At 42.7% G+C, this 288,358-nt stretch overlaps 12 protein-coding genes across 21 annotated transcripts; 7 read left to right on the top strand and 5 right to left on the bottom strand.

Annotated features, from left to right (window-relative positions):
- The first annotated feature begins 90,016 nt into the window (after positions 1-90,016).
- Positions 90,017-191,770, top strand: LOC130538315 (receptor-type tyrosine-protein phosphatase F). The gene is made up of 32 exons (XM_057055713.1): positions 90,017-90,317; positions 107,175-107,349; positions 116,204-116,349; positions 117,213-117,354; positions 129,781-129,969; positions 133,418-133,528; positions 139,225-139,494; positions 140,289-140,870; positions 141,448-141,581; positions 141,988-142,132; positions 144,527-144,832; positions 145,677-145,870; positions 152,856-152,973; positions 153,467-154,039; positions 154,728-154,828; positions 155,586-155,833; positions 156,856-156,934; positions 157,793-158,011; positions 163,218-163,372; positions 166,812-166,924; positions 173,256-173,353; positions 177,678-177,801; positions 178,023-178,198; positions 181,683-181,802; positions 182,329-182,483; positions 182,740-183,025; positions 184,008-184,186; positions 186,782-186,908; positions 187,930-188,055; positions 188,927-189,081; positions 189,606-189,741; positions 189,966-191,770. The coding sequence occupies exons 2-32, from the start codon at positions 107,250-107,252 to the stop codon at positions 190,032-190,034; spliced, it is 5,676 nt and encodes a 1,891-aa protein (XP_056911693.1). The 5' UTR covers positions 90,017-90,317; positions 107,175-107,249; the 3' UTR covers positions 190,035-191,770.
- Positions 191,771-193,175: 1,405 nt separating this feature from the next.
- LOC130538314 (neurturin-like) lies at positions 193,176-205,107 on the top strand. 2 transcript variants are annotated; one of them, XM_057055712.1, is made up of 3 exons: positions 193,176-193,488; positions 202,473-202,767; positions 203,189-205,107. In XM_057055712.1, the coding sequence occupies exons 2-3, from the start codon at positions 202,500-202,502 to the stop codon at positions 203,623-203,625; spliced, it is 705 nt and encodes a 234-aa protein (XP_056911692.1). In that variant the 5' UTR covers positions 193,176-193,488; positions 202,473-202,499; the 3' UTR covers positions 203,626-205,107. The 2 variants fall into 2 exon arrangements, with proteins under 2 accessions (XP_056911692.1, XP_056911691.1); XM_057055711.1 differs by lacking the exon at positions 193,176-193,488 and adding an exon at positions 195,944-196,927.
- A 12,641-nt stretch (positions 205,108-217,748) lies between these two features.
- On the bottom strand, positions 217,749-227,670 carry ranbp3b (RAN binding protein 3b). 4 transcript variants are annotated; one of them, XM_057056754.1, is made up of 17 exons: positions 227,499-227,670; positions 226,032-226,087; positions 225,739-225,775; positions 225,576-225,653; positions 225,417-225,488; positions 224,464-224,529; positions 224,268-224,360; positions 224,055-224,164; positions 223,657-223,767; positions 221,900-222,000; positions 221,730-221,805; positions 221,516-221,630; positions 220,542-220,666; positions 220,334-220,454; positions 219,955-220,097; positions 219,396-219,591; positions 217,749-218,850 (listed from the first exon to the last, which is right to left on the bottom strand). In XM_057056754.1, the coding sequence occupies exons 1-17, from the start codon at positions 227,518-227,520 to the stop codon at positions 218,807-218,809; spliced, it is 1,566 nt and encodes a 521-aa protein (XP_056912734.1). In that variant the 5' UTR covers positions 227,521-227,670; the 3' UTR covers positions 217,749-218,806. The 4 variants fall into 4 exon arrangements, with proteins under 4 accessions (XP_056912734.1, XP_056912737.1, XP_056912736.1 ...); XM_057056757.1 differs by having other exon boundaries at positions 221,534-221,630; positions 227,499-227,585; XM_057056756.1 differs by lacking the exon at positions 227,499-227,670 and adding an exon at positions 226,297-226,321.
- Positions 227,671-233,990: 6,320 nt separating this feature from the next.
- ccl25a (chemokine (C-C motif) ligand 25a) lies at positions 233,991-236,085 on the top strand. Of its 2 annotated transcripts, none has more exons than XM_057057521.1 (5): positions 233,991-234,139; positions 234,507-234,688; positions 234,928-235,045; positions 235,152-235,266; positions 235,657-236,085. In XM_057057521.1, exons 2-5 carry the CDS (start codon positions 234,625-234,627, stop codon positions 235,666-235,668), a joined length of 309 nt encoding a protein of 102 aa, XP_056913501.1. In that variant the 5' UTR covers positions 233,991-234,139; positions 234,507-234,624; the 3' UTR covers positions 235,669-236,085. The 2 variants fall into 2 exon arrangements, with proteins under 2 accessions (XP_056913501.1, XP_056913502.1); XM_057057522.1 differs by having other exon boundaries at positions 234,097-234,119.
- Positions 236,086-236,814: 729 nt separating this feature from the next.
- On the bottom strand, positions 236,815-240,128 carry LOC130539394 (serine/threonine-protein kinase NIM1-like). Its single transcript, XM_057057706.1, has 4 exons — positions 239,762-240,128; positions 239,444-239,683; positions 238,579-238,847; positions 236,815-238,488 (listed from the first exon to the last, which is right to left on the bottom strand). The coding sequence occupies exons 1-4, from the start codon at positions 239,826-239,828 to the stop codon at positions 237,748-237,750; spliced, it is 1,317 nt and encodes a 438-aa protein (XP_056913686.1). The 5' UTR covers positions 239,829-240,128; the 3' UTR covers positions 236,815-237,747.
- Positions 240,129-241,593: 1,465 nt separating this feature from the next.
- Positions 241,594-246,539, top strand: pnhd (pinhead). Its single transcript, XM_057057428.1, is given in 8 exon segments — positions 241,594-243,078; positions 243,497-243,592; positions 243,739-243,878; positions 244,065-244,182; positions 244,185-244,334; positions 244,820-245,001; positions 245,679-245,737; positions 246,242-246,539. Coding segments are annotated over 8 exon segments (945 nt in total). The 5' UTR covers positions 241,594-243,029; the 3' UTR covers positions 246,393-246,539.
- An 896-nt stretch (positions 246,540-247,435) lies between these two features.
- On the top strand, positions 247,436-249,565 carry admp (anti-dorsalizing morphogenic protein). Its single transcript, XM_057057427.1, has 5 exons — positions 247,436-248,112; positions 248,206-248,342; positions 248,439-248,561; positions 248,646-248,835; positions 248,933-249,565. Exons 1-5 carry the CDS (start codon positions 247,788-247,790, stop codon positions 249,355-249,357), a joined length of 1,200 nt encoding a protein of 399 aa, XP_056913407.1. The 5' UTR covers positions 247,436-247,787; the 3' UTR covers positions 249,358-249,565.
- A 3-nt stretch (positions 249,566-249,568) lies between these two features.
- Positions 249,569-252,573, bottom strand: LOC130539222 (excitatory amino acid transporter 1-like). The gene is made up of 10 exons (XM_057057426.1): positions 252,383-252,573; positions 252,092-252,229; positions 251,637-251,844; positions 251,519-251,561; positions 251,368-251,431; positions 251,092-251,266; positions 250,752-250,985; positions 250,415-250,609; positions 250,141-250,275; positions 249,569-250,071 (listed from the first exon to the last, which is right to left on the bottom strand). The coding sequence occupies exons 1-10, from the start codon at positions 252,558-252,560 to the stop codon at positions 249,933-249,935; spliced, it is 1,509 nt and encodes a 502-aa protein (XP_056913406.1). The 5' UTR covers positions 252,561-252,573; the 3' UTR covers positions 249,569-249,932.
- A 723-nt stretch (positions 252,574-253,296) lies between these two features.
- On the top strand, positions 253,297-256,417 carry cib3 (calcium and integrin binding family member 3). Its single transcript, XM_057056739.1, has 6 exons — positions 253,297-253,998; positions 254,268-254,302; positions 254,510-254,621; positions 255,256-255,403; positions 256,004-256,199; positions 256,280-256,417. The coding sequence occupies exons 1-6, from the start codon at positions 253,948-253,950 to the stop codon at positions 256,299-256,301; spliced, it is 564 nt and encodes a 187-aa protein (XP_056912719.1). The 5' UTR covers positions 253,297-253,947; the 3' UTR covers positions 256,302-256,417.
- Positions 256,409-260,767, bottom strand: LOC130538817 (ras-related protein Rab-8A-like). The gene is made up of 8 exons (XM_057056737.1): positions 260,587-260,767; positions 260,148-260,208; positions 259,878-259,938; positions 259,717-259,794; positions 259,546-259,635; positions 259,263-259,328; positions 259,130-259,180; positions 256,409-259,051 (listed from the first exon to the last, which is right to left on the bottom strand). The coding sequence occupies exons 1-8, from the start codon at positions 260,708-260,710 to the stop codon at positions 258,962-258,964; spliced, it is 621 nt and encodes a 206-aa protein (XP_056912717.1). The 5' UTR covers positions 260,711-260,767; the 3' UTR covers positions 256,409-258,961.
- A 2,525-nt stretch (positions 260,768-263,292) lies between these two features.
- LOC130538593 (tropomyosin alpha-3 chain-like) lies at positions 263,293-270,783 on the bottom strand. 4 transcript variants are annotated; one of them, XM_057056335.1, is made up of 9 exons: positions 270,476-270,782; positions 268,320-268,445; positions 265,073-265,206; positions 264,879-264,996; positions 264,717-264,787; positions 264,559-264,634; positions 264,367-264,429; positions 264,222-264,291; positions 263,293-263,730 (listed from the first exon to the last, which is right to left on the bottom strand). In XM_057056335.1, exons 1-9 carry the CDS (start codon positions 270,587-270,589, stop codon positions 263,648-263,650), a joined length of 855 nt encoding a protein of 284 aa, XP_056912315.1. In that variant the 5' UTR covers positions 270,590-270,782; the 3' UTR covers positions 263,293-263,647. The 4 variants fall into 4 exon arrangements, with proteins under 4 accessions (XP_056912315.1, XP_056912313.1, XP_056912316.1 ...); XM_057056336.1 differs by lacking the exon at positions 263,293-263,730 and adding an exon at positions 263,871-264,066 and having other exon boundaries at positions 270,476-270,783; XM_057056333.1 differs by lacking the exons at positions 268,320-268,445; positions 270,476-270,782 and adding an exon at positions 266,352-266,660.
- A 2,946-nt stretch (positions 270,784-273,729) lies between these two features.
- Positions 273,730-286,267, top strand: ap1m1 (adaptor related protein complex 1 subunit mu 1). Of its 2 annotated transcripts, XM_057056331.1 has the most exons (12): positions 273,730-273,938; positions 274,967-275,123; positions 275,633-275,700; positions 275,799-275,929; positions 278,365-278,512; positions 278,675-278,801; positions 279,592-279,734; positions 279,935-280,006; positions 280,218-280,376; positions 280,583-280,708; positions 285,020-285,095; positions 285,476-286,267. In XM_057056331.1, exons 1-12 carry the CDS (start codon positions 273,897-273,899, stop codon positions 285,496-285,498), a joined length of 1,272 nt encoding a protein of 423 aa, XP_056912311.1. In that variant the 5' UTR covers positions 273,730-273,896; the 3' UTR covers positions 285,499-286,267. The 2 variants fall into 2 exon arrangements, with proteins under 2 accessions (XP_056912311.1, XP_056912312.1); XM_057056332.1 differs by lacking the exon at positions 273,730-273,938 and having other exon boundaries at positions 275,633-275,702; positions 275,800-275,929.
- Positions 286,268-288,358: the final 2,091 nt, after the last annotated feature.

Genomic DNA, 288,358 nt, shown 5'->3' with positions numbered 1-288,358 from the left:
TCTACTTTCCACATTTCAGATATGCTCGAGATGATGGAGACTCGCCGGATGCCCCAAGACTTCTGTTTAGTGCCCCTGTAGCACCGTTTTCACAAACCGATGCTTGAAGGGAATGAGGTGTCTCAGCAGGAGAGAAGGCACCTAAGCCTTGGTTGGATAAGGGAGAAAAAAGTGACAGATTTACAGGGTGGCGTATCTGCTAGATTGGACATCACAGGAAATTGTATTCTGTCCCCAAGCCCCTGTGTCACTCAGGGTTTCAGCACTATTAAATGTGAACTGAAAGGTGCTGCGGTATTTCATAATCATCGGTGCTAAATGTAAATAGAGGTGACAAAATTTATTAAAGCATTTAGCCTATTTAAACCGTTTTCTCTGTGGAATACACAATAGCAAAGACTCCCTTTCATGTGATTTTTATGCAGCAGTTAGCTTGTTGTGCAGCCCTAAGCTCAAGTTTCTGCGACATTTCTGTTCTGCAGGTAGAAGTATTTCAATTGCATCTAATTGTGTATTGTTCCACCTCAGATTGCCCTTCCATGTGGAAAGGTTGGGGAGCAGAGGAGCTGGGGGAGGAGATGAGCAGGTGTGAAAGACAACAGAAATATCATCAATCAAATCAGGCGTGGCGTTAAGATAATGGCAGGGAAAGACCATTGAATAGTTGAGAATGTTTATGGAAATCAATTACATGTTGAATCGAATAAGTTATAAAGCTAAAAATTTCAAGAAGTTGAAAAGCTAAGAATCCAAAGAAGACAAATTAGATGGGACTTATTGGGACTTATATGGGACTACATTTAATAACTAACTTTAATTTCTGTATATACTGTATAATGTACAATGTACATAATATAAGAGTCTTTTTATTTTTATTTTTTTATTTTAGTACTTTTCTGTATTGTACACCATGGGCTACCAGTGTAACGTGTAATTTTCCCGATGTGGGATCAATAAAGTTTTTTATCCTTATCCTTTATTATTTTGCTCAGGCGAAGAAGCAGCTAGCCCATCGGCTGACGTGGCCTCTTTCCCCCTTGGGATGGCTGATTTAATGATAATGTGAGGCTGGATTATATCGGCCTTCTTTAACCAACATTGTGTTTCATTTGCAAAACATTGCACCGCCCCTGTTCGGAAGAGGAGGTAAAACTGTATTTACTCTTCTGTAAGAGGACTTTTGGGGCTTCGTTTCAAAGCAAAAGACCACAAAACCTTTGATTTACAATTGAAAGTGTAACCAGGCACATCTGTTTCCATGGAAATTGCAGGTTTTTCCCTCCAGAGTCATGTCCAGGATGGATCATGAAAATAGTTCTCACTTGTTGAGTTTTATTTCATGAAAATGCAATTATCCAATCTTATAATTCAAATCTACCTGATGAAAATAAAACCCTCATAAAGGCATAATGATTAAATAAGGCTAAGATAAATAAGATAATCTGCTGATTTTGTGTGTGATGGTGTTGGTGCTTCTTCAGCTGCAGCATGGTCAAGGTCAAGGTCAGAGGAACCTGATAAACACTGAGGATCATGTCATCAATCGATTAACACATTTTTCACTCTGGATGAAATAGTTGTGAGCAACGAGGGTAAGGCAATCCGTGTGATAATCCAGGGGGGTCATGTGACAAATTTAAGATGCCTAATCGATCGATGTCCTCATACCTTTTTCTATAAGTGCATCATTTATAATTCAGCAGTTTTACAGCAGCACGTTGTGTCGATGTGTTGTCTAACTTGAATGAAAATGAGGGGAAGCGTTTTTTTTCCTTTTCTCACGTGTTACGTTGTTGCCGCCGCTGACACGAGGGTGCAACATGGCCTTGCACCTCTGTCATCGCAGACATTTGCATATTTATGTTTCTGCTTAATGGTCTGAGACAGTTAAGTCAACAGATCCCGTGACAAACAGCCTATTTTGGCCCTGTCGCTAGATTACGGGGGGTTCCTTCAGCGCATCAGCATTTAACAATATGTTATTTCTGCCTGGGTGGAATTGCACGGGCGACTCTGCGCATTTAATAAAACCTCAATAAGAAGCGACGCTGGTCACAGCACACAAGGCAGCGCTGCTAAATCTCTGCTATTCAGATGCGTCCCCATGCTCGCCCGTCTACTTATCATGAAAACATGATTATATTGAGTCACTGAGTTTTATGATTAGGCTCAACTCGCCAGATAAGAGGTAACAACAGATGGCAAAACCAATTACTGTTGCCCAACACCTATGTTTATTTTAATTTATATACTGGCTGAACTGATGACTGTAAAGCATGAAAGCACACCAGCTGATTTATGCACAATTATAGTCAAATAAGTGTGTGTCTCCCACCACCTTCACCCCAAACATTTGTATTTATGTGGTATGAATTGTCGTCAGACCTAAGATAGTGGATGTGTCAGGTAATGTGTAGCGATGTTGTCCAGTTAAAGCCAGTAGCCAAGGGCTTTTACATCCATGTGGAAATAATTTTACCTTTTGACTTTCAGATAAGAGCTCCAATTAGGTTATTTTGCTCGCAGCAATTTGGTTTTTAGTACAGCTGGCTAATCTTGTCTCTTGTCAAAGAAAGTAGAAGTTGAGCCTCAGGGATAGAGGGGCTTTAACCTCAAGGCCGACGGCTCCCTTTTTGGGCTAGGGTTGCATATCACAGCGGATTATAATTGTGTCCGATATCATTTCAGAATTTTGTATCACACTTAAATTAGATGTTCCCGATTACGGTCCCAACACATTTCAGGTACTTTCCCGGGGGCACCTTGCGAGCCATTTGCACTCCCAAAACGGTCAGCGGTGATACGTGATGAGCAAGAAGGGGGGTGGACTGTGGAATTCAGCACTTCCCTCAATACTCCATCAGGATTCAAAACATTTTGCACATCAAATCGCAGCAGTCGCACATGCACGCATGCAACGCTAACACTCCCACGGAGGCTCCCAGTGGAATGTCTGACCCTTAACCCTGATACTTTCAGACAGTAATTAAAGGCAGACGGTGTATTATGTGACAGTGCGCAGTTGGTCAAACGGAGACAGAGGGACACGGTTTAAGGGACCGTGGGGACCGATGCGCGTCCGAAATAGACCTCGGAGATTAGGGGCCGTGTGGAAAAGCACCAACACGTGTGCGGGAATGTCACAGCTTCGCGTGATTTTTATATCGCGGCCTCTTTTTTCATAATGACTAAATTCCTGTGACGGTAAAGGTTAACAGACATTTTGCACGAGCCAACAAACAGCATTCCATCGCTTGGGATTCCTCTCTATTTAGGGACAACTTACAGCACAACAGACACATACTGTATAACACACATACAGCATTTAAAACCAAACCTCAAGGGTTTAATATTTCGGTATCAGTGAGTAATGTCTCACTAATGTCCCATGCAAATAAAAGTGTCCATTATTGCTTGGAAAAGTTCTGCCGTTCAGCGGTGTCCCAGTTCTGTCTGAGCACAATAGAAATGGGTGCCACACACGGGCCTTTTCAGTTTCAGGTCACCCACTGCTGTGTGAGAAAATGAGCTTAATTATAACAGGGTGTGTCAGAGCAGCTTTCACCGCTCCTTTGACTGGCTTCCACGAGCGTGATTTAAACTCACAGCTGGGTATTTTTAACATCCATTTGGAAAGCAAGGGGTTTGGAGTTTGTTTTTTAATTCCCACAGAGGAAAATAGTGACATGTGGCTCCTGTTTGGGGATAATGGAGAAGTGTACTGGCACAAGACACTATGGTTAACTTCTGAGTCACTCTGCAGATTTGCAGGATTAGTGGTAGAACAATGAGAGTCATTCAGGCAATGAGATAAGCATATTATGGAAATAGATGGGCAGGGAGGATGCCAAGAACCTTTTTTTCTTTAGGACTGGCAGATAAGAGGCCTGGGTGTGTGTCTCACAATTTGTGTGATGTGTGTTTGTGTGTGTGCGGGGGGGGGGGGGGGGGGGGCAAAATTAATTAAGCAAAGGATGAGTAAAATGATTCAAGTGGGGAAGCAGCTGTTCTACAACAACAATCGGGACATTCTTATGTTATATTATACTATTGTTGCGCTCCAAACAGAAGTTACTCTGTATTCTCAATTCACTGCATTAATTACTGTTATAACAGCTTCATAACAATGATCATAAAGTTTGGTTGAGGGGGGGCACGGTGGTGCAGATTGTGTGGTTGCATAATAGCGGGCATATTGAGGGGTGATATTAAGGAGCTCAGGTACACTGGTGGTGGTCCAGAGGATCCAAAGGTATCTGAGGTGTGTGTTTGTGCATGTTCGGGGATGTCCAGAGTGTATTCCTGCCATGTGACCAATTCAGAGAGGGGTGTCGATGGATGGAGGAAGAGGAAGTTGGTCATGTTTTACCGAGTAGTTCTGATTAAATTGCCTGCTGCATTTATTTTAAAATTCCAGCTACTTCATGCTGTGCTGTAATGTTAGAAATTCTATCCTTGAGTAGTTTGTCATTTTGATAAAACTAAACATCTTCTTGTTTGGTAATCTCTTATTAACTCAAGGAGAAGCAAATAATGCCAGTACCTTCCAACATTCATCATATGGAGGAAGTTCAGAGGCTGCATTGTTCGGGTTTGTCTGTCTGACTTTCTTCCAGGAAGATCCATCATCTGCATCTTGTTACCTGGGAAATGATATTCATTACATGTGATCTCTTCCTGGCACCAAGTATGCGTCTGCGTATGAGAAATTAGCCAAGCACCGTGTAGCCTACAGACTTGTTTTGATGCAATTTGTCATGCCAGCTTCATTTGCCCTGTTTAAGGCAGCAATTAGACACCGGCTTCACTGGCGAGGCCCTGGGGTAAGTCAGACAGATCCAGTTCTCGACCTTCTTACCCACTGGTATTCTGTTGCCACTGGCCTCTTTGATGATCGAGAGCATTACATTTTTACACCCTGAAGGACGCTCAACATGCTAGTCCCTTTAGCGTAATCCAGCAATGTATTCTGCTTCATTACCATTTCAAAATGCAGAATTACCTGTCAGAGCTCCGTTGGGAGTCTGCATTGCCAGCACTACCACACCCACAGTAACAAAGGCTACTGCCTCTTAACACATAGATTGTCATTAAATGAAACTGGAGCTATTTGTGGGTTCATTAATTACACCCTTTCACACACCACTTCCCTTTCTGCGGAACAAAGGGAAGGTGAACGAGGACTTCCATTTTTTTTTTGCTGTACGTCAATGTCAGATTACAGTCGTCTGGGCTCCGTCCCGTTTCTGTTGCTCCCTCCATGCTCCCCGGAGATGTGTGATTAAATATAATGGAGTGCGGAGGTTGGGTGGGGGGGTTGAAGTGTCATTGATGTCACTGTGTACCTTAAACTTTATGCAAGACCCGTGGCCGTGAAATTGGAGGAAATGCATCCAAATTTTTTTCACAGCAGTCACAAGGTCGCGCCTCCGTCTTTATGGAGGTTTGAGCCGTCTTTCTGAAACATCATCACTTTCCTCCAGACGTTCTTATGGGCTGCTGCAATTAGGTCATGGGGTGATTTTATAGTCTGGAGTCATTGTCCCGGTATTGGTGAGCTCTAATAAGTAACTGGAAAATACTGTTTGTCATGTAAGGCGATCCTCTTTCAGTGTGCTATAGGCACTCTAGAAGATAAAACATTGAAGGGGGGGGTGTATGGGTGAGGGCGTGGGGTGTAGGATTTCCCACATTCTCCAAATATAAGCTAATGAGCCAGAGAGCAAATATTAACCTCTCTGCTTTATGTCTGTGCTTAAAATCTTCCGTGTACATTAGAGTGGGAGAGCTTTCTTTTGCTTTGCCAGTAAGGTGCGTCCCAACTCCTCACACAGTGCAGCCTAAACTACACCCGTGTAGACCAATCTATCGTCTTTACACATGTTCTGATCAGCGTGTAATTACCACGACTAATCTGTCACATTTAACATCTTAATTAAAGAATAAATCACAATCCCCTCCATGTGTCACGCTCCCCGTTATCGCTCGCAGCTGTCCTCCTGTGCGAGCAATCGCCAACAAACACTAATGAAAGTATATCAAAACTCCATCCCATCCCTGGACGAGATGAATTTGTCCGAGGCGTCTCCGCGGCAGCTGTCTCAATGCATTCCCGACGTGCTGTAGCATCTACGGGGAATAAGCTAACATCTGTATAATATCTGCACACGTCATAATTGATCATAAACTGGGAGTTTCAGAGGCTGTCGCATTCTGTTGGATTAATGAACTTCACTTTGTCTGTATCAGATAAGAACATTGGTTTTACACTCAATTATGGGTGTATTTATCTGTAAGACTCTTTTTTTCCCCCTGACCCTGTTAAATTTGATGGAGTTATCTCCCAGGTGCAGGTGTGCTTTTAGAAGATTCTTGATCATTTTTATAATTTTTTTCTCGAGCTTAAGATGGAGATGAAAATTAGCAGCTATCTGTCTGTCATCTTCAAGGCCTGCAGCAAAACAATGAGCTGTTTTCCTTTTTCTTTTTTCCCCCACTTCCATGAAGTTTGTAACTAAACATTTACTGAAACTGCCACTTTGTGGATAATAAATGGCCACAGAGAGCATATTTACTATGTTTGCTTTAATTAACTGATAGTTTATCGGGACCGTGTTTATGCTCTGATGTGAAAATTGAAAATGTCCTGTGAAAAACTGAAGTGCTATTGTCTCTCCCACCACGGCAGCTCAAAAGGCTCCCAAGACGGCAAAATCCAAATCTTTCTTTAAAGACTGCGGGAAGCAATGAATGTGTTTAATGGTTTTGGACGTTTTCCGCCAGAGATTAAGAATTTCACCGTAAACAAAGACAAAATTAATGAAGGGGAGCAACAAAAACAATCAAGGGAATCAACCATATAATATCCATGAAATATATGTTGAACGCTATGTTGCTTCTCTTTAGTCATAGAAAATCAGCTCAGTTCTCTTTTTTTTAGTCTACTGCCGTGGCCTGGTGGCCTTGATCCCAGGGCACCCTCAGAGTACTACCGCGGTACCTTTGAGCAAGGTACCAAACCCCTAAAACGCCCACACAGCAATGCGTTGTGATCTTCTTGATTTTTTGAAAGCAACAAACCAGGCACAGAAGAACCAGTGAGGAAGGTGGGGAAGGACATTAACCCAGTGATTAGTTGAGGGAGATGGCTGACTGGCTAATTGATGGAGTCCGTCGTCCAACAAAAATGAACACATTTTTTAGCCGTGGGTATGAAAATGCTCCATTTCCACTCACAGAAGATCCACATACAGCTGAGGACAACGTCCACTAACCCCAGTTCCAATCAGTGGGGTCAGTCCGGACAGAGAACATTCCTTTTGTTGATTAATACATCGGAAGAAAGACCAACATTATCTGACTGTGTATATTAAAACCCAATAGCTAAACAGGCGTCCAGGTCAGGAGCCATTGGGACTTTGCTGCCCCGAGACGCCTCTTGATAGTCTGTTAAAGTGAATGTGATCTCAGCTGTGTGTGATTAGGCTCAAGGCTGCAGTGGGCCACATATAGACAGTCTTAAATGTAATCAACACTGTAAATAAGGTTGAACTGAAGTGGAAGAACATAGAAACAGGTCAGTTGAACCATAATATGGTGTGTTTTCTTTATGATGATGCCAGCCTCCTGCTTCTTTAAGGTGGAACTGAAAAGGCGGTTTCATCTTCTCATTACTCTGGTAGCAAGAGCAAGGTCACTTTCATCTTTGGACCCTGGTTGTTGGAAGGACTGGAGGGACCCCCGTTCAAGGGTCTCTGAATGTGAAGAACATATGAGTTCAATGTTCAGTCATGCGGCTTCAGGATTTTAAAAAAAAAACAGCCACTTGTGCAGAGACTCTGCAGTAAAACAGCCGAGACGAGAAGAACTTCAAATTTAATCACATTGGATCGGAATCCCCTAGTTGGAGATCATTTATACCAATAGGAAGTGCAAAACCATTTCGATATTTTTCTACATGTCAACTATATGGATAAGAATAATTTTATAGATAATTCACTTTTAAAGCTGATCCTTTAGGTCAAACCAGAGTAAAATGTAGCCACTGCCATGAAAGGGTCAAATCCCAGAGGCAGCATTCAGGACTCAGTTATTCCAGTAGGAATCATCCATGTGAATCTTGCAGTTGAATGTTTGAGTTCCATGAGAGTAAATGTGGTGCAAACTTCAGCAGAGCCACCTCTATTAACTTTATCCAAAACAAGCGGGAGCTTGTTTTCATCCCAATTTAACGTTATCTGTCTTGACACCTGACGTAAATGTCAATGTCGAGCGTCTGAGGGTGTCTGGCCGCTCTCTACTCCCCTGATCGACCTGCACTTTTCCTTTTCCTGTTTCCCCCCTCGTGACGCGTCTTCCACCAGCAATTTTCTCAACTTTGATCTCCGCTGTCTGGCCGTCATCTGATGAGGAGCGTCTGAGGTGGCGATTGAAGGTGATTGGGTGAATATCAGACACTGACATTTCTCTGTCATCTGACATCACAGAGGCCACATCCAAAGCCTGGTAGAGGTGGCGTTCGCCCATATCCTCAGCAGCAGCTTTCCCAGACACTGCGAGATAGAGAGTCCCATCTGAAATGCAAAATGAGACTTCCTGAGTTTTTAAAACAAGTTTTACTTTCAAAGTTTTGTTTTTATCCATTTAATGAAAAAACACATTTTTTCCAGCTGGATGCTGGCTGCACGCTGTGTAAATGGCTTCACGCGCGTCGGTCCATCTCTCTTGGAATTTCCCCGCTTTGTTCTGTGATTATCATGTACTAATATTGCATATGAAAATGATTCGAGTGAAGGCAGCATGAACGCAAAGAAAGCCTTTATGAAAACATAACAGAAAACAAACACAAGTGCTCTCTTCCTTCTGGGCTGGTCTCAGGGTCGTCATTCAGCGTCAACACTGTGGATCGAAAAGAAACCCTGGGTTTGTTTTTCTGGATCCGGTAAAGAAACCGGGATTTAATTAAACTACAAGAATGGAGCCGTTATTGCCACTTTGACAGATCCCATTCGGGCTCTTGACGTTGTTATTCTCATTACTCATTGATTATTACAACCAATTATTTCAAGAACATTTACAAACGTATGCATTATTTGCTATATATTCTTGGGATTCATGCATTTATGTTGCACACATTCATGCATTTATGCATGAATGTGTGCAACTTGTCTCCCTAAAGCTGGAGCCCAGCAGAAGTAATATGAAGAATAAATAACAAAAGGAACCCACTGGCCTTGATATGTTGAAGTTAAAAAAAAGGATGTGAAATAGGCATTTTACTGGCATCTCTTTACTCCAGGGCACTGTTCTTAAAGTGGAACCTGGACTCCTGGACACCTGGACCACCAGTCCCTCTTCGCCATCCTGTCCATGCACCAACTCAGGGATCCTTGGTCCATTCACGATCTTGTGAACTCTCGGAGTTCGTACTCTCAAGTACGAACTTTCCGTCAATGCCAGAGTTGAAATTCATTGTGGGATATCTAGCTGTTCCAAGTCCCCACAGGTCACATTTGATGCATATTTGACAGAATAGGCGGAGCAAGTACACTAAGAAGTTTACAGTATGCAAACTTTGAATTGGAAACACTTTCGGTGACGATTTCCAAGGAATGACTTGTAAAGATACAAACAGGAGTTCTGATAGCCTGCAGATATTTGACGGGCCCTTGATCTTCCTACCCTCAATATTTGATTAACAAATTTAATTCCAAATTTAATTGATGACGCTTTATATTAATACTTATATAACTCTTACGTGTACATAGAATGCTTCATCTCCGCTGGGAGATTTTCTTTAATAGTGCTTTTAAAAAAAACCTCTGCACATCTTAAAGAAAGCCCTGCTTTTGTATTTTGTCCCCCTGACATTTGAAGTTCGGCGGATTTAAACCGATCTTAATCCTCTTGAAGCTAAACCCTGGCAGAAGATCATCGCTCCCAGAAATAGGACCTGGGCTTTAGTCAGCCTTTAGCCTGCCTTAATGAGGTCCAAATCAAGAGCATTTCTGTCACCTTTATCTAGGGAAACATACACATTACATTGGTGTTGACCACCTCCGCCTTCTCTTTTTCCTCTTCCTTTTAGTCCTAAGCCACAGCTGGCTCCTCCAGCCTGTCTTCTGCCTGAGGAGTCGGATCTGCGTCTTGTCATCTAAAATGGAGATGTATGGGCTCGCGCCACGAGCCTCGATTGAGCCTTGACATGTGGCAGGGTCTCAGGTGTCAGGAGCCATTTCCCGGCCAGGGTCCCAACCAGAACAAGATTAGGTCCATTTATCTGATTCCAGATTGCTCTAAACCCATTTCAACTGTCATTTACTGTGAGAGTGGGTCATTAGTCCTACATCTGTTTTGTTTTGCGCCGGGTCTGCGGATCTGTGTGCGTCTGTGGCTCTGTGTGTGCGTGTGTTTGATCAGATTACTCTGGGATGACCAGTGCTGGATGAACATATTCAATACAGCTAATTTGCCTGTCATGTTCTCACCCAGATGAAGCCAGGAATGCTGTTAATTGCACTGGCTAACTTGCATTAACAATAGCTTTCAGGTCTACTTGTGAGGTACCATGCCAGTGGCTGTGTCTCTGCTAGAGTTTTTGATTCTGTTTCATGAGGTGTCTGCCTTGTGTACGTTGTCAGTTGTTCCACGCAGGTGAATCCAAAACAGGAAATGAAAAAGGAAAAGGGAGAAGCGTCAATAGTTGGCCAAATTTATTCAAACAGCGAATATTTTAGTGTCTCAATTTGCGTCTAAAATAACACCATTTGTCGAAAATCACCCCAACTTCTGTTTATTCATTAAAATAAATACTGCAGGTAATGAAGCATTGGGTCATTCCGTCATTCTGAATTAGCCATATTTTCCATGATTGGTTGCAGCCTGGCTCTGACCCAAATGCTAATGATAAACAACCATTGTCGTCAGGCTGTTTGCCTCCCTCTCAGCCACTGTTGACGGGTAACATTTTGATTCATCTGACAGGACTTTCCCAGTGGGATAACAGCAGGTTTCCTCCATACAGATTATAGAATGATCCCGAAACCGATAATTTCCTCTTCTCGCAGATGGCACAAACGCAGCAAGTCTCCCAAATATCATCATCTATTCAGGCCGAGCCACACACAGTGTTGGCAATCAGCTTGATAATGTGCAAGAGAGAAGGAGATGTAAACAAACGCACCTCACGGGAGTGACTGCAATAAATGTGAACGAAGCCGGCGGATGAATGCAGGTCAGCGGGAGCAGACCAGGTGGGAACAGGGAGGGACAGGGTGGTGGGGTCGCATGTAGCGGTGGGCGGATCAAAGAGAAAGTCACTATGATGTGTTCCAGCTGCCACAAAATAAAATGCACTCAGAATTGACAGGTTGTTGTTTGTTACATGTCCAAGTCAGCCAGAGATTGGCTATTTCTGCCTGGGTTTGCATAACATTACAATGAGTGTCCTTGTCTACTCTGTATTCACACAGGTGTGCGTGGCGTAGGTGGCCCTGCAGCTCTATCTCCCCCTCTGGAAGTCTGGTGATTGCACAAAAGGGTGTTTTTTGGATTTTTTTTGCTTCAGTACTAATTCTTTATCTACAAGTGGAGGGAAAAAACTCCTCTGCTTCGGTCGAGTTGCTGTCAATACACAGAGAGAGTAGCAGCAGAGCATTGCAGGTGCTTGTACTTGACATTTATGCGGTTTAACCTGATTTGTCATTATTTCTGTGAGGCACCCTGTGAGGCGCCTGCATACATACACCAGCACCGAATCAAATTCACCACAGACCCTCGTTTATATTCTCAACTTTCATATCTTTATCCAGGAATTAGGCGAGGTTATCTGAAAGGTTCTGTTTGTGTCCAGCGTGTTTGTGTCCAGCCTCCAGCATGGAGACATGGTTTCTCTACTCACTGAGAGGATTGTGGTTTGCTGAATGTGTAAATATCTTTACTATTTATCCCAGCCTGCAAGTGAGTAGAATGAACTCAAAGATATACAACAAGAAAGATAAATTCCTGCGAGGATGACCTAAGTTGCCCTAAGATACGGCAGTATCTCCCATAAAGCCAGTTGCATTTTTATCTGATTATTCCATTTCCATACGGTCCTATAGGCTCTGCCACTAATGTGCTTGCTTTTAGTGGGCCTACATTTGAAAGGTAAATGAAAAAAACACCGCAGTATGCTTGGAGACGGTATTCACCACAGCTCTATTATGACCCCCCCTATAAGCATAAGAGTAGCAGCACTGCTATAAATCTCATAGTGGCTCTGTGCTTTTGCATAATGCGAACGTCTAACGTTAATGTTTTGTCCCGTTTTAGCCAATGTGGTTGCCTAGCAATCTAGTGCTTTGGCAAGAATACTGTGATGTGCATTTTCAATTTTTATGTTATTATCACAACTCTACTTTGCTCCTATTGATGACAATCGATCAAATACGCTGATAATTGTTCAGTATGTCCATCAATCCATCTGCTGACATCCCAAGAAGCTCATAAGTGCAGTATTTCTCTTGAGTGTTTTATCAACTGGGAACCCATAATTTATGATGTGCTTTCGTGTACCTCCGTTGTTGTCCTGCCTATGCTCTAACCCCCTCCACCCCACCCCCACCCCCACCCCCACCCCTCCCACCCCCAGAAGCCTCCAGTCTTTCCCAGTAATGAGGACATCTTTCCTGCTGGAAGGTTAATGGTAGACACAGAGAGGTACCTGACGATTCCAAAACCTTGTGCTTCCTCAGGCAATTTCACACAGAATCTCTCCTTTTTTTAGCTGGAAGGGGACTCCATTCACTGTGTGAATGAGTCAGGTAAATCCAATTCCAACAGGCAATGGGATTTGAGATGAGGAGCAAATTGCACCAAGGTGATGCTGGACTGGTCAAGAGACCCATGGGGGGGGGGGGAAGTTAGCTGGTTCCAACACAATAGAGGACACCACTGTTATCTTTGCTGTTAGTCGTGTTTTTATAATTGATTTCCCCCTCCAGCACAATGGCTGGGCAATAATGAAAAACCTGTCATTCCTGTTCTTTTGTGTTGTGCGTTGATGAGGTCATTGGCTGAAGGTGGCGAGCGCTATGGGCTGCATGGTCTGATCAGAAAGGGGTCAGGGGGTTGTGGACATAGAGGAAATCTATATTTATAGCATCTGACAAAAGCAGAAGTAGAGAATGGTGCCACGCAGCAACACTTTTTTATCTGACAGATGATCGCGGCTGCGTTCCGTGCATGTATAGTTTAACAGCTGAACATCCACAATGCACAAGGAAAAAATAAACATATAAATCAAAGGAAGCATGATAACCCGTGCCTTGAATGAGGTCACAATTGTTCGTTAAAGGTCTAAGTGCTAATAGTGGTTCCGCTTAATGCCAAAGGAATGCAATGAAATCAACCCTTATCCGACAATCTGATCAATCAGGATCTAATAACTGTGTCCATGTGAAAGGGAAATACTGCTCAAATGTTCCATCATACTGAAAGTTTGTCATTCTTTTGACTTTTGTTTTACCAAAACTAATAAAATACAGCAGTGGTGGTAGCTGTTGGGGGACTGGGCTGAGAAGCAGAAGGTTCCTGGTTCAGCAGTGTGAACAAAAATGTCTTCTAGTGGTAAGAGAGGTGCCAGAACACCTACAGTGCACAGGAAGGTACCAAACTCACACATTTTTATGATCTGCAATGAACTTGCAAGCAATTCTTAGCCCATATGTGTCCCCTCCCTGTGACCCCTGGTTAGGAAGACTAAATAAATAAATAAAGTTATAATTCCTTGTTGTAAGGCAAGTCTCCCCATTCTAGTCATCAAAATCTTGTCTTGAACCACAGAATTTTATTGCTGTAGTGTAAATTGCTGAGCACAAAATATAATGACACAAATAAGCACAAATAAGCACACACACAAACACACTGACTGGATATATTAGTTCAGCATTCTGGCAACATGAAGAAATTCTAGGTTTATTGTGCGAATGTGGGACTTCAGGTAATTCATGAATTGATTTCCATCCTTCTGGCTGCAACAGAGTCTGTGTGTGTGTGTGTGTGTGTGTGTGTGTGTGTGTGTGTGTGTGTGTGTGTGTGTGTGTGTGTGTGGGCCAGGTACCTATCAAGACACCTGCATTCAAAGGCAGAAAATCGCTGTGCACTAGCATGTGCTTGTCACTGAGATAATCAGCGGCGAGGACCGATTGCTGCACAACTCAATACAATGTAGCACAAGCAGATATTGTGTACTTTCTCGCTTCAAATGACGCCAGTCCATCCCGGCACACTCGGTGATTGAGAATCGTGGATGGAATGAGGCTGGAATCTCAGCACGGATGTGTGGGACCGTGTACCTTGCTAGTTCCATTCAGAGTCACAATAAGGAGCGAGACAGGCTAGTCTGATAAAATACGAAATTTCATAGCTGAGCTGTTTTGTTCCGCAGCCCCCGCTTGGGACGCACCTGATGATGGCAAATGATAGATTTTTTTGAGGGTCATAATTTTCCCCACACTCAAATATTAGTGCGTACTGACTCCCCCGTTGAGCACGGTTCGTTCAATAGAATTGCACGTGAAAAATAAGGCATTAAATTCGCAATGGTGGCTTGCAGCTCATTTGTGTTCATACACGCAATGTATACGCACACGCGCACACAAGTGACAGAAACCAGAGCAAAAATGTACCTCTCAACGCGGAGTTGAAACTCATTTGTATTCAGTCAAACATCAGAATTCAGTGGGTCATAAAAGTTCTTCCTATAGAGATGCAGACACAACGTCCGTTCGGAATTAAATCCAGTTCTTTTGGTGGGTCGTCTTTCGGGTTGTGTGAGAAAGATTAGGCCTCCCGTGTGCGGCATGTCCCGATTTATTATGTCTTCATTAATTGTCAGGGAATGTGAATCTTGTTGAATCAGAGCTGATCTAATTAACATCCAAGCAGGGTCCTCTATGAGATGAATTCTGATGTGTAATCAAGGTTTACATCAAACAGCAGCCAAGTCCTGTATATATTTGCACATGCTTTAGCCTATTAGGATGACAAGAGGCTACTCACTCTATTATTATTGATATTTTGTTCTTCCCAGTGGAAATGTTACTCGGGATTATGGAAATAAGGGAAGGTGATCATTTTTGTGTGATATCTGCACCTGCCTCAGAGGTACCAGTTTTAATTAATTGAACAGTAATTAACAGTTAAAGTAAGGATCCTGAGAGAAGCCAACTTGAAAGGCAGATCTCAACTAATGAGGTTTTACTTTGAAGTAATGAACTATCTTGGTTTAGGGTAATCACGGGCTGCCGGGCTTTACTGGTTTTATCGCAAAGACAGGCGTGTGAGAGAGCACAATGTCGCTCTGTTCCTGAACTTTTTCGTAAAGCACAAGCTCCACGTTTACTCCAGCGGCATGTGCATGCTTTCCTTTGTCTTTGGTCTCTACAGGTGCTGCCGTCATCTCGGCCTGACAGCACGGTAGGAGTTAAAGAGATCCGTGTAAACACGAGGCAAAACTGACACAAGCAGTTTCATTAAATCATAAACTTGCTTGAACATGGCTGTGTTACACGAGGGTGCAAAGGCCTGTCAGATTTTCTTGTAACTTGGCCGGAAAAAACAACCAACTCCCTCCGAAGGGGACTGGAACTCACCAGTCAAGTAAAGCAAGCACATGTGCACAACCAGGACACTGCCAACACTAGGTCAGAGAAGGCCTTTAATAATTAGTGTCCTTTTGGGCTTTTGTTCTGGACGCAGCTCTAACGACAGGGCCCTGTGATGGCGACTCATCCAGGCGTGTACCCTGCCTTCGCCCGGATGGACACCCTCCCCTTGACCCCAAAGGGGATAAACACTCTGTCCAATTCACCAGCGTGCATCAGCCATTATTAGAAGTTGATTGGTGCTTCACCATGTAGCCAAATAATTCTAATTCCGTGGGGTCTTCAGGCTAAATGCTAAATCTGGGTCCTGTCATCTAGTTGCACTTGGAAAAACACATTAAGTTGCTTACAAAGTCAGCCCACAATAATTTAGAGACTATATCAAGATAAAAAATGACAGGCGTGTCAACAGGACCTTGAAAAGGGGCTCACACTTCTGTCTTGGTTGGATGAGTGCAACAGCATCTTTAAAAGTCTGCCTCAAAAGTCTACAGCCCTTCTGAGTCACGAGTCCTCACTAACACTAGGAAGGAGCATCGTATTGGTCCAATTCTGAGGATTTTACACTGGCTCCCTGTCGGTCACAGGAGAGATGTTAAAATCCTGCTTCTGGTCTATAAAGCTGCAAATATATCAGTGACCTTTTGATCCAATATGAACCCACCAGACCACAAAACCAACATTGGGGGGAAGCTTTCAGCTTCTGCTGCATTTCTCTTGATTGGTTAGTAGGACAGTTGTCATTTGTCATCTGTGAGTTTGCTTATGTTTCCAGAGGACGCCTTGATTAATGATCGCAGGTCATCAGCAATGCAAACATGATATTATGGTAATTACATGGTTATCACTATAATGAGCAGTGTTAGATTCAGTTAACCCCCCTCAAGTGTTGGTTTATATGCTTCCTGGTGCAAGATGCTGCCTTGCAACACCGTCTAACAGTCACTGAATTTTAATGAGTTCTTGAGATTAGTCATAAGTCTAGAGGACTTATTTCGTGTCCAAAGGCGATCTGACACGCGCTTGTTTCAGCTCACACATTTCAGCGCGTCTCCATTGTGCTTGGGTGGGTTCGCGAGTGCTTTCAGCGTGTGAATGTTTGGGAAAAGCAGATTGAGATGGAGGCTAGCATGACGATGCATTTCAGGTTCACAAAACTGCCTGATGCCTTTAAGCTCTGCCACCATTTGTTTGTATCAAACACAGTCTTTTAGAAAATGAGCAGCTTTACTGTTTTGGGGTTTTTTTCAGTCCAGTTGTGGGATTGCAAACAGATCCAGGCACTTGGATGAAAGTGCTACTCCTGAGAGCATCAGTACAATCATGTTCTGCCATGCGACAGGTCACCTCTCTTTGCCTTTGGCCAATGTATCATTCTACCCTCGGTTTACGAACACATCACACTAAACCGCCAAGATCACTTGTTTACTTGCTCAAGCTGGAAGTCACCATCACCCAGTCGTGACTGTTCTAACACAGTGGGGCAAATGGTGCAGAAACAGGTTGAGGTGGGAGATTTTGTTGATGTTTCATCAGCAGCTAAAGGTCATTTCCCACCGATTGGCCCCAGGGAATCTGCTGTATTCACTTATATTATACCTTCAGTATATAGAACTCTGATGGCTGCAATATTACCTCTGAAATAAGCAGTAAATTCACTGTCATTTGGGCGTAGGTGTTTACAAGAGAATCAACACTTAATGCTTTGTTGGATGTACAGAGAAATAAGAATGGCCTCTCTAATCACTGCTTTAACTTTGTTTCCTTGAAGATATTGTGTTTTGCTATTTCTCAGCTCTCCGTTCACTTTTGTGATGCTAAGTATTTGTTTACAGGGGTCATTTTCATTTTGAACTCACTAGACAAAAGATGTGCTTTCATGCATTTGCATCTGTGTGGATAATATTATATAAATGTACATTATGTGGGTGACAAAACAAACTAATCAAGCTCGTCTGTGCATTTCATATACTGAATGATTGCTAAATGAAACAGTTGCTTTTTAATTGTGGGTGTTGCACTTGTGTTGTATTATAATTAAAAAGATTGAGGTTAGACAGTTGTGAAGAGAAGAGAAAAAGAGTCAAAGGTGACACATTTTTGCACCGGCATTAAGAGATTGTCTACATAACATGGAGCTAATGGTTTAGTAGGGGGTGCAATATTGAACGCAATCCTGCATTCAGGACCCCCTCTTGGTATCATGGTGACATTTTTATTTTATCAGGTCTTACACAGGAGCATCGCCGGCTACGGAAAGACGGCAACCAAAGAAACTCGATTTACTCGACACTGACATAAAGGCCATGTGCAAGAGCGAACACCTGCCCCTTCAGGCAAAATAGGAGCAGTCAGTGTTGAGAAGAGCTCAGAGGATACTGACCCACCTGTCACGCGTCCTCCACGCTTGTGAGCCGCTGTTGTCTGGTAAACAATAGAGTCCGGCTTTTAAAAAGGGCCTCAATATAGGTATGGCAAGTGAACTGAAATGATGATGACGATGACTGTCCTTCCTGGCATGTTACGAAGGTTTGGTGCATTGTCCAAGATCCTCAGCAGCTGCTACAGCTGCCTTGCTCAGAACGCCTTGACCAGCAGCATCAGTGTGTTTACAACAGCACGGCTTCTACGGACGCCTGCGGGGAGTGATGAAGACTGCTGAGAAGACCACCAGGACTCCACCACATTCTCTGTAGAGCATCCGCAGAATCCACAGGAGAAGTGCCGTCATTCTCAAGGAACCCCACCCACCCCCAGAAGGGACTGTTCGCTTTTCTTCCCTCCAGACTTCTTTCCTGCTGCATCAGGCTCATAAACAGGCTGACAGGAGTCTATCAGCATGACTACCTCATACAACAATCTCACTGTTTACTGACTGTTTACACTTACAGTTTGCACATACAGCTGCCGTTGCACTACTCTTTTTACTAGAACTCCTTGTAAATGCTGCTTTTAAATAATTTACTATTAATAATTTATCCATTGTTCCATTTGTTTGGCATTTATCATGGTGAGCGAAGATGGGCCATTTTTCCTGCTCCACATCTGACAATAAACACTTTGTATCTTGAATCTTTGAATAAGATACTAGGTGTGTTTTGGGTGTTTGGGTGTGTGTTTAGGTGCCCCCCCCCCCCTAGTCCTGTCCAGCAGTGAGGCAAGCAGAATTGGCCTGAATGCTTCTCAGTGTCGGACATTTTTATTTTTGCCAGGATGGGCCTGACCCATCCTGTACCACAATAAATATGAAGAATTTATTTTAGAAATCAATCTTGAACCTGACTGCTGGGGAACCTGTAAACCAATGGACAATTACAAGGCAGACAAATAATTACTAGTCAAGCACCCCAGCTGTTTCCAAACAGTCTGCTGTGTGGGGTAGCAAGTGGTAGGAACCGAGTGAACCCTGGCAAAGTATTTAGGGAACAACACAGAGACTGCCAAGATGACGTTACTACCTCACTGACTAACTTCTTTACAGCGTGATGTAAAAGGTTAACTGGTGTGGCCCAAGAACAACAAAGTAAAACAGGGCAAATGGCCACCTAGCAGGGGGAGGTGGCTCAACTCCACCCATAATCAGACTACTGCAAAATTCCTTGCAGACGGAAAGTCCGGTTGCATAAATTATTTACTCCAATCGAGCGAGAAGCGTAGTCCGATTTAGATTTGCCTGTAACAGCACTTATGGTCCCTCTGTCTGATGGAATGTGAGGAAATGTATAAAAATGGTTTCAGCAGAGTGACAGACTGATTCCTCTAAAGTCCAGTTTCAGTTTAAGGAATACGAAGCAAAATGGAGCTGTAAGATAGTACAATTCCAATGGTTTTACTGTCAGGGGATGCGATATTTAAGTGTCATTTGCGGGAATTCTGTCTTGCTGTGATCTGCGCGGGAGGTGAAACATCCTTTGGTGCAGGAAGGCAAAAACAAGGTTATTAAAAACTATTCCTCAGTGAATTAGCAGACTCTGGGTCTCACTGACATCTTGAGAAATAATAAATTTTCATGATGGATTTCAGACAGTGAAGGGAGGCACGCTCAGGTGTGCAGGACAGCGTGAGGTGGCGTTTTCTGTATGTGTCATAAATAACGCCAATGTAGCCAAAAAAGGTGTGAGATGATGAGAGCCAGGTGTCCATGGGTCCTGCTGAAAAACCTGACACCCTCCTCACAGAGGACAGGCTGTGCATGTAACTCACTCTCAGAACGTCTTTCTGCTTCTCCCCCCTTCTGTATTCATCTACAGGTATCGCCACCTTCAGAGCTGCATGGTGCCCTACTGACCTCCGACCCCGCTGACCCACTCAACTCAACTCTACCAGCAGCTTATTTTAATTAATATAATGTATTTCTGTGTGTATTTCTGCATGCTCTACCTATTCTCTCCTCTACCTGTCCTCCACCCTTCTCCTCTCTCTCTACCCAGCCGACCATCAGCAGGAGGGTCCCCCTACATGAGCCTGGTCCTGCTCAAGGTTTCTTACTGTTAAAGGGGAGTTTTACCTTGCCACTGTTGCTTGTTGGGGGGTCAGGCCCTGAGATTCTGTAAAGCATCTAGAAACAATTTTGATTGTAACAGACGCTATACACACACACACACACACACAGACTTTCCACTCATATCAGCAGCCTGTCCACCTGGCTTTTTTTTAGCTGGCAGGGGTTATTATAGCTCTGCTGTCATTAATATCAGCTGCTTTCACAGCTATGGAGAGCTGCTGCTGGCTCTTCCTCGGTGGTGGCGGGGGTCATTACATCCTGCCGCCTCTTGTCTACCTCTTTCTGTCTCCACAGGACACTAACAAACCACGCCGTTTCCAGTCAACCGTCCGGATCGAGAATACCTCCAGAAATATGAAATAACCCCCCCGCCACATCCCATATATGGCTTGATCAAACCGTAACCAATTGTCTTGTGTCATTTAACTGAATATGAGTGGTAGATTTTATTGTGCGCTGTTTATATTGGTCTTGGAAGTTCAGTGGAGTCAGCGCCACAATGCCATTTAAGTGGCCAACAAATTAATGCCGAGGCCGTCCTTATCGTGGCCGCCCGGGAACACTTCCCAGAGACCATTTAAATAGGAGAGGTAATTAAAATTAAGCCAACCAAATTCATTTAACCCCATGATTGAAATTGCAGTAAAATGTACAGCCACCAATTAGTTAGAATATATGTTCAGATAATGTAAGGCATAAAACCTATCAGCAAGGGCTAGAAATCCGACTTCACCAGAGAGAAGAAAAAATCTGTCTTTGCTTGGAGCTTAAGTTGCCCTTGATCATTTTTCTGTTGTTGTTGATCTTTAATAGAACAGAATATAGTTGGTTGTTTCAAACAGCACCAACAACATCCTTGAAGCAACACCCCACACACACACACACACATACACTTGCTGCAAGTTCCTACTTCTTTTACCGATGAGCACCAAAGCGTTGGTGAGTAATGAGCACATAGCTCATTGACGATCCTGCTGTAAATGAACGGCGCTGGGAGTTTTGGGCTTTGTGTAAAGCTCAATCCTCAGTTTTGCTCCAGCGGCTGTCATCAGGCTTCATCTTCTTGGTTGCCTTTGAAATACAACAGCTTCCACCGAGGTGAGGTGGAAATCATTACCGATTTAGAGCTTCCATCTATCCCTCCTTGCATCCATCCATCCATCCATCCATCCATCCATCCATCCACCCATCCATCATCTCACACTCCCACTTAGGGGCAGTTTGTGTCTCCGATTGACCCAATTTTGCATGTTTTAACGAAGAATTCAACTGATTCAGCATCTGTGTTTCAGCCCAGTCGAATAACCTAACCAGATCGCTGTTTGTGTTGGAGAAATACCTCGAATGCATGTTGTCTCACAATTCACAAGGATGAAGTTGTATAAACATGGCATTTCATTAGCTTTTAATTAGGTTATTCTTATATCAATAGCATAAATGATAAACAAATTCATTCAAACTTCCACATTTTCAGCCACTGGCATACAGACAAAAAAGTTAATTGATTCTATTATTGTTTGCCTCAAGCAGACAGAAATATTTAGTGATTTATTTATTTTTTTCGGACTGCAATTTTTTTTTTTTCTTGTTGAAAGTGCAGGGATAAACCAAATCCCCCCGCCTTGAGCAGGACCGAAAGGTAGTACTGACCCACACATGCTTCCGTGTGCAACCAAACCGCACGCCCCGACGGCACTGCTGCATTTTTATGGGCTGCAGACAGATCGCATATGTTTGTGCTTCACCAGAGAAGGCAGGAGAACCACATTAGTCTCCATCCCCTTACGTCAGTGGTCATAACATTTGTCATTGCTTCCCCTGCAAGATTCAATCAGCTGCGCACGGAGCCATGTTTCACACACAATAAAAGGCGAGCGCCTTTTGTCACAAATGCTGCGGAGTGAATTGCATATAGAGTGACTCAGAGATAGCATTGTTTCTGGCTGCCATAAAGAAAATCTATTTAAGGCAAATCTAATCATCATCATCTTCCCCCTCGGAGGTGGAGAACGGTGATGGGCAAGATTTCCATGCAAGTCCAGCAGTGCGCAGGACTGGAAGATGAAGGAAATTGCTGGAAGCAGAGGATATTAAACTTCAATTTGAGACCCCCGATAAGCAGCGAATTGGTGATTTATTTGGGGGCACTGGCAACTAAATTGTCCTTAACCACTGGACACGAGTATATTCATAAAAACAATGCTCCCGCTTGCTTTACAGTTCCATTTTGCCCGTATCTTCAATCTAAACCCTCGGGTAAATACGGTGGGTCCTCCAACAAGTCCAAGATATGGCTCTGAATGAAGATAATTTTGATGCTGATTAGTTGCAGTGTAACCTAGCAACAATCTGTGTATGTGAGTGTGCTTCTTTATATAAAAAAAAGGCAAGTGGAGACAGAAAACAGACGGGGTGAGTTTTCCATCTCCTTTTCTTTCCCTTTTCTTTCTTCCAGTTTAAAGGATTCACCCACTGAATCAGTTTGCGTCTCACTCCTCCGCCCGTCATTCTGGAGCATGTAAACGGGCCTGCACGGTGCAGTAAGAAGGACAAGGAGAGTGCGTGTGTGTGCGTGTGCGTGTGCGTTGTTTGTAAATCCACCAAAATAAATGAATTATTAATGTGCATAAATCCCAAACAGAGGGATGGGGCTGAGACTAATGTCCACTGGCGTGAGTTCCGATAGAGAATGACAGCCTTACGTCACCGTGAGCTGAGGACACAAGATCAGTGCTGCAGCAGATGCACTCCTCATACTCACCTCCATGCTGCTTCGTAAACACCAAGATGTGTGTGTGTGTGTGTGTGTGTGTGCATCCTTTTATTTTTCTTCTTCTGAGTTTGAAGTATCCTCTCTGGGATTCCTTGAGGGATTATTTTGCACTCAGGATTTAGGTTTAAGGATAACTTTAGAAGAAGGATTAAGTTGAGTTTAAGAGGTGGGTAGGAGGTCAAGGAGTGAATCTAACCAATTAAGCTGTGTCAGTGTGATAATGCCATAATATGACACACCGAGTCTGTGCTTTATTGTTTGCTTTCATGGTATTCATGCCTCTTTTGATTTTGTTTCGTGTGTTTAAAGTTGTGATGTGGGAGAACAGGAAATCTGTCTCCGACCTGCTGGCTGTTGCAACCTGTCGCAGCACCTGCAGGACGCCAGGGGCAACTTCATCCTGCCCTCATGACTCATCACGATCAGAAACACTCTGCACAGCAGAAAGTTGGCGCAGTTCTCCTGGGAAATATCAAAAAGGGGCAGGTTTCAGAAATGATTACTGGAATAAAAATAACGTATACCTGCGCACAAATTCATTTTAATACAATTCTTTCTTTTGCGTCTTGTTTCTTCTGGGTTTATGGAACAGGGTAAAAAGGTGCACTGTCACCCTCTCAGGCCACAGTTTTGTATATATGATGAATGTGCAGCATAAAACATTTGTGAATCCTATGAAGAAAGTTTGGAATGTTTGGACAGCTCTAACATGCTGAAATCATTTGTTCTGTCCATCCATCCATCCATCCATCCATCCATCCATCCAACCTCTAACCACTGTTTTCAGTTCATCCATCCCAGTCAAACAATTCACTAACCAGTCTCCAGACACCAATCCCAGAAAAATGATTCTCAGGATCCCATTGTAGCCTAACAGAATCCTATTGTAGCCCTCAATCCTCGCTCACACCTTCTACAATGATGGAAGATGTACAGTATGACCTTATTATTGGATGTTAGGAACTGTCAAATGCCCCCCCCCCCCCCCATCCCCCCACATACAGTCGGCCTTGCCTTTTGATAATGTACTGACCCATGTGGTACAGAGGGAGTTCACATGTGTAATCACTTTGTAAAGGTTGATTGACCCCCCCCCCCCCCCTTTCCCAGTCAGTTGATTAAATTACACTTTCTACTCAACTTATATTCCATCTGGAATTAGATAGTAATTGTGCCAATCACCATCAATGTTTCGATGTGCTTTACATGCAGCACAAGCATCACTGTGTGTCTTTGGAATATGGAAATAGGTTTACTGGCCTGGCTATTGTGCACGGTGCAATAAATTACACATACACCGCAGATTTTTTCAAGGTAGCCGTACTGGTTGCAATACTGGCAGTCCTGGGCTGTTTAATTTGCATCCAAGGCACTCCATTGAATTTGGTATTGGCAGGACAGACCTTGGTAACAAGGGAAACAGAGAAGCCAGCGGTGCCTTTGGGGAGGTTTGCTTATTAACAGGCAGGGAGTCAGAACACACGCTGAGACGTAGAGCCAGGGATAACTGTTGAGCCGCCTGTCACCAGGAACATTGCTCCTGTCCACAACCAGCAGGCAAAAGTTTTGCCTTTTTTTTTTTTTTTTTGAAAAAAGACAGTCGCTTGTTTGTTTATGTATTTATGCTTGAAAAAAAAACTTTCGCTAATCGTATTTGATGGCCTTGCATCAGTGTAAAGAACTGACAGGGACAAAAATAATTTAGCCCTGCTTTTTTCCATTTTATTTCGCCACCTGTCATCTCACCGGACCCCAGATTCACTGTCGGAGGAGAATAATGAAGCTCGCTTCTCTTTTTTTTCTTTGCGTCTGAGAGGGCTGAGAAGCTCTGTCACAGCAGGTGAGGCCCCTCCATTCCTGCTTGTGCTAATGAGGCCCGCTAGAACTCCTCTTGGTTTCTTGTCTCCACTGTCAGAACAGGATTTGGAGATTGAGTCCCTTATTTTCCTTCCCTTTTTTTTCAGATGATGTTACATAACAACGCTCATCTGACCCCCCCTGCTGTCTTTAAGGAGCTCCGTGTGATTGCTCCTGTGAAATGATGCCAGGCTTAATCAAACTTAACGATTTTTAAAAGTACTTTCTTTGCCTCCAGTGTATGTTAAATGGCAGAAAAGCACACCAGAGACAAAAAAAAGGTTCCTCACCGGCAACCCGGCTCCCGTTCTCTGCAGTCATTTAATGTGTGTTACTTTATGTGTCTGCCTTTGCCTCCTTTTTCCGACTAGTCTGGCTGGGACTTCCTTCCAAGTGCATGAGAGGTTAGCGAGATGTGCCTGCAGATGTCTGTACTCCGGAGAGCTCACTGCTATTTAATGCCTTCTATTTTAGTCTTTATTGTGCAGGGAAGCAAAAAAAGCAAAGGTGCTCTCTTTACTCCAGGCTCTTCACTACAGGCCCAAGAATTTTACCATAGCAGAAAAGATTGTGTTAAATGACTTTTTGTGTTGTTAACACATTATATTTTACAGGGGTATTGTTCAATCGGCAAATTCAGAATAGAAGCTGGGGTAAACTGGTTAGCATGCTAACCACAGTGGACAGAAGATCTTGTTGCCTGTGAATCTCATATTGATCTACAGACAAGCGATATTAGTTAATTAAATTCACTTGGCACTTTCCGAGGAGTCTTTAGTCTATGAAATGACTTTCATATGACGGAGGTTCAGATTAGTGTGGGTTCTTTGCCGCTGAGAGAGGACAATGTCTGTAAAGGTTAACGTTTTATCTTGCTTATACCTCTTTCTGATCCCGAACAATGAAAAATCCAGATTTGGTGCTCGCATGGTTTTGTCTGCTCCCAGTGTGGCCTGAGGTGAGGGATGAAACGAATCTCGGGTTGAGGCTCAATTAAAAGGCGGAATCCTTCGGCATGCCGCAGGCTCTCTGCGGTCTTCCTGGCCTGAATAGAAAATGTCAGGAGGCGCCAAAGCATTGAGCAGTGACCGTCAACTCAGACTGACAGCATGTCATCTCTCTACTTTCAGCTTCACCAAACAGTGGCCCCTGCTCAACCCCCCTACCCCATACTGTACATACCAAACACAAACGGAGCCTCCCACGCTTTAGCTGGGAGGCTCTGCAAAACTGTGGTGAGTAACTCATTGACTCAAATATTATCATATTCTCACTCCCCTCTCCTGCTGATGTGTACTTATCCATGTGGCCCAGCGCACACAAAGGCATGCACGGCCACATTCCCTTGTTAGAAAGGAAAGAGAAAATGCACCCTCATACAAAAACCTGCAGACACCGACAAAGTCATTAATAGGCAGGTAGGAGTTCAGACTTTTTGGGGGTTCTTCTATGGGCAAAAAAGTTACAGTCATTAATCTTGTAAAATTCAAATCATTCCTTTTTTTAAGCGGTGACATTGTACAAAGCAGCGTTCGCAGCAGTAGAAGAAAACGTCCTCCAGAGGACTCCCCCTGCACTGTCGGCTCCAGCAGCACTCCTCAACCGGCCTCATTCTAAAAGGTTTTATTATTGGATTGGCTGTCAGAAGAAACAGAAGCGCTTTGTTAATGTGCTCCTTCAACGAGGTGAAAGCCCATAAACAGTTGACCTAAATGTGCCCAAGCAAAGCACCATTAAAGGAAGGCAGAGTGGATCTCCCGGGGTAAATAGCACAATCCTTTCTCATTGCGGGGGCACGCTGCCGAGCCGGGTCCATTTCTATTCAAATCACCACTGTCACGTGTCCTGGACCGATTGCGCTTGGGCGAACCGTGCTCCCCGGATTGGATCACCAATCTCAGGCCCCTGATTAAAATGCTGAAGTGGACCAGCAGATCATTCTCTGGCATCACGGTACATGGCATTGGCCACCAACTCATTCACAGAGCATGCTGAAGTAGGTAGTTTACAATATTTGATGGATTTGAACTCGAATTAGAAGAGACAGTCATTGCTAAAACAATATCTCAAATGAGGAAAAGTATAGAACTGTCCTTATCGAAAACCCGCAGGACTCTAGCATTCACAACGCAGGTGGCCATATCTTATTATTCTGTATACAGTATGAGCCAGGTACCTGCAGCATAAACAGTTACCCTGGGCTGACCCCTCCACACCCAGCCTGACTTGCACCAGCACCAGTGCACCAGTAATGGAAGAGTGGAAACATAGATTCTTGCAGATTATCATAGTTTCTTCTACTCCTGGACCATCCAGATGTCAAGGAATCATTAGTTCGACTGCTTCTCCACAGTGATGAACGTCAGAAACCAGGAAGAATGTGCACTGTGAAGAAGGTTCAAAGCTTTTGCACCTGAATAAAGGTGCACCACCCAAACTCGATTACATGGGCCAGTGAGCTGGAGGACGGTCCCGGAATCCTTTCTGTCAAATCCCGGCGCTTTGAAACGTAATTCGTGAAAAGGAGGAACATTTGCTCGTCTTTTATCGTCCATTTCCAGTTCAGCCCTATAATTGCAGATGTGTAGAGGGAATGCCAGAATCATTCGTCTGCTACCGGCCAGACCACAAGGGATATATTATCAATAATTGATGCCTTCCCACAGAACTGATATATTATTATACAGCTCACTTTTATACCCAATTTAGTTTGAGCCATCATATTTTTTTTCATCTTTTATTATTAAATATCAAGTCAAGCTAAGCAGCTCACAAATGGATGCCTGCCAAGATCTTATTGTGTCTCAACAGGACAGAGATGATCTAAAACTGGTCGATGGTTATTTATTACCTGTTATTTACTAAATAACATAAAATGGCCAGATATACTCATTGTATTAACGACTTGTATTGATTCAGAAATTACATGTTCTCAACATCAATTTGTTGATTGTTGAGGACTTAAAATGATTCATCAGTGATGCGTCAACAGCCATGTCGGGTGGAGAAGAACATTCCACCAGGGCCTCCGTGTTGCCCAATCTAAAGTCTAAGGCACCGTTTTTGGAATTCAACGGATAATTTCTCTGACCCACAATCCTCTTTGGTTACCCAGCAACAGGCTGCCTGGTGAAGTCCCTCTGGAGGTGCATTTGGTTTAAGAAGCAGAGAAACAAGGAGGAGGCTGGCCTGCGGTGGAAAACTGAGAAAATGAGAGATGCTATCATAAAAACACCAGTCAGCCCAGTCAGCAACAACCATTGTTTTCTTCTTTATCTGCCCCAGCTGCTGCAGGATGCCTCCGCGGCAGATGTTGCTGGAGTTAACGAGGAGCATTGAAGAAAAACCTCCAAGTAGTTAGGAGAGGGGCAACAGAGATGTAACACCCAAATCTCTCCATGTTGTGAAACCTTCCCCCGCTTTCACAATCCCAGCTTCCTGTTCCCAATGTGATGTCGGCCGCTTGGATTTATCGTCAGCTTCGGGGGTGATTTGCTGCCCCCTAGAGACAAAGCAGTGCACATGTCCATGACGTGACGAGCAATCGAGGTGAGGGAAGTCTCTGAGCACCTTTGCATACCTGAGAACAGCACGTCTCTGCTCTTCATCGATCCACTGCATGGAAATAGGACCTCCCATCGATCGGCTGAACTTGTCGGGACTGCGCCCGCAGCCTGTAGCTCAGCAACGCTGGGAAACGAGGGCTGTGATGGCTCTTCTTTATAGAAAAACTCATAAAATATCACGACTAAATAAGGCATGAGCACCGTGGACCATCCGAATCTGTGATTAAATGACATCTTACACCATTTATTTATTTATTTTGGCCTTAATGGAAATGCAACATATTTATAATGACGTGTTATCGTGGCTTCCTGAGAAGAGCCACAGTGTTGAACTGCTTACAAAATAGCAGTATTAAGTTACTGCTAATGCAAACATTTCCTATACTTGTGGCATCACATTAGGAGCATTTTGCTACTCAAAGTGCTCATTATGGGTGAGAAAGGCTTCTGTCGGCGTTATTACATACTGCGTTTTCAGATCACCATCGGTGCATTAGTGTATGGGCAGAGTTTGCACGTGATTTCCAGACAGTTGATTAGCTTTTATCTGGTGTGGTTTTTAGTGGAATTCAACATTTTACCCTCTGTAAGGTTGAGAACATGCAAACATACAGACAATAGCACTGATTAGCTGTTCAGGCAACAAATGGGCATTTTGTCATTAGAGTTGTAGCATAAGAAGCAGGAATTGAGGGCTGGAGTAAGTGAGTTTAACTGGGTCAGAGCTCCTGTGAGGTGTTTCTGGTCAGCAGGCGACAGTAGCAAAGGTGGAGAAGGTCTGGATGTACAAAAATGGAAGTACATGGAAGTACAAAAGCGTAAATGTGCCACAATACTTTGCAAATTGTGGGGAACGATATGTAGCCCAAATATTTAATGACGACAAGGCACCCTTCTTGTCATCACAGCTGACACAAGAGCCGCTAATTCCAAATTGAGGCTACCAGCAAGAGAGAATTGATTTATTTTGTTTTTCCTGCAACTTTTACCAGGTAAAATCATGTCTCCTTTGAGCTGTTAACAAAGCAAAACAAAAAACACACTTTGTGTTGTGGAGGGGGACGACAACAACCCATTTGAGATGGAGGTGTTCTCGCCTGCGGTTCAACACTCCAATTGAGTTTGGGGGGATTTTTTTAACACCAGACGAGAACAAAGTTTGTCCCTCTCACTCCTCTCTAACTTGGGAATCTACATGGCATTAACATTCTGGAGAGAGTAGGCTGCCAGCCTTTGAGAGGAAAGGAGAGGGGGGAGGAACATTGTCCGAAAGCAGTTATCTGTAAGCGAATGGCAGGGTCACCTACCACAGTAAAATGATAATGAAGAATAGGAACAGAGGAGTGCTTCAGACTGCAGGGCAACTAGAAGGAGGTTCCTGAATGCACCAAATATTAATCAATCAAAGAATCAATGACGTAAAGTTCAAATGTCAACTCTGAATTCTTATGTTAACTTTCCTTTCTTAATTTCTTCACATTTTGCTTTCACTGTCTCATTCTGAGACATTGTGTTGATTCGCCAGAGAACTTTTTTTCCTTTGTAGCCCAAGAACACAACATAAAAAATGAAAATGTAAAATAAGAGCGAGGCGGCAAACTTTTTAAAAGGGAGCCTCGTTCAAGTATTTAGTAATTACGAACAGTGGGCGGTTGGTGAAGCGGACCATTTCTCCCGTGAACCCTTTTATATCTGAAGGACAATATTTACAGAAACGTCTCCTCGCATCTTGCTCACACCACACTGGGTAAGGAAGTGTCACCACGAGTCACTTGATCAGACATTGACAGACGTGTCACAAAAAGGGCGAGACCTTCTAGATCAGCAGTTTGTACAGTGCAGCGGTGCCTCACATCTCAGCTGGACCCGTCGGCTGTACAGGTGCCCTCCTTGACCAGAGGTCCAAATCCCCTCTCGCTGCTGACGTGCATGTTTCGGTTTGGTATTGAATGAAGCCCCCACGGTGAGGAGATCATCTCTGACTGTGGCTGCCTCCACCTGAAGGCACCCATATTAATACAGCACAGGCGTGACGGCCGTGTTGACAGCAGAATTTTCTGCCCTTTTCCATGTTTTCTGCTAGTTCTAATAACTTATCAATAAATAAATGAGCTTTTCTGCCTTTCGTCCCACCCCGGTAACTAACCCTGTCAGCTGTCAGCGATGCGGCTAACAGTGTTCATGTCATAGTAGAAGAAGAATCACAAACCAAAGCCTGAAGTCAGTAAAGTAGCTCTCACAGGTCAGGATGAAATGGCGGCTCCTCTGGTTGTTTTTGACAGCTTGCTTAAGTTGACCCTTACCAATCAATTTTTGGCTGGAGCCTCTTGGCCAGGCCGTGATTGTGAATGAGAATCGGTTCTCAAACCTTTTACCTGTGAGGGTTAAGTCAAATTAATAAAATAAAGCAATTCATGGATCCTGAAATGTTATTTCAAGCATTAGTATGTAAGCTACATTTTCTTTCCTTCTGAAACTTGTTTATTCTAAGCCAGCAACGTCAACCTGTGACCCATGCACGTGTGGTGTTCCGCACGAAAAAGCAAGTGAAATCAGCATGAATTCACCAATTAAGAAGTCCTGAATACATAATAGTCCTGAATTAATCCTGAGGCCAAATTGCCCGACATGCATCAAAGTAAACATATTGATTATGCAAAATGCTCGTCATTTTGAACATAACATGTAATCAATAACTGCAATATTAATATTGAGTCTTGGTCATGCACGCATGTGCCCAGAAATCCAAGTTCACAGGTCCATAATATTCTGCACTTAGCTGTTATTTATGCAGAAATAACAACACTGGACATAAAAGAAGATACACATATATGGAATTTGACTTTAATATGGATAAAATAAATCTACTTATGTTAAAGTAAAGATGACCATAACTATAACTACACTATGAACTAATAGAGTAATAATGTTATGACCTGAAAAAAATGTAAAACATTTTGCTGTACTTTAAATAGCGATCCTAACACAGCAACGCCTGCCACCAGTAGTGGTCATCAGGCTGACGGACATGTTATGTATAAGTACAGCTTACATCCGTCTGAGTCATGTGAAGCTGAACTACTGTGGTCACAACATGACACGCAAAAGCAGGAGCTTGACCCCAGCCTCGCTGTTTATTGGATTTCTTTGCGCTGCACTTTTCATTTCCCTTCTAGGCAGACTCCACCTGGGTGGTCAACCAACAACGGAAAAAGTGTTCAGCAAGTTAAAATATATGTCAGGCTAATTGTAGAGGCCAGCGCAGGTTCCCTCGGTGAAATCAATCACTTTTTTTCCTGAATCCACGCAAGCGCTTTCTTTTAATGAACATGATATCTATCATCTGAGGCTCATTAAGCTCAACATAAGCACAGTCTATCATCTACCTCGACTGGATCCACATAATGTATGACCTCATAAAGACGAGTTCATTGTTTGCAGAAGAAGGTTTTTTTTTCTTGCAAAAGTTATTATAAGTTCTAATTTAGGTGAAATTGGACATAAATTGTTTTACTATGCTTTCATTTTCATATATATTGAGGGCAGCCCACTGATTAATATGTCAGTCGTGGTTATTTTATACTGAAATCATAGTGGCTTGTTATGAATTGAGTTGGTCTTTAACACTCCTTTGATGGTGTTTTACGCTTTCACATGAACAATATATGTTTCTTCATCTCACTGATAAGTGTAGTGAACCAAATCATCGTTAGCAGCGACTCCCTGTGAGCCATGTGCTGCAAATGAAATGATAATTATCTGTTATGGTGGACTGAGGCCATAAGCCGAATGCTTTTGTAAGAAAGGCGCCATCAGTGCGCCATTAAGCGCAAAAACTCGCACGTGTTGTTGTTTGTGAACCTTTTTAAATCCGCTTCCTTCCCACTGTCGTGTGTTAACAAACCGCGTGCTTCAGAGTAAATCCCGATTCCTTGAGCGGAGGAGGAAAGCAGCGGTTTTACACCACCACAACAACTTTGCTCCACGCGCGGTGCAGCGGATATCAGAGGAGACGCCGGAGACCTGGTCAGGTTGTAAGTGCTTTGGTCTGCAGCAGGTGCCGTGACCCCTGGCAAGACCTATTAGAGGAGACGTCTCTGTGGTCGACATGGCTTCAACCTCAGTGGCAGCCACTGAGCAACATCAATTACACCCACAGCAGCTCCAGCTTATAGCCATGCCAGTATATTGCCATCACCACAGGGGTAATAAGTCCATATATACTCCCAATTGCACAGAAAGATGCGGCCTGTGTTTCCAGACAGTCAACACTGTTTTGTGTAAAAATTGCCATTCCAGCCTGCAGCTTCACAATGAGGCCCTGATGGGGGAAGAACAGAGGAGCGAGATGCTGCACCAGACACGGGAAGATGCTGACGGACGTAAGGACTGGTTTTACTGGAGACCTAACAAGTAATCACCCCATATATTACTGCTGGACAGAGCTATTTTTTCCCCCTCCATTCCTCTGACATGGATAAACACACGCAAGGAAGCTCACACCCTGCAGCATAAAGAGCCTCCTTCAGCGGCGATGCATCTATAAGAACGGCTGAGGGGAGTGGACCTGTTGCCTTTCATTTAAGGGCAGTTTCAGAACCCATTAGGCCAAAATTGCTTCATAAAATGACCGGGCACTTCAGTAACAGCTGAACAATAATTAACTTATTACAGTCTCATGGATAATGTAAATGTCTAATGTCATTTCTGCTTCTAATCCTTAACCTGAGTGATATTAGCGGCGACAGGGGTTCGCACAACCAAGCGGGCCAAGGTTACGTAACAGCGCTCTGCAAACAGGTGCAAGCAAGCATATAATTCTGTATAGTGATATGATTTATTTAAAGTTTACTCCGAGCAATGGTTTAATCTTTACATTATTCTTTTGTGCTGTGAAAATCGGCAGATGAAACTGATTCAGCCCCACAATTGCAAGGTCACGTGATCGCACTCCACAGAGAGAGGAGGAAGTCTCCAGCGGATGCTGAATGCCGCCTCTGAGAGAATTCTGATCAGAAATCAAGTTCTATACGTTGTGTGTGTTGCAACCCCCCCACCCCCCCAACCCCACCCCCATCCTCCCACACACACGCACATGTAGACCCACAACAAAAGAGCCTGCAGACTTTAGATGCAAGACACAAACCGAACAGTAAGCGCACAGTGGTTTCGCCACTCACTGAAAGGCAACCGCACGGACCAACACAGGCGGGTGCACATATACAGACTCACCAGCCTCTGTGACTGGGACACTGGGGCCCAATTAGGATGCCAAGACCAATGCATCATCTGAGACAGCCATCTGTCTGTAGGCTGTCCTCATGTGTCTGTCCTGACTGCTCTCTGTGAGCATTCCTCCTCTGAGGGACCTGGACCGGATCTCTCTCTCACACACACACATAAACACACATGCACACACAGCAACAGGTCACTGTTATTTTATTCAACTGTTTGACTTCAATTTTAATCATTAATGCTACATTACACAGGACCAGAAACACGATGATGGGTATCATCTTTTCTCGCTGTGACTCTCATGAATAATTTCAAGTAAAATCTTTTTTTGTGAGTATGGAACGGGGCACCCATTTCAAAGATGTTCTTATTTTCCTCAGCTCTTCCCTCTCTCTGCCATCTGCCGCTGTGAAATCTTGAAATCTTTAGCTCTGCGTGTGCTGGGTAAACACACACTGACCCGGTGGCACATAAGGTGAAATGCAGTGTGCTGGGCAGGAAGAACCTGCCAAGAATTTCAAGAATTTCCTTTCTGCTGGTGATAAATTGTACCTGCAGATCGTGGAGATGATGTCACAGCATCACAGACATTTGAGAGACAGGATGGAATAGTGTCGGACATTGACAGCGTTGTCATTTGCACGGCGCGCACAGTGATGTGCATCAAAGCACAGATATGTGTTTGACCTTGGCCATCTGCTGCGTGGGAGGACAGACACTCCTGAGGCTGAAGGAGAACGAAGGCAAGGGGAGCCAGAACCCGTTTCACCCGAAGTAATGTATCATTTCTGAAATGTGAATATTATATTGAAAATTACAACCGTTGGCATTTTGGGCATTTCTATAAGCTACTGCGGTGAAAAGTGTCAACGTTTGTATCTTGACTTGCTGGCATTGGCAACTTTCAATCAATCAAATGTGGAATCTTTGCGTGCAACATGTGCTCCTTTCATTTGGTCACTTCTGTGTGCACACGCCAAGTTTTCTCCAACTCGGTTAGCATTGAGCGCGCTTGGCGAGCAGCGACACGCTGTCGGCCGCCGGCTCGTCGCGCATCACACACCCACTGTGGGGAGCTGGTATGTGCTCTGCGAGCTGTCAAACGCTTGGGTTCAAATATTTTTAAATGACTTTTTACGCTGGATATTTTGGGACAGGAAGTAAGAGCTGTGGGGTCTATGTCACATGTTTCATGTGGTGTCAGCATATCTCACATCTGAAGGGCTGTTACATCCCTGTCGCAGTGCAGGAGTCTCACAAAACGCATATAATGATGCACTAGTCAGAATTTTAATAGGTTATGACAAATATTTAATTGGCTAACCTAACCGTCGCATAGAATTATATTTCACTAAACTCATCTCCCCACTTCATTTTTTTTTTTGGGGGGGGGGGGGTATAAAAGCCTGAAAGAATAATTAATTCTTTTTTGAAAGTTAAACGGCAATGAGGATGGATGCAGGCAGGAACTCAGCCTATGGTCTTCATGATATCTGACTAAATGTCTTCAGGGAGAAGACGTATACAAGGATTTATTCCTGCTTTTTAAAGATTAAAAATGGGGGGGGGGGGGGGGGGATAATGTTTTTTATACATCTGAACGCCTTGTACAGTTAACAAAAACGTGCAAGCAAATTTGTCAAATGATTCCAGGTTTGGTGACTCAACAGGTTGCATTCATGTCTGAGAAAAGCAGAAATTAGAGAGCTAACTGCTGGAAAGGAAACCTTAAAAGGCGCTTTGCGGTGAAGGTTTCTGTAAAAAGCAATCCAATTCAAAACAAGCGAACAAGCAATCCGTAGCTTAAATAAAACAATTGCACCCACAAGGCTCATTTGGGTCCTGTTCTCGGCCTTTCAGTTGTACTGATTCTTGCTCAGCAGATGGTGTTATTCTTAGGTGTCACAGAATGAAAGCTGTTTCCTTCCACCATAAGGAGTTTGCATTCCACCCTGGACTGAAAGTTTCTTCCTGACCTTCCAAAGTCCTTAAAATGTTTTAACAAAGCACAAGTATGAGCACGTATGATTTCATTATGCTCATGCAACTCCATCTGCACCAGAAGTCTGTGTGATACAATCAGATCAGTCACCAAATCAAATCTTGTGGTTACATCATTTGGTCAATTACTTAAAATCTAATTACAGCGTAGAATGTTATCTGAAAATGGCTTACAAAATGTATATCTGGCTATAGATATTTTAAATAAAGGGAAGAGGAAAAGCAGCACTATAGTCAGCCAAAATGACCATAAAGCTCAGATTTGCAGGGGGAAAATAATAATTGAATAATAATTTAGCTGTGCTTAGGGCTCCTTTTTGTTCCTAATGAGCACATAATAACACACTCCTCACCCTCTATTGTTTTTCTTACCCCTCCCCTCAACTAGCAAAACTGTGGTAGGTCACGAACAGAGCTAAATATGTCTAATCCGTTGATCGGTAGATAGAGCCGTCGCATGCAATGAGACACAATACTGCATCTCTCTGTCTATCATCCCTGCTTCACGAACCGCTGTGAGACCTTCCTCGGTGTCACATGCTTCATTTCAGTCGTTGGATTTATTGGCAGGACACACTCGCCTGTCGCGCAACTACAATGTCACGTTATTGTTAACATGACAATAAAATCTGGGCCGTGGATCTCCGTGATAATAGACGGTCCATTTTTGTGACATCGGCATGGAAACAATACAGATTCCTCCTTCTTCTGGTGTGGTGACAGTACTGGGGGAGGGGGACGACGACTCGGTATGGACAATTTATCCGATGTTACTCTGATCCGGTCAGATTTGGCTGTTTAACCAGCGTCTACGTCGATCGTTGTGTCTAGAGCTGGACCCCAAGAGTGAGCAGGTTCAGGTGACAGAGGCAAACAAAGGGTGTCTGGGCTCAGACTCCTATACATATTAGTTTTAAATTTAATAGCTCCAGGGTTTAATGCAGCTCACATTCTTGCCCAGCTGCAGTCTCAACCTTATCTTTGCAATAAATGATTCAACACACACATCATGCAACTATTGGACTCAGATAATGTTTTTTTCCTCCCCGTCTTGTATGTTTGAGCAAGGATTTGCTTGAAGGTACATTGTTGAGCGGCGTAATCCCTCCGAGAGTCTCTTTCTATTACAGTTTGTTGATCTGAATCACACACTTGTGTGTTTGAACAGAGATGGATTTTCAGTCGGATCGCAGACAGCGAGCAGCCCGGTCAAACGTGCAGCCCCGACACAGGTTCCTCTCGGGGGGCAAACACAGCAGAGAGCAGTTGTTGGTGGCGCGCTGATAATTAAATGAAATAGAGATTGGATTGGAAGCTCCTGTCACTGCAGGACACATCAGCAGGGTTGAAGCCCAGGTCTGACCGGTGTGGACGAAAACAGCCTGATTCCAGGGTATCTGTGCCTTTAAACCTTCGTGCTGAGTTGTAAGTAAACACTGGCGGTTCTGTTTTCTATGCGGCACAAATGCAACCGTGCAATTTTCCTCGTAGACACGGAAATGGAAGCATTCAAGTCAAGTATATACACACACTGAGCAAAAACAAAGGAGGGAACGGGAACCCCTTCAGGTTTAATTAGTTGCTGTTGCTGTGTTTTGGAGGGAGTGCAGGGGTCAGCAGTAATTGGGTTGTTTTCATATTGAGGCATTCAAAGCAGAGCAAGGGGATATAGGTCAGAGCGAAGTGATCCCAGAGCCCCACTGCCTGCGTTCCACCCTCTCTTCCTGCCCTCCCCCCCTGCCTACCCCTGGCATCCAAACATCAACTGGAAAGACTTGTAGAACCTGGCAGGCCTGGCGACTGGAAAGAGGCCACGGCGACTCCTTCTCGGGACGCGGCTCCAAGTCAACCGCAACCAAACGGAAGAATCTGGAAAGCCGAGCCCCGCCACAAAAGAACAGGCTGCCGAGACGCGTCCGGGGGAAAGTGTAAGAACGTGAGAATGATGAGGACGAACTGGAGGCCCCTGGAAGCGATGCCAGGACTTTCTACAGATCCAGGGATGCCAAGCCAAACAGAGGCAAGCATAGAAACACACAGAGGGAGATGATGAAAGTGTTAAGACAGCAGAAATAAATCAGTCAGAGCACTGCTGGGGAGGACAGACACCATCCAGATGGTCAGCTCGGTGGCGTTCTATAAATTATGTATTAACATCCCTCAATTTATGATGCCTGCAGCATAAAGAAAGTCTTTACTTGATATTCAGGGATCAAATGTGAGGAATGAGCTTTCTCATGATCAACTGCTTAATGACAATTGCATCACATTAACATGGAGAGTCAGCATAAATTACGCACAACTACATAATGAATGTGCACGGGGCCCTCCAACCAGTGAAGAGACTTCAGGGGTAATACAATTCAGCAGGACAATGACTGGAGTTTTTCAGGCTGATTGCAGCAGGCAGGTTGAAGTGCCATCAAAAGGGTGTTGGAAGGGCCACTCTGGCAGCTGTGCATTAAGACAAAATGGCCTTGAAGGGTTCTGCTACTGCAAAGCCGGTTATGATAAATTAGAAACGTAAGGCGCTGCAAGGTTCAGGCCTCTGCAGGGATTCCTCTCGTGTACAGCAGGTTATTGCACTTCTTTTGTTATATTGCCTTTATGGTCTTGTCATTTTGAGGTTTCTACAGACAGTCAATTAAAAACAGGCAGATTCTTTTTGGGCTCTATCAGTTTAAAAAAAAAAAGATATTTACTAGTTTGTCTCCAGGCCACTAAACTTTATTGTGTTTCCTGCAGCTGCAAGTCACTTTTGACAAGACAGATCTGAAAGATAAATGCCAAGGCAGCAACAGGGAAGGAGGGGGGGGGACCAATTTAGTAATTAAATTTAACAGCCATGTTAAATGCCCTTTTCTGGTTTTGATGACTCTGTCTGTCTGTAACTGTTCTGCACGTTGCACGCACATCTGACTTGTGGGTGTTTCCAAATGTCCATGCAGATATGTGCAAACTAAAAAGGATAAATGAATAAAATTCGGAATCATTTTCGTCACACGTGTCAAAATTGACTTTTTAAAAAAAATCTTAATCTTTATAGTTCTATTATTTGCACCTGACCTCAAAAATGAATTTGTAAAAACCCTTCCCTCCCCTTTTTGTGCCACAGTCCTCATTACATTGCTGCTGACGCGTCATCATACAGAGCTGTGAAATTTAAATAAAGGCTTTAAACGGCTTTCTCTGTTTCAACCAATTGGATTTTAATTAACTAAGTATTGCTCGTACCTTCTACAGGCGCTGCAGTGAAAATGAGAACCTGTTTATGCCTGAAGTGAAGGAGACATTGTTCCTCTTTTATTGTTCTTTTTGCCATCGTCTGCACAATGCAGACCTTCAGAACGGTCAATTATACACCAATCAGCAGATTTAGCATTCTGTTTTTATCCAAACCACCCTACCAGCACTGCTAACAACCACAATTTATGTCAGACTGCTTTTTCTATATTCATTTCCAACAAGATTTCAAAGGTCTTTGGTTTTTTGCTGGATAACACAATAGTTACTGGTTGAAATTAAGTTGCACTTATTCTTCCCCTCTCTGATTCCAAGCCACCATAATAGCCTCACACTTCGTAACGGTGTTGTCGTTGCCTCCTCGGCCTGCTTCATTTCACTTGCGCGGGCTCCATCAAATTATCTGAAATATTATGCCCGCAGCAGCCATGCAGGACGTGTCTGATGAGGCCGTCAGATTACCGTTTGAGGGGAATCTTAAAGGAAACTCAAAGAGGAGAAAAGACTTCGGAATTCTATTGCAGGTCCAGGTTTGACGCGTCATTAATGTGATTCATTTTGCCCCCGGTACAACCGTCGTCATTGGCGACTCCTCGCCAACACTTGGGCTGCGCTCCACACAAGAGACAAATGTGTTCCCATGGAAACAGACCTGTCATGCCACTATTGGTCTGTCAAATAAAATCTACCTCTACAGAGAGGAACCAGCTGGTGACCCGACTAATCTCACATCAGTACGATGGTGTGACTTCTGAAAGCCAAGCTGCGGTCTGACCGTGTGAGCGCCGGCTGTCATTGTTAGACACGCGCACCTCACAGAATCTTTTGCTCTCTTTATTTCTCCCATGGCCTTTCTTCAGCTTTATCTCCGTCTGCTCCTCCTTCGGTCGATCCCTTACGAACATTCACCGCAGTTGGATGACAGCTCCAATACCGATGTTGTAGGGAAGAAATCCTTTTTCCTGCTAAAGACTCAAGGACCAAAAATAGAAGTTGAATGACGGGCTTGTCGTATGGACTTTTTAAACATATTCTGAAACTGTGGGAAGTTGGGGAGCCCTTCTTTTACAACCTGTGGCTATAATATAAGCTGAATCAAAACTTTCCTTTTACAATAAGTGTGCTTACATGCATGCAAAGAAACCAAATTCCTGCGCTGACATAAAATGCATGCAGAAGCCGGACTAGAATCAGCCTGGAGTGTTCCAAATGTAGCCGGAATACCACCGACAAGCTGGTCAACATTCTGCTGCAATTTCACTGACCTGGAAACAGAAGCTTACAAATAGCAATGGTAACGACCTAGCATGTCCAAGTATGATTGGAACAACACAATGCTTCTGTGTCCAAAAGAACTTGATATTTCAAAGTTCATCTGGCGAAACCCGAATTTATTTTTAAAATGATTCGTGCGACTGGCTGTATGCTCCACAAGCCTGTTCACCACTGGCACCACCGTTGACATGCTGCTCACGGTGGCTCTTAGGTGCTCCAAAAGCAGAACAAACAAACAGCACGCCAAATTTGGACGCATAAACTCCTCCATCGCGGCTGTTGATTTTGCTAATGCGACTGCTGCAAAATGCTTTGTTGTCAGAAAATTACGCGTTCCAATCAAGCAACAAGTCAGGTCAATTTGGATGCAGATGCAGTCATACTTATATTGTGTCCACGTGCAATCATTTCAGATTGTCTTCCTCCAACCATTAATCAAACCTAAAAAAAACATAAATATATATTTGTTTATTTTATTTAGTTAAAACTGTGTTATATCCCCATGTTATCCCTAATGAAAATGGCATTGTATTCGATCTTGTGATCTGTGAACAAGCTGCACATCCTGTTTTGGTCCACTCCTCAGAAACTCCCAGTCATGCTGAAGGAGGCCTTTTCAATTCAGTTGTTAACAGGGTCAGATGCAGGATTTTTGTTTAGAGTCCTCCAAAGACATTTGGGCACTCACGCAAGAGAGCAGAGAGCTAGAATGATATGAGTTACTGTAATAACTATCTTAAAGTGGTATCAAGTGGTACTTTGGTAAGAAAACAGAATATGACAAAGACAATTTGAGCACATACCTGCTGAATAAATGTGGGCATTTCATTGCTAAGCTGAATGTTTTTTCCTTGTGGGCAAAATCGGATTTGATAACTTGTCAGATACAAAATCCACATGTGAGGCTGTATTATATCCTAGCTATGACCGATTCCTGCTAATAGTATAATACATTTAAACAAATAGTTGCAGGCCTGCAGTATTATTTTATCGATGTATCACACGTTGCAAAAATGTATCTTTTATTTGATGCTTTGTGTATTTCTCTGTACCAGCTATATTTTTTTTCCATCAGAGTGTCAAGGGTTGAAAAGAAAAGGGTTTCAGCAAGATAACTAATTACATACTGACACTGTCATACACAAAGTCTGCTTATAAAAGCGTGTCGACGTGCTGGAAATCAAGTGCTGCAACAACGACATGCGAGCAGGCATGTTTAAGTAAAGAAAGCAAGAAAAACCGTGAAAATCTGGATTTCAGTGTTTCGGTTCTGGTGCCTGGCAGTAATTAGTGGACATTGATTGTTTAAAGTGCAGCACTACATGTGGGGGAAAAGCCTGCTATGCTGATAATTAAAACTGGAGCAATAGTTTGGTGGCTAAATTATTCTGCCAAGCAGGTAAAGTGTTTTTATTAGCTTCATGTCATTATGTTTTCAGATTTGATCTCAGGAGTGTGATGATTAGACATAGATGTTTTGATATCAGTCTGAAGTTTATTGAGTCTTCCAACAGCTTATCTGAGTGAGGGGCATCCAACAACCTCGCTCCCCTATCTCCTTCCAACTCCCCATAAGTGTTATCTACAGTTGATCAAACTAAACATTTATTATTTTGTTGAAAATACTGGAGTAGCTGAGTCTGAAATCTGGCTCTAAATTTTGAGGCCCTGGCGCGTGGAAACAATGAATCACTGGAAAAAAATCAAATGTGAAAGATTATAATCTCTTCAACTTGGGCACCAATGTTGAAATATCAATATCATGAATGCACTCACATTAGTTCATTCTGGATGGATTTTTGAATTCACAAGTGGTCAAATGAAAAACACTCTTCTACCAGCAGAAGACACCAAGTTTTTCTACAGTTCATTATAATTTGTCCTTGGGCGCTCAGAAAGTTGCCCTGAAATGAAATATATCATTATTGAAATTCCTGAAAAGAGTGTTGCCCCATTACAAATTATACAACATCATTTTTCTGGTCTAGAGTGCCCTGTGGTGATTCCTGGGATGGTTGTAGTACATACAAGACTTGGAGAAGACCGATGTACGCTAAAGGATGTTGACAGTGGCTATCAGGCTTCTGTCTGTGATGGACTTGGCCATAGAAAGAGGACTCGGGACATATTGCTTTGGTTAATGACTGGTGACACTTGCAAGATTTGTGATCTTTGAAGGTCGTGCTCCTGCTGAAGTGGACCAAGGAAGGGAAAAGTCGTGGGCTGATCCTTGCTGAAAGCGGCAGGAATGAAAATGGTCGTGATTCATCTCTGTCTCATCGCTCCTGCTGCTTGGAGCCTCCATGGACGGCCGCTCATCGTGACACTTTGTTCAGTGGCCGGCTCTCAGCCAGTGACAGCAGCCATGTGCTAAAATGTAGACAAGTGTGCTAGATAGAGGCACTCTGTCTTTCTCTCTACAGCCCATACGAGTGTCTTCCAGCGAACCGTACGCCATAAAACCCCACGTTTTACCATCCATCTTTACCAGAAGATGGGACAGGTTAACCCTGAAGTTACCTCACTGTCCACAAATCCTGCTTTTGTCGTACATTCCCGGCTCTTGGTGTTCTGTAAGATAAAAGCTTTTCTGGTTGGTTTAGAGCCCACTGCTGTGTTATTGTGTTGACGTGCTCATATCTTGTGTTTAGTTCAAAATAACAGAAGAATAGATGATCATGAATAATCTAAATCAGTCTCTTTAATGTGGATGTAGATTTGGATTGTGAGAAAACATATTTGTGTCATGAATATAATATCCTGCCGCCTCACGGCAAGAAGGTTCTTTGTTCGACTCCCCTGGGAGCCAGCGACTTTTCTGTGTATTGTTTGCATGTTCTCCCTCATTCGGATACGCCGCTGGGTACTCCAGCATCCTCCCACAGTCCAAAGCCATGAGCACCAGGGAATGTGAATGAACATCGCTCCATATGTCCTCCCTGGGATGGCAATTTGACCCGGCTGTACCCCTCCGCTCTTGCCTGAGAGAAACTGGGATGGATGGATGGATGGATGGATGGATGGATGGATGGATGGATGGATGGATGGAGGATGGATGGATGGATGGATGGATGGATGGATGGATGGATGGATGGATGGATGGATGGATGGATGGGATATTGCTGATTTCAGGTCAATTAGCCTTCTTCTTTTAAACATGTCCATGTATATTTCACCTATACATGATACTGTAATTCTGCATTTTGGTCAGTAAGATTTAAGTTTATCCAAGGCAGAACTTAATTTGTGTCAAGGGATTCTCATTTGAATGCATTTTGCATATTCCAGCGCAGACAAAAACGCGCAGCTTTCATAATTCTCAGTCATGCATGGCAGTGAATGTATTAAGATTCATGCAAGGATTCAGCGGAATTAACTATGGTTGATTTAAACACTCCATCTCGTGTGTGCTTTGTCTTCATTAACCCAAAGATCAATATGTTATTGGCTCAATTACAACAGACATTGATGACATTGAGCTCACCATTCTGTTTGTTCCAAGTCACTTTATCTCACCCTTAACCTCACGTTCATTTATAGTCCCCGCGTTGCCTTTCGAAAGCTGCTGCAATCTTGACTATTTCCTCTTGTGAGACAATTTTCATAATAGTGTTTGTGGAGTAAACACAGTTTGTTATGATTGTGTACACAGGGCTTAGGAACACTCATCCTCGTGGGTAGGTTAATAGAGACTAAATTGTGGAAGGAGAAAAACATCAGGGGGGAACTGGCTGCCATACAGAAAACATATAGACAGATGCTAATTTGTGCCATTTATCTGGATTAAGAAGCAGGTAACGGAGAATCCAGCTGTCAGTCAATCAATCCACATGTCTGGGTTGGTCTCATCAATCAAGAGCATGGAAGTCAAGTCCTGGCATCAGAGGCAAATGGGCCTACATCGATATACTTGACGATATTTCACCTATCATGCAAAAGTCACCAGATTTCTTCTGTTTATTATGCGATCAGTCATTCAGGAAATCAATCATTTAAGCTTTCGTTAAGAAAAAAAAGATAGAAATCACTTTAGTGTTGTTTAAAGGGGATAAATCATTGAGCCAGTGACAGCGGATGCGAGGTTGCTATTAAATCTACTGGACTGCATCCCAAATGAGCATCCACACGGACAGTCCGCACAGGAATCCACATCTGCACCACCAGAGTCAATGTGTTCAACCAGACATGCACAAGATATCCAAAAACACACCAGAATCGGCCACATGTAAAAAGCTCGCGCACACAAATCCTCCACTGGATGCATGAAGCAGAAAACAACTGCGAATTTGCACATGACACCATGCGTCATCTCCCCCCAGATGTGCTTCCCACAACACCACCACTGTGTCGAATCACATGGAAACCCGAGACATTTTCGCCAGGGAAGTTGGTCTCCGCGCACGGCCGAACACAAGCCTTCTCAGCAAAGTAGCGCATTTAAATTAATTTAGCCAGGAAATACAGAATTTCCTGCAGTATATCAAATGTTTTCAGTACACAGGATCCGCATCCGTTAAGAACCGTCTCCAAATCACTTGTTACGCCAATTTTAGTTTCTTCACACGCCAAACAGAGGCAGACTGGCTGATGCAGGATCAGAGGACTGCCGAACGCCGCTCCTCATTAAACAACGGATTTAGCCGTGCGGCACCTCGGTCTCCTCACGACACTCATCATCACTGAGACGGCGAGAAGGGCTGAAGCTTGTATAACAGAGATGCAGGTCAGCCGGGGCAGACGCTTCCCGGTCAGAGCCGAGAGGAGCAGGTGTCATGAAGCCGTGTTTAATAGGATCTCCCCAAGCCTCTTAGACATATTCCATGACTCCAGAGCAGTGTCCCAGTTTCTGGGTGATGCCCCCACTCCTTTATGTGGTCGGCGTGAATTGAACAGCTCGGCGGTAGAAAGTCAGAACATCTTATTTGCGTTGTTCTGTTTCATTGATTGTGGCTCATGGTTTGGAAAATAAATAGATGGGTGCGTGTTAGATAATGAGAGGCCAAAACAGGTCAAATACAAAGGTCACAGCGTTAGATGCTAATTTTGCATTGTGTTGATGCTATTCACTCACAAGGTCATGGAGAGAGTTTAGAAGCATGAATACATTTTCAAAGGAACCCTTTGCTGACCTGTTTTTAACCTTCATTGTAAAACACCAGTAAGTAAACAACAGGAAAAAAGATGGACATGCCATTCCTGTGGACGTGGTGGAGACACAGCCCATTTGCTTGGCCAAATCATGACCTGCCCGGCTGATTGTATGGTCAGCTGCTTATTATAAAGCCTCTTGACAGCTTTTGTCTTTATTTAGTTCTGTCACCTAGCTGGCTGTGGGTCAGCACTGGCTTGCAAAAGGGCTTATTTCCTTACTGAGGTCGTCGCAGCTTACATCCCTGGAGAGACAAAAGCCGTCCTAGACTTTCTGTCCTCATCAGTCAGCAGAGCGCGGCCGCAGCGTCTGGGTGCTTTGGCTGCTTTGTTGTTGATTGTGAGGGTGAGACAAAGATCAAGGTTTGCCTTCAGTTAAATTTAGATGGGAAAATGCAGCCTGGATTTTTTTTCTCAAGTACTTCATACGGCCAGATTGAACGCCTCAACGCTATGAACATCTTAGGCCCCAGCTGCTGCACTATACCTCTAAAATACACAATTTTGCACACATTTAAAAAGACGAAAAGTTTCAAACCAGAGACTGGGAGTACATCAAGCTACACGTGGGAGAGAAAGCAAGGTTATCCTTGATAACCAGTGATGACAAAATGCTTGTCTTGTTCTGCAGATACTGATAGTGTGTCAAATACAAGATTAGACAGTCAAGGAATTATACCTAAAAGTCCCCAAGGATCCTAACGTGGCGACATGCAGGATTATGTAAGACCGATAGGTGTAGAATTACATTCCGACTATATACACTTAGGTCTCCGCCTCTCTGTATCCATCTACAGGCATATTCTTTACTCTAACTCTCCTTCCCCTTCTCCGCCCAGCCCACCGTCAGCAGGAGGGTCCCCTACATGAGGCTGGTCCTGCTCAAGGTTTCTACCTGATAAAGGGGACTTTTTCCTTGCCACTGTTGCTTGTTGGGGGGGGGTCAGGCCCTGGGTTACTGTAAAGCACCTAAAGACAAGTTTGATTGTAACACTATATAAATAAAGATGAACTGAATTGAATTTGGATTTTTATGGTGAAAGGAAAACACGAATTAAAAAGTATTTCAATCAGAAACAACTTTAAATTTGTCAAGTCAAACTCGCTGGGAGAGTTTGATGTAAAGGACTCTGGCTCTCTGTCCTTTATTGTCCCAACAGCACTAGAATGCAGCAATAAACATGATGTAACGTAATATTAGCACAACCCTTCAAAAGTCCATATACCACTTACAGCAGGACCACCTGACCCTTGCATTAACCTCCATCTAAACACAGAGCCAGATATATGCCACGCAAACACAATTAAAGCAGTGGGTTGAAATCCATCACTGGAGGCAAACATCTGTATCCTGACATGTTGAGCAGCTTCCTCGCACATAATGCTGCACATTTGTCACCCCCGCTCCCACCTACGTGCTCTGCCTCTGACGTTCTGGATAGTTCAGGCTCTTTGGAGTGGCAGCCTCACTTTCACAGCAACAAGCTTTAGCAGAGGGTAGACAAGCTGGCTGTGGGATGTGTTCATTATTCAATAAACATTTTACGAATTCTGAGAATTATGAAAATTATGAAAGCTTTTTTTATATATTTCAGTGTGATTATCCTTTGTGGCTTTGAGCTGCAGGCTAGAGATAAACTTGGCATACCAATGATCAATTATCCCAGGACACTGATGGCGGCATAAAACGGGATTTTCAATATTCTGTCCAAAGGTTTCTGCCGTTTGTAAATCAGTATTAGAATGAAGTGCACATAATTTGATTGGAGTGGATTTGAACTGATTGGGGACTTTTTTTTCTGCATCACTTTTTTCCTGTGATTTACAAAAAAGAAGAAGAAATTCTATCCAGTTCCTGCACCACTCTTGCTTTGGAATCTATTAAAATTGCTCTGTTTTTAGGGAGTGGGCAGTAAAAGTGATATCAGCTCACACGTGCAAAGCAACAGAGCTGCATGCACTGTGCTGCCTGTTAAATGTTAATCTTTGGTATTTAGAGTTGCCAGAAAGGCAAAACCATTGATGCTATCCCACATTTAGGTAGCCAGCAAGGTGGATAATCCCCCCCCCTATCTTTACTTGCATGTTTTTGACAAACAAATTATGAAACCTGTGATCAAAACATGGAATTTTAGATATCTAGGTCAAATGAAATGCTATCACCGTCAAAGCTCCAAAGTCCAGCGTGAAAAATCTGTAGAATGAATCCTTTATTAGTCCCCGGAGAGGAGAAATGACTGTTTTTTCTTTCTCTCTGTTTACTTCCACACACATCGTTATACAAGAACATGCAAAGAACACATGCACGTGCAATCACTGAGGGAGAGGTGTCAGAGTGAGTAAGCTGCAATCAACGGGCGTCCTGAGCATATGGGAGTTCACTACCTTGCTCAAGGGCACCTTGGCAATAGTCTTCCTTTTATAGTGTGTGATGTTTCACTTTCCCATAGGGGGGTGATATTTATATTAACACTGACATGGCTCCCCATCTATGAGTGCTAGCATGTTGCTTCTCCATGTTTCTACGGTAGCCTGACACAGCCAAACACACACTTGTGAATGCAATCATAGAAAAATCCTCATGCCCTCCTCCCAAACGGAGGGTATTGAAGGTAGGTATTCACTTCTTTCAGTCTGTATTAAACAATAAACACTGTTGACAGGAAGACTGAATCTGAAACTCTAAAGGAAATACAGAAAGTTCGAAGCAATTTTTAAATCTTTTCACTTCATGTGATCTCTGTGCCACTCCAAAGTTTTTTCATCGAGCTGGTGGTAATGGGAATGACACCAGGCCTTGGACTCTAGTCGTAACTGCTTGCACTTCTATTAAGCACATTAAACAAGAAAGCAGAACGCAGTAATAAAATCAACAGTAATATAAAGCAATTACTGCCGCTACAATTAGTTATAAAGGATTATGTACTACCTATGAACTTTTGTGGCACATCTGGACCGGCTGAACTACGTGGAAGAGATAATCTGTGTTTTTGTGCTATTTCTGCCAAAAACAGCGGGCCGATAACCTGATTTGCTAGTAACCTTACATTTAGGGGACACCAATGACAAATTTCTTCCTACAAGGCCTTGGCAGCTGCAGCCCATATATTACTAAAAGGTCACCTTGGCAGCATCCCCATCTCATCACAAAATAGTGTTTAGTACCTTCGCAGCGCAGACAAGGCCATATTTCATCCTGCCGTATATGTAGTATCTCTCCCTGTATCAATATGAGAAGTAGAAACTGATAAACACTGCAGTGTTCTGCAGAAACAATAATATTTTCTACAGTGGATAAAATACTGTCTGATCTGTTTCACATGAGAGATTAGACTATCTGTGCACCACACGCATGCAGACACAGACATATGCATGGAGCCAGCCAGCCAAACAGACACACAAACACTCATGCAGGGGAAGATCTAAGGCAACTATAATGCACTATTAAATATTGATATGTTACAGGATCATAGCTTGTGGCATGAAACTGCATCTGGCATGTTTTACAGTATCGACAAATGAACGGATTCCTAACATGGCGGGGGCCCTTTAAAATCTTTAGAACTTTAGCAAGCAACTTTAGATGGGCAATATAAATAAAAGGAAGGCTAAAATGTACAGTCACAAAACAGGCAGAGGTTGGTGAATGTCGGTTACCTAGCAACGATGACCTCAAGCAAACCTAAACAATAGCTGTGGCCTGTGGTCTGTAGGCAAGTGTCAAACAATTTGTCATGATAAAGGGGTTCGAGGCAGGGCAAATTCAGAGACAAACAATCATGGCGGAGTTAATGGCTCAGCTGCTTCAGCCACCACAAGTTATTGCTTTTGTGGGTCTGATTCCAGATAGGCAATAATCTAAAAATTGTAACAAATGGCCTCAGAATTTATGGTGCTAAGTGTATTGTTCAAATGCACGCCTGTGGCAGAAAGATTTCAGTTTCAGAGTGTTGGTGTAATGAATACATATTTAATTTAATTAGTTTGACACTGATGAATATCGTATCTTCATCTGTGTGTGTGTTTGTGTGAGTGTGTGTGTGTGTGTGTGTACAATTGAGTGGGAGGAAACATTTGTGGACTTAAACGTCAATAACAGTGTGCGCATAAATTAAAACCAATCTGTATGAGTGAACTTGAGTTGGTACATGAGCCTGCCTGCATGGTTGTGTGAGAAAGACATAGAGAGACAGAGTCGGGGAGGGAGTCAAATCTGATCCTCCTAAGCGTCTCACCTTCAATCAATGCCTTTCCACAAGAGACCCAGTGGCTTCACTCAACAAGAGATTCTGTTACCTCCTCCCTCTTGTCGGGGAAACAAGAACCTCCCTGACCAGATACTGACCAAAACCCTTTCTTTTTTACTGCTGATTATCAAGTATTTTCACAAACCAATCTAGGTAAATTCAAGAGGGGGGGCATTGCAGTTTTGTTTTCTACTTTTTACAAATATAAACAATTCACTCCGACAAAACAAAAAAAACCTAAAAAGCAAAACATGAAACTACATAATTGCTGTAGAAAGATATTGGGAGTATTTGGGTGCCAAATAACTGTGTTAGCCATAAGCTCCAGTTCCATTTGTGGCCATTGTTGTTCAAATGAGTGTAACAGTGGGTGAGTGTACACATTCTTGGAAATGTCTACAGGGACCACTTGCATGTTTAATAAAAGCATACCTAATATAAATTAAAATTTAAAATTTAATTAAAATGTAATATTATAAATGATAAATACCTAATATAAATTCAAATTCTAATAAAAAAAATAACAACTTTTGTGCACACAAGTGAGCCCCTGCAGCTATTCTTTTGATTGCAATGAAAATAAAACTAAGATCTGAAAAAAAAAAACCTTTAGAAAACATTTTAAGGCATCAATTAGCCAAAGCTTTGTAGACCTTTTGGGGGAAGGGTTGCTTTGGGATTTTTTTTCATCAGCACATGCCACCTTTTAAATTTGTAACTAGTCTGCAAGTACAGAATAAAAAGGCATGGAAGAGACTGTACACAAACATTGTGCTGCAGACTTTTGAATGTAAACTTATCTTTATTGGGCTAAGTGTCAGACCTCTTATTTCCAATTTTCTTACCCAGTCAACTTTTTGAATGACTTGAATGAGCCGCAGCGTAGCTCGCATCCTTCTTCTTGCTGTTCCCGGTGTCACCAGTTAACATAATGGTGTTTTCATCTGACCAGCACTTAAAAAACGTAAATATCTACTCTATCGTTTGTACTATATAGTACGCTGTATAGGCCAATTCTTACTGTGGCTGTCTGTGGATCAACAAGTTTGTGCTTATAGCAGCATTTATATGGTGCTATCAGTAGCTGTCAACACAAGCAGAAGGTGCAGGGTAGCAGAAAGATGATTCTCAGGCTGTCTGTGCTTACAAAATACAGATGGTTCAGTCTGCAAACGGAGGCATGAGGTTGGAGAAAGGAAAAAAACAGGGGGGTGTTGGTGGATGAGACATGATCATCCGAGTTGAGGCAGCGAATAGAGTGGAAAGAGCGCAGAGTGTGCCTGAATTAAAGGGGAAGATAATGGGACAGAGCGAGGCAACAAGATGAAGAGCAGCAATCGAGGTGGAGTGAGAGAACACGAGGAAGATCCAGTGAATAGGCAGAGAGTGGGCTGAGCTGAGAGAAAGAGCTGTTTACCAGAGAGAGAGGAAGGCAGCCAACGAGAGAGAGACTGCAATAGGAGAGAGGGACTTAATCGACGTGGGTGAGTGGGAATGGGAGAGGAGGTGGTCGGGAGTGAAACAGACAGTGACAAACTGCACAATGGCTAGAGAATAAGATAAAGGTATGCAGGAGGCAGAGGGAGGAGGGGGTGAGGGAGAGATCTTCCACCAACAAATGACAGGTGTTTAAGGGGGTGGGGGAGTGGACGAGCTTTCCCAGGTTCCTCCAGGATGCTGTCCTCCAGCCGACCACAGGCCGGTCGGGATGGATGAGGCCGTGGTGGCAACTGCGTAGGGCGTCAGCACGATGAGCTCCGGCGATGGGGACATTAACAAACCGTGAAATTAAAGCTGCCATGCTGCAGGGACCCCGGACCATGCTTTAACCCACTCGACATCACTATCACACCTCGGGGGCCTGATTGGTGCAGGAGGGAGGCAGCAGGATATTGACAGGGTGCTGTAGGGGGGGTAATAGAGCTTACTGTACTGCTGCAATGATGTGTGGAGAAAGGACAGAGGAGGCTCTAATCACTTCTGCATGACAGCGTGGCACCTTCACACAGCAGTGGCATATTCACAGAGAAACGGCACTTTCTCATCCGTGCCCACGTGTGGTTTACACAAGTCATTCACTCTAGCACACCACTATGTCTGTTTTCTCAGGGTAGAGTAGAATCCTGGTATTGATCTTGTCATTACAGCCATCAGCAGGAGAGTGGGTATAATCAAATGTGTCAATTAAATCTGTCATTTCTAGAAATCTGCCTGTAGATAAGACAGGCCCAGTGGGCTGCACTCCTTTAGGGGCAAATAAATTACCATTAGCACATTGAACACTTTGACAATTAAAAGTGAGTAGAACTGACCATACCGCTGTTGTTTTAGACTGTTAGTACTATTGACATACACATTGCATTGCAGCATATTGTTTTGTTTCATTATTTTCCCCCATTTTTCTAACCATTTGGTTGAACATCACCCATAAGTATCTGATTTCTTGCTCCCTTGTACCACTGTGATGTGAAGGTTTTGGGAGGCTTTCAACCCAAAAAGTGTGTGACTTTGTGGTGTATTTCCTGTAATTTTCTTAGAGAACAGAATTGATTAACTGAACAGCCACTTGTGGCATGAAAAATGAGGAAAAACAGTCCAATCAGCCCCAGAAGATTTTAACTATTCAAAATTTTCATTTTTAAAAAAATCAAATTATGTCAAATAGGTATAACACTGTTCCATTAAGGTTCGGTACAACTAATTACAATTTAGACTTGGAAATACTCTAAATGAAAGCATCAAAAGAATAGAAAACACCCTGTAAGATATACAGCTGAAATAAGCCTCTCGTCCTTGTTTCTAAAGTAGCATCAACACAAGATTCCATATAGATTGTGAGTGAATTTCTTCTTTAGACCTCATTTGAATCAGATGGCACTGCTCCGATGGTCCGCATTCATCCCCACTATGAGAAGGGAAAGATTGGATGACAGCAGTATATTTTGCGCAGGCACACATCAGAAGAGCACTAAGGCTCTGCTGAAGTGGCGGCCGGTTAATAACCCCGGTGTGAGGCCTGGTGGAGGACATCATCGGCGGGCTCTACAGCTGTCAGGAGCTATTTACCCCAAGCAGCTTCTCGCCTAATGGAACATCTGAGTCAATAAAAACAATCATCACTGCCATTCCTGAAAGCAAGGAAATTATTTTAGGTTGTCAAAGAAAACATGGCAAGGTTGTTTGAAGCTATCTGGTGAGGAATCTGCTTGACGTGCACTTAGCCAGACAACCTATTACAGCCTCGATCTCTTGCGGGGTTTTTTTCTGGTGCGGATACTTTGCTGATTGCAGCAGAGCCGCTGTCCACCAGCCATTGTTGGAGGATGCAGATGGTGCATTTTGATCTCTCCTGGTGGGCTCCTGTTGGGAAGCAGAAATCCATGTCTGTGTTGGATGAGGTGCAGACGTTATCAACAACCATGTTTTCACTCCCACCATAGCTTAATGAACCACTCCCAGGATCCACTCAATATCTCTTCAGCGAAGACCTCCATTGTGTCTCCACGAGGTCAATAGCTGGACAGCGTGTCTTTGAGAGGCTTTCTGCCTTACTCCAAGACTGCTAATGGTGTTCAATGGAGAGACCCGCACAGGATTCCCAAGAGGCCATTCCCAGATATCCGCCCATGATACCTAATCCTGGCCCATTAGCTCCTCTTCCAGCCATGAAAGCGCGCAGCTCCCTCGCATCTCAGGAATTAAAAATTAACCAGCTAATATCCATTTGTCTGATGGGATGCACTGCGCGGTTGAAACAGCAGATTCCCCAGCGGTGGTCTGCGAGGGAGGACTTGTGGAACCCAATCTGTTGGAGGGAAAAACGCTGACAAAGATGGCAGGAAGAATCAGAGAGATCGTGCCCGTCTATCACATCCATCACGATCGTGGCGCGTCGGTAATCTGGCTACCAAGAGATGACCTCCCCCTCCACAGAACTACAGTCTATTCATAACCCACCACGTAGAGACACATTACTGTGCAGTGCATTTTTGCAGCACTGCATCATGACCTTGTTATTGTCCTTACACGTGTAGGATCTGCATTTTCAGCACCAGGCAGCGTTTAGAGTCGATACCCTCACCACATTCAGCAAATGAAATCTCCTGTGCCATTGATCGATTCAATCATCCGTTCAGGAACGGTTTCATTGCAATACACATATATTATAGTTTCCAGTGTATTATTAGGGATTTTCATTTTTTCCCTATTTTTATTGTCCTCAGATTGCATTTTAAAGTTGCACAACAACATCTAAAACCAGACTCCAATTCCATGTGACAAAATACTTGACTCTACATAAAATATTGAACAGTTACGTTCCAGCAAAAGTGACATTTTACACTCAGAAAACAAACAAACAAACAAAAAAAAACCCACAAACACCGTAGCATAAAAAACCAATTTGTGATGTACTTGTACTTAAGGGCTTCGCCGACCTACTGGATGCCATGCATCTTTCTTCTATTGCTGAGTGGCTAACTACTCTAACGGTAGAAAAAAAAGAAAAGAAAAACAAAGAGGCGGAAAACAGCCTTGTTTCTTTGCCCCCATTGCACTGCAGGAATTTTATGCCTTTGATTTCTTCATTTTTCAATAATAAGGGCTTTTTCACTGCCAGCTCAATGGGTGCTTATATGTCCTTCATCCAGTTCCAACCTACTGCTCTCTTTCTCTCGCTGTCTTTTGCATTCATCCTTTTCAAATAAAGCCTCTGTGATGCTGCTGTATTTATGTGGTGGCTCTACCCTTTAATAGGGGAAAGTATTTCTGCTATTTCTCTCAAGATACAGTAAAACTGGTCTTTATGCAAACAAAGACCTTGCAAAAAATAAAGGAAAGGAATATTTCAAATGAATTCAGAGTTTAGAGTTTTTTGAGTTTGTGATTTCTAGAATATACAGTTAAAAATCATTATCTGGTTTTCATTTTATGCAGCTTTGAAAATAAATTCCCCGTGTTGATTGAGTTAAAGCCTTTCAGGTCATTTAAATCGCATCTACAAATAATTTTCTGTTTTCCTCTCAGTGCTCTGGAAGAGCGAGTGCAGCGATTCACCGTCTTCACCAAAAATATGTAGCCGGGCCTCATTTTGTCCAGCTGATGAGACGGAAACTCCGACCGCTGACATCTCTGGCTGCATGTTGGTTAATGACACATGGAGCTCTATATGTTCTCATCATTAACTTCCATTTACTGTCTTCCTGCCTCATTGAATTTACCGTTAATTGTGCAACACTTATGAGATGAAAGTATCCTGGTCTGGCGTCTGCGTAAGGTCCCCTCATTAGAATGGCCATCAACTATCTTTTCATTTCATTTTCTCTTTTATTTTTGTGGATAGTTAACTAATGAATGCATTACACTATGTGTGATATTAGGATAGATAATGATAAAGGTGTATATAATGATAAGGCCCAGCAAATGTGAGGCTTTTCAAAAGGATGGAATACCAGGATGGAATACTGGGAATCTGCAAACACAACACTTTAACTGTGCCATTTGTAATTTAACCAATAATTGAGCAAATCTATTTGAAACTAACATAAAAAAAATTATACTTTGTTTTTTAAATCCTATTTTCCCAGCTAACCTTAAGGTAAAAACATGCATCGCATCCTAACATCAGGCTTTCTGTATGACTGAGATTAGATTAGAAAGAAAACAATTTTGTTATGAGGCTCACAATCAATGACGGGCGCCAGCTTGAGAGAAAATTAATTCCTTTCTCCCAATTATGCAAACAAGTGGCTGAGATGACATATTTATAGTACAAGCATTTCAAAGCTTAAAATTTTATATTGTGTTAACAGACTTGACATTGAGAGAACCGAGGAAACGTTTCGATGCTCTCACCCGACCTCTGAAATCTGTCCCCACACCAAACTACACACCGCTTGTTTGTGCTGCAGTCCAAATCTAAGTTATTGGAGTTTAGCGTCGTTGATGTACAACAGTTCAAGACTCGTGCAGAGCATTTGTCCAATGATTTGGAACAACATCACATACATGATGATTAACTTGATTCTATTTGTTTTACCGTCTACTGTACGTAAACGCCACAAACAATGCTCCATAGGTTGGACAAACATTGTTCATTCGTGTAAAAGTCACAGCGCCTCAGCTTGGATGATGCTTGTGATGTGGATGATGTGTGTGGATGACAAGTCCAGCTTTAAAATAACCCACTGAGATGTTCTACGTAATAAAAATATAATCATCTTCAATATTGATGTGCTGCTCAAAGCCTCAAATAACCATTCAATACTCCTGAACCAGGTGAAAGTTAAGGGTTATTTTTACTATATAGGCTGATCTTGGCTACATATGATCAATTGTGGAATGTAATGTCATGAAAAACAGTTGTTTGTTTCTATCATGTAGCTTCAATAGCGAATCCCCTCCTGATTGGCAAACTAATCAGAGCCTAGTGTGCTCACTGGCTGGGATTGTGAGTCTAAAAAAAATCACAACCATCACACCGCAGCATGTGGAAATGAGTAAATTGACAATGAATTATGACTATGGCTTCCTCTTCTTGATATTTCACAGCTGAAAATGTTGTATGTTTTGTGTTTGAAGTGTTTGTGTTCTTGTCGGGGATCACAGAAAAGTAAAAGGCAGCGCACGTTGTATCAGCTTTTAAACCACCGAGTACCAAATGAGAGGCCTCTTGGTGGAAAAGAATTTCTTTACAAGTAATATCTCTGCACTAATTTCCCCGCTGAGTTCAATAAAAAAAAAATGAATAAGGAGAAACAGCTGATAAAGGGATCCATGTATGAAACTTCATTCCAGGAACTACATGGTTAGGGGCAGATTTGCCGGCATAGACCCTTTTTGATTTGTTCCAAACTGCAGTAATAATTAATAGCCCCAAATACTTAAATTATGGGATTTGTTTTAATATGTTGAGAAAAAGATACTTAACTTAGTGAAATAAAGAGTTTTGCATTCTAAATGCCAATTACTAATATAATGGTGATAATATACAACATTTTACAGCAAAACTCAGGGCTTCATAAATAGTGTCATCAATCCATCAGTTGTGAATGAATATGATGAAATGACAACAGAGATAGAATAATGTAAGGAATAGAGAGGAAGAAATAAAATTGGACGTATTTGTGCAGTGCTTGGACTTATATATTGTATATAAATCAGTGGGACCTATAGAACTCGATCAGACGAAGCTAAATTTTTTGGCAGAAGGTGGAAAAAGGCCATAAATACCTTTCAAAATCAACCTTAAAATCTAAGAAAAGTCTACTTTAGGCATTAGTGAATGGAAGTGAGTGTTAAGTAGTATTATAAAACCCCTAAGACAGTATAGATTGGTTGACATAAATGAGGGAAAGCGGTTATAATAGAATTATAACAGAATTATGGCATCAAAATGGGAGAAAGGGTAAACTTCAGCACAAGGATAACCATAACAGAAAGTCACTTTGACAACAATCAATGTGTTGACACACAATTATTGAATTTTTCTTCCTGATGCTTTTGATCCTGTTTGAAATTAGATGACAACGAAGTAAAACGAATTCTTAAATGTTTGAGCCCAACAGACCGTTATTCGATTTAGGACCTTTTCAGCATCAACCACTGTTTTACACCTGTCAGATAGATGGATGGATGGATGGATGGATGGATGGATGGATGGATGGATGGATGGATGGATGGATGGATGGATGGATGGATGGATGAATGGATGGACCGATAGAAAAATGTGCAGCCTAGGAAACTGTATATTAATTTGCTGATTTTGTTTTATTCATTGCCCCAGACTTGCCTTGCCAGAGGGCCCCTTGTCACCACAGGGCTCTATATTAGAAGTCAAAAAGAGAAAACGATTTAACTTGTGCAAACTAAAGCTCTCTGTGGGGGGTGAAAAGCAAAGAACCCGGTCTGGTTTTGGCCACCAGTGATTTATAACAGCATTATTGACCACCTGCACACAATTGTCTGCCACCCATGTCTCAGTGTACTACCAAAACGATGGCCTTCCTCTGATAGAAACGCCAGAATCGCATTCCTAAACAACTGAGCAATGTCCAAGGTTAGGATTTAAAAATCAGGAGAATGCCATTTCCCCCCTCATGAGGCATCTGACTAACCCCTTTATCTGCACCTAAGATCGCTGTGCAGTCCATGTGCCTCTTAGTGTGGGTGAGCAGGGTGCAGTGAATGAGACATTCATGATAAGCTGAAACCCTGAGTAATCTGCTCCAATCATGAGAACGACATGCTAGGTTCTGCCAATCTAACAGTTGATTAGTGTAGAAGGCAAAGTAGATGGGCAGTCAGAATCCTCAAGATATTCTGGTTTTTATTACCATGGGGGTCGCGGTGCCCGTGCCCCCGTACGTCTAGCCGAGTCGCTTGAGTGCCTGATACACTTACAACCAAGCTGCACAATAAGTAGGGCCATTTATTTTATTTGTGTTGCTCTACAGTTTTGATGTTTGGTGGTTGTCCATTTTAAAATAGAAATTTCAGGCAAATTAGAAATTTCCAATCCAGTAATTGCATTTTTATTTGGAGGGCATGGAGGTTTTCAAATCTTCCCAACATGAGCAGTCATAGTAAATAAAAGCTCTCGTTGCAACCATCTCCCAAGGCCACATAAGAATAATAGTTTCAAGTATTGGTAAGAAGGCCCTAGACTGGTTTGCCACATATAAATTATGAATTGCAGGTTGTGTCGAGCCCTTTCAAGGTGAGAGCAAGGATGACGATGAGAAGTGGGGCTGTCTTTTATTTGTTCTAAGAATTGGGATAATAGGGCAGTATTTATAAATGTTCTCTTCCCAGTGATGATTCATGACCACCCTAATGCAGGAGCTTCATATGTGGGGCCTGGGGAGTACCGCAAGTAGCTGCAGGGGCTCCCCCCCCAAAAAAAATAGATCAATTTTTCTGTCACGCCATGGATTTGTGTTGGATGATAGTAGTTATTTTGATGATGTATTCTGCTTCCGACGTCAAAAATTGAACCCAAAAAGCTCTTCAGGGGGAAAAAAAGGGGGTGAGAACATCAGGATGAGGGTGCAGCGACACTGCTGATTATACGATTAACAAACGGCTTCAGACGTCGCAGGAATGAGGACTGAATGGCCACACAAGCGAGTGTGACCGAGCGGATCCGAACATTCTGCTGACCGACCTGTGCGTGCGAGAGTGTGTGAGTGCGTGCGTGAGTGCGCGCGCGCGCGCTTCTCCACAGAGGCAGTCAGAAGCGTGACTGATCGGGGAGAGACGCAAGAGCTCTCCACCTTCCACAGCTCCTCCTGGGGAGACTGGGAACGCGCTCACGAATAAACTAACACAGTTTAGCGGGCAAACGAAGAAGTTGTCCCCCCGCCAACTGCCTCTCTCGCCGGCAGAACGCGACAGCGAAGCGGATCTTTGGCAGCGACGCGCAGGAGTTGCCACGACTAGATCCGGTGTCCACGAGCCCGTCTGGGATAGGACCTCGTGCTATTCCCCCCGCTAGTGGACCACGAGCGTCTCCGGCTTCCGTTCCCACTTCCCCGGTTGGCTCTAACTCCGGCGATCCGAGGTTCTTACTTTACGAAGTGGATTTTGTTTTTTTTTTTTTTGTTGGGGGGGTCGCTTGCTGCACACTGAAGACCGGGACCGTGGTGGAGAGAAATGCCAACGGCGGTGACAAAGAGGAGATCCAGTAAGTGCACCCTTATCTTCCCCGTCTGTGCCCCGTTGAACTTGTGTCGCGGCTTTTGGCGTTGCCGTGAGGCTGCGTTGCTCGGTCCCCCCCAGGGCAACTGTCACCTGTGTGTTTGTGGATGCTTGTTGTTTTGTCCTGAAACTGGAGCGACTTTTAAAAACCTGCGTAAATGTCGGCGGTGATGGAAAACTCGGGCACCTCTCATTGATTCGGCTACGGCAACAGCCGAGATCGCAGCTTTACATCCATGCTAACTCCGGATGCAAAGCTAACGGCAACTTTTCTTTTTAACGCTGCCGAATGAGAGCAACTAACATTTCACACGCTCGGTGTCCATTTTAGCAGACGGAAATGGTTGTTGGACGGAGAGCGAAGCCGCAGATTGTCAGGCGTGTGTTTCAGAAGTGACTTATTTCACAAGTGGTTTTCTCTGTCGTGCGCAGAGTTGGGAGCGCAGACACTTTCAGCGTCGTCTTCGATCAAGCAGAAAATCGTGGAAGAGTCACTCATGGCGTTTTAAATACGACTAATGGTTTGCCTGTCAAGTTGGCGCTTCTAATTGCAGTGAAAAGGGCTCGCCGTTGTTTTTCTGCTCGGTGGGAAATGCCACACATCTCACGCGTGCAGACATGGCTATGCGCCTTTTTCTACTTCAATGTTGGCGCACACGGGTCATCTGTAAGAGTTTGGTGTGCACACCAGCTGCTGAGGCTGTGGACTGGCCTCTTTAAATGAATCCAAATTGCTGCAGCTCTGACCACACGGACAACCTTGATGTCATGCCTCTTTGCAGCTGATCGGTGCACATGCAGAGCTCCGTGCGTGTTCCCCCCTCCTCCTCCTCCTCCTCCTCCTCCTCCCTCCGACAGGTGCATCATCCTTGGTTAAAGCCTCCTTCAGATGTGAGACACAGCAGAGTGCACCTCTGGAATCACGGAGCATGTTTGACTGGGATTTTCGGCACTGCATCGAGCCTGCAGCCCTGTTTGGTTCAATCAAGAAAAAATGATTGTGACTGCTGTAGGGTGACTGACAGGGTGAGGTAGCCTCACGGCCACGTTCGTCAATGCAGGCATCCGATTAAAGCTGCCAGGAACAGAATGTAGGGACCCAGGCACGACTATAACAGGATGATACAGGGTGGGTTCGTTTCTTGCAGTTGCATCAGAGTCTTTCAGCAACAGAATCCAAGACTCTGCTGTTTGGGCTTTCTATACCTTCATCTCCTACCTGCTGAAAAGAAACAATTATGGTGCCTTTGTCTTCTGTGCATGGTAGAACTTGTACGGCACGGTCTTAAAGACTAGTAAAGTGAATACCAGCGAATGCAGTAAAAGCTACGGGGGAAAAAAACCCGATGACTGGCTGGCAGGCTGTTTATGCAGTAGTGGAGATTACATGCAAATGAGCGTAGCATCGCTGTTGTTTCTTTGCAGAATTGAGAGCGATTGTGACCTTTTTCTAATTAACTGGACTGCAGAGTGGTTGGAAGACAAAGGATACCAACATTTTTCCTTTTCTTTTTTCCTGCCCTTTATTTTTTTGTTATAAAATAAAGGTGTTGCTGGAAACATTAGCATACATCCAGTAAATAGTAGTAGGAGGAAGCAGTTAACACTATGCTAATTATACTGCACACAAATAGTTTTTGTACTGTGTAATTATACCTTGTAACAAAAAGCAGAGGATGTGCTGATTGACTGATTCGTCTTTAAGTTTAGTGATGTTGCAGTTTATGTCTTTTTTCCCTTTTGTATTTAGATGTTTTTTTGTGTTGGGGATTTGCATCAAAGCCTTGTCTGGTGCCAGTAGCTAGAGCATCTACCTTAGCTCCCTGAAAAGCCTGCTGTGAGCACCAGTGCTGGAGAAACTAGCTTGGCTGTAACCACACTGGAAAACCACTTGGCACAACCCGGCCCTAGCTGACGCTTTCTCATGCTTTCCATATGGTAAACTCTCTGCAATTTCACAGACTCGGGATTCTAATGAGAGGTCTGCCCATCGCGCCTCGGTCTGTGGTGGGTGGGATCAGCATTTCTCTGGTTTATAGCGAATTAAAATGGCCCTGAGATTCCTCAGCGGCCCGCTCTCAGGGCGTTGGCACGGGGAAATCAGAGAACTCTTTTTTTAACAGGCCAAACTAGTTCATACTGGCTGCAGTGTAACTCTTTAGACACACAGGCTATATGAACCACACTATACCTACAATTGGAGCTGGTTTTAATTCTCCGTTGGAGGGAGCTGTACTGTAGTCAGCTCCAGAAGTGAAGGATGAGGCATCCTAATGCTTTCCTCCTGAGTTTACACTGATGACACTGCTCCCGGCTGCTATTGTGTTCTGTAGCATCCCATCTCCGCACAGAGAGAGGGAGCTCTCGCTAGCACGCTTGGTGGATTTTCAACAATGCGTCCTCCTTAACGTCAGCAGCACACATGCAAAAGAGCGATTCGCCACTCTCTCCGTGAGTGTATTGTCAGAACAATCTGACTGCTGATTGAAACCAGGTCTCCCATTTTAGAGTCTACTGGTGCCGTTATAAACCATTTACACTGATGTTTTACAGGGAACCCCTGCAGGGAGGAAAGCGGAAACAGACACATGGCCTAAAATTGACCTGTGCTACCACAATAGGACTCTATTTACTCTGCAAGCTGTTGTCTTGCTGTTTTTGTATTAGCGCTGCAGAGTGAATGGTCAGTACTGATAGCATCAAAGGGTCAAATGTCAATGTGCTATTATTATAAATTAGTGCCCTACATGTGTATAGGTAATTAAGGTTTTAATGCATGTCTTGGTTGATGTAAATCACAACGGACGTCCAAATTCTTGCAAAGTTGACTTCAAAAAATCAAGTAATTGTTGCGCTGTCATGTGTTGCCAGACAGTCGTCTCTATGTCGACGCACCAAGTAGCTTTGATTACATTTTTGCCACTTAAGCCTTAAACTGCGCAATTCATTAGAGAGGCAAAGCGCTGTTAAAGTGCCAGAGCTGTAGATGTCTTTAGAAAAAAACATTGCCAAGACAAATCAACAAAGCGTTGTTGTATGAATGTGGTGGTAGAGTCTCCAGCATTTCAGTGTAGCCTTAATGGCGCGGCACTCAAAGGGTTAACGGCATCGCTGCAGAGATATCAAGGACTGACACGCTCGCATCTCACAATCAAAAATGTTCTTTTTCTGACGTGATTATCGCGATACAAGTCTGGAGGCATCTGTCTCGTTGAAAACATGCAGGATTGGAAGCAGATTACACTTGTCCCACGGCGCTCAAAGTGCCAGGGGAAGTAAAACAACAGCAGCGTCTCTTCTCAAAATCAGAATGGGTTCACTCAGAATAATGCAGATTTGATTGTGAGCCCTTTTATACGGAGACCGTCCGCATTGAGAACGAGAGGAGCAGGCATCTAGTCTTGGAGGAATAAGCGAGCTTAAATAAGCTAGCAAAGTTTGCAGCTCAGGGAGTGAAAATGCTCTAAATGTTGTGGAATTTCAGGAGGAGTCTGTCATCCTGAATAAATGTGGTTCTTTTTAATGGTTTAATGGGTTAGTTGGCTGGAAACCAACAAAAAAGCCATTAAACATGCTTTGTCCTTTATCTTGATTAACATGAACACCTCATTATTTTTGGAAAGTGAGTTTATTAAAGTTGTTTCATTGATGTTTTGAGCAACATGGAACAAAACCGACTCCAAGAACATTTGACGTCTGAAGTTCGAAAGAGCCGCTCAATTTTTTACTATTAGAACAAACCAGATGACTAAATAGAATAAGTGCTTTTGATTTTGGGCTTTAAGACCGCTTGATCCTTCCATAGTGCATAATTAAGTCCATATTAAATCCATATCCTTGATTAAAAAATCAAAGGTCAGTTGCAGGTGAATATTTCAAGCCCTGCGGATCATTTCTTGCTGACAGCTTGGAAATGTCGCCGTTCTTTCTGAGAGGAGATTCGGATGGAAACCAAACTTCCAGACAACTGCAAGATGTCATTTTCACAATGTGTAGTTAGCCGCCCACCGGCATGCATAATCAAGTCGGTAGTATTGAGATTCATCCGCTGTCCCTGTGATCTCGGATCGTCCCAGATGGAGGGCTATTCTCACCACGCAGGCACCCTTACTGCCACGCACGTCTACCTACTCTAACAGATGTTTAAGCAGTATATCTGGATTTTTGCACATCCCTTTCATTTTAATATTTGGAATATTCTTGTTTACGCTGTTGTTGCCATTACAACTGACGTTAAATAAGAGTGTGTTAACCAGGCTGGTCTGATTATAGTGTAAGACCACCCGCTTGGAAATAAATTATTGTTTTTCTCCAAACATAGTGTTTACCGATTTGTGGCTCCTTGATGGGTGAGGTACTTACTCATTATGAGCATTTTGGCAGCGTGGGGAAAAATGATTTTCATCAAAGTAATACGTCTTCCAGACGTGCAGTGTGTTACATGCAGACACAGATAAATGGTGTAGAATGTGGTACATTCCGTTATAGTAGTGGATCGTACCATTTAGTTTGGCTTAATGATCTGATACAGTCCATAACTATCCCATTCTTTCATATTTGAGTCAAAAATAGAATGTTAAACTGTATCATGAGGAGTGAATTTGGCTCCAGCGATACATTAAAGACATTAAAATACATTATGACTCAGTAGAGTGAGCTCACCGGTGAGCTATTTCACTGCATTCAGCTAGCATAGATGTTACATTGATTCACGTCTCAGGTCATGGTCCAGGAGACACTTTTATCACATCTTGTGTGGCGGTAATTGCCACAGGACGGCAATGGGAACATGCGACGTGTAAATACTGAGGGCCGGTGCAGTTGCCCAGTCAGCAAAAGTGCACAGATGACACGGCGCTTGACTTCAGACAAATGGCAGGTGCCGCTCATTTACAACCTCTTCTCTTCAGCATCTCATAATTAGAACACACTAAACCACACCAACTGTTTCAGAACAGAATGTGGGGAATCTCAATATCCCTTCTTTATGCTCAAAATGTGTTTCATGAACTGTCTGATTTAGTACGAATATTCGCGATCACCATGCAGATATACAGAGGAAGCTGGTACAAAACCTGTTCCTGGTGTTGGAGAAAAAAAGTTCAAGTTCAAGAGTTTTAGCTTGAATGCTTTAAGGGATGTCAGCCATAATGGCCTTTTTCCTCCGTAAAAGCTTCTTTTCTCAAGGGAATTTGTGTCCGAGCCCTTACCTTTTTGGCAAAGATGTTATACAAGCACACGGACAGATTTTTTTGTGCACTTTCAGGTGCAAAAACTATATCCAGTAATCAGTCATCAGTGCCAAGACACTTTGTCAGAACACGGCACCCAGACGCTTCTAGGGTAGAAATGAAGAGGTTCTGGAGTGACCTTTGGAACTGGTGCAGTGTTTGAAGAGGGGCTTTAGAATAATTGCATATGGATATAATCCGTGATAAAAAGGTGTTTTTGGTGCACCGACTTTAACTGAAGTGTTGATAGTAGTGGAAATCTGGTCACTCCTCTGGGCTAAAGTACAACAGCAAATGGCAGAAAAGTGCATAGCACCCTCTCTGCCCCTGCTGATACTGCAGATGGATGGGGTTTTAGGGAAGAAGGGTGATGATTTTTGGCAGCAGGGGACAGAGATGACAGCTCTTCATCTATGGAGGGCTACTCAAGGCCTTGGCTCTAAGCACCTCCTGTGTGCTCCTGACAGAGCCTTGATGCCATCATAGACCATTAGCGTTGACAACATGTCATCATGCCACACTGGAGCTCATGGTCAAGCAGGGTGAGAACAGTAAGTGAAGATGGCACACGTAGAAATACAGTTAGTTTGATAATATTAGTCAGATTTCTTCTCTGCTTCCATCATTTTTGCGTTAAGGCTTGGTTGACCTTATATAACACGTCACAGATTATGCTTCATTTACAGTATTTCCATGGCTGTCCACAAGGCTGTCTCGGCCTGTGGCTCCGACTATCTTAAATGCCACCGCAGGTACCTTTGGAGATGTTTTTCGGGACGCCGTGATTCGATTAGACCCAAATGTATGACACAAGTGAAGACAAGTGACTCCAATAAGTCCATGTAATGCAATAATTCAGTGACTGATTTCTGGCCAGGGCACTGCTTTAAAGACTGTTCTCAGAACCCCACTGAACTGGAAGTAAAAACCCAAAAGAGAAAAATACTAGCAGAAAAACAAACATGCTGAACTTTTAATGAGATGTTTCCACAGTGACCAAAATGCTAACGTGATTCCTGTATCATCCTTATCTATAAATATGGCCCATGATGATATAAATGACCCAATATGCAGTTGCACATTACCAACATTAATCAGACCTACAAAAGGTACATTTCAAGGTCAGACGCCACACTGTAGAGCTGGAAAAAAGTCCAATTTTCTGACTGCATACAGGATGTAATGAAATATCACAGCGAGGGGTCATGGTGTAGATGACTGGGGGAGGGTACCCTCTTCTGCTTTGTAATAAATGGAATTTATGAGATGTATATTTAATGTTTATGGAGCACATATGAAAGTTGTCTGCAGCAAATCATTTATTTTCATTTTACGGTTCTATTTATTGTGGAAACAGCTTAAGATCATGTGCGGAGTCGGCTTCCTGATGCATAGTGCATATAAAAGGCATGAATATGTTAACTGCGTCATATAACTACAAGAAATGTAGAATCCCAAAGGACAGTGTCCATGTACCTTCTTTGATTCCAAAAGGATTTAAGATGATGATGGATTTTAAGTTATGGAATGCAGATTAAGAGCTTCACATATTGGACCCCTGAATGTAGAAGCTGCCTAAGAAGTTTCAGGAAAGGACAAATTTCCCATTTTCATAGATCAAATGGGATAAAGTGAGCCACATTACACGGATTCTTATATCTATTTACATTTCTGAAGAAAAGAAAAAAGTTCTTGTAAAACCAACTTTGCTGGATTGCATCATTTTAAACACACACTAACTTTGAGTCATAATGCTATTTTCTTTACACCCAATCTTTGTTGCTGTCTTAGCAGGTAGACACAGAAGAACTCTGTAGGCACGGCAAGGTGAGCTCCATTCTGCAGCTCTTCTAAAAGGGCAGTGATTCATGAGGCTGGCTCTGATGTCCCTGGGGCTGGGAGGAATAGCTGGCATTATCTGCTGCAAATGGGTTTGAAAATGCTCTCAGCCAGGTTGACCAGGGCACTGATTTATAGCTCAAGACACACTGAACACTGAGGCTCCCTCTTTTTAAGCATAGGTATGAGCTTTTACTTCTGCTGCATGCATGGTCACACATGTATTCTCATCACTCCCCCCCCCCAAGAGCTCCAAATGTGCGCAGCTACACTTATGTATGAAAGAGAGAAATGTATGGCACCAGACTTGGTGTTTATTGAGACAGCTATTGTTCTTATTACATTAAGTATAAGGTGAAGAGGATTTTTTTCCAGCTTCATCTTTCTTTCATCAAGGTATACACAATGTAAATTGAAACCTCATCATTTGCTTGAAGAGATAGTTTCAGTGCAAGCTGAAATAGTGTATTTTACGGCCAAGTGTCTATAAGACTATTCAGATATAGTTGTGTTCAACATAATAGCAGTGTGTTCCAAAAAGTGAATAAAACTAAATATTTCTAAAAGCTGTTCAATGGGGAAGCTGCACATTCAGTTCAATTCAAAATTTTATTCAAGGCACGCACTCGGTTCATAGTTGGGGAGGGGGGCAAACCAAACACAAAACAAAAAACATTTTTAAAAAATCAACCATTTACATACAGGCAGCATCATCACTTGTTCAACAGATCAGGAAAAAACCACTACGCAGGGTTTGTCGGCATGGGGAAGATGCTATTTGCATATATTGTATGCACACATCTGTACATAAGGTTAGACAGCACAGCAGAGCAGCTTGGCACGCCAACGCTTGCAAACATCTGGCCTCCACTGCTCCGCCGTGGCACCTTCATGCCATCATTATCTGCCACATTGACTCTCCTCCTGTAGTGTCGTCATAAATGGGCAATGTTGTTTGTACATATTTCCTGATTAGCATGTTTGCTTCTGCACGTGGCATTTGGAAATCTCTTTAAATTATGACTAGGAGATCTTTTTTTCCAAATGAAGACATCATAGAATAATTATTTAAAGAAAAGAGAAGAAGAGGGAATATTTGTCCATTCAAACTAATAGCGGCGTATCAATTTTCCCATTATGAATTCAACTGATTAGCGTGTAAGCTGAAAAATACTTGAAGATTTTGCTTTTCTATAAATCACAGAACTATTTAGTTGTATAATCTCTGTTTCTGAGAACTGCTTCATGTGTGTTGAATGGAGTTGACCAACTTCTAACGCCTGTTAACAGTTTAACTACATCCCGCAATTCATTTTATTTCAACTCAAACAGCATTTCTGATTTCACCACATGTGTTTTCTATCGGACTAAGGTCTGGGGACTGGGATAACCCCTCCATAACACTAATCCTGTCGGTCTGGAACAAAGATGCTGCCCAATTTCTGGTGCATTTTGGGTCATTGTCTTGTTGAGACGCACATCATGGCAGCATTTTCTCTTTGGAATGATGCAATATGAGCCCTTAATGTTTTTGTATGTGTTCAAATTGAGCCACGATCACTTGGTATGTGGAAAAATAGGCCCATCAGAACAGTATGATGACTTAACACCATGCTCCACAGTCCTCACCGTGCACTGTGGCTTGAATTCAGCCTTTGATGGTCATCTGACAAACTGTCTGAGGCCCCTAGACCCAAAAAGAACAATTTTGTTTCATCAGCCGACAAAATCTTGTGCTATTTCTCCTTAGGCCAGTCATTGTGGCTTTTTTGGCAAATTGTAACCTGTCCAGCAAGTCATTTTTTTTCCACAAAGGGTTTTGCAGGGGCTTCTTACTGATAGCTTATCTTCACACAGGAGTTTTCTAGTTGTAGCAGTACTCAGAGGACACTTTAGACCTTGTCTGATTACTCAGAAACAGATTGTTGGCTCAGTCTTTTCTACTTGGGCTATTATTCAATCCATGCAAATGATCATTTTCCATATTCTTCCATGTCATTCTGGATTTGGATGCCATTTTGAAGCATTTCAGATCATTCAATCTAAGTAGCCTGAAATATGGACCACCAGTATTTTCCACAGTCAATGGAAATAACTGCTATAATAACGTAATGTGCAGTGTTCCGAATGCATATGTGAATTTTAAATCCATTATGATGATTTTCAAGCTATAATCACGTTTATTACACTGCTATTATTTAAAACATGACTGTACTTGGTGTTTTTCTCACTCTGTTTGAGCTTACTTCAAACTTTTAGATGTAACATCTCAGAAAGCTCAACCTGAATTCGTTAACTGACAATATAAACTGAAACTGTTTGGCGCAGCCAACCCCCTATGGCTCAGATTTATAGAAAATCATCAATTTTCACTTTGCAATTAACGTGGCAACGGAGATCACTGATTCCTGCAGGGTGAGGAAATGTTTCATAACCCTTTCAAATTTAAGCGTAGCTCCCAAGCCAGCGCTAACATATAACACAGGGATAGTTTTATGCATTCCAACCAAGAGGATATCATAAGAAGATTACTGAGTGTAATTATTATAGAATAACCAGAATGTTTTCACACCAAGCGTTCTCTTTGTTTAAATATGCGTTTCTCATCGGAACAGCATGGCTCGGCAAAACCAGGGGTGGGAAAATCACCTCGCAAACAAGGGTTGCACAAACCGGATTTGACTTACTTTGTGAAGCGTTTAAAATGCAAGCTGACAGAATATTTTAACCCGCATCACCTGCTTCTAGTGTTGCAGCCTGGCACATCAGAACCCTCCTGGCCTTTTCTCGCCATTATGAAGAAGGAGCAGGAGCTCAGATTTCAGCTCGCTGAGGAACTCTCTGGAGGATTAGCAGAAGTTGTTTGGGGTTTTAATGAGTGACATCAAACGGCTGTGTGCCCACCTATTACCCACCATCTAAACCTCCTCTGTGCTAACCTCCACACGAGAAACTCTTCCCCAGCTAAATATTAATATTTCTAAACGTTTTAAGTGGATTATTTAAAAGGCTGGATCCTGCACGCAGGTAGTGTGGCTTCATGAATGCATTTCTTTGTGTCTCTGCAAGTTTTTTGCTTAGTTTTATTGTGTTGGCTGGTCTTCTGTCACGCTGCTGAGTTAGCAACTGAACATGCTTGTTCTAATTTCACTGATCACAGGACAAGCTAACATTGTTTTGCTGCCAGTTTTGCATTCCATTGTATGTATGGATGTGTCTATATGTATCTCCCCTGATGAATCATAAAACCTTTTTTCTCCAACAATGTTCAGCATCTCAAGGCTCAAATGGTTGTACAGCACATTGCCTACAGACTGGAGGTAAAGGTGAACTCTTTAATATTGATGGATGAAAATATTGCTAAATTGAAAGTGCGCAGAACAATTCTCCATTTTACACTATAATTTTCTGTCTTCCTTTCCTGTCTTTATGTTTGTATTTAGATTGAATACATCAGACTGTCACAAGCCGGCGAACGTGTCTGAGCAGGAAGGCGTTCACCGTTGCGTTTGAATCTATATTGACACGGGGACAAGTCAGAGCTTGAATACCCCACAGTAATAACCCCTCAACCAAAGCAATATGTTAGTCGCTTCATTTCTGCACCTTATTTGTGTGATTTGAAAATATCCACACTTTTATACTAATATTTAAAATATCCATAACTTGGTTGCCTGGAAACTAAATCATCATAAATGATAACCCTGCTTCCATTACAATTGCTGCCTGTTTTGGTTAAAAAAAAAAAAAAAAAAAGATACTGAAAGTATTCTAAGCATGTCTGCCATCACAACGGAGGTGGAAGACATTATTATGCGGAGGACTGTAAAATATAAATCTTGTCCTCTGCAGTATATTTTAGTTTTGCGGCTTTACGTCTCATTCGCTTGCTATCTAATCTGATACATGGCAATGGTTCTTTGTCTGTCAGTCAACAAAGTACCTCTTCCATTAAGGACTTATTTTAAGAACCTGGCACTTGGATCTATATGTCATTTTAATAGAAATACTAGTGAACCGAAACATATTCAAGGTATGCTTAAGTAAAACTAAAAACTGTCCACCCCTCTGCTCTCAGCAGCCTCTAGTGAAACCGCAATAAAGTCTGCTTTATTATTCATTCATTAAGGGCACAGCATAATTTTTCATGAATATTTTGTAAGTATAACTGCCCACTTCTGGTTAGATTACATAAGTGTGTGCTGCAGAGGGAGCGAGGGACTGTTAGTACCACAGTGTTGGCTGTGTTGGTTTGAGAATACAAATGCCAGGAACTCCAAAATGACAAGTTAAAAAACTAACATTGTGTTTCACAGTTTACTCTAATCATGTATCATTATCTGTTCACTGCTAATTACCCCTGTATTCAAAATGATGTGTTCTATCTCAGATGGGCTCCAGGAGTTCACAACACATGTGAGGGAAGTGATGATAATATTGATTAGAGATGGCCTAAGCTACTGTAACTGTGTGTGTGTGTGTGTGTGTGTGTGGGGGGGGGGGTTCACATGCATTGGGTTATTCCAGATAAAGAAATACTCAGTGAAACTGGAAACACAAGAACAAGAAATTATATACTGATGAATTAGAAAATGTAATTTCCAGCCTATTTTTTACAATAATGGAAATCCGTCAGGTAGTTTTCGCCAATAGTGAATGATATTAAACATTATTTCTGCAGGATATTGTGTTTCCCCCCACATATTTTGAGCAATTCCCATAGCTGCAGAAGCAAATTACTGTTTGCCTTTTCTGTCTGTATGTGCTCAAATAATTGTGGTTTAAATGAATGCACTCCTAGTTAGTGCTGCTAAACACCCGGGGCTACAGTGTGAGCCCATTTGAAAATATGATCTTTATGTGTAACATGTCTTTAGTCGGACTGGATGTCTTTCAGCGGGCCGTGTGGGTGCTGATACTCCGCACGGAATGTGATCTGCTCATGTGCTCTTGGAGTCTTAACACCTGACATTTACTTTATTGTTAGTGTTGAAACCACCATTTCATCGAGTAAATAATTCAGTGTTCTGACCTTTTGCTATCTTGTTGACCTTTTTGAATTTAAATTAGGCCCAACTATGCACAAAAGTTTATTCAAATACAATCTTGGTAACCGTGTTCCTCAATAGTGAATTGCTGCTAACGTGTTTTAATGGCATTGTTGGTTTATAATGGGTCAGACATTGGTCTTTTGTTAGTACTTTATTCTTTATTATACATAAAAACAGGATATTTGTGATACTTATCAAAGTGATTTCCTTGAGCAGCCACATGACCAGAGCTCAGTAGGTATCTGTCTTGAGGCTCTACGTAATGTGAGCACGTGCTCTCTCACATTAGCCAAAAGCAAGTGGGCAGCTGCCATTTGACTGAGCAGTTTAGCCAGATTTATCAGGCTTTATTCACTGGACTGCACAACAAAAGAGTCAAGATATAACAAAAAAGGGTTTTAATATGCAAAAGCAGTTTAGTACAGGGGAGGTTTGATAATAAAGCAACAGCAAAGGTACAAATATCAGCAGGCAAAGTGAGATCAGTCAATTTTACAATTAAAATGTTTGAGCCCTTTAGCTCAGGCAAGGAAACAGAACTTGGATGTTGAGACTGGGACAAGACCAACAGACATTGACCAAGACAAAACCTGGGGCATAAATACAGGACAAGGTTGGAGACAATAAGAAAGAGCTGCTGGAGGAAGGGGTGAGTGTGACATCAGTCTATGCACCTTCAGGCATGTCAGTTAAATAGACTTGCCCCAGTCTTAAAGGATTAATATCTAATTATTTCAGATGGACCACCAGATCATATTTAAGGATGATGAAAGGGAGTAGATTTGGAGCCAGTGTTGGTGTTGCATGTTGGTTTCACCTTCAGAACAGAAGTCTACGTCCATTTTTTACAGTCCATGGGGAGGTAGGGAAACAGGGACAGAAAGGGACAACAGACAAGACCAAAGGAAAACAGAAAACATGAACAGAACGAACCAGGAGAACATGGACCAAGAGCCATATGGTTCCTTAACAAGCTGTAGGTCAGGTCGATGTGAACGATGCACCAGCGAAATTGTGCCGATTACGTATTATATTGTGACTAAATACTTGTTTTAAGTGTTTTTCTGCGCCTGTCACAGTGATTTTAAGAATGTTTTTAACTGCTGTTACATCCAAATAGCCCTGAGGGAACATTAAATGTTTTCAAATCAAATCAATGTTGCATGGCATGACAAGATTTGTGTGCGATGCTCCACAGTAGATCAGGAGTGGGACCCTGTATAGAGGACATCACTTCCATTAACAGCCAGAAAAATTGGGATTATTTTGCTCACGAAATCAGAATTGGTCACTTTTGAAGATGACTTGCGGTTTATTCCTGTTAAAGGGGAGCGTTTCCTTGCTCGGCCTCTTGGTCCCAGCAAGGTGCCTGGAGGCCTTCACGATTGCAGCAAAAATGATATAAATAAAGTTAAATTAACTCAATTTGTATTATCAAATGGTTGAAAATTGCTCAAGATGAAAGATGGAAAACCCAGGGGTGTAACTTATATTATGTCTCCATAATTGTGTTGAAATCAAAGGGTTAATTTCTTGTGCTTGCAGATGTCGGTCCTAACTGTGCTTTCCTTACATATATTGAATCTATATTTAATCATATTTCTAAGCTCAGTCTTGGGATAATCTTGTATTCCTTTTGATTTCTGCATCATCCATTATTGAGTGCATTATAATAAGAATTGTGTTGTGGAACTGACAGCCAAAGCTTTCCTTTGCTGACCTAATTTTAAAATATAGTATATAATCAAAAAGGCTAATTATTACTTAGCTTAATATATAACTCTTCTTATTAAGGTTATGGATATAGTGCATAAATATCACTGACTTGCTTGCACACATTAAAAATGAGAAAATAGGAGAAAAATAAAGTGAAAAGGACTTAAACCATGAAAAAGGGAAAAACATGAGCATAAAAGCCTGCAGTCAGTGGGCCTTGGTAAATATTACTTGTTAGTCCTTTTCTCTGTTATAACAATTTCCTACCCAAAAGGATATAAAAGCTGCAGGAAAGCACCTTATCCTGGTTTCTAACAGCTATTGACTACCTGCACAAGTGAGGTCACAACCTTGGTGGAGTGACGGATCAAAGAAACGTGGCAGAGGTAACTCCATGTCTTTCCTCACACCATGGAGGTCCTCGCACGTGTCCTGTTATAATGGGGTTGCGTGTAATTAATAGTTGCTTGAACAAATTCACCGTACAGTTTAGTTCCTGTCTGATACAGTCAGCAACATGTGGCAATGATAGACTCTCAAGTGTGAGGGCATCTGTAGTATTTGCTATCTCTCTGAGAAACAGACAAACGGATCCGTCACTTATAGGTGATGCATCGTGCTTCATTGTTCAGTGGACACCGCACCTGAACAGGATCGGAGCCAGGATAGACAAGACCATGTAAATGGAGTCTGTTTGGACATCTCTGCATTCCATCACCCGCACGTCAGGTGAAAGCACCATACTGGTGAAACAGATGTGAAGACTAACTAGCCTCCAAAATGTCCGTGTTGGTGCGGAGTCCATTTACAGAAAGGCTTCGGTTAGTTTGGAAAGAGGGATCTCTCATGAATTATGAATGTGGAACAAGGGCCAATTAACAGTTGTTAAAAGCAATGTATTTATTCAGGCAGCCCAAAGAATGCTGAGGGATTTTCCCAAGGTTTTTTCCCTCAAGATTCATACTTGCGCTATATGACAACCTGTATGAAATGCCACAGTAATTAATGAAAAGATGTATCCAATTAGTCAATGACAACTCATTTGGTTTTAGTTCAAATGACAGATTTTCTATTTAATTGTAACATCTGTGCTTTTGTTCTTTGTATTGTCCATTGAATTGTTCTCAGCCTAAATTCCCTAGACACGCCTCTTCTACCAGTCTGTTGCGCATGCAGTGGACTCACTTAATTACCACTAAACGCACATATCACATTTATTCTTTCACTTGACCATAAACAAATTTATTCTCTACTTTTAAACTCTCCTGTTACTGCTGCATCGATATAAGAGAATGAGATTGTTTTGCGGCATTAAGCACAAAGAAAACAAGCGTTATTCACGCGGGACATATGAAACTGAAACTCATGACACATCCTAATGGGCTTCTGATGCTTGAATGCCAAATCCAACTTTGCAGTGAAATACACATTCTTGGCAACTACCGAACAGAGCAACAAACGCATTATCTATACGTGGATATGATAAAAGGCCTCCCTCCTGTGCTGTTAGCCATCAGAGATTCTTAATGGTATGTTTGTTACAATACAGGATGCCTCATGAACCAGTCCCAGACTTGTCCCATCAATCTAGTATAGGAGTGGCTTTCTTCACAGGCAGCATGCCATTCTTTTTTTCCCAGCCCCTTTGGGAATGTTGATTGGATCCCAGTCAACCTGCAATAGATGGATTGGCGCTCAACTGGGATGATTGAGTGGTGCTGCTGCCTATGCATGGATCTAGCGTTGTGAGCGGCAACGCGCGTATGTGCGTGCTCACTCTCTATGCACGCTGGTTTCTGTGAACAACAGCACATCTGTGTTACTCCATCTCCCCTCTCATTGGAATTCTGAGTTTCCTCAATCATCACCAATGCTGTCGCGCTCACTGCCTGGCTTGCGGGCTGCTGAGTCGAACGGCATTCCAGCGAATAAGTATTCTTGATTTTTCCATCAAGTTATTATCACAAAGCAGCTGAAAGTATTTCTGTGGAATTGAGCGTTCATGGTGTCAGGACAAGAGCCGTTGGAGTGAAAGATGGGGGGAATATACGAGATATGTTAGATTTTGTCTGGAAAAATGAGTTTAGACTAAAAATGTTTCCCAATTCTCCACGCTTTACTGTTTGTATGGCAGACATTTTTGAAAATGGCTGATCTAAAGTCATGTCACTTGTAACCTGCCCACCGTGTTGTATTAGCCTATTCCTTTTTTAATGACTTGGTAATTGCTTTGTCCCAGGTTATTGAGATGACTGCCATGCACTATTACACCAATTTAATGGTGTGTAACTATTCATCTTAACAAAGCCATCAATCACAGGTGTTGCTATGGTGACAAAATCATCCATATGTAGATGTTGTAGTTAATTGTACTTTGTCACATTAAGTAATACAATAGAGCATTCAAGTTAGAATAGGTCAGACTGTACTACGTGTGTTGTTTGTGTTTATTCTCCTGTCTATGGCTCTTTATCATAAAAAAGGGGTCTGGAAAGCCTCAACTGGTTTGCTCTTTTTATATTCTCTCATTAGTGTTTCATCTTTTACAGTTTAAATTTACTTTAGCCCTGAAGGCCCAGTGCTTAAAAACAAAAAGACAGTGCTATTCATGTTGGTCAGATGCTTCAATTATGTTTATTAATGTAAAAATGCAGAAAAAGAACTCCTATTCAGACAATTCTGTGCACTGCAGGACCGATCTGTGGCAACTCTCGTCTGTAAGGACCTCCGTCAGTGTATAATTGTGGAGGCAACATAATGTCGGACCACAAAGAAGCATGTGATCGATCTGTCTCCTTCTAAAGGTTTAAATGTAGGTGAAAGAAGTGCTTGCTGTGTCATTAAAGTCAGATTGAGGCCCCCATTTGTCATGGCTGGTTAGTCCAATGTAGTCTATAATGCTATTAAAAACGTGGCACTTTTTAAATGCCATTTAACATAGAGCACACTGTGTGTTTACATTTCATTCATGTCTACCCACTTTCCATCAGCTTGATAGCACAGATTGTTAACTAACCCGTATTGGTCAAAGAATAATTTCTGACTATGTCTAAAAATCTCTGCATTTGTTGTGTTTGACACCAACAACTTGTGTGTCATGATGCATCTCCAGTGTGTGTGTGGGGAGGGAGAAAGAAGCCTCTGTGTTCTGCCTTGAAAACACTTGATTTATGAAATAGCGGCCATATGGTGCTGAGCTCAGTTGCATATATTGGTGCATAAACATTGTAAATTCCTAACAAATGGTGATGGCTTCGCCCACATTTGCGCCATGTAAAGCTCTTTTCCTTCATGTTGCTTTATTGCATTTGCCGAGTATAAACAAGCACTCTCCTTTAATGTCTCCATATAAAGTTTATTGTGTTATTTTTAAGAAAATCAAGGAAAATGAATCATTTTCAAATGAGTTCAAATTATTTATTTATGTTTTATAATTGCAAATTGTTACACTGTGTTTTCTCTAAATACTGCGCAAACTGTAACCTCAACAACTCAATATATAGTTGTTGTTTTTTTAAATGCATTAAGTGTTCTTGCCAGTTTCTTTTAATGCCAATTGCATGAGGTCATTCTAAATTAACTTTATTGTTATCGTTTTAGACAGTTTTGCACACACCTTTGCACAAGACATGTTTATGTTAAGTATCATTTCTTCACATTTAAGTCATATCAATCTTTCACTGACATACACGGTTATGGGACATAACATATGGGCACTTTGAGCGAGCGTGTTGCCCATCTGTGCCCATCTTACTTCCCACCAGCCACCCCTTGAACTCCTCGTTAGATAAAGAGGGCAGTCTATTCTTGATGGACAGCATCTGCTTTTTTCCAATACCCACTGTGGGAAATATGGAGACGCCTCCCCTCATTTCCCTTTTCACAGTTCCCCCATTTCCTTCCCCCACTCCTCTACACCTCGCAAACTGAGCATTGTACGATATCATATATCTTTGAATGCTTCTCTGAGAGTAAGACGCAGCAGATGCAGATTTTTTTGTTAGCATCTGACATGCTGTTTTTCAGAAGGAAGTTAAATTGATCGGTCACACTTTGCACGACTTTGGTAATACAACCTGTTATTGTAATGCTGGGCAGAGGCGGGCAGTATTTTTCTCAGACATATTTTTATGCATTCCTGAGTGGATTTAGACACATTAAGAAAGATTTTTCCTGTCAGCTTGATGGAGAACTGGTTGAGTGATTTCTATAAGCCCATCATTTAAAAAAAAGTCCATCAGAAAGCAAAGTAAATTATAGACCATTTGACTCGCTGATAGGTCAGCAGGAACATTTAACTTTCCATATTTAACTTTCCACTGTTGGAAACAGTGTGGTTGAGGTTCTCAATCAAAGGTTTGTATGAGCTTTACCCGACATCCTGACTAATGGCAGGAAATGGATTCAACTACTTCCAAGCTGCTGCACCTTCTGAAATGAGGCCACAGGGACTGTTCCTGACCTGTCCACCCTTAAACCACAATGGCAGCTTGGTGAAGGGATTAGGAGTTGGCCGGTACCTCTGCCAGTCCTCCCACCCTGTTTATCCAAAGCAACTATAGGTCTTCACATAAGAACTACACTTGCTATTGCCACCAACTACCCGGTAACAGTTGCAAGAATCCAGGTCTTATCACACAGGCAAAAACGGTGATAACACCCTTGTAAACCTAAGCAGAGGTTTCAGTATTGCACTGCCGCATCTTATTTTATACTGTGCTGACAGAAATTATGTTCCATAAATAACTTGGAAAAAAAATCCTTTACATAACCTTTGATTACATTAGTGTAGTGAGTATAAACAGTAATGAAAGACTTTGTTGTAAAATCTTATCAAAAAAGAACACCGACATATGTGCATCAGGTATTGAATCAGGTATTTCTAAGTTTATATTCGGGCGTCTCTATTTTGGTGTTGACTTCCTTTTAACTGCTAGAGCAAGCATGGTTTAATTTTGATGTAAGTATTTTCATTGCTCATCTCAATGAGGGTATAAACATTAGGCTCCAGGGACTGTAATGTTTTATACACTAACATAAAAAAGGGGTTCAACCATGCAGAGTCATTTTTTTTAAGTTGGATTAGCATGTGCTATTCAATTAATAGCTTGATTAATAGCTAAAACTAAAAGCCATATCAATTACCAGTGTATCCAGTGGGCTTTGGTGAAGGACTGAGTAGTATAGCAGAGCATAGGTTGACAAGCTTTCGTCATATGCATTTACCTTTCAGTGAGAGCAATAGTAAGAGACAAAAATCATAGGAAAGTGACTGATGGGGAATTTTGCAAAGCTGGAATAGAAGGATAATTCTTCATTTAAATGAAAGGAGAACACTTCAAAACAGCGCCTTCCTCTTATCAGTTTTTGTAAAATGTACAGTATTTAAACGTATGAAGGATAGTTATCACATTTTTTTCAAGCACAAACTGCTTTTATCCACTGCACGATACCTACCGTACCCACTGTGTACCAATATTGTAATAAAACTCTAAGATTCTCGTGTTATTTTTTGCAATAAGAACGACTAAAAAAAGACGGTCAAATGTAACCTAAAACTGATTTTATACTAGGGGTTTTCCTGTGTCATACAGAAAGACAATATACTGTAGACCTGATTGATGTGCCTGAGAGCCAGGGGAAAAAAAAATCATCAGCACTTCTGTCTCTTTACTATATGTGCACCATTGTAACACGACAGGTAATCCATCAGCAAGCGAATATAGTGCGTGTCACCAAAGTACTCCAACAGCAGAGCGGGAACCACACGCATCCATATATTTAATGCCCAGTTGTGATGGCTGGCCTCACTTGTTAGAAATTCAGACCTGGGAGTCTCCTTCCAACCACAACATGTGGTGCTGTCAGCATTTTCCTTTGTGAAGCGTGTTGCTGTTACTGGATTCAGTGTGGTTTACCCTATTGGGCGTTTTATTGAAATATTCCTATACATCAAACTTATCACACCAGGAATCATAATTGCTTCTGTGACTTTTCACAGCGTATGAATATTTACGGGGTGGGGGCATTTGAGAGAAGGTCAAATTGATTTTTCCAGATGCAGATGTCACATTACCAAATGAGGCTTATGCTTGTTGTTAGATTCGAAGTGCTTTCTGAAAGACCGTTTGTACCCTCCTCCTTTGCAGCTCATTTAATAGACAGGCTGACAGTTAAAAAAAAAAAAAAACAGCCTAAGGGAACGCAGCACACACGTCTGATGTCATATCTTCTTGGTCCAGCACTTGTATGTTTGGAACTCTGCTAGACCAATCCTGCTCTTCATGCTCACCAGACCCTCAGGCCCCACTTTGATCTCCTTAACAACCAGAACAGCAGTTCAAGCATCTTGTTATATTTGACTGTTTAATCCATCAAATGTGTTTGTCTCTGCGCTGCACTAATGAACATCTCTATCTAGGTCTCGTCGCTGTTGAATAACTCCCCTTTTAACAAGGGTATATGGGATAAACTTGCATAAAACATTAAAAGGATAATTGCTTATTTCTGCGAGTCAACAGTGTCCTGGTATTTCCAGTGCTAAATTAATGGTTATTTTCCTCGTTTTTAGGAAAGGCCATGACTCGTGTTAACAGAAAATTTCAGCCTTTATAATTTGCATGAAATTCTAATGCGGGTTTTCTTTTTTGTTGTCCTCTTTGGCAGTGTTCTGCCCAATATCAGTGGCAGACAGGGCTTTGACTCCTGAATCAGCCTTTTGGGTTATGTCCTTGTCCAATATAATCAACTGTATCAGCCCCCTTTGGGTAAAATGCAAAGCCACTAAGCAGAATGTCTTAACTAATTAGAAGCTTGCAAGCAAAGCTGTAGAAATGCACAAGCATCCTTTTCTTTTTGCTTTTGCTTTCTTTGTTCAAATGTGCAGTTTTTTTTTGGCTCATGTTCTTGATTGTCCTTGAGGAAAAACCCAAGATAACTCCAGACATTTGTGCAAGCGTCAATGCCCCAATATTTTTACCCAATTTAACTAGAATCCTTTGGTGTAGCTCTTGAATTAATACATCATTCACGATTTTGTCTGCATTTGGAATTATTGTACCCTAAAAAGTTCTCCTGCTTCAAGAAATTGATTCAAGTTGTGATCAATTTGAATCATCTTTTGCTTAGATTCGATATTTCCTAGTCCCAACTGTGAATGACTCACTTGTACATTCAGTGCAGGAACATTTTAAATTAGGACATCATTGATCTGGAACTGAAGAATCAATAAGCTAAAGTTGTCTGGTTTGTACATTTAAAAGGGGTGGTTCGGATCAAATAAACTGGTCACGATTGGTAGAGCTGGCTCATTTTATTGGATTGTGTTGTTCCAGAATGGTTGTTAATAGGAATTAATTGCTAATCCATCACATGGAGACAGACGGCATTCATCAACACATTTGTTTTTGATGCACTGTTATCCATGTTCTTTCCAATTCTTCCCAACAAAATGACTGAATGATATACACTTTTACATTTGTGCTCTCTTAGTCTTTTTCACCTTCTGACAGGCATTTAGGATCTGTCATCATTGCCCCCCCCAGAAGCTCACTACAATTCATCTGCATTTCACACCCATTTACACTGTTCTCACTGAACTCTGAACTGTTTTTGAACCTGTGGAGTGGCACCACCTTTGTCTTGATACTATAATATGTTGTGGAAAAACGCAAAACCAAAGACATCAGCCTTCATTATTTAAAAAAAATCTATAAGAGGAAGCCAGAGGAGCCGAGGATGTATCCTACTCATGGGGATGTATGGACAATCACAAGGGTTGTCACTTCTCATTTGTTTATTTCGCGACATGCACTTTGGTGATGCACCCTGACGGGCTCTCCTTGTGAGAATCTTGTGCATGTCGGTCTGCGTTATTGATGCAGGAAACCATGCAAAAAAGAAAAACACCCTAAGGATGTTTAAGTGGAAAATCTTTCACTTGTTCGTATTTCTGATGATTCTAGAGCCGGCAAAGATCGAGCCTTTCACACGGTTTCATTTGTTCTATACATGTATAGAACAAATGTCACTCATGAATGTATGGATCTTTATAAGATCTTATACTTAAGATGATATCATTCCTTCTGCAGTGACAACAGATGGTAGCAACTGGGCTATAACTGACAACATAAAGATGGAATATATTATCATATGAATGAGAGTCAGGTCATCAGGTTTACACTTGAGTCATTTAGTGTATGTGCTGGCTTGGTGTGTGTCTCCTTTGATAAGTAAGGCAGGAATAGGAATGTTACCACGGCACTGGACAGGATGGAATAAGAATTGGTCTCATGTGCATGATTATTCAATAAGCATAATGAAGTTACTTTTGGTGGGTGTCAGTCAGGCCAGCATTCTCCGTTGTTTTTCCCTAGTGAAAAGATTTCAGATAAACCTGATGGAGGGCAAAGGCTCGGCCAGCACTGAAGTCAGGATCTTTGAGACTCTCTTTAATTGAATGCTTCCAGTAATGCCTCTGCAAATAGCTGTTAGGCTGTCGATCATGTTTGCATGCATATAATCGACCCTTTTTGTGTCGACGGTCGTAACGCCCTCATAACAGGACAATACAATAAGACTTTAAATATGGAGGTCAAAGTTACAGTTGGTTATGCTGCACACTCATGTTGTGGCAAGTTAAGACATCTCTGCCCCCGCAGACTTGTATAACCGCAATCTGTCTCCCCCCTTTTCCAGCCTACCTGTTTGCATTATAGAAGTTTGATAAACCTGACACCAGGAGATGGATTTCCCAGCTAACTCTGCTCTGAAGTAATGGGAATCCAGGGCGTAACAAATAGTGGTGCCTGTACAGAGCTGTATCAGCTGGGTTTGCAGGTGGTCCTCCATTTCCCTTGTCAAACTGCCCTCCCTCTCCGAGTGGCTGTGGGGACTTTTGGAGTCCAGGTTAGAGACCGGTTCTATTGCAACCCATTAGTCACACTGCAATTTCTTTGATGGGATTTTTTTTTACCCTTCCTTCACATTTAGTTAATGTATACACAGCCTTTCCTCTCAGACTTGAAAGGTCACAGCGTGTTTTAGCAAATTCTTGTCTGCTCTGATTATTTTCATCCTAAATGGAGTGCTGTGCCTGTGGAAAACTGTCATTTTAGCTATACATTTAGATCTTATTGTGTGGCCCCACAGTGACAGTGATGGAGAAAGAGGGGTTTTAAATCATATAATTGGGAAAATAAAGGAATATTCACTCCGTTTGGAAGATGCTCAGTCGGGTATGCACATCTGGACTTTACTGTTTTACCTGTTATCTGAAAAACTACTTGCGATGTCAAGTAGCGAAGTTGTTTAGGCTTTCTCAAAATGTTGCTGAATTAGAACTGTCCTCTTTACAAACTTTAGCACAGATGAGATTTAACACATCCAATCAAATATGGTAATCAAATATCAATTTTGATTCCATTATTGATGGACATATGTTGTCTATGCCTGTTGTCTAGTTCTGGCAAGAAACTCACACATGGAGGCCATATAGGCTCCCATTAAATCTCCAGAAAGTTGCACCAGTTGGGTCAGATGTGTTTTCGCTTTTGCCACATCCCATCCCAAAGGTCACAGTGAAAAGACACGTGTGACCTTGGCCATTTCGGCGCAGCGACAGAGAACCAGCATTTGTCCACTGCACTGTAGCTCCTAATATTATCACAGATGTAACCGGAGTGGAAAAATTCATTACAGAGATCAGAAGTGATCTGGATCTCTTCCTAGCGGGAAGCCTCTACATTGGTGAACACCAGACAGAACACATCAGGAGATGCTGGAGGAAATTACATCAAGTCCCCTACCAGTTCAGTTTTTCAGCCTTCTGATGGGATCAGCTGTGCAGCAGAGAGAAATGAAAAAGAGCAATGCAGTTTTTGACCGTCACACCATGTGACGGCTTCTTAAAGCCTCGGCAGCATCTGTGAGCTTGGGTCGCGTTTACTGGGTAGTAATAACCAAAATGTGACCTGCCATATAACTCTGACCTCACCCCGAAATATTTAATTACTGTAGGAAGTGGGGGTTGTTCCAAGGTGCCTCGGTGTCACCAACATGGTGGCCCTGCTAATGCCATGGGTCAGACAGATGGGAGCCTTCATGGAATTTAGTAACCCTAGAAATGCAAAGGGATCTTTGCTGCAGCCGTTTTAGATATTAGGGATTAGACCAAAATGGATTAGTTGAAATTAGCAGTTTTAGTTGAAATTAGCAGTTTTAGTTGAAATTAGCAGTTTTACATTAAACAACCTATTTATATGTGTTGCCATGATTTTCATTTTCAGTTATTCTACAAATAGCTTTTCTCAAAATTGTCTTGGTCACATTTTCCAATGAAAATATATACAGAGTCAAATAGATGAGGTATTTAAGAGTGATTAAAAAATGGTCTCAAGAGATATAAGAATATTGTATATATAGTATGTCTTGGGATGTGTCCTGGATTTTACAAGCCTTGAGTATTTAGTGCCTCTGGGATCGTCTCTTGTTCTACAGAGTATTGCTGTCTAGCACTTCCACATTCTCTGCCATTAGCTAAAAGCAATGCAAGACATTTGGATGATTTTGGAAAAGTACTTTTCCCTTGTAGCACTCAAGCTCAAATCTTTGTCTTTATTTGCTTGCTCTTTTAGTCAAAGATTCCTCTTTTATGGAGACCGAAACCAACCTATTTTCCTTGATCTGTCATGCACCAGAAAGCCAAGATACAATAATAGACAGTACAATTCTTAAAACATTGAGTGGGATCCCTCCCACAGATTTTTTTTGTTCCTGAGAACATTCACTCATTTCTTTATAAATTTATGAGGCACTGATACTATAATAAGAAGCTATGTGCTGAATATTTCATTTCCTTAATTATTTTGAGTTGAGAGTTTGAGCACTGTAGTCAGTCAGTTGAAGTCAATTTGTTACTTTATACTGTAAATGGGTAATGAAGCAAGAGGCACCCAGAGATTTGCTTTAAAATGGGAGCAGGCTTACTTCCCGGTTGGCTTTGGTCTGTCTTTAAATAATTAATTACCAGCATTTAAAACCACCGTGCAGTCCACTTTAAGGATAATAATAAGCAAGTGTTTAGCTGGTTTAACTGACAATGAGCTGACTTCTGAAATTAATTAATTATGACTGCGTTTATTTAAAAAGGTAAATCAGTTTTGACAGGCTAATAGCTAATTCGTGACAATAACAATAAACATCAACTCATGTTTTGTTTGTTGTTAGATTTTTTTTTCACTTATTTTACTGCTTTGTTATATGTTTTATATTAATATTGTATTTTTTTATAAAATATCAATATCATTGTTCTTTCATTTGTTAATTCTACAGCCATATTTTACAATATCGACATGGATTACTTGAATGTAATATTCTGTTGCTAAATCCTAATTCTAAATTCAAAATTATCAACATTTGGGGCACTGGAATTACACTATTTTGCTTCTTGATACAAGAAATCTTAATTTTTGCAATTAAAATGATGAATCACACTTTTTGTTTTTATGGTTTTTTTATCAGTTTGTCCAACAGAGGGCCTTTATCTTCACTTTCAATCAGTCCTTTGTTGAATTCTGGGATCACGCAGATGCTAAATGCCATGAGTGATGGATTACTCTTTTATTTGGAAGGCCTTTCATTGCGCGCGCGCGTGTGTGTTTGCACATGTTTGGGCAAGTATAAATGTGTTTTTGTATTTCTTTTCTATTTTCACCCAGATTTTTTGTATTAGATTTATGGGACATACTACGGAACTTTCTTCTTGGCCTAGTAATACTGTGGGTTTTTTTTTTTTTAAACATATTTACTTAACTAGTCATTGTAGTAGTGAATGAGAGGGTAGCTGAAAATGTTTGGATTATGTTGTTTTAGCGGTGGAGAGCTGCTCAGACAGCACACAGAGGGAATAATTTAACAGTCCCTACCTTTGATTCAAGAGAAATTGATGTATTCTTGTGCAAAACTTAGTGAGGTTTCATAAAGAGACTCATTTTGAATTCGGTTGAAAAGCTAATTTGTGATTTTTTGGATCCATTCCTTTGTCCCCAAGTTGTTTTTCATACATGCCAATGGGGAATGACTAGAATAATATAACGCTTTATTTGGACAGAACTTGATGTTTTGTGCAAAACAAGTCCAGAGAAACACAAGCAGGCTCTCAAAAATTCCGAAATTCCTAGTTCAGTGTGACTTTAAATGCTGCCATAGAACATCTGCAAAGCGGAGAGTGCATCTAAAAAGTTGATGACACTTTTCACTTTAGTCGCCCAGGTTATATATCTTCTTGAGTGCTACCACCTTATCCTCTGCATGACAGTAATTTATTGAGGAAAAGTGTCTGTGAGGCTTTCTTGTTGTCAGAGACAAACCGTTGCCTCCTCAGCTTGGAAGAGCTTTTATTGTGGCTTTTTTCCAGATAGTCTTGCTGAAGGCTTTTCAGGTTTATTACAGTCCTCCGTGCACTGTACGCTCACATTAATTACTGCACAATGTACTGGCACTTGGTTTTGTATCCTAACCTATTATTTTGTATGTTTCAAGTGCTTGCAGGTATTTTTTCAAACATGGTTTCTAATCAATATTTTTCCTTTTGTGCTTTTTTCAAAGAAAAGTATTTCCATTATAGATTTGACGAGTTTATTTTGTAGCACAATATTTATTGCCATTCGTGCAGAAGTGTAGCTTTAACAAAGCATTTTTTTGCCACTGCCATCAACATTGAACACTTGAACACATCAACATTGAACTACCCTGCATTATTGCTGAGCTGTTGACGTTAGCCTGTGAAATGTAACACTGGCGAACAGCTGGTCACAGCACACAACTCCTCCACGCTCACTTTTGGAACATTATTTAGGTCCGTCCTCTTCACCATAAATGCACCATCATTTGATGACATGAATGTCTTATGAGGTTTATAAATCTATGTATGTTCTTAAAGTAAACTAATGACTAATTTTATTTGTGACTGTGCTTATTTCTAAAATATAGCACCAGGTACTGTCTAGCACCTTCTGGGTACATGTTTGCTCAAAGGTTCAGGTTGACGTATTTAAAATTGCTGGCAATAAAGACTTATTATACATAATAAATATAATGTATGAGGTGAGTATGAAATATGTAAAACAGTAAATGTTTGCAGGCAGTTTAAGGAGTTGGACCATTGGGCTACATTTGTCAAAGTAAACAGGCCATTTTTTTTCAGGTGTATACTAAGAAATACACCGTCTGCTCCCCCATGTGGCTTCTGTATGGCTTCATATATTTCATATTCCCCACAGTGTCAGCTAAGCAGATGCTTTTTGAAGTAGAAAAGCTACTCCTCTGGTACTGAAATATGTCAACTGAGCCGAGCCAAGTTGTGAAGGTACTTTTCCGTGGGAAAATCACACACTCGTCCATATGAGTGTGCAAAAAGGTTTTTAAAAAGAAAAAAAGGAGCGTGCAACCCAAATACAACCTCCTGTTACATTGCTTATTTTACCTAAAGGTAATTTTTACCCACTTCCTTGTATTTCTTGCCCTTCCCGTACCCCTCATTGTGAGTCGTGTACATGGAAGTCTCTAGAGCGGCTCAGGGAGCACGCCAGGCCAGAGGATAGAGAGGGGGCACATTGTTGCAAAGTGCCTCCATGCCGCTTCATTTCCCCATTTTAATTGGGCTATCTAAATGCACCCCCGGTTTGTCAATACCCGCCAGGGTCCCAGATAAAAATGATTTGTGTCGTGCATTCGGCAGCACGCTCTTCCTTTTCCCTAAGAGAGCACGGCCTGCCAGTTGTCAGCAGCAGGGTGTAATGGAGAGCAGTCTCGATGCTTTGGTTTTCAGAGAGAAGCAGGGAAACGCATGCCCTCCTTTTTCCAGCTCCAGTCTGCCTTCGTCTGTCTTTTATAGGTACTGTCTTTCAGTTTCTAATCGTCAAGTTAGGTAGGCATGCAGACACACCCACATTGTGAGGACAGACACAGACACACAGGCTCCACGACACATGTACAATTTCACATGGTTTATATACACAGGCACGTATCCCCCAGCACGTACATGAATGGACACTCAGTGAAGGTCAGCCATAGTGGAGCCAATCTTATCTGTGTTTTTATATGCTCTGTATCCCCACTGTCCTTGTCTTTTCACACCTCCTGTCACCATAGACCATCACCTCCGATCTTGGCGCTGGAGCCAGCGTTATCTCCAGACAGTCCTGGGAAAAACTGTGTGACAGAAATCTGACCTTGATATTTGGACCACAATGCGCGAGTTGGAAGCTCCCCTAAAATGTGATCATTTCATGTTGCTTTCACATGTACTAACGGCAGTTTGTAAAATATAGTCCGTGTTGTATGGATACCAATAACATTAGGATCTGAAAGTCTGACATTTGCATTAGCCAAAGCTCAGGAAAGAGAATTTGGAAGTCTGCAATCTGCACCAACAGGTGTTTCCCAGCTGTGCTTTGGGCCATAATGACATACTCCTGGTCTGAAGAGCCCATCAGCAGCAACACACTGACTTTCACAGCTCTGTGTTTATGATGCAGGTCAGAATTTCTCTTCACTCCACTGCACCCACATTATTTAGGGTAGTTTGACTGAAGAGGCTATGCAGATTCATATGAAAGTGCATTGTTTATTGTTCTTTAATTGTGATTGCTATTTTATTGAAACGATGGTTACCCTTTCAGAGACTGCGTAATTCCATCTCTGGAATGAGATAGCTCCACATTTACTTGTATTACCTGGATTTTATTAACATTTTTGCTTTTTTTTTAACCTGAGGTTTGGGTCCAGGTGTTCTTCAGATTGGCCTGGAGCTTCTTAACGGATTTAGTTAAGAAAATACCATAAAAGAGCCCCGTGAAAAATCAGAAACAGCGCACTTTCCTTAAATTAAGCTTCTGCTTGAACCCATTTATTGGTTATTGTTAGCAGACTTGCTTAAGTCAGGAAGAGGCTGACGTAAGATTGAAGAGGTTGTCAACCTTTTCTTTCAATCCAACAGAAAGAGCGGGGGATGGGCATTGTCACAGTGTTATAAATTCTCAGACTTTGTGGGGGGTGTTTCCAACTCTATTCATGTTCCTGGGGTGGGGGTGGGGCTGGAGATAAGTCCTAAAACTGCCTGAGCCTCCAAACCTCAAGGCAACAGTTTTAATCTATTGAGGTTTATTGCCAGAGACCATCTGTGTTTCGAGTTTGACTTTGCAGTAAAATAAGATTACATTGGAGATAAAGTGGCTCATGGTGTGCAACTGACCCACTCTACAACATTACTGTAACTCATAATTAATTCTGTTTCCCACTTAGCTGTTCAGACAAGCAGTCAGTCTAGTCTGCACTTCCACATGGTATCCCTGCGGGTTCTTTAACAATTTGATCTTGGATGAATATGGCATATCAATCGCCAGACTGCCACAAAAATCCCTTTTTTCTCAAGGGTACGTGGGTGTTAAAACTCTTTTCCAGAAAGTTTCCTCGATGTGTGCAGTTGGTTGTTCTCCTTTTTCCCATAGCTCACTATATTTGTATTTTTGTTGCATCTGTGAAATCTTATTTTTGAAGTAAAAAAAAATACCAGCCTGTACAAACAGAATTACTTTTTAATTAGATGACCCACATCTCACTTTTAAACAAGGAGAGGAAGTTTAGGATGAAACATTTCTTTCTGTTGCTGAAAATTCTTCTGTGTTGCTTGCATAGATCTGCAGCCTCCAGGAAGACTGTCTGCCATTGTTAACAACAAAGACAAATGTAGAGCGCATTGCAGTCATTTCTTTCAGCAGAATTTAGGCCTAGAAGACATTTTCTGATGTTGCACTCTGTGTAAAACCTCATTTGTGGTTTTCGGAACTCTCTAAATATCTCCTGTTATCTGCTGTAATTGGGCTGAGTAATACCAATGATTTCTTGGATGGTTTCACCTCTGGTTCACTCATCCCCATCCATTTGATTCCTGATTGGTTTCAGTTTTATTTAATATTAGATGGCCATCCAACATTTCTGCCTATTGACTTTTCAGCTGCAGACTGATTTAATTAGTTGTCAACTCGTAGGTCTTTGCTTGTATTCACTGTAAGCCTTAGCATATATGTCATTTTTTTTATATATATCAGATAGTATGTATGACTTCTAGTTTGAATCATTATCTTAAAACTACATAAAACCTGTCAGTCTTGCCACATTGCTTGATGAGTCAAGTAGCAATGCACACAGTATTAATGGGAAAAATCTACAAATTTCTCCTCAGGTTCCCAAGGCTCCCTTATGTATTAAGGCTCCGTCCTCTCAAATGTTGAATCTCAGAGAGCAAGGGAATTTTTGGAGATGGAGAGAACAGTTGTGCCGATATCCTTTCTCTGTTCAATCCCTTGTTCTTATAGGACAGAAGAGAAAAGTAGCACCAGAGGCTGACTTGGCTGTTCCTCTGAGCTCTGTCATAAATCCAGCTGAACATTTCTGAACATCTGTTGTGGATGATTAGCTCAGTGGCTAGCGGAGTTTGACCAGAGGGAAATAGATCCATTGTATTTGTGTGTGTGTGTGTGTCTGTCTATGTCTGTGAGATTCACAAATGACAATGTTAAATGTTTATTATTCTTGTTTTTTGTGTTTACAAGAAAGCAGGAACCAGTTGCTTATTGAATATCCTAAAAATGTAACAAGAAAATCTTGTAAGAGTTTTTCAAGGTCAAACTAATTTTTAACTTTTTGTTAATCAATAAAGTCCACGGGATAGGTTATACACCTCATCATATGTACTGGCACTAGAGTTCTGCTAGAACAAAACATTAAGATCAGATGCACATTTCAAAATATCACGTGTTTTCTTACATCAGGCTTTTTTTCTATACGCAGGTGCATTGCAAAATTTTGTTCTCATTGGCCAACGTTGAAAAAGGTAAGGACCCTTTGCCTCCTCCCTCTTCACAATGAAATTTAACACTGGTGACATCACATTGTGGGCTTGGCTTCTCGGCCAGCCATGCAGTCCCCAGGACACTCATTCAGTGTGTGAACAAGCTCTGCCTAAGAAGGATCTCTCCTCAAGCCGCATTGCTCCATAGCCACAGCTGGAAACATATTGCTGGAGAGCCTTAAGACGGCACCACCGTCTCAGTGAAATGCTGCAGATGGAATAAATGAGCTGTGGACTACTGTCTCTCAGACTTTTTTGCTGAGGGATTATTTCTGTGTCTGCTGTTGGATTTTCTTTGCTCAGAGTTTGGATACAGTTTCTTTTTGGAAAAGGAATTTGAAAAAGATCTATAACAGGACCTATTTGACATGAATGGGTAAGTAAATTCATACACTAGTTACGCTTGCTGTCTGTCAAACACAGACGCACAGAAAAAGTTAATATTTAGTTAATACGGTATGAGCACCTCGGTCAGGCTCGGGTTGTCTGGCCTATGAACTTAATTTGTCTAAAACCCCCTTTCAGGCTGTTTTCCATCATTGGCAAATATCTTTTGAAATATAGGATAAAAGTAACTAAAGTTGATGTGTTACACTTCAATGGTCAGATATTTTCTTACTACGCTTTTGTCCTCTTCTCTTTTTGTTCCTGCTCACTCTTGCTTGTTAAGCCAAAACAATAGTTTAACCTTGTCCTAGCTTAACTCTATTGGCTGGCTCTCTGGCAAATTGCCCTGTCTGGTGCAAGCCCTCCCATACATATTCAGAGGACTTTGAAAAGAAGGGCCATAGAATGTCCCCTAGCTACCGCTGCTAAGGTGAGACACCCTGCAGTTCAACTGCATTAGGCCTACACGAGGCCATACAACCTGTTTTTCCAGTTGTCTTTATCTCCCTGGGCAATCCACAGGGTTACGTTTCACGGAACAGAATTCTCGGCGGAAGGAGCTGAAATTGCAGATCATTTTAGAAATAGACTTTTGATGTTACAAATGATTTATTTTTTTTGAAAGTGTTAGTGCCTGGATTTCAACAAACCTGTTGTACATGTCTTCAAGTGTGATTCAAGGCTCATTTTCTTCTTACTGTGATTATAGTCACAATGATTGATGTCTTGCATGGCACTTTGAAAGGTTTGTATTCATCTGGTTTTGTGTTCATCCCAACCAAGGTTTTCAAAATTCTTTCTATGGAACTTTTATGCAACTTTTATACAATATAGTAATAAGCTCACGTTTAACCGAGTTCATAATATTTATTACAATGAATTGGGCAGTTTTTGCAGAGATGTTTAGTTGCTAAGAAGGTCGTCATAGATGGAATTGGTGTCAGAAGAAAATATTTTTTGGTGGACTCTTTTTCCGCTATCGGCTCAGGCTTATTTGTTTGCTTTTTGGAGCAGGCTCCTTCCTCGCAGGCCTGAACTCGTCTCTTCACATTCTGGGTTGTAGGGAAACTGTGGTTTCTTGTGTTTATTTATGGGTCATATTTTTCATTTTATTTCGAATACTGGAGGAGCCCAGCCTCCACTGTAAAACCCTTGCGTGTCTAGACATGGGGAGGCAACCAGACATGATTGAAAAATTACCTGAAGGCAAAGTTTAACACTGACACTTAATGTATGTTCAGGTGCTCAGCAGCGTAAACAAGCTGGTCATGCTCCGTGATCAGTTGTTCAAACACTGCTGAACTCTATCCACCCGGGTTGACCTGTAGGATGCCCCCTTTCACCCCCATCATGTCTGCCCCTGACCCTTCATTCCACTTTTATGGCTGTGCTGAAGTTACTTTGTCACCAGTAATGTTCCAGAGAAACATTAGGTGATGTCAAGGATGTGTCCTGAGGAAATTACCTTCGTCATATGTATGCGGCTCCTTATTGGATTTCCTGGCCAAGCACACAAAACAAAATATCCTTCACTCTTAAATGGCTGCCGTGGCTGCACTCTTTCCTTTTTAATAAATGACTCCCTGTGGGACAGTCAATCACTCAGTCTCTCCTTCATTTGATTTCACACAAGTAATTATGGGTTGGACATAGATTTTTTTCTGTGGAACTTAATTTCGTATCTTTGGTGATTTGGGTGACATTTAATGGCCTGTTAAAACATGATGGATCTGCTTCTGCTTTCTCTCTCCCCAGTTGGGATGTGAACGCAACGTTGTATCTTAATATTGTAGACACACCCCTTCACTGACTGATCGGTGAAAGTGTGATGCTTTAATTAATTATACAACATAGAATTGAAGATTACCGGTAAATTATGTTTTTGGAATTGGGTGTTTTGCTATGGGTGTTTGTTTTATTTCGAATTTTCCTCAAATACTAAAATTGTATTGTGTTGCTGTAAATAACTGGGCCTGTCTCTTATGTGGTGTCAATCAATAGCCGGTGCCTTGTGGGGCATTAGCTTCGCTGATAGTCATTTTTTGGCGTTGATTTTGACACTTTCTTCTTGCAGACAGTTACTCATTCATTGTGGTGAAGAGATGATTTGTCAAAAATAAAAATCAATGTACTTCTTCAGCATAGCCATTAGGATGAGGGAGAAATTTTGATTTGACCAAGTGTGATTTTTATCCTCATTTCAGGATGGATTCAGTTATTTCTGTCGCTGTATAGTGATTCACTCATCAAAGAAGAACATGTGTTTATTAGTTATAATGTGCTGATCTTTGAAAATACTCTGGCTTTGGATGCAGAATGGGACCCAAGCAGAAGTGATGTTGTGTGCTTTAAGAGTAAATATTACATTAAAGCAGCATGGTGAAACCCAATCAATGCTGCTGACGACCAGGTGATTTTTCTACATGTGGCTGAACCAAAATCCATTTATCACATCTTGATAAATCTGTAAACCATCATCAAACTCCACATGTGTGATCCATAGGGAATGTGGCAAGTGCGTACGTAGGGATGAAGGAATGGGACTTGTTAAAAACTGCGGGGAGAGTGGCACTCATGTGTGATGGTTGAACACCCTGAAGGAAGAACCCCCACCACCACCACCACCACGAAACTATGACTTCCTAGTGTCAAATGCTCTGCAGACCAATGCTTTTCCTAAAACACATAGGAAGTAATATAGGGGACCCAAGGAAACAAAAACAAACCCAACTGTGACATTTTTAGCAATACGCTGAATGCAATACGAGGAATGAACAGCTGAGTGGTGTTTCGCTGCTTTGTCAGTGAGGAGATGACATTTATTTGAAAAGAGTTTGCATGCAGTGATATTAGGATCTGTGCATGGTTGTCCAGGTTGAATTCCTGTCTCTCACTCAGTGACTGCAGTAATAGACCCCAGAACACTAACTGGGATCCTAACTGGGAATACATAGCGGTGAACTGAAAGTGTATAAAGGAATGAATGGCATGATAAAAGCATAGATATTTCTGTATTAAGTGACTGAGCAAACGAGGATGCAGGATGACCCCACTCCCTCTGGGAGAGCAGTGAGTAGCAGCTGAAAAGAATAGAAAAAACAGCAGAAACATGTCACAGTAAATGTTAGAATTGCTTCTTCTCCAGAGCAGAGGGCAGAGCTAGCTGCTATATAACACAGATGGTAATTGCTAATTAATGCGGTGCTAATCCACCGTCTCAAACGTAGTTGGTAACATCTACAGTACATGAAACACAATACTACGACACACCTCAGACTGCCATAAAGTCTAAAATGATACTTTGTATCGTCCGTCCGTCCGTCTATCCATCCCTGGGCAATTCCTCTAGCTCTTGCAGGAGGCTCCCAGGTCAGCTGAGTGTCATGGCCACTCCAGCGTATCCTAGGTGTTCCCTGGGATCTACTCCCGGCGGGACATGCAACCAGGGAGGCATCCTGCAGGCATCCGATACAGAAGCGACAGAGCTCCTCAGCTCTAAGGGGGTGGGCCACCACCCTGCATTGGAAACTCATATTAGACACTTGTACCAGGGCTATTGTTCTTTTGATCATGTGCTAAAGTTCATGGCCATAGGTGAGGGTAGGAGCATGGATTGACCAGTAAATTGCTCAGCTCTTTTTTTTTGAAAGACCAATACAAGAACCGCATTACTGCGGCTGCTGCACCGCTGTAAATTATCAAGCAGAGGCAGGAACTCTCCCCTGAGCTGGAGGGGTAAACTACCTTTTTCAGTCAGAAACCATGGCCTTGGAGTTGGATATACGGATACTCATTTGATCTGCTTAATATTTGGCTGCAAACTGCCCCAGCAAATGCTGAAGGATCTGCCCAGAACAAGCCCAAAAGACATCGTCATCATCTGCGAAAATCCAGTGGCTCCCTAACTAACAGCCTCTGGCTGTGCCTAGAAATGCTTCCCATAAAATAATGAACTGAACCGTTGACAAAAGGCAGCCCTGCCATAGTCATACATGCACTGGAAACTGGTCTGACTTATTGCCGGCAATGCAAACTAAATTCCTGCCCGTACAGCCATTAGCAGAAGGCCTCTGACCCCATACTTCCGAAGCACCTCCCAGAGGATGCAACAAGGGGCACGGTCAAAGGGACACGCCTTCAAGTCCACTAAACACATTTGGACTGCTTGGGCAAACTCCCATGAACCCTCGAGCACCCTGTGCAGAGTATAGAGCTGTTCACATGTTCCACAGTTAGGACGAAGACTGAATTGTTCCTCCTGAATCTAAGGTGCCAACTATTGTCAAATTGGAATTCTCCTTTCCCGTACCCTAGATTTTCCCAGGGAGGCTGAGGAGTGCGATCCCCAATGGCTGGAACGTACTCTCAGATCCCCCTTTTTTGAATACTGACTTTGTTTAATGGCTTTTTTTTATTTTTGTGCCAGCTTGAAAGAGAAAGACAGACAGCAGAAAGAACAGTTTGAACTGCTGTGGTAATCTCTGTAAAAAAAAACCACTATTGTTTCTTTAAAGTAAATTGATGCCAGGGCTGTTTTAACGTATACATTTATTTCCAAGAATAAATTTATGACCATTTAGTAATTCCACATTATATATTACTCTCAGAGAGAGCCTGCTAGAGAAAAGTCCTACCAACTTTAAGTTTGTCTCTGACAGGCCAATATCTGTGCTGGAACTCATTAGACACCATGATATATGCACAAGATCAGAGAGTATGTATGTTCAGCTTACATGCAAGTTTTATATGCGATTGGCAATGCCCTCGAGGTATAGATTCTAAATTAATCAGTGTTTGCTCAGAATTTTTCCAAACTCCCTCTTCGTTATCGAAATCTTTACCTCAAATTGGGAGGAGATGGAGAAGGGAGCAGGCTGGCTATTCTAACACTGCAGGTTAGAGTTTGGCACTAAATAAAGACTGCGGGGTCTCAGGTGAAGCTCCTGTGTGTTTTCTGGAAAGCTGAAGCAAGTCCTGATCCAACTGTTGCAGCCTGGAGGAACAGCCATCCCTCAGCTCTTGAGGATGCTTTAGAGGCTACTCTTTTGGAGTCGGGGGTTGGATTCCCATTTTGTTAACCAGCTTGAGCTTTAAAGAATTCTACAAGATGTATTCTGTCACCCTCTTCGTATACGTCATACTCTGAACACAGGCCCCAAGAGGTATTAGACAATTTAAAGTCATAAACGAATTAATGTGAAACAAATCACCAAACATCTGAAATGCAAGCTATAAAATTCAGTCCCACTTTTTTCGCTTGACTTGAATCAATATCATTTGTGCTGATATATTCCGAGTCTGTCTGTTGTTTGTCATTTATAATTAACTGCACCCAGCCGACTCATTTGCAGCTGTATTTTGGAAGCTTCACCAAAATGCCAGTTGACAACCACGTCGGCTGACTGACTTGTTTTTGAGTCTTTCTTAAATTTTGAGCTAGCTAGTGAACTGATGAGGGCTAAGCTTGTCCCAAAGGCGTCAGCCCTGGAATTACTCAATATGGTATGAGAAAGATGTTTTTGGATTTCTTTTTTCTATTTTTTTTTTATTCTAGTGAGGTGTCACAGTCAATCTGGCACACATAGAAGATAAACACGCACAAAAAAAACCACAAGACACAGAAAAAACTTGAACTGCGTTTTAAACTAGTTGACACTTTTAGTCTTAAAATTTGAATGCTCATACATTTTATTGGATTCATTAATTTACATCTTTCATCACTACTTTTTTCCTTTGGACTCTTTTCCTAAATCTGCTCCAAAATAATTACGTAATTAATCTTCCCTTCTTTATTACATCCATTATATATCAATTGCTGCTTTTGTTTTATGTGCATTTTTCTAAACTCCTTTTTAAAAAAAACACACATATTACCTGATATAATCTGCTCTCGTTATTCTTTATACTTTACATTGAGATTTTAATGCACGTATCTATATTTTATGCCAAGTTCCTTATAACTAAATGGTGTGAATTGTGCTTGCAGCCTTACACCTAGTGATTTAAACCTTGACTGTATGCATTATATCCCTGGGTTTCTCAATGGAAACACAAATCCGCTTTGTTAGAAAAGACATTTTCCTCCTTACAAAACTCATTTCAATTCCATATCATCCCATTACGCCTCCACATTGATTGAAATAGCCACCATTTTCAGGCCCTGCTGCCGTTTTGTAATCTGTATATGTGATATAGCCAAAGCAGAACTGTGCATGTAGCATGTGCGGGTCAGAAATGTGCTGTCACTCTGAACTTGTATTGTAATAACAGTGAAGAGTGGATAAGCAAAATTTATTATGTGGTAGCAGTGATTTTTTTAGTGTAGCTAAACAAATACTATAATGTATGCTATATATACATATGTTATAGCTCATTTTCTAGCATGCAGTCTACTGTTTTTGTGATCTTTTTGCAATTAAATAGCACTTGAATGCAACAGAATACAGGTATTATGCCAATTATGAGTCAATCTGCTAGCTACTCCTTGCAGATGGTGGCACAAACACAATAAAACATTAGGTTATATGAGAGTTAAAGAGGTTACAGTACACTAGATTTTGTTCACAGGTCACAGTTTTACCGTACTTGCGATGCCAAAGTTAATAATCCTACGCTGTCAACTCCTACATCGTTATGGCTTTTATTGTAATGCAACAGAAAACTGCCTCACATACCAAAATGCAAACCCAATGTGAGGAGTGTATGGCTGTAAGTATGAATGTTAGATTAAAGACTTTCTCCTCAGATGGAGGTTAGACATCTTGCTACTGCAGAACACAAAGGTCCCAGGCTTGTTTTTGGAAGATGAATGGGTATTCAGTTGGTTTCATTACAATGCTTGACTTATTTATAGCTCAGCTGTGGACCGTTTGCTGGCTCTGTAAAGATGTTTGGGGAATTAGACACTGATAAAACATTCCTGGGACCAGAGGGTACACTGTGACGAAAGCAGAGGGCAGTGGGCTGAAAATGCAACATCCGCAGGCAAGGCCATGAACATGGAATTCCACTAACTTGGGCTTACTACACCAACCGCACTATCATACTTTCACATTTCAAAGGTCTTCGCCTGTGAGAGGAAAAGCCACATCCCTGTTGAACAACATGAGAGAAGCCACAATATATTGAGTTCTATAAAAGCCGTTGCCACTAAAAAGGGAAGAACGATTTGCAAAGAAAATAGGTCCCTAGAAACTTTCATATTTTTTTACTTACATGCACAGTTTAGAGTTTGTAGTTCCACAGCACCAATCCCAAACCTTTATCTGGATCTCCCCGTTCAGCCTCAAAGATTACCGCTTCACAACCCTGGAGCAGGGATGCTGTCTGCCTGGTAATTTGACAGCTAATCCCCAGCCTCTTCCCTACAAATCTCTTCCCTGATAAAGGGGTTGCTTCTACATTAGTAAACATGGGCGACTTGGCTGCCTAGGCTGACAGAAGAAAAGAGAACTGGTTAAGGAATGAGAGATAGAGAAATAACCAGTTTTTTGTTGTTTACGTGTTAACTCGGTGTTCCATGATAAGAAAGTTGTATGAGATGAATATTTCATCCAAAAAAATGCCTCTTTGCTTATAAGGCAAACTTAATATTTATGTGCTTTGGAATTAGAACATTTAAACTTTATGTTTGTGGATTAATTGAACTGTTGTAGCTCATGAATTTAATGTTATAAAGGGATATAGACATTTTTGTTCTGAGTATGTCATCACAGCATTGTAGCACACTGCAGCGATTTATTAGGTTTAGCCAGTTAGCTTTCATTCCCTACATGCTAGCACCTGCTTCTGTAGTTGTTGTGTGTGGAATCAAAACTGACGCCCAGAGCTCTGACATGCCCAACCAAGTTTAACAGGACTTGGCAAGTTAGCATTTAACCAGCCTATAGAATGTCTGGAGCCTGATGACTGCAACATTGGCTCTGATGGCTTTTCATTTGTGGACGCGACAGCAGGTTAGACACTTCAGGCGTCAGGGTGGATCTGATGAGGTGAGTGACAGGTCCTGTCCGTGCATGTCTTTCTGTGTGTGTAATAGCCCGGTGTTCAGTCTAATCGTTGTCAGAGAGTGAGATAGCATGTCAAGAAGTGTTTGGCGAGGGCTCTATTTTCAGCACACCACAGATTTGTCGGATTTTGGTATGTACACAACTGGCATTTGTGTGCCTTTTTGTTTTTTTTAACACCAAAAGTCTATTTATAATGCCGTATAATATTAGTGTTTACCCATCTATTTTAAATTTAACTGTTGATTAAGTTGTTGGTTGAAGCCTCTCTTATTACTAAAGCAATCTTTATATGGCATGCATTGGGATACATCTACTAAGATAAAATATATTTTGGCTTTTTCATGGAGGGCATGGAGTCTTTCAAGGATTGATGATTGCAAAGTAATAAGAGTGAAATTGGTGAGAGAATGGTGTACATTTAAAAAACAGCAATTGTGGTTGTATTATATCAATATCTATAAATGTGATAACCATATAACATTTAATAGGTCATGGAATTTGCCCTTCCAGAGTTTACATTCTTTAATGATTACATGGGTTCATCCACGTTTAGGCTGCATTTTCTCCAGGACAGCACTGAGGTCAGCAGTGTATTACTATGTGTCATCTCTTTTCTCTATCCATTGCTTGCATAGTGCATGAAAGTGCACGAGTGTGAGGCTTTGGTATGGGTTTGGCCTCATAAAGCTTCCTTCAGATTGACAGACTGAAATCCAGTGTTATGCTTTACTCAGGGAAATGCAATGTTCAGAGAAGCAAAAGAAAGCTAGAGGGAAAGCGGGGACAAAATTGGTCCCAGTGAGAGATTCATTGGCAGTAATGAGGACATTGTTGGAGTGCAGGTCGTCGTGTCATGGCTGTCGCCTGTCAGTGTAATGGACCTTGCTAGTCAGATGGCAATCGATTGTGCTGCTCATGACCTCGTCTTCCTGTTGTTCTTCACTCTTTCTGTCTGTCAAACTGCCACCTAGAGATGGAGGACAATGAGGAATCTTCTCCCAAACAGTAAATAGTGTCCAGATATTCTTGTTACTTGAAAGGCGTGCTGTCCTAAGTTTTCAGCAGATGTTGCTCCTGCTACTTTTCTACTCATAACCATCAAACTGAAGGGCTGAGGTGTTACGTACCCGTTACAGTTCAGCAGTCAATTACTGTATTATTGCTGTGCAAAGCAGTGTTTTGGGACCGGCTAATGATGTGTTCAGCTGAAGTCAATCTCAGGGCCAGGAAAAGCAATTTTTCCATTGACCCTTACTAATTCTTTATTGCACATTGTCAACTGTAAGTTACATAGCAGATAGTTCAAATCACACGATGTTCTTGAATTTGATTGGCACAGGTCAGCATCCTTGATAAGTGTTTAATACATACAAACCAGTCCAGCACTTTTTTAACGGCAAGGGCACTCTCGTATCACTACACCAGTGTGCTCTTGCAACTACCTTGGCAGAGGCTAATGATGAGTCAGTAATGTATTTTAGGCCTATTGCGTCTAATAAATTGCCTTTTAAGATGCAACATCAATCTAAGCTAATTGAAATGACGAACTAACAGAACTGCATTCGCTGTCATGATGCTTCTGAAAGAGCCGTCATTATATCATGTCTGTTTTTAGACCTGAATAGACACAAACCAAGTAAATGCAACTAAAAAGATTTCTGTCTTTCCTGCATGGATCTGGTAGTCATCTGTTACTCAATGAAAAATTTACTCTGTTGACCTTAAGGAGAGTTTTCATTTGTTCGCTATGTTATTGCCAGGTTTTTTTTTATTTTTTACCACACATCATATGGCTTTATTTCAGTTTGTGCAGCTGTCTACACTGAACCACCCTGAGCAAGCTCACATTTCAGCTATACCTCAGTCAGTTATAGTTATCTGTGTATTATGGTTTTAATCCAAAATATAGGGAATTATTCACCCTTAAAGTCTTTTTTCGCCTGCCCGCATACATGTGAGGTTAATGTTAACTAAGCCAGCCGTGAATGTTGACATATTTTACATTTCTACATACCTGGTTAAGTTTTTAGACCTGAATTTTGATTGATGTGGTCTTAAAATAGTCTTTTGTTCTTTTTTCCTTCATTGGTAGGTCCCTGCTCATTTCTTTTACATTACGTACTTTTACATTTCCAATCCCATGTCTTGTGGTCAGCGAGGTGGATGTATGGTTCCATCTGCTCCTGCAGACTAGCTCAGAGTTTCGAGAGAAAGAAGCTTGATCAGGCAGAGCGCGGAGAGAAGATCGAAAGAAACAGGCTGACGGAAAGACAAAATGGCTTATTTCAAGCTGCCTCCACAGCTAAGTATAGAGTGGCTGAGAGGAACCTTTGCTGGCTTAGCAGTTCATATTTGGGGTTGCTCTTTTTCTGTCTCTTTTGGGCAGAGTTTGAAGAAGGTATGTTTGTGCGCTTTAGCTTTGTCCAAGTGTGTTTTTGTCTGGTTTTGTATATAGCCCTGCGCCCTGGTACCTCCTATTGTCCAACGCCAGTTATCAGAAGTGATTCTCCTACCCGCCGTGTGTTAGCTCTGAGTCAACATAGGTTTAAGTTTAATCTGTACGTTGGACCAGAAATAATTTCCTCTCTGTAATTTACGTGCTTGTGTTGTAAGTTAAAATAATAAAGCCACTGTGTCAATATTGGAGGTGGAATGAGTCACAAAATCCCAGTTAGTTTGGTATCACACTGCCAGGTGAAGGCAGGTTTAGGTTCCTATTTCCCTCTTAAGCACAACAAACGGGCCACGTCCTAATATAACTGTCAGATTTGCAGAGAGATGCCTCTGTAAATGGGGCAGGGAGGATAAGAGGAGCAGTTCTTCAGGTCCATAATAAGAAGTAAAACCTACATGTATTAATTCCATCTTCTCCTTTTAGAAAGTTTAAGAATTATTATGTCCCTGAATCAGGAAAAGAAGTATTATACTATTATAGCATGGGTTGGGTTCTTTAGATATATGTATGTTGAAATCCTGCATCCTCCACCTTGTTAAATAGTAACTTAATTTATTTAGTTTTGGGTTTTTTTTTTGCATTTGCCTTTAACCTCACGAATAAATGAATGTCCCAGTCCAAAATAAAACCAATTTTGAATTTCAGTCATCATGTACCATCAAGCGTATGGAATAAAACGCGCTGAAGTGAAAGATCATCTGCTGCGTCACGGCGAGGCCTTTGTGCTGATTTAACACTTCCTCAGAATTAGATTTGCATGAAAAAGTGTTGAGAGATTAAAGGCGGCATCCATGCCTTTACTGGGACAAGCCCGGTCAGCAAATCCCCATTTTTACATAACTGGTGCGTACCAGATGAAACAAATTTGATGAATCGATTGAATTAAACATCTAATAAATAAAAGAATGCGTTCCTTAGTAGAAACCAAAAAAACAGAGAGACCGCTTTCTGAAACTCCTTTTAAGTCATTCTGCTGATTGGTTTACAATTACTCTGATGACTGGGCCTATGAATTAATGAAGTAGAAATAGTGCAGTAAATTATCTGCCACTCAGAGCGTATACATCATTGTGTGAATTAAATTTAGCACAAAGAATTCAAGCAAACAATTACCCGAATTTAGGCATTGTCACTGCCCATGAATGCCACAGCTTGGTTCTCATATCGGCTTTTGGAAGAATCCTACAGGCCAAAGAGCTTCACGTCCAGCCCTTTACAGTCACTAATCTGCTCTGACAACAAGCTGATACATAATACCCACCGCTAAACCCCACCCGCCACCCCCATCCTAAGAACTGGCTGACAAAAGTAATTGATTTAAACCACTAGAGACACCTGCTAAATGCAAACATAGCTCACGTCCACAGTTCATCTGTTTGGTCATTGTGGGCCCAAACAGTCTCACCTCAGTTCAACCCCTCTATCATTTCAAAAAGATGTGTGTTTCAGGCTCTTTAACAATGGTTTTAAGTTACTTTTTGTTTGTTAGCCGCAGTCGCTAAAGTCCCACCTATGAGTTGTGGTGTGAGCTGAATTTGCACAACTGCTTCTATGTGGTCGCCTTTTGATCTGTATTTGCCAGCCTTTTAGCTCAGATGCCTTCATTCTGTTCATCTGTAACTGGCAGAAACCAGACTTTCTGCCCAGGGGGTGGTGGCGAGTTTGTGGGGGGCTGGAAGTCTCATGCGTGGTGTTAAGGGGGAGCCCATGCCTTCTGTGCCGCCTGCCTTGTCATTTTATGGTACCATCTGTCCACATGCAAACTGTCTAGTAATGATGTCTTAGCTCATCTTTTGTGTCTGACATGTGAATTTCCTTTCTGATATATGCACATCTGTTGTTGCAGGCTGTCTCAGTCTTAATAATTTACTGTCGATTTTATGTAATGCCACTGCTCATAATTATTCCAAAATGTGCAGTTATTCATTTGTGGAACTCTTAAATGCAAATGGAGCCCATCAAAAGCATTTTAGCTGTTGAAAGAGGTCACTTAACAGCACTTATATTTATGGGGATGGAAAATAGTCAATTTCATATGCATGATGATGCTATAGCTAGAATATGTAAATAAACATTGCAGAGTTACATCGGATGGCATGCTTACACAACCCTGTAAGCTGTCGTGTTGAGACATAGAGATTAAATTTCAATAAGGTCATGCAATTATCCATAAGTACAACTCTTACTAACCCAAATAATGTAGGAATGAGACGCGTTTTTATCGTCCATGCCTGCTATGGACACTTTTGACCTCTTCCAGTTTATTGTGTTTGTAAATGTAGTTGCATGTTTGTCCCAACCCATGTTTGGCCCACTTTTAGTCCAAAGTGCTTTTATATGACGAATTTCATATATCGAATCTGCATTTTGATTTATTGCAAACCTGCTGCCTCTGTAGTGCTCATCTCATTACTTTGCATCTCAATAACAATACTAACCCCCCAATATCACTCACCAACAAATGCAATTGGAAGTGACACTGTGTTTTGTCTCCTCTAATCTGGGTAACACACATCAGTACACTGCACATATACGCTCATACCCAGCTTGTAAATTTGTAGCTGTAAAGATTGCGTGTAGCCATAGCAGTGATAGGATATCTCTTGCTTCAGTTTTATTTTATGACGGGATGCAAGTTTTTTAAGTGTCCATTCAGGCCATACTAGATGTCAATCAACATGGGATCATATCAGTAAGTTTAATGAGTGTGTAAGGAAGCTAAGTCCAACCGTCATGAATCACAGCAGGTGTCACGAGGGCTCTCAAATGCCTGCGTGGATTCAGAGCTGCATCAAAGTGTCATTTTGGCAAAGATTTGAACTGCTTTCAATTCAGTTACTACTTGATTACTTTGGTGTTGGAGAAAAACAACCTTTTATTTCTTACTCCGTGGTTTAATTATCAACGTTTCTCACTTCTTGTTGCCCAACAAGGAAGTGCACTTGTCTGGTAAAAGAACGCCATTAAGTCTTGGTCTCCTGTGTTAATGATTTACTCAGAGGAATCAGCTCGTAAACAAAAGTGCAGTAAAACTTGATAGATCATGGGACATTAGCCTTTGTGAGGTACTTCTCAGCGCAGGGCCAAGCACCCCCGCAAAAAGACACAGATCACCAGCTCTGTAGTTACAACCCGGCTTCCAAAATTGCTGGGAAAAAAAAAGTTGCATTTACATTCTTTTTGTTCCAAGTAATTGTTACGGGGCCTGGAATTATGCTCACTCCCAGGGTTGAAGCAAGGCAGCACAGACTTGGAAGTTCAGCCTTCTAAGACAAGCATAAGTAATCAGTGGTCAAACGTCGACATCCAGCTTCTAATTCTGTATATAGAACCGATTCTGTCTGTGCTAACGCAAACCTCGCCGGTCTGGGTTTATCACTCAGAGATGGCCGTGATTAGCTCCTGACACTGCTAGCAATATATCTGAGCCTTCCCCTCCTCCCCTTGTTCAGGATTGACCCATTAAATGGAGATGTGGAGAAAGAGAGAACACAAGCAGAGGGATGAAAGCAATGGTTAGCTGAGATGCTACCTGTAGTTAATGTAATAGCAGTGTTTACTCAGCCTCTCTGCCCTCTGTGTGCAGCTGTGTCCCACACTGTCAGTTTATATACCATACTGTCTGTATGGGGGTGCACTCCCTATACAGGAGCTCTCTCTCTCTCGCTCTCTCTCTCTCTCTCACACACTCACACACACACACACCGAATAGAACTTTGAATGACAAATAGCTGTGGATAGCAAACAAAGTTGAAGGGTGTTGTTTTGTTCTCATATAACTGGCTGAAAACCTCTTTTGTCCTTCCTAGATATTTACATCCCATTGTTCCTCTTGATTACTACTAGTTTTCCTTCTTATTAACAGCATCTTGTAATAATTTATTTGTATCTTTTTATGTTTTGTACCTGCTTCATGTTAGCTGTTAGCCATCTGTTATCTTCAGTACAGTAAAAAGGCCGATTTTCAATATGTTGGTATCATATTTAATCATACTCAGTCCATTTTTCTCTCTCTCTTTGATACCTTCTGTGCCAACATCAGACTCAGGCTTCATAATTAAATGATTAAACATAAAGATTTGCATGGAGTCGTGTAAGCAGACATCCACCTGTCTACCCTCCGACAGTTGTAAACAGCTTCTTCCTGACAACTCTTCTTGGTTGGACTACAGCTCTGGCACAAATGCGCATAGTGGCGTGTGTTTCCCCCGTAGTCTGTAGCTGTAGCTGGGAGGCACCTCAATGCACAGGGATAAGTAACTCGCTAAATAAATAAAGAAATAAACATTGCTCTAGGAATTTGTCTCATTGAAGATGAAAAGCATCTGCCTCTCTCTGGCATCTGCTGTAAAAGATATCCCTCCACTGCCAAGGATTTGGAGCACAGTGACTAGCCAACTCTATCAGCCTTCCTCTCTACCCACTGACATGAACCAGTGAAATGGCGGTGTAAATGAACATTAGCATCAAAACAATTTTGCCAGCCAACAAACTTGATTAAACTTCCACACATTTCCTGAATCTACATTCACAGGGTAACACGTAATGAAATTAAAAACGTGTTTTAAATGTTTAAAAGTTTAGGGTAGAAGCTCTAAGCTGCAAATATTATAGTTAATATTTCCCTGGAACTTTGAGCAGGTACCAAATATGAAATGTGGACCCTAGTTGCCATCGCTGGGAAGCACCGTATCCTTCCGAAGGAATGGGCTAAGTGCTTCCAGGAAAAAAGGCTACGTGCAGCTTTGAGAATGTCTCAAATGCAAGCCGTGTCGCAATCAGAAATCGCTCGACATTAGCGCATAAACGCACATTCCTGCGTGTGATGAATGGTGATGAAGCGATAGCGTCCACAATGCCTGTCTGTAAATGTACCCAGGTGTGACACTAACACTGTGACTTCCAAAGAGCATTCCTTTCTAGTCTCAACCAGGCCTGTATTTTCTTTTGCCAAGAGCCTTGTTGAAAGATGAAGAAAGCTATTTGCCCTTGTGAGATCTCTGCCCAGCAGTGTTTATCTTCTTCTTGTTTCACAAAGAAGTTGGTCAGAGAAGTGCCTCGTGTGTGCGTTCTTGCCGTATCCCCCCCCCCCCTCCGCATTCAAACAGCCACATGAGTAATGGGCTGGCCAACACCTGACCTCACAGACTTAAGAATGCAAAGTTTCCCCCCACAAGACGTTAGCAGCATTGTGCTCCTGACATTTAACTTTTTGGTGTTGCGCTGAATAGACTAAAGCAGACTGGCCACCCAGCAGGCCCTCACATAATAGTCATCCCGAACACCTCGCGGGCTTTTAACAAATATCAGTCGTATTTGTTTGGGAACCTCTGTAAAGGCAGCAGGATTTAGAAAATGCTCTGAGAACATTTTCAGTAAAGGTCCATTGTAAAAGCTTTTATCTGAAGCAAGATGGAACCCTTTAAGAATAACGGACACCTACTTTAAATGAATGAACACTAACATTTTTGCAAAGTCCTCTAGAGATTCCGCTGAATGAAAAGATGTCTATCCTTAGCATATTAGCTTTTAGCCGCAGTAGAATCCTCAACGCTGACATGTATGGGTAAAATTCCACAATATGATGACTCATGCTGTCACTGTCTATGATAGATAAAAACGTTCAACGTATAGACTTGAACATATACATTAGTCACACGCATGAAAAAGATTGGAAGTACTATTTCCAGTGTTTGATTTTGGGTCCCCACCCTTACCTCAAGACGGTCCAGCGCTTTCCCTTTTATAGCTCGTCTAATTATGGTTAATTTTTGGAACACCTGCGGCTGCTTTGTTGACCAGCTGTGTCCCTTGAGGGATTCGTTGCATGTTAAATGTATACATGCTGTCAAATTACAAGATTACAGCACTTTGTGTGATTTGAACCCATCTGGAATGCTCTGTTTCAATTTCCTAATGGGGAACATTAAGTGGGTGGTAGTCTTGTGGGAGCGCTGTGCAGAAGGTCCTCTGGGTTTTTACTGATGCCTGTTGTGGGAGCATAGCTGTGCAGCTTAATCCTTCATCCTGACCTCCTCTTTGTTTCGCCTGTATTTTCCTCAGAAGGTTTCTCTGCAGCAGAGCGCCGCATTCATTTCCAAACCTCACTCCTGTGATCCGTGTTACATTTGTTTCTGTTGTGTTCTATGCCCCAAGCGGAATTTTGTTAGCGGCTAGTCGATGCATTTCTGATCGTGACCAAAGATGGCCCTTGTTGAGGGGCAACATTTCCGCCTCTTTGCCGTCTGCTCTGCTCTTAATTACAGTTTGATATTACTTCTTTAGTGTGCTATTAAACACATTCAAATGTATGCAAATCTGCGTTGGCTTTGAATACTAATGCACCTGTACCTCTGTTCTGCGTGTGTTTTTGCTCTCCCAGGTGTTAGTCTTTGATCCTGTCAGAGTGGGACGTGCCTAACGGGGGACCGAGGAGGAAGCAGTGCCAACTTGGAACATGGTGCCTAAAATTCACCTGGCAGTGCCCCTCTCACCCAGAGGGGCGTTGCCGTTCCTGTTTCTGCTCAGCTGCATGGTCTTCTTATCCCTGGCAGAGAGTAAGTCTTCACCTGTGAAATCTTTTTCTTTTGCCGTTTTGAAGGTTCTAATAACTAATCTCATTTTGGATTTTAACAGAACATATAACAGAACATGTTTTTAAAAAGAAAAATAAAGCCCATTTACCGTATTTCTGCGACTATAAGGCACACTTAAAAGTCTTAATTTTTCTCCAACATGGGTGCCTTATAATGCAGTGCGCCTTACGTGTGCACCGATTTCCTAAATCTATAAAAAGCCATTTCGGATTCATTTCGTTCAAAAAATAACATGAGTACATTGCTAAATACACGCAAGCATGCATGTTTTAAGCTAGCGTACCGGTATGTTTTACCATGTTAAAGATGGCAGAGATGGCACCGTACCTGAGACTGCGCCTTTTAATACGGTGCACCTCAAGGTGGCGAAAATATGGTACATGATAAACAGAATAATAATAATCCATGGAACTGCCTTAAAAACACAACATTTATTCTATTTCTATTTTCTGTGTACATCTATTGTTGCTGAGAGATGCAGAAATTAAGAATATGTCACATCCATACAGCATGAATGTTACTCTGCGACCTCTGTCAGTCTCCATGACAAAGTTGGCTGGCAGAAGGTGCACAGGAAAATGTGTCACTCTTGCTGAACCTTAGGTCTGGGGGGCAACCACGTAGTACTGCCCCACTGGAGAAGGGGTCAGGGACGGAATTAATTCATCACATAACCCTATATGCGCTATCATAGGGTCACTGTTATTCAATTAGACCCCAAACCCTCACATTTCACCATCCAACCATCACAAGTGCCCCTTTCCTTTCAGGAACATTTATTTTTCTGAACCCTTTGCCTCGTCCCGCTCGGTTCTGTGGCGTTTTCCGCCTTTCTGTGCGTCTGGAGTTCTGTCCAGAATCAAAGCTAACTTGACCTTGTGGTTTTGCGTTCGTTCCTGGTCTGCTAAGGCTGTTTCTGTTGTCTGCATATAATGTGATGGGACCAAATAAACCCTTGGATATAGCACTTGAACTTAAGTAGGACTTTAAAAATGCGTCACTGCACTAAAGTCAGCCTTAGATTTTCACACTGTGAAATGTATTTGACTCAAATCCGTTCATATGGCTTCACAGAACCCAAACCAATTTTTTTTTCAATATGGCAAGTCTCTTATTTGCATACCTATTCTGGAATAATAAAGACTACAATAAAAAAAAATGGCAGCGCTAAAATGGTGCTATTTGAGGAAATAAAGCTGATCTATTAGAAATAGGTCCTTTTTAAAGCAAATAAAATCTGCAGGACCAATACTCTAGCAGAATTCCGCATGTCCCGCTGTGACTTCATTTTAATTGGCACAAAGATAATGTGCGTTCGTGAGATCATTAAAACTAGCTTAATGTCAGTGGCTTTAAAAGTAGTGGAACAATATTTGATGAGACTTGGCTGGGATGAATTTGCCACTATCACTAAAGAAATGATTCACCTCCAGTTTTTAGATGTGTTTGATGCACTTTTGGGTACGTCCGCTGATGTCGGCCTTCTCGTGGCGACAGCAGAACCGTTTGGCACGACTCACCGTCCTTCTGGGGCAGAACACGTTTGGCCCTTCATGGGTTCAGCATAGCAACAATTATTTCTGAATAAAACAACTGAAACCCGTCAAAAGAACATCTTCAGTGATTTAAAAAAAAAAAAAAAAGGCTTTATGGCGGAAATCTTGTCTCTGTTTTTGTTTTTGGCGGGCGCCATGACGACAAGTTTGCACTGGTCTCTAATTCATCAGTTATAATTACAAAGACACTGTTGTGCCTTAAACAAAGGCACTTCCAAATATGACCGAGTTACTTGGGAAAAGTCGGAATTCTACAGACAAGGGGGAGAACGACCTTACTGTTCTGTCTGGTCGTAGTTTACCATACAGACACCAGGAAAGAAGCGGAAACCTGCCATTACCCTGACTGCAAAATAAGCAGACGTAGAATTAAAATAAGACAGGGTGTGGGGGGGCAAAAATAACACCTGCCACTAATTGTAGGGGCATGTGAATTTCATGCCTATAATTTGTACGTAACGTGCGAACTTGATAGTTCTGGTTTGGATTTCCTGTATTACAGGGCGAAAAATCAGACAGATATTTTTGGTGGGGGCCTCCCCTTTCATTTTTATCTTCCCTTTTAAAAATGCAGATTGCTATCAGTCCCCTAACATTATTTCTAAAGTAACCTAACATTATTTCTAATGTTAGGAGAGCCTCTGCAACCCGTTGGCGGTTGTCCGTGGTGGCTTCGTACAATAGTTTTGATGTTTCGCCGTGGTTTTGGGGCACAAATATCAGCCATTCCACCGCAGTGCTATCGATGTTATAGAGAATGACATCATCCATCTTATGACATCATGCAGAAGGACTGCAATACAGCGCGAGTACCCTGAGCGTTGATCACAGACATCCCATCGATCCCTGGGGAACTTCTCCTAATCAACCAGCTCTTCATACAGCCTCTCGTACACAATAGGCCGCTGGCCCCTGAGGTCACCCTCAAAGTCACACATGCCCAGCACTTAAATGGAATGGTTATCTTTTGGTAGTGCTGTCATAGTGAGTTATTTCATTGGATTTAATAAGCTTTTGATGTATGTGTCTCCTTTCATGCCTCTCATGTTTTAATCTTGGGTGGCTTTTAGATTCAGTCAAGGCAAAACCACTGAGGGCTTTCTGTGTGAGGCTACTGTTTTCCCTCCTGGTGGCAGAAGGATTACAGTGGCACTTTGAGTCGTATAACACATTCAAAATGGCTTTTCATAAACGGCAATCTCATTCCAAACCCTTTTAATGTCTTGCTCGCTTTTCATTTTATTGCAGGAGTGCAGTACCTGTGGTTTGGGTAAATAGTATTTGTTTTTCTTCGTTGTTCAGTGGTTGAACCCTATAAAATATTGCGCGTTCCGTCCCCAGACAACTGAAAACAGATGACAAATTCATTAGATCGATGCGTTAATCTCTTAGGGTTGAACCCAAGTACCATAGTGGTTTGGCAGAGGACACTCCAGATGGGGTAGGATCGGGGGTGGGGGTCGAACTTGCATTGTATTTATAAGTGTCCATATGGTCACCAAGTGGAAAAACTGCCAGGGATAGAAATAGATTTTTATTTTTTTAATTAAAAGTAGCCATATCCATGTGGGAGTATAATGCAGTTAGCACACAGCTGGGGTCCACACACACACACACACACACACATCCTACAGGTGGGGTCCTTTTGGGGAAGGCAGCACCTGCGAGATAAAGTGTCAGCAATTGTGACTTTGTGGAGGTGTCATGGGAGGTTGTTGTCTTATGCCCACCAACAACGGCCTCCCGTTCTGATGGCGTCGGAAGGGAAGGAACGGAGCATTTGGCAGCGACCTAAACCTTCTGCCTCCATCCCAGACTGGGCAACGCTAAAGGATGATTGACCCGAAACAACTGGTGGGCACAGAGGTTGATTAGATGTGAATTAGATTTAACAGGAAAAATGTTTCATGGGGACATTGTGATCATAGATTTTGAAAGGTGGTCCATGTAAGCCAAGTGTCTCTTTATTGATCCATTCTCCTACTTCAACATAATTTAATTTTCCCCCTGAATTTTAGGAAGTGGAGGGTTGAATCACTTAAAGCCTCGGGCAATGTGGGTATAACCACAAGAACAATGGCAGGGGCTCTTTGTGGTCTCAGAGGGAAGTCTAATCTAAGGGAGGCAAATTAATGAGGTGAGAGGGGTCGCAAGAGGGTGTATGGTGATGGATGAAGAGCAAACCCCCGAATGAGATCTGGGAAGAAGCTAGAAGCTATCTCAGCAGCCACCAACCCCACCGTCTCCTGGGATCACTTAACACACTTAACACTTTCCACACACTGTTCTATTAATGCCAACCCCTGAGCCAAGGTGACCATTGAGTTCTGCCCAGCCTAATTAACAAAGCCCTTTATCGTTGTCCAAATCTGCTTTTGTATTTCTTTGCTAGTTTAGCTGAGTAGTTTTCATTTTGACTGGAAAGGCGTCACCTTTTATAGGCAGATGATTCATATTTTAGGGTATTTTTTACTTCCTTATTTATGGTTTTGCATGCAATTATCCCCAGATTGCCCCCCCACATACACACACACACCTCCAATGCTGTAGAATGAAAGTCAAAACTGGAGAAAGGATTTTGTTTCATGACATTGCGAAAGAGACCATTTCATCATGTACCGTAAGCTAAATGAACATCAGAGGTGATGGAGCCCCAGGGTTATGCAGATGAGCTGTGCAGTTCAGCGAGTACATTAACAGACCTGTCTCGTTGACTAGGACCACAGACTTCATGAAGTGCGAGTTCACTGAAAACATGGAGGTTTTGCATTCACGTCGGCCTCAGCGGCAGCACGCTGTGCACGACTTGCTTCCAGACATTAAATATTAGCCGGCAGTAAGAGACCGTGTAGCTTTAGAAAAATAAAAATATTATTGTATATATTTTTACATGCATGTTTTTCAAAGCAGACAGAGCCATGGTGATATGTCTGGTACATTTGAAGTGTGGAGTTCCAGGTACGAGGAGCATTTATCCACTGTTAAATGCCCGTTTCTCAATGACTGAAGCGGTGGCCACCAAGACACATTGTGTGTTTCTTTTAAATGCCATAAATTGACTGACAGAAGAAGAGAAAGACAGCAGGCCTGTTCTTAATCAGCCGGAGTATATGAAATCCATTACTTTAATGTTGCTCACACTGTGAGGAGAGAAGTGAGGGGTAATTGCACTTAGAGTTCTTGTTCTCCTCCACTGTCTTGAATAATTCACTGAGGACTGGATGGCTTGATTGAAACCCAATTTCTGCAGACCACGAGTGCGTTGAAACTTTTATGTCATTCTTTTCATTTATTTCCTTAAGGTTCAGGCACATAGCGTTAAATATGTAATGTCAGTGACGGTGAATGTCTCTTACAGTTAATCTGAAAATATGATAGAGTGTCGATATATTTTTCTTTATAGAACCTGAACATTAAACATGAGCTGACTTGAACCGGACAAGTGGATAGTGCAGTAAAACCCGATCATCTGCAGAAAAAACCCAAATAAACACAAAAAAAGCTGCGTCCGTTTGAACTCCCGTGTAGAATTAAGCGGCAAAAAAAATCTCGTTTATCTTAAATACATCGCGCCCGTCGTCCACTGCGATTAGAAAACCGACACGTTTCTAAGTGGCGGGATGCATTGGAACATGCATTGTGTCCGTGCGCCATTTGAGAGTAAACAACAGTTCTTAGTGTTCAGCTGTAAAAGCGAATTGCAGATAGCAAACATGATGTTTATTGGTTTAAACAAACAGCCTGAAGTGCAGTTGACTTTAGTGGTGTAAATAGCTTGCAGGGGAGGCAGCTTTATATGGAATTAATTGCCAACAAGTTGCCTGCTAATGGCCCGAAAAAGGTCTTAATGGAAGTGTTCCATTAAAACAACCAGTGCTGATGCCATCAGACAAATTTCCACTAAGTGTTGCCTCGTGAAAATGATAACTTGCTAATCCATTATTAATAGGAATTAATGGCTTTCTCTCTGTTGTGTGGATCGATCTCTGATACTCTACACCCTAGAGTAGCTCTCATCGGGAACTCCTTTAGGCCTGGGAATATCCTAATTGTTAGTCACACAAGTGCCATTCACACAGGTCCCCCTGCTGGCTCTGCATTTACTGTGGCCATTGCTCTGGAAGGGAACATTTGCACTGCATCTGTAAAAACTGAAGCAGCTGACCCTTTTAACACACGTCAGAAACCGTGTTCAAAATAAGTTCCATCGGATACACGCAGAGATATTTTACTTTTTTTAATAAGTCAGGATATTCACAACTTTCCTCACATGACACAGGGACAATTTAAAGTGGCCTTTGACAAATATATAATATTGGCTGCCTCTTTGAATCTGACGTCCCCGCATGAGTCAATAAGTGCAGCCGCATGCAACAGCTGGAGGCCTGACAGTTGTGGCATCAGAGTGCACAGGCTCAAGCCTTGCACGCCAAGATAGGAGGTTTCAGCACGATATATCAAAGCTGGGAAAAAGTGCTGCAGTCACTTGCTGAATAAAGAATTTGCATAGGTAGGCTTATGTGTTTTCCACCTCTTCCTTGCCATTGTTTTCACATGACAAGTGCCTGACAGCCTTGAAAATGGGACGCAGGCAGTGAAAAAAGGGTCGGGTCTGGATTTTGTCTGTCTAAGAAAACGACTGGCAGTCCCACCAGTTTGATATCCTAGCAGCGAGCAGTGGGTAATGGAAGATTTCTGCAGAGGCTTAGTCCCAAAAATGCTCTTATGCTTCTCCTTGTGTGTTAAAAAAACTGTCAGATTGTGGCTATCTGACTTGAAGTATAGCCCAGATTTTTAGATAGATTTGTCTGATGTAGCCTAGCTGAAACCATCTGAACGACGTGGGCTCGATATTAAGTTTTTGTGGCACATATGAGTTTGCTCATGCATGAAAAATCATCTCACAAGGATTTCAACTGTGATCTATGCAAGCGTAGAGGCACGCTTAGACACGGGATTATATCTTTGATATTTTATTGCCTTAATTTGCCTTTTTTTAATATCTGGAGTCTTGCGTTAAGAGTAGCCCAAAATATCAAAATAGTTTGTCATATAATTCTTTAGTCATCACATCTTGTTTTTACCACTTACATTTCTTTTTGTTATTATAAGTAAAAAGAAAATGTTTATTTTTTACATTTTCAGAGCAAGTGGTTCAGTTGGGAACACGAAAGAAATGTTTCCAGCACCGAATTGTTTTTATTACATAATGGAGGCTTGTGAGTGTTCACTTAGGCACCGTGGCGACGCTCTTAGCCAAAATCTACCTATATGTTGCAGCAAGAGCTCTGAAAAAGTGCCAAAAAAGTGTATTTTTCTCTTTGGATTTGCTCACAAGCTCCACAAAACACAACTACTTTGCTGGGTCTGTTGCTTTGCAGCACCCATCTGCATGTCGCTCCTCTTTTTTTATTCACACACACTCAAGAAGTCAGCACAGTTGTTCATATGGGTGCAGTTAAACAAATAATGAGCACGACCAGCGAAAACCCTTTTCCATCACGTACTGTACATGAAAAGACATGATTTAATTTATCTACTTTTGTAAAGCTCCCAACTCTTGCAAGTATGTAAGGCTTGCTGTAACAGACAGAAGAGAAGGTAAAGGTTAAAAGGTACTCCAGCGCTCAAATAATTAGAGTGCAGCATGCTAGCTCAGTCTACTAAGACTATTGGAAGTTGTCTCCATTTGTTACTTGCCCATGAAAAACCTGGAAAACATTTAAGAACTGTACCGGGAGGGAATGATTATCATCCCTCACCCACAAGACCCGGCCACAGTGACGGTCCAGATGTGGATTTACAGGGTTGCTGCAGTTTCATTTTACTGGTGCGAGAACAGAAATGAAAATATTCAAATGTCGGGTGTTTTTTGGGACAGTGTAGAGGGTCACAGGACTCACATGAATTTCTTAAATTATTGTAGGCACCTTTGTACAAAACTGCATGGTCACACGGCACTTTTAATTTAGGGAGGACAATCAACGTTCAGTTTGCTTGTCATGGATTTCTTGCATCAACATATTTTGCTAGTATAGCAAACATTTTGCAGGGATATGATTCTACTGTGTCCTTACAGGTGATCATTCCATGTCAAAATTAAATCCAGTATGGTATCTTATGATGAAAGCCAATCTCTGTCATAAAATATCAGTCTGTTAAAAACATTACATTGATACGCGCACAACTACCCCAGCTCTGTTATTGTATGCATGTGCCTTTATACCGCATGTATGTAGCAGTGTTATTTTGCAAACAATGAAAAAAGCTCCTCTCAAATGCCCTTGTTTCAAAGGCATAGAGTCACCATACCTTTTATGTGCAAACATTAAGGGCAGAGGTTGGAAAAAAATAACCGCTACGCCTAGAAAATGTGTTCTCTGAAGGCTATATCCTTATCTGAAAGAGGCTATGCTATGCTAACTAGATCTTAGATACTTCCACTACATGCGTATCTCCATTCACTCTTTTATTAGAACCCATAAAACATAAAATAATGGCGGTAGCCATTGCCGGGTTATCCCCAGTGTGTGCTCAGCATGGCTGGAATTATGTCTCCTCTGTGTGCACACCGTAATGAATCACCCCGGTGTGCATATCTCTGTGGATCAACATCTACATCATCAGAGAGGTCCCCACCTCCCTCTTTAATAATTAATGTTATTGATTCTTCAGTCACAAAGGTGACAGTTGCCTGTCGCTCTTTTGTATGTTGGGTGTGGCGCCTGACAAAAACACCCTGGAAAAAAAAAGACAGGAAGGTGGTTCCCCTCCCGGTGATGCTGTGTTCTTGTTTACATATGGCAATAATCCAAAAGTATTGCCTCTAAATGTGCTTTTTAATGAAGGGGGTGATCCCAGTGTTGCTCTTTAAGTGCCATTTGCCTGGTTTTCAGTGATCTGATGGCATGTGCTGTTTCAGGATTAGTGTCGTTTCCTTTGTTACATTAGGTTTAATGGTAGAGGCCTGCAGATAAAACTGCAGCAGGCTGTGGTAGCTAAAGCAGGCATGAAAAAATTCACTGTGATGCGGTGAAATGCAGACAATGTCGTGATGTTTTCTTTTAGGATTTAGCTGCAGGTGTGCACAGCAACAAAGCCCTAAGCTTCTTTAATGTAGGAAGTGTAATAGCTCAGTCTTTCTTACGCAGTGACACGACTACCGTCACCTATCCTGTTTCGTCTCATTTTACTTGATTCTCATACCGTTTCCCCTCTTCTCCCCCCCCCCCCCCCCCCCACTACTCTGTCTCTTCCAGGCTTGCCAAGTTTTGTCAAGTCCCCAGAGGACCAGACAGGCATCTCAGGTGGAGTCGCATCATTTGTCTGCCAGGCCACCGGGGAGCCCAAACCCAGAATCACCTGGATGAAGAAAGGCAAGAAAGTCAGCTCCCAGCGCTTTGAGGTTAGCACCGCTGCGTGACTTTGAGATCATCCACATATGCACATGACACACACACAAACACACAAACACACACATGTATACAAGCTTGCACAATCACCAGACACGTGATTAAACATTAACTGGCGCGGGCTTTAGTCAGCCTCTAACCTTCGCTCATTAATGCAAACACATCCCTCTGACAGCATTCAGACTCAGCAAACACTCAGACAGCTTACACAATCAATTGCTCTGTTATTGAGCAACAAACCAACTCTTCAAGAGAGCGAGGGAGACCAGACAGGCTTCCCCTCTCTTTAATCTCTTTCCATCTTGATTTATATAGTCCTCTTCATCTCTTTCAGTCTTTCCACACCCTCATCCTTCCCCTTCCGCTGCTCAGCTCCACCATGTCTCTCCATGGATCTCTTTGATACCTTGATGCATTACTTGATTTATTTCCCTTCCCTCTTTTTAACACAAGAAAATACCTTAGATGGCAAATTACCGTCTTTCTTCTCTAACATACAGCTGTGGTCGCCAGCCAGGGTTTTTGATGTTACACCATTACATTTTCCCCCCTAAGTGTTATGGTTGATTGCTGCTTGTATTTAAAAGGAAACATTGGCTCCATTTCCTTATTAGATGTTTTAAATGAGAACATCGGACTTGTATTACGCTGCTGACAAGTTTAATTTTTCAGCACGACATTAAAATAGACATTTGCTAAACTGGCCAAATTGCTCCCTCACATTTAGGAAACACAACAGCACCTGCACATCTAAGCAAATGTTTGCCATATTTCACAGCATCTGAGATTGTTTGAAAAAGAAAATGCCACCAAAATCACAAAGAAACTGCCTTTTACTTTGTTTTGTACATTCAAGGTGATTGAGTTTGATGATGGCTCGGGCTCGGTGCTCAGGATCCAGCCGCTGCGGACACACAGAGATGAAGCTATTTACGAGTGCACAGCCACCAACAGTCTAGGAGAAATCAACACCAGTGCCAAGCTTACGGTCCTAGAAGGTAAGATAAACCCTCTTTTCTCCACTGGGTGTCTTAACTTTAAAGCTTTGCTGGTTTCCAAAGCTTTAATTCCAGTGTATCTAAGAACAAATGCGAGTATTTCCTGGAATAAATCATGGGCAAACATTAATAAGCTCTGTTGATTCCTGATATTGGCAGTGTCACAGAGAAGTAGATTTGTCTTAATGTCAAGCCCAGAAGGCAGCAGCAAATAAAATGCAAGGAATGCATTTTTAAATAAGACAGCATACAATTCAGCTATTCAGCAAATGCTTTTTACCGCAATGCAGTCACACCGCATGAAAAAAAAATCATTTTTTTATTGGCTATAATGATGTTTTCCTTGTATTGTAAGAAAAAATAGGAACTGGTTCATCAAAGGAAAATTAGACGGGAAGATGGCCGATATGTTTAAGTAATGCTCAACTTTTAAATTAATAAGTAGAAATTAGTGTTTCAAAGACCAGAGAAGAGGGGAAAATTGCCCCATGCGAACATATAAAAGTATAAATTTTCCACATGTAGGTCAACTTCGCATGCCTTTGGGCGAGTCCGACCTCCACGAACCTCCTTTCTGCGTTGTGTGTGTGATTTATGTGGACAGGGATGCTGCCTGCTCAGTGTTCCATATCGCTGAGTTGTGAGTGTGAATTTCTTCCTAGGATGATTGCAGCATTGTTATCTTAGTGCTAGTCATCACAAAAATGGAATTCATTAAAACTTAAAAGAAAAAATACAAGAGCGGGCAGATTGGAGGATTAAGGCCGTCTTCCACTATTACTCTCACATTAAAGCAGATCCTGCTCATTCAGATACAGCCTGTCCAGCCCTGCAAGAATTTCCGTTTTTTTTAGGCTCATGATTTCTTTTCTCCCTCTCTGCACACTTATTTGATGATATTGTTCAATCCTCTAATCTTTTCAAGTCACATGCTGCCAAAAATGTTTTCTCTTTTCTCTATACCCCCCTTTTACTGTACCAGGAGATCTGAGAAACGGCGCTTTGTGAAATAAATTGCACATAAAAAGATGAGAATCGGTCTCTGGGTCAGAGTTTGGGGGCAAAACAGCGCAAGGAAATTGGTTTCAACCATCTTACTCAACACTGAGCAACTCATCGCACAGGGATTAGATTTGCATGAAGTCGTTTTAGTCACATTTGCATACGTGCTGCAATTCTGTATTTATCAGGATTTTTTGTGAGCAAATGTGCACAAGCCACATATGTGAATATAGCAGGAGAACCTCCAGAGTGAAGCATTTAGCAAGCATGTTGATGATGGAGCAACGGCAAAATATGAAATACATATACATGAGAATATGTTAAAAATCCCTATAATGGGTGGTGACATCACCTGTTTACCTCTGGGTAATTTTTAATGATATGAATAAAGTCCACAGTAAAGTTATACAGGTTCTGTTGTAGCAAACATAAAGAGAAACATACTGTAACTCATACTCTGAGTAAACACTCTGACGATTAAAGAAGTAATAACAGTAATAACCTTCAAGTCAGCGAACTTTAACAGCTTGTTTATTTCGACAGTGATCCTTTTCTTCGTATTCAAGCTACATAAAAATATTACTCCTCTTCCTCAACAAAGAAAGATTTGAAAATGTTAACGCTGTCACAGTGGCTGGTGGAGAACAGAACCACACTTCATATGTAATCAGCATAACTTCTACAATCTGTTCATCCACACCCCCGAGGATGTGCCGGACAACTTCAAGGCCCTTCATAAATACACATGCATATTCACAGGCACAAACGCACACTCACGGAGCGATGCCGGCAGTTCACCTCTATTTTTAGCCTATTGTTTGTAGCCTTGCGATACATCAAGTAAACTTCAGCAGCACTAAACAGGAAAACACTGGGGCAGCGCCAAGTAGACGGAGACTAATGATCAGCCTCCTTAATGGTGCAGTAGTAGCCTGAAGGTTTCAGAATCCAATCTCATGTCACAGTGTTGTTGCTGCTGTTGTTTTTTTGTAATCAAATGATAAAATCTAAGGGAAGTCAAACAAACTTGCTGATCTGCGGTGAGCTTAATTTACTCTGTCACCCCTAAGCATGGCACAAAACCACTAAAGCTCCTAAGAAACTAATAACAGAGGACAACAGTTCGTTGCGTGAAGGCAAATGAAGCTGAGCATTGCCTAAAAGCCTCAGTCAACCTTTCCTGAAATAATAAAGGTTGAAAAATGTCTTCATGAGCAAAAGTTGCTGCTTTTTGCTTCCCAAAAGTAAAGCGTGACACTTCCTGCACGACTAAATGTGACTTCCACCCGCGTGCAGTCGTGTCATTATACGTTGAGTGCCATTATCTACACAGTGAGTGAGAATGGTGAAGTCATTATTCGCTAAGTCCATCTGGATTATAGGTTTTAGTGGAGCAAAGGAAGGTCGAGTATTAATTATGGTTATTTCATATACTGGCTCCTTATTTATGCCAATTCTGCAAAATATGGATTATAACTGTCATATCAGTTCAGCTTTATTCAGACTTCTGATTATTATTTCGAGCAGGAAGGTAAAGTTCCAGGTTTATAGGTTACTTCCCCGCACAAACATTTGCAGTTTCTCTGCTGTGTTTTTGATGTATAATGACAAAATTCTCACCGAAAATGAGTTTCTAATTCTGCTCACGTGCTCGCGAACCCTTTCCTACACTAAAACCTAGTCTCGCTTGAGCTTTTGCGGTCATGAGCTGCGAGTGACTCTGTAATTCTGTCACACCATAACAGGCTGGCTCTTTGTTAATGGCAGTTCTCACGACACCCCCCCCCCCCAACCAAGAGGTCATAATGTTGAGACGCACACGGGCGCGATTCGGCTAAGCTGTTTCTCACTTTGTGAGTCAAACACGCAAGATGGCGGAACGGCAAGAATAAATCCGTTTTAAATCCTTTTTATTTATTTTTTTGGGACTCCAAAAGTTCCCATAGATGTTTGAATGCAGTGTAATTACTGTCTAAATTTTAACCCCAAGACCGAGCACACGCGTAAGGAAGTGGTTTGACTTTGACACGTCATGTGTTAAAAATAAGTTACTGTCAATTCTCTCTATAACTTCTGTTTTAAAGTGTTTCCTCATCTGTGCGTAATCTGTCTTTATTACATCGAGTGGAGAGGGCTCCTATTGTTTGTCGTGTGAAGGGGAGAAGGGGGCGCTGACCAGAAGGAACAGTGAGTTATTACTTCGGTAACGTGCTGCTGTTTTGACCTTGAGCCACCATCTTGAACTGAACCGACTCCCTAAATGTTCAGGTAAATGGTACTTGTCTCAGTGATGTATGAAATGCACACTGCCGGCGAGAAAAGACACCGCGGCCCACAACATCAGTCTTAAAGGCAGTGTGCTGCTCGCGCCGTGTCAAGGTGATGTTTTATTCTTTCCTTGCTATTAACGCTCCAACGGTGTAAAATTAAATGGTGCAGATCAAGATCCAGGTCGTGACACTGGTGTTGATGATCAAATAGGTGATATTATATGGAGCAAGGCACAGATTCCCTGCTTTGTAGGGGGAACAATGGTTTTTCAAGCAAAAATAAGGGGGCGAGAACGGGGCTTTGGACTTCACGTATCAGTGTTATGAAAGATTTGAAAAACACCGAGTTGGAAAAACTGTGTTTTAGCCTGAGAATAAAATGGCTTTCAACTCTGTTTGCTCTGCATTCGTTCTGTGTTTCCAAAACAAGCATGAAGCTTTGGCCAAAGCAGCGTTAGTCTTTTGTATTGATTAAAAACAGCCCGCCTTTCAGTTTCAGCGTCATTAGTCCAAGAGCAATAACAAACATGAACAGGGAAGATGGATATCTGCAGGACTCCGTGTGATTCCGAATGAGCCCTGGAATCTGAGACATCCTCAGACACGTTTGCAGTACTGGAAAACGTCCTCGTGTCCTTTGAGAGACAGCGGACCCGTCTTGGGTACGGAGGAACGTTATCTAATGGTGCGAGATCAAAAGCAGCATCATTACTGGAATCCTCCTCCGTCAGGGTGTAAATTAGAAAGGTTCTCCTTCAGACCAGCTGCACACCTTTTTTGAAGTTTCCTGGCAACTTGTGTCTGACCGTGCACTGTTGGGTGTGTGTGGGGGCAGTTTTCTGAAAGGTCAAGTGAGAAATATGCAAGAAATCACGCCGTATAATGTGGAGGGAAGAAAAGCCACGGGCTTGGCAAAAACATGTCAATCAGCAAATTTGAGCGGGATGAAGGCCCAATTCTCAATACCCATCGAATGTATTGATTGGAAAATTATAAAGCTGTATTAAAAACAAACCAGTTTAAAGATGGGACCTGACTCCCAGCATATTATTATATTATTATTAGTCATGGTAGGTTATTAGGGCTTAGGGTTAGGGTTATAGTGGTCAGAAATGACAGCCTCACACGATACAAAAGGTCTTGTATTTGCTTTGCATGTATTATAGCCCACAGAGTAGAGGCAAATGATGCCCACAGCACAATGAGAGCAATAAATATCACAGGGCCCAGGCAAATATGGACAGCAAACCCCAGTGAATACAGTACATGGCATTGAAATCACACTGCACCTCTTCCCTGGCAAGATAAATACATACAGGAGCTGTATGAGAATTATTTAATTCTGCTTCTCGGACAACTTAATCCTCTCCTTTCCTTCTCCCTATTCAAATAATCCACAACTGCCAAAATAAGGTCTGTTGTATAACTGATTCCGCCACATTACTATTTCACTCTCATTTGCCTCCCGAGCGCTCGTGCATTTTTTGTGTTGAATCCATGCTGCAGTTTTAATGGCGGATTCTCGGCCTCCTGCAGCTGAAGAGAAGCAGCGTACGTTCATGTTTAACATAAGACACCGTGGGGTGTTTACGGGAGTGGTGCAGGCTGCAAAACAGCCACTGTACTCGCAGAACAGGTTTGGAGTCTGCTTAAGGCACGTCAGTGTACAGGTGCACCCACGGTTTGTGTCACAGTGCTGGGATCACTTCTGAACTATCATCTTTGCACAGTCCTCCCACGTACTCTTAATGCAATAAAGAGTTACCGCCTGGACAGACCTGCCTTTACAAGGAAAGGCTGTGTCATCATCAGGTGGCAACATTTCTGAGTCATCGTTCTTGCGACAGCAACACGTCACGCAGCAGAGACGTGGATAGAGATTTGAAAGGCACGTCACCGCCACTCTGGTTTGTCACACAGCAACCGTCATATCTAGTTTTGCCGTTAATAATAAAGACTCATAATGATGAAAGGTGCAGATGGGTTTTACAAGAATTGCCCACGTTTATCGATCTGTCCTGATAGGCTTGTTTTGACACCTGACAGAACTCTTTTACCGTATGGATTCATATGGTTGGAGTCCTTTTCTGAGCTAATCTTTTATCATTCAGACTTCGTCACCTCTATCAATTCTGTCAGGCTTGTGGCAGCAGCGAGCTCTGCCTGTGACGATGACGTTGTTGTCATTGTTGACATCTATGAATAACTTTAGCATTGGCTAGTGGGAGTTAGGGAGCTTTGGGTCTACTATTGATGTTTTGTCTGTTTAATTTCATATGTCCTGTCGTCTCGTCTTAACCGCTTTATCCCTTTCGGGGTCATGGGGAGGGTAAAATATGGGCGAAGGCAGGTCCACCCCTGGATGAGTTGCCAATTCATTGCAGGGCCCTATATGAGCATTGCTCAAGGGTAGCTCGGCAGTGCTCTGGCCCCTTTCCCTACTACCAGAACACCTTCTATGTTTTGTCTTCACTGGGTCTTGAACCCAGAACCTTCTGCTTCTCAGCCCAATTCCCACCAGATGGGGCTACCACAAGCCCATTTCATATGTCTAACCCCAAAAAAGGATGATAATGTTTGCTCAGTTCTAATTCAGCACCCTGAAAAGTGTGTGAGGAAACAATAATGCTGGGACATTGATCGCTTCAGCGTACTGCTGCTTATTCCTTAATGAAGGTCGCGGGGTGCTCGGGCACGTTTGTCCTGTTTTGTGAGCGAGACATTGTCAGTGCTTAATATGTTTGTGTTTCTAAGAAAGCTATTTGCAAACTGCTGAGCAAAAGATCTTAATGAAAATGGCAAAATCAATATGAAGAGAATTCTTCTTCTTCAGATGTGAGATGACGGTGAACTGCAGTGCATCAACGCGGTGCCTGCCAGCTTCGGGCCTCTGTCATGCGCTCATAGACAGCAGAGTTGTATCATCTTCCTGCTGTTTGTCAGGACATATTGAACTTTTCTTTCTGACGTTGTCTTGGAGCTTCACAACGTATCGAAGATATGACAGGACACACACATCTGCTCTATGTCTGTCAGGAACAGACAGAGGTGTCCATGAATTGACATCTGCTATTAACTATCTGCCTTAAATAAGCAAGCAAGCTTTCATTCTTCAGCCGCTGCTTTTTCAAGGCAATACTCTGGATGTTTGTTTATTTGTTTGTGGAACAAAACAAAATAAAACGGCACAATGAGGGGAAAGAAATGTGGTGGACCCGCACTTCCGCTCACTGTGAACAATGTCCAGGTCAAAACTCTGCAGGCCAATGAGCAAACAGCACCACAGGCTCTGCCTGGTTCTAAATGGCTGAGCCTGCTGCATGTCAGGGGAGTTCTAATACCTGCACTCAATGAGCTGGCTAATGGGAGGCCTTTCCCTCTGACCCGCTTTCCTCACATTTACACACCAAGCTCTCTTGGCTTGCCTACTGGGCCATCAGAGGCTGGGGGAATGCTCGGGCTCACCTTCCACCTTAGTGGTTGGCCTTAAGCTTGGCATTTTTCTCATGTTTAGCACACTCCCATTTTAAATTTTGAAGCTGTTGAACTGTGTTCTTCAGTTGATCAGTTTTCCAACCACCTTCCCAGGGACTTTTTGGATATCACATTGTTCCCCCTCTAAATTGTTCACTGTTATTTACAAAATGATTGTAACTGCATGAAAATCATCTAAAACCGATATTACAGATATATCTGGGGAAGAAGACCGCTCTGTTTCCTTCCCTTCTCTTGCTCTTGTTTTTAACTGTTTTTTAAAAATGACTGTTGTTCCTCGTCAGTTGTAAGCTTTTACAGGAAGTTCTATTCCTTTTAAATGTTATTTTGAATTAACACCAATCACTGCTGCAAGCATTACAAAGTTAAGGCTGTCGACATTGACTCACAGACCCCCCTGTATTATTCATTATCTCTGACTGAAGGAACACATAACGGCTGTCACAGGAGCCCAGTCAGTGAGTATTTAATTAACGGAACCTGCCACATTCCACTACATCCACTGCCTTTCTCAGAACTCATAAAAGTCATCGCTATCTGCTGTAATTACACTAAGCGTGTCACAATAAAGCTCTGCTGATGATTAATTTGACTTGTGGAGAGCATCAATTAATTAATTTATTTGCAGACCACCACTCTGCTTCCTTCTGTTGGCTGATTTCATTAGCCATCATACTTCCCAAGTGTTGGTCGCCGTCGGTTCTTTTTCCAAGGCTCCTGGAGGAATATTTAGCCTCATTGTAGCCACGCTGTATTCCCAAAGAATGCCATATTTTAATTTTCCCCCCTAAAAAGTTACATTAGGAACAGCAACATAGCAACTATGTACTCTGTAATACTATAATCTCAGGGGTTTTCAATCAGATGCCTGTCATTTGGACCAAGAGGCATGAATTAGAGCTGTAATTTCAAAATGGAAGCCTACAGCTGTGCAATTCATGTAGCATAGTTAATGGAGAATGCGATCCTTTGCATTAGTGCCTGTCGCACAAGGTGACTCTGTCAGCCTAACCATTTAAATCCAAAAGACCACCCTTGGGTTAGAATAAATGGTCAGAGGCCAGGCCTGTGTACTGTCTGGTGTGCTGCGACATAAATAAGAGACGTAGGGCGTTTGGCAGGACCGTAGATCATCGTGACGGCAGCGGAAGAATGATATTAGATAAGAGAAAAAGATAGAATCGGGATGGGATAGTGGAAAGAAGAGACTGATAAAGAAGAAAGAAAGCAAGAGTTGGGGAAAATTAGATGACTGTTATTGATTATCTGCCTGTAGGCAAGGAAGTGTGGCCAAATGTTCTGCTCAGCCAGACAAAAAAGTGTATTATCTCAAAGGTCATGGCTTGCTTTACAGGCTTTTTAACTCTAAATGCACTTGAATAAAAAAAGCAACGGAGAAAAAGTGCAGCGTTAATGCCGCCAGCATTTGGCGTCTATCAACAACAGCAACAGTGTTTTTGTTATGACTGTGTTTTTGCGACGGTGCGTTGCATGCAGGTGTGCCTTTGCGTGCCATTCACACCTTTGTTTGATGAAGCTCAGTCACCATAGTAACACCCAGACAAAGAGATATTGTGCTGGAGACAACCGACAAGTTCCAGGCCTTTTCCCGCACTGTACGTTTGCCCCGATTCTCCTAATTTTCATGTCATTACAACATTATTACATCAATAGCCCTTTTGCCGGGGCTTTGATATGGGGCGTATGGTGTCATCCCTGCTGAGGAGACCTTTGCAGCAGCAGCTTTGCCAGCTAGTATTTCTCTAAAGAGCAGAAGGGCCCGTCTCACATGCCCTTCATCACAGACCGTGTGAGAAGTTTTGCAAGTCAAATTTTCAACTGCAGTTACATGAATATCTGCATTTTTTGACATGGTTATTAGTTACTTTCTGCTAATTGAATGATTGCATTTAATAAAGGATCATCTATTCCTGCCTTGCTCAATAAACATCAGGCTAAAGAGTCAAGACTCAACTTGTGTATGTGCCATAGAGAAAATAAGAGTTTATATCGAAAACACTGACAGAGTGTGTAAGAGTGTATATAAGGACTGCCTTCTAATCCCCCACGGCACCATGCCAGTCCCTAAAAATGCCTCCCAGTTTTTCAGTTTAATCCTTTCTAATTCTTTTGACACCATCGGCGGTCCAAGATGATGAACTCACGTGGGCTTTAGAGTTCAGCTAGCACCTTCAGCAGCGACTGACATGTTTCACGCACGGCTCCTCCATGTATCTGACAAATGCAAATGTCAGTCTCAACCATGTTCTTGGCCAGAAACAGCTGCAGGCCATTAGCTTTGTGTCTGCAGACAGCATGTCTGCTTTTCAGTCCAAGACTGACGTAGACCAGTTGGGACGTAGACACCAAATATGGGGTTATATTTAGTAACCCACGGAGGTTCGACTTCCAAGTGTGGTTTTTATTTATTTTTTTATTTTCACTTTTTTTGTATAGGAGAGAGTGAAAATGTAATCTCTGCAGCCTCTCCTCTACCTGAAATATTTAACTAATTTTATTTTGTTGGCACCGTGAAAGTGGCAAATATTTCCTTATCACTATTCGTGGGCATATATTTATATGGTTACGTGGTGTCTAACCACTTTCAGTATAAGCAATGACGCATGCTTTAATAGAAATTAGGGGGGCCTTTTAATGTCTAGCTGCTAGATCTTGTGATACTCTGCCAAGGCTTCCCGGTTATGAAGAAACTGGGGCGTTTGGGTTTTTTTTTTTCCCCCATTGAGATAAATGTGTTTTGGTTAAGGGGAAATCATTGATTGACTGTAGTGTGGGATTGAGCTCCAGCCACCTCCCAGTGGGACAGTAGGACAGGGACGGGTCTCTTTCAGCAGGACTCTGATTAGATCCATTGCCCTAGCTACCACACTCCACTCACACTGGTAATTGGAACTGGCAGGAGGTTGGCATGTTAGCCCTCCCTAGCCTCCTCCTCCTCCTCCTCCTCCTCCTCCTCCTCTCCTTCTATTCTCCTTTCTATTTTTTTGGACTAGTTTTTAATTATTTTTTAATGAAATTACACTACCTGTCTCCGTGGTTTATGAGACCTTTTCTTTCCCATTAAAAACGTCGAGTAGTCTTCTCCCTTTAGAAATTACAGATGAGCTTGAGAGTTATCTGAACTAGTTTTCGTAAGGTTGCTCTGTCAATATATTTTTTATAGCGTTACTATTATTTCTCACAAAAACAGCCCTGCAACCTCTTATCTTTGAAGGTCATTGCACAATGGCAATTCTTCACCACTGAAGGAATGGTTTAATGAGGACAGTGATGTACTGAATGTTCTGACCAATGACACCATGTTTTCTTCAACCATTTAGCTAATCCTCCTCTTCCCCTATTTAGTTTGCGCCAGTCCATCGCGCAGGACGATGTCGTAATCCCACCTCCATGCTTGGCATCTTATTAGTTTTGCCACCTGAACACACAGATTTGCTCCGGAGCGTTTCAAGGATTGTCTTTCAGCAGGTGCCAGTTTTCATTGAATGTGGCAGTGACACATCTGCGACACACACGTACATTTTTCCTGCGACTGGAAAGGTCAGCACTCAAAAAAAAACAACTCTCTCGCGTGGCTGGTTTGGTGATATTCGGTGTTATGTGACAGTATGAATTTGGTTGAATGCAGAAGCTTTTAGCAGCACCCAACAGACGTGCGAACGCACCGAGGGCTGTAATGCAGATATATCTGCCGAGCTCTGACTGCAACAACATTGTGTGATAAACAGCTGCTGAGAGAACAATTGTATTCTCCCAGTGTGGAAGAACATGTTCAGGCATTCCTAGTTTCGCAACTGACGCGTCGCCTCTGGCCTTGCAAATGTTTTTCTGCTACTTTCTGTTGTTGCAACTCTGCAGTTTCACTTAAGATCCCATTAAAAACACTCTGCGATCAAAATCTTGTATGGATCCCATCATCCTTGGACTCTATTACAGTCGTAACACTGCATTGCGTGAACCATATACTCTACTGTATTGTTGTTAATGTTTAGTGCAGCTGCATTAAAAAAACATTTCCAGTTTCATTGCTGCAGCCAACAACCGAAGGTTTTTCCCCCTCCTAGCACGTTTTGTCTTAATATTGCAGCTCTCAAAATTTTATCATCATTAGATCCTCGCCTCGCTTAGATATTTCTGGTTGTAGAAAAAAATGAAACGCAGAGCTTTTGTGGTGACTCACACTCCAGGCTTGAGCGCGTGTTTTATTAAAAATGTCCTATATCTTCACACACATCAACCAACATCACGTGGATGATTACCGGTACATTGGATTTACTCTAAATTTCCTGATCCCTTCTTTTCAAATTAAAGAGGGATAACAAAGGGAACCCCCCCCACCCCCTTTGTCTTCCCGTGATGACAGATCAGCCACAAGAGTTACTAGGAGAGAAATGTCAGCATTGATAAATGATGATTCTTATGCATTTATGTTTATTTTACCCCAAATCCAAGGTCCTGTCCACTGACATGAATATAGCCCCCATTTAAGGTCCATTATTGTTTCGTGACTATGGACCAGCATCTGCATTGAGGTTATTATCTGTATATTTTGTTGTGCTTCAGCTACATTTTCCTTAAAACTTTTACACGTACTGTCTGTGCCAAGTGTATCATATTATTTTGTTGCATTATCGCTGTCTTATTTGTAGAGGTGCTGTGGTTTCGGTTGAGATGGTGGAAAACAAATCTTTTTTCTTTTTTTTTCCCCATTTGACAGGAAGTAAACATTAAACACAAAGATAAGAGATCCTGCAGGGATTTATCAACTACGTCTGAAGCCTTGGCTACAGTCCATACACAAACCTATAAGAACAGATGATGCTGTGCTAGAATTCTACACATGAGTTCTACTCAGAAAAGCAATAGATGAAAACCTTTTAGGTGCAACTGGACACTGACCTCACAGTAGTGGCTATGAATGCACGATGGCGCGGGAATGTTTCCTTCTCTTCTTCCCAAAAATCGAATTCAAAAAGGGAAATATCTTCTTAATTGCTGATATGTCAAGCTGGTGTGCATCTCAGAGCTGTTGATTGTTGTAACTTTATGTTTCTAAGGTGGAGAGGTGCTAGATGTTTACCCAGGGCACCACTCTCCGATGCCCCAAACAGTGAATGTCCTTTGTATTTGGAATATATGTCAGCAAATATTTGCGCAATATGCACTCACTTTAGATTTAAAAATTTGATCTGAAGGATTATACTTTGTGTTGTCATGGATACAGTGCTACATCCATTATGATGAGCTGGATTATTCAAATAGGTTTGTTTAGCCTGCTAAGCCTAAGGCAACTCATTTATGCATGAGTGCCCAGAGGCAGATTGCAACTATCCTTCCTCTGTTTAAACCTAAGTCTCCCAGTTCTGGGTAATAAGCCTGCTATGATAATCAATCAGAGACAGGATTTCTTTTCAACCAAAATTGAAATCCAAATAATGCTCGATCTGCCGTTCTATAATAGCGCGCTATGGTTGTTTTTTATTATTATTCAACCTGTATTACAGATCAAGAGCTCAGACAAACCTTGACTATCACTGCAGTGTTGAAGCTGGCGGAATCTGTCGCTAAACACTTATATTACTATTCTTTTTAGTTGATTTTTCCAATTCTTAATTCTATGCATCTTTTTTATTTCCAGAGAACCAGATTCCACATGGTTTTCCCACTATTGATATGGGCCCCCAGCTGAAGGTGGTTGAAAAAACCCGCACTGCCACCATGCTGTGTGCCGCCAGTGGAAACCCAGACCCAGAGATCTCCTGGTTCAAAGACATGCTTCCCGTGGACATCGGTAACAGCAACGGGCGCATTAAACAGCTTCGCTCAGGTACAGTTTGATGGCATTGTGTTTCAATTCTGTTTTGGTTTGATTTGAACTGTTTCACAAGTTGCCCAAAAACCACGCCAGGGCTGTTCATGTATCAGAGAAAGGGATTAAAGATTAAAAAACATCTCTATCATAATGAGGCTTAAGAATTTGAATCCTCAAATGAACTTTCCATGCTACTAAACAATTAATTCCGCATTCAACCAGGTGACCAGGAAGCATGGTGGTGCTACACTAGCCAGCATTTTGACCTTGAAATTAAAAAGAAAATCAATGAAGTACTTTATGCTCACATCAACAGTCCTCTTGAAATATAAACAGTGCCTGACTGACCAGGATTAGCTGAAAATGGCAAAGCAAGGTGAAAGGATTAGTGGCTTTTGACCAGGTGCAGCCTTGCTGGTCCTTACTAAATCTGCCTCACTTAGAGAGTGTCAATGCAGGCTGTAGGTCAGCAACCTTAAAGATTAAAGATGAGCGCTGCACCAGAAAAAGCCTGGCACTGGATCTGCCCAGCAGAAGCCAAATACAGGTCAGTCGGACCATGTGTGCTCTCACAGCATTAAAAACACAGCTACTATTAGTGGAGCCCAATTTAGATTTGCTTTACACAAGCTAAATACCTACACATCTTCTTAACTGTTTGATTATGTTTTATAACAAGGATAAAACTGTTCTTACAGCTATTATTTTTTCTTCCTTGTATGAACAAACTTTTAATTAGTTTTCTTTCCTGCATATAGTCAGAGTGCCTGAAAATGTGCTGATATGTAATGCCCCCAGACTAACACTTTTTTTTAAAATCTGTAACCCTTCACTTGACATCTGGTGCTGTATCAGGATTTACATTACTGAATGTGACCTGAAATGAGGCCAATTTAGTGATGGCAGAAAAAGCACACTAATTTGCTTCCACAGCAGAGTCTTGGTTGCTCTCGCCGCGCTCACCCATTAGGTCTGTCTTTTCAAAACACCTAGTCTATTTCTTCTTTTCAGTCTAGAACTGAGGGTCAAAACTTCTGCACAAATGTGTTTTGCGCGTCGAGAGCAGAGGTCGTTTTCAGTCCAAAAAAGTTCGAAAATGTCCAACTGAAACAAACACGGCTGAAGCTGCCATTTGAAAATATGAAAGCACCAGAAAACTGCTCCTCTTGAAATATTTTCCTTCATTTTCAGACAGACACACGCAGTCTAAAATGTTTCGTTTCCATATAACATTTATGGCGCTTACTGTTTATGTATTATGCATTTAAGTGGCTTCTGCTCTATATCTTTCCTCTGTTCCCTGTCAAAACCATGGTTTTCTCTCCCACTGGTGTAAGTGGATTACTAACTAATCTTTCAACCCTGTTTGCATCAATATTACTCCCACGTAGGTGGTACACCAATTAGAGGTAAGGATGATAAAGTGTGATGGAAAATATCACTTTCACACCATTCCCTCACATCCATGTCCGACCCTGCATTCCACCACCAAACACAGTACCAACAGAATCATCTGCATCGCTGGCCCTGTCTTTGTCCCCTCCCACCGTGTCCTGTTTGCCGTCTGCAGCTAACAAACACGATTGCCAACCCCGATGTCAGAAGAATGCAAACAAAAAAGCAAGTCCAAGGTGTTATCTCGTACGTTTTCCGTCAAGGCTATGGCTATTCTGTCAGAAATGAACTGGGTTTACAGATAAACACACATTTGCTTTCCAGCAAATAAGCGGGCAAGCGCTTGCATTTTAAACTAAAGGCCACCATTCCCACAAGAGGCCCTACCTGCCTCCCTAATGTTACCTCGGTGCACGCGGAAATGGCTGCATTTGCATAGCCTGTGCAGCACAGCCTCCAGCGTGGCAACACAACGTTTGCTCGAAATAGTTAAGGTGGAAGCTGTAGCTCCTCTTTATGATAATCATCTTTTTTTGGCCTTGAGTCAAAGTCTGATTTTTCTTCACTCCATGGAGGTAAACAAAACAAATGCATATGGAGCTCTGTATCAGATCTCTGTCTCACTGGTATGTACTGGAAAACAACCATGCAGATTTCCACCTTGGCTGACCAGGATTTAATGTTGACATCCTTCACAGCAGCCACAGCAGTAACCCTCTAGACTTCTGGGGGACTCGCACTCTTTTCTCCCATGGGAGAATGTACGGATTGACAGATTGGTGACAGTGGAATATGCAGGTGGTGTCAGTGCTGATTCAGACAGCAGTGAGCTCAGCATGCAGAGCAAACACCTTGGAGAGATGTGCTGTCACGAGATCTGAGGTAGTTTTACCACAAGTCACTACCCCGCTTCTCTTTTCTATTATTTTTGGTCTCGTGTTGATTCGAGTTTCCTTTGGTTGGGGGTGAACCTGTTTGTTACATTCATCTCATTCTGCATGATATGGAAAAAGTGTCCTGACATGCTATTTTCTGTCTTTTTCAAACTGCATGGTGGCTGACTGCCATCGTTCAGGCTAGCACCGTGCTGTTTCTGAAACATAACGGATGCTGTTACATACACATACGTGCTGGAAATCAGTGGTTTCCTTTCCCCTTTTCTCATATTACTTGTCTCATCTGCCAGCCATTTCCTGCCCAGAAGTAATAATTATGTTATCAGTTGTGGACATGAAGTGGCGGAATGACCTCATTTAGACATAACTCCTGGGAGTTGGCACGTCCTGTCTGATGACTTCAACTTCTTTGAATTGTTAACTTTAACACTGTTTGTCACTTAGAGATGCTTTATCACAGCTGAGACACAATTACATACTTGCAAACATTCAGGATCTTGTAGCAGGTGCGTTGCAGCAAAATCTTATGCCATCAAGGCAATAATGTCCTCTGCTCCTCATTAATGTTGTCAAGATTTAAATTTATGTACCTACCGGATATCTAAAAGTAGGATTTTCACTGAAACAATAAAAGAAACCTGCCACAGTGTCATTTGGTGAAGCAGTTTTTAAAAGACACCGCCTTTCAGCCAGTTTATTTCATCATAATTCATACACATTCTTAGGACGCGGTTGTCATTATTCCAAAGGCAAGATTAGCTCTGTCCAGACGTGTGGCCGGGGTAGATAACCCACCATGACGCAAGCTGTTTGTCAATTATTTCCAGAAGCTGAGAGCGTAATCACAGCATAATGATTGTGACATATCATTCACGTAGTTAAATGACACTCAGTCATGGTCTTTTATTTTCCTTAATTCAACTAGGCAAATATTCTGTTAGCAGTTTCATTAAACTTGCCAAATCAGCTAAACGCTTTTCTTGCTGTAAGCATTTCTTGAACAAAATCGTGTCCACGACTTTGACACTTAATTAAACACAAACTGGGTTACACTGGTTAAATCCAGGCTCTCTGGTGAGTCACCGTACCAATATCTGCTGTGGTTTCATGCCAAGTTACATCTCATATCCCACAACTGTCAAGACAGCTAAATTTGTTAATCCTCTGCACAGGGGCTTTGCAAATTGAGAACAGCGAGGAGTCTGACCAAGGGAAATACGAATGTGTTGCCATGAACAGCGCTGGGACCCGTTATTCTTCTCCTGCCAATCTCTACGTAAGAGGTAATGTCATATATGCAAATCATCTTCATGTCTATATCCGTACAATTTGACACTTCTGTCTCCATTTCACATTTTTGTCATTGGCTGATGAAGGCCATGTCTGTATGCTTCCATTTCACTTCTTTTGTCTTTGAGACTTTCTGCTCAACGCGTCATCCACAGGTGATTTCATTGCAGCCTCTGGATGTTTAAACCTCTCCTTTGGGATCCGATGGAAGCTGAAAACCATTTTCTAGATGGAGAATATGTGCTGCTTTATGTTGAGCATTAAATGATCCTTCCCGTTTATCAGCCCGTTTGAGCAAATCGGTGAGAATTTTTTTTACCCCGACTGGCAAATAAACAACGGCAGCCTTAGCCAGTGATAGTCTGGTTAACTCCGCAAACGGGCTTCAAACCAGCCACTAATTGTTCGTCACGCTGGTGATTTATTCCGGTACCAGCCATCCTCATGCAGGTCTGATGTAATACCCAGCATATTGCTCATCATCAGCCACAGCTGAGTTGTGATTAGACATCAGAGGTGGAAAACATCTGTGGAAAAAGCCCATGTTGATATTGTTGTGCACTTTCCAGCTAAGAAGAACACATTCATCTGATTTTTTTTTATTCTCTAACAGCAAAGTTACTCCTCAGTGTTCCTGACCCGCTGCCACTCCTGTACAAATAAGATGAACTTACCTCCACCTCTTATGTAGCTGTGTACTCGACCAGGTGCGGCCTCCTGTGTTTTATTTAGACGCTATCGAGCCACTCCATTAGCACGTACCCAGCGCTCCTACATACATGAAGGGTTCTGGAGCTCCAGGTTTCTTTTTTGGTGTGGTGTTTCTGTGAGCAGACTAATGCAGGGTATGGCCATCTGTGTACCCATCCTGGAAAAACTTGTTATAGGGGAGAGTACTCTGGGTCAGCGCCTGCGGATAACACCACCACGTCTGATGTACATCAAACAGAATATCTCCTCCAGTTGTTAGTGTGGGTGGAGAAGGAGGTAGAGAAAGTGTCAGAGTAAGACAGACGCTCAGCCATGACTTCATACTGTTAACAAAAACAGACGCGGTAATGTATCAAACATGGAGATGTGATTTTATTGTCGTTTATTGTTATTGCTTCTCGGGTCTAATGTCTCCATTTGACTCCAGAAACAGTGGATATTAAATGTTAAAATATATCGAAATCATTGTTTTTGAAGAGAAGCGTGTATCATTCCCGTGTCCCCAGATAATGTTGCGCTGCAATATTTTTATAAGAAAAAGATTGAACTGCCTGGAGGATCACAGCAGCATCAAATTTGCAGATTAAACACGGTGAGCTCTAACAGGTTTTAGATCTTAAACCTAGACGAGGAGTGGTAGTCAGACACGCAGCGGAGGCGAGGGAGGGATGTAAGCCTTGTCTATTAATCAGGGCATGTCTGTCACTGGTGTAAGTGCTGCCTTTTCTTCCCTTTTCAGAGGTAATTACAGTGGTTGTGTGGCTTGGCGCCAGCAGGGCCCCCAGGCCCAGCTAGTCGGTAACACCACCCAGGTAGCTGTCAACCCATTAGCCCTGACAACAGCTTTTCCACCGGCCTCACCAGAACAGTGCACATATAGAAATCAAACTAACCGTAACCCTTTGAGAATTGTACTTGACTGGACTGAGAACACTGTCTCTTACGTTGGTTTTGTTGGTTTGGGATTTTACAGGCATTTCTTCCTCGCCTGTTTCTACGACACTAAAATCTCATAACGACGCGATATATTCCGCAGTGTTGGTTGATCCTCGCGCAATTCAAATTACCCTAAAATAAAATCAAAAGAAAGGATTTAAGCCCTTTTTTCCAGCATCTAGTGGTGACAAGTCATCCTTCTTGTCTAATATCTTTCAGGATATATCCTCAAATTTGACTTAAAGTTGGGATTTATTTTCCACACATGTGGAAAAAACACTGTGAGAGGTGCAATAAAACTATCGTGAGCGGTTGCTTCTGCAGTTACTCCACCCTGATCCCAGCACCTCCTTTACCACCCTAATCTTGACGTTTTACAGTCACCATTGAATGATTTCCTCATATTTCTTTATGGGAAGGAAAAAGGAGCTTGAAAGTGAGGATAGGGGATGAGGGTGTTTGCTCTTCGCTTCCTGTCTGTTATGTGCTTTCCACATCCATCAAAGGGCTTACAGGGTTGGGGGTGTGCAGGTGCGGGCTTGCCTTCGCCGCTGTGGCTTACTTGAGCTGACCCTCCTCTTAAGTAGAATTCCATCGACACGAGTGGAACCGCGGTGGAGTTTTCGAGTACGAACAGCCATTTGTCAAGTTCTTCCCCCACGATGGAGGACAGATGTCAGCTCCCGTCTGCCGCCCTTCTTCGTATGTCCGTGTGACATGTCAATATGTCATCGAGGGTGAAGTGCTGCAGACAGAAATTTCATTTACTACAGTCTCCAGATTGTTTCTATGAGTGTGGATCAGGGGGAGAATTTACACAATAGATCGTATCGGCTTTATGAGGGGAAAGAACAGAAGGATATCTAATGTCCTTTATAAAAAATGCTCCGAAAGATTGTGAAACATGTCTCAGGAAGGTTGGAAATCATTTGGATATATATTACTAAATTTGGACAATTCACTCGGTTATTACCTAATGATTAATATAGAAAATGGTTGGTTTCCCTCCTTGTACTTGACCTTGACTTTGCCTATGTGTGCCATTTCACTAACACGTCACTGTTCCCGGGTTCACTGTTCTCTTTCACTGTGTTGTTTTCCTCTCCACTTTGTATCATTCCATTGCTCACCTCCATCAAATCACTTCATCCTCAAACAGATCAGCGAGAAGGTTTGTCAGTTTCACTTTTAATCCCTTCCCTTCTAGACAAGATCGACCATCGTTTTCATCCAAACAACAATGTTTTGTTTCCCCCCTTGCAACACAAAATGATGTGTTATAGCTCTTTCTACTCCTCTTTTTCCATGTAAATGTGATTTTTTTTTGTACCGGTATGCATGATTCCTTAAACAATACTTGCATGATTCCCAATTGTGTATCGGTTAGCATCCCCAAACTGACATACAGATAGCGTACAGCATGTAGAGATATTGCCTATATCTGTTGTGTTTGTAGTCATAGATTCTTCCCAGCCACTCCCTTTAAAGCCAGTGTCCTTTTATTTACCTAGAAATGTAATCCATAGCTCTCTGCTACACTATTTTACAAATGGCATATAACAGTTGTTGTGCATGGACAGTGATCATTAATAATTTCGAAGCAAGGGTATTCACTGAATATATTGTTTGAAGGTTTTTGTTCCCCTTTTTTCAACACCAGCATCTACAACACACACCTGTGCAAAAAGCTGACCTATAGAATATTTAAGAACTGAGCTGGCAGTCTGCTGACAGAGGGATGATCAGCCATCATGGTTGCCCAGAGGCAGTGCCAGGAAGCCGAGGAGCCCAGTGATTCTGTGCCAGTTTTCTCAGATATTGATTGACTGAACGGGTTCTGCTATCCTTGGGCACTTTGTCAAGGCAGTTAAATTTATAGGTATCCAGCTAGCAGGCAGGCAGCATGGAGACAGGGCTTATTTTGTGGTTTTGATAGAGTCCTGGAGCCGTCTCTCCAAGCCGCTCTCAACAGGAGAGAGGCTTCGGGGGAATCGATAACAATTACCTGCCCTCTAGTCATTCTGTTCCACAGCACCTCTCCAAACTTAACCGCATGGCATGAATTATTCACAACATTAAGTGTTCAATATACACGGGCCCCTTTGACTGGGTGCTCTTAGCACTGTTTGGTCTTTGGAATCATGAAAGAATAACTTTGAGCTTAATGGTTTCGCATTAGCTCCACTTCTCCCAGGTTTCCCCCTTTCAGAAGCATATGTTTTGACATACGACCAGCTATTAGTAAATTTATTTAAAATAGATGCACAGTAGCCACTGTGTGAGGAGACAATTGGCCCCAAAACGTGTGAGTTTTTTTTTTTCTTCTAGAAATGCTCTGCCTGTCATGCAGAAGTCATCCTGGAAATCAGATGTTCAGTCATTCATATGAGAAAATTGGGCTTAGCTCATACTTTATCTTTCTTCTCTCGACATAGTCAGACTTGTGATCCCATTTGATATCTTTCCTCAGCCTGTGCATGTTTTGCTTGAGAATGTCATCTCTGTCCTGTTCCCAGGCTTATAACAGCGCTCAGCCTGACCAGTCTTTTCATTTAAAAACCTTTTACCCATGAGCCACAGAGAGAGGATGGTAGCGCCGATAATAGCTTTACGGACTCTGAGCGTTTGTCACTCTGTTTTCCTGCATGACAGCACCCTTTCAATGCAACACCGGAGTTATATGGGTATACGTTACGCCCACCTGAAGATTTTATTTTTTTGGAATCCTTACATATTTACATAACCAGTAACTTTACTGTCTTTTGATGACCGCTTTCAATGTCTGCCAGCTTAAAACAATCCTTTTGTTGAAAAGGGCAACAGTTGCGCTCCATTTTCATCACTGAATGATTGAAAAAGTAAAAAGAACAACAGGTTTACAGTAGGTCTAGCACCTTTCGTATTTTTGGATATTCAGAGGAGTTCTAACCAGGTCCATCTTACTACTGCAGATGTTCCAGAGAAACGGGCAATTTTCTACAAGAATCTCTTATTTCATTTCACTATATAAGGAGCCACATTACAAGCAAGGCAGTATAGTAGCAATGTTCTGGTTCAAATTAAATTGGGGGGGTGTGGGGGTGTTATGGAGAAAGGTGCAGATGTGCAATTACAGCCTTTTTCCCCCTATTTGGAGTGAAATAGATGCTGTAGTAGCAAAAAAAAAACCAACCCTATATATACTGTTTTAAACAGCAAAAAACAAAACTGTCAACAGTGAAGCAGCCAAACAGTTGGCTTTGTCTCACTTTCTTCAGAGAAAAGGTTAAATAAGTCCCACTTTCTCCTCACATTTTCAACACAGACAACAAGAATGTACCTAAAACTCAAGTTTTGTTTTCCAAGATGTCAAAGTGAGGAGTTTGTTGTGGTTGCCAGAAATTACTGAAGATCTGCAGGCGTGTAAATATGGCAGGCATTTCTTATATAACTTTATTTAGAGAGATAACAAGTCATATGTAAATGTTGGCTGCCTGTTTATTCCGGGACAGCTTTTCAGCATTGCATGGAGGGAGCCACATTGGTGTTTGCCTTGTCCCTGGCGACGTCAACAGGCCCTTCTCGTCTCCATGGGAACCCCTTTTTAATGTCAGCCTATCTGCATATCAGAACTGCACAAAGCCAGGGTGAGGGAGAGAGAGTGAGAAAGGCTGAGGAGAAGGAGCCAAGGAGAGGGAGGAGAAATCAAACAATGCCATCTCCACAGGGTCCCTCAATGATGCAACTCTCACTACCATTTGACACTTTGACAAAAGAGGGCCAGACATAGTCTCCAGCAAATCTGGCCAATTTTTTTTATTATATCCTCTTTTGTAGACGAGAGGATAAAACGCCCCCTCCAAGTTTTCTTGTGAATTTCCAGAGCCATTTTGTGACAGTCCTATTATTCCCATTATGTTGGCCTGCACATTTGGACAAAGGCGATCAGCCATCTATTCTATTAAGATTCCGGAGTTATCTTCAGTAAAGCATACAAGCAAAATCATTGTTTTCACTTCATTTTGTTTACTATGTTTTGCTCCTTCTCTTCATCACCACCTAGTGCGGAGAGTCCCACCGCGATTCTCGATTCCACCCACCAATCAGGAGGTTATGCCAGGCGGAAGCGTCAACCTCACCTGTGTGGCTGTGGGCTCGCCAATGCCATACGTCAAGTGGATGATGGGCTCTCTAGAGCTGACCAAGGACGAAGAAATGCCACTGGGCCGCAACGTGCTGGAAGTGACCAACATACGGGAGTCTGCCAACTACACGTGCATGGCCATGTCATCTCTGGGCGTGATAGAGGCGACCGCTCAGGTCACTGTAAAAGGTGAGAGTTTGTGTGTGCGTTAAATCTAACTAAAGCTAATAAACTTTGAGGCTGTCGCTGAAACGATTTATATTTCTGCCCTCAGTCCCCCACATGTTCTGCTTATGAGTTATTAGGATTCTAAACACGTAATGTTTCTGAGTAACCCACTGCACATTTATTACCACTAAGTAGGGGAAAAATAGACTGTTGAACACTAATAATTTAGGTGAAAATGTTTTTTTTTTTTTTCCTGGAATGTAGTGAGTAAATATTGCTCTCACTGACTTGTATGTGAATGTGTAAGCGTGTCCTCAACCTAATTCTGCCTCTCTTATCACTGGCCCTTTGTATTGATCCCTTTCTCTGCTCAGCTGATCGATAGAAAGAATGTCACAGTCATTATGAGGGACCACAGCAGGACAGAGCCCCCTTTTCAAAGAAGCCATAATGAAGACCCTCAGTTTTGTTTGCGTTTGTTGTACCCTCACAACAGGAGCCACTCTCGCAATTTTCTTCTATTGTCAGTAATGGTCAGGCCTCTTATAAAACACAAAAAAATGAGAATTTCATATTCAGTTTGGGATATTGACTGCTGAAAGTTCTTCAAGGATTAGTTTATGAAACTATCATCACAGTGCAATGCCTTTGACAACAGAGAAGCTAGCAGTTACATCTTTACTTCTATAATGGAGCTCTTTTGTGGAACATCTGTTGTGTCAAACATGACTGTTTGACAATTTTTTGGTTGGTTTTCTTTTTTCAAATGACTGAAAAGTTATTTTCTCATATATACGCTACTTCTCTGTCCTCAGCCTTGCCAAAACCCCCCATCTCCTTAATGGTGACTGAGACCACAGCAACCAGTGTGACTCTTACGTGGGACTCTGGAAATCCCGAACCTGTCTCCTATTACATGATTCAGTATAGAGCTAAGGCATCAGACAATGGCTTCCAGGAAGTAGAAGGTGTGGCAACGACCCGTTACAGCATTGGAGGACTTAGCCCCTTTTCTGAGTATGAGTTCCGTGTCATGGCTGTCAACAACATTGGCCGAGGGCCTCCCAGCGACTCAGTGGAAACACGAACGGGTGAGCAGGCCCCCTCCTCACCACCTCTGCACGTCCAAGCACGCATGCTGAGTGCCAGCACGATGTTGGTCCAATGGGAACCGCCCGAGGAACCCAACGGGCAAATCAGGGGCTACCGAGTGTACTACAGCTCAGACATGACGGCTCCGCTTAGCGCCTGGCAGAAGCACAACACGGACGACAGCAGCCTGACTACCATCTCCAGCCTGACTCCAGATATCACCTACAGCCTCAGGGTGCTGGCCTTCACTTCTGTAGGTGACGGGCCACCATCTGACATCCTACAGGTCAAAACCCAGCAGGGAGGTGAGTAGCCAACGACTGCAAGCGGCTTAGGTTTTAGGTCACACCCATTTCCAAGATTATTAGCATATTATACATATTTACATGTGATAGTCATGGCACTGTACACATGTATAAAATGTACTGTGAATACAATTATGCGTACCTACTCTTCACACAAAGTGATATATTCATATGACAAAATATCTCAGGGTTGAAAAGACCCAAAAACCTTTGGCAGTGCTTTCTGATGCTAAACTAGTCTTATTGTTCCTGGGAATGTTGAGACGTTTGGTTAAGGATGAGCTCCTGAAACACATTTGCTTGGCCCACATTTATCCCTCGCTCAAGCCCAACTGATGCCTCTTGAGTTGTGAATAGCAAGATTTAGATGCACAACTGACCTGATCTCAGGAGATCCACTATTGTGCTTCTGAGAAAGGATGTCATGAAAACACTTTTGAGCCTTTTTTAAGTACAAGCTCTTGTTAATGTTGCTGTAATTGAGAATATATGTATGTATTTATCTCTGAATTATGTGTGTTCATCTCTTTTCGTTTCATTTACGTACTCTTTTTGCTCTCTGCCGCTCGTCCTCAAGTCCCTGCCCAGCCTTCCAAGTTTGAGGCTGAAGCTGAGTTGGATAGTCGAATTCTGCTAACATGGCTTTGGCCCGTCCAGGATCCCATCATCAAGTATGAGCTGCGGTACTGGGAGGCTGGCACAGACAACAAGGTTAGAATATCAACAGGGATTTATCTTTTTTTTAACCTGCTGCGTCTGTTTCATACTCCACTGTAAGATTAGAGACTCCTGTTCTATATGATGTAGGGTGAGAAGCCAGTGCCAAAGTGTTGTTTTTCTCTTGATGCTGCGGAGGGAATAGATTTATTGTATTTAGAGACAAAAAAGTCGTGTTGTTCTGGTTCTTATTGATCGTCTTCCCTTAACTAGCACTTTCCAACTGGGCAATTAGGTTTATTAGAGGTTGTCTAGAACTGAGTGATTATCTACTGTCTACCCACCTACATGGGACAGCAGTCTGGATTTTTCACCCTTGTAAATCAACTCATGTGAATTACGTGACTTTGGTATGTCTTTGGTTTTAATCCAGTCATGTTTGCATCTACCCCCCCTCCAGATGCATGTGACCTTCAACCCAGCGGGCTCATACGCTGTGGATGGTCTAAAGCCCAACACTATGTACTTTTTTTCACTGGCTGCCCGTTCTGAGATGGGCTTAGGCGTCTTCACACAACCCATCGAGGCTCGCACCGCCCAGTCCAGTAAGTCTTCCTTACACTCCGTCTCTTGTGTCTACTTATCTCCTCGACGTCCACTAACCAACATATTTTAGAAGTGATCGTCCCTCAGATCCGCAGGTTTAAATTCAAGGAGTTTAGTGTGGCTCCCGAGAGCTTAAATTCAGCTGCACGGGCGACTTGATAGTCAGGTACATTTTTACCAAGGTGTAAAACGCTGACAGTGCAGTCTCCCTGGTACCACCACTGGTACCATCTCCCCTCTGTCACCAACAATAACCCTCCTGTCCATCTATCTGAGGGTAAGCCCTATTACTCATTACCAAAGGTACGTGTGTTTGTGTCCCCCCCCTCCAACCCCCACCCAGCATTATTGAGCTTTTATTTTATCATATATCGTTGTGCTTTATAGTGCCAGTATACAAAATGTCACTGAACGGACTCCTTCGTCTATTAGTTTATTACTTATTTGATTGGGGGGAAATTATGCGAATCTGCCCTGATGCATAAATTATACGACTAAAGAACCTAAAAGCCAAAAAAAAGAGAGAAAGTTTGCTGTTGGGTTAAAAGTTAAAAATGAAAAGAGCATAGCAGGCCGAACCAGATTTGAGAGCACAGACACACAGATGCTGAGGAGTCTGGTGCTTCCTGCCAGCAGCAGATACAGGGACGCAGAATTTGGTGAGCAGAATTTGGATCTCATGCATTGGCTGGTGCGCATGAAATCAGCCGCAGCCTTGAGAAGGTTCTGAGGCGAACAGGCAGTGGAGGAGTGTGACATTTTATACTGCTGCATTTAAATGTTAAGTTCCCTTTTTTTTATGATTCAGAGCAATGAACACAAGCTGATAAGATTTGCTACGTCCTAAAATTGACCTCAACACACAAGAATAGTTTATTTTTGATACTGTTTCTGCTCATTTGGTGTGAGAGCAGCATCGTCACATAATGAGAAATGATTAGGAACACCCAAGTCTCAAAACTCCTTCATCTAAAGCATGGCTTTATGTTAAGGATCCACATTTGGTCAGTCCTGCCCTCGAGGCAGTCGTGTATCCTGCTGGACTGTCCTCTTATCCAATTAGATTTTGATTTGACAGAGTTTCAATATTGCAATCTCTCCTGGTTTGCCTCTGTCTTTTGCCTCTCTGGGTTTTGTCAGCTTTTTTACCACTGAATAAACAAAACACACAACTGACCATTTCCTTCTTTTGAGGTCTGACATTTTAAAAGCATGGCTGTATTTCAGCTTAGTCGTCATTGCTCTGCTTATGTGACTGTTTTTATATTTCATTTGGTTCTCTTGAAAAAGCCCCTTTGGTGTAGTTGAATGAGTTTTTCCACTGAGTTAGCTGCATGTAGTATATTATCATTTTTCTTTTCAGTGATGTTCCATATTTTAATATAGTTTATTGGTTTTGTTTTTTGCTCTGGACTTGAGAGTTTTCAATTTATGTCACAGTTGTTCTCGATATTATAACTTTTCCCCTTTTCCCGGTCTCAGTATTTATACTGCAGGTGTATTGAGAGATTACCAACTCATTATAGTTGGCAAGTGTAGCATTTTCAGAAAATGTTGGTACCATATGGCTTAAATGGCTGATTAAATTCATTAAATGGCACATTATAGTCTAAATATAACCAGTATTTTATGATCAAAACCACATTTTCAAAGCATCGCAGTTCGTTTCAAATTCAAACCCAGAAGGTTGGTGACACAGCTGGTTGCCCATTCCTATAATTACACCAACAATGATTTTCACTACAAACCAGATAGTGACAATAGCTGTGGAGAGTTCCTCACTAAATTGTAAATTATGTGTAATTTCAGACAGCTCAGTGAATCCACCTGCAGGAGGTGTGAACAACAGTTCGCACTGTTCAGTACGCGTTCGCACTCTATGCCCACCTCAACGCTCCCTCCGTGAGGGGCAATTGTAAGGACAGTTGTAGGCACCGTTTTTCTTCAATGAAAAACCCAGTTGAAGAGTTTTGGCCCATTTTACATTCCATAGCCACCAGCATAAGTGTTGTGTCAAAGAGAGTTAAAGCTGTTCCCAGGTTATGTGCAGCCAATCTCTCAGTCCAGATGTTTCATCCTTTTCACCGTGGAAGTTTTTTGTGTCCAGTATAAGTCCTTAGGATACTTCTGTTAAATGTGCAGAAGGTAAGAATTGACATCGTTTGAAGATAGTAACTTTTTATTTGTTTTGAATAGAATGTTGAGTTTTAGTTACATCACCGTTCCATTAAAAGTGTTAAATTTTATACTTTGAATCATCAGGTGTACTGTTGAACAAAAAGCTTCCACTGTTGTCTTATGGTAGCTTGTGTTTTGGTTGTGTTATTCTTTTGTTTGTTTGCTTGATCTGTGCTCCCATTTGTGTGGTTGTGCCCTCCCCTCCTTCCCTACAGCCCCATCAGCCCCCCCTCAGGAAGTCCATCTGGTCAGCCTGAGCTCCACCAGCCTCAAGGTGAGTTGGGTTCCCCCGCCCGCAGCTAGCCGCCACGGCGCCATTGTGCGTTACACGGTCAGCTACCAGGCACTAGCTGGGGAGGACACAGAGCGCCATGAGAAAAAGGACATCGGTGCAGATGCCACCAGCTGTGTGCTGGAGGGCCTGGAGAAATGGACTGAGTATCAGGTGTGGGTGAGGGCACACACTGACGTGGGCCCAGGCCCTGAGAGTGCCCCAGTGAGGATGAGAACCAAAGAGGATGGTAGGTGGACCCCTCCGCAGACCTCTCGGGCTCTTTGATTACGTGCTGCTCAGTCTCACCCTTTCTCCTCACTGTATTCAGCTTCTGTCTCTGTTTTATTTTGATACATTTATATTAATGGCTACTTTTGGTGAAAGACATCAAGACATCAGTGTCTTTTTTCTGCGTCTTGCTCCTATATAGATTTGATCATTCACATTAATGGTGGGTTCAGACTAATCACCCCAGGACCTCTGCAGTGCTTTCCTCCTCTTCCACTCTTTAAATGCCTTCTTGTTTGATTTCTGAGTAATAGAGGGCGAGCTGAACCCCCCCACCCCACCCCTTCCCACTCATTTTCATTGCTCATGCTTCTTTTGCTCACTTATTCCTCATTTTGTTTGCACACTGATAAAGAACGGCTGCCCCTAAGAGAGAGCCTTCTATAATTAATGTGTTTGAAGTTTGCTGCATCACAGCTAATTTCATACTGGAATTAAGGGCATCACAGACATCACCAGACCACATGCTTGCCCTCATGGGGTGTTCTGGGGGCACATCAGAACAGTATTCTGAACTGACTAGAGATGATTTTGGTTCCTCGCTAAATTGAACATCATATATATGTGTGTTTGTGATTATATATAGTCAGTTCAGAATACATATATGTTTATATATATGTGTATTCATTTCTTAAATTGATGATGAAAAAAAATATATAATAAATAAAAAAAGGACTTGACATGAAACTGAGGAGATTCCTCCCCTCCTCTCTCACTGCTCACTGTCTGTCTGTTTTCTAATCTTATTGCTCCTCCATACTCTCCATACTCTTCCCTCTCTCCACCTCTCTTTCCCCTCTCAGTGCCTGGAGCACCCCCTAGGAAGCTCGAAGTTGAGGCCATAAACTCCACAGCAATCAGGGTTACCTGGAAGCCGCCACTACAGGGCAAGCAGCACGGCCAAATCCGAGGCTACCAGGTCATCTTCTCTCGGCTTGAAAATGGCGAACCCCGGAGCCAGCCTAACATCATGGACGTTGCTTTGCCAGAGGCGCAGGTACTGGATGATGTCTTGTCTAGCCTTCCTCTGTCTTTTCTTTCCCAGTCTGCTGTGCTCTTCCAATTATTGTCATTCTACACTGCACCTTTCTTTCATTCCATTCTCTGAGCTCACACTTCATTTCCTCCATACCAAGCGACACACATGGATTTCATTCTGCCCCAGCAATGCTCTTTTTCTTCTCCTTTTCTTCTTTCCCCCAACATTGTCTAATGCAACATTTGACTCAACTATTCAAAGGTCCATTCTTATTCTACAACAATAGAAAACCTTTATATTTTATGTTGTGAATAAAGATGGTCCTTGGTAAAATAAACACTCTCTATAGTAATTATAGTGTAGCTTTAACACATGCACTGCCTTGTTACCATGTTAAAATAGACAGCAATTTTTTTAAGCTGCCCTTTACACATTAATGTGACCTTAAGATTTGCGCCACTGTGAGATGGATGAAAGATTAAAATCCTTATAGGAGACTGAAATATTCAAGAATGTCTTTAAATGAACAACCTTTTTCCTCTCTTTAGAATTTCCATTGGGGCCTGAATTAGTTGCTCCAGGAACATGAAAAAACAAACAAAAAAAAGGCCGATTAGACTCGTGTATTTGAGCAACAGGTTTACGGTTTAGTTCTCAGGCAAGACACACAGCTGCGCCCCAGAGCTCAGCTATTGACCTTCATTTACTTTGTTAACCAGCCTGCGATCTTGAGTCTCATCATTTTGTCAGAGGCAACGCGGCAAGTTACCTTGAAACGGGCTGTTGGATGTGCTTTCCCAGGAGACACTCAAAAGGAGCATCATAATCCCAGATCATCATTAACAGCATTGATAAACACATAACAAGCCATTTAGTTGCTTAGCTCACATGGGACTCTGGAGTTGTGCTGACGTAATTGAAATATCTTCAATTTGGCCAGAAACCAAAAAAAAGATGAAAAGAAAGAAAGGAAAAACATGGAGGCTCATATTTGCTCTTCCAAACGTATGCGGAGTCCACAAACAAACTCAACGTCTTTGTTTTACAGCGATATTTTCCTCCAGCTGTTACTGACAGTATATTTTTATCTCACTTCGTACTTGAGTGCTTGACAGCCAGGACAGCATCGTTTGGTCTGGAAGGAGAAAAAACAAACATGGTGGCTGCTCGTCTTTCTGGAAGTGTTTTCACCATGTTGACATCTTCAGCGCGACTTGGCTTTGTTTTACGAGGAAGCCTTTCCAATGAAAAGGACCCAACGTGTGCAAACAGCGCTGCGCAACGCGTGTCATTTATTTCAGGTTCGCACAGTCGAAAAACAAACTGAAGTTTATTCTCTTGATCCGGTTTGTCTTGCAAAGCACTCCCTCTCTTGCACAACCCAGAATTCCTCTACCTTCCTTCTGTTTTTCCCTCGCAGTCCTCTATTCTCTCTCTCTTGTCCCCATTTTGCACTCTTCTGCCTGAAAAGCAGGTTGAGCAATTACCAGGGGCTTGCGTGCGGGGTGGTTACCCTTGATTGAGTCATCTCAACAGATTGTTTTCCATGAGACAGCACAGAGTAGTCAACCTGCAAGAACCTGCCCGGACATAACCGGAGACCACACAGCCAGCTGGCGCTCCCTTGTCTGCATTCGCCCAACTGGTTTTTGAACAATCGCTCCTTTTCTAACCCATCTTTCCGCACCGACCCCCAACAACAAGTGGAAAAACAAACAACTTTAATAACATGAGCAAACATGCACGGGACACCGGTCACACTTGAAGAGGCTGTTCCAGCCTGCTGACAGGAGTTCATGACTCATCCAGGTTGCACGCAAATCCCTCAAAAACACACGCATGCACACCTGTAATTGATGATAAATAAAAGAGAGAGAACAGTTTTCCCTCTCTCTTGGCATCTCCTGTATTGTTTCTCAAAAGACTTTGCCAGATGTGTCTTGGCCTTAACATGGGCTGCACAGTGAGGAAAAATAAAAGTTCTAAGCCGCTCTACTTCCATCCCAGTTGCCAACTGACTGGCTGGCTGGTTCTGTCAAAATTGTGATCGCCTCTGCTCTTTTCTTTACCTTTGTTTTTGTTTCCTCATCACCTTCTCTCCGAGTTCGCTGAAACATTGAGAGGAGAGCTAGGAATGCTCGCTTGCGCGTGGGCGGGTTAAGCTCTTTCTTTTCAAGCAGAAGCCCACACAGCAGCCTCATTTCCCTGCTAAATTTAAACTAGAAGCCATGAGAAGTGTGATGATATTGACCCCTTTCTAACCATATTTCTACTGGGAAAGAGTCCTGAACTTGAGTGGGCAAGTCCACAACACAAAGCTGCATGTACTCACATCAACCTCTATGTCCATGTTTAACATGCACAATTATCAATTTAGCATACATCATCATATAATGTACATTTAGCCACATTCTGTGCTCTGATACATTTGCTGCAATTTGTAGGAAGCACTTCAGTGCCCAGGTCATATTGTTTGACCACTTCCAGCATTTTGTGCAGTATCAAACAAGGTGACGCTTCACTGCCTCTGCGGCCTCCACCGCCTCAGATTGCTGTTGAGTGCGGGTAGAGGGGGGAAGCGAAAGGAAGCACCTCAGCCATTTCGCTCCATCAATCATGACAGCTTCTCTTTCATATCACTCTTTCCCATTTTTATAGCCACACAGCCCAGCCCATGTCATCACATTTGCGTTCCCCCGCCTGCAAATTATACCGCTCAGTTTTTCCAAACGACGTTTATCGGCAATGATGTGTTTTTAGCTTAAGCAGACGTTCGATGTATAAATTAGGGATAATTTATAATGGATTTAAGCCAAAAGCAAAAGCATTTGCGCTAGAAAAGGATTAATTCCAAGATGAGATAGAACTCCAGCAAACCTTAATGTGTTTGCCGCCTGTTGACATAGTGAGTGGAGTCAACGGTAAACAAATTAAGCAATTAGCCAAGTCACAAACTGTTATTCATGGAGTTAAGCAGCAGCTGTTCTTAAATTGTACTATTTAGTGTTCACTGTGCCAGGGGAACATGAGGCGGCAGTTCTCAATGTACACTTTGTGTCAACAAGTATCGACTCTGCAAATGCAAGGGGCCTCGCTCACGTTACAGCTCCCTCTAGATAAAGGTTAAAGTTATTTTCCTCCCCCATATCAATAATCATAGCAGTGCAAAGTAGGATTTTTATGGAATGGTAGGGGTTGCAGTCCCACCTGGCAGTAATGATGAAGTACATTTAACCCTATTGACTGATGCTATTTTTCACTGTGATATTTCATTATTTTCTGATAAGTTACGTATAATATAGCGACATGGCACTACAAGAAACCTATAAAATGGACCATAGGATCCTCAATGGACATAAAGGCAGCTTAGTATAACAGTTATGACTGTTAAAAACTGAAGTACAATAAAACTAAACTATGAAACAACATAAAACCAAACATCAAAATCTATAATTTCTTCTCATAAAAGATAATGACAATGTTAATTTTTAGATGAAAGACAGGACGCGGCCTCTTTATGTAATGGTGAAACCAAATCTTAACTAGATTCCTTTGTGGTTCCTCCTCGGTACCTCCTTCCCTCATACCCATCATGACCTGTCAGGCTCTTTTGCTCCAGATGTTCAAAAGACATCACTCGCAGCCTTCCTCCTTGCTCGCCTGTCTCCCTCTGCATCACATTCATTGTTTCACATTTTGTCCTACATCGGCATCGCTGGTGTCATCTCTCCCACCCCTTGTCAGCCAGGTCACCCATCAGTGAATTCCTCTGCAGCGACTCGGCTGTGGAGTGAGTTGGTGGTAAACACCAGCGGTTGCATTCTGCATCGGCAAGGTTTGATGTCACAGGGCTGGCATAGCAGCCCTGGTAATAGGATTTCACGCTCAGCACCGACGGAGCCTCACAGCAAGAAATGGGCTTTCAGTTCCTTTGGGAATCACTTGGCCAAGCACAGCAAGCAGGGAGAACATTCTGAAAACATATTGAAATGTAATGAATAAACATCCCTTCCTCAATTTCTTAAAGAGAAGACGAAATTCTCCTAAGATTCAGTTTAGTTTCCTTTTTCTTTTTTTTTCAATCTCCATATTGAGACGGTTATCATACTGAACCGAGGTGTTCTATGAAGGAAGGTAGTTTTAACTGGTTTCAAGGGCGAGCCACAAACAAGGCAGTGCATCGTTGACAGTAATGAATCTCCCAAATGTTGCTTTGTTTTTTTGTACTGTGCCTTTCACCCTGTCTTTGTTTTTCCTCCTGTCATCACACTCCCTCCCTGTTGTTTTCTTTTGCACGACTGTTGACACCTACATTCATCTGTATTTATGTGGGGAAAAAAAAGACAAGTGATTTTTTTTTTCCCTCACGTGTTTTGTTGCCTCTGACTCATCTTTCCCCGCTCCATGTCCTGTGTCTTCTCTCCCATCAGTGGCATATTGACGAGTCCACCGAGCATGTGAGTAACCCACATGTGTGATGCTGGGGTGTTTTGCAGGGCAAGCTCCTGTTCCCTCTGCAAGTTGGGGTTGCTGTGTGTGCTTGCGGACTTTGAGTTTTACGTGTGTGTTTATTCCTAATCCACTTGGTATGAATTTCCATGACAGACCCTAACCCCAATCAGATCCGCAGTAAGAAACGTGTTACCTCGTGGCTAGTTCACTGCAAGCTGTGCATGTATTACAGCTGAGCAACATCTGTAGAAGAAGGAGGAGGAATAATGTCCCCAGTGACTGCACAAAGGTCTAATATTTCAACATTTTATCATAAAACAACCTCAGAGTCACAGCTGGGACGTTCAGTCACGTCTGAGGCACTTACGGCGGCGCGCATTCAGCGCTTTCTTCCATCACTGAGCACATAGTGCAGGCAAAGGCTGCGTGTCACAATCCCAGTGTGATGCTGACATTAATCAGGCTCACCTAACCTGCTGTCTCACCTACTGTTCCACATGACATGTCTATCTGAAGGGAGGAGCTCTGTGTTTTATCAGCTCCGCACATCTTCGAGATTGCCACCAGCCTTTCATGTTCTTTTCATTTGCCTTGATGGCAGCTTACCGTTCCACGGCTGTCACGCAGCCCTTTTGTTATGGCTTATTACCTCCTAGATGTCATATTGCAGAGCCACTTACTGTTGCTAGTGAGAAATCCAGTAGAAACCTGCCAGAGCAACAAACATTGTTTTTAGTGTTTAGGCAAAGATAAAGGAATTGGTTTGGTAAAAAGAGGCTTTCAGTGACAAAAAGGGGCCTTTCTGGTGCATTCGTTTCATGAAAATAGCATATTTAACAGACAAAGATTGGCGTCTATTAGTTAGTAAAGGGTAACACTGGATTATATTTTCTGCCCTTACTTATTGGCCACATGGATCCTGCACAAATCATTTAATTTATTTGGCCCGTGCAAGAAAAATCTGTTTGCACGTCACATATGGCTGGATTTCTTCTGCAACACCCACATAGTATGAGTCAGACTGGCCTCTTCTCACTCTCCTCTTAATATGTTGATTAACACCTGACAGACAGCGAGCTAGACACTGCTAGAGGAAAACATCTGTTCCCACATCTTTATTATTCCTTTAGCAGCGATGTTGAGGCAATTGCCGTCTGTGAGCCAGATAAGTGAGTAAAACTGGTCACAAAAAAAATTGACGGCAGCTATAACGTGTGAGGTTGCATGATATTAGACTTCAAATAGTCTTTTTTTATTATTTGAATGATGACATTAAAAATGCAAATCTACAGCACAAATGCAATGAAATGTTGCTGTGTTGGAAAAAAGAAAATATCCAAAGCGTATTTGTAGTCTTCCCCTGGTATTTTACTCCCAAGTAAGGATTTAGTCTTGTAGAGAGGAATCTATTTCTATAACTAGTCAACTTGATAATCTCTGTAATGCCCTATGGTGCTGCTCTAAGCATTTACTCTGAAGGAAACTTTGAAGCCTTGCCTTTTCTATTTTCTGCTGAGTTTCAAAAGTGTTTCGAGGTCCAATTTGACCTCGCCGGAATAGGGGAGAGTTCTCTGCGGTCTCGACGGCAGAGAATGTTGCTGCTCTGTACGATTACGGAAACCTCCTTCGTTTCTGTTCTTGGTGGTTAGGGAATTCAAAGTCGGTCAGTTAGAGAAACATCAGGGGAAAGTCGGACAGAATTCCTCGATGTTTTGAGGAGTTGAGTCATGCTTGTAGGTATTGATGTAGTCCTGCTCTGAAAGAGCTCCAGCTTGTTTGCTGAAGGCGTTTGTTCTCTACATGTCTACATGCATTATCGTGTGTTCTGTGCATGCGAGCATATATATAAGTGACTATAATGTCTATCCATGGGTGAGTATATGTGTTCATGTGTGTGTGTACGTCTGTTTACACATGGGCTTTGTTCAGACCCAGAGTGTTTAATTCCATTGAGTGTGGGTGTGTTCATACTGGTGCAGTCTGGTGAAGTGAGTGCCGGTACTGCAGCAGGTTACCCGTAATGCTCTGTTTTGCCGCTGTTTGTTTGCAAAATTATTACCATCCACTTTTGTGTGTCTGTGTTTATGCTTTTAAAAATCCAGCATACACAAAAATCTGCCAGAACAAATGAAGGAAACAAAGAACAAAAAAATATATTTAATTCAAAATGGGAAGTGGAATCTTTTTTTCTTTTGCAACACTTAGGCATGAACACTGACACACGGATGATATTCTGACTGATTTGGTTGGTTTTCTGGTTAATGGGTTCACAGTGTGTGTTTTCAGATTAGGCACAGGAGCATTTCTTGATGCAAGAAAATCTCCTGGTCCTATTTGTGTGCAACAAGACTTCTGCCATTTCCTTGCTTAACATTTTGACTCTTACAGGCGATGGACACTATAATTGAATAAAGAATGGTGGTTCCTTTAATTCTGTTGGAACGACAAGCTTTATTTTACTCTAGTTTCTGTATTTTTTGCCGCTCGGTTGATCAGGCTCACTGTTACCAGTCCCTTCACCCACTGAGACTGGTTTTATTTCCCTTTGTAGGAAGCCATCATTGGTGGCCTGCAGTCTGAGACTACTTACTCTGTCACCGTGGCAGCTTACACCACTAAGGGGGATGGAGCTCGAAGCAAGGCTAAAGTCATCACCACAACTGGAGCAGGTCAGAGGCAGTTTTCTCAGGGTTATTTTAAAAAAACATAGCGAGTATCTGTTTACCGGGAATACTGGTTTGAACTGATGACTCTATATTCCTTTTTTAGAGAACCATGAGGCAGGAGCAGTTTCTGTTAATAGAGTCACAGAGAGTTATGTTTTCTCCAGTGCTGTCTTTTTTTTTTTAACCATTAAAATGTGGAAAAGCTATGCCAAAGGCACGTTATAATCCTGCGTTGCATTTTGTGGTGGATGGTACACAGGTATAATACTGCATCGAGCCTCCAGAACATTATATTTTAAGTAAATAAATATTACCAGGTCCTCTTGTTTTCAGTGCACATAAGTGCAAAATTAAGGTAGCTGGATGGTTTGTCTTTTCCTCTTACTACATTTATAGACAATAAAGGATTATTATTATAGTGTCTTGGGCTTTACCTCTATTATTTTTGTTAGCAAAACTTAACTCATATTTCTGCCTATAATTATTGTTATTACAGTGCCTGGGAAACCCACAATGATGATCAGCACCACCATGGGCAACACAGCACTGATTCAGTGGCAGCCACCGAAGGAGATGGTGGGTGAGATGATGGGCTACCTGCTACAGTACAAACGAGTGGAGGAAGGAACCTACATCTCTCGCGACCTGAGGAAGACCGACGACCATTACACTGCTACCGGGCTGCACAAAGGCGCCACCTATGTGTTTCGCCTCAGTGCTCGCAACCGTGCCGGCCTGGGTGAAGCCTACATCAAGGAAATAAGCACACCTGAAGACGTGCCGTCAGGCTTCCCACTGAACCTCAAAGTCACTGGATTGACCCAGTCCAGCACCCAGCTGACCTGGGAACCGCCACTGCTGGCTGAAAGAAACGGCAAAATCATTTACTATGTAGTCGTGTACCGAGACATCAACAGTCAGCAAAACAGAACCAACCGCACAGCCGACACTAACTTTACGATTCTGGGTCTTAATCCCGACACCACCTATGACATCCGCTTGCAGGCATACACCAGTAAAGGCGGAGGACCCCTCAGTCCCAGCATTCAGAGCAGGACCATGTCAAACGGTAGGCTGACATTTATACGTAAACATGGCAGAATGTTTGATTTAATCACATTGAATGAGGGCTTAGCCTTCACGCTTGGAAGCACTCACTTTTACACACTGGAGCAGTCTTGTTCCCAACATGTTTGCATCTGTACACACACTATGTCACCTGCTTACATTTTGAACACTTTGTCGGTTTTTATTTCTGGCTTTATTAGAACGACGTCATCCACCTCTCAGTACTGTACATGTTTATTGATTTATAAAATACTAATCCCATTACACGCCGCAGTCATATTGAGTCACATTGACACACCAACTCATCCCTCTTCCCGTTAGATGCAAATCTACACACAGCACACTTTGCTTTTTATTTAAGAACCATATTATTATAAGATTTCTTATGTGTCATCAGCTGTGAGTGGAATGTATTTTAAGGCGTCTGATGTCAATCCTGTGCCATGTTAATTTATTGGTTATCTGAGTGATCCCTGTTATGTAACAGGCATACGTTCTGTACCCAAGCGTAAATGGGATTTCTGATATCCTTTAAACTCCTCTGTAGATTGTCAGCGTTTCTTCAATGGTATCACCATCGACTATGCTCTGGCTGTTGCCATGCGGTGGTGGGAAATTAAATTACATAAAGCATGCTGTGTACACGATGTCGTATTTGACAAATTAATCAATTGTGTTTCTCACTCCAGATTTCCCCATTTTAAACTTTGGCGTTAAAGCCGTCATGAGAACATCTGTCCTCCTCACCTGGGATTTACCGCAAAACTACAAAGCACAAGTGCCTTTCAAGGTGAGTGGCCAAAACACATAATTCACTTCATGACAGGAAGGGTTAGCATCTTAATCTTCTCTGGTGTTTGTTTGTTTTTTTGGTCAGCAAAATATTACTGTAAAGATTATGGCAGCGAATATTGATAGTTTAATGACAAAACCAGGTGTTTAACCTGAGGTGCTTAAACCTACCTGCCTCTCCATTTCAACATTTCCTTGATGAGGAATAAACAGAACTTAATCAGGATGGAGAAGAAGAAAAACTGGATAAACATTATCTAACTAAAACCTTTAAAAATCTGCCTCTCTGGGTGTCGCTCCTCATAAAGTCCTCCTCAACTTAAACCAAGCATGGTTAAAATATTAACTTGATATAAAAATCAAAAGGATTACTGCCAGTTAAGTTACGGTAGAGTGAAAGAGGAAAGAGGCTTAATGTCTAATTCTGTGTGATGTAGTGACTGGGGGAAAGATGTGTTCCATATATTAGGTGTAATATAACTGTCATATGAAGGACATTAGATGCATTTTCACTCCATGATAATGAAACAAATTCACGGGTGTCGAAGTGTAAAAACACATCAGGGCTCCAGTTTGTCATCCACACATGTGGCGAGGTGTTGTATGAGATAGGAGTCTCTCCGATGACATCCCTGCTTTTGTCCTAGCATGGCGCTGAGAAGATGGTTTGATGTATTTAGTATGCTTAACTGGTGTATGTTTGTGTTTTTACTGTGCAGCGTGTCTTATCCGTTTCTTTAAACCATGGCTTACAGATCTTGTACAACCAGCAAAGCGTTGAAGTGCAAGGGCACCTAAAAAAGAAGCTGATCACAAAGCTGCAGCCAGATACGGAATATTCAATTGCCCCGACAAGCAGAGGCAACATAGCTGGCGGTCTGCAGCAACAGGTGTCCATCCGCACCGCCCCTGACCTAATCAACACCGAGCCCATCACCTCTCAGCCTCAGGGTGGCAAGATGACAATCAACCTGACCAGGTTCCAGAATACAGCACTTGCTAGGTCAGTACCAACAAGCGTGGGGTACCTCACACAGGCAAGCTTTTACCCTGGGTAACAGTGGTTTGATGATGAGCAGTTTGTTAAATTAGCACTAAACAATAACACTGTTGGGGTTTTTGTTATGCTCGGTAACCTTTTAACCACTGTCCAACAAGCTTTAAATGGCTTTTAAAGTCAGGGAATTAACTGCAGTTTGTGAAACTATGACTATCATGACATTTAGATTAGATAAAACTGTGTAAGCCTCATTTTCACAAAATTAGAAATATATGAACCGTTTAATATTTGATTTATAAAAAAGTACATTAACATGGGATTATTAAATTATTAAAGACCGTCTATAAGAAACTGGAGAAAATTAAAACTCAGATATGTTTTGATCCAGAGCAGAATCCACCTTGAGAAGTAATGTCTTTACTTTCGATACAGACACGGCAGAGTAGGCGGAGGGCACAGGGTTCGTTGGTAAGAAGCTTATTGGGCTGTTGAGGATGGCCACAGAGTTGAGAGTCAGAGTTCATGCGTCTTGGGACAGCAGTTGCTGTCTGTATAACAAACCATTCCTCAACACGCACACCATCATTAGCCTCCTCCTCAGCTTGATTCCAAACTTCTAAATGTCTTTGTAATGTCTTTTTCTTCTGTTTATTTTTTTAATACTGGCAACTGTGAACGTACACACACTAGCAATCACACAGTCAGTCCTATTAACCTCAGGTTTCCTATGGGGATATTTATTATCCGAAGACTCCCCTTACTGTGACAGTATTTGTTTCAGTCTACATAGCAGCTGTTGTTAGTGATTAGCCATTAATTTGAGAATGCAGTCCCAATCTGTTCTTCTTTGACCTTCATTGGACCCACTTGTATGCGCCACACAAGTTTTGAATTCCGCCCAGCAGGCATCACAGTGAAAGCATGTTCTTTTTAAGGTTTTTTCACGCAGTGTTAATGGACCTGATCACAGCATGTTATTGGTTTCAGTCAGTCTGTCCTAACACCGATTTCACTTGTGCTGGCAGGTGTTATTATATTGTAGTGGTGCCAGTGTCCAAGCCAGAAGAGCAATTGAAGAATCCAGAGGAGATCGGGCTGGAAGAGGTGAGTGCCAGCTGGTGGCTGATTGGTTAATGAGCAGAGTCAGGGGTCACCAAAAGCCTTTCCGGTTCCAACTGAGTAAGGAAGTTCCCGGTTGTGACTAATTAGCTCTTTTGTTAGACACAGAGGGGGTTGATGGCACAAATATAGTGACTCACCTGTGTATGTGGAGGAAAGAACATTTAGATACATGTTTAATATTCTGTTTAAGAAGGGTTCCTCTTGCCCAAAAGAAAATGTAAACTGAAATATTAATGCATACTTTCTCAGTAAAATGTGAAGTTCGCTGGTTTGAAACCGAGTTCAGTCTCAGCGATGAAAGAGGGAGAGGGGGAGAGATGGGCCTCACTGAGTCATTAAACACAGAGCCATTGTCTCCTCCCTCAGACGTAATGATTTAATAAAGCTGCATTTGGAGACATTGTGGGCAAAAAAAATTAAAATAAACAAATGCTGCTAAAAATGCAGTGCTGTGTGCTCCTGCTCATTTATTAACCAGGCTGGCAGTCATGCTGAGAATATGTGCCGAAGCGTGCACTAATTGCTCAGTACGAAGCTTGTTGAAAATGTTTGCAAAGTTATCTCCGAGCAAAGGGCATCTCAGCTGTGTGGAATCGTTATCTTTTATTCTGGTGTCAGACTTACTCATGGGTGGTGAAAGCAAAGTAGACTCACTTTAGGTTTTAGAAAGTGATCGACAGACTGTTTTATGATTTTCTCCTGTGCAAATACGCAATTTTATTCAGCCTAAAATCTCATTTATTGATCGTGCCTTATGCTACAGTTTGAAGCATTAAAATCACATTCATGGAAACATATGAAGTCCTGTCATGCTTTGTTGCAACGTCCTTTGTTTCGCAGCTTCTCAAGTCGAGTGAAGGTCCTCTCCTGAGGCGCCGACGTCACCTGGAGTCCCCAAAGTCCTATATCGCCGCCAAGCTGCTTTCGCTGCCAACCACCTTCACTCTGGGTGACAAGAAGAATTACAATGGCTTCTACAACAAGCCCCTGAACACTGAACAGGAATATCGATCCTTCGTCATGGCTGTTCTTCAAAACAACGAGACAGACAGTAGCTATGTAAGATTAACATGCACTCATCAACCTACATATAGATTGGGTTTCAAAGAAAGAGGGCAATTAGAATATATAAAATCTATATCCCAAATAGATGTGTATATGTAAAAATCCTCCTGGATATGTTAATCTGAAACTAAATATCATATTCACTCAGGCTTTCCAGGAGCTGTTGCTGTTAGCGGTCGCTGAACTCCCTCTATAATGAATTTATTTCTCAATGTTGTGATGTCATGTTCACACTCGATAGTGACATCAGAGATCAGCCAGCAGGCCACCATGCAGCTCTTTTTATGATGCTTTAGCTCTCTAAGTGGAGGCCTTGTGCACTCATCAAAGAACACAAACATAGCAGCGCAGCTCTCTACGGGACTGTCTGGAGTAAACTTCACCGCAGGAAGAATAAAAGCGTGTAATTGCTCTGGGATCGCGTGCTATCCGGGACATGCATATTCAGTAGCTGGACCCTGGGCAAGGGCTCCATGTCCAAAAACCAAATCCCCAACTTTTCACCTGTTTCTTTCTCTGCCCTCAATGAATTCTGTTCCTTTTCATTCCCGTTTGCTTCTTCCCTGTGTCTCACTTCCTTCCCCCGTCTTTCTCAAGCGTGGAGAGAGCAGAGGAGATTGATTAGTGCGGCTGAAGTTAAGAGGGAGACGAGGGCTTGGTCATGAGGCCCGGGGAGCCCCTAAAGCAGGCTGGATTGGCTTGAATTGCTGCTTTAAATGTCCCTAACCCCCCCCCCCCCCCCAGTAATCCTTCACACTTTTGCTCTGACAAGGAGAGGATGGGTTGAGAAGTCTGCAGTGGGCACCCATGTTACACTTGACTTCAAAGAAAAACCCTGCACCTGCCAGACACGCGAGGTCGGTTCAGCGGTGCGGCAAACTTGTGTTCTTCCCTGTTCCCCCCCTCCTTAAACCGGGCAACACCTCCTCCACCTCCAGGCTTAATCGCATGGATTCATCGGCTTCACTGATAGACAATCAGTCAATCTGTTCTTGTTCCTTATTTGTGCTATAGAACCTGACTTCCCCTCCAGCTGTGATGACAAAACTTATATTGATATATTCCTAAAAACCCTCACAATCTCTGACAATACTGTCTATGATACACGAGGCATTAAATTACAGAAACAAGTCACTATTTTTTAACAGTTTAAGGTTCTAAAACAGAATGCACATTCAGCTGCTATAGTAGAAATTAAGCAAATATTGATGCATTGATGTCGTTGAATAGCACCGCACTGAAAAAGATCTTAAAACAAAATCACTAATAAGCTAATGAAACGGTGAAATAATCTTTTTTTTTTTTTTTTTTATACAGCGCATGCCCTCTTATTGAACTGTCAGCCCAAAAACTGTCTTCAGGCTACAACGTTATGAATTCGCTCAGTTAAAAATGCAGTCCTTGTAGGAAATACAGGATTGAAATGAATCCTGTAACTGCCGTGCTGCTATTTTCGACTCGGACTCTCCAGCAGCACCATTTCCACAATGCCCGCGTTAACTCGAGCTTTTAAAATTTTACACTCCCCTTCGTCCTTGTTTCTGGTTTATAGAAAGCTATGGTGAATTCGGAGACAATGCAGGTAGGCTTGTCATTGATCGCCATAAATCCTCTGAATACTCTCTCTGGGATGCGCCGATACCACAGCACCATTTGTTTTTCTTACACCTAACACGGCAAACATTTATTACTAAACACAAACACCAACAAAAGCTTGGAGCCAAATCAAGCAGTTGGCAGACGGTGCCTCCAGCAGCATCCTCATCAGTCCCAGGAGCATAAGACAAGTGCTGGAGCAAATGACTTCAGTCTTTACTACACTTCCTCACCTCACACCAAAATTCCCCTGTGTAGATCAAACACAACCACAAGGGTTTAATAAACCCTCATATATCAGTGGCCATGAGCTGCCAGCAGTGGTTGGAGGAAAGAAAAGAAGGCAAAAGGGGAAACGAGAGAGGAAGAAGAAGAAGAGTGTGTGCCTTCATGTCTCCCCATAACCTCAGGCAGATAAACAAGCCGGGGGAAGTGTGAAATGGGATGATAGATGCTGGGTGTGTATAAACAGTATTCATTTAATGTGAGCATTGATGGGGGAGGGAGGTGGCATGAAATATTGCACATGAGACGGAGATGGGGGGATTGGTGTTAGTGAGAGCAAAGGAGGGGAGAAAAAGTACGGGCGCATCGTCCTGTCCAACCTGTAAAGCTCACACAACAGGAAGTGACTTAGCGGAAAGGTGTGACATCACGCCCTCCTGTACTTCTCTTTTGATTCCGTGAAAATGAATAATTGTCACATGTGTTTACTTCCCTTGACTGTTTTACATGCTGCCATCTTTTACCGAAGATATTCTAGGAACGAATGATAATTCCCTCGGTGCTCTGGGCTCCCATTTGGCCTGGTTTTGCTCAATATTCCTTGGAGTCCTTGACAGTCCTTGACAACACATTAAGATTCAATTATAGACACTATGTGTTTTCCGCTGAGCATGGAAAGACATTCAAGCCCACCTTTTCCACCACAGGTGGTGGAAACGCGCTCGACTACATTGGCATCACCCTCTGGTGTTGCCTCCAGATGCTCAATCCTCAGACAGTTAAAGACAGTAATATGCAGTTCTGATGTGAAATGGGAAACAGGGCATGTGAGTCATAGATTGAAGGAAATAAAGGCTGATGGCTGAACCACAGTTTGAAAAAGATGGGTCGCCGTACGGGGAAGGCGAGACCCCACAGCTACGTTTCTGTTCCTCGTAGATAACGGCACGCTCGCAAACGCTGTCATCTTTTCCCCCCTCACTTTTTGTGTATCTTTTTTTGTCTGTCTTCCAACTCTTTCCTCCTGTTTTTGCCTGTGCCGTGCAACAAAGAGGGGAGAGTGGGCTCCTCAGCCTCCCTGAGGTGCCATACTAGAGTGTCAGATTCTTGTTATACATCTACGCATATTTGTTTGTTTGTGTGGCATTCGCCCCTGTGGCTCATTTAAGCCACTTTTGGAGAAGCATGGTTGCAGTGAGGTCAATGGCAAGTTGAAACAAAATGTGCCTGCATGTTGTGCTGTGTATTTGCTCTGGGGACGGCAGAGCCGGGGCTGCTGGGAAGTTTTGTAGCCCACGGCCCAGATAGCGGACTTGATGTTGTGTTGTTCTCCCTTTCTAAGTCTGGCCCCACATGCTCTGCAATCTCTCTTTTTCCTTCTCGGATAAATCCAGTCTCATATTAGTATGTGACAAATATATGTAGGTGCTTGGAGGATCTTGAGAGTAGCAACAGTTGTGGTGTAAATAGGTATTTGTTTACATGCACAGCCCTGTACTGTACTTTTAATCCTCTATTGGCAAAGAGGCACATGTAGATCCTTAGTTTAGGACACTAAAAATAATTCAAAATATGAAAATGAAGATGCAAGGAGTTTGTTTGAGCTCCTTAGGAACATCTAATCGCTGGAGATGGTGTCTCTGTTTAATTACCACGGACATTTACATTACAAGTTTGTGTTCCCCCTTTTGCGGTCACTTTCACACGCCGATGCACAATGGCCAAAACCTTTCCATTTGTCTTTAACATACTAAATCAGGATTCTAATAGCTGGGTGAGTGTAGTCACTCAAGTGGTTTATCTGAGCCGTTGTCTCATTCAAGGTGAATGACGAATTCCTTCAATGCAATGTCATTCCTTTGTGATAGCGCTGCCAGTGCAGGGGCATTAGGGGCTGCGTGACTGAGCTTTTATCAGATATTCGCCACGTTTAAAGGTGCGATCCCCGTGCTTCGGCATGTCCAGCAGACAAGCAGCCCTCTCCTCCTGCACTTCCCTCCTTGTCCATTTTCGGAAAAGCAGCTGTGCTAATTTGCTGCACCATTGAAGGAAAAACAAAATTGTCCCCTCCAAGATTCCCTCCATCGCCACATCCTGCAGTCTTTTTATGCCCTCCCAGTGGACCAGGCAGCATTGTGGTGCTGTCAGATCAACAGTGCTCTCATCAGTGCTGTTTTGTTCTTTCTTTTTTTAATCTTCTTTGCAAAAGCACACAGAATGGGACATAATCAGTGTCACATGTAGTCCGTATTGCTAATTAAAGCTGCAGACTTTGCAAATATGACATTTTCTACTTTTCGGCTTGATTTGTCTCGTATGTCTCAAGATCCTTCTATATGCAATTGAGACATGCTGTAGCACTCATGCATGCTGTAAGTTTTTTTTCCCCTCAGCAGTTGCCCAAGAGTTTTGAGCGATAACAGAACCATCTGACAGTCTGCAGGACTCTTGCAGCTTGTCTCAGCTTATCTTTCCAATTAATATCAGCCTGCGTGCTGAAGAGCAGGCTGCTGTGCAGCTAATGATCTGGATTACTGCTGCTTGCCGCCCCGCCATTCCTGCCGCATGCTGGGAGCCCAATTCCCTTCGAGAGCTGCGATCTGTCACCCATGCCCCTGCGCCACCACCCTCCCCCCATCCCCGTCTCCTCTCGTCATTCAATGGAAGACGCACTGCGCTCTAATGAAAGATGCCTGGCACCTCCCTCTTTCTCCTTCTCATTTGTCACCTTGCTCTCCTGCAGTCTGACTCCCTCTTCTCTCAGACTTCTTTAACACCCCACTGCGTCTCCTTGCACACCAACTCCTCAGACACACACTCCCCCCCCCCCCACCTCCCTTTCCTATCATTTGCAAATGAAGGACCAAAGATGTCTCATTTACAACCAAGGTGGAAATGCACCTTCACCAATATCCCCCATCCCCCATCCCCCACCCCCCTTCCGTCACGGTGTGAACACTAATGAAGAAGAGATGAGTCCTCTCCTGTGCCCCCATTTATCCCAGTGGCCAAGGGACATACAGACTCATCCCTAAATCTCTGTGCATCTCTCACTGTCTCACAACAACTCTGTCATCACTTTCTATCATATATTTCTAGAAAAGGAAAAATAATAATAACTACTAACTCGAACATAGTTGCTCTAGTTGGACTCTGGCTTCTTCCAGTACATCTGATCTCTTGACTTGATCGTTTTTACATTATGACAGAAAATGGGCCTTTTTTAGCCTGATATCCCTTTGAAGGTCATTGGTTTTAATGGGTTGAATCAGCATGTAGTTCCCCATCTTGTCTGGCACTTAAATGAAAGGCAGATGTGCCAGAAAACAATTGTCACCAAGATTTTCTTACTAACGTGAACTTCTTTCTTCTCTTGCAGATCACAGTTTTGGCCAGTCCCTACTCAGATCCAATCCAGGTCTCTAAAAGTTGGTCTCCGGTGATAGAGCAACCTGAAATGTTGTGGGTTATGGGCCCAGTGTTGGCTGTGGTGCTCATTGTCATCTTCGTCATCGCCATCCTGCTTTTCAAGAAGTAAGAGTTCTGTGCTGGGTCATTCTCCTTGTGATTGTGTGCAGTTTAACTGTGGTAGAAGTTGTGATTATAGGTTTCTTTTGATTGCATCAGTAATGGAAATGAGTCCTGCCACTTAACTCGGTAATCAGCAACTGTAGCGTTCAGTTTTCTTACTCCAGAACACAATGATTGAAGACTGATCCATCTTTCCAAAAATACTCCAGCTTCCCAAATGATTCGTCCCAGTTGGCTGTTTTTAACCGTAGCATCTGAAGTGTCAGTAAAAATGGCAGCTGACAACTGCCTTGCTAGCGAAAAGCACAGCTTGGCTGTCAGAAACCCTTTGCTTCGAGTGAGAATATTTTTTTTTGACTCCATTGGTCATTTCAAATAAGAAACAGACAACAACAGAGGGCTTAACTAAAGGCTCAGTCAATATCACTTAAAGCGCTCCACTGCCCGCATTATATGCTGCACGTAGCATAAATATAGACATAATGCGCTGGAGTAATGGCACAATTTGTCCTGCGACATGTCATTTATTTAAATAACAACACCAATATTGAGTTTTTAGAGTTTTGTTTGTGCCACTCAAAAAAGGAAAAATAAGCTAAACTTTTTTTACAGACAGCTTAGGCATTAAGCGTATGACACACAACATCATTATGAGTTACTTATAATTAAGACAGAATGAATGAATGAATGTTTAAACATGAGGTTCACAATTATAGTGATGTCATCGATGATTTGTGGTTCAGTAAGGAGGCGGTGACAATAACAGTAATGTTGGGCGATCACTATGTAGACCGTTCAGATGGAAACGTATTATAATGAGACATCATTTACTACACTTGGTTTCCTCCTCTTTCAGTCCCCCCTCCCATTTTTCATCTTACAGCCCCATTACAAACTCCCTATACTATCTTACCTGTTCTCCAACCTGCCATTTGCAGCCTCGCAGACAACCGTGCAGCTGAACTGCCACGGCAAAAGGGGCAGTTAATAATAGGCTCTGAGACAGCTCACTGTTGAGTGACGCATCCTCTGTCTGAAAACCCTTTCCCCATGCAGACACAGAGCGACAGGAGGTATTGTAGGGAGGTGGCAGAGTGCCCTTTTCACTGTGGACTGGTAATAAATGTGCAAAGAAATAATCACACCATCTCAGCTTGTTATTGGTGCCTGCAAATTTGCCAAGACTGACTCCAGCAGTGAACAATGATGAGGTTATTCCCAAATCTCTCCTGTGAGAATTGACATATCTGTTTATGGTGTTCTTTCTTGATTTGGTTTTTCTATTCGGAAGAGGCAGATTTTGACTATTAAAAAAAAGAAACACAAGAAAAGTATTCATATATCCATATTTATACTGTGGTGGAGATATTAAGATATTAACAGCCCTTCTTTTTCCCATCTGAATGCAGCAAACAGGAAAGGTGGGTACTGCCACTATTTCATCATTAATGTCATCCCAACTCACAAAAGTCCCCTTCATATACTGTCTCGAGTAATTAATGGTGTTCATCACCGTTTGGGTTTGCTGGGCCTGCTTCCTCTCTTCTCCAATTGAACCTGTCCAAATTATTAACTCAAAACAATGAAAGAAACAAGTGAGAAGCATTTTGAAATCGTCTGATCTGTTTCTTCAGATTTATGTGAGAGGAGAAGCAGCAAGCTCAGCAACCTCTGATCACTGGGGTCAGGTGAACCCCCAGGTCACCTCTGTGCACCCGTGCATGTTCCACATCCAGTGCCAGTGCTCCCTCTCAGATCATCCTGTCCACTGTGGTTTGTCTCTGCGTTGTGTTTCATTATCCCGCCTGTGTCAGCACAGCCCTTCAAACTGGCCCCATCTGAATATGCCAAGGCATCACCTGCTGTTGAATGGGCCATTGTGAAGTAAATGCCAGACAGGAAAAGTGCTGAAAAAGAAATGTCCCCATCTTTTAAGCTGACATTTTCCTCAGAGACCCCTCCCTTTACTCACCCTATACTCCCTACTTGCTCGTAGCAGGAGTTTCAACAAAGGGCCCTGTTCTACCCTCACTGCGCACAAACCTACTCTGTGCCTGTCTGTGTGTATTCTCACACGTCTTTACCCTCACGTTGAGTCTGAGATGAATAACCCCATTGATATTGCTGCCATGTTTACTTAAGCCCAGCATTAGAGTGTCATGTAGATGGGTATCTGATTGGGTCAAAGGGGGAGAAGATGGATGTGCAGAATAGATCACAGATGGCCAACTCTTTTAACCTCCAGACCAGCACCACCACTAGCAGTGATCTCTGGGAAAACTAGATATGGTGGCTCAGCTCTCAGCTGGAGAGGAAAAGATGCTTGTCGTAGATTAGCCGTCACGCTGTTAGCATTAGCTTAAGCCCTGCAGCATGAGATAACAGGTGGCTGAGAGGCCCAGGCTTCAGCGGTTGCGGTGGCCCCAACGACGGCTGCGTGTGCATCACCAGCTTTATGTATTCTCACCACGCAGAGTTTCAACAGAAGGCTCGGCTCCTGCCTAAAACCCACGCTTGCCACTTGCAAATGGAGTGCAATGAGATGTGAAATTTCCACAGGGTGCCCTGATGCTTCTTTCCACACATTTATATTTGCCTTGTGAGGCCACAGCTGTATCTGAGTGTGTGTGCTTGTAAAAAAAAAAAAAAAAGGGAGGTGAGAAAATGTACATCTGCGCGCCTGTTTATGTGAATATGTCAACAGATGCTGCCTGTCTGAACATTAAAATACAGACAGGCAGCATTTTCCGTTCCACTGTCTGCCTGATGGGCAGAGCTTGTGGCAGCTAAGCTGAGCCAGGCTGAGCCATACTGTTCTGATTCATTTTAGGCTAAACCAGCCACGGCTAAGCTAGGCCTGGCAGCGCAGGTGCTGCTGAACTGGTCTAATTATCCTGTGTTATGCCACACAGCTGATGAGCTAATTACAGCATCCACCTGTTTTCCACACATTCGGGAAAGCCAGTAAACATAATGTGCTGTTAGTCTCCCCACACGGAAGCAGCAGAATCACGCATTTAAGTCCTTGCTACACAAAAACACACATGTTCATATCCACATATCCACAGGGCAGCTGTCACCTCTTCAAAGACTAACAAGTTGGTCCTGGACCAACCCGGACCTCCGAGAAATAATGGTGTTTCTTCACACCCATTCCATTTCAGCTGCCAGTCTAATCGAATGCCTACTCTTTATTGAGCCCATGGCCCGGTTCAATAAAGAGAATTTGTTTTAAAAATGGCAGTGGTCCCATCCAGCGTGTGCCATGCATGAGTGCTCTTTTTTTTTTCAGCCCGTACATCAAACCATAAACAAGTAATGTTGACATAATCTCTAATCAGCTTTTTATTTCCACTTTCAGTTGCACAGCTGCTGCAATAAGCATCCAGGTGCTCTCAGTATAATGTGGTTAATATCGCACGATTTGTCTCTGCAACTCTAGGAAACGGGCGTCACCCTTACCCAAAGACGATCACTCGGGTGGAGTCAAAGACTCGCTGCTGGCCCACTCTTCTGACCCTGTGGAGATGAGAAGACTTAACTATCAGACTCCAGGTATTAAACCAAATTACATTTATGTTTTTGCGTTACAGCCATTTACCAAGGCGACTTACACTGAGAGACTCAATCAAGCCACCCTGTAATTGAGACTTATGCGAATAAGATACTCCCTTAGAGTCCTAAACTACCTGGTACAAGTGCACCCAGCTAACAGTGCAGAGCGGTGGAGATGGAGTGAAGAGAGATATAAACAGGAGAGAGGAGGAGAAAGATAAGCGCTGTCATCCTCACAAACATATATAAAACACACAGAGCTACAGACACTAAATGTTGCACATCATGGATGAGTAAGAGTAGGTTACATAGAGATAAAAATGGTGAGGAAACCTCCCATAACTAGTCGCACAAATTGTTTTCCCATCACAATGCTCCTCCTCCTGCTTTCCATCCATAAACTCTTCCTAATTGATGCCCAATCCTCTGGAAGAGTCCTGGGGCTAAGTGGTAACGTGTGGAAAGTTGCTGCGCAGGGAGTGATTGTAAATCATAATGTGAATGTCAATAACGTCTGGGATCCTTAATCAGGGCAGAAACAGACTTCAGCCTTCATTCATTCTGCTACTGTGGTGACTTCATTCTTCAAATCCTCTTTTCTCTCTTCCAGCTGGGAGATTTTTGTTTTAATAGTATTCCTTAAACATCTCGTATTTATGTTTGCCCTGAAACGGTGAATATTGCATTGTGGAATGTTAAGCGGCGTTTCCTGCCGCAATCTTCTGGTTTATGTGCCTACCGTCCAAGTCTGGCAATGGATCTCCGTGATTAGTGTCGCTCTGTGAAATTATTTATACCCGAGCTGTAAATCTGACCGGTAAAAAAAAAAAAAGGTTTGTCAAAAATAAATAAATAAATACATTACATGCAGCTTTGGATGGTGTCTGTGCAGGGAGGCCGAGTGAATTCAAATTCCATCCACGCTTTGTGGTGGTTATGGGGGGGAAGGTTGTGTCAGGCTGCCCGCCTCAGCGTCAGCCTTCTTCCTTTTTCCTCCTGATCTCCTCCCTCCTCCCCAGTCCTCCTCCCTCCACGAGCTCCTTTCATTTCCCCAAGCTGGTAATGAGTCCTGCTGCCTCTGATGTGAAGGTGAGCTAGGCGGAGGGAACAATGGAGCTGAGAGAAAATGTCAGGCCCAGCGCACGCGTGTCCGTGCATGTTTCCGCGTGTTTTCTGCGCCTGTGTGTGGATGTCTCCCTTCTCACGGGTTATTAAAGATCCCATTCGACGTACACGCCGAACCCCTTTGAACCCCTGCAGAGGAATTAAGCAGTGGTGCCCTGTTCCCTCGTCCTCCCACTCCACCTCTTTTGTCTTCCATTTCTGCCTGATGGGCAGAGCTTGTGGCAGCTAAGCTGAGCCAGGCTGAGCCATACTGTTCTGATTCATTTTAGGCTAAACCAGCCACGGCTAAGCTAGGCCTGGCAGCGCAGGTGCTGCTGAACTGGTCTAATTATCCTGTGTTATGCCACACAGCTGATGAGCTAATTACAGCATCCACCTGTTTTCCACACATTCGGGAAAGCCAGTAAACATAATGTGCTGTTAGTCTCCCCACACGGAAGCAGCAGAATCACGCATTTAAGTCCTTGCTACACAAAAACACACATGTTCATATCCACATATCCACAGGGCAGCTGTCACCTCTTCAAAGACTAACAAGTTGGTCCTGGACCAACCCGGACCTCCGAGAAATAATGGTGTTTCTTCACACCCATTCCATTTCAGCTGCCAGTCTAATCGAATGCCTACTCTTTATTGAGCCCATGGCCCGGTTCAATAAAGAGAATTTGTTTTAAAAATGGCAGTGGTCCCATCCAGCGTGTGCCATGCATGAGTGCTCTTTTTTTTTCAGCCCGTACATCAAACCATAAACAAGTAATGTTGACATAATCTCTAATCAGCTTTTTATTTCCACTTTCAGTTGCACAGCTGCTGCAATAAGCATCCAGGTGCTCTCAGTATAATGTGGTTAATATCGCACGATTTGTCTCTGCAACTCTAGGAAACGGGCGTCACCCTTACCCAAAGACGATCACTCGGGTGGAGTCAAAGACTCGCTGCTGGCCCACTCTTCTGACCCTGTGGAGATGAGAAGACTTAACTATCAGACTCCAGGTATTAAACCAAATTACATTTATGTTTTTGCGTTACAGCCATTTACCAAGGCGACTTACACTGAGAGACTCAATCAAGCCACCCTGTAATTGAGACTTATGCGAATAAGATACTCCCTTAGAGTCCTAAACTACCTGGTACAAGTGCACCCAGCTAACAGTGCAGAGCGGTGGAGATGGAGTGAAGAGAGATATAAACAGGAGAGAGGAGGAGAAAGATAAGCGCTGTCATCCTCACAAACATATATAAAACACACAGAGCTACAGACACTAAATGTTGCACATCATGGATGAGTAAGAGTAGGTTACATAGAGATAAAAATGGTGAGGAAACCTCCCATAACTAGTCGCACAAATTGTTTTCCCATCACAATGCTCCTCCTCCTGCTTTCCATCCATAAACTCTTCCTAATTGATGCCCAATCCTCTGGAAGAGTCCTGGGGCTAAGTGGTAACGTGTGGAAAGTTGCTGCGCAGGGAGTGATTGTAAATCATAATGTGAATGTCAATAACGTCTGGGATCCTTAATCAGGGCAGAAACAGACTTCAGCCTTCATTCATTCTGCTACTGTGGTGACTTCATTCTTCAAATCCTCTTTTCTCTCTTCCAGCTGGGAGATTTTTGTTTTAATAGTATTCCTTAAACATCTCGTATTTATGTTTGCCCTGAAACGGTGAATATTGCATTGTGGAATGTTAAGCGGCGTTTCCTGCCGCAATCTTCTGGTTTATGTGCCTACCGTCCAAGTCTGGCAATGGATCTCCGTGATTAGTGTCGCTCTGTGAAATTATTTATACCCGAGCTGTAAATCTGACCGGTAAAAAAAAAAAAGGTTTGTCAAAAATAAATAAATAAATACATTACATGCAGCTTTGGATGGTGTCTGTGCAGGGAGGCCGAGTGAATTCAAATTCCATCCACGCTTTGTGGTGGTTATGGGGGGGAAGGTTGTGTCAGGCTGCCCGCCTCAGCGTCAGCCTTCTTCCTTTTTCCTCCTGATCTCCTCCCTCCTCCCCAGTCCTCCTCCCTCCACGAGCTCCTTTCATTTCCCCAAGCTGGTAATGAGTCCTGCTGCCTCTGATGTGAAGGTGAGCTAGGCGGAGGGAACAATGGAGCTGAGAGAAAATGTCAGGCCCAGCGCACGCGTGTCCGTGCATGTTTCCGCGTGTTTTCTGCGCCTGTGTGTGGATGTCTCCCTTCTCACGGGTTATTAAAGATCCCATTCGACGTACACGCCGAACCCCTTTGAACCCCTGCAGAGGAATTAAGCAGTGGTGCCCTGTTCCCTCGTCCTCCCACTCCACCTCTTTTGTCTTCCATTTCTGCCTGTAGGACAATCTCTCTCTCTCTCTCTTTCTTTCTATCTATCGATCAATCTCTTTCAACATTTATCTTTTTGCCTTTACCTTTACACCTCGCTGTTTGGCTGTAGTAATAGTTACGGTCAGAATCCACCGGCGCGTCTCGTCTGTAAGATAATGTGAGGTTCTCCGGTGGAGCTGCTGGAATATCGGGCAGCGCGTGACTCTGTTTTCTCTCTCTTCCTCCTCTTTTTCATTAGCGCACAGAAGGTGACCGTGTGTGCTCCGGTCCTGATTGTTTTTAAGTGGTCCACCCGACTGCAGCTCATGTCTCCAGCTTGTTTGTTGATTTAGGAGACTGCAGCTCCACTTGTGGCATTCGAGCAGGAGCTCTCTTGTATTCGTAAATTAAATGCTCATGCTGAGGAGACCTGTTCTATATAGTACTTTCTAATATGTCATTTAAGGCTTCACTGGTGTTTGGAACTCCAGCCAAAGCTCATATGTAAAAGTGCATTATAGAAGTATTATATATAGAAGTTCTATTTTTCAGCAGTTGAACTGCCTAAAATGTTGACCAAGCAGTTGCTGACGTCCATTTCCATGTAATGACTGACTTCCTGTTGGTGCGGTTACACAGCAGCAGCGTTCCTCATGAAAGCTAAACAGAACACTTCATTACTACAGTCTTCATTTTTGCATTCTCCAGCTTGTGCGTTGCAGCGCGCCCACACACTCATCGTTCTTTCTTCGTCAGAGGAAGATTTTGAGGCCATAACATTGATCTTCTGCTAATATTAAGGATTCAAACAGAGTTTGACCTCATACACGTAACATTACCACAGTAAATACAGTACAAGAGACGACAGCATTGACTTTAACTAATGTTAACCCACACTGGAAATATAAAATGGAATGTTTCAGAAATCCCTGGATGTGAAGGCTACTGATATTCGGGTTGACATACTGTTGTTTTTATTGATTAAGAAGTTTTAGAAGAGAATTAAATTAACTACCGGGTAATGGAAACACGTTATTGGTCAGTCCAATCGATATAGGCCCATATAGGACAAATAATGCATAAAAACACATTTTAATGAATACTTGATAAGTAAAAATTGCATAATAATATAGAATATCTATACTGAGTGTTCACATCAGTTTATACAGTTTGTAATGAATTATTATTACATTTCTATTCATGTGCATTTGAAAATAACGTTTCTAATTTCACTTTTAAATAAGGAAGGTTTATTTCTGGGCAAGCACGCAAGCCAAGAACACATGTAGAAAGTTGTAAAACAACACAACATAGTCTTTTTCAGTTTTCATATGTACTTAAGAAACATGACAACAACCTTTCAAATATGGATTTGGCTGGTTTACAGTTTATTTTATAGAGTCAATACTTCACATAAGCAAAAGCACCACTCATTCCTCCTGCAAGTGTAAACGACACCAAAACTGGTTTGAACACTTATTGAGAGATTTTGTTTGGCCCCGGTCTGCCGATGAGCCGTCTTCATTGATTAAGTGTTCTTCTTCTTCCTCCTTCCTTGGCTCTCCTTTCTCCACAGGTCCCAGCTTTCATCGCTGCCCCAACACACCAAGTTAGTCTGCACTGTCACTAAATGTGTATATCACACACATGCAGCCTTTCCTCCTCTCTCTCTTACTCACTCACTCACTCACTCCCGTCCCCATTCCTCCCTCGTCTGACAGACATCACAAGCCCCCAAGCCCGTAGCAGCTCCAAGGATGCTTCACTGTCTTTCTTTGGGCCGTGAACTTCCCACAACACCCTTGTGGTGTGAAAGCAGAGGGATTCTTTTGTTTCCCGTGTAGAAGAACAGTTGGGCCAGTTGCACTTGCTGTACATATGCACACACACAAACAGATAAACAAACACAGATAGCATTGTGTGTATTAAATTATCATAATTTATCAGGTCTTCTTTTGTGCAGCAGCTGTAATAAACAGCTATTAGCCTGGGTGTAATAAAATGAGTTTGCTACAGTCTTTTTTAAAGGCGTGATCCCATAGCCTTTCAAATGAGGGTGCTACCATCACTTAGTTGTACCTCGTTCAGACATCTGTCTGAGCCACAGTATCTTATGATTGCAAAAGTCGTTATTGAAACGTACCGGTAGTTTTAGAAATTCCTCACGCGTTGTAAACAGTTAACTTTTAACACGTAAGGCAAGTTCTCTGCAATCCATTTAAGCCATGCCAAGTTCAGAGGCACAGGGGAAATTTGTGTCGGTAGATTAGCAATAAATCATCCAATAACTTGGCGATGGGAAATCTTGAGTGCGGTTCGGAGGGGTTGTTTGAAATTAATCCTGCCCAAGTGCTCCAGGCGAGGCCAAAAGATAGTCTATTGTTAGGGAAGATTTTCAAAGAAATGAGTTTTGGCTGGTGACCAGTCAGGGTTTTTTTTCTCCTCTCTGGAAATTGACAGTGTGACTGATTTGCAGTGATTAGAGTGGGTTCTTGCTCTGATCCCACCTCTGTCACCAGTTGAGCATTGTGAAGTCAGAGAGATGTCTGCCTCCTGTTTCCTTCCAGGAACAGGCTCACCCAGCCTCTCATGTGCATTTCTGTGCCAGTCCCACCTCTGTCTTTCTCATTTAGCATGACGATATTACCCAATATCACCAGTCTCTCTCTCGCTCTATCCTTCTGTTTCTCTCTGTCTCCCTCTCTCTTCAAGTCCTTCCCCCCTGTGGCCATGCATTGTTGAACAAACAGCACTTTTCTCACCGTTCACAGCCACATCATGGTCCTACCAGCAGCTTCACTCACTTTGTGGTCCCACCAATGTTTGTGTTAATCCGTGTGCAGTTTTGATGTAAGAATAGCCAGAACTCACTGTTATTTTTTGCTCCCTCTACCTCCTCTTCCTCTCCCAGGAATGAGGGAGCACCCACCCATTCCTGTCATTGACCTGGCTGACCACATAGAGCGACTGAAGGCCAATGATGGCCTGCGGTTTTCCCAGGAATATGAGGTAAGCGGCGCACATTAAAGCAACATCGGTCTACCCCCTTTTTTTTTGAATAATGTAGATGTGATGTCTGCCATGTTTGCATGTAATTTCCATGTTTATGCCTTTGATCCATATAAGTGCATACTAATGGATTATGAAAGCCTTTTTCCCCACAAATTTCTTTAGTCATTTATACAGTACTATTACCATCCCCTCAGGAAACCAACGGTTACATTCAATTCTGCATTTTTTTATAAGCAAGCAGGTGGCAAGTTCCTTAAGCAATCTGTGCGCGTCTTGATGTTTCCCCCAAGAATGTTATTTGCAGGCGGTCTCTCTGATGCAACTCAGTGAGGGATTATCTCTTGTCAGTGTTCTTCCACCAAAAGGGGAGCAAATTTACATTTAAAGTGGCACATAGTAGTTGGTTTGGGGACAAATCGAGGCCAGAAGAAGAGAGGAGGCTTCTTTGAATACAGAAAAATAAGGGCTGTCTTTTATTTATTTGTTCTGATTGTCCCTTCTGTTTTGTCTAATCAGCTCTATTACTCACACTGATGGACTCCACTAGGCTGTTGGAATGTTTTACTTTTTTTGGCTGTTATTTATTTTTTTCTTCTCCAAACTTTGCCTAAAAGCTTGTGTGATTGCCTCTGTCTGGCTGTGACAAGCAAATGTTGCAACAGCATGAAATTTTCTATGCAGAACTTTTCTATGCTCATCAGAGAGACACAGCAATTATTTTGGCCATTCACCGAGCGTCACCACAGGCTCAGAAATGTTTTTAATTGAACCCCGTCCAAAGTGTATTACGCTACCTCACCACAACGTAGTAAATATTGTTTTCAGACTGACACAAAGGGGTCAGTGCAGCAACTGATCTAGTCCACAATATTCAAGTTATTTTACTGGATTTTAATGTCTGAGCCACGACAATTTAGAATTTTAAGCAGTTTTGTAAAAACACACATATAGTTATAATGAAAGAGCCAACTTGCTTTATTGGCTATTTGTGTGAATAGGTTTGATAAATTTCACTAATACATTTTCAAAAGAATTTATACTAGGGATCTTTTTTTTTTGTCTGACTAATTAAGTGACATATTCTGGTCTTGGTGGCTATTAAGTGTCTGTGTATCACCAACATCTCTGGTTCATAATGACAAAGCTAGTCCTCTAACATGTGCAGTAAGTCTGATCACGTAATTAAAAAAACACATAGTTTAGTATAAAATAATTAGTAGAGGCGGGAATAGAGGCCTCCCTGGCAAGGTCTATTCAGGGGTACTGGAGAGGAGGGTCCGCCGGATAGTCGAACCTCGGATTCAGGAGGAGCAATGTGGTTTTCGTCCTGGGCGTGGAACAGTGGACCAGCTCTACACCCTCAGCAGGGTCTTCGAGGGTACATGGGAGTTTGCCCAACCAGTCCACATGTGTTTTGTGGACTTGGAGAAAGCATTCGACCGTGTCCCCGGGGGGTCCTGTGGGGGGTCCTCCGAGAGTATGGGGTGTCGGGCCCGCTGATACGGGCTGTCCGCTCCCTGTACGATCGGTGCCAGAGTTTGGTCCGAATTGCTGGCAGTAAGTCGAACTCGTTTCCGGTGAGGGTTGGCCTCCGCCAGGGCTGCCTTTGTCACCGATTCTGTTCATAATTTTTATGGACAGAATTTCTAGGTGCAGTCATGGTGTTGAGGGGATCCGGTTTGGTGACCTCAGGATCGCGTCTCTGCTTTTTGCGGATGATGTGGTCCTGTTGGCTTCATCGGCCCGTGACCTCCAACTATCACTGGATCGGTTCGCCGCCGCCTGTGAAGCGGCTGGGATGAGAATCAGCACCTCCAAATCCGAGGCCATGGTTCTCAACCGGAAAAAGGTGGAGTGCCTTCTCCGGGTAAAGGAGGAGATCCTGCCCCAAGTGGAGGAGTTTAAGTACCTCGGGGTCTTGTTCACGAGTGAGGGAAGAATGGAGCGGGAGATCGACAGGCGGATCGGTGCGGCGTCCACAGTAATGCGGGCTCTGCACCGGTCCGTTGTGGTGAAGAGAGAGCTGAGCCGAAAGGCGAAGCTCTCGATTTACCGGTCGATCTTCGTTCCTACCCTCACCTATGGTCATGAGCTTTGGGTAATGACCGAAAGAACAAGATCACGGGTACAAGCGGCTGAAATGAGCTTCCTCCGTAGGGTGGCTGGGCTCTCCCTTAGAGATAGGGTGAGAAGCTCTGCCATCCGGGAGGAGCTCGGAGTAGAGTCGCTGCTCCTCCGCGTTGAGAGGAGCCAGATGGGGTGGCTTGGGCATCTAGTCAGGATGCCCCCTGGACGCCTCCCTGGTGAGGTGTTCAGGGCATGTCCCTCCGGTAAGAGACCCCCGGGGAGACCCAGGACACGTTGGAGAGACTATGTCTCTCGACTGGCCTGGGAACGCCTGGGGATCCCTCCGGATGAGCTAGAGGAAGTAGCTGGGGAGAGGGAAGTCTGGGATTCTCTCCTTAGGCTGCTGCCCCCGCGACCCGACCCCGGATAAGCGGCAGAGAATGGATGGATGGATGGATGGGATTTAATTAGCTGTCCATGAAGAATCAGGATTCTCGTGCCTCAATAGCTCAGCCTAGTTAGTAGTGTAAGAGAATCAAGTCAATTACTACTTTAGGCAACTAGCTCTTCTTTAATCCCCCATTGCCCCACTGCATGCCAAGGATGACCCCCCCTCCCCTGGCCCAGCAGATGGCCACCATGCCCTGTGCCAGCCAGCAAAGGCACTGTGGTGCAGCCATGTTGCAGTCACGTGCCGTACCCGTCATGGCACACAATCTCCACGCCAGCTTCTTGCCCACAATGTTTTTGACACCAACACCAGTCCAAATCAGACTGTGCAGCGGAGCACAGAAAGCAACAAGAAGACTTTGTCTGACTGTGGTCGGCGTTTGCATCCATCTGCCTCTGTCTACTTCGTTTTGTGTCTTAGTTACAATTATTGTAGCGAACATCCTTTACTGGCAGCTCAGACATGTTGCATGAAGTGTCTGCATATAAAAGTTACTGACCTCATCAGCTCATCGGTACAGTGCTCTACACCTACGTACTATGTGCTCCATTGACCCATGTGCATTTCTGAGACGATGGAATGTGAAAACATACATACTGTAAATGCTGTTAAAGCATACAGTAAGTACTGTACATACATTAGTCTCTGAGACTGAATATGATCGTCATGCACATTTGTACTTAACAAGATGGCACTTCAACCCGAAGGTCAACCATTGCATGGTGTGAAAATATATATAAGAAGACTCCCATATCTCCTCACTTTAGTTTACCAATTACACATAAATGCATACATTTGCTTGCAGCATCAGGGACAACAGTTTAGAATTTTAACATTGCATTTATGGCCTGTGTTCTCCTTTTCAAACTGTTCTTTTTATGTTCTACTATCTAATAGTTATTATAGTATTTGAGGTGTTGGGCTTTGACCTGAAATAAATGCAATAATTTACTCATATTAAGGAAGTGAAGGACTCTTACACACGTTGTTGTGAGTCTTGCTGGATTTTCAAGGCGAAAGGTTCAAGGAATTAGTGGACATTGTTCCGGTGTGAGCCGAGAGGGATCGATGGAGAATAACAAGAGACACCGTGACATTATCGAACCGAGGGATGGGAGGCCGTCACATATCTTCCTAGATCAATATGTATGCAGTCTACTCTTGCCTGAGCCCGAGAGACAATGCACGTAAAAAAGAAAGGGTTCAAAGCAGTGAGGTGCTGACTCGGAGCAGGTGAAGCTAAAGTATAACACAGGAAAAGGCAGAAATAACAGATGAGGACTATGTCTTGCATGCACCTTCTCTGAATTAGGTAACTCAATAGGCCTTTCCTCAGCGTGGGGGGTGAGTCTTTGTGGTTGCTTTATCGCTCTGGAGAAAAAAATCATTAGTAATTTCTTAGCTATGGGCAACCAACCATTTTGTGTAGACATCAGACAAATGTGTGGACACAGTGGAGGATGGTCTTTTGGAGTTATTTAAGTCCACACAAAGCATATGCCTTGTCTGTTATTAAAATTAGCTTCAAACACCACACGAGCAGTCAGCCCTAACGTGCACCAACCACTGTGTTGTCAGACAAACTCAACTCGACAACACGTAACCACCTACCTGTAGTTTTTCGACAACACGACGTTGGTGCCTGGTCCATTCAGAAGGTTTTTTTTTCCCTGAAAGTTTCTTGTAACTGTGAAACAAAGTATCAGGCCATTCTCTGCTTAACATCCTGAGTCATTCATTTTGCCTGTTTTCACCCTCTCATATTTGCTCTCTCTCAATTCCTTTTCTTTCTTGCTGTCACAGTCAATTGATCCAGGCCAGCAGTTTACCTGGGAGAACTCCAATATGGAAGTCAACAAGCCAAAGAATCGCTATGCAAATGTCATTGCCTATGATCACTCCAGAGTGGTGCTCACCTCTGTTGACGGTAGGAGCTCACAGAGCCACTTATCCCTTCAGCTAGCCATTGAATTGTTCCTTCATTGGTTGAATCCTCCTACATTGGGCAGACACTAGGGTTTTAGGGGTTGTTGTTTTTTTTTTTTACATCAGCCGCATCAGTCTTTGATGGTCACGTATCTTTTCCCTCCTGGATGCAGCAGGTATGACCTGCACATGCACTAAAACTGATTCCTGTGTTTGTTGCAGGAGTTCCTGGCAGCGACTACATCAATGCCAACTACATTGATGGCTACAGAAAGCAGAATGCCTATATCGCCACGCAGGGACCACTGCCAGAGACATTAAGTGATTTCTGGAGGATGGTGTGGGAGCAGAGATCCAATACTATTGTCATGATGACCCGACTGGAGGAGAAGTCACGGGTAAAGACTATGATTTGCAGCATATGGTGCATGTCACAACCATTTGTGTGTCTTGAGCAGAAATTGAAGAGACAAAGGTCAGTCGCTCTGCACTTATAGTGCTGATATTTAAACAGAAGCTCTTGTCTTTTCTGGGAAGTATTAATGTGATCCAGAGGACACTCTTCTCTCCTATAATGTTCCTCTCCTCATTTGTCTGCATATAAGCAGATTTGCCCATCTTTAAATGAGGAGGAGGCATCACTGTAATGTGTGGATCACAGTCTGCAGAGCAGGCACGCCATTATCAACCTGATTAATAGGGGACGGGATGTGGGGGGAAAATAATACATCTTTAATGAGGAAAATATTAATTACATTACCTGCAGCAGCTCACTAGCAGAAGAAATGCTGTGCAGTGAATAAGATAAGGCTCTTCATTGTAACAGTCATGAAAAGTGGTAGTGGGTTCATATTTACTATTTAAACTCGATTATCTTAATATTTGATATTTGTATATACATTTCTGTATATAACAAGCCTCACATGATAATAGGAAATGCATGTGATTATGCCACCATTGACCCCGACAAATCAACTCAAAGTTGTTTGAATTCCAACAGAAGGAAGACATAGTTTGAAAAGTTAATATGTGGCCAACAGTGGGGTTTCATGACATATATTTTTATGAGGGTGGACACCGGCAAGTAACATTACACCAAACAAAGCCTGAAGGCATATAGAAGCACCATTCCTACAGACTGATCAAAGTCACAAGCACTTCAAAGGATATTTGGGTCTCTTCTCGTAAGTCTCTACAAAGTTCCGTCAGAATTCTTTCTCTATCTGTTTGTGAAGTAAAATTACGCAGCAGCTTTTTAGCATCTCCAATTTTCCCGGCTGCTGTCCTTGCTAGCAGAATAACTAGCAAAATATGCAGGAAGGCGGCAGAAAATAGGAGATTTCCAGTTCCGTTTGGAACCTGTCTCCTGTAGTTGGCACCTTGGCGTAATAATAGTGCCAATTCTGTTTCATTCATTATTTCGTATGCCAAGATAAAGCCAAACCCTTGATTGCAACATATTTATGTTGTAGAACTCTGCCAAGGTTTCATCGACATCAAGTGTCTCATTCGTGTTTACCGGCTCTCAGTTTGGTTCTTAAATAATGCTGAGGATGGTGTTAAATGGGATTGTCACCACTACCCAATGGCTCCGAAAATTCATTCTCGCTATTAAAGAGCACTTTGTCAACTTGAGGTTTCAAACTCAAACTGTTTTTGTTGTTGTTGTTCTTCTTCAGTAATCACCATCACAGTTTTGCTCAGAAATTCCTTAAGGGGAAGTAATATCTGGATGGAATCTCGCCCGCAAGCTTTATTAGTGTGTTCATTGGCCCTAATGAATGACAGTTCCCGCACTAAAAGCAGCCAGTAAAGCAATTTATTTCCTAAATCCAAGACATTGATTTTTAGGGAAGTGAGTTTATCCAAAAAGTAATCACCTTTTTCAAGTAAATACCAAAACAGTTAAACTGATTTTCCGTAAACTGAAACTGAGCTCATTTGTTTTTGGTCACATTTGTAGAAAAAAGGGCATAAATCAGATACTAATGGTGGTGACATATGCTGACCCTGTGCTTTTACCATGGTTTAAAACCACTGTCTTATCTAAATGCTTGGCAATTTAATATTGGAAATTCAGACGGCTGATTTCAGGAGTTTGGGTGAAAGAGTTCCGACGTTCTCAGATAGACTGGAGTTGTCGCATTTGCAAGCCGACAGCAGGATATTTATGTTCATCTTTGTCTCTGTGCATGAAAGTAAATGTTTAAATGAACAGCAATTACTGCAGCAGTTTGATTGTAATATAATTGCATTTGTAAAAAACAAAAAATCAGATTGCAATGATTCAAATGTAGAAACGGTTTAGTTTCCTAAACAAATCACCAGAGAAACTGGTTGAATCTTCACTGTAGCGGGAGGGGTGGGGGTGGGGGGTCACAAACATGCCCACACACACACTGTGTCATTGATAGACCTTTCTTTGCATCACACAGCCAGACTTCCCACTTGACAGAGTCGGAGCCTTATAAGTCCGACGACACTGAGCAGCAGATAAAATTTAGTTTCCTCTAATAATCTCATTACTAGTTAGAGAAAACCCAAAAGGTCAGGGCTGGAAATGAGATCACAGCCATTACCCCCTCTGTGTGTGTATGTGTGTGTGTGTGTGTGTGTGTGTGTGTGTGTGGGTGGGTGTTCATATTAGACCCTTGTGTGCTCTGTAAAAGGTGGCAAGATGACATATGAAAAACAAGGTTCAAAGGAGAAGCAGGTATCTGTGTACGTGTGTGTGTGCGCGCACGTGGATTTGTTTATGTGTCTGTTGCATTGGGGAATACATGATCGAAGCTCCGAATGCTCCGAGATATTCATTACAGTGCTGACTGCTAATCCATATGTTTGTACGGAAAGTGGTCGCCCATCACTCAATTGAGTTTCTTCCGCGGGTTCTACCCTTCCCGCTGATTGGGCGCCGTCACCGGGGAAGGTGAAACTCGAAGAGGTGAATCTTGGCTCTTCTCCGGTGTCGATTTGTACCAGCTTGCTGAGACAGCAAAGCCGCTTCCAAATGTCAGCTCTGTGCTGCAGTATCAATATGATTAGCCTACCCTCACCACATCTATTCCTCTCAAGTTATCCGAATCAATAGCAGCGAGTCCTCTTCCCAGCAATTCTTTGCAAATAGGTTTAGCCACTATTTAGGGAGTCGTAATGAACTGCACAGGCTCCACTGGCTTGCTTTCCCTTCAGTAACTTTCTGTTTTTGATAACTGGAGCCAGTCTCTGCTGACAGCCAGCTGTGATCAACCTGATGAGGATGGATCCGTGTCTGAAGTGGCGCTTTGTTTGTCTTTGTTTCACTCAAAATGCCAACTGGCCATTGTCAAAAAGAGGGATGGAAATAAAAAATGTGACGATGGCCTGTTTTCCCTTATAATTGGTGCACGAGCAAAGCAAAGGCACTCAGCACGCTGCAGTGTTTGCAGGATCTTTTGCCTCATCTGCGATGACGTTTGTTCTGTGCCAGGAGGCTGAAACTTCTGTCCTGTCATTCTGGGGGGGTTGTTTTTTGGTTTTTTTGTTTTGTGTTTCTCCCTTCACAATGTAAAGTCGTGCCAAAAGCATACATTACAAAGAGCTGTGAACCACTCGGCAATTAGGTAATTGAAAATGATCACAGGCTGCTAAAATACAAAGTGGACTTTTCACTGCCCTTTTGAAGCCTGCTTCAAATAGAGGTACGCGTGGCTGCGCATGCTCCGTTGACTGGAATTCATTTTTCACTAGGTAGAGGGGCTGACTCTGAGACTTCAGCTTTTTAATTAGACAGTGGACGAAGCCTTTGATCTGACCTCTCTAATGTTTGCTCCTTGTTAATCAGCATGATTCTACAAGCCTCGTGGTGGATGTTCACTCTCTGTCTCTCTCTTCCTGTGCCAGGTGAAGTGTGACCAGTACTGGCCATCACGAGGAACAGAGACCTACGGGATGATCCAGGTCACCATGTTGGACACAGTCGAGTTAGCAACCTACAGCGTTCGTACTTTTGCCCTCTACAAGGTACAGTGCTGCCTTTTCCTTTGCAATTATCTACACGAGCACGCTCGCAAAGGACACGCTCACAACAGGTGACTGCAGTTTGTCATTATCGGGGTCAGATTTCAAAATGGGGACCCTTATTTTCCTGCTGACAGAGAAATGCTATCATGTGTTTTCTCAGCGGGATTTTTCTCCTCTCACAATGGCAGGAAAAGAAATCTGTTTTTCGCTTGGAGTCGAGCACTTTTCTTTCTGTCTCACCCAGTCTTTCTCCATTAGTTGGACGTAATTTAACATAATTATAATTAACTAATCAAATGCAAGTCTGGGGCAGTAATTTGGTTTTAAATCAAAAGTATTGATGAAACTGTTGTAAAATTATATGCAAGGGCTTTATTTGTAAAACGATTACTCTCCTGGGTCGGAGTGTAGAATCTTTGGAAAAAATCAATCCGACTCTTTTTTTTTTTACGGTGGCGTTCCGGTTCTGTCGGTGAGTCCAAAAAAACCTCACACATTTGCACTTTCCGCTACGTTGCGTCTGCAGAACGGCTCTAATGAAAAGCGAGAGGTGAGACAGTTCCAGTTCATGGCCTGGCCGGATCACGGGGTGCCGGAGTACCCGACTCCCATTTTGGCCTTCCTGCGGCGTGTGAAGACCTGCAACCCTCCAGATGCCGGGCCCATGGTGGTGCACTGCAGGTCAGCCAGCATGCAAATAAAAAAAAGGACTTTCATTGTCAGAAGTATTTTTAAACTCCTTTTCCTCTTCTGATTTAATAAGTTGTTTGATGTCTGACCCCATGCACAGCCCATTCTGTGTTTAAAGTCTATTCTGGAGGTAGCTTTATTCAAAGGATAAGTCCGTATTTATAAACGTATAAAAGAGTCCCGTTTTAGTTCCCAGAGTACATATTAACAATTTCCCCCTTCCGTCCTCTCCGTCTGCTTCCATTAGTGCGGGCGTAGGCAGAACTGGCTGCTTCATCGTGATCGATGCCATGCTGGAACGAATGAAGCACGAGAAGACTGTCGACATCTATGGCCATGTGACTTGCATGCGGGCCCAAAGGAACTACATGGTCCAGACTGAAGACCAGTACATCTTCATCCACGAAGCGCTGCTGGAGGCCGCCACCTGCGGCAACACTGAAGTGCCAGCACGGAATCTGTACGCCCACATCCAGAAACTCACCCAGCCCCCATCCGGCGAGACGGTTACTGCCATGGAGCTGGAGTTCAAGGTGACTGACGAGGGATTTTTCTTCATTTCTCACTGCGCTTTAGCCTCCTACAGGATGTAGCTTCGCGTTTACTACCTTTCAGAGCAGTTTTTAGTGAAAGCACTCAGGTCCCTCTCAGCTCAAGGGCGGCAGAATGTCAGGAAAAGCAGGAGGATAATTATTGTGCAACCGTATCATTATCAGTCGTTTTTAAGCCTTTAAAAACTGCTTTTGTTTGAAAACTTGGTGAATTTGTGCTGATTAGCAGAAATGGTGGAGCTACTTTTGCTTTTTTTTTTTTTTAAGGTGAGGCCCTGTTTATGCGGAATGTATGTTTGACATTGATGCAGCATGAATAGCTTCTCCTGGTTCAGGGTCACGTAGGCCAGAACCTTAACGCACACACACCAATGAGCACACAGTAAATAAACACACAGCTGGTGTTCAAGGTGACTCGCAATCACACGCACACCTTCTGTCAATAGCCATCGACTGTGATGTCATTACACACTTTCCTCCCCGTGTGGCTCAGCCATTAGGCCCCCTTATGACCATGATCCATTCTGTTTGAAGTGATAATAGCGTCTACGCTCCTGCCAACAAAAGAGAATGAAAGAGTGAGAGAGTGATTGCAGTGTATGTGCAGGCCACAGCCTCTGAGGCCACACGACGCAGTCTGGCCGCAGCACACACACACACACACACACACACGTTCAAGCAGGGGCCACGTCCATACACACTCCTGCGCTGTCCATCTGTGCTCCGTTTACTGCCAGTACCGAGCTCATCACTCCTACTGTGCTCTGAGTTCTGGGATTGTACGGGAAACAGGCCCATTGGAGTCAATTACACCCAACACAGTTTTTAGTTATCAGAATCAGAAACCCGAGGTGGAAGATTTCTTTTTTTAATTCTTTTTTGTTTATGCAAAGCCAAGGATGACTTATTCATTCTGTCCATTTTTCCCACCTACCTGCCCTTCTTCTCACCTTTCGTGAAACAGAGACTGGCCAACTCCAAAGCCCACACATCACGCTTCATCAGCGCCAACTTACCCTGCAACAAGTTCAAGAACCGCCTGGTCAACATCATGCCTTTCGAGTCCACCCGCGTCTGCCTGCAGCCCATCCGCGGCGTCGAAGGCTCCGACTATATCAACGCCAGCTGCATTGACGGCTACAGGTCAGCAAAGGACTTTCTGAGCTGAATTACAATGACGCTTTTGTAAAGTGCCGACTTTACACCTTTAGAGGTGAAGGATGCTTCATACTTTATTTAACCTGACTGTCAACAAACCACAAACAAGACCAGAAAACATTTGTACATTCGTCAATACTGCCACAGATGCCCTTCTTTATTGCTAGTCAGAGCACTATTCACTATCAAGACCACTCGTTTCCAGCAAAAAAAAGCATTTAGTTAAACCTCAGTTAATAATGATATAGATGGAAACGAGGACACCGTCCAACCGCTTTGTGTTGACTTTTGCGGTTTCTTTTTATGTGAAATAGGGCTACTGTATATTAGCACAACTCCCATAATGGTTGCTAGGATGGGAAAATAACAATCATGAAAGTGAATTTAACAGCCCTGTGCTGGTTTTGGCTGTGGTTATTGAGAAACTACAGAGAGAACTGCAGAGGACTGGAACAAAGCTGCACTCAGTGGTATCCGGTGTCAAACGCCTCTGATTTGTCACCTGTTTCATACAAGTCCTCGCGTGTCCTCCTGTGTTTCGCATGTCCAATGTTGCCTCCAAGGAGGAAGAAGATGAAAAGGCTGCTGTCTGTTTTATACCGTATCTATTAAAGAATGGGAGGAGAAGAAGAGCAGTTAAAATGTTCTGGGAGGGGATGGATTTAGGCAGCCTGAAATGCCAGTCAGTCCGTTGGGGTTCAGCTCCGTGCCAGGCTGTCACAGAGATAGCACCTCCGCCCCCAACTTTCCTAACTCTCCTTATTCTCCAGTCCTGTTACGGATGAAACATTGCCTTGCAGAGCCCAACCCTATATTGTTGCTCTGTAAATAGCTTAATTGCAGCACGAGTGTTGTAATGAAGTGTTTCCCAAACACCTCTCCCCAGAGAGGCTTTTTCCTCCTCCCTCACCCTCTGTATCACCCTTCTATCTTGGTCTTTCTTTGTTTTCCTTCTTAATTTGCCTCCCCTCTCACCTCTCTCCTCAGTCTCGATCCTCTCACACTAGCTCGCCCTTCCATCTTTATTGTCCATGCAGACGTCACGGCAGAGACAGAGACAGGTCTGGTGGGGGACCTGTTGTGTGCCCCATTGGCTCTGTGTGATTAAGCTGCTTTTAAAGCCTGGGCATAAATAAAATCTAAACATAGGCCTCCAGTGCCCTTCATCCCAGCTCCTTCAAGAAAAGCCAATAATATGCTAAGCTAATGAGAGGCGAGTCATTGATTCCAGCTATGCTATCAGGGGTGCAGGCTGTGGATATGCTCTGATGCAGGCTGGAGTTTAAGCATTGTAATGAGGTTGAAATGAAACACTGTGTCCTCAAGCATTGCAGTCATGTGGGATGATGCAGAGAGCACTTTGTTGAGTTTGGCAGCACACTCATCAAGACAGCGTTCCGAAGAATACGTCGTTGTTTTTGGTTATGGGATGCTTTATTGGAGCGGTAAGGGTCAACCTTATCAATTTGAAATGTAGGATTTATTACCTCCATAACATCTCTGCCAAAAGCAAATCCCCTTTTTCTGTTTCTTGGCAGCCGGTCTCGCTCTCTCCTGATAACCAGCAGGAGAGAGGAGCTCTTGCTCGTTTCATCTCCTCGCATTCTTTCTCTTCCTACAAGTCCTCTCTTTACTTTGCATTTTTCTTTCCCTCCCATTCTCATCTTTTTAATTTGAATCCTCTTCCCTCATATTCTATCTTCTCTCCTCCTTCTACCAATCTGTTGTTTCCTTATTTTTGTGCGAGCGCAGCCCGGGGCATATTTTAATCTCCCAGCTCCACATTAGTGCCTTACCCGCAGCACCTTCATTAGTTGTCCCTCCGTGGCTCGCTGCGTTTCTGAATATACAGCACATGCAAAAGTGAAATAAAAAAAAATGTCCATGCACACATGTGCACACCTGCTTCCATGAGCAGCAGACATGTGAGCGTGTACATCTGTGTCGGACTCCCCAGCAGCGTGTCGCTGTGTTGGTCGGTGCTCTGCTGCCACCTGCTGGTTGATAAAGAAACTGAGTTAAAGAACGTCACGTAGGACATCGCCACAGCTTTGGCACCACAGTGGATGAGCTCATCTCTTGTTTAGGGAGCATATTAAGTGCTCTCTCTCTCTCTGTGTCTCTCTCTCACTGTCTCACTCAATGTGTGATGATGGTGGTTGCTGTGTAGTATTTGCCATGTTCATTAAATATGTGAGGAATTGTCCTGTCCGCATTAGGACAAAGATAAAGAACAGACTTGTGGTAAAGAACAGCAGCAGGATAACAAGACACATTGGAATTTGGAGCTGAGGGCTTTTCACAAGCTTAGTCTTTTGGCCTTTCACGCCATTGGTCACGCTACTGCACGGGTGCCATTTCTAGAAACGCCGTGCAAGCACTGTGACACAGAATCCCTTTTTTCCCCAAGTTGCTGAATTTATTTTGAATATATTTGAGTTCTCCATAAAACCTCGATTATGTTGTATTTCTCTTTTAAATTGTGTGGTTATTGGAATATAGTTTCCTTTCCTTTTATTGTTAGCAGACACCAAATTTAAATGCCATTTTTTAATTATGTTTCTTATGTGGGGTGTTCAGACAGCAGAAAGCCTACATCGCCACGCAGGGCCCCCTGGCAGAGACCACCGAGGACTTCTGGAGGATGCTGTGGGAACACAACTCCACCATCGTGGTCATGCTCACCAAGCTACGAGAGATGGGCCGGGTAAACCACGCACATGAATGCACGGCGGGAGGTTATTTCAGGAACAATTCAGGGAATTACAGATAGTCTGGGGTCATTTCTGCGTCACACTGCTCAAATATTAATTCATTCCAACCCTGAATGCTGCCTTTTGTTGAAGGAGAACCTTCTTATCACACAGAGTACGATGCTTGAATGGGTTGAATCTAAAATGCCACTGTGTCCTATTTTTCAATAACTAGTTACATTATAAGATATTTATAAAAGGAAAAAGTCTGTCTGTGCGGCGCTTCGCTTCAAACTCTTTTGGTATTTCTAGATAAACTCAGCAAAGTTTAAACAGAAGTTTCCAACTCTTACTTGTGACCATGAAGAAATTCTCTGATTTCTTTTCAGAGGCCATAAACGCAACACAAACAAGTCAGGGAGTGAATCTTAAAAGTAGCGCTTCGATATATCTGGAATTAGACCTATTTGCTTCTTCCTCAGACTCAGATAAGGAAATCAATACCTCCTTCACGTCTCTCCTTTTAATATCAGGCTGGAGCCGCGAGAATGTTTGACCGACCCGCATCCCGGACTTCATCAGAGGCGCTATGTCGGAAACGTTTCCCTTGTTTCCCCCGTTTGAGTTTGTAAAGCAACGCAAGCAGTTGCCGTCGCAGTTCTCTCCTAACGACAAAAATAAACACCTCCTGAAATTACAGCCTGTTTTCTGAGGCTGTCACATCCGTACCATCTTGTTAAAATCCAGGGGAAGGCGCAGATTATTGTGACGGCTCTCAACTAGATTTTATAGCTTTTATCACCTTCTTATCCGTAATCACAGTTTATCAAAAAAGTCCTGGTTCTGGCCGCGGCCCAAGCCAAGCGTGCAACCGTGTTATGTAAATGTTTTTCTAGCCGAGATGAATCAGAGTATTTCTAAACCTGGTTTTGGGCTCTACTTGGGCGAGGACTGAAATAACTAGAGCCACGTCGGACTTTGCACATTATCCTGTTTTTGGTTGGTTCTAATGAGTTTCGCTGTCCTCTTCTGCAGGAGAAGTGCCATCAGTACTGGCCAGCAGAGCGCTCAGCCAGGTACCAGTACTTTGTGGTGGATCCTATGGCAGAGTACAACATGCCCCAGTACATTCTCAGAGAGTTCAAAGTCACAGATGCCAGGGTGCGTTGGATTTACTCTACATTCATGTTTTCCTCCCCACGTGTCTGTGTTTGTTTGTGTCGGTGAGGATCGACCGGCACTTTAGGCAAACACAGCCATCCAGACCAAAATCCGTCTAAATTTTAGGTTTTTATTCAAATGCTGACAGTCGTGCTAAATGTTAAGAATTATAACCACTGTGATTTCAAGGTAGCCTTGATCAGAATGAGTCCCGTGTTATTTATACTGACAGGCTGACATCAAGTGAATGCACCATCAGACATTTTTACCCGGATTTACTGGCAGTGTGCTCCTTCTGTGCAGTGTGTGTGTGTGTGTTGAAAAACATAAAAAGCATAGTCTGCGATCCCCGGGGGCCAGTACTCATAGTCCCTGTGATGCAGTTGTTTCAGCGGGCTATAAATATACTTCACTGTCATCAGAGGCCTCCAGCACAGTGATGCTCTAATCCTATATCCTCGTCCCACATCACTCCTATAGATAAATAGGAGCAGAGAGTAGTTATCCCCTTTAACTTTCAAAAGAAAGCCCAATATCTGAGACGTGCCGTCAGATGTGTCGTTGCTCCTGCAGTCAGAGCCACAGGCGCTTTGTTGTCTCGACTCCCCGTCTGTCGGCTGTATTCGCGTCACATCGCCGTCATAATTACACGATTAGATGGCTGCAGTGAAAATCAGCAGTGTTACGGTACTCGTGCACCTCCGCTGAGAATCTGTTTATTTATTGAGTGCGTATTAGAGAGACGGCGGCAGAGAGAGATGCGCTGGCAGGAACGAATGGGGCTGGATAAAAGACGCCCGAACGCGTCACGCGCACAGCTGTCTCGATTGGGTTTGTTTTTGTTTTTTAAACTTGGTTTTCTGATCCCCAGGACGGCCAGTCCAGAACCATCCGCCAATTCCAGTTCACTGACTGGCCGGAGCAGGGGGTGCCAAAAACAGGAGAAGGCTTCATCGATTTCATCGGACAAGTGCACAAAACCAAGGAGCAGTTCGGACAGGACGGACCGATCACTGTGCACTGCAGGTACAGAGAGCCCAGACCCCCCCCCCCCCCCACCCCCAGACCCTGTCACAGAACCAAGCCAGACCCGCAGCCTTCCTGCAAGTTCCGAGCTGCATATCGTGTGTCCAACACGCTCAAAGTGCAACAAATTGAGAGAATGATGTGTTGTGAGTCCTGGATGGGACACCACACACACACACACACACACACACACACACACACACAGTGCTCCATTTCTGGGCAAGTCTCAGCGGTGACTTCAAGTCCGTTTCTGATGCTGCAGTAATAATGTCAGTACTGTAGTACAGTCATACTGGGCCTGACCACAAATACCCCTGATATACGTCACTGATGCACTAACAGGAAGGAGGAACCGTCACCTTTGACCCCTTGGGAACGCGGGTACAAGGGCAGGAAGTTAGAACACAACCTGCTGTTAATACTGAGGAGAAACTCCTTTTTTATTTTGTGCTTCACAACAATATTTTGCTGCAACAAAAGCCAGCGTGTTTAAGACTCCAACGTGTTTGTGTGTGTGTCCACAGTGCCGGCGTGGGCAGGACAGGAGTCTTCATCACCCTCAGCATCGTGCTGGAGAGGATGAGGTACGAAGGAGTGGTCGACCTTTTCCAGACAGTGAAGACGCTCCGGACCCAGCGGCCCGCCATGGTGCAGACTGAGGTGAGAACCTGCCCTGGTGCCGTTGAGCACCGTCGCAGACGATCTGCCGTCTCACAGCAGTCGGGAGGTTGTGGAAATGTTTGTCAAGGCGGCCGTGGTGTGAATCTAAATGAGTCACAAACACCTAGAAGAGGGGGGGTGGATGAGAGAGGAGTGCTGGGTCGTGAACAGCAGGGCGCCGCAGACGCCGGTCCACTGACGCTTCTTCCTCTCCTCCTCTGCAGGACCAGTACCAGTTGTGCTACAGGGCGGCGCTGGAGTACCTGGGAAGCTTCGACCACTATGCAACATAACCACTCACGGCGAGCAGGCTCCCCCGGTCTAACCTCTCAGGAGTGTGTCAAGTGTCCCATCTCAGCCACCATCCCCTCCGACCCCACCCCCGCACTGCCCCGCCCCACCTCCAAGCCCCGCCCCCACCTGGGGGAGGAGGAAGAAGCGCGCTTTCAAACCTCCCGACGAGCGGGGGGCTCAACCAATCACAGAGACCCACACTGACCTAATCAACCACGCCAGATTTTGCTTTAAGAATAATGAGAGAAGCAGTTTGGCGGCAGCTGTACAGACGTGGCGGCGCAGAGCGGCAGCTCGCCAACGCCGCCCTGTCCGAGCCGAACCTCCCCCATCGTTAGCGGCTACCGGTAGCACTCAGAGAGCGCCATATCTGTTGATTTTATCCTCAACGTATTGATTCATTCTGTCAGAAGAAAAGTGTTTCTTTAGTGTATTTGTTTGTTTTTAATAATCATTTTAACATCAGACATTTCTTCTGTCTTAAACTACCCACCCTGGGGAGTGCATTATTTTCATAATCATTTCTTTTTTACTTTAATTTTAGGGTACTTTAGCACAAGGGACATGTATTTTTAACACGTTCCTAGATACTAATACAGGAGGACCACTGTTCTCTCAGCTGCTGTCTGATTTCTGTTCTCCTGACATCAGGATTTTATGTCGTAAATGTTTTTTGATCCCGTTCCTTTGGGTAAAGATTTGCCTTTTCACTTGTTTTCTGTAAAGAAAATCAACATTCAGATGAGCGACGTTCAGAGCACACTCATCTTGACTTTCTGTAAACATGGTAGCAAGTCAGAAAAAAACAAGAGCACCAGACTAAATCAGAGGTGTCGGGCGTGGAAAGCACAGGATTTCTATTGGGGTTTTTTTGGGGTTTTTTTGCTTTTGTTTTTCATCAGGAGCCTGCGGTATTGAGGCCTTCATCCTCCACAACGGAGAACTTACCCAAGGAAAACGGACTTTTATACCCAAAGGGTAGTCGGCAGAAAATAAACTGAGGCCCGCCTCCTTGCTGCCCGTTGGCTTGGTCACTTTTCTGGAGTCAGACCACACAAAAGGCATCAGAAGGGGGTTCGTACGGGCCGAAGAGTAGATCCATGAACACTGGCACCTGTACAGAATCAACCATTCCTCCCAGAGGGAACGACTCAGCCCTCAGGACTGAAACCAGATATTATTTTATACCAAAATAGAACTATAAATATATATATAATTATGATTGATTATATATATGTACATTACACATAGACATAAACACAAGTGCAGAGGTATATTGTTCAAAAGGGTTCATTCTGCTGATCCGCCATCACCACAGATTGCAGACCGCCTGCTGTCCTAGCGTGTGTATTCATGGAAACACCATTGTAACTACTGTACTACCATAGTAACGTCGACAGCTGGTTGTCCGTCTGAACGAGGAGAAACGGCACAAATTCCCCCTCCCCGCCCATCAGAGAAGGACCATCCCTCGCTCAGCAGGGGGGCCGCCGCGCCGTTCAAGCACACGCCGAGGCCCCGGGGCGGCGGCGGTGGGGAGGGGAGGAGGGACTCCAAAAACCTAAAATGTTCATTTTTACCTTGTGAATGCTTAGTGCTGTAGGGGTTCGATCTGTTGTACACAGTCTGTTTTCTATTTGTTGATAAAGAACTGGAATTTAAAAAGAAAAACTGTTGGCGAAAAAAAGAAAAAAATCAATGTTAATAAAGTTAAATAATTGGGTTTTTGTACAAACCGTGGCCTGTGGTGTGTTGTTTGCCTGCGTCTGTGATTTGGCGTCATTTTTACAGGTGGCGTTTGGGTCGGTTGTCACGGAAACGACTGCCGTCCCTGATTATTTCATTTTCAACACCGTCCTCCCCGTTTTACACATCAGTCGTTGCCATCTTGACATTCTGTCCTCGTTTTAAACCCCGGGGCCCGTGACGCAGAGGTTCTGGTGAATTCTGCTGCTGTAAATCAGAAATAATCAGGTGATTTCTGATTCTGCCGCTGTTCCGCCTCCACCATCACACGTCAATGACGCTACAAGAACGCCGCTGACTGTTTGGGAAGAGTCTCAAGTGTGAGATCGCTTAGGTGATCTCAAATTGCAGAGCTGCTAACAATTCATTGCGAGGTTGCGTTGCCGTGGCAACGGCGCTGTTGAATGCGATTGGTTGAGAACTTTGGATCTTAAACATGAAGGCCAGGGCTGACTTGAGCGGTGCATTGCTGATTACGGCCGCCGTGGTTTCAACATCTCACTTTTCCTTCATGAAAATGTACAAATTCATCCAAATTTCAACAAGAAAACCTCAAAAACAGATTTCATTTTTTATATTTTTTTAATTATTGGATTTCTTGCTGTGATTTAATGGACACTTTATAATATTTCAGCCTGATTTTATCTCACTATTGTCGTCTTTCAAGTGCTGGATTTAAGTTTAGATGGTTTTACATGACAAATGCTGTGAAGGCAGCCACGGAGACATCCCATCCTAAACAAACCGACGCCTCCTCCTGCTTGTTGTGTCGACAGATTTGGTCAAAGCGACAACAATTGAAAATAAATTGGTATTATATTGATTTCACATATATCTTTTCTCTTCCCTTTTGAGCGCGGCGTGAATGCACCTCGTCCCTCAACTGCCGTCATTTGTAATTCAGAGCATTCCCGGTGACATTCGGTGTTATGTCACTCGGAATCTCGCCTGCAGCATTTTACAAATTGTTGCTTTGGCTCCCACAAAACCTACTGACATCATTGTTTTCATCTGAAGTGCATCCAAGCTGCTCTTTTCCTGTGGTGGTAACTCTATCCTGATGCTTTCCCTCAAAACATCCCAAACAACAGCTCAGTTTTGTGTGTGTGAAAGTGTGTGTGTGTGAGTGAGAGTGTGAGAGATGGACCTTACTTTTTCTGGGTTATGGAGGAAGGTGAGCATGTTTGGGGCCTAGCTAACATCAGTCTTGAGGTCCAACAGGAATTCGTGAGCTTTCTGTGGTGTTGACATTCCATCCCTGAGAACAAAAGCACGTCAGTAAAATGCAAACATTGCTGATGTTTCTCCTGTTTGCTGCAGATAAAAGATCCCGACCGCAGGCCGCTGCAAGATTCCAGCAGGAGCTCCGAGCTCACAGGTTCTGGACCAAAGAGCAGCTGCTCAAATGGCCCTGACCACGAGGCTCCTCCTCGCATCTTCGGCAGAGATAACTGACAGGGACGGAGCGTTCTGACCCTCGGAGCTCTGCTCCCTCAATGAGACAGTCATCCAGCCTTTCGACACTCATGGCAGCATCACGTCCGTCTGGATTTGACATCCTGGAAAAGTCCTCCCTGAGGTGCCGCCGAGCTATTCCAAGGATCGCAGAGATTTGGCAGGCGTGCAGCGGCGCCTCGGCTTGGAGGCGCTTCACAAGGCCTCGCAACACCCTGGAAGCACAGGAGGAGGTCTGACATTGAGGGCCAGGTATGTAACTCTGCTGGGATTCCAGTCAATGCACCACAAACTGGGAAGGGGAGGGGGGGGTAGAACCAACAGGAACAATCCACTGGTAACCTCTGAGAATTCGGTCCATGCGGAACCTTCTCCACCCTGTGAATCCTCTGATGAGGCTCCAGTCCCGAAATGATCCTGAGGCAGCTTTTACAGTCGGTACCTTTCTGGTTGAAGTACACTGGGATGAGCTGGTGTGCTGGGAATCATCCAACTGGAAATGTGACCTCCGGAACGTCCACAGATTTTCAGGCCCTCCTTTCTGGAATCAAAAGGAACCTGCTAGCAGATGTTTGGACAAACAACACGGGAACGATGTTGAGTCCTAAACAATGATTTTGACTCAAAAACAAGTTATTTGTGGTGTTTGGCGTCTCTCGTTGTGGAAAACAGGTCTCTGCAGGCGCACTTGTAGTTGCGGCGCATTGCCGGGTGGGGGCAGCATGCGACTACATGCATCACGTCCTCTGACCTTCACGCTGCAGCTGCAGCAACAGGATATAAGCCTAAATTGAGAATAGCATTTATTACTGCTGCTTACAACTTATTACAAACTGGGATTTGAGTGCCGGAGTGTTTCACACGCTCACGTGAACACGGTGAAACATCAGAAACACCCAGGAGGCCCCGGCCGCTCTGCAAATTGCCGTGTGTATTTGGTTTTTGGCCCAACCATTTCCCTCGTTGCTACTTTCTCTCAAGAGGTTGGTGTTGTCTTTCGATAACTGCTAGCAAACACACAAAAAGCCCCTCATTGTCTCACTGCATCCTACTCCACAGGGCCTGTTTAGGTTTCGGGATCCCTAAAAAGTAGTTTTCCAGTCACAGCGATGACATTTGGCTGAAGGTTGCTTGTCCAATTATCGAACCACAGCTTGTGCAAGATGAAGGTTGTAGCCTGGTGCCTTATTTCCAGCCTTTCTAATGACACCTCGACTGGAATGGTGTGTTTATAGTGTTACTGATTGAGGGCTCCCTTAAAATCTCGGCCAAACCTAAACAGAATGTGTTTCTTCACTCATCCACGCCCAGTGGAAAAAGATTCAATCCGATGTTTATATGATTCTATCATATTTAAATTGGGAACACACTTTGTTGGTTGGTTTTTGTTTTTTTTTTCCGCTAGTGTGAGCTGGATGTCTGTCAGACAAGTCATCGTGACGAATCTGCTCTTCGCCGCTGAGCAAGTCGATGCAGCGTGCGTAGACGCATCAAACGTTTCCCTCCTTTTGAGTCCGATTTTGCAATTAACAGCTGTCGGCTTTCATCGCAGCGGAGGCTGGACGGTGAAAAGTTTACACATCTGTGAACAATATGCACGAAGGGGAAACGTTACCGCCTGATGTCAGGAAATGTTTCGGAGCTGCTTTTCAAGGCTGGAAGAACATGATACCTCCCGCCGCTAAACGAAGGCCATTATGGATTTGCAGAAAGAAGCTCTGGCCAATAATTGAGGTTTATGTCAAACAAATTTGGTGTAATGATCCAATTTTTTTTAAAATCTTTTTTGCGTTTTGCACCTGCTTAGCCCCACGAACACGAGCGAAGGAACGTGAATCCTCTGCTGATTTTTGGCCGTCCCATCAGGTTGGCGCCGAAGGGTCGAAGCAACGGCGAGAAAGGAGAGTTTGCCTTGGCCCCCGCTCGCACAGAACCCACACTTGAGGTCGTTGAGACAACAGCGTGAGAAAATCCATCAATGCACTTTTTTCCCCCCCTCTGAGACAAAGCTCGGGTAGAAATTCCGATGCTTTTTCTCTTCTTCTCTTAGTCAAGGGTGAAAGAATTTGAAGGCCTGCAGACTTTGGCCACATCTCACCTCAGCAAGGCGTGATTTGTGTATAATTTGGCCCGAGGACACGGGAGTGACTCATGATGTCCGAATGAGATATTTTGTTAGCAAATACTTTGTTTCCTGTTGTCACGTCGGGACGGCTGCGTTGTTTCTAAACCCACTCGCGGCGGCCGAGCTGTTTGGATCAAAACAGTACCTGCAGCCGCGTTCCCAACATCACCTGTTTGTCTTTGCGTGAATCCCCTCATCCCTCGCTCATGCAGCACTGCCCTCATATCCGCGGAGTCTCGCCTTTGTTTACGTGCAGCTGACCCCCGCGCACCTGACGCACTTCCTACAAGGACGACGTATTTATTTAGATTGCAGTCTGGAGGGCCCGATCGCTTCCACAAGCAGAACCATCTGCTGCTCATTTGCCGCTCAAGGGCTAAAATACTGGTTTGTATTGGAGGAGACACGAATGTGAGATTCCCCCGACAAAGAAACGCAGGCCGGGTCGCCATGAAATGCCTCTGCTGTGATAATTCCATTTAACAAGCTTTTGGAGTTGTCTTAGCGCCCTTTAAACCAATTGCCAACTTTCTTAATTCCCCCTAAAAGATTGAAAGACCCAGACCCCACTGGCTGCGCTGAGCTGCTCAATTGAAGGTTATTACCAGTCGCCCACTTAAGTCGGAGGTCTCTCCCCAGCAGAAGGTGAATGTAAGCCCTTGTTCAGGCCAAAGCATCCTTTAGCACTCCTGCAGCCGGGGGAGATTATCATGTCAGGAGTAATCCGACTCGGCCCAGAAGCACAACTACGGTGGTGGAGGAGGAGCAACAGTTTAGGGGGGGGAGAAAGGAGGCAGAGGCATCAGAGAAGCTCTCTGCTCCGCTTACGGTAACCACGCTCTCCCTCCTAAACCCCAACACATCTCCTCAACCCACAGAGTTCCCTTGTTCTGAGCTGAGGAGAAGACCTGCTGCCAAGGCAACGGTAAGGAGGTTTGTGCTGCAGTGCTGTCATGTAGAAGACTTTTTGTTTTGTTTTTGGTCTTTTTTTTCGCCCCTTTTTTTTTTTTTCCAAAACCTCAACTTTCCCAAACAGATGGGATAAAAAGCAGAGGCATCTGCTCCGTCGGTCCCGTGACCCTGTACCTGCTTTCGCTGCGCTCCTCAGCTTTACGTTCAGGTTTGGGCAGGAAAAGAAATTAGAGGCAGTCAACCTGGATGATGACAGACGTTTTCTGAAGCCAAGCGGGTGCCAAGTCAGGGACTTCTCTCCGACACGCACAGCCACCCACGAGTTTGAATGGATCGTCCTGAGCGCCACGGGGAGCACGCTGACGCTCAGAGGAATGTTGATTTTGATTTTTGCAACCGAATCCACTTCAACAGAAGTGCAACTATGAGAGAAGTTTAAAAGAGTGTGGATCTCAATCAAGTCAGGACTCCTCTCCTACTTGCAGGCACAGGGAGTTGTGATGATTTTCAGGGCAATATTCTGGAGACCTGCCCTCACATAGGGTGATGATGATGATAATGATGATGATGATGGACTTACTCAGCCAGCACTTGCCTGTGGAGGTCAGCTGAAGACGACACCACGCAGCTAAGTCTGGATTAGCCGTCCGAACGGTAAGGACACCACATCTCCTTTTGTTGGTTTAAGCCGGCAGCTTACAGGGAAGGCGTTAGGGGGGCCGCTCGGCAGAGGTGCCTCACCGAGCGCCCGAGTGGCAGAAAACACGGGTCGGCTTATCTGTATCAACAAGCAGCTCTCGCCGGACCTTCCTACCGGTAACGCACGTTGGCCTGTCACGGAATGTTTGCAGAGCAGTTGCCATGGCGGCGAGGGCCTTTAAAGAAAAAAGAGTTATTATATTATAGCAGAATTTGTTCAGCCTGTCAGCGTGCAGGCGCGTTTGTTTTGACAGCGAGGAGTATTTTCTCTGGTTGCCAATTATCCAACACGGTGGTTTACCTCATAATCATGCATGATCGCTCTTCTAAAATGTTTGGCCTCTGAATTTTTAAGTATACTTTATTATGCAAAATGGCAATTTCAGATCATTATTGTAAGCGTTAATCATTTTAGGGAGTTTCTTCGCAGCGCCGCACTTTTAATGATTCCACTTAAGCTGAGCTGAATACGATGAATAAGAGACGATAACGGACGTTTTTGATAATTCTCCCTGTGGGATTCTTTTTTTTTCCCCCATGTGATGATCCTTTCCCGCTAAGCCTATATCATACTGGGAGATTATACTTTATCTAGTTGGGGACCAACAGGCCAGAGAGAGGTTAAGCCTCAAGTCAAGTGAGCTATTCAACTTTCATAACCTCCCAAAGCCAGTGAGGAAAACGAAGAGCGGGTTGAAGCGCTGTGGTAAAGTGCTTATGATTATAGACAAACGGCAGGAACAGAGGGTTTAAATACTGGCACGTAAAGGTAGAAAATGTCATATTTCGGAGGTTTCCGCCTGCTTGTGCCTGCACGCCTGCATCATGTTTGCTCTAAGTGGTATTCAGCATGTGTCAGATGGGCGCCAAACCCTTCGCCAGCGTGTTGAAAGTGGGTTTATAAGCGAGGTTGTTGTGTTCAAAGAGGATCTGGCATCGGCAGATTAGCAGCCAGAGTAGCAGCTCGCCAACTGGTCTTTGAAAAGCAGCTGAGACCACGTCCAACTTTGGCGCCGTTCGCTCAAAAATGACGAGGCAAAGGGGGCGAAGTCCTCCTGCCGGACCTCAGCTAACCTCTTTGTGCGATGGAGAGGCTCGTCCGAGGCGTTAATGGACCTCTAATTGCAACAGGTCCGGCGGGCCAGGGTTCATGCCTGGCTGTCAGGTCACTGGATTAATCCACATAAATCCGGAGAGCGCACTAGTTGGTCTCCCAAAATGAAATCTTTTTAACTTCTCACCGACATCCAGTGGATTAGAGGGATTTTGTATTTATAGAATGAGTGAGAAAAGTCAGTATCTTCTGCCACCGGCTGCACGTGCTTTCCTCTGTATCAAAGGGCAGGATCTCACTGGCAACACACGGGCTTCTTTTAATTATCCTTTCGTTACCGAGTGTCGCAAGGCGCGAGCCAGGCCAAGTGGTAGCCCAGCAGAAATTATAGCACAGTCTAACCTAAGCCTTTTTTTTTATTTTTAGCGACATTAGAAGCGAGGCTGGATTTAGAACAGCCAATCAAGGCTCAGAACATCCAATTTCTTTTGCCGTTTTCAGGGTCCACCCTGCTGCCAACGCAACACACGTCACCACCTGGGTTTGCCACTTTTTTCCTTCGTTGTCGGCGTCGACGTAGGCTCGGGTGGTGGGGGATGGAGAGGGATATGCGCCCGCTCAGTGGGCCGTGCATGTTGGCCCAACGCTTGAGTCGAGGTGTCTGATGGATTAACACATACGCACATACAGCGAGACCTGTATTCTGCATCAACACTGCAGCTAGGTGTTAACCCACGTGACTACAGATAAAGCCGACAGGCATTAGTGCTAATCCCACCCTGATCTTTGGAATATGTCCCCATTACCTCCCCAAGCACTCTCTAGCCGTCCTCAAGCCCTGGCGCTCTCTTAAGAGGGAAAAGACAAGACAATGCCTCTCCAGGACTCTCCAAAACACGTTGTTTCCCTGCAACGACACAGTAGGTGCTTTTCCTGCTCTTCCTTCGCTCCCGTGTTTTCTGGCGCAGGTATTTATGGGGTGTGTCCACAGTAGCGCAGACCGCCAGTCACAGGGGTGGAACACACACGTGGTAAATAAAGGAGGGGGACGCCTCAGGCTGTTCAGTGGCAAATCCACAGTAATGAATAAAGTTATTTGTAGATATCCACAGCACGATATTGATTATCCCGTTACGCTACGGCTCTGCGAGGAGTGTGTGTGTCTGTGTTCTTGTACCTGCAACATATTCAGTCCCAAAGTATTCCTCCAAAGTGAGGACTTTTTTTGGACCAGAGCTTGGAATAAGGTGCAGGTTAGGGATCGGGTCCAGGTTAGAGTAACAGGTCAGAGAATGTGTAATGTCTATGAAGGTTTTCACAAAGACAGGAGTACAAGGATCTGTGTGTGTGTGTGTGTGTGTGTGTGTGTGTGTGTGTGTGTGTGTGTGTGCCCGTCACTGGACAACAATGAAAGGTTGGACCCTTTCCTAACTTTTTACGCAAACTGACAGTCATGTGATTTGGGAAAAGTGAAACCACGCAATTGCTGCGTGCGTGTGTGTGTGTGTGTGTGTTTATGGTATGTGAGTCACAGTGAGGCAGGGTTAAAAAGGAGACAGAGCTGGGCTGTATTTAGGGAACCCATAGGAACAGAATCTACGGACATAAAAAATTGGTGTCTGCCTTTTTCTTTCCGGCACAGAGAAAGCTCCTCATTCATTCCTGTCTCTGAACTTGGCTCGCTGTGATCATGTCATACTGGTCAAGATCCAAGCAAGCGAAGGATGAAGGCATTCCCTGTCTTCTGTCATTCTAAAGTGTCAACCACAGATGCCCCTTATCCCCATTTTGACAGATCTGTAGTTCATCTTCCATAGGCTTCGGCATTCTGCGGAGCACTTCCCTCTGGCACCGGAGAGGGTGAGAGAGGAAACCAGTGCCACACTGCTGCAATTACATTAGCGCCAGCTCTGCAGCGCAGCGACCGCTGACCCAATTATTCCTTGAGGACATCAATTTTATTGTGCCTGTTGAAAGAATGTGATCTTTGAGTCAAAAACAAGAGCTCGGTTGAGGGCTGAGGACGGCCCTCCAGCGTGCGACGTATGCATGCATCGAGGAATGCACGACGTCTCGGGAATGGCTTTGACAGACTGAGGAATTCTGGGCCGAGTGGTTCACTTTCATGGTTTGCCTCAAACATGTTAATGAGGCCGAGGGGCTGTTTCTCGCTCTGCTGGTAGCTGCTCAGGTGACATACGGCTGACGGCAAACCCGCGGCATGCTTTATCGCCACATACCTCATTTTCACCCCGGACAACAGCAGAGAAAAGCTACAGTAGAACATCCGAGGTCTTTTCTCCTCCTAAAGGGATGTTTTTATTTTTTGTTGGGTTTGCTTTGGGCCTCACATCTTGTCCGCTCATATCTTTGAGCGTGCATGGGCATATTGTGGCATGCTGTGTCTGTGTGAGGGCTGCTGGAGTTGTCTCTGTAACTCGTTTGTACTTTTAATGTCTCTGTGACCGAATGGTTTTTCCTTCTGCTGCTGATTCCTCCGGGGCGCCACCATATCCTCTGCGATGTTGCAATTCCCTGTTTGCCCTCTCAGGAAGCGGAGCCCTCATGCATCCCTTTCTATCTCTTTAACAAAAACCCCGGCGGCCCCACTATCAATAACCATCCACGAGAGCGCAGGTCAGCTGGCAGATTAAAAATAATTGTCCCAATTAATCATCCCCGAGCGTTAGAGCGCCGCCTGGCACCTTGTCCGCCGCAGAGCAGTTATGACGATCAGACGTGACATCAATGTTGGACAGCGAGGATCCTTCCAGTGTCAGCAAGGAGACATCTGAGGCATCGTCGCTTGTTTAAATTTCTCCAATGACTTAATTATTTTATCAAGATGAGCCCCGGGGTGGACAGGCTATAGACGATGATGCATTACAGCCGTGTGAAACAGGAACCTCCCAGGCTGAATAATTGCCCCAAACCGGCTTATTAATAGCTTATAAAAACAACGATCTCATCCTCGTACATCACAACTATCTCCCTCCTTTTAAGTTAAGAATGTGTCCTACTGAGAGCAGCGGCGGCCAGGTTTCTGGTGTGAGCAGAAACAAAACCAGACTTTCCACCGTGGCTCCGATCCATCACGTCTGGTGATTAAATATAACGGCGTTAGTCAGATGTTCGTCCGGGCACCGCGGCTCATTCGTGCAGTGGCCGCAGCTCCACGTGGAAGTTACGCAGACGTCACATGGGGTTGTTTGCTGGAAATGTTTGGCTTTCAAATGAAAACCATTCCACCCTTCACTGCACAGATGCTCCTCGCCACGACAAACCCATATGGAATTATGAGTTATGAGTCAAGATCTGACTGATAGGACTCGTTATACCTGTTTATACACTGTTTATTCCATGACAACTCATGTGTGCTGCTCCTTCGTATTTTCCTCCTGCGTCATAAATCTCAGCGCTGACTGGAGCTGCCTATAGTTCCCCACAAAAGTCACCAGAAGGTCAAAATCTTTCTCCCTTTTTAAACTTCTTCACCCAGCATTGTTTCTCGTACTTTTTTTGTGTTTATTGTGAGATCGCCGCATGCTGAACGTGCAAATTCCAGGAGTTATTTACTTAAGATGTTTGTTTCTCTGCAAAATGAGACAAAGATTTGTGACATTTTGTTCCCTTGTAAAACCGCCAGCATTGCATTCATGTGCACTAAAGAATCCTGTCTGGTAAAACGCTCTGTACATCAAGTCTGGATTCGCCGTTAGCCTCTGCCAGCACGCCGTTTCCAGCACAGAGGAGATGTTTTTTGCCTACTTGATGATAAGAATCCTGTAAAACATCTCAGATACTTGTGGAATGACAGTAAGAGGAGATGAAACACATCAGATCGGAAAACGGACTTTTGTGGCCGCCGTGGTCTTTGGAACGGGAGGAGCGCTATAGCATAAAAGGATGTTCATTGAGACTTCATCACCCATGGCAGTGCAAATAGGCGCGGTTAAGAAATTCCTGTAAAAGAAGGAATGGATTTCCGCCTTTTTAAAAGGATGGTCTGAGAACATTAACTTCTGCAAATAGCGCTTTCTTCCCCGGAGTAAAGAGCCGACGTTCCGATTTTTAGCCCATCTGCAGCCTTTTAAAGGGTTTCTTGTGGGGCTTGAAACCAATCCTGAACGTCTTCGGCTGAAATTCAGAATTGCGCTTCCGTCCTCCTCAGGCGTCAGCGATGAAAGACGGCGAGCGATGTGAAGCCGGCAGTTCGCCAACCCAGTCAGGAGGGGGGGAAACAGTTGACAGCAGAAGCAGAAAAGGAAGCGGAGTGTAAACTAAAAGGCTTGTTCAGAGAAACGGACTCATGACAAGGTCGCTGAAATGTGATAACACATAATAAAACAACGTTGGCAGTGTTGTGTGTTTTGATATGACAGGATGAGAGATCTGTTTACCCAGGCTGGGATTGTTTGAATTTCCTGACACTTGTTCTCCCGACAGAGTCTCAATGCTCCTCCTCGCTCTAAGATGAAGTTATGGAAAAGTGCTACTTTCGCCTTCATGCTCTGCGGCGCAGCCCTGTCCATCCTCCACGTTAAAAACATCGGACGGACCAGGCCCAGGACCAAACAGCACACATCCTCATCCTCATCGAGACAGCCTTCATCTTCAGACTCAGCGTCGGGGTACCTGCCCCCCTTGTCTCCCACAGAATCGCCGGTGGTGCCACCCCAGATGGGTGGTCTTCACCGGAGAACGCGCTCAGCAGACAGGATGAACTCCCTCCTCTCAGAGTGTAAGATAAACTGTTATTGACATTCTTCCCTCTCTGGTCTTATCGGTAGGGGGCTGCGGGGGGGTCAGAGAGAACACTTAGTACCTGACTCAGTTGTTTATAGAGCTGATTTTAATGTCATACACAAACCTGCAGTCAATTAACACCTCATAGTTCACTGGCGCTCCAAAGGAGTCCTCTAACCTGCAGGAGAAGTTGATATTCCCGCTTTTCCTGGGTTCCACATGGTCTCATCAGCTGAAATGGGCCTCAGGGAACTTTAACCTGCAGTGATGTTTTGTAGCTGTCGTTATGTTACGTTATAAAACGCTCTTGGGTGTTACCTCTACGAACCCTCAGTCCTGTCTCCATATCTCATTCTCCTTCCCTAAATCCGATTATCTGCGTATCCATGTTAACTCGCCTCTCTTTCATTTCTCAGTTTCCGTGATGTTCCAGAGCTTCACGGAGGGCGAGCTTCAGCATGTGATCGGGACTTTGCTCGACAGGAAAGGAAGGACGGGTCAGCGTTCGGGTGAGACGCAGACGCGGAGGACTAAAAGGGCCCGGAGGCCAAAGCCCTGCTCTCTGAGGGAGCTGGAGCTGACAGTGAGCGAGCTGGGTCTCGGCTACGACAGCGACGAGACCGTTCTGCTGCGCTACTGCAGCGGCAAATGCACGGCCCACCGGCAGAACTATGACATCACCATGGAGCACATGACGCGGACGGGGTTCAAGAAGAAGGGCCGCAAGGATAAGGTCAGCAACGGGCCCTGCTGCCGGCCTACGGCGTACGAAAAGGAATTTTCTTTCCTGGACAACAAGAGCCGTTATCACACGGTACAGAACGTGTCCGCAAAGAACTGTGGCTGCGTATGACCCCAAGAGAGGAACTCACCCCCCCCCCCCCCCCCCTTTGCTGCTCTAAGCCTCTGTCAGAACGGTCAGCGCTGTTAAAAGACTCTGGATTACTGTATTTACTCAAGAAATGGAGGAAATATTGGAATATATATCTCAGGCTGCATCACAACAACCTTTTTGTGACAGGCAGACCGCATGGACAGCCGGTGCTGCGTTTGTGTTCATTCCAAGGAAACTGAAAATGACTGTTTATAACTATAAAGGTTCTATTATGTTTTGATCTGTGTAGTAACACTGTAAACTGTGGTGTAACTACGATGTAGCTTTGTTGGTCATGTTACATGTGAGTAGTATAATGGGATAGATGAGCCATGGTGGACTAGATGATTGCCGTTACTTACTGCAATCCATTTTCCACGATCCAGTTTTTAGTTACGGTCATTTTGGCGATAAACATATCGATTTTGTGGTCATAATCGCTCCATTCGTAATAATGATAGCTTTAACGCGCCCAACATCTCCACGGGTGAGTTGATTGTTTTCACAGATGGGTGCTTGCATGTTTTACTGTTACTGACCTCAGTGTTATTACACAGGTTCAAAAAGGCGTTATTACTACGACAATGACAAAATAAGAGTCCGGGCATCCATCTCCAGGTTTGAACCAATCTTTAAACGTTGTGTTTTACATACTGGCAACGACCAACGGCGATCTGTTTCCAACACAACTGATTTAAACCACCGAGCGTAAATGTGCTCCGCTCATGCTTTTCCTTGAATAATTCATTACACACAGAAAAGAAGATTTTTTTCAAATTATTGTTATTATTCCGTGATATCCCAGTTTTTTAAATTGCCTCTGGAACAGTTTTACTCAAAGATTTGCCAAAACCCAACAAATCCATTCAACACACACAGAGACTTAATCAAGTTAGGCCCATAAACGCCTCTCGTCTCCAGTTCCAGGTGATACAAGCCCTCTAACACGTTCGCTGGATGTAATTTGTGCACGTTGACTCGGAGAATACTTTTCAGTGATTTTGTATGCTGGCAGAATTTTGATTTGGAAATACAATTTGCACCCATCCGTGACACCCTGCTCTGATCCAAAGCCTTTTATTGGCCCATTAACTGCCTCCTTGCTGCATTGCCTAGTAGTTTTTTGGGGGGGACTAAACTGTTGAAAATGAGTTATGAAGCATGTTTTTCACCTTCCATAATCTTTATTTGGTCTGAACTGATTGCAACTGTTTGCCTGAAGTATAATAAATTATGTTTATGTTTGTATTTCCCTGAAGAGGTACAGCGTGGGGCACTGATGCGGTGCATCTTTTATTGTAGTTTATGTTGTATTTATTTGGGAAGTAAATTATGTTTTTGCATATTTATTTAGATTACTACACAGAACTGGGACAGCTTATTATCATTAAGCAACTGTGCCAAAAAATGTTTTATCCAACATTCTATAAAGACTGCTGAATAAACATACGTTCAGAAGTACGGATGTCCATCCTTTGTGTTGATCTACCGACGTCTGACTCTTAAAGACAGGAAGCGGATTTAAAAAAGCCTAAATAAAATAATCAAATGTGAGTAACCTAGGATGCTACTTATTAGGAGTTAATTAAAGAACAGGATCCATGTGGAGAGCTGATGACCAGATTATAGTGTAACTAAAATGACCCGATACTAAAGGGTCAAAGGGCGCCGGTGCTCCTTCAGTTGGTGCGAAATTCCTCTGATGCGTTTTTGAGACTTCGCATTGAAGCGAAACCTGCCAAATCAGAACGAGTCCGTCCTCCAGTTTAAATGCGTAGTTTGTCAAAACAGGTTCCTCGCCGCCTGTGATTAATGCTGACCTTTGACCTTTGCACTGCCTTTGAGACGGAGCAAATCCTTTAAAGGATTCGTCACATATAATTTTGAATGGAGGGTTCCAAAACCAGCCGTGGGATGCAGCCATTGAGGCATGTGACAGATGAAAACCTACCGTTCATCTGCGATACATAAATATTTCACGTTCCACTGAGATCCAGTGATGAAGGTGCTGATTGTGTCCTGGCAGTTTGAGTGTGCAGCGAATGGGGTGGTTTTTCATTTCCATTTTATTATTGCAAAACAAACACTTCTTCTCTTCATCATTTTTATGTGTTATTAACTTTAGAAAAAAGAAAAGCAAAGTTGTTTCGTTTCCTTGATTTGTTGCGTATAAAGAAATTGTCAGTTTGCAAAGTTACGTGTTCCAGGAATTTAACTAGGGGAAAACATAAAGGACTTGGTTCTGAGTCGGTCCACCACACTAATTTAACTTCTTCTGGGAAAATAGAGCTTTCAAATAAGAAAATTTGCCCAAACAACTGTGTTGTGAACATTTTTCCTGGGGAGAGAGATTTATTCAATGTTATTTTACTTGTCTGACACACTCATTGCTAATATTTGCCTGTTTTCAAAGAAATAATACCTGTCCATTAGATTTCTTCTTTTTTTCTCCCTCGACTTCAGGCCTCCTGCAGCAGCTATAATCTCATCCAGATGAATTCCTGTCACCAATGTCCACCTCACCGTTGTCTCTGCTCCCTCATTCATCGACATTATCAATGAAAACAGCAGCAGTTTCTTTCCAAACACACCAAATCACAGATTTGTTCCGATATGCAACATGAAATATTAACGGATGTTTTGTTGAGGGACTAAAGAACAAGAGGAAGAAGGAATTTCAAGTCACTTGTTAGTGAAGTAATAGTAGCCAGTGTTTGGAAAATTGCATAAATAATGTGATAATTATATAATGATTCACTCTTGCTTGTGATTCAGTGCGATACAGCATCGTACTACATTAGTGACCCTTTAGATACCCGTCAGCAACCTTTTATGTCTCTTTATTGAAGTCCTGGATTACTAATTAATGAATAAAAGAGCGTGTAAAAGGTGCAGCCTGGTGAGAACATCTGTACAAAAGGTGCAGAGTAGTTATGGTTCCTCAGTCACATCACACCCCAAACATCAGACCTGCAGAGACTTGTGTACATTTACTACATTAGCATGCTATGTTTTTCTTTCTTTCTTTTTAAACCACACATTATGTTAGAATGCAGTGGCAACAGCAGGAAGGTACACGTTAACTGCCACACGTGCGGTGATTATTAACCTATGCTAACACAAGCTAGCCAGATAAATCGTTATATTAGGATGCTTGATTGTTTTACAGTTCTAATGTGACATGGTTCACCCATAATAACAGGCTAATGTTAAATCCAGTCATGCCTAACTATTGTAGCCAATCATAATATGTGATGTCACCTCTAACCAGGTTTTGTATGCTGATATTTGTACCTTATTATTTATTATCGTCCTCCCACCCACAGCTCATCAGCAAAAGGAATAAATGTGTTTTTGACACAGATTACATTTATAATAATGTGAAAGGCTGATCCTCCTTTCTCTCAACACACTTGCAATGTGACCGAAAGAATGGCCTTTAATTCAGCTGCTTTACTGTGTAAAAATAGAGAGATTAATCAGTGAGCAGGTAGCAGCTACACTAATTCCTCACCTGGCACCAGCAACACTAAACCATTCCAAACTGCCTTCTCTTTCCAAGAGAGGAGTGCCAAACTCCTCACACATGTGAGGGATTAACTTGACATCATCCATATTTACTAAATTCAAATCGATGTTAAATCTAATATGTGTCTGATTCTAAATTCCACCACATCCACAAGGCTCCCTGTGCTACTCTCTTTCCCAGCACACAGGCTGTCTGAACGTTCTCTTCGTTCCCAACGAGCTCAGTAAAAAAGGAAAGATCATTCAATTTCTGTCGTGAATTCAATTGAAGCAACAATGGATCCAAGGACAGGCAGAGGCAATGTGATCAGGAATAATGGAGGAATAAGAGAAAAAAATGTAAAAATAAAAAAGCTATTATTGCATCTTTACATGCAAATATTGTTGGTTATTGTTATTATTAGTTGTAGTATTACTGCAAAAAAGCTAGTTTTATTATAATTATTATAATGTGCCCATTTAAGAAAAGTGTAAGTTGATTTCGTAAAAAAAAGAAGAAACTATTGTAACATTGACAGAAATGCGTCGTTCGGTGTCATTTTTAGTGAAGTAAATCGTGTCAGCTCCATTCTTGTAATTGACTTGATAAGAAAACAGAACTTGCAACTCTTCATATCATACTAAATCAAGATTATTACTACTGACAAATACTCAACAATTGCTCAGTAAAAGTTTGAATGTGTATTAAATGTCGTCAGTGTCAATGACAATGTAGATTCCAAACACAACGTTAAATGTTTGAACTCTCAGAGGAACTTCAACTGTTTTGTGCTGATGACAATATTAACAAGTGCTAAAGGTGTATTCAGTTCCATTTGTCCCCTCCAGGCTCCCGTAGAATCCCGGAGGAGCAACATTCCAGCTCTCATGGAGGTGGACCCACTTCAGTATTTAGATCAATACATTGAGTGAAAACATGCTGAACCTATTACACATTGGCAAACATGTAATAATAATCTATCGCTGATACTGAACATTGGGGATATGTCAAAACTACTTTTTTCTATATTTATATACAGAATGAATTAATGTGATGAATGCTTTTCAAGAGCAAACATGTTGATGTCATGGTGATTGATCGCTTGATTGGATCTAGAGAATTTCCTTCGCCGTCACATTTCCTGACAAACGTTTGACAGCTGGCGTGTTGGAACCTTGGAGAGGAGGAGATAACAGATGGTCCATCTCAGCAGCAGCAAGTTTTATGAATCAACGAGGGAGCAGAGACCTCCCTGGGAAATAAAATCTACACGCTGCTACAGAAATGAACTTTCTGTGACTGTGTTACTTATTAGTTGATTGACAAACTAGTCTTTTAGACATTTAAATGACCAGATTATGTACAACTCCTCTTGTTACTTAATAAATAGCTAAATAAATAAATACCGGGATGTGTGACAAGGCTAAAAAGAGCAGGACAGCACGTGGGCCAGTCGATACAGCTGCTACAGCTGACAAAAATCCACGTTTTAGTCTTCTGAGAACACAAACGTGTCCAATTCCAAACGAACACAATAGTTCATGTTGGTGCAACATGTGAAATAAATTCATCAGAAGTGATGAACTTTGCTTTCATCCATCCGTGACTTTTTTTTATTGAAACTTCTCCGAAGTGAGAGATGTTCCCATCAAATTGCCCTTTTTAATCCATTTTCAACAAAAGCTCTTTATTGTGTTGAAATTCACCCGGCTGAGTTTAAATCTATTGTTTTGTAGCGCAGAGGAACCCTCACTCACACAAAGTAAACCTCACACGGGCGGTTCCAGGCAGCAAATCTCAGTTTCATAGGAAACGGGATGAAACAGACCATCAGTTAATCAGTTAACATGTCCAAAATGGTAAAACAAGCTTTAGCGCGCCGGCTGCAGAGTGTTTTTTTTTTTCTGGGTTGGTTCTGAGCTTTGGCAGATCATTTTGGAACTCCAGAAACCTTCATCGCATCAGCTTTAAAACTCATTTGTGCTTTGTTCTAAACCGAAGGCTGGAGCGCCACAGTGGTGCAGCGCTCATTTGAGTGTTTTTACAACAGAGGTCAAATTTATCGATCAAAGACATCAGTGAGCTCATCCAGGGAGTCTGGAGCTCAGGCTAATTGAAATATATATGTACAAATTGCACTTACAGCTCGTCTGTCGAGCAACCAGTTGATTAAAAGGGGAACCCTGAGATGGAGGGATGGGGGGGCAGTAGGGGTGAAATAGATCCCCACCATCAGCGCCCTTAAAGACACTGGTCATGTTCATGGAATAAAGGATGAGAGTTCGTAGAGTCATTTAATTGGGTTTTTCTGACTGGGGGTAACTTTTATTAAAAATAACAACAAAAATAACCAAGAGCTCCTGACCTGGTTGAATTTGATGTCAGCGTTTCCAGCAATATTACGTGGATCTCTGGTGCATCCCTACGAATGCCTTTATTTTAGTTAAATAAAGTTATAAAGTTAAAAAGAACAACTCTCCAGGCTGTTCTCGTGGTAGACATTATGGCATGTCTAAGCAGGTAAAGTGCAGATGTAATTAATATGACTACTTGGCACTGCATTCCATTCACATGTGTCTGATCAGGACTCCTTCATGTCGACTCGCTACCGCAAACAGGTTATTGAGATAGTTTATAGGGGAAAAAAGGTCCCATATTATTTTATTCAGTTGATATTTATATTTACTGTCTCTTATCACAAGCTGGAACAAGGGAACTTCACAGGAGAGGGTTTGTGTTTATTTCACCCCCAGGACAGTGCATTCTGAGTTATCTATCTTTAAAGATAAGCCTCAGTAGAAATTCACCTTAAAATGAAAACATAAAGCATTTGAACAAGCAACAACTGATCCAGTGTGGAATTCGGATTAAATTCAAGAACAATTTGTTCCTGCAAATGCAACAAGTTAGACCTTCATCTGCTCCTCAGACCTGGCTATGGTGGATAGGAGAGGAGAGGAGAGGAGAGGAGAGGAGAGGAGAGGAGAGGAGAGGAGAGGAGAGGAGGGGAGGGGAGGGGAGAGGAGAGGAGAGGGGAGGGGAGGGGAGAGGAGAGGAGAGGAGAGGAGAGGAGAGGAGAGGAGAGGAGAGGGGAGGGGAGGGGAGGGGAGGGGAGGGGAGGGGAGGGGAGGGGAGGGGAGAGGAGAGGAGAGGAGGGGAGGGGAGGGGAGGGGAGGGGAGGGGAGGGGAGGAGAGGAGAGGAGAGAGAGAGGAGAGGAGAGGTTAGGGGAGGAGAGGAGAGAGGAGAGGAGAGGAGGAGGAGAGGAGAGGAGAGGAGAGGAGAGGAGGGGGGAGGGGAGAGGAGAGGAGAGAGAGAGGAGAGGAGAGGAGAGGAGAAGAGAGGAGAGGAGAGAGAGGAGAGGAGGGGAGGAGAGGGAGAGGAGAGGAGAGGAGAGGAGAGGAAGAAAGAGGGGAGGAGAGGAGAGGAGATGAGGGGAGGAGAGGAGAGGGAGAGGAGAGGAGAGGAGAGGAGAGGAGAGGAGAGGAGAGGAGAGGAGAGGAGAGGAGAGGAGAGGAGAGGAGAGGGAGGAGAGGAGAGGAGATGAGGGGAGGAGAGGAGAGGAGAAAAATGATGGAGAGAAGAGGAGAGGAGAAGAGGTGGCTAGAATAACATTCAATATCCTGGTTGTAAGAGTTTTTATTGTTTTAGAAGGATTTACAGCTTCATCTGGGTAAATAAGGTGTCAGCCTCCCTCACCAGGAGGAAGCACTGGTCCCACAGCAGGAGGTCCCGCTGGCTGAAGGCTTGGCCTCCCATTCTACTAGTGAAGATCCTGGGAACCATGTATGACCTTTGTTAAAAAGTTGAGTAGAACTGTTTCATGTTGTAGTTGTTCAAAACGTCACCTCTCGACCTTTCTTCTTCCTTAATTCCAGTTAGAAATAGCTGATTTCTTTAAATTCTCTTTACTTTCTTTTTTAAATGTAGCACTACCGGTACTCTTAATATGGAGATGACAGGTTTTGCTATTGTTTCAGACTAAAAATACCTGCTATGGTAGACTGTAATAACATGAAATCAACTGACTCCAACAAAGCTTTTGCTACCATCACTGTGTATCTGGAGACCACAGCTTAAATGTTTGTTGGCTTTTATTTTTTTTGTGGGGGGGGGGGGCAGTTTGTATTTTTTTCTCCAAAATTAATATGCTCTCACCATATTTCATGGGTTACGCGAAGGAGGAGAGGCTCTCTCAGAGTTATGTATACAGTCCACGGAGATCTGACAATTATTGTCCCTGAGAGACAAAAATCCCAGAAAAGACCTGACAGCATAACTTATACAACTTCCTGCATGGTTTCTTCTTAGAGTTTAATGCAATCAGTCAGTCAGAGGCAGAGAGATGGGCCTGATGCATGGTTTGGTGCAACAGTTGTTTGTGAGTGTAGTGGAAAAAAAAAAAAAAGGTTGTCCCGTGGGTTTTGTTTGGCTGAGAGGAGCACAAGCTTGAGTGCAAGTGTGTTTTACTGTACGCTACAGCTGTGAGGGAGAGATGACTTCAACAGTTTGCACCGTGAGCAATTTCATATCTGCGAACCAACCGCGGGAAGAATGAGCCGTCCGTGACTTCCTTCACCTCAGAGATACATCCCACCGCAACAACAACATCACGAGTGGCCAATTTCTCCAAACCTGACAGCTTTCACTCCTGTTACTCTGGCAACAAGAGAGCATGCTGCACGTACTGACTCACTTTCCTGACATGTTTCCGGCTTGGAGCGCCCGACACATGCCTGAGATGTTTACAAGAGCAATGAAAGTGGGAATGCTTTACCTCTGCTATAAACAGATATTTCCGTTCCTCGCCACTCCAGTAAATGGTCTCCGACCGAAGCGCCACCGAGCCCGACGCCGAGAAGTTCAGGATCAGCGGGAGAAGGAACAGCGGCGTGGACCAAACGGCGCATGAACACATGGCAGCCATTTGATCACGTTGTATTATTAATCAGCAGGAATTTGGACTGCTGTTTGACATTTTCAAAGAAATAATCATTACGGCTGTTTGTTTTTCCTGATCTACCTTTTGCGGTGCGATAACGAGAAGTTGGACCTGAGGCTAGTGCGAGTTAATGAGCTGCCTTTTGAAAGAGTTCAGATGCTACAAGACAAAACAAAACCAGCAACACACACTCCCCTCCGTCGCGTTTTCTTCTGGGCGGAAATCTTGTATAATCAACCACTTTCCCTTGTCGTGTTTGAGAGAAACCCGCCGGCGCCAAAATCAGGGATTATTTGTGTTTGCAGGTTAAAAGGGAAAGCCCCTTTAAATATTCATGTCAACAACGTGGCATGTCAGGAGATAATGGTGTTGGCCAACACGAGACATCTGTTGTTGGTAACGGCCCTGACAGGATCCACAATAAACATGCCAAAGTTTCGCCGCCCCCCCCCTCCCTCGTCCAGCAGCTGCACGCTGGTGAGCACAGGCGATTGGAGAGGAAGATGGCGGGACAGAGGACACGGCAGCGGCAGCGGCAGCGGCTCTGGAGGCCCGCGACAGCCTGAGCAGCCACAGAGAGCAGGTGTTTCTCCTCTTCCTGCGCAACCCTGACCTCTCTGAAGAGGAAGAATTGCAGTTCATTTTAGCATTTTTATGGGAAAAAACGTGCATTAAAGTCACTATAAGTTACTGGATATTAGATTTTCCAGCTTTATTGAGGAGGACTTGTGATGAGGGAGGTCATGGTACATGTGTGAAGACATATATGCATATGCATATACATATGTACATGCTCCCACTCGTGATTCAGACATTTCGAAATCACCTCCAGAAATATTCGCTCACTGTATTTATTTAAAGATGACATGAGAAGATGCGTTGTTTAGTTCCAACAGTAGGAAACAGAGCCACGCTGCTCTGGATAGGCCTTCTAATTGGCTGGCCTGAGCTGAGGATCTGGCCCCGGAGGTGCCAGAGATCCTTCTGATCTCTTTTTTTTAATTCATGTTGATGATATTTGTTGGTGGTCAGAGCAGCACAATAGCAGTGCGGCAGTTAGCACAGTTTGCAGGAAGCTTATCGGTTCGACTCCAGCTGTGGGCTCTTCTCTGCTAAGCTGGCCCGTTCGCTCCATCCCTGTGTTTGTTTGTTCCACGTTCTTCAGTTTCCTCCCTCAGTCCAAAAATGTGCACAAAAGGTTGATTGGAGATTCTAAATTGCCCCTAGGTGTCAGCGAGCGTTTGTGTATTGTCTGGGGTGTATTCCTGCTTCACCCAGTGGCTGCTGGGATAGATTCCAGCTGCTTGAAAAGAGATCCAGCACGGCTGGCTGATTGGAAGTGAGTGTGGTTCTATACAGAGCCGGTACTAATGGCTGCATCTGTTGTTTGGACCTTGGAGATGAGCGCCGCTGTTGAAACATCATTGTTCATTTTCCTGATGCTGTTCAGAGATAAGACCTCTGTAGCTGATGCAGCGGCTCCCTCCGGACACCTTGGCTCCATGTTTTCTGTTTGCTGTGGTGCTGACGGTGCCCTCGGGTGACAGAGTCTTGCCCACACCTTGAAAGCTTTTAACTCCTCCTGGTTGCCTTTCTTTCAGTGTGGGCAGGGCATAGAACGCTTTTAATTAAAATACTTTTGAGTCAGGTATGGAAATGTCTGTGGGTGCGAGCCTGTCTTTTTTCAGTATGTTTGTTTTTCTGCAGCGGGTGTGCAAGTGCTTTGTATTTATGAACTGGGGCCTCGACTGGAAGCGAAATGGGGAGAAGAGGGGATAGAACGCCATCAACCGGGTTTTAAATTCCCTTTTTTTAACATTTTGAAAACAAATCCTCCTACGGTGGGATGATTTCTGGACGTGTGTTCAGTATCCAGGTCTGAGTGTTGGGTTTTTAAGGATTTGCCATTTTATTTGTGAGCACCTGGTGTTTAAGCTGTGTGACAAACAACACTAATGAGCTATAACAAATCCCTGTGAGCTTAAGATTTTGTTCAATTCGACAAGAAAAGACTCAAAAGGTATCTTATTTAGCGATAGAGGCTAATCCGTTTGGATGGGATTAGAGACAGAGAGAACAAGAACAAATAGAGTAAAATGGAGTCATTTAAATCGTATATTTTCAATGTCGCTTCCTGCAAATGCAACCAAACCTTTACAGAAATAAATAATCACCTTTTTGTTGCCATTGATATTCAGCTGTTTCTTTATTTCAAGATTATTATATAGTGTTGGGGTCTTATTAAGAATTGAATCATTAAGTGTAAATAATACAAGATAGTCATTTATTTGTGAAATATTTATTTGGCTTTTTAGAAGAACGTTTGCCCTCGCGCGACATACCCCCTTGTGGTTAAATAGCAGAACTACACGTGTTTTCTTCTTTAATTCTTTAATTTTAGTATTAAATTGATAACAATTTAGAGTAAAATTAGTACTATGAGTAAAATGATGACATTATAATTACATTTTTGATGCATTTCAGCAAATTATACTCTAATGAATCATACAATAGACGGTTTATAAAAAACCTATGATGATAATGTTGTAGATCCAGAAGTAATTATTAAGTGATTTATGAATTTAATAATAAAACCGGGTTAGGCCTTTGCATAAATTATGTTGCTGAGAAGGAGGGGGAGGCGGAGGCAGAATCCCCCCTCCTGAAAATCAGAAGTAGTTGTATAGCCATAATTCCTGCGTTTCCAAACCTCTTTGGAAGGATTCGAGCCCTTGTAAGGAAGTCAACGACATGAGGAATCATCAGAAATACTGTGTGGGACGTGTGTTTTCTCCCAAGGGTTTGGAGATTGATGGTTCTGGAACACCTGCTGTTTGTCCAAGCTGCTCTGAAGAAAAAATATAGTGTGACTTTGATGGATCCATAACTCTGCTCACCGATATAAAACAATACTCCTCTTTACTATTCGACACGTCTCCTTTGAAGTGTTTCCATCCCAGTCTTTTTATCGTCTGAACTTAAACCGCTCCGACGCCATTCTGCTCAGAAAATGCCAAAAACCTTCCAAGCGGACCAGAGCTGCGTGACTAATTCTGAGCTCTTCCTGTCCTAAAGAAGCATTAGCTCACATGATACTGCCTCTTTAAAATGCACCATCTGAGGTGTTGCCCACCTCTCCCATGCTGACCAACTGGCGGGGGAATTCGTTTAGAGTTAGCAGGTGTAATTTGTTACTTGGGAGGGGTTGTTAAACAGGGTCATGACATAAGCGCTCCCTTCCTTTGCTTTCACTCTTTTTTCTTTCAGGCATGCATATTAGCTGCTTTCACTCTGACATCACGACATGTATAGGCTTGAAATTAGTCCTTGTCTACGGAAATTCAGGGCTGAACGTCTTCCACCTGGCCTGAAGTCATGTTGCTCCACTTGCTAGTCATTGGGTACGGAAGAGAACATACAACAAACAGTTTTTTATATATATGTAAAATGCAAATATACATTTCTTGTCCAAACTTTAATACCAGATAGTCAAGTGTTTATCATATTGCTGTCCCTCTCCCAGCTTCACTTCCAACCCTCCTGCCCTCAGCAAGAAGGTCTCCCTCCTGTTAAAGGTTTCTTCCTGTTAACAGGGAGTTTTTCCTGCCACTGTTGTTTGTTTGGGGAGCAGGATTTGGGTTTCTGTCCGGAGCCTGGGGACAATCGTGTTTGTTACAGACGCTACGTGAATAAAGTTGAATCGAATCCAGCGTTAGTCCATTCATTGTTCATTGACTGACCTGGAAAAAAAAACATTGAAAAAACAAGAGCACATCCAGGATTTTCTACCTCTGTCGCTAAAAACCATTAGACCTAAACAAGCTGAGGTTTGAGATGGTCACAACAACATTGCTAACATGCTAATATTTACATATTTGTCAGCCCTCCTGGTTTTCCCAGGCTGGTTTCTCCCCACTTTTGTCCCTCTGTTTAAACATTTCCTGTAACTCCATTCTCATTTTATGTTTTGATTTTATTTTTTTAAATCCTGTACTACGGGAAAATCGCTACGTAGTCTACTGTAAATCACGGTAAAGTAACTGTGACACTTGGAAGAAGGAAGAGGAAATTTCCAGCTACTGTTCCTATTTGCATAAACTTGCAGGTCACCAAAGAAAATAGTGTCTGTTCTGTTTTTTTTGTCTGTGTTTTTCATCTATTATTTACTGGAAGACACAGAGAGGGCAGAAAAACAGTTTCAGTCACATCACACAACAGAACCAATGGAACAAATTAATGGAATGAGTCAGTGATAAAATAGCCCAAGAGTTGATGGAAACAAGATCTCTTCTGAGGAGAAATCAGGGAACAAATATTAAACCTGTAGATAGTTTCTGGTTCTGTTTTAAGAACTCAGGAGATCCGGCTCTGGTTCTGCTCCTGTTCCTTCTCACACCAAAGGGCAGGTACCAGTGCTTCTGCAGGGGTAACTTTCTGGTACCTCTTCCGGGCTCCTGAAACCACGCTGGTATACTGACTGCCGTGTGTAAGGAGGTGTCGCTCCTGTTGGCAGCGGTGCCACAACCCATGAGCAGAACACAACTTACAGAGAATCAGGCCAGACTAATGTGGCCTCCACATGCAAACCTGATCTTTACCTTCTCCCTGCTCACCCCCTCCTGGATTTACAATCACCTGAACTTCCTTGATGGTCAGACCGATAACAGAATTCATATGAAAGGCTTCATGTAAGAGATCACAGAAGTCTGTCAACGATTAAACTGTCTTCTGTTCTTGGAAAATGAAGGTCTGAGTACGTGGCGTAAATCTGTGGATATCAGTGAACTCGGCGCGTGAGTTACTGATAGTCTGGCACATTAGAAAGACGAAATGATGGTTTTATGGAAGAATGCTGTGAGCGGCCTGAGCCCCAGCTCTGCCTGAACTGTCAGGCTCCTTCACAAATGTGCGCCGTGCAGCCCGACCGCCGACACAAGGCTCGTGTTCGCAGAACCGAGCCTTAGAATTCTCATGGAGGCAGCCGCTTTGCCCATTTTCTTTGGCTTTATGGCCGTATTTTACAGGATGTCGAACACCTCATCTGGTCTGTTTCATTCTGCCCCCTTTTCTTTCCACATTGTAACTTAAGAAGACCTGTATAAATACAGACCCCTTGCTTGTATATTCCTTCAGAAGCTGCTCCAGCAAGGTTATTAAGTTTATGATCTCACACTAAGGGGTGAAACCCAAGAACCTCCATGCTGGGCTCGAGCGTAAGCCACTGAAACGGGGCAGTTTCTCATAGAGGTCAAGGTATGTTTGGCGTTCGCCGCAGTCATTTACAGCCAGAGATGCAGAAACGCAGACAAGCAGAAGTTCAGGTGGCACATAAACGCGAGGGTGACGCATTGCGTCGCACCAGGTTAGCGCGACGCACGCCTGCATCAAAGATTCACGACCTCGCTTACGAGGCGCTCCGTCCATAAACAAGTTCTGCTGGGAGCAGAGGACGGGATGCAGCAACCGGAGGGCTCCGGCAACACATGAATACCAAACAGAACCGCGGTCCATTCGTCTCATTTTGATTTACTGGAGCTACGGAGGGCAGAGCACAGCATCGCCACACTACGCGCGTCTTACCCCGCAATTCTGATTTACCAGCAGGCAATCAGGTTTGGGAGCAAAAATAAATCATAAAAAAAAAATCTCAGATGTAAATCCAAAATGGTTTATTTTGTAAAGGGGGCAGTTGGAGGAGTTGAGAAAACATGGTGTGCTACTAAATGATATATTCAAATGTACATGGCATTCAAAAGGTACAGTTGTCACTCAATTTTTTCCCCACATTAAATCTTCAGTCCAACATATTTCCAAGTGTAAATAGATAAAAACCTGGCATATTTGCAAACTTAAAAAAAAAAAAAAAAAAAGAAAGTTGTATTAACATAATAACCCCTGGGATGGTAAAAACAAATAACAGTTACATGCAAAATGTAGACTGTTCATTAAGAAAAGTGAATGACTAATGTTTTACTGAGAAAATTTTAAGGTGAAATCAATTTTCATTATCTTCACACAAGCAGAGATTAACCGCTTCTGTTTTCATGTAATATCATATAGACCAATAGGAAATATAAGAAACTGCTAATAATGACAACTTGAGTGGTCCTGGCCACTACAAACAGCACAAAAGTGTTGAGACATCTCATGAAAATGACAATCCAAAATAAATTACATTTGTCATAACCTAACACATGAAGTGGATGGAATGGGGAGGTGTACAAAGGACTCAATTTAAGGGAGGGGGGGGACAACAAATGACTGATGACGCTGTCAAATACGATGTGAATGAAGCTTTTCTGGATGTGTGGTGTCCAGAAGGATGAATGTTGAGTGAATAAAAAGGTCCCAAAGTAGAAACTGCAGTCTTAACATGTGCCATATTTTAAAATGTAGAGGAAAACACCCTTACGCTCATCAATATGATGAGCAGAAAAGTCCCAAACAAAAGCTTTGAAGTCTTTATTTTTGCTATCGGGAGAAGAAAACAAAAATAAAACACAAAACAGGAAGGGTAGGAAGAAACGACTCCAGATATTACGTTGAATGCAGAGAAAATGAACTGCACGAGTTGGGTGAGACACTCCGGCACAAAGGATTAATTCCTGGAGCTAGATTCTAATATCCAAAAGTACTGGTCAGGATGACCCATATTGGTCAAAGGGTGTCCATGGAGATGCCTACAGCATTAGCAGGCTGTCCAACAGTGACGCTATGTGCTTCCAGCAGCTTGGTTCTCTGCTCCCTCTGAATTACCTACACAAAAAACATGACAGTGGGTTTGGTTGGAAAGTGAACTGAATGTGTAAGTGCTGCTACTGGGAAGCCAAAAGAAACCACAAACACGATATAATGTGCCAATCAGGAGTGAAACAGGGACGATTTCAAACAAACACAGAATCGCAGACTGTGGCCATATGCTGAAAGCGCAGAATAAAATTAATATTGGTCCAGATTCAAAAGGATCTGAGATGAAGGTAATATATTCCATGTGGACTGCCTGGCAATGCAGAAGTTATGTTACTTACATGTGAAGTGTTAGGTCTGTTACATGTTATGTTCAATCAGGGGATCAAGGGGAAAATTCAAAGGCTAAATTTCTCTGTGATCTTGCAATAGTCTTACAAAGATGACACAGAATGAATAAAGAAAGGCTGGCCTGAACTTCAGCCTGATGTTTGATAGAAAACATCACTGGATCACCATTTTATTCTGCCAACATTCTGGCTGATGGCCACAAATAATAATGTGTAGGCATTAAAATACTAAAGACACACAAGTGGATAAAATCAATCACTGACTTGTAGCAGGAGTAGCGGCTGAAGCTGCAGCAGAGGCGTTTTCTTCCTCATCACTGTCATCCTCATTGGACCTGGGTACCTCAGCGTCTGGGATAGTTGTTGGTTGAGTCTCTGGCTCCTGCTCTGCCCTGCTCTTCAGGGCTAGGATTCGGTGATGTAATGCAGCAGCCAACTGACCTATATCTTTCGAGCTACCCTGAACACACAGACGGAGGGAGATCACTCAGTCCCCAGGGTGCCGATGTCAACTCCACATAGACATCAACAGAGCGAGGGATGAGATATTACATCTAGCTATAAATTTAATGGACCGAAGAACTGCTAGACAGACTAATAATAAATGTAATTTACTAAACGGCAACAGATTTGTATATGATGAAGATTGCTGTGTAGAATAATGGTAAAATAACATTGCATCTATTACTGCAATCTTTATTTAAGTAGTACTAGTACCATAGTACATGCTCTACCTAACTAAAGCATTAGATAATTGTATCTTACAGTATTACAACCCTTTTATTTTGAGTTACCCTGATTTGCGACCATTGGTGATACGTACTGATATTAAGAAGACCTTGACCCCCTGGTCCTCTGTGTCCATGGCAGTGATTCGTACTCCCTTCTCGCTGGCCTTGTCCACCTGCATTTGGGGCCAAAGTTTAGTGTTGAGGATCAACCGGAGGCTGCCCTGGGTCCTCATTACTGGAAAAGGTTTAAAAAGAAACACAAACAGCAATGAACTACAGACAGCAAGTGTTGCATGGCACTAAGGAGGTGAAATGGCTCCCCCTTGTGTTCGTTCAACGTATTACAAAAACAGCAACAGACCCTTGACTTCATCGCCAACATTTACTCCACTTCTTTTGGATGCATTCACTTAATTATCAAAAATAGAATGTTCAAACATGGACAAACAGAAATAATGTTTGTGGGTTTACCTAGACGGGACTGTAGCGTGCCATCATCTGTTGATGCCATGTCATTAAGCCTCAGCAACCCTCGACCTCTTTCGATCCACGACTGAGTTGTCTTCTCAAACACATATAACTTGCACTGCATCTGAACCAGGAGTGTGACGGTAAAAGATTTACTTCTCTGGCCATGCTTTTCTGGCTGTGGCTATTATAGAGGCAGCTTTGCTTTTACCTGTAAAACATTGCTTTCAGATTCTTCTCCAGTTTTAACATCAACTTTCTCTAAGATGCACTTCTTGGCTGTTGCTTTGGTGTACGCTGCTGCAGACTCCTCCAAAGACTCGGACACGACGTTGACTGGAGAAACACAAATGCATTACCTTATAAGTATAGCTCCATTAATGACTGGGTTTCAACAATCTCTTTTTCCTAATATTGTACAACTGACACAAACGGACAAAGTTTGATCATGCCGCAAGTCACAAGAGGAGGAATTCAGGCAGCTGCAGACCATTTTCACTGAAGACACAATTCAGCTTTAGGATTGAAGTTAAAAGCTGAAGTACGCATGTGCACAAGAAATCTACAAATCTATAAACCTGAAGTACTGAGATTTTCTGTTCGGCTCACAAAGCAACTCACCTACATTTCAAACAAATTGCTAAAAATTTCTGAGAATTTTTTATTAGAATACTGTTTACCTAAAACCCAAACTCAAGTGACATGCAGTTTTTGAAGCCTTTGATGGTGTGTGTGAGAGTTTCTGCACCAACAATGTACCCAAATTAACGTGTAAACTACTTATAACGCAAGAATAAAACAAGAAAATAAATGTTCTGCTTTGTGAATGCTCCCTGTTTGGATACTCGATAGGATCTAATTAACCAAAGCTGCATCTGGTACAAATCTGGGGTCCCTCTCTGCCTGCGGCTGCAGGCGACGACACACAAGAAAAGCTTCACATTTACTTATGCCTTCTTGTTAGTAGAATAATAAATAAAACTCAACCCATGATTATATTTTTCATAACATTCCATACATGCATGCTTGTGATATTCTATGCTACACAGCAATACACACACCGACTTTACGCGCTCGCTTCAGGTGTTGAAAAGTGCTGTATCGTAACTGTTTAACCATTTGTTGGGCTTAGCAGTATGCTGTGGGTATAGCAATAGCAGGAATAGCAGTCAGTCTTAAAACCACCTGCTTCTGTGCGATTACCCTTCTCTGGGGTGGCTTCCTGCGATGAGGGTTCTGAAGCAGGGGCAGGTAAAACTTCTTTATTTTCTTCACTCTGTGATTCGGCCTTCGGAGGACTCTGGGGTGGGGGGAAAAAAGAGCTAAATTTGGAACCTGCTCGTAGCTTTAACAACGCGTGGCGGACAGACAATGCACTACTGAAACAGCATTAACTCACCAGGACTCGCTCAGACATATTCTGCCCAAAAACAAATTTTGCCCCACTGTCTGTACTGTTTGTGGCATTTTTTGAACTAAAAGGAAAAGAGCAAAAAGGGAAAAAAAACAGCAAAAGAAGTTAACCATGTAAACATGTTGCTAAAAGACAAAAAGCTTTATTTCTATCACCTTGGGGTAGAGATGTACTGTAAGAAATAATTAGTGCACTCTGATTGAGAGTCCAGTGGCACGTTGTCCTTTGACTTGTCCTCTGTATTGTTCTCTTCCACCTAGAGGGGGAAAAAGAAAGTTGAAAAACAACTCATTTTTAAAGAACTCACACACTCAAATGATGAAATTTCCTGCTTCGTGGCACCATTTTTCACCACCAGAAAACAACATGGCTTCAAGCGCAGGCACTGCAACTCCCCTCTGGTTATGACTGACCCCAACTCCAGCATGTCTCTACACAAGTACAGAGACTTCCTGCTTTCTGTTCATTTATGCTACTTTACTAGAGTGCAATGCAAGAAAGCTGTGCAGATGAAAATTACTTCTACACATTTTCAACGCATCTCCTCAGCCATTTTGTAATCCAGCAAAATGCAGATTAGAAGTACCGTATTTTCACGACTATAAGGCACACCTAAAACACTGAGATTTTCTCAAAAATTGACGGTGCGCCTTGTGTGTGGACTGAGTTCCAAAATCTGCCACGTGCACTACAGTAAACGCTCCACCCATCGATTAGCGGCACACCTCCGCGCAAGGACCCCCTAAAATGGCGCCGGTCAAGCGACACGCCTATGAGGCTTACATTAAACTGCAGGCCATCGAATATGCGGCTGAAAATGGCACTCGAGCAGCTGCAAGACATTTTAATGGAAATGAGTCCATGGTCAGAAAGTGGAGAAAACAAGAAAGTGAACTGTGCAAAGTGAGGAAGACAAAGCTGAGTTTCCGCGGGAACAAAGCAAGGCGGCCCGGGCTGGAAGACCGAGTGGAACAGTTGGTTGTGGAACAGCGAACAACTGGAAGGGCCGTCTCTACTGTCACCATCCAACAAAAGGCCAAAGCGATTGCTGAAGAAATGGACATTGAAGACTTCCAAAGAGGTCCGTCTTGGTGTTTTCGCTTCATGAGGAGGCGGCATCTCTCCATACGCGCGAGGACAACTGTTGCGCAGCGGTTGCCCGCGGATTACCAGGAGAGGGCGGCCATCTTCCGCACCTACTGCCGCAACAAGATAACCGCGCCCAACCACATCACCAACATGGATGAGATCCCTCTGACTTTTGACATCCCTTTGACCCATAAAGTGGAGAAAAAGGGACCAGCACGGTGGCGATACGCACAACAGGGCACGAGAAGTCGTCGTTCACCGTGGTTCTCGGCTGCCACGGGAAAACGGACAGAGCTCTGGATGACGAAAGGGAACACTCCTTCACAAAGACTATGAGGCAGCGGCGGGCAAGTTATGCCACCATATGCGGGTGGATTGTAGACGCATGGGCTATGATACCGTCTTCATGTATTGGAAGAGCTCTCACAAAAGCCGGCATGATGAAGAAGAGGAATTCCGGATGTTGGACATTGAAAAAGAGCAGCTGTTTAATCAGATAAAGAAGGTGAAAACTTTGATGGTTTTGTGGCGGAAGAATGAATATTTTGTCCAATAAATGTGCTGAAACTCACCGTTTTACTTCCGTTGTCATTTTTTACTGTATGTTTCAGCATGCGCCTAATAATACGGTGCGCCTTATGTATGTTTTAAATAAAGATATAGCACCTGTAACTGAGACTGCTCGTTTTATTACAGTGCGCCTTATGGTCGTGAAAATACAGTAACTTGTTAAACTTCAACAAGATTCAGACCAGAACCCGGGCCGAGCCCTCCTCAGCTCCCCCAGCATTTAAGTTAGAAGATCAGGTGTAACGCAGCCCACCTTGGCTCTGTCTTTGATATTCTGGCCAAAAACAAACGATACTGCTACATCCGTCTTCTCCCCTCTCTCTTCTTGGTTACCACTTGATTCATCATCTTCATTTTTGTGTGTCTGTAATAGAAGCAAAAAGGCACCAGCGTCATTTCTGTGCCCGACTTTACAATGAACACTGTTTAAAGTAGAAACGCACATTTTCTATACAAATTTTTGACAACTCCATTTGTTTTAGGGTTTTTTATATCTTCATTACTTTATAGAACTACAAGTACAACCCCAATTTATTATGTAGATAACTATAAATTGAAATAAATATATTTTTGGACGCTTTCATAGGTGAGCCAAACTGGCAGCGAATGATTTTTTTTTAAGATAAATCAGCTGATTCCTCCTTTTCTTACAAGTGAATTTGCTGAGAAGGTAGAGTGCTCTGTGTTGTTCATGAACAAGGACTGGGACCCAGCCATTTCATCTGAAGACTTTTTTACACCGTTGGTTCCACAACTGGAGTCTAAATGAACAGAGAGCACCAAAACAGCAGCATCGTTAAATCTAAAATCTGACCACAATCAGGTGCTACTCAATAACATTGGGTGCCACCGAGTGACGCTTACTCGTCTCTAAATGTAATTTCAAAGGCGGCGCCTGGAGAACTGCTGGGCGGAGGACACTGCGTTGCTGCTCCTTGGGTTTCTGACTTGGGATGCCTGAAACAGAAATCAATAGTGAACTATATGATCTCAACAGGAGGGAGTGAAGGGCGTACTTAAATAAAGTCTCATTTAAAAGAGACTAACAGTAAATACCAACCTGAACTAGGTGCCTGTCCATGTATGAGCGTCGGAGGCTTTAAACGGAAGCCAACGGGCTTCTCCTCTGGTAAGACAAAGCACAACATTGGGTAAATATTGCCCTGAAGGCTCTCTTAGAGGTAAAGAGCACTATTTATTCTGTTTCAACATAAATATAGCATAGGCCTCATACTATCCCCATCTCGTTGTACCTCAAAAGTCATTACCAAACTCCTGTTGGACGTGCGGCATCTAGTCTATTTCTATCACGCGCTCTCCATGGCTTTATCAACCTGACCTTAATCATTGCTTAAACACTGAAGGACTAAAAACTTCATCCACTTTCACTTCCTTAAGACTCTCGTGTGAATAACATTTAAAAATCCAGGGACCTATCCTTTTTTATATACAAAAACATAAAAACCCAAGCCTGAGCTTAATGAATAAGAACAGCAGGTTTACACTTCAGTAAAGACAGTTTGTATTTTGTTTAAGTCAGAAATAAAAGGGATACAACATATTGTTTCAGGACAACATTCACTGGTTCTGCATATTTCTGTAAAAGTAGCATCATGTGATAGTTTTGCATCTAAAGAAAAAGATGACTGTTAGGAAACACTATCTATTCTATTAAAACTCACACCCCGATGCACTCATAGGAAGAAAAACTAAAAAATGAAGATGGATGATAAAATCTGAACGCGGAAATCTCACAATCGTCCACTTTTTAAGACATTCTATAGTTATACATTTTCATCAGACTTGCTCCAATTATACCAACAGGACGTCACCCTGGTGAAAACAAATGAAAGTGACCCACAACTGCACACCTCGTGAAATAAATCCACGAATACAGCAGCGATGAACCATTTCATCCTTGTACAGTTCTAAGACTGAGCTTAATCATTCATTTATGTCTGGACTTAAAAGCAGTAAAAAGTCTTGCAGTTTCAGTGATCAAAGGCATCTCACCCGGCTCAGAGTCAGAGTTCCCGGTTGGAGACTGGCAGAAACTTGAGGGCATGAATACATTGTTCTTGGGAACTGGAAAGCAGCAAATGAACACTTTACAAAAGAAAGTGTGCAGCTGAGACAAGTTCAAAATTCTCCGCTTCGTGAAGATAAGCTTACCTGAATGTGGGGGTGGAAATGAAGAGGTCCGTTCCCTTTTCACAGGGGGGCAATAGCTTCCCTCATCTTTATCAGAATCTAAAATTAAAGAGCCTATTGTAGATTAAACCAATTTGAGACAAACCACTGTAACTACAATGAGAATTTTGGATAGGAGGTTTACCTTCTCCGTCTTCTGGACTTGAACCATCTGCAGATCGCTAAAAAAAAACCCACAAAGACCAAACATTAGTAATCGAGTCGTGGATAATAAAGCATAGTTAGAAAGGAGCTTTGAAGAAGGTGTTTGAATGTTGCAGATACTAAAACGTCCCTCATGTGTCTCAGTGCAATCACAGAAGTATCAACACAATGTGTTCCACTGACAATATCAACCGTGCAGATACTCACTCCTGTTCATACAAATTCATATACATTTTTGTTTTAATCGAATTGAAAAATACAGGAAACACTTACCTTCTGAGCTTTATCTTTTTGGAAAACAAACACAGGAGGAGCTATGGCAGGCTTGTCTGTTAAAAGGAGACGTGGGCTAGTCATTCAAGCACCAGCCTAAATCAAGTCTAACAAGCTTTTCCGAGGTTACAAGACGAACGTATGCAGAATAGACACACATAACACACAATACTGTAATGCACCATCCTACAGACAATCAGCTGTTTGCATGTGCGGGAATAGCAGCTATTCAACAATGAACCGGTGATGGGGTTGTGTCATTAACCTGTCATGATCGATCAAGAAAAGCCGCGCCAGAATCCACATGGCTTCACCTCCAGGTTAAAGCCGCTACCTGCACAGCGTCGTCTGACAAACGTGTAATCCTATCATGCAGACAGACAAAGGTTTTCCTCCGTCTGGATTAGGGCCATTACACCGGGCAGGTGTCGTCGGTACACAAAAATGCATGCGGTAACAATCCCCGCACATCGTCGGGAAATGGAAACTAAAGCGACAAGAATAATTTTTAACTCTACCCATCAGTGCTAATACTAGCTAAACGTGCAGGGAGAGACTAAAACTGGGATGTGACCTATATAATACCTAACATGTGCACGTTGTAAACAGTTCTCCAAGATAAGTGGTGCAAGAATTCCCAAGTGTTATACTAATATCCATCGAAGAGTTTAAAGCAAACCAGGACGTCACTCTTTTATAATAGCGGGCTACCGTACACAGCACAGAGACGTTTCCAGCAACTAGCCGGAGCCACCGGTTGTTCCTCAAAGTCCTGCACGTAGACACGCTAACTGTGGGGACTTAGCATGCTAACGTGCTGCAGCTCTCATGAGTCATTTCACTCAACAAGCAACGACACCAGAAATGCCACTTAACTATCACTTAGTGAATTGGTCACCATGAAGGCAAAAAAGTACAAGCAGAGTTAAAAAAGAAGCGGCCGTTTTAAGGATGCCTCTTGGGCTAGCATTGGTCTACGCGCCTAAACCAACGCCAAGAAATCCTGCAACTGCATGTCTACATTAAGATCAGCCAATGTCTTGATGTATCGATCCGAAATAAAACACAGTGCAAACCAATGCCGTACTCATCCCTACGTTAGCTGCGCCGCAAACAAGGCGTAGCGCCTCGTTAATGCGTTAATTCTCTCTTAGAATAGACATTTGCTAACCAGAAATGGCAAAACATACTGCCTATAAATAGAAGTGCGAGCGTTGATGGTGGAAATAGGCTAACGGTCAGATAGGCAGATTCCAGTTATTACACACAGCCCGGTTGGTAGCATTGTTAGCATGTTTGCTAATGTTGCAGTTATGCGACCGCCGCGCAGCTCAATTTGACCCGAACGCCTTGTTTACATGCGACCACGCATCTTAATTCCAGTCCGTTAGGGTGCAGGCGTCATATGAAGAGCGTTTCCAACAGCGGAGCAGTCAAACTGTTTGTCTTATGCTACCTCTTACTCACCTTCGTTTGCCAAGTCCGCCATTTTACTTCGACGCTCACACACCCACAACCCACCGCGCAGATAACGCAAGTTGTGGCAGGACTGTTTTCAGTCGCAGGCGGCACATTAGCGGCGTTTACAAACCTTTCAATAAGTAACTAAAATTCTTACATTTTTATTTTACATACCTCACTTGGTCCTAGTGGACGGTTTAGTAAATATTTTACTAACGTTTTAACGGCACAAAGATGCTAAAATCCAGCCAGGTTATTCTGATAAAGGCTGGAACAAATTTATATATTTGCTCGATATATAGTTTATATATTCATTTAAATTCTTATAAGTTTATTATATTCACTGTGGATCATAGTGAGTTGGAGTGATTGTGAGTAGACAAAAATGCATAGATTAAAGTATTTAAGCCTATTTTTGTTGGGTTTATTAAAGTGCGCTTTCACAAAAGAGATAAACCTTAATTAAGGGCTTTGTCGTAACAGAGAGGAAAAATCATATTACGGGGGAAATATACGTATACACGCAGTAAAAAAAATTGTAAAAAAGAACGTAAAATAAATATTAAAACTGTAAAATCCCTACAGGAAAAGTATTGTAAACCCCAAAGTTTTTTTTTTTAAATTACAAGAATTGTAAAAACTGTCAGTTGCCAAGACCTCCTGTAAAAATCCAAAAAATGTATGTCACGTCATAAGTTAATGCTGTACTTTTAACATGATTGATGAAACGAAGCCTAATAAAAACGTTTTCACACAAAATTTCATCGTGAACCCGAGAATGTCTTAATGTTTAAAAAAAATACATAAAATTATAATGACATTGTTTTTATGATTGAGTGTATTTGTGGTGTATTATTGTAGAGAGTATTTATAAGAAATTATGTATATGCAAAGTAACACTTTTTTCAGTTCTAATTTTTGCTTTATGTTTCTTTTAGTTTTTTAATTTTAATATTACATAGCCTACCTAGGGTTTTTATTCAGATTTAAATAAATAGAAAACCAGTACAGGTACTGGTACAATACTCATAATAGTGAGCAGTGTATCATCATCTCAGGTTAAATAACCGAACAATGCCTCCTCTTGCCATTCTTATACTTGTACCTTTTCATTCTGAACTAAAAACGCCTCATTACGATATATTTTTAAATTTAAAAGTGCGCGGGTTTAAGCTAATCTCTGATTGGTTAATGATGGCAGGAGCTGGAGAAGCTGACGCCAAGAAAATTGTCAGATCACTTTGTCATTTTAAAGGATTTTAAGAACAAACTTTTTTTTTTTAATTTAAAATTTTAGGTTTTCTTAACGTTTTTACGAGACCAAAAGAAAATATGTGCTAAAGGAACATGGTGTAAGCTATCGCAAGTCGATATATACATGAGCATAAAATCCAGTGTAATAACTTAGATCAGCAGAAAAGCACAAGCTCTTTTGCAAAAAGAAATTGGTCACATTACGATGCTATGTATTAACGATACATTGCAGAGTGCATAGGAATATCCTCGCTGTCTTCAATAGCGTTGGCACCAAATGTACTAAAACCTTTACAACTTACTGCACTTTCAATGGCCAATTTTAAAACTGATACAGGATCTCTCTGATCATGAGTGACGTGAAGGCTAAATGAGGACACTTTATGTTTACTCTGTTTGTAGAGAAGTTAGTTTGAACTTTGTTACATCCACAATGCGTATTATGGCAATTAAAGCACGATATTTAATTTTTGTTTTTTAATAAAGACCCGTGATCCCATGAAACACAGCATCACATGTTCTGCACAGACAGAAGGTTGGAATTTAAATATGAAGGATGCCCAAATGACAACATTACTCAGGACAGATTTGATGCTCATCCACCTGTGCCCCTCTGGTGACTTCTTCAAGGCACCTACTGTGGTTTGCCATGATTTACCTCCTGCACACATTGCTCTGTTATTCCTCCACTATCCAGCCCACCTTGTTGGGAAACAAGCTGGAGTATGCGGCAGTGGACCACCACTGAGAGCTTGGACTGCTCGGCAAATTGACTGCAGTATGTAAGGACTCAGGACTTTGAGTCATGCTTCTTTGCAGCACCTGGATTACCGCATTGAAAAGTTCTGTTGATTTTTGCCTACAGATCAACATGGGGAATATAACAAAACTGCTGGTACAGCAGTTAAATGGGTCAGCGGGGTCGCAGGTCAGCTGGTCAGCATACAGCTATGAAGGTGGCGATACCTGTAGATGATGCAGGGAAGTGTAAAAACACATCTACAGGTCATTCACAACACGGCAATACAAATATGTGGATGTTTCCCACCCATTTGTAAGTCTGGAAAGTATGAAAGGACCAAAAACAGACGGTCAAAACATGTGCAACCAGAGCACTTGGCATCGCTTCATTAGTATTTATTTTAAAATGAAACTTTATTGAAAGATGTAGTAAATCCTGATTTCTAAACAGACACTGAGAAACACATAACAAAAAAATGGGAAAGGAAGAATGAAAGGAAGTTAAGGTTTTCAAATGGGAACATCAGAGAAGTGCCAAAGACAGCAAAGGCCAATTCGTCTCAAGGATCCAGACAATCATGGAAAAAGTACTTTGAACTCTGTCATTTTCATGCCTGGACCCATTAATTGCACAGAGCCCAGGTTACTCTTGCTGTTTTATCCTCAGTTATGAATGTTGCTGAACAGTTGCTGTAGGTTCATCGTAATAATTTCAACGTGAACTAGCTGGCTAAATCAAATTTCACAAGTTGACTCGAAGTAAGACAGCCAGGAAATTGATGACGCAACAGCTAAAATGAATCACTGTGATTAATTTTCATGTTTATTTAAAACAGAAATTAACAAGGGGGGAAACACAATTTAAAAAGGTTCTGGCAAATGGTGTCTAAAATGTCACCAATGAGTAATTTCCTCACAGAAAGCCTACTGTGTTTTTTTGACAGTGTTGATATTGTTCATATAAGATATATTACTGCAGTTGTGCTCCGTTCACTGCATTTTCTTAAATTTTTACCTGACTTTTTTCAACTTAAGTTAGGTTGGTTTTTATTACCGTATTGGCCCGAATATAAGACGACCCTGATTATAAGACGACCCCCTCTTTTTCAAGACTCAAGTTTGAAAAAAGACTTTTTGAACACCAAATTTAATTTTTATACAGAAAATAATTACAGTACATCTGAAACAAATGATATATCTTCGACCCACTTTTCTCCAGATTGTTGCTACATTTCTCTATTTTCTGTTATCTCTTCTCTTATTTTCTTCTCTTTCTTTCTTACCGCTATTTTTTATTTTTCTCTTCGTGCTACCGCTATTTTTATTTTTCTTCTTCGTGACAGGGGTTCGCTTTGGCCTGGGACGTTAAGTTCAGCATTCGCTTTAAATATATCTGGCGCCATCTAGCGTTATGAATAGGTATAATGTCTAGACCGCGAATGTAAGACGACCCCCACTTTTTCAGTCTTATTTCAATGCAAAAAACCCGTCTTATATTCGGGCCAATACGGTAGTAGTGTTGACATCGCTGCAATATACCAATATGACCACCAGGGGGAACTCTCGGAGTTATACAAGTCTACAACAGTTATCAGATTTAATGTTTTTAACATTATCATTTAAATGCATGAAATGCAGGTGATATCAAAACCAGTCACGCAAAAGGAGATATAGTAATGATAATTGCAACTATCGTCAATACCTAGTGAGGTCGTCACTTTGAACCAGCTGCACTTCTGTATTGAAAATGGGCTACAAAACATAGATATGCAATACATAACGGTTTTCAGGGGGAAATGATTAAAAATGTAAAGTAAGCAGATATTTGTCACTTTAATTCAAATATGGATATTCGGTGATACGTCTCATAAGAATTTGCATTGCCCAACACTGACAAAGAGCCTTTTTGAAGCAGTCCAGCTCCACATTTCTTTTTAAGCACTTGTCAAGCAAGTCGCTGCTTGTGTTAGCCTCATCTGTCAGGAGAGCTTGGCTTTGGCTTCCAGTCGTGATACTTTCACTTCTTCTTCTGTCCATCAGTGAAGCCAAGACCTGCTGTAAATCACTGACTCATCCCTTTTCTTCATAAAGAGCTTAACTTTGACCTGATTCTAGTGCTAGACTTTCAGAAAAGTTGGCATATTTTGCTCGTGTGTGGCCAGTTAACCAGATCCCAAGTCTTTCAAGTTAAAGTGCTGTATTTACACCTGCATGTTGCAATACAATACAATAGAATACAATGCATACTTGGTGGTGGCTTTAGATTGCTAAAACATTGGAGGTCTCTAACAGCATAAGAAATGCATGTGTTATCAGTGAATGTGTAATCTTCACATCGATACTGAACTTATTTTCTAGTGTTGACATCCTGTTCCAAAAGGAAACATTGTAGAAATGAGTCAACCATCCAGGATTTTACTGCATCTGTGCTTAAACCACTGATTATTTGACTATTCTGCCTCAGTACAATGTTCAACATAGACGGACAAAATAGTTTAGACAGACAAAATAGACACTTTGGAAAGTGGGTTTTTAAGTAATATTTGCTGGTTTTGAAAATAATGAAGCAGTGGTCTTCTTCTTGTCCTGGCATGGTTCACATGCAGGTAAAATGCAAAAAAGAAAACATATTGTCTGAGCAAATGTTAAAGACTACACCCTGTAACAGCCAAGTAGCACTGGTTTCCACAACACCGCCAAATATCCATCACCATAAATCGGCCCGTGCCAGTAAATTTTTAAGCAAACAATCTCACGTAGTGCTGAAAAACAAGACCAGAGTTGCACAGAATTAAGCAATTTGTTCATAAATCATAACATTATAGTGTGTTACTTCCCCAGTGGCTACTGGCAATAAAAAAATAAATTCTTGTAATCTTTTTTAAATTTCAAGGAGGAATTGTAGTAAATAACTGCAGAAAGCACTAGTCTCCTGCAGACAAAGGAAATCAAAAAGACCATGAAATGCCTTATTGAACTTTAGCACAGCTTTTGGATGCGTGCTGGCAAGAGTCATAAACATTGAATAGAGCTATCAGATTTCCACCCGAGCGTTGCATGCTCATTAATATCCATCACAAGGCAGGAAGCCCTTTTGCAAGAACTGAAAGAAAAAGCTTTTATTACGCCAGATGCAATCAGTGACAAGTGGTTTTAAACCAAACTCCTCTAACTGCCCTGACAGACAAGTTCATCTAACGTCCAAGAGTCAAGTCAAAATCAGAACCTCAAAGCAAGATTGAACTTAAACCAAACACAGAGAATAAAAGTCATAAAAAGGTTGTTAATGTGGATCTTTCTTTGTCAAAATAGCCGACACATTACATCATGCGTGTGGAATCTAGCACTAAATACAAAATTCCCAGTAGTATTATACATGAAGGGGTATATATTTATATAATTATAATCTGTAGAGCGGTAAACCCGTGTCCGAGAATGTCCCACCAAGCCGATGTTATCTTGAGCGTCACTCATTTATTCAAGTGGTCATGAGAGATGTGAGGCATAAACCGCTGTCTTGGACGGTCCAGAGATAAACCGGAAGTGTTCTTGTTTAACTTTAGTGCGCTATTTGCCAGGTTTGAAAAAAGAGACATGTCGAGATATTAACAGTATGAAGAGAAAGCCAAAAGTCTCCAGCACCTTTTTGGGATGAAGGCTAGAAATTTCTAAGGTCTTTTCTCTGATGTTACATATTTCTTATCAGTAGATTCACACATTAGTGGTATTAACATTCTTCATTTATCTGGATTTATTGACACGTCTGCCCACTCAAAAGGCCAAAGGAGACATAAGGTAATTCTGATTCTGTCTTTATGGCCTGATAAAATCTATTGTGTCCCAGCTGTTGGGATTTTCCAGATGCAATCAAAATTTCACAAGACGTTACCTTTCATCTTTATATTCTGTGCTTATGTTTTTATTGCACATTCCCTATATATAGAGAGAGAGTTTATTTTTTACATTTTGTAAATAGCACAAACAATGGTTGTATAGGCTGTGAAACTCAGTTTCTACTTTTAACAATGTATAGACCTTTTGGGAATAACCGACAACCTTGAGGGAGCAAAAAGTACTGTAAACCCACATCAGACATACTTTAGCAAACACATCTGGTGACAGGTACCCGGTCTGCTCCTTGTCTTATAACTATTTTGTGTCATTCAAACCTATTTTTAGGTTAATTGTCTGCAAAACTTCCCCTTTTATCCTTTGGCTGTGGGTTGAGAAGATGTTATGTAAGATTAATAAAGATTTCTTAAAGTCTGCATTCAAGCAGGAAGAATGAACGATATCTCAACATCAGCCATGCCGGCGTACAGTTGCAGCATTTCATTTTAACACTTCAAGAAATAAAGCATGTGCCTGAGCTTGTAGGAAAATACTGGCTTCAACTGCAGGTTTTGTTTCTGCAGGGTAACAGAGAAATATCTGGACTGGGAAAAACACATAAAAGCTCAGTCTGTCATCACCTTTCCGGTAAAAGTTGAAAGAAATGTATAAAAAATAGGGGGGGGGACCATAGAGGAAGTGAGGTGCAAAGGTGAATTCTCTTCATGGAAATATGATCGGTGGCAAACCAGCACTTTATAAGTGTTCCTCCCCTTACCTGACATGAGCAAACATCCAAAGGTACGTCTGAAGCAGTAGGGGTGAGTCACTCGTAAACGGAATATCAATACAGATCCTTTGATTTGCTTTGTACATTTCTGTAGTTTAGACATCAGCAGCATTTACATTAATGTTTAAACAATTTGTCACAACTATATGACTTTTATCAATAACATTGACTAGTTCAGTTTATCCATTTTGGTTTAAATGATCCTGGTCTCTCCCAAAAAACTAAAATTAATGTGGAAGCAGTTTGTGTTCCATTGTTTTGTTTTGTTTTGTTTCTGTTATTTTATATATTGGGTGACATATTTCCATTAATTTAAAGAAAAGCTACATGTTCTAGGCATTATTTATAGGTCAGAGCTGTTAAAGCAGTAAGCAGACAAGGAACAATTCATTTTTCAGTGTTCCTGGTCCAAGTGTGAGCAGCGAAGGTGTGGAAGGAACTGAAGAGCAAACCCCGAGGAGCGATAAGGTCGATTGCCGTTAAACATTCACGTCTTTGATTCAGCGTTGTAGCAGCATGAGGGTCAGCGCGCTGTTTTTCCTGACAGTCACGGCTTGCATCTGCCTGACACTGGCACGAGGTACGAATGTTGAGGAACCTTTGTTAGTGGTGTCACATAAATGAGAGGTAATGCACTAAACAGCATCGCTATTGACATAAGAACAACAGTGTTTGTGTGTGTGAGAGAGTAATTAGACGTTATTTTGTAGCTTTATGACTTTATCATTGTGTTTACTCAGATCTCAGTGAAAAAACTTCCGAATCAACATGTTCAAACTGGAGGGTGCTGACCCTAATGAGTAGTTTTCTGACTTTCAGGGACGTATGACGACTGTTGTATGGAATATGCGAAAAAAATGAGGCCTAAGATGCAGAAGCACGTTATAAACTACAGGTGGCAGGTGCCCGATGGAGGCTGCAATCTCCTCGCTGTGATGTAAGTAAACACGGACCAAACCAACATCCACGTCAAATCTGAACTGGTTCAATATGACACATAGTCTCACACGGAACTGACACCTGTTCTCCCCATCCCACCCAAGATTCACCACGGGCAAAGGGCGGATAAGGTGCTCAGACCCCAAAGAGAAGTGGGTCACTGACCTCATGAGGGTCGTTGATCAGAAGAAACTGAAAAGACGCAGCAAAACCGTGAAGGTGAGTGGATCATTCCCACGACCCACATGGGCTTACAGGAAATGTATATAAGTTCCGTGCTTAGAACAATGAAAAGTCTGATCAATCTCATGTTCGAGCCTTCAAAGTCAGAGCTGTAAACAACCAGCTCTACTTTTACTGTTATTTCCATTATCACTTAACGCTGGGTCGTAAAATCTACAAAGCGTAAAAATGGAACCGAAAGCGAGTTGTGAGATGCTTGTTTATCTCATAGAAATGACCAATAACAGCACATCGACACCCCAGGTTCACTTACGCTCAGATGATATTCTCTGTGGTTATTTCCTACATCAACGATTATAACTGTCAGTTTGTGTTTAAGTCATCAGTTGTGTTGGTTTATTTTATTCCTTTTTTTTGTAATTACAGCGCGTTTACTAATTACAACACGAGGCTGAGGGCGACTTCCTGCTTCATGACCAAATATGGCTGAATAGTCTGTCCTGCCAAGGCCAAAAACCAGTTTGATAATGTCTTACTGGCCAGGTAACGTTAGTTTTGCTTTCCCTGCATTAAAGTAGATGGAAAAACCCGAGAAGGAATGTTTTATTGTACCCACATTGATAGAGCCTGGACACCATCCAGCACACATAAAAGCCTATAATTCAGCAGCAGGCCGCATTGCTACTCATTTAGAAGTTGTTGTCTTTCTTTGTAAGCTACTGTGAATTCTATAAGCTTTTTCATTCATGGTGACGGAAGGTGAATGTTGTTTTTTGCCGTATGTAATCAGATGTATACAAAATCTTTTAAGTACAAAATGTAAAAAAAAACAAAATAAAAAAAAATTGTAATCCACATCACTGCAATGGAGAATTTTATTCTATATTCTAATAAAACCTTAAGTTTATCAATAAAAAAGACAATTATACTGTAGATATTCCATCTTGGTTGTGTAAATAGCAGAGTTATCCTGTGATTAACTTAAATTTCTCCAATAAAATGCAACAAAATAATCTTAAACAGGTCAAGAAGCATATTTTTACCAGTCCAAATTTAAGGGGGTGTGTTATAATGGATGCACCCTATTTAGGTGGACATTTGTTTCTTTTGTTGTTGTTTTTTTACTTCTAATAAACAGTTTCATTCTACTTTGAGATGGGAAATCCATCTGAAAATCTCCACAAGGTTTAATAACCCCGACACCCTCAGTGCAAGATCTACTGGTGTGTGTGGCTCCTTTCCCACCGTTTTTTAAGTGTGATGTTGATTTAATTTATCAGTTTAATCTAATGTGACTCATTCTAGTCTACATCTGTCATGGTCTCATCTTCATGGGCACTCGGGAGAACTGCTGGGACAAGTTCGCTGTTAAAATTTCTGCCTGACTAATGCACCTCAGGCTTTCTGAGCAGACACTGGTCCCATACATGAATGTCATGCAGACTCTGGCTTTCATCATGAGTGCAATAACAAAACTCTAACAGCACATGTCTGTGCTAATGCAACAGTAATAACAAAGCCATGAACTTACCTCGGCACCACTATAAACCAGAGTCAATTGTTATTAAAACAGTAAAGGATTGCTTTGCTCGGGTGTGGAATTTATTTGCACTGGCAGCTGATTTCATTCTGGCAGACAAATTCATCCGAACAATTACCAGGAAGAGGACATTCAAATTGCATGAAATGGGATTAACAGAAGCATCATTGTTATGGGTGAAAGATGAGTTGATGCTAGCTGTGATAGCAAAAATGCTGCCCAATGTGCTGCCTTTTATAACGGGAGAAAAACATTAAGGGAGACGATTTGACGATGCATTTGTGATATGATATGTGAGCAAAATACTAGAAGTATAGGTGAAGACCAAACACCTGCGGATATGAAAGGAGTCATTTTAAAGATAAATTTATTTTAAAATGACGTTTTCTGCGGTGTCAGATCATATCTTCTTTTCCTCTTGATCAGTAATCTTTATTTACAATGTTATACTCAAAATGTGATATATGTTTGCGAAGGTGTCACTCATGATGATGGACAAGACTTGAAAGGTGGTCAGGCAGATCTACAAAAACGTTTTAGGTCACTTTAATGGATCGAAAGGTTGCAGGATCCACATTCTAGTACTTTTGTTACTAATTTACAGAAATCTGACTGACAATCTCTCCGTGAGGAGCAATGCCTTTCATTAGAGTCGGGAAGTTGTTAACTAATTCCAAGTGTGAGAACAGTGAAAGAGCAGTGTTAATGTTTGTTCCTGTTGGGCTACGATTGATACATTTCCTCAATGCCTCCATTCTGCTTTTAATCAAACACATGTTAATAAAAAACATGTAAATTTTGTAGCCTTGGACATTTTTGTAACTTTCTCAAATGCATTAAGCAAGCAGCTCCTAATGTCATACACCTCCCAATAAAGTGACACAAAAACTGTGCCATTTAAGGACACCAATAAATCACATAAATGCAACAAGCTATCCAAACGGGCCTGCATTGAAGATGTTCTTTGAACCAATAAATTACATGATGACACAAACGACGGAGCGGTGTTTGTTTAGCACGCTTTTGTCTGCTCGCCACACGCATTTGTTCAAAGAGTCGCTCCTGTGGCCCAGAGATTCTGTGGACCTCCTCTTTTGGATGCGGTGCACCAAAATCCGGTAAGTTCCTGTAATGGGGTTTTTCAAGTCCAGACTGGTGTTCAGGAGCTGCATCTCAGTTATGCCAAGATCCTCCAGGGCTGATTTTAATTTTAAATCATCTGTGCTTAAGACGTGGGAAGGATCGACCAGGTGATTTGGCGTAGGGCTGCACGCCAGGTGGGCCTGAGTGTACTCAACACCTCTCAGCCAAGTGCTGGCCATGATCTGTGCCACCGTGAGGCGATCCACAGGAAGCTGCTTCAGAAGGCCTTTAATGATTTCCTGGCACGATATGGGGACGTAGTCAGGAATGGCATAGGAGCCCTGCAGGATGCATCCTCGAAGCCTCTCTGTGTTGGAAGCTTTAAACGGCATAGTGGCCGTCACCATGAAGTACAGTAAGATACCCAGCGCCCACAGATCCACGCACTGGCCCGCGTAGCATTTCTGCTTGAACAGCTCCGGCGCCGCATAAGGTAGAGAACCGCAGAACGTATGAAGGAGATCGACTGGGCTGCAGAATGTGCTGAAACCAAAGTCGCCAACCTTGATGCAGTAAGTGCTGGTGTAGAAGATGTTCTCCGCCTTCAGGTCCCTGTGCACGATATTATTATCATGCTGGGAAGAAGATAGAGAGGAAAAATACGGATTGGGATGCAGCAAAGAGCTCAGATCATGTTGCTGACTTGAACGCTGCAGGAGAATTACCATGTGCTTGACTGCAGACAGGACCTGGGAAAACACCAGCTTGCTCTCCAGGTCTGACAGGCGCCCCCTGGTGCTGATCCGGGAGAAGAGCTCTCCCCCACTGGCATACTCCATCACCAAGTAGAGCCGCTTCAGCGTCTCCACCACCTCATACAAGCAGACTATGTTGGGGTGAGCCAGCTTCACCATGCAAGCGACTTCAGCGTTGAAAAGGTCTTGTGATCGCTCGTCGAGTCTTGTCTTGTCCAGGACTTTCACGGCTACTCTTTCTGTCAGAGGAAGACACAGGGGACAATGACGACAATTTGCCGATTTGCGATGAGATTGTGCTTTGGCATCGTTATTCTCGTGTGTTTTTCAGTGACATTCTGACTGATTCAGACCACCAACATATTCTTGGCCTCAAATATTTGTTACGCTGGCTTAAAGTAGAATGTACATTAAAAAAAATATTTAAAGATGGATACAGCAACAGATTAAGATGCTTACAGAAAAAGGTGATCTGGGTACATAGGTGACACATTGCAAAGATGACATTTTGTCGCTTAACTGAAGAATGCAGTTCCATTTTCGACACAAACGCTTTATTTATTTTAAAGAAATAACATTGGTGCATCTAGAATTATATTTCTGCATAACAGTGGAAGTGGGAAGTGTTGCTTTTTCAATGCTATAACAGATGCGTTGCCGCATCTCTAGAACAGATTTGATTATGTCGACATTAAATAGTAGGCCTTAAGTCAATTAATCTCAAATAAGATTAACCTTAAACACAAGGGAAGCTTGGGTAAGCACAATTGTGATAAGGGGTGATTATTTTTTGGATTTGCAGCTATAATAGTGCAAAGAGGGGAGTTTGTCTCACCTTTAGTCAGGTCATGAATTCCAAATCTAACCTGGGAGAAGTTCCCTGATCCGATCACTCCCCTCAGCTCATACAGGCCGACTCTGCGTCCGACCGTGCGATCATTCATCGCCCTCTCCGAGTGTGTCAGGTCATAGCAGGCCTTCTGGAACGCCGTGTGCCGTGTCACTTCCAGCTCCTCTGCAGCGTTCTCCTTTGTCTCCATCAGGGTGAAGATATCGTCCTGGCGCGGCACCTTCCCTGAGAAGAAGGAGGTGACACACGTTGGTCATGTTGCAAGGTTAAATCCTGAAATTCCAAGGAAGCGGATGTACTCACGTGTTTTCCTTTTCATGTTCTCGCGCTCTTCTGTGGCGAGGATGTTATTCCTGTTGCTTAGATACATTATTGCCAGAAGATGTTTCCTTGTTGGATCAGACTTCTTGGTGATTTTAGAAAAGAAAAAGACAGTGATAATGACAACACCTTTTAAAATTTTAAAAGGAATTAAAAAAAAAAAATGCAAAGATTTAAAACCCAACTCAATGCTGCTGTAGTAAGACAGCTCTGTTTACTGCAGTACTGTCTCCTGGGGTGTAAAGTGCCACCACGTGCGCAACGCTCTCTAATCTGAGTGTTGGACTCCTCCCACTCAGACAAACAATAGACAAGCTTTACAGAGGCCACTCTAACCTCTAGACACAACCATACATCCTGACACTGAAAGAGACTTTGCTGGGATTATCATTCTAACGTTAATCTATACCACCGGTGAGACTGATGGGACATTTCACAATGGTGTAACTCAACAGGCGTTTGTCACGAGGAGGTTGTCAGAGATTTCAACCGGCACGTCCATGTGCTCGGGTGTGTTGCTTTTCTTCGGATCATTTCGGATCTTCAGGAAGCGAGAGTGTCTGCAGCCAACTGACCAGGTGACATCATAACCTAGACACTAACCCTGTCACCGGACAGTCACCAGGTCAGACAGCTTGCAAACATGCACACACACACAGGATGGGCTGTCAGTGTCTGGATGCAGGGGATTGTCACACACTCATTGCGCATAATCTGTGTCCATAATCCATATATGTAATTACAGCTACAGTATCTCAGCATGTGCAGCCTGTAAGCAAACACACTGTCTGCTGTAAGAGGTTTGAAAATCAGGGAAGTTACAGTAAAAAAGAAACCAGTTGATGCATGAGTAGCAAAACCTCTAGTATAACAGGACCAAAGGAAATGATGAGTACATTGATCATGATGAGGAAAAGGTGAGGAATTGCATCAAAACTTAGAAAATGATGAACAATTCTGATTCCTTATTTTAAAGGTATCTGGATTTTTAGTATTGCTGTTATTTAAACTTGTAAAAAAAAGTACATTTGATAGATTTATGTATATTTTATATTAAATTATTTATTTTAATTTATTATTTTATTATCTATTTTGAAACTGCCTCCCCTTTCATGTGCCCAATACATAAATAATTCAAAGTGCAGAATAAAAATAAAGTATTAACTGAAATTTCCATATCCAATATCTGGATTATTGTAAATATACATCCTCTTTGTATATTCCAAATCCTGTTCTATTTGATTTTATCTTATTTTTTCTCTGAGTGCTCTTGCTGCTGTTGTTGCACTGTAAATTTCCCCGTGTGGGACAATAAAGGATCTGAATCTGAATCTGAATCTGAATCAACCTATATTATCCCACCCCTTCTTAATAAATCAGTAATATTTGAATAGTAGGCTATAATAATGATATTTTTAACTAAAAAAAACTTTTCCTTACTTAACCTTTCCTTGTTGTGTTCTGTAATTAAATTTTCCCCCTAAATGATGACCCCCCCCCCCCCACCCTTTCCCTTTTAATAGACACATATTTGAATGTTTTTTACTTTCAATAGGATTTGTGTCTGAAATTCCACAATATCATTGAATATTTTCACTTTGATTGAAGCAAATTTCCCATATCCTACTAATATTGCTTTCTTTTGTCAAATGTTTAAGTTTGTAAAAGTAGTGGATGTGTCAAACTTAAATATTTATTGTCCCAGACTTCCGTACAGTAAATGAAATATGGAAGATCGAACAAACCTAGAACGTGGAGTCATTCGTGATCCTGTGTCGGTGTTGCTTTATTTAACTCTGTATTTAGAAAATTTGGTTTGTTTAATTTGAGGTTTCCAACTGTAAACATCATCAATGTACATTAAAAAGAGGTTAGGGCCCAACATTGACCCTTGGGGGACACCACAGGTCCAAACAAGCATGCTGTTAGATAAATAACTCCTTATCCAGTCCAGTGTTTACATACCGATCTAGTTTATTCCCTAATATATTATGGTTTATTACGTCCAAAGCATTTTTTAGGTCTTTAGGTGAATGTCCCCACTGTGCGGCTGGGTCGGTTAATATCGTCCATGTTGTTCTGATCGAGCTAAATCCCTGATGGCTTTTGGCGTGTAGTTTATGTTTCCAAGATTTCATAAAGGAATGACAGATTACAGATGTCAGTTAATGGTTTTAAAATCCCCTCAGTCACTCTTTTCACAACAGTCCATTAAACGGTCTGACTGCTCCTCAGCTGTTGAGATTTGCTCTGCAGGATCAGGTCCAACACTAACAAAGAATTGATGGACGCTGTTGAACACTTCACTTATATCATATTTTTGATGTTATCAATAATAAATCCAACTGTGCTCATTATTAGGAGTTTTATTCACGCCTTATCTACATAATTCAATCAATTAATCATCACGTAATCCTGGATTTGCCAGCATTTGGAGAGAATTTCAAGATCTGTTGGCAACTTTGTGAAAGGAATTAACAACTGAAACTGGTTCCAGGCGACGCCTTAATCAGGGTGTCTGAGAGCTGAGAACGATGATCCGTTGATCCCGGTGAAAATGAGGGGATCGTCATCAACACTTCAAAGATGGACTAACACCTTATTAAAGCTCTGATTGGCAAATCGGCAAAAGGACAACATCCCAGTGACAGGAAGTTTGTTGCTTTTGTTTGAAAAGCTCATTCCATCCGAACTCTTCTTCATTTCAAGCATGTTCTAATCCCCCCATTTTTCTGCAAAGCAGCTGAGGTCTAAAGGGCAGCTCTGAGGTTGGGCCATTTGGCGTCACGATGAATAAACACAAAGGTGCTGGAGTTTTCTCAAGGAGAGACTCGGGGCCCCCATGCTGATCCTGTTTATGTGTTTGGGTCAGGTTTTGTTTTAAGTCTGAGGTGTAAAACACCTTCCCCCTGAGATAAAAGATGATTAATGCCTTTGAATGAGCGACACTTTAATGGCCCGAGGCTACTTAAGCGCTTCATTAGGCTGAGCTCGAACCTGTCGACACACTCGGCACAGGGGTCTTCCTGGTAGCAGAACAGAAAAGCTGGAGAGGGCGCCTTTGAAGTGCTGGTTACAGTTCCATCCCACAAAACACTGGGCGTTGAAATTTGATTAGCTCTCACTGATTTCTGGCTCCACACCACTTTGAGACCGTTGCAGGTCTGGATCCTGTATAAGTATCAGGGGCATCAGACAAACGGCGGGACACTCAGGATCTGGCAGCTGAGGAGAAGAGTCAGACTCAAGCATGGACGTTCCCCAACCGTTCCTTCTCCTGTGCGCCCTTGCTCTGATCTGTAAGTACTGTTTTCCCACGTGGCTGCAAAGATCTCAAGCTAGAAAGCTGCTAGAAGAGTGTGTGATGCTGAGACAGCACGCTTGGATGTATTTTACATCATTTTGCTAAATATTCAATTGTTTCAATGCCAAAAAAAGCAAAAAGAACCTTAAGAACATGGAAATATTTAAATCAAGTGAGCTAGTTTCTATCTATTCTAAGCCTTTTTGTGCTTTTGCCAATGAAGGTTTTTCTAATATTACTTTAATGGGAACATGGTTCCCTTCATTATTGTACCTGACATTGAACGTGAGGTAATTATCTCAAATTAATCCTTTATAACACTATGTTGCTTAAAAATCTATTCAGAAACCAAGCTCCTGCTGTTTCAGCTAAGGTGTCTAAAGTGCGTCTCATGTCTGTCTTGTACTTTTTAGTAACTGGAGGGTCGTGCAGGCACATAGACCACAGAAATCTGTTCACACAGAGAATGTGCTGCAAAAGGCAGAGTCACTTTGTTTACATCGGTCAAGGTAAGGAACAAAAAAAGTGCATGTTGACATTAATCTGCACCCCTCCAACTGTAGCTTAGTTGTCAGTTTTTTAAAAAATTCTAGAAAGAGAGAAAGAAAGAAAGCAACAGCACAAATAATACTGTGTTTTTTCTCTCTCGCTCCAGACATCTCTGGCAGTCCTGTAAGTATTGATGTGGGACTTTGCAGGTCACACTGTGGGTCAGCACCCAGGTCTTCCCCTGAAACAGGACAGCAGGAATACTCCAAACACTCATCCATGCTGGAGTTTCTCAGGAGCAAAAAAGTAGGTGACGCTCTCAAATGTGACCACAAGGGCGCGCTGTAACGCTGAAATTGTTGCTCTGCTATGATGACGCCATTAAACTTGTGTGTCTGTTGCAAATTTTGTCCAGAAACATAATCAGAAAAGTAAATAATATGTCGGCACTTTCTACAGTCTAAAACGTGTGAATCTGTGCTTTAATGACAGCTGGGAAGACGCGGAGCCCCAGAGAGCCCGGAGCCGCTGGGCCAGCTTCCCTCCTGCGGCCTCAACATGATGTGTGAGCCCTCTGGAATGCGAGTGGACCGGGTGCTTTTGTTCGAGGGGGCCGGGAGGTCGAGGTGGTCGAGGAGTGCCACTGCGAGCTCAGGCTGTCCCAGTGCATCCGCGTCCCAGCGCTCCGGACCTACAACGCCGAGACACCGTACGAGACCGTCATCGACGTCGGAGGATGCTCCCAATCAAAGGGGGGGGCGGGTGCGTGTGAGCGTGCGTGCGTGTCTGTGCGGAGAAGCATTCGACAATGACTCAGACAGTAAAACTATGAAGCGAGAGGTCCCTCTTTTGAATAGAGTGTCACAAATCAATATTAACTTGAAATGACAAGTGCAATGTTAAAAAGTATAAAGTTGGGATTTTTTTTAAATCAATAATTCAAAAGGATGGATGGATAATTCAAAATGAGTTCATGGAGATTTAAAGCACAAACCTTACTTACTAAAGTGTCTCCCACAAAACATCATTAACATTTTTTTTTTTTAAACGACCATGTTGAAGCATTATTTCATGTCTCCTGGCCTTTTACCACTAAAGTAGGAACCTTTTATAGGAATACTGTAAATTCAGTCATCTCTGTTGCAGATTGAGTTGAAAAATAGGACAGTAAGAAACACATCTGACCCATTTGTGTGTTTGGGGGGGACCCCCTGTCACATCTTCTAAACCTGCCTTATCATCAACAGAGGGATTCTCCTGCCTGCCCACCAAGTTTGACTCTGCTCTGGTGGAAACCCCCAACAAATCTGATCTGATTCAGACTGTCACAGCCTGTGAGCTGAAGGAAAGCTGCTACCGGATCCCGTTTATCGAATACTACTATGAAATAGTCCACCATGCAAATGGAGTCAAAGAGGAGAGGCTGAAAGTAGGTGCAAACTAAAAGCATGCAATAAATGTTTTCTCTTCATATCTGTCACCTCAAACACTCAAAACTCCAAGAATGTCTTAAACTGGCCTCTGTGGCAAGTGAGCACAACATACTTGACACTCCGGGAGTTTGGGTTTCACACTCCCTTTTATAATCAAGTCGAGAGGAAATGAGGTCTGGTCGGGTGCCAGACGGTAATCAAGTATCTTTTATTCATCGGATACTCGTGTGGAAAACAGCACTTAATTAAGCTAATCTGCAGACCGCAGGCTGGCACCGCACGTCCTGCAGGTGTGAAATGCACCAGGATGTGTGTTGGTTTATGCCAGCAAGTCCTGCAACAAGACACAATGGCTGACGGGCAGATCCGAGGCCGAAATTATTGACAGAGATTCGGAAAAACAAGGGTTTAGACTTTTGTGAAAGTCTTGGTTTGCGGTTGCAGCATCGGGGTCATCTTAGGTGCTCCCTCCATAATGATTCTGACTGAGGCACCACCGGTGTTCCACTCTGCCGGAGGTGTGAAAGCAGTGCAAACACAAATGGTCCCCGCAGGTGTCGAATCAAAGCAGTTTGACATGCTAAACGACAGCTGGCCTCCAGCTCAACTGGGTCAATATTTGGGAGCAGCTGTGACCTAATGGGCCTTTCTCTGTGTTGCTAATTTTCCACAGGAAATAGATGTGGGCAGATGTTTGGGAGGCTGCACTACAGGAAACCGATGTCTTCTCAGGTAAGTCAGAACGCAGTTGCTGCGCGCACACACACACACACACACACACACACAAACACATACTTCTGCTCCTCTCATAACAATTATCTGATGATTTTCACACTGAGTGCAACACGTGCTGCCAGCTGTTTTGAGATTAAAACAAAATGCAACGACTCCTCTCACAGATTCTCCCTTTTCTCCTTGAAGTAGCATTTAGATGATCGTATCTCCAAAAAGTCTCCTATCTGTTAGCATCCACCTTTATTGACAGACTTCCTGCTATATGTGGATCCACTGTAATATTTTATGGCAGCACAATCCACAACCTAATAGAGTCTTTCGTATCTATAGATTAAATTTAGTATCTCGATAAAGGAACACAGCTGCATGCAGATACATCTGGTACAATCGGTTGAAAACAAAATCTGGAAATTGGCCAGTTTGCCTTATCCATTTGGCTGCGTTTGTTTCTTAATGTGATCCAAATGATTTCATTCCATGTGAATGCTGACTTTCTTTCAGGAGTCCCTCTGATCCAGAAATCTGTCGCTTGTGGTCTGACAGGCAGTCCAGCTCCTGCGTTCCTCAGGGATACGAGAGCCACAGCTTCCTGAATCAACATGGACAGATGCGCACCGTCCTCTCCATCACCTCCTGCAAGTGCCACAAATGAAGACGGCCGGCAGGGAAACAAGACCCAGTGTCTTCTCACATGGTTGCTGATCATCGGCCTCAACTGGCCTCCCCTAAAGTATTATTGTATTATATGTAATATATGTAAAGTTGCTAATTTTGTAAATAAATTTAACAATGAACCATTTGTCAAGAACGCTCCTCGGTTGCACTTTGGACAAATTTTTCAGAAACATAAGTGAAAAAATAAACTTTGAAAGGTACTTCCCTCAGTAAAATGACAAGCTGTCTTATTACAGCAGATCAATGTAATAACAAGTGAGAAGTAAAATAATAAGCAATGGAGTACAATCACTGGTAATTGAGTGCTAAGCAGTTGGAGATTGGTTGAGGAACATAATCAGAAGCTTACTAAAATATCCATCAAGGTATCTGTTCAGAGGAGAAGAAATCCGATTTAAAAATGGATAATCCACATGTGCCCATCAGCTCCGGATTTTAATGTCGACGTGTCAAGTCTGTCGCTTGGAGTGAGAGTGAGAGTTTTATGGCTTCCTTTAAAGGCGCCATAAATGTGAGAAAACAACTTTGATCTCCTAATTGTTTGTTACAGACGAGAAGACAAAAGTTTTTTTCGGTCTTGCGCTTGTGCGTAATTGTGCGCAAAGATTAAAGTAACCAAATGGCACAGAGGGGAATTTATGGCTTCTCAGACAAAGACTTGAGATGGGCTGAGAAAATAAATGGATAATAACAATTTGACCAATCCTCTGACTGAAAGCTTCCGTTCAAAGGTATTCTACAGTATTAAACTAGTTGGTTTACTCAGTCTGGTTGGGGCTCCTACGGGGGAAATGAAAGTGTAAATAAAAGGGATGATTATCCAGCTGTAACCGGAGAAGCAGTTATGTAAATCGGGCGATGTGCAACCAGAGTCACCCGGCTCTTAATCGGAATAATTGGTTTTCCACCTGAAGACAGTGCGCCCATTATCTAATTTAATGGCTTCATGTGGAGGTCGTTAACCACTCGGGGTGAATACACTTCCCAAAGAGATCAGCCTCCGCGCCGATCCGGCAATCTCCCCCACATTCCTGTACTATAAAACGACCCACCAGAGAAAACGTGATATTCTGCTTTTGATTCCTCGGTGCGTTTGCAGCGTTTCCAAAGGCTGGATTGAGTTTATTTGGACACGCATCGCCAGACGCGGAGACAAAGGGCTTGAATAAAATCTCCACTCGGGTTCACACCTTGTTAACACTGCCATTAGTCGCCCTTTACATTCGCTGATTGGTGATTTACATTTGCGACCAAATAGCATCTTTACTGCTGTTTACCGAGGCTTTGAAAGACGCTGAAGGCTGAACGGCAGCATTTGATATAAAAAGTCGGGCTTCCAGGACCCAGCAGTCACTCCGGATCGAGGACACGGATGCTCCAGGGATCTCCCCAAATTTTAGAGATGTTGATGTTCTTGATCAGCCTCGCCGCATTGATGCGCACCAGCGGCGCACGACCGTCTCTCCGGAGCCTGGAGAATCACTTCACCATCGACAACGAGCCCGAGGAAGTCCGCTCGGCGGCCATCAAGAGACTGTTGGAGGTTTTTGGAATGGAGGACCCTCCCGCTATCCACGGGCACAAGCAGCCTCCCCAGTACATGCTTGATCTTTACAACACAGTTGCCGATGTGGACGGCGTAACCAAAGACCCGTATCTCCTGGAGGGGAACACTGTGCGCAGCTTCTTTGACAAACGTAAGCTCAGATTGATGCGTAAACTTGCAGAATGACGCAAATCCCGTCGCCTTTTTGCCCCCTGATCTGTAACGACGTGGTTTTTCGTTGCAGTGCGCAGCGAGCAGGTGGAGTACAGATTCAACCTGTCCACGGTTGCAAGCACGGAGAAGATTCTCACTGCGGAGCTGCATCTTTTCAAGCTGCGGCCTCAGACCACGCTGGCATTCAACAGACACCATTTCTGCCAGGTTTGTGCTCTTGCATGCGCACATCACCATCACACACGCACACACGCCTCTGGTTTAGGTGGGATTGTAACCCCCACCTCTGCTACTTGATTTCAGGTCAGCGTTTATCAGATAATGGACACCAGCAGAGGCAACAACACGCACGATAAGAAGTTGCTCTCCTCTCGACTCATTCCCGTGCACTCTGTTGGCTGGGAAGTGTTCACCATCACACAAGCCGTGAGTCACTATTTCTGAGCAAGCCCAAAGTCAAGCGCACGCGTCTTTCTGTCTGTGTCTAACGCGCACGGCTTTTTCCCAAAGGTCCGTTCTTGGATGTCAGACGAAGGCAGCAACCTGGGGCTCCACGTCGTGGTGCGGACCCTGGGAGGGAGCCAGATAGACAAGAAGCTGATTCGTTTCGCTTCGGGGCGCCACCATCACCAGAGCAAACAGCCCATGTTGGTCCTCTTCACCGACGATGGCCGCCACTCTGCAACTCTTGGAAGCACAGGTGAGGCTTCTGATAGAACAAGTGATGGTCGCCAGTCCGCCACTATTGGGCGTTCAGGTATTTTTGACATATGAAATCATTTTTCTTCTTTCACCAGATCCACATGACACCACGGCCACTTCCAGCCTGCCTCAGGGCCCCATGCTGGCTCCATCGTCCCGCACTGCCCGCTCTGCGGACTCCAGCGAGGAAGAGGGTGCGTCCATGCCCTGCCAGCGCCTCCCCCTCTATGTGGACTTTGAGGAGATCGGCTGGTCAGGCTGGATCGTGTCCCCTCGAGGGTACAATGCTTACCACTGCAAGGGCTCGTGCCCCTTTCCCCTGGGCCAGAACATGAGGCCGACCAACCACGCCACCGTCCAGTCCATCATTCACGCCTTGAAGCTGATCAAAAGCATCGAGACGCCGTGCTGCGTCCCCGACAAGCTCTTCTCCATCAACTTGCTCTACTTTGATGATGACGAGAACGTGGTGCTAAAACAGTACAAAGACATGGTGGCCGGAAGCTGCGGCTGCCACTGACATCAGCGGCGGCGACAGGCTGCACACATGGTCGATGCCTGAGCCCCGACTGTGGCGATGTATTATATGTAAATATGCATAAATTATAATATATGGCAGTGATGGAAGTGTTATCCTGTGGGGAGGGGGGGAATTTAAATGTATATATTCTATGTTTTCAACTGTGAGTTTCTGCACGGTCAGAATAAATCCTGTAAACAAATGAAAACCGTTGTGGTTTATTAACAGATTTATTAGAACTGAGCTGCAAACTGCAAATGCTGTCCTCTATAGTGTTTCACATCAGCCGATGATGGAAAATGATGCCAAATTTTACATCACACATGATGCAAAATGATCCTTCACCAGGCAAATTTGGTCATTTGCTGTATAGTTTATATAACACAGATAAAAATATTTTCCTCTTTTGATTTCCAGAAGGCAGCTATAAGTCTTTTAAAGCCAATTTGATCCTGAAGAGGAATTTAAGGAGAACAATAAAAGTTAGCTTTCATAGACTACTCAACTTTAGGATGAGGTGTTTTAGACCGACGTGTTGTTTCCATGGTTACTAGTGGGCGCACTGGTTCTGCTGCTCAGTGAGGATCGGATTCTCCTTGAGGGGAGCATTCTTCTGTAGAACAGGAGGGTTGAATCTCGCGTCGACACAGATGCTGCACCACACCCACACCGATGCTGTCGGCCAGCACGTTGGCGGCGGTCCTGAAGCGATCTCTGCACGAGGAAGGTTCTGAAGTTAGGAGCTCACCACGGCTATAGAGGAGCACAAAAAGATGCTCTTACAGTAACCAGTCAAATGAAATGATGAGAGAAAGGCTCTCAGGAGGAAGCCCGACTGAGGTCAGCACCAAGATCATGGTCAAGAGGCCGCCTTGTGGGATGCCTGCACCACCAGTGGCTGAAGCTGTAGCGGTCAAACTGCAAATGCAAAGTTTAAAATGGAGTTAATTCAAACCCAGCATGAATCACTGTTTAGTGTGGCGTTTACCATCGTCCAGCAGCAGCCAGGTCAGTGACACGCTGTCGCCTGGGGTTTGCATTCGCCATTTAATCCTACCTGATGATGAAGAGTTGAGCCACGTTAAGCTCTACACCATGAACTTGGGCGATAAATATGGCGGCCACAGCCTCATAGAGTGCTGTTCCGTCCAGAGTCAGTGCGGTCGCCATGGGCATCATGATGCGAGTCAGATGTTTTTCCATGTTGAGGTTGTTCTCCAAGCAGTTGATGGTGATGGGCAGAGTCATAATACTGGGAGAAAGAAAGACTCACGCTTGTCCTCAGTCGTACATTTCAAAGCTGTGAATTCTAGGAATTTAATATAGTTATGGGGAATTTTGTATGCTACAAAGGACAGGAATCGCCTTTCCCAACAGTCCCATTGTAGGCTGACCTGGAGGAAGTTCCAAATGCGGTGGTAAGTGCCTGGAGTAGCCCAGCCATAAACTTGAAGGGATTCTTCTGTGTGATAACAACATAAATGATAGGCAAGGTGACAAGACTGTGGAACAGCAGGCCTGTGATCACCGTGATTGAAAACATCCCAATCTGGCGGCCTAACATGCTAATATCCCTCAACTTCAGAAGCTCTCCTCCAACCAGGAAGGCGATTCCCACCGGAGAATACCTGCATCAAAAAGACAAAGGTTTGTCCACCGTAATAATGATGGAAACATACGTGTAGTCGTGCACGCAAGCACTCAGACACAATTAACAGTCTCTGTTGTTCTTACCAGATGGCTATGTTAATGAGCCGTACAGTGACTTTATGCAGGCAGTCAAAAAAATCCAGCATAGGTTTCGCCTCATTTTCCATACTGCCCAAGATGAGGCCAAAGGCGATGCAGATGACCAGTACCCCCAAAATGTTGACACCGTCTACACTGACAGTTGTTGGCATCTGTTCATCTGTGGAGATCCCAGTCAGATTCTGATAACACTGCATGTGAATACACATATAATTGCGATAATAGTGTTGATTATAAGGCTTGATATGAGATAAGACCTACCTAAAACGGCCTGTTGACTCTGATTTACCTGTGTATTTTTGTTGATAGAATACACAGTTTTATACTTTTTTTTTTTAAAGGGAGAAAGGGAAAATTGTCATCATCACATCCTGAAAAGGTCACGGCCAGAAGCAATAACTGCACATCTTACCTGACGGAAACAAGCGACCACTATATTTGCAGGAAATATGTTTCTGCGTGACAAAACAACATGTACAAGTTGATCTTCTGCGTGTGTTGACGTCTGACTGAATCATTTTTATAGCCACCTGATCAAATCGAGGAAGGCATCAACGGTGTTTCGGACCTCCTGTTCGCCGTGGGGGGGCGCTGTAACGTTGCTGGAAAATTTCCCCGGCTTGATCAGGACAACCGCAGCAATACCAGTAAGAACAGCCAGTAAAGAGGTAACTGCGTAATAACAAACACAGCAGAGGCCTATTTTTCCATAAGCCGCCCGTTTTGCAAAGGCCATTGCTGAAATGTGGGAAAATAGAGAGAATTTGATTAAAATGAAACACATTATAATGTCAAGTGATTGCTATAAATGATTGAATTGAGTTTCTGGATTTTACTGAAGCACTTGTACAGAGTATATTTAACATACCGTCTTAGGAAAACTCTTTTAAGATACAATTTTAAGCTATTTCTTTTATTTCCTTCTGCAAAACTCTGCAGCACTAAATATCAAATTTCACATCAACATCACGCTTGAGATTCTAACCTGTAATGACACTGGAGGCGATGAGAGGAAGCACCAGACATTGCAATATCTGCATCAACAATTCTCCCGGGAACATGAAGTATTTTATTTCTTTGGCTGTCATGTTGTAGGAGCGCAAAGTGATGCCCAGAGCAATGCCTGCAGAAATGAGTGTGACATCTGTGCGTGAGGGAGGTTTTAGACGTCCAGACAACTAATATATAACAAGATTAACTGATTCTGATTAAAATTAAACCAATTTTCCTCAATTAAATGCTTATATTTTCCAGAATGCTTCCTGGAAACACTCACCGATGGCGATCCCAAGAACAGTGAGAAGAATAAAAGCATGTCCCTTTAGGATACTCGTAACACTGCATTTTTTCTGTAGCGGCGAGTCCAAAGGCTCCTGGGATCCATGACAATCTGCCACATCCTCTGAGCTCAGTTTAGTGTGGGGCAACATCCTTTCCAAGTCGGTTCCCCACATAAAAGTGAGAAGAAGAAAAGTGGAGCAGTTTCAAACAGCTGTTAGTGTGTTATTGATAATTAAAAGGACAGAAAACCCGTTTCTTTAATTGTCCTCGGGCTGACTGTGTTAGTTACCATTATTGCTCATGAATATTCCATTTGTCAGGTTTGACAATATTTCAGGTTTTCTGTAAGCCAGGCAAGGGACTGCGAGACAGAAAACTCAGACTAATGTGCAGCATCAGCATTTTCTATTTGCAACGATCGTTCAGCAGTAAAAGCTTCTTCTAGAAAGTTTAATTTCAGCATTTCGTGAAGCTACATGTGGGAAAGCAGGCGAGACAATATTTGGATTTAGTAACATCTAAATTTAAAAACAGGATCTTAACCCAAAGTGAAATGCTATAAAAAAATATTAGCTCTGGATCAGGGGAAGAACATAACATCTACGGTAATATAAAAAACCAAGAGACAAGAGATGAAGAGACTAACATTTGCAGATCAGGCGAATGTCTGACAATGTTCAACTTTAGGCAAAAACTAGATAAAACCTACTCCTCCTGGTATGTTGAGCTCCACCCCTGAACTGCAAACATGCAACTGGCTGAGTCCAGCAGTTTTTGTGAAGTTGGAGCCCGGCAGATGCTGGCAGGGTTATCTTGTGCGTTCCCTTCGCCCTGGTTCCTCTCAGTATCAAGTATGTAAATATTTGACAATGTTTCTTCAAATATTTTAAAAAATACAGTCCTGCTAAAAGTTAAACATCTTTCTCTTGTTCTTGACAAAGAGAGTTGATGACAGAGCATCAGGATCTTGATTAAAGTAGTGCAAGTGGATCATATTTGCATCGATTCATTACTCAGCACATCACAGAAATACGCTTTAAATCCCAAATTGAGCATGTTAAGTAAAGTTGCACGCTCATTATTGTGAAGTGACCCCATATAAATGTTCAATCTATTTGATTTCAGTCCATTTTTGATTGATCACACAGCCAAACCTGCACAAAAAGTGGATAAATGTCTCCATATCAAATAATCAGCTGGAACAAAACAGGACTCGCATCAAAAAGTCTACTTTCCCACAACAAAACCGTGTTCTTCTAAAGAGTGTAACCTGAGCGGCGACCGGGGCGTCGGCCATGCAGTGGCACTAAAGGGGGTTGATACTGCTTGGCATGATGCTGGACGACAGCCCTTGTCCATTGTCAGAGGGGCTGCTATTCACAATGGGGAAAACGCCATTATAATGGGGACCAAAGCGCCCTGTGGCAGCCCGAAACCTGATCTCCTGTTTGGCTCCGGCTGGATCCTGTGCCGGTATTTCATATCTGGCATATCCAAAGACTCCAAAAAAGACGTGTGGCGTTGGAGCAGTGATGGCTGCCGAGCCTGACGGGTTCAGACATGGGGAATAAACAGACCACCTTTACAGCGCAGCAGCTGGACGCTTATCAGGTCAGTGGGTGTCCTGGAACTTCTGTATCAGCCCAAGAACTTCATCACAGGTATTTGTCTTTAACAGACCTGTTTGACCCTAAATCTCTCCTGGTGGATCAACCCAGGCTAATGATTATCATTAATGCTGTTGTGATTGACAGGTCATCAAATCTTCTTTTCGTTGTTTTACTTTCCTCTTTTATACACGGAAATTTGCGAATTTATTTAAAGAAGCAATGCTGAACATCTGCATTGACCTTCCTGCAACGACTTGCTTGTATTTTCAGGACTGTACATATTTCACAAGGAAGGAAATTCTCAGGTGAGAAAAGCCCATACAGGAAGTTCATCTGTATTTACATGTTTTTGTCTGAACGATAGCATCAGGGGGTCAGTGAGGTCACGATTAAATGGTGTCAGGACTATAGTGTACTGACCTTTGAGACACACGAGTCAGTGTATCTGCAAGACACACAGCAAAATAACTTGGAGGAGTTGGAGTTATTTCCCTGTCTTGAACTTTTCCCAGACTTTTCTACCGCTATCGGGATTTGGCCCCACAGCTCGTTCCTCTTGACTACACCAACCACCCAGATGTGACGCTACCATATGAGCTGATCGGCAGCATGCCAGAGCTGAAGGTAGGCCTACTGGACCTAACACACACACACACACACACACACACACACACACACACACACACACACACACACAATTCATAATTAATAGCCAACTAATCGACAGAATTCTTTGAAAGGTTATATGTTATCTGACTCCTTTAAACTTGGAGAATGCTGGCGTGTCCCTCATGGATCACTTGGAAATTGATATTTTAGATAAAGGACGCCACTCAGAAAATGTGTGGGAACACGGACTGTCAGGAGAAAGGGAGAGTGCACTGAAGATACTTTCCTTCCATGGCTTATTGTCCCAAGAGATCACAGTTGAATCCTCCTCATAGCATAAAAAAGCACATCTGTGTTTATTACATTCAATTTCCATTAACAGATTATTAAAAAAACAAAACAAACAACACTGGACATTTACAGCTACAAGATATTAGCAAACGACTAAACAGTCACCCATTTTAGCAAAGGGATGATCAAATTGAATAATTTAATATAATTTTGTAAATTATAATAATTAGGAAGTGTAATCCATCGTCTGCAAAGTACCTGGAGCTACTGGATAAATGTAAAGCAATCAATAAATTACATTTGCATCTAAAACCACGCTAAAACACAATCAGAATACTGGTTCCATTCTGCTGTGTAGGACAATCCATTTCGCCAAAGGATTGCCGAGGTCTTCTCTGAGGATGGACAGGGGAACATGACGCTGGACGACTTCTTGGACATGTTCTCCGTCCTGAGTGAGATGGCGCCACGTGACCTCAAAGCCTACTACGCTTTTAAAATTTACGGTAAAATATCCAAAAAGGAACACAATTTTAGGTCCATTTATTGTGTGAGTTAATGGAAGATGGAGGGGGACGCCCATTATCCAGTTAAAATATGTAGCAATTGAAAAAAACAACAACACACTCTTAAGTAAAACAAAAGGGCACATACTGAACATTAGCATTCGGTCTCAGGGTCATGATCAGCACACTAAGGGTCTCGTGTCCCCATAGTGTTTAATACGGTCCGTGGGTCTGCGGCCATAAGCGTGACGGGTGCTGCATAGGATGCTATTAATGTTTAAATAGTCTGTTATGGAAGCAAAGAGCTTGTCAAAGCCCGGTTTGTGCTCCGCACCAGGGTCCCCACTAATTAACAGACAGTGACAGATGAAGAAGTTACGTACACATGACCGTAGTCACGGGTCAGGGACACCTCTCGTGTGTCATTCAGACCCATAGGGCGGCGAGAACAACCACGGTGGTGAAGAATAAAAGCTGTGTGAGCAACCGAAGATGATGCTTGGTTTTGACGGCGTTGATACGTATGTCTTAGAGCAGCCAACAGTTGTAGGGTTTTTTCTTCTCCCCGTTCCTGATGTGTCTTCGTCAACGTTCTGCAAGATTTCAACAACGACGACTTCATCTGCAAGTCCGACCTGGAGAAGACGCTGAACAAACTCACCCGCAACGAGCTGACGGAGGACGAAGTGAGAATGGTGTGTGAGAAGGTGATCGACGAGGCCGACCTGGACAACGACGGGCGCCTGTCGCTGGAGGACTTCCAGCACATGATTGTTCAAGCTCCAGAGTTCCTCAGGTGCACCAAAAGTGGAAACATTACTTATTTATTTGGCAATCATAAAGACTTGAATTTAACAAAATTGTGACTGTTTGCAGCACTTTCCACATAAGGATTTAAGAAAAAAAAGCATCAAAACTCATCAACAGTATCACGGAGGATCTCAACAGATCAACTTAGAGCTCATCACTTTGCAACCAGTCTACCAAGTCAATCAATAAAGTCAATAAAGTTGAGCCGTCAGGCTTGTTTTATTAAATCAAACATACATTTACCTACAAACTGTAGATATAGCTTGATAAGGGTTCAGAAAGTACAGTACAATTAGATTTGAATGCGGTAACATCATTTTTTTGTTGTTTACAAAGTCTCCCATCGCACGCCTCATTCGACAAGATGGGAACTCGGCCGGAGCACGTGCGCAGTGACGTGCGACAGGGATTTTGAGGATATGCATTTTCAAACAGAGTCAAAAGGGAACATCGGCTAAGATGATGCCTTCCAAAGTCAAGTCCGGTTATGACTTAAGGCTAAATTATTCCACGCATGGGGGCGTTACTTCTCCACATTTTCCGGTCCGGACTGAAGCTGCCGTAAAGCAGCACCGCCGCGTCTACAGCCGGACCGTTTCCTATTGATGGCTCAGTAAACACTAGAGGCAAAGCACCCTTACATTCAACTGTACAGGTTTACAAGGATGTCTGAAAGTTACGTCAAACACGTCTGCGCACAGGTCCAAGGTTCACAATGCAGAGCTAACCTAACAGTCAGTGGTTAAGACCATATTTAGTCCCAAATGAGTTCATTTTAAAAGTAAGGGAAAGGGTGGCAGGCAAGCAAAAGCATCACTATTGTGCCTACTTCCGATTTTTAGACCAGGTAGGAAATATCACTGACAGCTGAAACTGAGGCTCGTAAATGCTGAGTCATCTCACAAGAATAGTTCGTTGGCTCGAGGTTGTTTTTTTTAAAAACTCAAATTCACTTGGCGGGCCACACAGTATGCTGTTGGTGGCGCCTCCCAGTGGGAGGAAGTGGAGAATACTGGCAGCAATGGTGTAATAAACCACATGAAGCAGACTTTGAATTAAAACCATAGCAGGGAGGAAGCCCAAAGTCTACAGATTGTTTTTGCTCTTTAAAGGAAAAAATAACGCATCGAAGCATAGTTTTTACAGTGAACAATTCACTGGCAGGAACGGGGAAGAGATCAGGTCAATGGTGATTGGAAGGAAAATTTGGGGATTATGTGCATTTAGCTTTAAGTTATTGCAAAACTATCACTTGGCACACACTACACACAAAACTCAAGTGGATGATAAAGTGCAAGGAGAGCCGTGGAACCGCCAGCATGAAACCGCAGCTATGATCACACTTCCTGTTTGACTAACCAGAGACGTCATTTAGCTTCAGCGTGAAACCGTTGCAAAACCGCCACGACACACTGAAAGGCAACGCTTATTTTATGCACAGGCAGCTTTTCGTTTGAGATTTAGAGGTGATTAAAAACCTGGTAAATAACGTGACATCATGCACCACCAGACGAAGCCTGAGCAGGACCTTGAACGCATCGCGCGCGGGTCGGTGCGCCCTGAACCACCTCGCCAGTGACCATATAATTAAAACCTTTTAATCAAATTTATTTCAGTCTTTCGATTTCACGTGAAGTGAAAGCATTTGCACGTCTGTTTCACTTGAGCCGTTCGGTCTCTGGCTGACATTTTAAACATTTAAAGAGCACTAATAAAAATAGATCTAAATATTACATTTGTAATCCTAAAACATTTTACATGTACTCATCCTTGATCTCCAGATGTAAAATACAGGTGCGTAGTAGAAAGAGTAACATCGGAAGAGCATATTTTTCTATGAAAGGGAACATCTGGACGATGCTCCTGCTTAGGTCCTTGACCCATTAAGCGCTGTGCATGAAAACAGACCTCTGGAAAGTGGAAGAGATCCATCACTGGAAGCTTTCAGAAAAGGAAGAGGGGAGGAAAAACACCCTCCCTTACTGAGAAGATTATGGTTTTTGTTGACTGGGGGGGACAACTTTCCCACAAACCTTGGTATTTCACTAATGTATGGTTTTCTGAGCGAATGCACTCATTTAAATAATCTCTCTGCACATGGAAATGAGGTCTGTCTCTACGATAGGTCACAAACATTTCTTTGCTGGAACATCCTTCCAGCCGGTCCACACTGAAGGAATGTGACCATTTGTGTGGGAGCCACTTATTTCTCTATTTATTTGCCCATATTTACTCAACTATAAACACAGCCTTGGAGACAAATGTTATTCCTTGTAAAAAACACAGGAGGGGCCACAACGCGTCAGTTTTCTTGACTGCTACAAAAGGGAAAGCTGATTTGGAAAGCTCAAAGGCTGGCTGTTGCATAAATAGCAGATATGTGGACTCATCTGATGGGTGGAGCAGATCAAAAAGTCAATGATCGCTTTCTTTTGGAAGTAAGAGAGCTAGAAATGGAATGATAGGATCTTTGCTGTTGCTCAGAACATAAACTCTGACCATCGCAGAGGAATGATGAACTAAATAGTGTCGCTTGAACGACGCTGCACTGAACATGACCCAACGTGAGGTAACAAGAACGTTCGCACACACTGCTGGAGAAAAGAAGTAAGGCGTGGTCCCAGGTGAAATACCATGGTTTCTGGGGGGGACAGGGTGCGGGTGAGTAAGACAAGGAAGGGAAAGGAAGTGCTCAGAGAGCGCACAGTCCATTTGCATTGAGCCGGCTGGCAGCCAGTGACAAAGGCCTCAGAGCAGGGTACAGCGGAAAAAACTGGTCTTTTTCTGAGGTTCTGATATCTTGACTCCATGGCTGCCCCCCTGTTGTGTGTTGCCCTCCTGCAAATACCAAAGAAAGGGTTCAATGCCGAATCTGTCTTATATCATGCAGTTACAGTATATTATCAGAGTTCATACCAATTTTGTGTCCATTTTTGATTTAATGTCTCTTGCAAGAGTCAGGAAGGCCTGTGGACCAAGAGACATATGAGGAACAGAAATTCTATATGATAAATTAAGCAGTTAAAGATAATCAAAGTTAAGTAGTTACATTTTCCACATTGATGTTGGCCTTTGCACTGGTCTCCATGAACTTTATCCCGTAGTCTAATGCAAGCTGCAAGTGGAACAACATTAAACAATTAAAAATATATTTTAAAGGTTTTCCAATTTAAAGCTGAATAATAACGTATTGGGAATATGACCCATCATGACAATTTGGCAGCCGCTTTAGCATTCATGTCCAGTCAATTATAAAGCAGGATCTCAAGATGCTTTTTATCGGCACCTTAAAAACAAAGCAATGGCCTGCAAAGAACAATTAAAATTCTTACCTGTTCCCCTCTATCTTTGGACACCTGGCGCTTATCATTGATGTCACACTTGTTCCCAAGCACCATCTTCTCAACATCAGCTGAGGCATGCTGAGCCAAAAGGAGAACATCTGTTTAAAATAGATCCTTAAACCAAGGCAAAGTATGGAAAACTGGAATGTTGGTGAATACCTCCTCGATGTTCCTTATCCAATTCTTGATATTATCAAAGGATTTCTCATTTGTGATGTCATAGACAAGCATGATACCCTAGAATGAAATAGAGAATGTGAATATTGTGACAGAAAGAACAGTTTTTTTAAAATCTTATTTATGTCTGGCCTCTACTGCACCATTGCTCCTCTGTAATAGGCTGTTGTGATTGTCCGGAAGCGTTCTTGACCCGCTGTGTCCCTAAAAACAAAGCAGTGGCCTCATGAATGGCGATTTCCTGCAAGTCATATTCATATCTCAAGGTGTTGCATTTAATAAATGCCATTGATAGATTCAGAAGAGACTGAAATTGTGGTTTGGCTCTTTTAGTGTGGACTATAAACGGATCAAAATGTGACTCATTTCCACCCCCACATGTTGTGCTTTTTACAGCCATTGTGCAAACTCACCATATTTGTAACTTTATCTTCTTGCCGTCAAGCTCTATTGTCCTGATCTTGAAATCAATGCCTGGAGAATCATCATGTTAAACGTTAGGCGAGGCAGGGCGCAGAGTTCCGGTGTCTGACCAGCATGTAGACGGAGCCCATTAGCTAGCGTCTACCCTCGGTTAGCAGGGAAGCTACCCGGCACCGCTTCAAAATAAAGCATGTACATTTCTATGTCCTCAATGCCCGGGGCAAACCACGCGGGCTTACATTTGCTTCTTCTACCATTTGACTAAGACGTTAGATCTGTGTGGATAAACGGTGAAAACAGCGTCGATTAACCACTAACCGAAACTAGTTAGACGTCAACATAGCAGCCAGCCTTCAAGGAAATAGCCCGAACCACCGAAAAGACAAGACAGAAGGACACTAACAAGCGATTTGCTTTGCTGAGCCTTACCTATGGTTGAGATAAAGGTTGAGTTAAAGGCGTCTTCCGAGAACCTGAACAGAACGCAGGTCTTCCCAACACCAGAATCGCCAATTAATAGTAACTTAAACAAATAGTCGTACGTCTTCGCCATACTTGATATTATTGCGGAAATCCCGCCCGACGAGCCAGTGACCTGAATTGACGGAAACGGCGCCCCCTATCGGCTAGGAATATTTACTGTTAGCCTTTATGTCACTGACTGCACATGGCTAGAAACAGCAGTCCTATTGTAACACGTCTACCACTGAAAGCGATCAATAACCCATTCTACACGTTTCGCATGCATGTAATCAAGTTTTGTGCGAGTGCAGGAACATGTTATGTTGGCCTTTTCATCAACACATGAATGTTTTTTGTATGAGCAAGCATTGTAGCCATTTATAAAACTCGGTGGAAAGCCCCTTGAGTATTTTTACCTTGTGAAAGTGTTGTGTTTGCTCCCTCTTTCAATGAATAAATAATTGTTTGCTTGACCTGAATGCTCCAGGTTTGTTTGGATATTTTCTCAGTTACCAAACTGCAAAATGCCCCGAGGACAGCTTACTCTGATATCCCTTTAGTTTTATCTTGTTACAACTATAGTGTAAAAGAAGCAAATTCCTCTGTGGGATTAAATGAGTATGCTTCTTCTCCTTTTCTTCCTTTGAGTCACTCAGATTTTTGACCTTGAACCAGTAGCTGAATGTTATGGCAGATAACTTTGCTCACTTTGTGGTTTGCAGTGTTGAATTATTCATTGTTTGCCTGTCGAATGGCATCATAATGCAGTCATAATCTGTCTGCTTTTCTAATGCGAAGGTTACAGGTCTGAAGTTCATATGCTGACATTCATGATGTCAAGGATGCCTTGCCAAGATAGAGAAATACATTTCTCAAAAACATCAAATTACCGGCATCTTTTTAGTACATATGCTGACTAAAAGAATCAAGACTTTTGGTTTTGTTTATTTCAGAATACCCTGCCAATACTTCTATGTCTTTAGTCAGATCTGTCCATTTTTAAATGAAAACTCATTACAGGGGCGCCATATATCACAGATGATATAAATTAAATAAATCCAATAACAAATTAACAAATAAATGGGTATTGCCATAGTGTGTAGTATTTTAACAATGTTTAAATGTAATATAGGTTACTATTTTGCCCATTAGGCTATATACTGTTTAAAATTATATGCGAATCAGTTTTTTTTAAAATTCGATTTGGACTCCTTTAACATTCATGTTTAAAAGTTTTTGTCCTTCAGTTCTGGTTGTGTGTTTGTGAGCTTAGTGTGTCAAATATAAACAAGAAAGACAACCTCTGTGTTTACACAGCTACACACTAAAAGTCAGTCTTAACAGGGGTATGAATGAAATAAAAGATTACAATGATGACTTTCTAAGTTTTATTCTGTCTGCATAGGTTCAAACAAGCTAATTGATTAGAATAAAATAGAATAGAATATGTTTGTCCCAAAGGAAATTATTGTGCCGATAATACACACACACACAGACACAGACACAGACACACACACACACAGACACACACACACACAGACACAGACACAGACACACACACACACACACCTAGCACGGCAAAATAGAGAAATTTCCTCAAAACAAAAGAAAGTCTCAAATGAAAAAGGGTTCTGGGGAACTGAACATAACTCGGCAGTGTGTGACGGTCCTGAGAATGTGTTTTTGAACAATCAGTACAATAATAAAAAAACACAATACATCTCAAGGTAAGCCAAAAAATAAAAATAAACAAATAACCATTCTCACTACATCAGTGATGGAAATGATCATAACTATGCAAAAATGACAACTGTGCTGGAAATCAGTGGGCAAATAGTATTTATTCTATTGTTATTTTAACACTTTTCCAGACGACAGGTCAGGTTCTACCTTCTCTGACCTGCAGAGTGCAGACCTACAGTGCAGCCTTATAAGAGTGTTGCTGATGTGACCTCCTAAACTGAGGAGACAGCAGCTGACCTTTGATATGAACAGCTCCCTCTAGTGTACAACATAGTGCATAGCGACACACTTTTAATGGCAACTGAAGAAAATGAAAATGAAAATTGTTCTGATGTTGTTTAAATGATGCTGTTTTCCATACTACACTGGGAATTTTAGAAATGAATGGATTCTCTACAGGTCATTAGAGCAGTTTAGGCCTAGAGAAACTGTTAATAGGATTCATAAGTATTTACTCTTGGCTATTTTTGCTCCAATACTGGTCAGAAGAGTTCATTAAAATGTAGTGAATTTAAATAACGCTTTCAGAATAATGTTAAATAATTCAGTACATTCATTTGGAGTATATTGTTGCAACCACTTATATTTAAATCATAAAAAATAAAACTTCTTTTGTCCCTTCTTACCTGATCGTGCTTATTCCTGCCAAAGTTTCCCATCACCTGGAACACAATCCAGTCCTATTTCCTATACAACAGTTTTATAATCCTTAATCCTGTCATCTTCTGCAACTTTGCTGTTGCTATAAATGTCTAATGAAGAAAATGGTTTTGTTTGCTTTGTTATATGTGCTGGTTGCTCCTTGCATCTCCATTAATAGAATATCCTCACATTTCATTTCTCATCTGACTTGACTTAACTTGTTGCTGTTTACATTCTATGTACAACTCATTATTCTAATTGAAGTAATAAACCACCAACACCCTTGAATCCACTGTGACCACAACTGCTGTATGTTTAATTCAATATATCTTTAATGGAAATACATATTTGTGGCAGCTTTTGTTAGTTTGTGTCTTGTTAAACATGTCAAATAATCCATGATCAACAGTAGCAACATCAGTTTTATTTATGCTGTATATCTGATCTTCTAGCACCAAAACTGAGCATCATTGGACCTCAAAACCATAATAACCTCTTAATGCAAAGGTATAAAGGAACTATAAATATAAAAAAGGGTACATTTTTTTTTGACAGCCAGATATAAGAATGAAATTGAGAAAAACTGGATGGAATGTAGAAAATATCTTTTCCCAAAAAAGAATTTTTCCTATTGATTTCTCTTTTACAAGTTATTGAGCTCATGCATTGTTTGGTCCAGGGCCTGGTGCAATTCTACATTTTTCTCTTTTGCGATTGCCAGTTCATCTGCAAGAAAGAGCAGCAGCATGGTTAAAAGAAAGTGGCAACTGTTTTTTTTTAAATATGGAAACATTTTTTCTAAATGGTGAAGAAACGGAGAAACTCCAGCAGACAGTAGAGCGAAAGAAAGAAGAAAGGAGACAAGGTACATGAGAAAAATAGCTTTATTGTGCATTTAGGATAGATAAGAGAGAAGAGAAGAAACAAAAGCCTTCAGATCAGAAGAGCCGCAGCAAGAGCGAAGGTTCTGAGGGCAGCATTACAAGGTGTTCAGATCATTGAGGGCATGATCCAACTCCTCGCTGATAGCCTTGTATTTCAGCTTCTGATTGTACAGTTCGTCTGCACGTCGGTGAGCAGAGAGAGCGAGAGCAGGAAGGTGGGAAAAATGCAGAGTTGTGCAGATCAGGAAGGAAAAGAGAAGACAGAGACTGAGAAATCAGGACTGCAAAGACTGGTTGAAGGCAGCACGCGTGTAAATGGAGTCACAACCGTACCTTCTAAGTCATCGATGGTCTTCTCCAGCTTGGCCACGGTCCTCTCGGCGAACTCGGCACGGTTTTCCGCCTGTAAGGAGACGAGGAAACGGGGTCATCATCCAGTCACAGCAGCCGTGTTCAGCTCCATCTGGGATAAACTTACCTCCTTCAGTCGGTCGTTCATGATCTTAATCTCCTCTTCATACTTGTCCTCTTTCTCCGAGTACTAAAGGACACAGCAACATTGTTTTTCAGTGCGGTTAATTAAGTCGCATACTTTCTGATGCTACATACGAACGCTTTGTATTTTAATACTGGAAAACAGCTGGTTTGTTTGTTCGTATCAACTCTTTACCTTTTCAGACTGAGCCTCCAGTGACTTGAGATTGTTGGTGACATTCTTCAACTCTTCTTCCAAGTCACCGCACTTCCTGTGAGCAAGAAGAAGAAACAAATGTGTATTTTATGGCGGGATGCTTCATTCTTGCTCATTTCTGATTTAGTCTCGCTTACAGCTCTGAGACCTCGGCCCTCTCTTCGGCTCTCTCCAGTTCACCCTCAAGGACCAGCAGTTTACGGGTAACCTGCCATAAACAAACAAACAAAAAGTTATATCAAAACTGGGCAAAACCAGAAATGCTGAATATCCATGGAGCCCGAAGGTCGGTGGCTCACCTCATCGCATTTGCGGTCTGCCTCCTCAGCAATGTTCTTTGCTTCTTTGAGCTGCAACTCCTGGATCTCCATCTTCTCCTCATCTTTCATGGCTCTGTTCTCAATCACCTTCATGCCTCTGAGGAGCAGCGAGATTGGCACAATTCAATTCAATTTTCCCCCACTTCTAAATTAATTTCCCAGCTGATTCTCACCTTTCACTCTCATCCGCATTCTTCTCGGCCTCCTCCAGTTTCTGCAGAGCAGTAGCCAGTCTCTCCTGAGCGCGGTCCAACTCCTCCTCCACCAGCTGGATCCTGCGGTTCAGAGATGCCACTTCGGCCTCCGCCTAGATCAAGAAGGGAAGGAAAAGAGAGAGAGAGAGCAAAGGTCAGGGGCGAGCAAGGAAGAATTCTGCTGCCTCAGGAGGAAGGACACTGCTTAAGATGATTGAGACAAGCAATAGAAAATAATTCAATTATTCAATAAACAGCAGTTCAGTTTATAGGCATGCTAATGTGATTTTCTTTTAAAAGCTTTGCAAGTCTTCTGCAGGTGATCATAGTCACACATGAGTCACACATGAGATCTGGACTTTGAAGCTTGAACATTGATCAAAAGCGCTGATGTCGTATAATAAAGAGCCATAATTAACCCTGAAATGTCCGACTTCTGCTAAACCCGTATGTGTTTGGGGCCATGACGGTGAGTCTCTCCTGTTTCCTGCTAGTCTGATATCATATAACCAGCCCGCTCTGTTCTCTCTGTCAGGAGAAATAGTTCAAATTACATGTGTGGGTGGATGGGGGGAGAAGATCACAGATGAGTAAATAAAAAAGCTGGAAAACACCATGAGACAATGCCTTTGGCCTGACTATTTTGTGGGGGGAGGGGAATCCATAACCAGTACAATAAAATGACAGTAAAGGAAACAGCAGTTTGGACCTTGTTAAAAATGTTTAGAAGACAATAATTACATGTGTAGCCTGCTAATCATTGTGAAGGATGGTATGGATTATTACATTTCCCAAATTCCCTGCCAGGCATCGACCAATCGTTAGTATCCATTCATTGAAATGAATAACATCTATTAGGTGCTCAGAGTACGGAATGCAGACTTAGGGAGTGCGAATTAAATTGAATCAAGTACGGTTAATGAGGACAGAAGTTCTTATACAATCCTGGAAAAGCGGCCTAGTTTTTACCGCTGGGGGCGGGTTTGACATAGATAACAAAGCCGAACTAAAGTCAACTAAGGAGTGCCCCTGCAGTGAGGCCGGCTGATCTCGACAGACTTCGGATCGACCGTGAAGACGCGGAAAAAATAAAAACCACCGAGTTTCGCAACTGAGTTCGCGGCGGACGTTTTTAAATGTTACACCACATCCCAACTGCGCGCTTAAAACCTTACTAATTTCAAGATCTCTGGCAATAAAAGGTGATTTTTTTTTCCGAAAGAAAGGAAACGGTGAACAAATTCGAGAATTCTCTCACTTTTTCGCGCAGTTCCAGCTCACTGTCCAGCTCCCTTTGTATCGCCAGCTCACGCTCCTCCGCCTCATCAACTTGTTGCTGCAGGGTTTGGATCTTCTTCTTCACCATCTCCATGATCGCGACCCGATTGCTTTTTCCCCACCGAGCAAAAGAAAAGCGACTGCTCAGAAAGTCTGGCAGCGATCTCTGTGGTTTGCGCTGATAGGGGGGTGAAAAAAGTTGTAGAAGTGGCGATTCTTCAGGCAGGAAGTGAGAGGCTGGCCGGTGCTGGGATGTGGTGGTGGTGATGGTGGGGGGAGAAATGGGCTGGGAGTTTTCAGGAAATTTATGGCGAGATCCTCCAATCCTGTGAGGAAATGTGGTTTGAGATGACATCATAGGGGTTGGAGGGAAAGGCAGGGCTCTTTTCCGCCACGACACGAAGTGCATGCATGTCGGAATTTTTTTATTATGGACTTATAAGGCAACGACATTGTGTTGCTGCTTAGGCTGCATTTTCTGCTCTGATTACAGCAAGAATGAAAGAGGAGAAGCAGCACAATTACCTCCGGTGTTTTAAGTTCTCATTTTCTATTATTATCTGTATTTAATGGGTTGGGATTAGGAGCATTTGAGCACAACTTTATAAACATGTGTGAGTAAAACTGTGTAATAATAAGGTAATTAAAGTCTGATTTTGTTATAAATTTGAGTAAAATTCCAGTTAGGCTTGGAGTGACTAGTTAGGGTTGACGCACATGTAGCACACAGGGTTCAAGTCTGTAACTGTGTAGTTAAGGTTGAAAAGCAAGGGAACGCGTTACAGAAAGATAGAAAGACAACTTTGTGTGGGTCTGAGGAATTTCATTCACAGGTGAGGACATTTTTGGGGAGGTGAGGACAGTTTGGCTGGTTGTCACAACTTCAAAACGGCTTTTTGATGGTTTAGACTTGGGTTTTTGCGTGCTTGTGAGAGAGGGAGAGAGAGTTTTTGAGTAGGCTGTGAAGCAAAGGTCCAATGATTTACATGCAGCACTGGGGGACGGGTCTGTCATTGCTGCTGGGGCCTGATAAGAATCCTACGTTGATTTGGTTGCACTCCTCTCCTAAGGCACATTTCTTCAGTGCCACCGTCTATCTCCTCTTCTCCTGGACCCCACCCACCACCCTAAAAACCTCGGTGTCCTGCACAACCAATGCTGCTGCATTCACCCCAGTCACAATTTTGCAGTGTGAAACTTCTGTGGCAAAGTAGCAACTTATGCAAAACAGATATCTTTAATGTGACTTTGGACCCTTCGGTGTGTCCAATATGTTCAGTTAGGGCCACGGTGTTGGGCTGTGCCGGCGTGGACAGAAAAAAGATCCTATTTTAAAGGCTTTTCTGAAGGTTTAAAAGCAACTTTTCCAGAAAAAAAACAGAATATCAGTAGAGTTGCATAAAGAAAAGGAAGCTGGAGCACTTGCTCTGCCGAGAACACTCACCATTTAGGTATGCTTTGTAAGGTCAGATGGAGGGGAGTGGCCTACCTCCACCCAGAAACATTGACTTGACTGGGTAGTGCAGTAACAGGTTTTTTTCTGTTTGCCTAAGCCACATTCCTGGGATTCTTGGACGGCTGCAGGGAGCGTTTTGTCTGTGCTTTTGGAAAAGCTCTGTTACAGATCTCACTAAGATGCCAGAAACTCGCTGACTCTCACTGCTTATGACAAACACTTCAGGATTTATGACATCGTGTTTTGCGGTAGCCTTAAGTGTAAGTTCAGAGCGTATAGTCTTTCGCATACGTGGGTTTATTTCTGCAGCTGAGAGGGAAGTTCTTAAGGAACATTTTATTTGGAACTCAGCCAAGTGTGAACGTCTCTGTCACTAATTTTCACCAGAAATCCTTTTATCTGAGAGTTTCCTTCACAATGCTCCAGGTTCGAAGTCGCAGTGTTCCACCGCGGTGTGGTTAATTCATTGCAGATGGCCTGTGATCAACTTACATCTCCGGCCTTCTTCTCCGACATCTCTAGTTTATCCTGAGCGTCCTTCAGGGCCTCAGAGTACTTGTCGACCTCATCCTCTGTGAACTTTAGTTTCTTCTGCAGAGCGAGCAGCTCATCCTCAATCTGGAAGAAATTCAGAATCACAGGGATCAGAAAAATCACAAAAAATATTTATCATTTATCCACTAAAGTTTCACCATTCATGTAAGATCGAGAAACAAAATCAGGTGAAGTTATCGAAAAAACTCTGTAAATGCTCTGTAAAACTTTATTTTAGCTACCACCTGCTCTGGGCTAACATCATAGACTAAACATTGACGGCATCTGGATTGCCCCCCCCACACACACACACACAAATACACACACACAAAAAATCCAAACCATGTGTTTTAAGCTGTATTTTCAATGAACAGCAGGGATCATTTTCCCATTCAAAGGTCCCACTATTACTGGGCTGCACCATAACTCTTCTAACTCTTCTTCTTTCATCCATTACCCACTTGTCAACCCAGAGATGCGGTGCAGCAGGGGTGAACCTAGACACAATAGGGCCAGCAGAAAACTGTCCTGAGAGCAACAGCATACACCCCTTCTGTCTGTCTGTCCGTCCGTCCGTCCGTCCGGATTTAACACCATTCTTTTTATTTGTTATACTTCTCTACATCCTTCTTATTCCACAATAAAAATGTAGCCAGGCCAGTTCTCTGTTCCAAACGGAGAATCTGGCTGATAGCAGCTGTGATGACAGCACCTTTATCATAGGCTCAGATGTTAAGGGTGAGTGTAACACGCTGTATGTCAACGTCCACGTTTGCCACGTTCACACTTGACACCCAGGCCGAAGCTAAAGAGTCAGATAGGCTTTACTAAGTGTATCACGGTTTATTTTCAGATGAGGTGTGAAAGTCTTGGAGAACTATCGGGTGACTTGCAGCATCACTGGACTTCCTTCTCTGGAGGCCGAAACACAGTGTCACATCTCAAAAATATATTTTACCGCATTTCCGTTACTCCTGATGGACCTGATGTTAAATGTTAAGAGTAGTAAAACATTCCGGTGATACAGAAATCAAGTCTGCGGGTCATTAAGAGTCACACAGTTGTAGAATCTTTCAATCTTGCTGCTCTATAAGCTATAGTATTCACTTAATTAGCCCCGGAGTTAATTAGTTCTGAAATGTATGCGTATTTTCAGGGTCTTCTTTCAGCCCAACTCGTTTGCCAATACCAAAGAAACTCTAGAAAATCGTCTTGGGTTTCCTGCTGGCTGTTTCTTAATGATGAACACACTGTCCATGTGTGTTGTGCCAGTGGCAGCTGCCACTCTTTGCTCTCTGAGGGGCTGATTAGGGCATTAGCCAACACAGGGCAAATTCCCCTCATACCCTAATAATGACCAAACCATCTCCCACATCCAGATAATTGTATCTATTTAGAAGCCTCAAATATCCTGTTACCTTTCCAGATTTCCTTGTATCAAGTGATACAAGGCTGATTAAATTAGAAAATAAGCTGTCTGTTCGCACTGCAAGACCAATTATGGATCTGCTGAGTTTAACTTTAAGTCTTTCTTTAAGGAGATAGTATTAGACTAATAAAAGGATGCTGGCTAACATACTGCAGCCGGGGCAACAGCTGCTGCAGGGGAGTTGTTTTATCTCCACTCTATAGTCTTTAATTCTGTATCTTCACCCCTGTTGATGTCCTCCACCCTCTGTTGTCCACCACAAGACAGGACTAAAGGCATCTGTATCAGCATCTCTCTCTAATTCAGCTCTTTCCTGTTCTTTCAAAAATACTAAACACTCTATATTAGTATTGGCATGTTGCAAAATTGGATATTTATTGATTTATTTTGTGTCAAATTCTGAAATATTCAGCCATAGATCATAATCTTGTTTCACCTCAGCAACCTAATTAAAATGAATAGATTCATCCAGTTTTTATAGGAATCAGTCGAGTCTTGGCCAAGAGTGTTCCAAAAGTAACTATTAGTGAGGTAAGTAAGTAAGTAAAAGTAATTGCTAAGGAAAAGTCATTGCTAAAATCTAATATTTTTTCATTTCAACAGTATTCCACTGTGTGAAATTAGAACTAGACATTTAACTCAGGGCAGCATACCCACACTATCATCCCATCAAACCTCAGCTCACCAGCTTGCATTTTTCCTCTGCTGACTTCTGGTCACTCTCAGACTGCTCTGCCCTGTCGATGGCGTTCTCCTTGTCCAGCTTCAGCATCTGCATCTTCTTCTTGATGGCATCCATTTTTTTTCGTGTGTTTGGACCTGGCGGGTTTTGAAGGAAACGTGTAACGTCTTCAGGTGGAACGCTGCGGATGCGTCAGCGAAGATGCCTCACGGGAGACGAGCACGAGGCTGAAGGGAGGAGAGGGTGCGAGAGACTGAGCGAGCGTCGAGAGGAGGATGCACACTGTGCGCCGGCAGGCTCTGAGTGACTTCAACTTGACCAAGACTTTGGAGACTGCCCCAGTCTCTAGTGACAGCCCTTCCTCACCATTCACCCCCTCCACCACTCCCCACTCAGGCTACTCTAGAACTCAACACCCCCCCCCCCCCCAAAAAAAATCTAAACTTCACCTAGTGAAAAAGTGGTGGAGATTCTGTCCTTATTTGGATTACTTTTTGTTTTAAGCATTTGACAAAAGTGGGATAATGTGACTTTGAAATGACTCTGTGTACGTTATCCTGAGCAGCGGGAGCTTTGAGCTGCGTATGTATACTTTTACTAAGGAATGTTTAAATTGATGGTAACACCAGAGATGGTAAGAAAAAGACATACTTTTCATTCTACAGCCAAATTTAAAAAAGAGCTGCATGGAAAATGATCCAGCCAAAGAAAATGTTGGGGGAAAAATCTGTCAGCATGTGATCTACAGCAGGCAGCCCCCTTTATAGTTAAGCTGTGCAGACACAAACCATGGATCTACTGCAATTAAGGTCATTTTAATCACTATTGGTTTGACTGACCTTTATTTAGATCACTTTCTGGGGGAAAAAATGTTGGATACAGCTTGTATTACTGAGATTTTTTGTAGAAATGACAGGCAAAACAAGAGAGTATGTATTCATTTTGATTTTGAATTGTATATTTTGTCTTGTGAGTGTCTCAGAGTCGTGGAACAGCGTCTGCTTTGCTTCACGCCAGTGACACGGGCACTAATGAACTCATCCTCTTGCTTTCAGCTCTTGTGTGTCAGCCACACCAGCTAAAAATAAAGATTACAGGGAACATTGAAGACGCATCTGAAGATACACTCGGATTCATTTTCATTTTCGTGCTGCATTCCAGTGTCAGAAGGTCTGCCCTCAATGCACCTTTTATGACTTTATCCTAAGTGTAGAAATCCGGGTATGGGCTAGTTATTACATGTCAGGTTCATTGAGATCATTTGGCGTAAACTGCAGACAAGTTGTCGTAAAACAGGATTGTGCCTTTTTTTTTTTTGAACCGTTGTGGGAGTTTAATACCTTTAAAATCCTTAGAGTTTACATCATGGCCGGCATGATAAGAAGAGAAGGCTGAGCCTTATTTGGTCTGTTGGGATGCTAGTTAGACAGCGTTATCATGCCTGACTTCTCAGTCACAAATATTGACTCTTGGGAGTGTGTGTTTTTACAGTAAAACCTTTTGACTTGTTAATTTTGCAACTGCAGGGTGCAGAAAGGGGGCCCTGGAGAACATCCAACAGACAAATCAGGGTGATGGAGAGAGAAATAGAGGCAGAGTGAATCAGATGTAGAGTGAGAGAAATCAGAACCCTCCCACAGGAACGCCAACTAAACTCCTCATCTCCTTGTATGGTAAAAAAAAAAAAGAAAAAAGAAAAACTCCCCCAAAAGCCACAGGATCGCAATGGGAGTTGAGAAAGTATGAATCACGGAGCCACTGGAATAGTGGACCAGACTACAGCATGTATGAATACTGCTGTGAGCAATACAAACAAGTTACGTATGCTGGCCTGAAGCAATTGATATCACGAGAGTGGCATGAAGACCCAACTGTTACAGCTTAACATGAAATTCTCCTACTGGGTGATCAATTTTGCACATTGGAATTTATGTTATTTAGTTTCAGTAAGAAACTGAACCAGACATGTCCACTCATCAAGCAGAGCAACTACGCTGACCCCTGACAGTGTCCAGACCTCATCTTACCAGACCAGGGATCACAGATTTGGCACCTTGATGACACATAGTTTAGCTTGTGAGGACTTGCCAGTGTTGTGAAAGGGTTTTCATCTGTTTACGGGGCTGTTGTTCTTTCAGAAACATGACACATCCATGGTAGAGGTCCCTACATGTTTTCATTCAATCTCATTGAAGACGTTTTACAGTGGAATCTTCCTACGTGTGTATTTACTATGATTTCTCATTTATTTGTCAGTTTCAATGTAATTATTCAATGTGTATAAAGGTCCGTGTATAGTATTTACCATACACGTTGCCATCTGATACATCCGAGAGTTAGCTTAGAGTTTAGGTTTATCTGCAGATAACAGCATAAGACATGACAAGGAGAAGCTTTAAAAATGAAGGCAAGAATAGATACGTATAACTTCAAGACTAATCATACACCAACTTGCACATATGTAAACACACATGTCAATACACACACACACACCCACACACACACACACACACAACACTAAAGGCTTTCAGTGGTAACAGGTTTAAGTACTTCTTCAAATATTGAGCATGTTATTGAAATGGTCACAGAACAAATGATTGACTATGTTAAATCTAGGCTTTAGAGGGTCTGACACAAATATTTTTACACATGATTTTGGATCCTGATAGAGAATACCGCTGTTACTGCAGAAAGGATTGATATTGTGATAACTGGCTCCAGTGTTTTCAGGTGTGGAATACCTGACTGGTCTTGCAGTCTGGAGAACCCAACCCACCGTAAAACTGGACTAAACTGGAATACTGTGACCTTATCATCCCTCATCAGTGCCTGACTTCACTAATGATCTTGTGGCTGAGTGGAAGCAAATTCCTGTACAGGGTTGCAAATTCTTGGGGAAAGAACAAAGGATTGGAATAAAATCAAGCATGTTATTGGAAATAGTGCTACTTGTTTAATGTAACTTTTTCTCTGCAGACCCAACAGAATGTACAGTGAATAAGAGTATGTGAAAGGATCCACCAAACATAAAATGGTTGATGTGGAATGTGCTTGCCAATATAAAAACCATGACTATACTTATCATACTTATAATCTCTTTTACAATATATGCCTAAACAAACGTGTGGATTGTGAATGCTTTGTAATGCGGATTGTCCTACTATCCACTAGATGGCGTTAAAATGTACAAAAGGGGGAAAATAAAATGGACCAGTGATGTTATAAACCCTCCCAGTCAGCTGGTGGCGGTAGCGAGCTATGAGGCTGTTGTCACGGGTCGGAATTTGGAAAAGGTGGCTTTCCTGTTTCCAGTATTATGAATGGAAGGCTGTTCTTTAATTTTATCCCTGGCTTTGTAATTACTAAATAAAATCATTACGGTGGCGATAAAAAGCTGCGCAAGGCTCACATTAGCTTCGTCGAGATGTCTGCCAGCGCAGTGTATGTCTTGGATTTAAAAGGAAAGGTAAGATAACGGACCGCAGCTGGTTGCTAAGCTAATGTTAGCCTAGCCGACATTCTTCGTTGACAGATTATGATGTGGCTTTATTCTGCAGCGGTGCTGTGAACACAGCAAAGTGCTTTGAGTAAGGGTGATAGAGTTTAGGCTTGTACTTTAAACCAATATAGTGCTCCCTAGTTCTGAGGTAAGAGTAGTCCGAAACGATGGAAAAGAACACTCAGGTTATGATGTCTTAAAACTTCCCAACCGGAACGAAAAGACAAAGTTTGCCTCAGAAACCTAAACCTTTGCCTTTTGGTCGTCTCTGCAGGGCAAAAAGACGTGCATTTATCTACATTTAACTCAATTTCCTTGTCCTTACATCCTTGTCCTTATGTGCATTTTACTTGCATCGTAAAAATGTTCCATCAAAGTCGAGAATCATCGAATGATACTAAACAAATAATCTGATGAATCATTTACAAGACATATCTAATACTTGTGAGAAAACGATGAATATGAATAACTGAGCAACAGTTAATGTGGTTAATACATAATACCCCAGAATCGATAATCCGTGGAGAAACAGTCGCGCAGCATGATGGTTTAGTTTTCCCTTAACTTTCCACTTAAATGTCGAGTGGAAACCAAGATCTTAAAACCCTGAATTAATGAACATAAAGTTCACATAGTCAGATTCTCACAGTCCCAAATGCAGGTAAATATATTTGACACAATCAGTATTATGCGACTGAAATACGGATAGATTTTTAATAATAATCACATTTTCATGCTTTAAATATTGGATTTAAGGTGATGATCAAATCAGAAGACATAATCCCTAATTAGTACTTTGGACAACAAACCAAAGTGCAAGACCAAGGCTTGGATTCTGTCAATATCTTCAAATAAATAAATCTTTGGTACAACATCGTGATGAACATTAATACTCAATCACGTATGTATTGGGAGATCAAGGAAATGTTAAAATGTATTCTGTTAAAAACCTGGTGCGCTCAATCATGCACGTGGCTAAAATCTGTTTGTTGCAGGTGCTGGTGTGCAGAAACTACCGGGGAGATGTGGACATGTCAGAAATTGAGCACTTCATGACTCTTCTGATGGACAAAGAGGAGGAGGGGACCCTGTCTCCAATCTTGGCACACGGAGGAGTTCGTTTCATGTGGATCAAACACAACAACCTGTACCGTATCCTTGTTTTTTAGGGATATTTACAATATTGAGGATATGTAGGATGAGGCCTCTTTTAGAACCAAGTTCAAGACCAGTTTTATCTTTATGTCACTGGTTTCCACTAAAGATTGGCCAACATGTCCAAGATCCACGGGCATGTTTAAAGTGTAAGATAAGGTTCAATCAGATGGGCATCCCTTTAAAACAATACAATAAAAACAACCCATAAGTTAAAAAAAAAAATCCACAAAATTATATACACAAGGCTAAAGTGATTGTATATTTTGTTACTTATGGCTCATTTTTATTCCATTGTTTTAAAGCCTGTAGAGAACTGACACATCAGATCAAAATAAAGATATAAAGATAAGAATTGGCAGTGTTAAAATGCAAATATTACAGTGAGAAGCTTGCAGCAGCCAATTCCAAAATGCAGCCAACAAATGAAAGAAACTATTTAGATTTACGCTTATGTGTATGTTTTCATAGCTTTTTCAACTATTATTCTTAACGGATCAAATCAGTGGTGGCGACATCCAAGAAAAATGCGAGCGTCTCCCTGGTTTTCTCCTTCTTGTACAAAATCGTCCAGGTATGCTTACAATTAGCTGTACTTATGTCCATCATATGTAGAGAATAAATTGAACACCCTGTATGTTGCAGTGAATGACAAACATGGTTCTTCTTCAGGTTTTTTCAGAGTACTTCAAAGAACTGGAGGAAGAGAGTATCAGAGATAACTTTGTCATCATATATGAGCTGTTGGATGAGCTGATGGACTTTGGCTATCCTCAGACCACCGACAGCAAGATTCTACAAGAGTAAGTACTGTCATCCTGTCTGAGTACCCTGAATTTAGTTCATAGGCATTACTTCAGATCAGTGGTTCCCAAACTGGGGGGCGCGCCCCCTAGGGGGGCGCAGTGAAACTGCAAGGGGAGCGTCAAAAATAAGCTGGAAAATACAAGCAACTTTCAAGCAACTGCACCTGTAGACCTCAGTGCCACAGAGGAAGAACAGTACATTGGCATGACATCTGACTCAAGAAAGAGACTACAGTTCACATCCACTTCACTGGCTGTGTTTTGGATTGGAGTGGAGAAAGACTACCCACTACTTGGCCAAAGAGCTATGGACATACTGTTGCCTTTTGCCACATCCTATTTATGTGAAACAGGGTTCTCTGCAGTTGCTGTAATTAAGACCAAATATAGATCCAAGTTAAACATTGAACATGAACTGAGAGTGGCTATTTCCAAACAGCAACCTCGCTTTGATATGTAGCACTTGTAGCACGAATGATGTTGATGCAGATCTGGTTATCATTTCAGTTTGAAATTTGTTGGTGTTGCACTGTTCCTAAATCAAAATGTTAAAATATGAAGTTAAATTTACTTCTCTGAATGCTGGATGAATACTAGAATTCAATATCAGAAACAAATATTACTTTTAACTGAGATGTCAAATTCCAGTTAAAACTGTGTTTGTTATTCTGGATTCATTCCAGTGTTCTGGATCAAATCTGGTCTGAAAAGATGAATACAGTTTAAATTCCTCACTACTGTTCATGGTGGACAGTAGGGAACTCGGTGAGGAAGAAGAATCCCAGTTAAAGCTCTTCATCAGGATGGAGGCTCTCTGCTGCTATGATGTGAGCTCTGTATATAATTATATTTTTAAATTGAGTTGAAAGTTTGTTAGTACAGTGATCCCTCGTTTATCGCGGGAGTTGCGTTCCAAAAATAACACACGAAAAGTGAAATCCGTGAAGTAGTCAGCTTTATTTTTTTTTATTATTTTACAATGCAATACTGAACTATAGAATGAAACCAAAAATCAAAACCTGTTCTAAAGCCCAAAATTTGTTTAAAACAATAATTTTAATATAGTAATACAAGGTTGGAAACATTGTCACTCGCGTGTTTCCCAGTCCCAGCTGTGCCTCTTCGTCCTGACTCGGCTCCGCTGGAGCGTCTGTTTCTACTGAAGGCGCAGGAGTCTTTCTCCGAGAGAAGAACATTGTTTTGGGTAGTTGTTGGCGCTCTTTCTTTTTCTGAGCAAGAAGATTTTCATAAACGGATATGCCACCTTCGATTATATTTGAGAACTGCAATGAACGACTCGCAAAAAAAATCCGTGAAGCAGCGAAGCCGTGAAAGATGAAACGCGATATAGCGAGGGATCACTGTATTGCTATTTTTCAGCATAACAAACAATAAAAACTGTAAAATTGAAATGTGAAGTGATATGTACATATTTTAGAAAGAAAACATCTTGATGTATTATTTAATTTATTCAAAACAAAGGAGGTGCGATTGATTTGATGTTCTTATATCATCAAAGGGGGGCTTGAGGAAAAAAAGTTTGGGAACCACTGCTTTAGATGAAGATTTTAAGACCTCAACTTGGTGTTGGTCATGAGGAGGTTAAATGTTACCAGTTACTCTGAGTTATTCCAGCATTTCCACCAGCATCTCAAATGTTCCTGTTACTGTTGTCTGCAAGCCCACTGCAGCCTATAGGAATATTATATAAATCCTACCTACAGGTTATATGCGTACTAACAGTTTGCATCTCCTCTGGTTGAGCCACTGTGGAAGTTATTGTATTTTAAGCTTGAGTCCTCAGTTGTTCTGCGCCTTTTTGTTAATTTGTTCCGCCACAGCTTTCCTGGTCATCTCACACAACATAATGAAATGTGTGTACTCAAAGAATATGGAATTCTCAACCTCTCTGAACTGTGCTTCTCTGCTTTATTTGCCAGTCTCAGCTTTTACCCTGGCCGTACCTAAAGGACACTAGAATAACATTAGCCATTTTAATGACCCAAAACATGCTGGGGAAAACGAACTACAACCCCTAAACAGAATGTTCACTGTTAATGATAGCTAAAAGACATTTCGTGCTGTTCCAGTTACTTATTGAGACTAAAAAAAAACCTTCTTGTGGTTTGAGCTTTGGTTTAATTTTAGCAGCTTACATCAGATTTTCCTGATTGTCAGTTTTGTTGTTGCATATATAACCATTGGTGATGCATATATAACCAACTGTGGCTGATGCAGTCATTGTCATAAGTCACCTCTGGAGTTCCCCCAGTTTTCAGAGCACAGCTGTAAGTCAGACAATCCTCCCTCATTTGCCGTGAGACTGTTTTGTTCCTTGCTGCTTTCTGGGAACTCGCCAGCACAGACAGTCTGTTTCCCCTTTTCACTGTGGTTCACCTCAATGTTTGTGTTGCCTTTTGTCTCTCTCGCAGATACATAACCCAGGAGGGCCACAAGCTCGACACAGGCGCCCCAAGACCCCCCGCCACCGTCACCAACGCTGTGTCCTGGAGGTCAGAGGGCATCAAGTACAGGAAGAATGAAGTCTTCCTGGACGTCATTGAGTCAGTCAACCTCCTGGTAGGAACTCCTTGATTTAAATTAACTGTGTTGCTCAATAAATGCTCATCACAGTGTAAACTTCCTTGCTGTTTGCATCACACCATGGGTAGGTGATGTGTGCTATGTCTACTCAAGAAAGCTTTCAAACATCACGTTGTACTGCTTTTTTTGACATTTCAGGTTAGTGCCAACGGTAACGTTCTTCGCAGTGAGATTGTGGGATCCATTAAGATGCGCGTCTTCCTGTCTGGGATGCCTGAGTTGCGTTTGGGTCTCAACGACAAGGTTCTCTTTGAAAACACCGGACGTGAGTTCCGCCCTAAAGAAGACTTAACTTTATAGTTATGGGGAGGTTCTGTGGTGCCCTCGGCATGAACTGCAGACAGGACAACCTAGGACATGTGATTGTTCCCTGGAAGCCATACAGATGTCTCTCAGAGCTGATTGTTTCAGTAATTCACACCAATAACCTTAATTGATACATAGCTTGATATTTGATACATGTTTTTTTCCTATTTTTTATTGAAAACCCCAAATTCAATGTGTCAGAAAATCACTTAAGAGAAACAGAATATTTTTAATGCAGATTTTAAGTGTAGAAGCGTGGGTCCAAAAAGCATAAAGTGATACTACACAACATTGTTATGGCTTTTAAACTACCACCCAGGCATGTGATTTTAATGCAGCACTGCCAGAGGTGCTGAAGGTCAGGTTGAGTGCTCTTATGCAAAGTTAGTTCACAGGATTCATTATGTAAAAGTTGTTATGAGTTGTAAATGGTGAAATCGCCTAATTCCCCGTTTTTGCACAATGGCTCCTCTTAAGTAATCTAATGTTGCAGATAATGCTTTTGAAATGCATTTGAAGAACTGCACCAGGTGTTCTTTTGAGGATACTCACAGTACTTAGTTACAATACTGGACATTAATAAAATCTTCAGTTTCTTTGCCCCAATATGAGATGATATAAATAATATATTTCTTTTTAACATTTGAAGCAACATATATTACTGAGCTTGGGTTTCTGAAATTAGCAAAAGATTGAAAATGTAAATTTTTTTTGCAATCTCGGAAAGAAACTCATTTTTTTAAATGCAGGTGGCAAGAGTAAATCTGTCGAGCTGGAGGACGTCAAGTTTCACCAGTGTGTTCGTCTGTCTCGCTTTGAGAATGACCGCACCATCTCCTTCATACCTCCCGATGGAGAATTTGAACTTATGTCGTACCGACTGAACACCCATGTGAGTATTGTGGGTCCTTCAATTGGCCCAGTTAGGTGTGGCAAGGCTCTTTTGACGTTCATGTTCATTGTTTTGTCCTGTCCACTAGGTGGCGACGTTGTCGCAGGCTATTTTAACTGACGTCTAGTCTATTGTATATCACTTGTTAATTTAACGAAACGAATTGTAGTTACAATATGTTTTTGTTTTGCGTGTTTTAGGTGAAGCCCTTAATCTGGATTGAATCTGTTATTGAGAAACACTCCCACAGCCGAATCGAGTACATGATCAAGGTTTGGTCACTTCATGAGTGCATGTTTTTAATGGCAAATGAAAGTGATGAGTGCTGCCCTGATGCTTTTGTGCAGCTGTTGCTTCTGTTGTGTTCATGCATTCCAAAACCTGTTTAGTTCTTGTTCCTAACTGTCATTAGAACACTGGTTTTGCAGCCTGTTTAGGTGCAGCATTGGTTTTTAAATTTGACCTGTCTGGTTCTCTTGTCAGGCAAAGAGTCAGTTTAAAAGGCGTTCCACTGCCAACAACGTGGAGATCCACATTCCAGTGCCAACGGACGCTGACTCACCCAAATTTAAAACTACAGTGGGCAGTGTGAAATGGGTGCCTGAGAACAGTGAGATCGTCTGGTCAATCAAGTCCTTTCCTGTGAGTGAAAATTATGAGTCACTATTTAGAAACACCATCATCACCACAATAACATGAGTAAAAATCACCCAACATGTGCGATCAAGGGTTAAAACAATGACTTCTAGTATTTAGCTGCACTTAGCTTCACATTAGCTTTCAGTTCATGTTTTTATGTTTAAGAAAAGGTGTGTTATATCTAATGTTTGCTTCGTGACGTGTTAAAGGGTGGAAAAGAGTATTTGATGCGAGCCCACTTTGGTTTGCCGAGCGTAGAGGCTGAAGACAAGGAGGGCAAGCCACCAATCAGTGTCAAGTTTGAGATTCCATACTTCACCACCTCAGGCATTCAGGTACAGTATACACACACAGACACATGCATACACACCTTCAGTCCAACATGCTTTTAAATGCCTCCATTTGAGATTTTTTTTCTTTCAAATTCAGCACCTGCTTGTATGTTAGAAATTCACAAGCCTAAATACTATCACACAAACCTTTCTTGCTTCACTTTACATCAAGTCAGGCTGTCTATCAACCCTTTATAATGATCCAATTCTGTGCTGTAGTAAATATAATCTGCGTGCAGGTGAATCCTTTGATTTCTCTTAATCTGGGATTTAGAAGTTGTAAAGTGTGACTTTGGCCAGAGGGGGCAGTAGAGGAGCACTGCTCTCATAGCGGCTAAGGACGTTTCTCCTGTTGTAGTCCAGAATGGGACTGTTCTTCACCTTTAGCTAATCTCTCCTTCCTTTTGTTGTCACCAGAGTGATAGAAAACTACACTGATTGGATTTTATTTGTGATTTCCCATAAAACCTGAGAAGCGAGTGTTTTTCCTTTGAATGAAAACTGTTGCTGACCACAGACTTAGAGAGACATACACTCACTGTATAATCACAGCAGTCCTGTGATTATGCGTGGCACCACAGTAACACAAAATTAAGTGTCCCCATGTCCTCTGAAGGAAACAGTGGCAACCTGACAAACTTGATTTAAAAATGTTATTCTTCCCAAAGAAAAATGAGATGTCATTACACAGCTTAGAGTTACAATATCCAGGCTTAGCCTAAGCAGAATTTATTTAAACAAAGTTATTCAAATAGTGGATCTATTTTTTTTATTTTTTTTTTTTAAATACTTAAACCTCTTGTTTCTATCTATAGTACGCTTATTTCACTGTCGAGTTCTGCTTTGTACAACATGATGACTGTCAAGAGGGTTGTCCATGTGTCATACAGCTGAGTTAATTCCTAAACGGTGCATAATAAATGTACATTTAAATACTTATTTTTCAACGCTACAATGCAACAATTAGCTGCCCCAGTTTTTTGGGTGATAAAAAGAGTTTGTTGCAGAAATGCGCCTGTGCTGATGTGTTTATTAAACTCAAAGTTGAATGTTAATATTTAATTTTCTCAATGTGTCTCTGCCCATCATGGTGGCCATGTGTCATTAAGATCATGAGTCTTTTTTAACGACCACGGTGCTCATCACCTGATCGTCACCTGTTGAGATCACCGCTCAGACGCTGATCGCTCCACTACGTCACACCTGAGATTTAGCCGGCTCATGAGTTTTGTGTCCGACTTGTTGGTAGGCTGCGTGCAACAAGTTGAATCTTTAATTAGTGAAGCTGTTTTAATGACACTTTCATAGGACTTTTAGAACAGAAGTCGTCCTTCGCGATGCCTCAAAGTTTCCATATCATCGTCAGTAAAACATGATTAAATTGTTGCGAACATTACGCAGCCCACTCGGAAACCATGGAAGCTCAAACCCAAGTTAATTGAAATAAATAAGACTTTTAATTGGGGCGGTTTTGGCAGTATGAAAAGTGGCAGCTGCAATGATCTCCTTTTCCTTCCTCTCCAAATCTTTGCCAATCGATAAATGAACAGATGTTCATGTAAAACTGACTGCAGCTTTAGCGATTGTTTAGATGTTTGTAGATGTTTTTACGGTGCCATTTTGGAAAACCTGTTTTGTAAATCCCCTCCATTAGGAGCAGCAGTAAAAAAAAATACATTATGCTGAAAATGTTAAACTGAAGAATTTAAACCTTTTTTGTGCAGATGTTTGTGGTTTGGATTGTTCAGGATTGTTTTTGCAGCATGTGCACAGTGGTTTTATTTTTCAAAGGTAGAAATTAAATGACTGAAAGGTCAGGAAAAGGTGAGGTGAGACAGTGCACGCTTTATAAAACTAGCTCATGCTCGTTCAGTAAGTGCTTTTGCTTGATTGATCATCCAAACACAAGAACAGTGCATGTTTCCTGTTCTCCAAACACATGCTTCATTTGGGTGAAAGTGTTACTTAATGATTAGATCTTACTGCTAACACCCAAGTCTTATCTGATTAATCAAAGAATTATTAGAACTTGGACCTGTTTTGCAGCATTCAACACTTTCTTTGGCATTATTTTCAATTTGATTTAAAAAAACAACTTTAACAATGAGAACCCATAGAATAAAATGGTGTTCCTTCAGTGAAATCTCTCACTTCTTGGAGTAAAGCCACCCGCTGTCCACCCTTGGGACATTTTATGACCTAATAAACATCAGTTTTGCAAGAAACTCTCCAATCGGATTAAATATGCTCTGCAAACATCTGGAAAATAATTAATAACATAGCTTTAGTAGTTAAGAGCAGTCAGTGGAGACAGTGTTTTATAGTGTTGTGTAAATTGCACATCCATCCAGCTTATGTAGGTTTAGAGTTACAACTTCTAGCTAACTGCTCCCAAAACAAAGCATGTTCCCCTCAGACTCGCGTGTCACCAATAACCTCATCTGTTATTAGATGTTTACAGCACGCTGGGCCTCCAACGCTAATCCAGCCAGTGAGACCACTCTGTACGTGTGAGAAGAGCCTATGAAGTTTAATTAGATACATGTAAATATCAAAGCTTGAGAAAGTTCCTCTTAACTCTACCACTAAGTGCAGGGGCCAGCACATGTGAAGTGTGCATGATGCGCTTAAGTGCACCCTTAAAATTTAACTAGAAATGGCGTAAACCTTACAATTTGGCCGAGTGGTCGTCACAGCAGAGCTAAAGTTAGCTTCAGCTAATGAAGTAGCTTCTGGTTTTAGGTGAGACCAACCAAAACAAGATTGACAAATGCATTTTGGGCAGCATCTTCTGCCGGAGACCTGATAAATCCAGGCCACACATGTAGACTGTACTTACCACACGAGATACAACAAACATCCTCCTTGGCCCTTCTCATCTTACAAGCCATAATGATATTTTGTGGAGGACGGCTTTTGATGCCATTTTGCTGACTGTGTACCCACAGTGAGGCCAACTGTGTGTTTACCCCGCTGGGTTCAGAGAGAAATGCTGCGCCGGCAGACTCGGTGATCCCGGGTCTGCGCGTTTGTCGTCATGTCTCTGCGGCTGCGGAGTTCTCTACCTCTTTGACTTCACTGCGTAGTGGAAGGCACGTCCAAGGCCTTACCAGAGGTCTGTGGCACAATTTCCTGCCTCATCTGTTCCAGTTTGTGCAGGACCGTCCTGCACTGGAAAGAGGCTGTGTCAGCATTGAGATGGCCGAAGGGCAGATCGCTGTTACCTCGGAAGAAAATACACACATTTACAGTAACAAGCCACTGCAACACCTGCGCAGCACCAGAAGATTGTTTTACCATCTCAAAGTGTTTTGTGTGTCCTGAATATGAAAATCAGAGTCCAACCAAGTTGTGTTTGAAATGACAAGATATTTTTAGAGCAGGTTCTTCAAAATCAGGGGTGTGGTAACATTATTCTGGTGAAATATCGGTTAATGGCTTGTGAAAGTTGCTTCATATTTGTGCTGATGTTAATTTTTTTTTTTCACTCTGGAGCCTTGAAAAACAGCGTTACAGCGTGTGAATTCACATTTTTCTTCTCCCTTGAACAATGTGTCTGCTTCTCCCTTCTCACGGTGACTCATGCTGTTGTTTTCTTATTACCGACCTCAGCCGAGTTCTGAAAGCATGCAGTGTTATTGCAAAAGTATTGTAAATATCAAATAATTACGGATTGTTCTTTACAATCGTAACAATCTTAAGCTACGATTTGTAGCTTCTCTATGTATTCAGAGACGCGACTGCAGACGTGGTTGTTTTCAAACATACTAGCTTTTATGCTAGCAGGGTACACTGGTTTGACCAACTCAAGAAGCCCCACGAACAGGCAGCCGAAACAGCAGCACCTGTGGAGGAAGCCAACATGTCAGGCACCAAAACAGCCCCCATATGTGTCTTGATCCCACAGACCGCTGCAGCCAAACCAGAACATCATAAAATCCACCCTGGCAAACATATTTTCATGAATTCTGGAGCTGTTACCACCTTTACAGCCCAACAAAACCTGAATATAAACACAAACACAACCGGGAGTTTTAGAAATAGATAACGAGAAGCAGGAAAACAAAAATGGCGCAAGCTTACATATGTGCAGTCATGGAGAGTCTATGTAGAAATATAAGACGGTTATGAGAGACGATGGAGAGAGCAAATAGTTTAACTCTGCATAAATATTATCATCTTTCTTTCAGAAGACGAGCAACAGCAGCATGCTGCATAAAATGTGTCTGCTTGAGCATCACCTCCCCGTTCTTTGCCCTTTGGAGAATTTGCACATCCCCTTTGTGAAAGAATGACTTTGTTTTCCCTCCACAGGTGCGTTACCTGAAGATCATCGAGAAGAGCGGTTATCAGGCCCTGCCTTGGGTCCGCTACATCACCCAAAACGGAGGTAGGTCAATGGGTCAGCAATAGAGTGCCCACATGTGCAGTTATGTATTAGGCAACAGTTGGGCAATCCAGTGCAATGCGGTGGGAACCAACCTTGCACTGATGCAGTTCTGTGAAAACGGGATACGTGAGGCAATGTGGCAACGTCCTGCCAAATGTGGGAAAGTGAACTTCTTTAAAAAACTAAAAAAAAAGCTTAACCTTCCTCGATCATCACACCGAGATTACCGAGATTGCACATGTCAGACTTTTTTTTCTTGCTAATTGCCAAACATCCTCCTCTCATTTCCTTTGAGTTCCATTCACTCTGGGTGGAAGACATCAGCTGCGGTCGCTTTCTTCTTTGTCCGTTTGATTGAGTTTTGTTCATTTCCTCCCCAGATTATCAACTCCGGACCCAGTAGGCGGTGCCTCAGCTGGCAGCAGGGAGGTGGAAATCAGAGGGGGGGGCGTCAAAGCCGCTAATGCGCTATCAATGGCAGGTGTCAGTCACGTGACCAGAGGACTGTCAGTATCTACTTGTTTCTCTTTTCCCATTTGTTGATGTTTTATTAATTTTCTGATCAGTGCAAATATTTGACAGAGCCTTCAGTCAGAGAATGTAAAAGAAATAGATTTTATTAATGTGTGGCTCTTATATGCCAAGGTAAACAGGAGTCATGTTTACACCCAAACCCCTGCGGTGCACAGATGCACACAGTCTGTCAAAATGGGTCGACAAAAAAAAAACCATGTTACAATTCGCGCGTAATGTTACTGTGATTGCGTTTCCCATGGGTTGAAATCTTTTATACAAAGCTGCTTTGTTCTGCCACGTATCTTTTGTGTTGATCGTCTGTATATTTGTGACACGTTAATGTACTTCAGTGTTATTTGATCGGTAACTAAATCGTATAGGACAGTCGGCTTCCTTTGTGTTATGGCCTCTATCGATACGTGCCAGAAGGATGCCTTCCCGCATGGCTGCTGCGCTTCTGATTGGTGTCTGAGACTCTGTTGACATTCAACTTTGCAGAAGAGAATCAAACGTGGTCAGTCTTAGTTACACATTGAATAAATCGCCTGTTGTAATACTCATTTTCACCTCCGCACCAGTCGTCCCCCCAACGCACACACACACACTTAGTTTGTAACCTCATTATTTTAAATCATTAAATGTCTACATAGGGAAAACTGCCTCATCGTCTCCTCATTTCAAGTCTGGCGTCATCGCAGGGAGCTGTCATAGCTTCCTCCGTGGGCACCTGATCCGAGGGCCACTGGGAAGAGCAGAGGGGAAAATCCCCAAAAAGACACCGAGGGGAAAAAAGCGGGAGGGGTCCCGTGTCAGAATCCCGGACGTTTTTTTCCATCGCGTCCTGGAGGTCATTTTACAACAGTGCATCCGTTAATACTCGGGGTCCTGTGATATCATAGGCAATTCAGGGCCGGCGCTCGGTAAACACGTAGGCAAGCAGGGGAGGATGTGACTCAAGCTGTGGTCAGACGCGCTAAAAAGAAATGCGAGATGGGCCAGCACAGACGGGCTATTGTTCAGGCCACGCCAGACTGCAGTGGTCCCACATGAGGTCACCGCTGAGGTTTGTCTTGTAACAGGACTGCGAGACTCCTCATTCATGGGAGTCCAGGCAGGTGGAGGAATACGTCAGCGCTGACCCCAAATCTGTTTCCATTTCTCATCAAACGATATGTTTGATTTCAACGGCCAGATTAGCCCCCCCGTTAAAAGGTACCTAGACAGCAGGTTTCCACACCAGAGCCAAATATGATTCATTTTTAAGATAACAGTGTTTCTCAGCTGTCGGCGGTCCTGATAGCGATCGAGATCACGTTAAACATTAACCTGCAACTGACAAGCACTAACTGCTTAAGTAGTGCCCTCCACACACACACACACACACACACAATCTCCAGGCAGGTTATTTGCCCATTGATTGAAGATTCCTGAGAAATCTTAAGAAGTATTTCTGTTTTTAAGCTGTTTCCACCGCAGCGTGACTGACCTATTAAAAGTTTGCTGTGTTTGGAACAGGGCGGCGGCATGTTCTATTGGTTTATAGGAGTATTTTTTTACCCCGTGTCTGCATTTTTCTGCTGAGTTGCAGACCCGATTTCTTAGATTTGCATGTAAATACTCGTCTGATCCAGCCGTGATCTGACTGGCGGGTATGAAACTCATAATAACTCCTACTCAGACCAGGTTAGCTCAACCTCTAACTGTGTGGCACTGGGATGATCATCAGTTTTACACCATTGTTTATTCATGCTGGCGCTCTTAGAACTGTTGCTGGCATAATTTATGCTCTTGCTCACAGTTACGAAATCGCTACAGGACAGGCCTCGGTTGGACACGCACGCTGGTGGTTGGTCTCGGTTTCTGTGATACTTGGCGGAGCGTGTGAATATAGTGTTTGGCACACGATGAGAAGGCTGCTTTCAAGAAGCGGACCTGACTTGCACCTCGTCTTGTACGATTAAGAGCAGGGGGAAAAATAGGACCCACTCTGTTCAAAAATATTTAACATAAGGACATACTCTCTTATCTAAGTGTAACCCCCCAGGCTTGTCACAACATGTTTGTCAGAGGGCTGTTTCTCGCTTATGTTGAGAACGAATCATGAAAAAGTCACTATATACTTAATCTGAAGTACTGGAGCCATGAGTAACACACATCTGCACGATTGCAAAAGTCTGTAACTGGGATTTAGTGACACCTAGAGGTGAGTGGAATATTGCTACCACCTGAATAATATTCAATATTGTCCCAGCCCCAAACTCTTTTGGTTTACTGTCGGATTTTATTAGGGGTTAATTTCTAGTGCTTTATAGCCACTTTCTCTGAGCCAGCATCTGTGTAGAAGGGGAATTATCCAGAATTTATAGCAAACTCACACACGGACATGCAGGAAGTGACCTCAGCAATATCAGTGGGTGCTCAGTGCTCAAAGCTAGAGAGGGATGTGGAAGTATCCTTGGAATCCGACTGTTAAAAAGTTACAGGTGCGCATTAGTTTTTATTTATTTAAACGGTATCTTAAGGAGCTTACAGCAAGGAAGAAATTAGATGGCTTACCAACTGCTAATGATTTTCTTATTTGTAACAGAAGCAACAGGAATAGATTAGTCTTTGTTTTGAAATACCCTCTTTGACATGACACCATTAAAAAAAAACTTTGGCCCCCGAGCGTAACCAGCCTAACCGGGTGACTTTCGCAACACCTTCACCTTTCTCTCCGAGCTGTCTGCAGTATTTGGTTGTCATGA

The sequence above is a fragment of the Takifugu flavidus genome, chromosome 15 (assembly GCF_003711565.1).
Source record: "Takifugu flavidus isolate HTHZ2018 chromosome 15, ASM371156v2, whole genome shotgun sequence".
In the NCBI taxonomy this organism is placed as follows: Eukaryota; Metazoa; Chordata; class Actinopteri; order Tetraodontiformes; family Tetraodontidae; genus Takifugu; species Takifugu flavidus.
Note: the sequence above shows the minus strand (reverse complement) of the source record. Positions and strands in the feature narration are given on the sequence as shown.

Excerpts from the sequence above, each read along its gene's own strand:
- ccl25a (XM_057057521.1), top strand. The coding sequence starts at position 234,625 with ATGAGGGTCAGCGCGCTGTTTTTCCTGACAGTCACGGCTTGCATCTGC. Across the intron at positions 234,689-234,927 it reads CTGCCTGACACTGGCACGAG|GGACGTATGACGACTGTTGT; the intron begins GTACGAATGTTG and ends TCTGACTTTCAG. Across the intron at positions 235,046-235,151 it reads TGCAATCTCCTCGCTGTGAT|ATTCACCACGGGCAAAGGGC; the intron begins GTAAGTAAACAC and ends ATCCCACCCAAG.
- admp (XM_057057427.1), top strand. The coding sequence starts at position 247,788 with ATGCTCCAGGGATCTCCCCAAATTTTAGAGATGTTGATGTTCTTGATC. Across the intron at positions 248,343-248,438 it reads ACAGACACCATTTCTGCCAG|GTCAGCGTTTATCAGATAAT; the intron begins GTTTGTGCTCTT and ends ACTTGATTTCAG. Across the intron at positions 248,562-248,645 it reads TGTTCACCATCACACAAGCC|GTCCGTTCTTGGATGTCAGA; the intron begins GTGAGTCACTAT and ends TTTTTCCCAAAG.
- LOC130538314 (XM_057055712.1), top strand. The coding sequence starts at position 202,500 with ATGAAGTTATGGAAAAGTGCTACTTTCGCCTTCATGCTCTGCGGCGCA. Across the intron at positions 202,768-203,188 it reads GAACTCCCTCCTCTCAGAGT|TTTCCGTGATGTTCCAGAGC; the intron begins GTAAGATAAACT and ends TTCATTTCTCAG.
- ap1m1 (XM_057056331.1), top strand. The coding sequence starts at position 273,897 with ATGTCTGCCAGCGCAGTGTATGTCTTGGATTTAAAAGGAAAG. Across the intron at positions 280,007-280,217 it reads GAATCGAGTACATGATCAAG|GCAAAGAGTCAGTTTAAAAG; the intron begins GTTTGGTCACTT and ends TTCTCTTGTCAG. Across the intron at positions 285,096-285,475 it reads CTACATCACCCAAAACGGAG|ATTATCAACTCCGGACCCAG; the intron begins GTAGGTCAATGG and ends TTTCCTCCCCAG.
- LOC130538593 (XM_057056336.1), bottom strand. The coding sequence starts at position 270,589 with ATGGATGCCATCAAGAAGAAGATGCAGATGCTGAAGCTGGACAAGGAG. Across the intron at positions 264,788-264,878 it reads CAGACCGCAAATGCGATGAG|GTTACCCGTAAACTGCTGGT; the intron begins GTGAGCCACCGA and ends TGTTTATGGCAG. Across the intron at positions 264,635-264,716 it reads AGGGCCGAGGTCTCAGAGCT|GAAGTGCGGTGACTTGGAAG; the intron begins GTAAGCGAGACT and ends TCTTGCTCACAG.
- LOC130538817 (XM_057056737.1), bottom strand. The coding sequence starts at position 260,710 with ATGGCGAAGACGTACGACTATTTGTTTAAGTTACTATTAATTGGCGAT. Across the intron at positions 259,636-259,716 it reads GGATAAGGAACATCGAGGAG|CATGCCTCAGCTGATGTTGA; the intron begins GTATTCACCAAC and ends CTTTTGGCTCAG. Across the intron at positions 259,181-259,262 it reads CCAACATCAATGTGGAAAAT|GCCTTCCTGACTCTTGCAAG; the intron begins GTAACTACTTAA and ends CTTGGTCCACAG.
- LOC130539222 (XM_057057426.1), bottom strand. The coding sequence starts at position 252,560 with ATGTGGGGAACCGACTTGGAAAGGATGTTGCCCCACACTAAACTGAGC. Across the intron at positions 251,562-251,636 it reads GCCTTCCTCGATTTGATCAG|AAACATATTTCCTGCAAATA; the intron begins GTGGCTATAAAA and ends TTTGTCACGCAG. Across the intron at positions 250,986-251,091 it reads CTCATTAACATAGCCATCTG|GTATTCTCCGGTGGGAATCG; the intron begins GTAAGAACAACA and ends TTTTTGATGCAG.
- LOC130538315 (XM_057055713.1), top strand. The coding sequence starts at position 107,250 with ATGGTGCCTAAAATTCACCTGGCAGTGCCCCTCTCACCCAGAGGGGCG. Across the intron at positions 154,040-154,727 it reads GAGCAGGACCATGTCAAACG|ATTTCCCCATTTTAAACTTT; the intron begins GTAGGCTGACAT and ends TTCTCACTCCAG. Across the intron at positions 181,803-182,328 it reads GTACTTTTGCCCTCTACAAG|AACGGCTCTAATGAAAAGCG; the intron begins GTACAGTGCTGC and ends TTGCGTCTGCAG.
- ranbp3b (XM_057056754.1), bottom strand. The coding sequence starts at position 227,520 with ATGGCGGACTTGGCAAACGAAG. Across the intron at positions 224,530-225,416 it reads GAACTCTGACTCTGAGCCGG|AGGAGAAGCCCGTTGGCTTC; the intron begins GTGAGATGCCTT and ends TTGTCTTACCAG. Across the intron at positions 220,667-221,515 it reads GGGTAATCGCACAGAAGCAG|TCAACGTCGTGTCCGAGTCT; the intron begins GTGGTTTTAAGA and ends GTGTTTCTCCAG.
- LOC130539394 (XM_057057706.1), bottom strand. The coding sequence starts at position 239,828 with ATGTATCTAAGCAACAGGAATAACATCCTCGCCACAGAAGAGCGCGAG. Across the intron at positions 239,684-239,761 it reads GAACATGAAAAGGAAAACAC|GGAAGGTGCCGCGCCAGGAC; the intron begins GTGAGTACATCC and ends CCTTCTTCTCAG. Across the intron at positions 238,848-239,443 it reads AATTCATGACCTGACTAAAG|AAAGAGTAGCCGTGAAAGTC; the intron begins GTGAGACAAACT and ends TTCCTCTGACAG.
- cib3 (XM_057056739.1), top strand. The coding sequence starts at position 253,948 with ATGGGGAATAAACAGACCACCTTTACAGCGCAGCAGCTGGACGCTTAT. Across the intron at positions 253,999-254,267 it reads AGCAGCTGGACGCTTATCAG|GACTGTACATATTTCACAAG; the intron begins GTCAGTGGGTGT and ends TTGTATTTTCAG. Across the intron at positions 255,404-256,003 it reads CTACGCTTTTAAAATTTACG|ATTTCAACAACGACGACTTC; the intron begins GTAAAATATCCA and ends ACGTTCTGCAAG.